The sequence below is a fragment of the Emydura macquarii genome, unplaced genomic scaffold (assembly GCF_026122565.2).
Source record: "Emydura macquarii macquarii isolate MOO-44397 ecotype Brisbane River unplaced genomic scaffold, CSIRO-AGI_Emac_v2 contig_2636, whole genome shotgun sequence".
In the NCBI taxonomy this organism is placed as follows: Eukaryota; Metazoa; Chordata; order Testudines; family Chelidae; genus Emydura; species Emydura macquarii.
The window spans coordinates 20543695-20832052 of NW_027132773.1; the positions used below are offsets into that span (position 1 = coordinate 20543695).

A 288358-nucleotide genomic window follows, 5' to 3' on the forward strand; every position below is an offset into this window, starting at 1 on the left:
GAAATTGCAGAACTACTAACTGTGGTATGTAACATTGCTGAAATTAGTCTCTGTACCAGATGACTGGAGGATAGTTAATGTGATGCTGATTTTTTAAGAAGACTCCAAAGGCGATCCTGGCCATTACAGGCCAGTCTGCCTAACTTCAGTACCAAGCAAATTGTTTGAAACTATAGTAAAGAGCAGAATTCTCAGATACATAGATGAACACAATTTGTTGGGGAAGAGTCAACATGGCTTATGTAGAGGGAAAACATGTCTATTAGAATTCTTTGAGAGGATCAACAAAAATGGACAAAGGTGATCATAATGCCACTATATAAATCCATGGTAAGCCTACATCTTGAATACCACATGCAGTTCTGGTTGCTCCATCTCACAAAAGATATATTAGAATTGAAAAAAGTACAGAGAAGGGCAACAAATATGATTACGAGGATGGAACAGCTTCTATATGAGGAGAGATTAAAAAGACTGGGACTTTTCAGCTTGGAAGAGATGATGGCAGGGGGAGGGATAAAATAGAGGTGTCTAAAATCATGAATGGTGGTGAGAAAGCAAATAAGGAAGTGTAATTTATCCCTTCACATAACACACAAAGCTGAGGTCACCCAATGAAATTAATAGGCAGCAGGTTTAAAACAAACAAAAGGAAGTACTTCTTCGCACAACGCACAGTCAGCCGGTAGAACTCATTGTCAAGGGATGTTGTGAAGGCCAAAACTATAACTGGGTTCAAAAAAGGATTAGATAAATTCATGGAGGATAGGTCCCTCAATGGCTATTAGCCAATACGGTCAGGGACGCAACCCCATGTTCTGGGTGTCACTATACCTCTGACTGCTAGAAGTTGGGACTGAACGGCAGGAGATGGATCACTTGATAAATACCCTGTTCTGTTCACTCTGTCTGAAGCATATGGCACTGGCCACTTTTGAAGCCAGGCGAGATGGACCATTGGTCTGACCCAGCATGGCCATTCTTATGTTCTTATGCCATGGGTTGCCAAAATGAAGATGTGAGGATGAAGTTGAGTCTTGTTTCCTCCATTTGCTTTGTCTTTGGATGGGGATATAAAGGAAGTGGCAAATGCCTGCACTTTCCTTTTGACATTTAAAATGTATGCCTGAGATGTTTCTTACCTGATAATTTTCTGTTAGCAGCGTCTCTCCTCATTCACCACTAACGGGTAATACCTCCAGGCTGTATGTTGCTGGAGGCTCCAGAAATAAGCCCCATCCTTCAGCTCAGGGCACTTGAAGAGTTCTTCCAAAGCTGTAGGAACACTTCAGAAACTGATTATTAGCATTAAGACTGCAGCTTGATATAATATATTAAGATTGAGGCAATTATTATCTAAATCTCACTTTAGAGAAAAATTTCAATTTCTTACAAATTATATTCCAGTCATAGAGGAATTATTTGAGAAACAACCCAGTAGCACCTTCCTACCAATGGATGCCTCTGCAAAGGAATGGAAGTCTAATATGCAAAATCTTTTCAGAGGAGGCTCACATATTTCTGCTCCCCTTCCCCCCCCACCCCAATCTACTAGGGACCTTGTAAAGGGAGCCTTGATTCCTACTCCATAAATATTTTTCCAGATGCCAAGCATATCAGCTGGTGCAGGTTTTTAACCTCTGTCCTGCAGCAACTTTGAAAGTCCAAGGCCTTGACATTTTGGATGGAAAAAGATGAACAGGATTCAATTTGCATGTACGCTACATATGCTTTAGACCTCTAGGCATGCCTGTTAATTTCAGCACTTTCCAAAGGCATGCTAAGGATTGGAATAAAATAATAGGAGTACTATTTCTCAGGACTTGTGGAAAGAGGAACTTGTCTTGAAAGGTTTCTTGAACTTGTCTTGAAAGAATAATCCTCATGTCAACATCAGCATGGTTCTCATATAGATAGAGGAATTAATTCCAAAACCTGCCATTCAGAGGTAATAGTAACTATACAGGTCAAGCCCAGGCTTATCCGATCTGACATTCTGATATGTGATGATATGCAGATGAAGAGACGGATGCACTACTTGCTTGTCAATATATAGGTTTTCCTTACTAAGTATATGAATTGCTATAACTCAGGCTTTGAAATTGCTTTGTAGAGTTCTTATGATCTATGGGATCTTGTGGAAAGAAGTCCCTTATGGTGGTGTGATGCTACTGTTCGACCAACCTTAGGTTCCCCAACCTTATGGAATTTCTTTGTTTTTATATAAATAGTTTAACCTATGATTTTAACCTGAAGTGCTTCAAGGAGGCATCTATGGGAAACTGAGTATCTAATAATTCAAAGGCAGAAAACTACATTAACACAGAGTTAAGGTTGTTTGGTGGTATGTCGTCCCTTTGTAGAAAGTTGAGCTGAGCAAATCTGAAACTTCTGAAAACTAGGACATGCACAGTTAAGTTTGTCCATGCAACCTTAACTCTGCCCTCTTTCAGCAAAGCCCCCAAAATCCTTCATTAACACACATTTCTTTACTCTGTCAACCCCACAGTTGCTGAAATGTAGAAGCTCTTCACTTCCTTTTGCAACCCGTTCATTCCATTAGAGGACACACAAAAAAGGTTACCTATGCCACCTTCCCTCTAACCTCTAGCAAGAACATGAGTATTAAATCTTTATTGCACAGGTGTACAAAAGTTCAAACTAAAAACATCAATGGTGTGGTGTTCACCAGAGCAATGCTGTCAACACATAGCCTCAAATTTCCCAGGCAAGCATAATTTGGCTGCCTACACAGCCTCTCATGGTTTTTTCCTTTTTTGGGGCATGTGCACTCTAATCCTTCCAGACTACATATGCAAAGAAATGAACACATGTTCTTAAATAAATAAAGTCTCAGTCTGGGTCCCTCAAAGATTTAGTGGGTGTCATGCCCTACCCTGGATAAAACTTGTCAGAGTGAGACCATTTTGACCCGCATCACAGCAATAGTTTAATCTCTAGCTCTGTGCAAAACACCAGAAACTTTTTGAAAAAATGGCTATTTGGGGCTTATATTTTGACATCCTCTAGGTCAAAAAACCCCAATTTTGGCCTCTAACCCTACCATGTAGCCTCCCAATTCAATGGGTGCACTATATCCTCTCACCCGCTCAAATGTCACAGGTTTGGGCAGGAGTGCCATTTCAGATTTTGATGGGGGGAGGCCAGTAGGGATCCGGGGAACAACTTAGGCCACTGGAAGCTCATAGATTTTTTTAAAATGGGAGAGAACATTATTATGCCAGAAGTAAGTTGGCCAATCTTCTCCTCCAATTCTGTACTTGGATTGTACAGATCAAAGATATACTGGGAAACGAGAAGGAAAGGGGAGGAGTTAGCTATGTAACCCTCCTGTAATATAAGCAATAACAAAAGCTCGGTTGAATATCTAGGGGTTCCTTGAGACCTGTCCGTGCCCAGGATAGACCACCTGAAAATGCCAAGGTCAGGGCAGGCTGCAAAAGGATGAGCAGATCCTCCCAACACTGGTGGATGACACTGAAATCAGACTTCCCAACCAGCCACAAACAATACTTCTGATTCCCCACACTGGTCATCAAGAAGCTAAAACAAAATACACACAGCTCTCTCTACTGCATTTCAGTCTCAGGCTCCCAATCAGCCACTAGATCCAGTAAAGAGATAAGTTATATAAAATTCTATGCTTTTTGTTGATTCTGGACACTTGGTGATCAGTGTGGACACCAGTGAGACACGGTACGCCTGATTTGTAGATCAAAAAGGTTTAATGTGAAAGGTTTTCTATAAATATATTAGTTAGATACAAAGACTAATATTAACTACAATATATCATACTCACTAAGCCTGGAGAGCTAAGCAGTTACTCAGAAGGCTGTACACAGGAACGGCTTTCTTCAGGGGCCCCGCCAGGAAGTCAGTGGATCCTCTGGTCCAACCAGCAGCACCTCCCGCAGAGTCAGGTGTTGATGGAGCGCCCCCCTTTGTTTAAGTGGTGACTTCTTATACCCTTCCATAAACAGCCTTCACCTAATTCTCTCTCTCTCATCATATATGCTAATTACCTACATTGGGTTTCCACCCTTAACTACATTCCATTCTCACCATAATAATTGGGGTAATCAAAACAACATCTGGTGATAGGAGGGGACGGAGTAAAAGTATGCCCCATGGCAATAAAAGAGTGTACCCCCAGACATTCAAGGATAACTTGTTGTTCCCATCACCATTATCTATGTGCAGATGCAAGCATACAGTATCTGTATTTTGTCTTATTATGTGCCATGCTATGCAGAAACTGAGACATCTATAAGATTATTCAGTCTCTGCCAACTGGAAGATGTCATGCTACAGGGGTCAGAATAGCCAAGCAAGCAACTGAAGCTATGCTAGGTCTGTAGGACAGTGGTCAAGCAACTCAAATTGTACTGGGCTTCCAGCACTTTTTACCAAAAGTTCTCCTGATCCCAAAGGGTCAGCCACATTACCAGATCAATATATATTTGGATCTTACCCAAAATACCACGCTGCCAGTCAATCCTTTAATAACTAAAACTAAAGGTTTATTATAAAAGGAAAGAAACAAACTATAAAAGAAATATTAAATGATTAAAGCAATCGGATACATACAAATGATTCAAAAGTCCATCTATATCAGGTTTCCAGTAGAAATGTGGAGTTTGCAGGTTTGTATAGTCCCTTTGGTGTACATCCAGGACCTGAGATGGGTCTCAGTCCTTTGTTTCACAGCTTCAGTTATAAATGAGTTGATCCAGAGGTAGGTGAAGGCTGAAGACTAAAGACAAAATGGATGTGGTGCAGTTGCCTTGTATGTCCTTTTGCCCTTGCTGTACTGCTTGTGGAAATTTACAGAAATAAGATGGAGTCCAGGGTCACATGAGTAAGTCCTGGTGACTCATCAGGTGTATCCCTAACTTTTCCCCCTGGGTCCATTGTACCTGTGAGTTTCCTCAATGGGCCATTAAGCAGGCTAGTGCTGCTGCCATCCTGTCTGGGGTGTTGCCCAGAAACACAGAACAAGTTGAAACACAGATATATCAAACATATCCATAACTTCCAATACAAATATGACACATAAACATGAACAATATCATCACACTTAGCAAATTATAACCTTTCTAACGGTACCTGACATGGCAGATCTTATATGAACTATTGTAATTTTAAAATATTGATGTTAAATAATATCATAAATGGTCCCCCTAATCCAGCCAGCGACACATTCCTCTTCACAGTACAAAACAGAACTGGCTTGAGCTACCACCCAGTAATCTGGGAAAACTAAACACCACCCCTGGCTGCCTTTAGGAGGCAATACTTCACCACACACAAGCACTGAGTCTGTGTATAACAAAAGAAAATTTTTATTAAAAGAAGAAAACACAGCATTAATTTGGGAAGACACTGCAACAAAGACTGATCTGGACTTTATTCTGCTTTTACATTATAAATGTGATCAACTCATGATCACTTGTACCTAAGCTATCATTTTCTTTTAGTTCTATCATCAGTTCATCTTTATCTGTTAGGACAGATAATAAAGCATTTATTTAATAAAGATAATAAAGAATTATTTGTGTGTCTAATAAAGAATTTCTCTATGTTGGCAACAACACATTTTGAGTTAAGAAATTGTCCCCTACGATGTTCAGAAATTCCAAGAAGTTAGAATAGTGGTGCCCAAATTGTGGGGCATGCCACCCTAGAGGGGAGCAGCAGAACATTTCGTGGGCTGCAGTGGGGCTCGGGCCAGCCCTCATGGGAAGGAGTTCTACTCAGCCCCGCTCTGCCCCTAGCTCCATTCCAGTCCCAGCTCGCCTCCAGCTGCAGTTCCAGCCCCGGCCTCAGCTCCGACTGCAGTTCTGTGCCTGGCCCCAGCCCCAGTCCCACTCCTGGGCATGGCCCCAGCTGTAGTTCCAGCCCCAGTCCTGACTGTGGCCCCGTTCCCAGCCCCAACTCCACTCCTGGGCCCGGCTCCTGACTGCAGCTTTGGACCCACTTCCGGTCCCAGCTCCTGACCTTTGCTCCTAAGGGGGCATGGACTGGGTAAGGGGTCCCCCAAAAAGTTTGGGGACCACAGAATTAAAACTTTTTAGTACAGGCAGCATGTCACTCAAACTGAAATCCCCCCCAATCACACAGGTTTTATTCCTACACATTATAGATAGGTACATAAGGAGGTAACCTTCCTGTTTCCTAGTGAGATTTGTTGGTCTGTAGCAGACACCAACTAGTATCCCAGTGCTTTATGTTAGGACATTGATCCGTAAACATTCAAGATAATTTTCTTCTGAGTTATCAGTGAATCAGAAACACGTAATGCCATTTTTTGACACTGAGTGTCATTTTCCTTCCCCTTTTGCCAATTCAATCCTTCATAATTAAGTTATAACCATTGATTTTAACAATCCAGTCGTGAATTATCCCCCAAGATTCAGTAATACCAAATACATCAAATTTATGCTCATACATGAGCAATTCCAATTTTTCTTGTTTACTACCCAGGCTGCTAGCATTGGTGTATAAAGCAATTCAAAAATTTCTTCTCTTCATGTCCTTTGGTTACTTGATTAATTTTGTTCTTAGCATCTCGATTTTGTGCTGACTGCTCCTATCTTTCCTCTTTTTTTTTTAACCCTCCCCTTTTGCTATTAGCTTAACACCTTCCTGACTCCATTACCCAGCCTGTCCCTGAGGAGCTTGTTCCCCCTTCTGCTAAGGTGGAGGCTATCCAAATGGACCCACAGAAGGTGGACCAATGTTCCACCAAACCAACCCTTCTATAACTTCTCTAGCTTGCAGGTCACTTCCAGAATCTTCTGATTTCTACTTTCCTTACCTCATGGGACAGGAAGGATCTCAGAGAAGAGTGCCTGGAAGTCATCTGCTTTCTGCAAGCTATCCCACAACGCAGTATCATTAGTGTCACTATGAACGATCACCAATGGATCCTTGCCTGTAGACTTCAGAAGCCTATCCAATCTTCTAGTGACTTCTTGTGTCTTGGCTTCAGGAAGGCAGCACATTGTCCTTCCTTTCTGTGTATCCTTGCAGAATGTTCTTTCAATTCTTCAGAATATTGAATCTCCAATAACAATAGTCTGTCTTCCTTGGAAGGTTGGAGAACTCTTTGCAAGCAAGCTGGATTTTCTTATAGGTTAGGCTGAGCTGTCATCCACATGTTGACTGCACATCTTTCCATTCTCTTGGACATGATGGATCTTGAGAGATATCTTCCAAACTTTCCATATTGAAGACTTGGTATCAATTTGAAAGTTCTAGCTGTGTGGAATTCCTCTTGGTCCTCTTCCCTCTGGCTGCCACAACCTGCCCATCCTCAACTGTCTCCAGCCACCCAGAATGCCATCATGACCTCTTCCCTTGGGTGGTTATGAACTGCCAGGCCACCTCTCTGACTTCCTCCCTCCCTGATTCCTTGGTGGCCAGCTCCAGTCTTCCTTGAACCTGGGGTAGGGGTGTTTCCTGAACTGAGCTGTCAGCTTCTCTGATTTTCAGTTGCATCTCTACTTGTCCCTCCAATCCAAGAATCTTCCTCAAGCACAGCCACCAACTCGCACACTTCATGGACATGAAATTCCTTCTATCTTCAGGCAGGAAAGAGAACATGGCACATCTGTTGCAGGTCACCACCATAGTTCCATCGCTGACCATTTTGATATCACATGTAGCGCTGAAGCTGGAAGGAAAGCCACACACACTCTCTCCGAAAAACAAAGTTACTTACCAGTAACTGATATTCTTCGAGATGTGTTGCTCATGTCCATTCCACTATAGTTGACTAACAAGCAATACCTTGGAGGTGGGTAGGAGTTACCAGTGAGCTGCTCTCAGCACCGCTCTGCTGAATCCCGTGTCCTCTCTTGCCTGCTGAACGATGGCATAGTGGGATGTGAAGGTATGCACCGACGACCACGTGGCAGCTTTGCAGGCCCGAGGATTGCAGCCACGAGCACCTTCTCATGGAGATGGTGGAGGCTATGGCCCTGCCCGCCAAGTCAGTAGCATCACAGGACGTCTGGAGCGCTGCCCTAGCCACTGTGGTGCCTTCCTCAATGATGATGTTAAAATCTACAGCCTGGTCCTGGGGCAGGGCTTCAGCAAACCACCTGAGGGAGTCCCACAAGTTGAAATTATATCTGCCCAGGAGGGCCTGATGGTTGGCAATCCTGAACTGGAGGCTTGCCATGCAATAAACTTTTCTCCCAAACAAATCCAGCTTTTTGTTGTCTTTGTTCTTGGGAGTGGACCCTGGCTGACCCTGCCTGTCATGCTGGTTAGCCGCATCTACCACCAGAGTTCCCGGGGCAGGGTGAGTGAACCCTTCGGCTGGGACGTAATACTTTCTCTTGGCCACCTTTGACGTAGGGGCGACCAAGGAAGGGGTTTGCCACAGGGCCTTTATAATTTTAAGGACCTTTTCGTGGACTGGGAGGGCCACTCTCACTGGGGCAGCCACTGCCAGCACATTAAAAAGGCTATCTTTGGCCTCTTCTAACCCTTTCACCTCCAGCCCCAAGTTGGAGGCCACCCTGTTGAGCAGTTCCTGGTGCGCCCTGAAATCCTCCAGTGGCGCTGAGTGGTCCTGGGAGACTGCCTCGTCCGGCGACAAAGAAGAGGACTGCCGAGGTGCATCCTGCGGGTACTTTCCCTCTTGATGAAGGGTTGCACCCGTCGAGGGTCCCTCCATGCGGTCCGACTCCTCGTCCGAGGAGTGGTGTCTATGGGCACTCTCCTGTGCCGGAGGCACAGACTGCACCCCCCGATGACAGGATGGATTGGGGCCCTGGCCCCATCTGGGTACCCCATGGGGCCCAATAAGGCCATTGCTGGGGCCATTGACCCTGGGGCCAACTCGGGGCTGACTGCACCACGGGCTGTGACGCTTTGAGGGGGCGTCGGCTCGCCCGACAGCTGTCCAGAGACCCCGAGTCACTGGACCAACGGTGCTGTGCATGTCCTCGGTCCCAGGTGTCCTTCTGTGCTGGGGACCAGCCTCTCAATGCCTCTGACCTGGAGGAAGATGAGGACTGCCGCCGCGAACGGTGGCGACGAATGGAGGTGCGCTCCAAAGAGCTAGAGGTACTGGAGCGTCATCTCGGTACCGATGACTTCCAGTGCCGCTTGCCATGCGGTCCTGCAGACCTTTTCGGTGACTGAGGTCAGTACTGCTCTGAGCTCTTCAGTGCCATGCCGGATTCAGGCGACTGGGTTCCACGTCGTAGACTGCACAGTGCCAGGTCCTCCGATGGCAACTGGGTTCTGCACCACCTCGGTGTGGGCATACTCCTCGATGCTGGGTCCTCCAACGGCAACCGGGTTCTGCGCCATGTGGGCATGGGCAAACTCCTCGGTGACGGGGAACTTGGATGGGAGCTGTTTGAGCACTACCTGGCAGACATCGACTGGGGCCACCTCCTGGCCTGCGCTGCCTCCGGTGCCGGGGATCGACGTCAACACCGAGAGGGAGACTCTGCGTCCTGAGTCGAAGCAGGACAGCTCGATGCCACCGATCTGGAGTGACTGCTGGGGGAGCGTCCCTGCTCTACCCCCAGTGGCTGTCTGGCAGGAGATCTTCCTTCTCATACCAGAGATCTCCACCACCCTTCAGGGGGACCCAACATGGGTTTTCCCCATGACACTGGCCCCTTCTCCCTCAGCGGAGTGGGGGGGCGAGGGTGGTGTAGGCAAGGCCAACAAGGCTCTTGCCACCTGAAAAGCCTCCGGTGTGGAAGGCATCGGCAGGGGCATTCTCCCACTCCCAGAATCCCTGATTGGAGATGCAGGCACCGGAGAAGACTCAATGGACAGGGTCCGGTGCATCTCCGTACTTGACCCTGTCCGTACCGACAGCGCAGGGGAGTGTCTGCGCTCCACACGCTGCTTCTTCCTCTTTGGCACCAGTGATGTTGCGCGGTGCTGAGTCGAGGCTGGTGCCGGCGGTGCGCTCTGCACCGAGGTCATGCTCGGTGCTGAGGTAGAGCAGGCCGGCTCGGATGCCGGGCGGAGCACTGCCTCCATCAGCAGGGCTTTTAACCAGATCTCTCGGTCCTTCTGAGTCCTTGGTTTAAAAGCCCTGCCGAACTTGCACTTTTCTTTTCTGTGTGCAGCAGTTGTGGTGGTCGCTGAGCGGGAAGGCCTTCCCGCAGGAGGCACACGGCTTGAATCCTGGCGATCGGGGCATAGCCCGGCTGCTCTAAGTCCCCCCAGGGACTTGCCTTTAACTACTCTTTTTAACAACACTTAACTATTTAACTAACTAAACTATGTAGAACAACAAACAAGTTAAAAGGAGGGGAATAGTACTTGCTGAGAGCAAGGCTAGTTCCAGTAACCATCACGGGCGGAAAGAAGGAACTGAGGGGGTGTAGGGCCGGTAGTGCCTCATATACCGCAGCATGTGTGCGGGCTTCGGGGGCTGCTGGAGCCAGCCCTACAGGATCTGCTAAGGGGAAAAAAGGAACCGTACATAGAGGTGTGCACACACCTATAGTGGAATGGACGTGAGCAAGCACTTGAAGAAATCCTGTTAGCTTTTTCTGTTTGTAACTCTTGAGTTTATCTAGCAAGTGACTTTTTATACCATGTCTTTCCTGCTTAGTGCAGCTCACTAGGGAGCAATCAACCACTCAGATATGTCAAACTTATACTTAGTTATGCTAACTAAAATGTGATTTCAGAGCCATCTATCTCAATGAGGTCTGTGATTCATGCAGTCATTAATACCTTTAACATTAAAATGCATCGGAAGGAAATTAGTGTTTTCTTGGGAACTCCATGATCTGATGACCGCAAATTTGGACCACATATACTTCTGGACACCTCCAAGAGGCACACCAAATTTCAAAGTATTCAGAGCAACTATTCAGATTTAGTGACTGCCAGGTATGACCTTAGGTAAAACTCAACAGATTGAGACCATTGGATCACAGCAAAAATTTGATCTCTAGCTCTGGACAAAAAGAAACCAAAACCTAAAACCACACACTTAAAAACTTTGAAAATGACTTTCTCCACCACCTTAGTTTAAATGACCCCAACTTGGGGTCACTAATCCTACCTGTCATCTTCATGACATACCGAATTTCAAAGGGACACTGACTAAGAATGTTGATCTGAAGAATATTGAGGATGTAGGAGAGTGAAGCTTTAAACATAAGCTATGATGCAACTTTAACTGTAGTGGTGCTGCTATGCCACTATAATGTTTGAAGGGGCAGATATTTTATTAATATTAATAAATTCCTTTCAAGCCATTGTCATCCTGTACTGGAAGAGTCCCACAAGTTCTGGAGGTTTTTTGTGTATAGGCTGTTTAGAGGGAGGAGGTAGCACACTTAATCCTGGCCAGGATGCCACTCAACAGAGGCGAGGTGCTGATACAAATAACTTGTGTAAGAGGCTAGCCTGCTAGATTGCTTCAGGAGCCTGGAACGATGCCTGTCTCCTCCCTAGTCTGTCAAGCACCCATAGACGTACTGCAGGAGTGATTTAGAACCATTCCAGGCTTTGTTCAGTAAATCAAGAGTAATTCTGAAATTGAGAAGCTATTTCTCATCTATCTACATATAACCTCATGATGGTGCAGCTGTATGGGGAATGGAATCCTCATGTGCCTTTGATTTGGTCATAGACTGCCTGAAGTCCTGCTTATAACAAAACAAATCCTCTGGTCTAAATTAATCAGGGTTAAAAAGTACAATGACGTATTATGCAAATGATTATTATCTACTAGAAGCCACAGTAGTGTGTTTTCATGATGGTGGAGATCATAACAATTGATGTCGATACACAATAAATTGTTACAGTGGAATTTAGGAGCTGCTGCAGTGGACTTTTGTCCCATTGTGTCATGGATAGGGCCCTATCAAATTCATGGTCCATTTTAGTAAATTTCACAGTCATTGAATTTAAAAAATCTGAAATTTCATGGTTTCAGATATTTAAAACTGAAATTTCACAGTGTTGTAATCATGGGGGTACCAATCCAAAAAGGCGTTGTAGGGATTGCAAAGTTATTATAGGTGGGTTGCAATATTGCCATCGTTACTTTTGTGCTGCTAATGGCGGCAGCACTGCCTTCAGAGCTAGATGCCCAGCCAGCGTCCACTGCTATCCTGGCTCTGAAGGCAGCGCTGCTTCAAGCAGCAGCACAGAGGTAAAGGTGGTAATACCACTACCCCCCCATTATAGCTTTCAACCCCCTTTCGAGTGAGGACCTCCGGTTTGAGAAATGCTGGTTCCCCCCATGAAACCTAGTCTTCTGTGTACTTTTACCCTATACAATACAGCTTTCATGGTTCGTGATGCATTTTCATCACTGTGAATTTGGTAAGGCCCTAGTCATTGAATACAAATGGCTCTAGTTAGCTGAAGGGTTAACTGAGGGTTTGATGGTTGATTGCTAACAGAGTGCCAATTTAGGATACTCTATTTCATATCAGGGGCATTCAGGGAAGACTCCAGAGCCAAAAATGATTTTGATTTTTGAGTTGTAGTTTGAGTTTAGATTCTTAGTGCTTTCCCCTAAAGATGAGGAAGAATTGGGGGGAGAATTGCGGGGTGGGTTGTAATGTTAGTAGGAGCTGTTGGGAGTGCTCAACACTTTGGAAAAAATCAGTTCACTTATTTAGGAGCCTAACTTTAGGAGCAACCATTTTTTAATTCTGGCAGGGGTCTCTAGAAGTTGCAGATAATGAGCTGGATTCTCAGCTGCTGTGAATCAGCATAGTTCCATTAAAGTCAATAGGGCTCTGCTGAACTATACCAGGAAAGGATCTGCCCAATACATCCCTATACCGTATACGTATGGAGTTTGAAAAAGCAGCTCGCTCAGTTTGAATGGAAGTTTTGTACGAGATTCTGGACTTCATAGGGACCGTTCTTCCTGGCCCACTGAGCTACTGTTCCTTCAACCAGAAGGAAGAAGACCAGACAGTAAGGAGTATGTGGATAAGCATGCACATGGCTGTGTAGAAAAGAGAGGCATGAGACTGACATTTTGTGGGGAGAAAAGAGAGACAAAAATATTAGGGATGAGATCAGTTGTGGGGGTGGGACAGAAGACAGGAAACAGAGTAAAGGGATGGTAGAAGGAAGGAAAAAAGGAACAGACACTGAAAATGCAGAGAATGATACAAGTGTAGTCAGGAAGGGAAACAATGTAAAACAAAAGTGAGACATGTTACACCTAAAAAATTTATTAAAACAGTTGAAATGGAGTATTTTAGATATAAAGACAGTACACCAACTGTATAAAACTCTTTTATTCCTTTAAAACTGGTAGAGAGACATGGTGGCTTTTCATCCTGGCTAGTTAGCTTAGTCAATGAACTAGTAGGTATAGGACACATTTTTCAAGTCCTGCTCATCTCAATATAATCATTGTTCTTATTTTCTCTAATGGGGATTTCTTCCTCTGTTCCAGCATCTTGAGACACGACATTAATGACTTTTAAAGATATTTAATGGCAGAAATATGGGTCTTCAGTACCAGTGGATGAATCACTGGAATAAGCAAAACTGTCTTGGTCGTTGAAACTGACTCCCTATAAGACCCCAGTTTACTAGGTTTATAATAGGTCTTCTGATTTTAGTAATAATGAAAAACTCAGCTATCCCCATGCACCAACTTTGGAAAATATTGAGAAAATTGGAGGTAGGTGCACACAATGTATTAGTTTTACTCTATTTCATTTACAGAAGAGAACTGTACCTATAACATAGGAGTAATCTACTAATAACTCAGAATGCCCTACATTGCTGCATTATTTAATTGAAAATTTAGTGCACTGTATTGATAAGTTCATGTACCATTATAAAATGCACACTACAAATTTCTTGGCACTATTACAGATATGTAGTATTTTTTAAACTCAAACACAATGGAATAAAAGCAATAGCTAAGTAAAGTGCCTAAATCTGCAAACCTAATGTAGGTAAATCTTCCAGTGAATCAACAGGAGTTTTCCTTGTGTCAGGACTACAGAACTGGGCACAAAATGGATGCATCAGATCTGAACATGCTAATGGCTGCTTAAAACAACATTTAAAAACATTAAATACATAAAAAAGAGAAAACACAAAACACAGAATTCAAAGAATGCTTTGGTTAAAATACATCTGAGAAAATGAATGGGACAAGATGCAAAACAGCTGTTGTTAACAACTAACATTCGGGCAGTTCTGTCAAACTCAGGAACACTGGTTTGTATTTCCTATGCTAATTACAAATGAAAACAAGGTATGGCTTTTATAATTAATTTTAAAGGAGACTACACAACTATGCAGTGTTCCTCCAGAGACAAGTGCAATGTGCCTGATATTTATAAAATACCTTCATAGTTTATATTTAAATTGTAATTAAGATTTTTCACATCTGAACCCATTTAATGGGAAACCATTAAAATGTTATGTAAACAAAGTAATTTTTTCCACAAACTTGCTTTAGTGTTTTGTTCAAATCATATAATTTTTCTTTAAAACATCTAGATACTGCTGCGTTGCCCTGGACACTGGATCCTGCTCCATATTTAGATTTTTTGAAGATCCATCAGTAGATCCTACAGGAGAGACTCTTACAGACCCAGTTTCAAGTTCAGTTGTGGCTAGAAAGAACAAGAAAAACAAATGACCACATATGTTCTGTGTTATATTACATGACAGTTTTGTAGTGGACTTTGTCATAAGCCCATTGAATTTTTTCCATTGATTGCAATGGGAATTGTATCAGGTCTAGAGACAGCAGATACATATTTTAAATCAGTACAAAAGAAATACTATGAAAATGACATAAAAGGGATGTTCACAAAAAGGAAGAAACCAGATTTTTAAAATTATGTAAGCAATAAATTAGCTTTTTTGCTAATCAGTAAATAACTGTTATTATTTCTAGGGCTATCAAAAATAATGGGTCAAATCCACAGATGCTGTAAGCACACAAAACTCCAATGAAGACAACAAAATGACAACTGCTTACTCCAGCGATAAATTTGGAAGAATATCAATTATATGCAATAATACTGATTAAAATATGTATGAGAGGGGAAGTGATTTTTAAAGTTTGTGAAAAATCATAAAAGTGTATTTACTGTATTTGTGTTAATCCTGTGTGTGTTGGGAATTTCAGGAAAATTAATTTCAGATTAACACATTTTTGTGGGGAAATTATGTAATATTCTGTACAGCGCTTTGGTAAGTGGGCAGTGATTGCAAAAAGAACTTTACTAAATTTGAAAATTAGTAGAAGCAGCAATGGTGTTTGACACAACAACTTAACACTAATTTTGAATTATAACAATAAAATCATAAATGATTTTTAGTAAATCAGTTTTTTAAAATAAATGCCAATATGCTCTGACAAATTACCTTGGTCAAGTTCTTTAGTGATACTTTTTTCTAGTTCCTGCTGCATCTGAAATTAAATATCAACAATATTTTACATGTAAATAGTTCAGTAGTTAGCATCATAAAAATATTGCTATATATTTGAAAACAACTAGAGTGTAACTAATAATGAAACCAAAATCCTTAACAGAGATTTAATTTTGTTTTGGAGAAATCCTTGATTAGCTGAGTCTTAATATTCTAATGGTTGAACAATATCAGCATCATCATAAAACAATCTATACCTCATTAGAAATCATAGAAATGTAGGGCTGGAAGGGACCACAAGAGGTCATGAAGTCCAGCCCCCTGTGCTGAGGCAGGACAAAGTAAACTACATCGTTCTTGGCTAACTAGATCTTTGCTAATTAGCCTCTTCTGTCCCTATGAAATATTTTTACAAGCTATAATTAACTACGCTATAGCTCAGAGGAATGTAAGACTCATGGCTTTTACTCCCTTTTATGCACATGCTGCTTGATAAACCTTGCTTACTAATTTTGGCTTAATGTAATTACCTAATGATTCATAATTTAGTAGTTAAACACATGAACAAGCACAATCAATTAATAACAGAGGGCTAAATTCTATCTTCAGATGTGAATAAAACCTCAATTAAATTCAGAGGTAATAGATGTATCTAATTCTAAGTTTGGCCTGTTAAAACTATGAGGCCCAATCCTGCAATTGAATGAAGCTGCTGTTGCAAGAATAAGTTTTGCAAGATTTAGAACTTAAATTATGTATATATAAAAATGAAGTGTCAGTATTTAATTTAGCTGTTACAAAAATGTACAATATTAGTCTGCAATGGCCTTCTCACTGTCTTGTGGATATATGCAACACATCTCTTTTTGTCATCCTTCTCCTAAGATGGTGAAATGATGGTTAAGGGATCAGATGGCAAGCTCTGCAGCTTTGTATTAAGCGGCATAAATTGGCTAGCGGGAATGGAAAGGTGTGTTTTTCTCTCAAGGGAATTGGTTAATGTCACTTTTACAGTTTTGATTGCAAGCACTTCGTAAGCATTTTGTTTATTCATACCGATGATACTGTGTAAGTTATTGTTATTTATAACTTGTATTTCTGTAGTGTGTACAACAGACTTTCCATTAAGATAGTCAATGACATGAAGAATTTAAAATCTAAAAAGACAAGACAGACAACAACTAGCATATAAGAAAGCGTAATTTCTAAATATATGGAACTAGCACACACATATTACAGTGATGAGTACCTCACAAACAGTAATTAATAATTTTACAAATGATGAACAATATACTGAGAAACAATGGAGGAATTTAAATACTGGTAAATATCCTTTTTTTCTTTTCAAGATTAATTTACTCACCAGTTTAGAATTTTGGGGAGAAGAAACTACTTCTGTAAGGGAGATGTTCAAGACACAATCAGGGAAAGAGTAGGAACAGAAAGACCCTCCAGAGAGCACAGAGTCTCTGACTGGCACTAAGTGGCAAGGTAAACTGTTTAGCGTGCACAAAGGTGCCTTCGGCTGGATTGCAGGGATAACTGGAACCAAATTAAGTAGCATGTTAGTGGATAAAACTATCAGGAAGCCAAGGTGTGGGAATTCTGAAAAATCTGTACCTTAATGGCTAGAGAAGGGAAGTGAAAAAAAAGAGACCTTAAATCCCAAACCCCCAAATTATGGATAAGCAGGAGGAAGCAACAGCAAAGCCCTGGAAAGGAACTGGGTATTAGAGCTGAGAGGGAGAAGCTGAAGGATCAGGAGACAGCAAGAAGCAGGGAATCAAACAGCCCACCACAGGAAGAGACTAGCCAAGATGGGTCAAATCCCTAGGAAAAGAGAAGCTATGCAATCTGGGAAAACTCATCCACGATCTGTGTCTGGAGCCTGCACAACAGATGCATGGTGCACACAGATCACTGAATGTCTGCACTATTGGTATAGAATCTTCAGTCAGGATCCTCTTTGACCTTCCTTTGACCCATTTCATTCCATTTTCATCCCTTCTTTTCCTTCTTCCTCAGTTTGAAGTCATCCCTGTTATTCTCATCCAGATCTGTCAAAGAGGGACCAAATGGAAAGAAACGACAAGAACAAATGCTAAGAGCTGTGTATCACACATCCAGGAACAGAAGCAAAGAATACTGAAGGATGGTGAGGGCATTATATCTTGGGCATTATTCATTGCCTATTTTCCTCCTGGAGATGGTGCTTTAAAATCAGCTATCCGGAACTTCCAGCACTGTGGGAGGGCATTCACTCCATATCTACCAGATTATAGGGATGTTTCTACCAGATTAGAGAGACAGAACCAGAAAATAAAATTTACTATAAATTATAGTAGAAAGCAACCAAGATCTAAAAGCTACAGGTAAAGCAGGGCAGGTAACACTTATGCTTCTGTGACAGATCAGAGATCAAGTATCTGGATCTTGATTAACCTTTCCTCTGTCAGGAGGAGACTGATTCTCTTGTCTCTCTCTCAGCTCGTATTGTGGACTATCCTCACAGACATCAGGGAACTCTTCTTTAACTTTATTATGGACCTGTGTGACTGAAGTATGGCAAGAGTCACCTGGGTCACTTCCTATGAGGTTCCTGGGGATGATTCACTGATGAGTATGTTATTTAAGAATTAGTATAGATGAGTCCCTAGGTGAACCAATACTGTTATAAACCTGAGCAGGGACAGATGACACATTAAAGGAGCAACACTTTGTATTTGTAGTGGCTACTTCTGTAGGGGAGGGGAAATAAAAAAATCGAAGAAATTGCTAGTGATGGAGTCAGATTGGAATATGCAGATAAGCTTCTGTCAGGTCCAATGCCAGAAGGTGTCCTGGAGAGACTGTAAAAAGTAATGGAAGCTAGAATCCCATCCTGAATTTCATTCTTCTTCATTGACCTTTTCAGTTTCTTGAAGTCTAAGATGGTTTGGACTCTTCCTGATCTTTCCCCTTCTATGAAGAATATGGAGAAGAACCCAGAAAACATTTGGTATTGAGAGAGAGGCTCTACTATTTATAGCTCTGGGAGATGAGAGATCTGCTTCAGGATGGCTTGCTGTCTCTCAGTGTTGGAGAACAGATGAAGATGTAGAAAAGCCTGAAGCACCAAAGAATATCAGTGCTGTACTATGAAGTTTCCTGGAACCATGTGTCTATATGCCCTCCGGGAGTATTTCTGGTGGAATCAGGCACAGTTGCAGCCATACTGACTTTTTGGATTGAAAACAAAGACTAAACCTGTTCCCTGATTGGGGCTTGCCTGTGGTGCACTGGGTTTAAGGTTTACCCTGGAATAAGAGAAATCCCTTATCTTGTGACCTGTATTGTGGGTAGCAATGAAAGGAGCTTTTGTATGAGGACCGTGGTCTTATCTTTTCTGGTGTAGAGAATAAATACTTTCACTTCCACCTTATCCCACTGTCTAACTAAACAAGATTCCCACCTGAGAATTTTGAGGCACAAGGGGATTTGCTTTGAATAGTTTTGCACAACCTCTTGCTGCCAACTTCAAGGAGTCCAGGCATCCATCTGCCACAAATGTGGTTGCTAGGGATAGTTTCTTCAGTGTTGACTTGAACTTGTCATGAGCTTCTGGTGGTCCAAACTTTTCAAGTTACTGCACCAGGACATCACGGTTCTAGTGAAGAATATGCTGGCCACATGAGTGTCTACGGGTACATCTACACTACAATTAAAATCTGCAAGGTGGGAGGGTCCCAGAGTTTGGGCTGCAGCCTGAGCCCGAAGGTCTACATTGCAATTAAACAGACCCTTAGTCCGAGCCCTCTAAGCCTAAGTCAGCTGGCCTGGGTTGACCATGGGTGTCTAACTGCATTGTAGAAATACCGTATGGATTGCTGAATAAGTTTCAAAGCTTCCATCTTCCCGATCTTTTGGGAAGAAATATCTGTTGGTAAGATTAGCACAAATTTGTACTTGGGAAGTTTCTGTTGATCAGCTTTAGGGAGAATAAAGAATCTTTGGCTTTTAAGATCCTATAAAACTCCTAAAAAACTGTCTTCTTGACAGAGCCTTTTTTGTCTTTGGTTGGGAGATTTTTATCCCTCTCCAGGAAGGAGGTTTGGAGGATGAAGAAGGAGTCCGAAAAGTATTATAAACACCAAGAAAAAATGAAAAGCTATGAAAAAATACAAACGTAAATGATAAAGTTAGTATTGAGGTCTAGACTGATAGGCAAAAAGGAAATGAAAGGGTCACAAGATACAATATATACTGTACTGTAGCATGACACTAGTCCACACACAGTACTTACATATGATTGATGGATTTTTCCAGGATTCAGTGGATTAGATAACTATAAGGCAGTCCTTGTGAGAAACTCCAAGAGTGGATTTTACAAAAGAAAGACTAAGTTGGAAAATAACATTTTTTCCTAAAAGGTAAAAAATGATATCCACCAACCCCTACAGTTTAAAGACAGCTGTGATTCAAATATAATAAGTATGATCCTTCACATTCCATTCTTTAGTACTGATCAACAGTATCATTTTAGATATTGTCAGTGTTACACACAAATATATCAAACACAGCAATACTGTCTTGCTAATTTAAATTATGCTATTCACTTTTGTAAAGTATAGCAAAAATTGTTTATAAACAGAGTGTTTAAATTTGCATTATGAAAATCCCGACAAAATTTGCTCTGAATTGAAATTAAAATTTAAACAGTACAAATAGACAAATGTGCCCAGTACAAAGAACTACACAGTATTAAGCAATACTGACTACACACCTTGTCATGTATCTGGTTGCAGAGAAGAGAAGGAAGAAACAGACTTTTGATCAAGGAGCTGAAGAAGTAAGAACAAAAGCCGTAAATGTATAGGTCTTGTAAGTCAGAACTGAAAAATGACCCTATATAAATGAAGAAAATAAAATTACTTAAGATTTTTGAATACTATACTACAAGAGAGTGCAGATGGAAAAAGACCGGAAACTGAATTGAAATTTAGAGATAAACAAAACCAGGAGATTCCCCCTATTTGGACAGATTAAAAGATGTGTTTTATAACTATACTGACTCATGATGAATGTGGTTGTCAATAGAGATCACTATTGTTTTCCAAGATAAAATGTTGAAGTTTATTTTTATTAACTATGTTTTTTAAATATTTGTCTATTCGCTTTATGCATAGCCCTTTGCTTAATGTTTAATAAGGCCTCAGTCCTGCAAGGAACTCTGCATGGGCTGCTCTCCTCTAAAGTTATCAGAGCTCCCAGCAAGACTGGGGCCTATAGGCTAGCTAGAACTTATCCTAGCGCACAGTGTGCAGACATAGCACTGCATACACAGATCCCCCTCTCCCCTGCACAAGGGAGAGCAATGCATGCTCTTCACTTCCTTCTGACTGTGGAGAAGCTCTTCTGTGTGGATCCAGAGAGTTAGGAGGAGTGGAGGTGGGCTAGCAAGTTTAAACCTACTTCCCCCAATAACATCGTAAGCTGTCTAAGGCCTTGTCTACACTAGCACTTATGCCAGCAAAACTTTTGTCGCTAAAGGGTGTGAAAAACACCCCCCCTGAGCGACATATGTTTTTGCCAGCATAAGTGCTTGTGTAGCCATGCTATGTTGATGGGAGAGAGCTCTCCGCTGAGATAATAAAACCTCCTAAACGAGCGGAGGTAGCTATTTCAGCAGGAGAGTGCCTCCCACTGACATAGTGCTATCCACACAAGTGCTTATGCCAGCAAAATTTGTCGCTCAGGGATGTGAAAAAAAGACACCCTCTGAGCGACAAAAGTTTTGTTGGCATAGGTGCTAGTGTAGACAAGGCCTAAGTTACTAAAGATGCAGTTTGTGATGGATTTCCCAAGTATTCATAGTTGCTGTTTCTTAAGAATAATATTGTATTTTTAATATTAAAAGGGAAAGCTACTTACATGTAACTGGAAGTTCTTCAAGATGTGTGATCCCCATCTATATTCCACTGAAGGTTATGCACATGTGCCATGCACCTGGAGCTGAAGTTTTTGAAAATAGTATTGCTTGGCGGTCCATGCATGTGCCCCTGTAATGCCTCATGGTTTTGTAAGAGGTGATAAAGGGCAGGCAGATCATCAGCATCTCCAGTTCCTTCTCCACTACAGAATTATCAGATCTGCAGCAGAGGGAAAGGAGGGTGGTACTGAATACTGATAGGGTCTACACATCTCAAAGAACCTCAGCTACAGGTAGGTAATCTCCCCTTCTTTTTTGAGTGATGGTCCCTGTTGTATTCGATTGAAGATTATTGACAAACAGTACCTAGACAGGAGTTTATGTAATATACTTGGCGGTGTTGTCTGACATGACGAGGATGTGGCAATAGCAGATAGCTGGTAAGAACATGTGGTATGCTTTCTGTACTGCCTAGAGTTCTTATATGTTTTTGTGCATCCTGGCCTCTCGCATGGTCCAGGTGCCTTGTGTCACTGATCTCACGTTAGCGCCACAGACTGCGAGTGACGCATTCATTATGACTGTCACACTTGTGAAGCTGGGAGGAAGAGCATCCAGAAGCAGACTTGTAGAGGGTCTGTCCACCACTGAAGTGAGCAGATGACTTCTGGCAGGACACAGAGTATAGTGTCCATGGATTGGCGTATAAAAGAGAGTAGACTCTTTGCAGCCATAGCTGTAGACAGTGAAGGTGCAGGTGGGTGAAGGTCATGATGTATATGCAACCACCATGTGCTCTAGGAGGGAAAGGCATGTCCTGGCCAAAACCGCATGGTTGGAGGCGACTAGGGCTATTTGGTCCAGTAGGCTCTGGAATCTGTCCCGTGGTGTTGATTCATTCATTTAATAATTCCAGGGACCAAATAGGATGCAACATCGATTTTTCAACATTGATGCTCAGTACTAGGGAGAAGAGGAGTAGAAGAAGCTGGGATGTTGATGCTTGAGCTTCGTCTTTGAACTGTGTTGCTAGCAGCCAATTGTCCAGGTAGGGGAAGACAACGACTCCCTGACAACAGAAGCGAGCTGCTACCAAGGAGAAAACCTTTGTGAAGACTCGTGGAGCAGTAGTAGGTCTGAATGGGAAAACCCTGTACTGGAAATGTCGAGATCTCATCTTGAGCATCAGGAATCTCCTGTGGGATGAATGTATGTTGATATGGAAGTAGGAGTCTTGCATACTGAGAGCTGTAAACAACATGCCTTTTTCTAGCAAGGGAATGAAGGCTGCAAGCATGACCATACAGAATTTTGTTTTTCAAATCAGGGGCTGAGGAATCAGAGATACAACATTGATCTCCATCCCCTCTTCTTCTTGCGTACCAGGAAATAGCTGGAATAGAACCCTGTGTCCTGAAAAGCTGCAGGGACTGGTTCCACTGCTCCTTTCTGTAGGAGGGAATCCACTTCTTGGGTAATAATACTATTGTGAGAGTGATATTGGGGAGGGGATTTGGGGAAGTGGTTGTGAAGGAGGTGTCACCATAAACTTGTTGGTGTAGCCGCACTGAACGATGTCCAGGACCCAGTTGTCTATTATAGCTCTCCATGCTGGTAGAAAGAATTTGAAACGACCCACAAGAGGTGGATGTTAGGAATGTTGGTGTATGGAGTGGTTGACAACTCTCTTGTCACACTCAGAAATACCATTTTTGCAATGATTGACTGTGTTAAGACGTCTGTGTTGCTGGAACAGACAGTCAGGTTCTGTGTACCTTAGGGCACTTCTGAGGAGGCTCATAGGTGGTAGAAATGTGGTGCTCTATAGCACTGGCTTGGTGGTAGGTGATAAAATTTTCTCTTTGGTACCAATGTATAAATGCCCAATGATCGTAAGGTGGCTCTAGGGTCTTTTGATGAGTGTAAGGAACCATCAGCTTTCTGGTTGTGTTCTGCACCTCTCCAGGAAAACCTGAGGATTGTAACTAGGATTCCCTCCTCATGACAATTCCCATTGCTAATACATGCGAGGACCTGTCTGTTGAATGAACTGCAACCTGAAGTATGGATCTGGCAACCAATTTGCCTTCCTGTATAATTGCCGGGAAGCAATGACGATGCTACTGGGGTAGCTTGTCTGAAAATTCTTCCATTCGACCATAGTTTATAAAGTCATACTTGGCCATCAGTGCCAAGTAGCTAAAGATCTGGAACTGTAGGCCAGCTGAGAAGACCTTTCGACCCATAAAGTCCTGTCTCTTATATTCCTTGTCTGTCAGGATGGAGTGTGGGTATTGTTGTTTGGTCCACTCCAATACAGTCTATATCATCAAGAAATTAGGAGGGTGTGAAAATAGAAATTCTGACTCCTTTGGGGGATGCAGCATCTTTTCTCGCTCCCCACCTTTGGGGTCGGTGCGCACATGGCTGAGGTATGCCACACGGTGCGTGCTGGTTGAAGAATGTCCTTACTGATTGGTATAGCCACCCTTGCCGGTACCGAAGCGTACCAAATGTCTAGTAACTGATGTTGACTGTCCTGCACCTCTTCTAGTGGGATTTCTAGAGCATTGCCTATCTTCTATAGCAGCTCTTGAAACTGTCAGTAGTCGACTGGTGGGGAGAAGGATGTGGATTATATGGCAGCATCTGGAGATGATGAAGGGAGTCACTCCGGATCCACCAATACTGTCAGAGCTGAGCTAACTGGTGCATTGTCTAACCCCATTTCTGAAAGTCTACCGGATGAAGGTTGTGGGGGCGAGGTGGAGGAATCCCCCCGAGCTTAACAGGGCTGCTCTCAGGCCATAGCTGCAATATGGCCAACCTGGTTGATCCTGCTGCTGTTAAACCCATGCCCAAGGAACCCAGTTCCAGCTCCATGGGTAAGGCAGAGCGGGGAACTGCCATGGTGCTGTAGGAACCCTTTGGTAGTCATGCTTCTGGAACGGGAGTGGTGGGCCATATCCATTGTTCGTATCCTCAGAATTGGAGGAATCAGAGCCTTCCACAAATGGTAGTGCTGATGGAGCCATCAGAACGGGGTGCATCAGAGTGGCATAGGTAGCAGGTGACAGAAGTAGCCAGGGGGAAGGAGCCCTCCAAGCAGGTGAGTGCATCAGAGCACATAGAGACTTCAGTCCCCCTCCAAGGCAAATAGCTCTTGGGGGCCAGGAACACTTCTGAATCTCCCTGGTGTCAGTGGTATCTAGTCTACTGACGACACTGAAACTGGTAAGGGCATCTGTCTCAGAACTGATGGTTCACAGGATGCTGGTGGAGTTAAAGTAGGCAGAGTACCAGGGTCTGGGATCAGTACCGATGGATCTCGTGAGTGGTGCAGCCTTTTGTTGCTCTTGTGAGCCTTGGAATGCATAGTTTCTCCATGACTGGTGCAACATCCTTCCTGGATTTGGAGGAAGACTTACTGCCATGCTTATGCGCATGCTTCTGTAACTCACAGCAGAGGGTCTGTAACACTGGTACCAGTGGAGCTGGACGGAGGTTCCATGGTAGGTGGAGTGCTCTTAGATTGTTCAGGCTGATGTACAAGGGGGTTTCCCAGCAAGGATCTGATTTTGGCTCCATGGTAGCCTCCATGAGATGCTTTTTGAGGCAAAGAGCTTGCTTTTCCCATGTATGGGCAGGGAAGGAGAGGCAGATTTAAATGCTTTATTAGAGAAAATGTTTAAGCAAAAAAACAAAAAAGCAGCGGTCAAGGTTTAAAAGGCACAGTAGTACAACATCCAGGGATGATATGCACTGGGGGGGGGATGGGGGGGAATTGGGGATCAGGGGGAGGCAACAGCAGGATGAGCTGTGGCCCCGTAGGAGGGGCTGGAGGTGTGGGGCTTGAGGGTTGCAGGGGAGTATGTGGGGAGAGGGGGCTCTATCCAACGTGGAGGGAGGGTCCCTGGGAGGCATTTGCCAAGGAAGGCAAGTGAGTCCATGTGTGTGGGTGGGGGTCTGGGGAGTACAATGGCGTGCAGGGGGATATGTGGGGAGTGGGGGATGCTATCCATTGTGTGGGGAGGATCCCTGGGCGGTATTTGCCAAGGAGAGCAAGCGAGTCCATACATGGGGGTGGGAGTGGAGGTCTGGGGAGGACAATGGAGGGATGGGCTGCAGTATCCCGGATGGGGGTGGTGGTGTTGGGTTTAAGGTTTACAGGGAGATATATGGCCGTGAGGGAGCATTTCAATGTATAGCAGAACCATTGGGGGCATGTTTCAGTAAAAAGAGTACATAGGTCCATACAGGGTGAAATGTCTCTCATTAGTCCAGTGTCCCTCACAGTCGATTGGTGGGTCAGTCTCGTCTTCTCCTGTGGTGGTCTTCGCAGCGTCCATTGTTGCGGCCACTGCGACCTCCAGTGGCGCGTCCACCGCGACCTCTGGTGGTGCCCCTCGACGAGGCCGCTCAGGTGGGTGGAGTCAATGGGACCGGCTGGTTCCAGGGGGGGCTCTCCGGCCCGCTCCTCCTGGTACTGCCGGTGTCCGGTGATATGTTCGACATCTATATCCCTTGACCACTACACCTGGATGTGATGCGCTAATGGAAAATGAGTGAGTGCAGGAAGCACAGATTTTGAATCCCAGTGTCTTCAGCATAATCCAGCATCCAGTCCTGGGGACTGGAGGGAGAAGGGGGAAGGGATTGTTTGGTGGGAAAACTGCCAAAGCGGTGTCCCAAATCCTTAATCCTGTCAACTACTACAAAACTAGATATTACCTATAAAAACAATAAAACTGTAACTATGAATGAGGATAAAATCAATTTTTCTAAAATTTGTTGAATATGCATCACTAAGGATGAGAGAGCAACAAATTCTCCGACTTGGACCAGGTGGTGGTGAGAAGGAATTGGAGACGCTGGCTGTCTGCCCCACCCTTTATCGCTTTGGGCGAAATCACGGGGCAACACAGAGGCATATGTGTGGACCACCAAATGATACTATTTTCAAAAGCTCTGGCTCTAGGCGCATGTGCATAACCCTCAAGGGAATACAACAGGGACCATCACTCAAAGAGGAACTGTATGTTATTTATTTGTAGTCTTGTATTTAAGGCCAATCAATGTGGGCCGTTAACGTATACATATATTTTTTATGTTTCCTTTTGAACAGGGTTTTATATGTTGTGTTTACATTTTGAGGTTACTGATGAACACAGTATTCTGGGTCAGAGTTAAGGTGGTTGTGATGTGATTAAATACACTTTTTAAATAACTTGATATGAATAACATGTTTATGTTTCTTATATGCCCAGCATAAGATTTATTAGGTTCTTAACTAATAATTTCCTTGGTTTTAAGTGCTTGGGTTTGTAGATGATGTGACAGGTAACTACCTTGTTATCTTTTCTTTTGAATAGGCAAATGAAAAGACAGTTTAAAATAGTTTTAATTAGTAGGATGGACAAAGTCAACAAGTTATTAAATCAAAGGAGTGACTAGCACTGAACAAACTAATAATGACTCCTGCAGAATAACGTCTCATTCAATTGCACCTCGCAATATATTTCCATTCTGCAGGTTGCAAAGCTAGCCACAGATGTATGCAGAGCATAGCCTACCTTCACTGAATGTTGGTAAAAAGTACCAAAAAATTGACACATTAAATGTCAGTTTCCAGGCTGAAACCAAGTGTCTTCATTACAGAATCAATGCCTAACACATTAGGACACTTTTCTTCCCTGCCTAATCACTGAATCTCTCTGTTGTGCCTTAGTTACCCCATCTTAAAAATGTGGTTAATAACGCTTTGCATGTACATACATCACTTGTTCATCCATATCTCTCAAAGTGCTTACACAGCTGAATGAGCATTATCATCTCAAATTTACAGCTGACCTAAGCAAACTGTTTAGAAACAATCCGTATGAGAGGCATGTAAGGATATGTACTATTTCTTTACATCTGTGGAGGAACCTGGGAAAGTCAGACTTTTGGGCGGATTGTATGAAGAAATTCAACAGCAAAGAAGAGAAAGACAGGGTAGTTTAGGATTAATTCTATTTTCCTTATATAGTATTAGAAGAAACCAACTATTTCTGTCATTATTTCAAGCATGGTGATCTAGTGGCTAGGATTCTGTTCTGTTCTGAGCTCTGGTACAAACTTCCTATAATACCTTTGGGAATTCATTTCAGTTCCCTATTCCTCAATTACTCCAAAAGGAAAATTGATCCATATTCATTTCCCATAGGCCAAAAGGTAATCATTTTACTACATCCCAAAATCTCTTTCCTCTTTTGAAAAATCACCCAAGGATGTTGACACAAAATATTTTCTATTGTCACTCATTGCCACCTCAGATCAGTTCCACTGATAAAGAATTCATAACTGATTTTCAAATACGAGCAATTTTACAAACATTTTATCATTCTTGCCCTTGAATGCTATTTCTTGCATAAACCAATGTCACAATCTACTTAAGTTTCAATTTTTGTGAGGCAATGTAGACACAAAGAAAAACACTTTTCTAAAATTTCAGAAGGATATTTTTAAGACATTTTAAAGTTTTTGACATTAAAACAATCAGGAAGTTCAGAAAATGTTCTAGCTGTCAATGGGAACTTAATCTAAAAAAAAAATCTGTAAGTATGGGAAATTCTCTTCTTCTTTGCATTAGAAAAGAGGTAAAAGAACCCACTCATAATGGGACCGTGGTTGTAATCTCAACTATGGAGAGGCTATTTCATCAAAATAATGAAATAACACTTGCCAAGTGCAGTCTGGAATCCTGCCTGGCTACAGAAACACAAAGATCTACCACTTGAGCTCAGGAAAATATCAGTTTGCTGTCATCTAGAGAAATACCATTATGTATTAAGCTACAATCACCAAAAAAAAAAAAAAAAAAAAACCCCAACATGCAAATAGTGCCAAGTCCTGCTCCCACTTTATTCTTCATGAAAGAACTCACATTGATAGCAGTAAAAGAGTGACTGGGCATAATAATGCTCCACAATAAATATTGTTAAGAATTTTGCTTAATTGAATGCCTGTCACCAAACATAGGCCATATATGACTTTTCACAGAGATTTAACCATTGGGAAAGTCTGAAGAGGTAATAAGTTGGGTTTGATGCAGAGGGAGAAAAATGTTTTTGTTCTCAGTTAATCTGGTAAAAAAAAAAAAAAATCAGACTTCTGAATTACTTCAGATTGACTGTTGAAAACACAAAACAAAACCTGGCTTCAAATGAGGCAGAGAATCTGAGAACTTTTGCCCTATTTGTCATATACCATCCAGCCTTTAATAGTGAATGAGGCAGGAGTCAGGCAGAAATAATAGTATGGGATCATGGGACCCTAATTCTAATCTAGTTTTGCCACTGACTTCAATGGGAGCAAGATCAAGTTATATAGTATTACACATACAGTAACAAACTCATGCAATGTTTTCTTGGGTATTTCTGACTTGAATCCTTTACTCTGAAACTTCAATCTCTTAACATCATTTTCTGTATGGAACAGATATCTTGTACTTTTACTAATTCAGAAATGGTTGCAGAAGAAGAATATGGCTTCTAAAATAATGATGAAATACTGTACTATGGAAAGATACGGCTATGTGAAATACATATTTTACTGAATTTTCTCCAGCAATGACTGAACTTATTGCTGAGAGTTCTGTTTATTTTTTCTGAAGCATGTTTGAAAGAAGAAACTAAGAGATATAAACCTTTTGAAAAAAATCAACTATCCAGCGATCTAAGATTAGAATAGGGTCAAATAGAATAGAATAGAATAGAATAATGCTGACATTAGAATAGGGTCAAAGTTGTTGTGTGACCTGTGAATAGATGAAAAGAACATGGCTAAAAGTTCTCCAGGTTTGTGACAGAGTTCATGAAAAAGAGAACTGACAGACACTGAAGGTTTAAGCTCCTGAGATCAGACTCCTGTTTTGTTAGAATACATGGCAGCTAAAAATCCAACATCAAAGAAGAAATTACAGGCTCTACCTTAAAGAAACTGAGTAAAATGGGAAAAGTTGGGAGGCATCATCACTACAGAGGATGAGAATATTTTAATAGAAGAACTGGAGGACTGAGATAATAGAAATGGGATGAAATTTAATGGTACAGAGTGCATGGGCATGTACTTAGGGACTAATAAGCATTTATCCTATGAACTGGTGGCTCCTCAGTTGGAAATGGCAAAGGAGGAGAAAGACTGGGGTCTATTAGTCAGTCACAGGATGACAGTGACCCACCAGTGTAATGTGCCATAAAAAAGGCAAATGTGATCCTAAGATATCAGGAAAAATATTTCCAATAGAGACAGGGCAGTATTAATACCATTGAACAAGGCACTAGTAAGACTTCATCTAGAATAGTGTGCATAATTCTGGTTACTTATGTTCAAGGAAGATTCATTTAAACTGAACTAGGTGCAGAGAAGGGCTACTAATATGATCAGGGGAATGAACAGCCTATCTTATAAGAGGACACTAAAAGAGCTTGACTTCTTAGCCTAAGAAAAGGAAGGCTGAGAGGGAATATGACTGCTCTCCAGAAGAGCTATTTAAGCTAAAGACCAAAAGAACAAAAGGGTATAAACTGATAATGAATACATGTAGGCTGGAAATTAGAGGAAGGTTTCTAACAGTCAGAGGAGGAGTGAGGTTTTGGAACAGTCTTCCAATAAGGAATAGTGGGGCAAACAAACTAACTAGTTTTAAGATGGAACTTCAAAAATTTATGAACAAGACTATATGATGAGGTTGCCTGCAATAACAGGGAACTGGACTCGATAATGCAGGATGTCCTTTCCAGTCCTATGTTCTTATGGGAAGAGAGGGGAAAGGTAAATTACCCAGGAATCTCATAGTGATTCTACTTACTTTCATCTAGGAAAGGAAATCATCTCTATTAGAAGAAAAAGATAATCCTCCCCTGAAAGGTAAATTTAAGATTTTACTATGGATATTTAGTATATAAAAGTGTGTGAGAGCTATCTACAAATATGTGTAGGATGTAATCAATAAACAAGGCTAGGGAATTTAATTTGGAGTTATAGGATGAAATTAGGAGAGGGAAATTTAGCCTGAACAACAGGAAAAATTTCCTGACAATAAGATGCGTCCTGATATTCACCTCAAATTTCCTTTTTCCTAATAAGATTATTGAATTTTTTTCAAAAAAATTTCTTGAGATATTGCAAAAGTAAACCACATAAAGGCACTTGAAAATATACAGTGGAGAATAATCCTGCATTGCCAGCTAGATACAACAAATGACCTCTTTAATTTTAAAGAAAAAAATTAATGAGAAGACTTAGAAAATGTTTGAAATTATTAACCCAACAGAAAAATTAGTTACATTAATGCAACTCTAAGAGATTCCTGGAAAATACAAAACTTTTCTTTTAAAATTTAAAGGGAAAAATTGTTTGGATAATTTTACTGTAATCAATATAACGTAAGGGCTCCTATCAAGGATACTGGAACATGATTGCCACACAATTATAGAACCTGGTCTACTGTACTACTAATTAAACGTTAGACCTGGATTTAGGACCTGAAACTGAAAGGGATTGAATGTGACTGATTCTTTCTTTAAACAAATAGGTGGTGGGGCTGAAGTAGAATAAAGGGAGATATTCATCTATGTAAGGTGCCTGTCCTAGTGGTAACCAAATGCCATGCAATAATTAAGCAGCATTGAGAATGCTCACAAAAGGCTATAATCTCACATTTTTAGGAAGACTGGCAATTGATTAATCCTATTGAAAAGGATTACCCATTAGAAAGTACTCTGGGAAGAAATCTGCTAATCTACATTTGTCATGAACAGTTAGCATGCTGTGAATCTTCAAGGCCTTTGCCATTTTGTGAAACACGTATTGAAAGGAAGTTAATCCCCAAAGACATTAGTATAAGGGATTTTCAAAACATGCTCCTTCTTTCTGAAAATTTTCCACCTAAAATCAGAGTATGAGATGACAAAAGGGTTAGTGCAGATGGGTCTGAGGCATTATTCCTAATAGATAAAACTGATGGTTCAAATAAAGCCAATGTCTGATATTTCTATTCAATATTTTACATTACAGAATGCATGAATAAAAATACTCCAAAATTCCTAGGTCAATTCAATTAATGATACCAAGACGTCATTACCTGCCAGAGTTCAAACTGGAGCTTGAAAGGAATGAATTTAAGTCCAACGCAGAGGTTAACACTGGTTTCTTTTTGGTCTCTCAGAGGGTTTGACAACCTTCTGTGAAACAAAGGAGGCTTAATCATGTTGGTACCAATGATGTCCCTGAAAGGGTCTCCATGGTTCCATAAAGACATACTTCAGTCCTGTAACTGGCACCATGGCCAGTGCTGGAACCTTTTTCTGTGCTGATGCCAGCTTACTTAGTGCCATTCCCTTGGCAAAAGACTGAAGTGCCCTGCCCTTGAAGGAATGATTTCTCTTCTCTGTGAGGCAGTGCCTTTCCATGCTTAGAGCTATGTCTGGTCTCTCCTCGGCCCTTCCTTTCAGTGTCATTCTGGTGTTGGGACACTGGTGCTGGCTCTGATGAGATCATTACTGGAGGAGCTTGTGCTAATGCCAGTGCCAAATCTGTTGATACTGATACTGAATTGGCAGTGATGCCAAAATGGTAGCCAGCAGCGGCCTGTACTGGGGGAATCAGCATCAATGTCACTGGTGTCTGTTTTAATACCTGTTTTTCTTCCTGGCCTTTGTTTCACTGCTAGACAATAGGGTGTTGTGCCTACTCGGAAGGGCACTCACTGAGGATAAGCCCTTGTGTTTGTTGGAGGTGGATGTCCATTGGGTCTGAGGTGACATGCATCAATTGCACAAGTAAGAGTAGTTTCAGCACCGCATCCCTCAACTTGTGAGTCATCAACAAGAAGGATTTCAAACTTATCAGAAATGAGGTCTCTCCCAGACAGAAAAGGCAATGACTATCTCCATCAACCAGGGAGTAAATTCATTGTAAGTTGGGCAGGGTTTAAACCCTGAGTCCACCATGGCAGTTGGCATGAGGCACCTTGCCTCACAGTACAGCATGCTATCTTTCTGTTTTGTTTTGTTTTTTAAATGTCCAAGTTGGAAAATTAATCATAGGTAAAGAGGGTGAAGAGACCTTTCTTCACCAAACTAATTCTAAAAGATGAATTTGAAGCTAGAGGAAATTTAGCAGGTCAGACATTTGCCAGGTTCCATCTCAGTTCCATGTGCAATATGGGTTGTTTCATCCTTTATGCCCTTACACAGGAGCATGAGGCAGCACAGGGTGCATGTGTGGCCCAAATGGACACTGCTATTAATTTTTTTTTTTTTAAAGAGTAAGATACTCTAGGAATGCCTCAAAAGAAAATGAGAGCATAATTACACCAAGTAGCAGCAACAAGGTCAATGTCTCGAGAAGAGGAAGTTTATTTAAGACAGTGTTTGGCCTCCCTACCGTGAAAACATGTTCTGGAAGATGGGGAGTCTAAAATAGGATTTTTTCCTAGAAGCCAAAATCAAGCAATAATGCACTGTGCAGAGCGTGCCATGCAGCTGCAGATGTCTGGACAGATGGAGACGTCTGTGAGGTAAACAGTGGTAGCAGTCTTGCCTTGGATCAAGTAAGCTTAGACAAAGCCTTTTAGATTTGGACCAGCTGGATCACAGAAATGAGGAATGCAATCTAACATCCATTTAGACAGTGTCTTTTTGGTAACAGCATTGACCAGGGCAAACTGAGCACCCCCTCAAGAAGTGGTCTTTTTCCAGATACTAAAGGAAACTGGTATGCTAGTCCTTTACAACAACTTTATCGTCACATGGCACATATTGTAGATAATGGTAGATATTTTATCTGGATCTGATATGAGATTAATCAACTTTAAATCCAGAAACTCATTAGAACTAACCAACTTAAAACAGTATTAAACACTACTTAGGGTTTTAAAAATATTTAATTGAAACTATAGCTAACCTATAAACTGACATGATATAATTAACCATACTGCAGTACAGCTGAAGCAAGTGAAAACTACATTTTGAAAACTACTGACCATGGTGGAAGAAGCCATGGGTCCCCAATATGTAGTAAACAGAACAGTGAGGAGACATTTTCACAGCCCCAGAAGACCCTTGTAATTCTTTATGATTTTGGGGCTTGTAGCCCAAGACTGGAGATCTATCAAGACAATTCTTAATAGAGAATTTATGTCTGCTGAGGTTATTAACTGTACATTGTTTAATAGAGTTCTCAGATCACAGTGCGCACTGAAAAGGTAAATAATAGAGATTTACTGATTTGTCACATGGCCTCATTGCTGCCAGTCACGAGTTAGTTCATGGAGAAAAAAAATCCTATACCTGGTTTCATTTAATTCTTTTAAAATAAGTTATGAACAAAGCATTAAAATAGTATAAAAACCCTTAAGGTAAAGAGAAATTAAAGTAAACCAGCAGTGAGAAGTTCACTAATTTTGGTGGCTGTTGTCAAATATCTCCATCTTATGTGCTGCTTTGAGATTGCTTTATCTAGTGGTGATGTGATGCACCAGGAGGGAGGACAAAGAATGAATGTCCTTATGCTGGTCAAAGCAGGAAAGAAAGTATGTGTATTATGAGACCACGTGCTCATTGTGTGCACTGTCAGGAGTGGTGTGGAAACATATCTCTGGTACTCCCCCCTTTTCTTATATATACACACTGCAAAATCTAGTAAGACATAAAAATAATCACCAACCTAAAAGTTGCCTGTGTCTTCTCTTCCTGCTTACATTTCTTTATTCTGATTTTCTCTACTTCCATTTCCACTTTCTTTCCCTTCTCTGTCTCTCTTTTTCTGCTTCTTTAAAAAAACCACAGAACTCTTACCCCTTTTTGTTTAAACTGGAAGTGTTCTTTTTTAAACCTATATACAACAGATTCCTCCCTTCTCCTTGTTCTTCCTGTTATTTTTTCTGTTCCATTTTCTCCCTCCTGATCTTCATCCCCTCCATTCTTGCGTTTTCCCCATTCTACTCCTACCCCAACTCCTATTCTTTCTTGTTCTGTTGCTTCATCCTCTTTGCCCTTCAACTTTTGTGTCTCCCTCTTCTAATTTTTGCCTTCCTAAATTCTGTTTACATCCTCTTCCTTCCTACCTCCCTCCCGGATCCTGCCTATCCCCTCCTGCTTGCCTTTTTTGCCCTGAGTTAGTTCTTTAATAATAATCATGTCCCCTACTCTGCCTGAACTATATGCTCATAATTATCTAGAGAACGTTGCCCTTTTTTGGTCTGCCATTGATACTCATTAATTCATAGTGGTTTGTCCTGCAGCCATTTTCTCAGGTACAATAAACAAAATTTTTAACAGGAGGCTGATTAAATGGATTCTACTGTAGAACTAAACTGAAGAACTTGAAGTGAAAAAAATATTTCTCAGCTCCCACCAATGGTGGAGTGAATGGCGGAAGAAAAACTAGAGAGAAAGACAGACTGAGGTGAAGGCAGTCTTATTCACAGAAGGGAACTGAGAGGTATTTTGTGAAGAATCCTGTATTAAACTGATCTAAATACATATTGGTGGTTCCTGAGCATCATAGTAAGAGGCCAATACATTCTTCATAGAATGAAGATCATGCATTGAACATGTGTTCTCTGTTAGGGTGAAGACTGACCAATTCAAGTATCATATAGATTGGTACACAGCTACAAGAGTGAGACTCTGTGAATCCATTTAATGAAGTTGCTTACCTTATCGTAAAACTGTGGTTTTTTGTGATGTATTGTCCGCATAAATTCTACTTTGAATGTGCATGTGCCCCACACGTGCAATTTCAGATTCTTTTTAAATATCAGTGTCCAATGTCCACTGGGGTTGTGCCAGAGTCCTAGGAACCCTCAAAATCACTGTAGCCAAGGATAAGGGATGGGATGGCCTCAACTACTTCTCAATTTTTTCACCAACAAAGAATACCATGTGACAGGGCTCTGAATTAGCGAGGAGAGAGGGCAGATTGTGGAATCTGTGTGGACAATACATTTTGAAGAACTTCACTAACTGACTGTAAGGCTAAGTAACCTTTCTTTTTCGAGTGACTGTCCACACAGATTTCATTCTTGGTGATAAGCATGCAGCATCCCATGCCCAGAAATGGGTAAAGGACTCCTAATTAAGTACTGATTGAAGGATCTCCAAAGCTTGCATCTGATCTAGGGGCCTACATCAGCTTCCATCTGATCTAGGGGTCTGTACTAAGGCATAGTGAGTGGCAGAAGTATGGACTGTACTCCATAAAGCTGCTCTACATATCTCCATCAATAGAACTATTAAAAGAGGTAGCAGAGGCCCTCTAGACTCAAGTCAAATGAAACCTGATGTGTCTGGGGAAATATCGTTCTTTAATAATGCATACCAAGTATGTATACAGTCTGAAATCCATTTAGATAATCTCTGCGAAGATATCCGTTGTCTCCTCATCTGTTCTGCAAAAGTACCAAACAGTCTCAGTGAAGCTCTAATCAATCTAGTCCTGTCCAGATATAAGAAGACAATGCTCTAGTTATATCCAGTGTGTGAAATTTTGCTTCAGCAGGTGAAGAATGAGGTTTGGGGGAAAAAGACTGGCAGATGAAGAGGCTGATTAATGTGGAAGTCTAAAACTACCTTAGGCAGGAACTTCAGATGAGGCCTTAGGGTGACTGTGCCCTTTGGAAGATGGTATAAGGAGGGCCTGCCATAAAGGCCTGACACAGCCCATCCTTTTGTCGAAAGGTGTGGTCACCAGGAAGGCCACATCTTCACTTAGGCATCATGGAAGGAGCAGGTAGTCATGGGCTTGAAGGAGGAATCCATTAAAACAGGCAACACTGCAATAAGATCCCAAGGTACAGGGGCTGATGGAAAAGCATAGATCAGTCCTTTCAGAAATTTTGCCACAGTGGGGCGACAAAATATCATGTAGCGCTGGTGGAAAATTTGCTGAGACTGCAGGCAAGTGAATTCTAATCAAGTGCAGGGATAGTCTTGACTGCTTTAACATGGGGTAGTCAATAGGTGGACCGCAGTCAAAATCTGGGCTGCCAAATGCTTTTGAAAGGACCTTGAAATCTTTTTATTTAATTATCATTTTTTTTAAAAATTATTTTCTCTGGAGTCTGGATCCCGACTATACCTTGACCAAGAAATTTGCACCTTGACAAGAAATAATTGACTACTCTGATCTAATATATTTGGAACTATTGCCTAGAGAGGTGAGCTGTGATGTTGTCCAGTCCAAACAGACAATTGTTTCCATTTGGACTGGTAAGTTTTCCTTGTTGAAGGCTTTATGTTTCTGAAACGAGATGTCTAGGACTACCTCAAAACAGCTCCACTCTGTAGATGTCAGTAAGCCAGGCAGCCTCCAAAACTGCCAGGTTCAGGAACTATGGGTCTGGATGGAGGATCTAGGTATTGTTCTGAAACAGCAGGCTGGGTAGAACCAGTTAGGTTATTGGCCTCTGCACAGAGACAGTTAAATCAGGTCCAAATAAAACAACTGCCTGGCTTAAGCTGAGGTATCATGGTCACAGTTTTATCTTAGCTTCCTCAGCATGCTGGGGATCATGTGCATCGGTGGAAAAACTTACATCATCCCTGGTGTCCAAGGGATGAGGAAGGCATCTGTAAGGATCCCAGACTCCTGCCTTCTTTGGAGCAGAATCTTGGACATTTGTTGTTGTGTCATATAGCAAACAGGTCTACTGTCAGAGACCCTCATCTGTGCAAGATAGCTCAGGGTGTCGTCAAGCACTTGAGGGACCACTCAGCTCTCCAAGAGTCCTTTGCTGAGGCAGACTACCAACCTGTTCTGATGCCCCAGAAGATGAATAGCTAGCAGGGTAACATGATGCTTAATGCTCCAAGTCCATAAAAGTATGACTTCTTGGTACAGAGGGGATGACCTGGTTTCTCCTTGTCTGTTGATGTAACACATTGCAATGGAGTTGTTGGTAAGAACTTGCAAAGTGAGGTCCTGAAGGAGAGGCAGAAAGGCCTTGCATGCCAAACAAATTGCTCTGAATTCTAGTATAGTGGTGTGGAGGGAGGATTTGGGAGCTGACCATTTCTGTTGAATCTGAAGTTGATGCAGGTGTGCCCCCCACCCTCAAGTGGATGAGTCCATGACTAATCTTTGATGGAAGGGATGTGGAAAATGAAACTCTCCTACATACTTACTTTGGTTGTGCCCACAAGTCTAACGATCACAGAACTTCTGTGGAGCCCTCCTTGCCCATGCTGCACTGGGCAGACACACTGATTTAAACCACACTTCAAGTGGACAAAAGTGAAGTGTGGCATCGTGTGTTTCAGAATCTTCAGACAAATTCTCATTTGTTATGAGATGTACCTGGAACTGCTATATGATGTCTAAGTTCTGTTGAAGTAGGTATGTCTTTGCTCACCTGGAATCTAGACACTGCCCCTATAAATTCAATTAATTGTTTTGGAGTTAGTGTGGATTTGTTTTTGTTGACTCTGAGTCCTAGAGAGGTGAAGAGAGCTAGAGTTTTTTGTATGGAATAGGTGACTTGTTAAGGGAACTGATTAATATGGAAGTCAGACTACTTTAGACAGGAACTTCAGATGAGGTCTACGGGTGACTTAGGTATCTTCTATGTGCTGGGAGTATCACAATGTGAAGGTAAGTCTTTCAGGTTGAGAACTGCAAATCACTCCATGGGATCCAAGGAAGGGATAACACATGCTAAGGTGACCATCCTGAATTTGAAACATTGAATGAAGGCACTGAGACTGCTGAAGACCCAGATTGGGTCTCCATGCCCCCTTCTGTTTTGGGAACAAGAAGTAGTGGGAGTAGAATACTTTTCCTCTGAATTCTTGAGGAACTTCTTCCATTATTCCTAGTTGCAAAAGGAAATTAATTTATTGTCTTAGAAGTGTCTCATGAAAGGGATTTCTAGGGAGGGTGGGAGGAGATTGTAACAGCTTGAAACTGGATGGGATATCCCTTGTTGACTATCCTGAGTACCCACTGGTCTGAAGTAATCCCAGCCAAGCGTCTCTGAAATAAAACAAGTGGTTGCCAACATGAATAGAAGAGAGTGAATACACAGTTGGTCCAGCTGGACTCTCGACATTCCTGACAGAGATGTTTTGTGACCAACTGTCCCTGTTGCAGGGGTGCCAAGGAAGAGTTCAAAAAATGCCATTGGTGAAAACATTGCCTCTTCCTTGGTGGCTCTTAAGTGCATGGTTGACGATAGCATTTGCTGCTGTAATCTGTATCTATATGAGGACTGCTGACCATGTTGTTGTTTACCTCTAGGAGCTGGAAAATATAAGATCCAGTAACTGGAGGGTTTTTCTTGAATCTTTAAGAAAGTGCAATGTTCCATTGGCATCACTGTTGAACAGTCAATTTACTAGGAAGGGTAGATCCTGGATGGTCACTTAGACTTCATGAGGGATACCAGATGTCTGTAGCTAGGACGACCCTCTCATTATCACAGCGATAGCCGTGGGTCTATCTACCATGCCTGATGCAGCAAGTGCTGCTTGACGCAATGTTCTAGCAGTGAGTTGTCCATCTGTCATGGTTAACCTTAATTCTTCCTGATATTCATTGGAGAGCTTGTATGCTAAAATGGAGAACCTGACCTGTAACAGAACATCATACTTGAAGACTCACTGAGAAGCATATTTTTTGTCTGAAAAGATCCAACTTCTTTGTTTCTCTATCTCTGGGAATGGATTTGGGCTGTTTAGATTTCTCATGGACAGTCTGGACAATCAGGATAATGAGGGTGGGACTCTAAAAGAAGTATTTGTGCCCCTTAACTGGTACCTGGTATCTCGTTTGCACGGTTGGATGCTGGAAGGAATGGATACAGAAGTGTCCCAGATGACCTCTGTTGGTTCCAAATGCCCTAAATTAATAGGTAAAGTCATTCTGCCTAAAGATGAAGGTTGAAGAAGGGCTAATAGCTTATGTTGCTTTTCTTGGATTATCCCTAATTGGATATCCAATGTTTCTGCTGGTTGCTTCAGTTCCTGAAAAACTTTTAACCAGCCTACGGAGGATGTAGAAGGAGGGTTGGTCATTTCATCAGGAGATGAGGAGGAAATAGCTAGAAATTGTGAGTGATCAGAGGAGGGGTCATCTCCACTGAGGTTTTGATCCCCTTTCAGCAATTAATGATGTCTGGGAGTGGGTGTTAAGACTGGCTCAATCTGCTGTTTAGGCAAGGATGGTCTTGGTCTGAAGACCTCTGTGGAAACTGGCTTCCTGACATAGGGTTAATATCATATGGGGACCAATAAGGCCAAGGTTGATAGGAGTAATGAGGGGGAGGAGGACACATGGGATGGGAGGGTACAACTTTCGGGGTTCCTGTCTCAGTCCAGAACGCTTGTGGGTATCTTTTAGGGGTTCCTCCCTCAATTGTCTGTGTCCAACTGGCTTATTTAAAGGAGGTATGGGTCACATTCAGATGAGGAAGGTATGCTGTATTCCCTAGAGGAACACCCATTTTCAGCTCTTCCATCGGTGGAGCACAATGGCCTGATCTGTTGCTGTTACAGAGAGATAACAAAAGTGACCTGTTTGCTTTATCGTCCTTCTTGTCCTGTCTAATATCAGCAATTCCGGAACTGGTCCCACAGCTAAATCAGCCAATACTGAGAAACATCTCAATTTCAAAAAGGCTTGTGTTGGTACCAATGCATTTGTCAGTGCTGTACAAGGTGCTGGTGTCATGGTTATGGTGCTGATGTATGCATCACAGGTTTTCTTTGTGTTGCTGCCATTGGTGTGGACCTATCCGGTGCCAGAGAGGAGTCTGCTGCCTGAGTAATATCTGAAGTGACAAAGTGCTTACTGTGTGAAGTGGCTGTCAGTGACAACTTCGGCTCTGATGTACTTGGGCAAGGCTCAGCCTCAAGGGACTGCAGTGTCAGAGTCATAGGTGATGACCTGTGTCTTCTGACTAGGAAGGAAGATATGTACCTTCCTTGGTCTGAGAAGCAGTGCCCCTTTTGGTTCCTCTCCTAGGTCAATGCCAAAGGAGTGGGTATTCCGAGTGTTCTGTGAGCTTGGGATGACATCATGATTTGCTGGAGAGTGTGTGACTGACCAGATGGAGTAGGTCTTTCAGGTCACTTGCCAGGATCTGAAGATACCTGCATAGATACCTGAAGATACCTGTCTCTAGAAGATGCAGCTTAAGTTCTCAGAGAGATTTGCACAAGTATCATTCAGACACATGTCCTTCTCTTATACCTCAGGGCATCTTGAATGTCCATCACTGAAGGACACTGCCCTCTCACAGGAGAGGCAAATCTTGAATCCTGGAGACTTGACTTCAGCCATTTTCGGCCTTTCTATGGTAAGGGGGGAAGTAAGTAGCCCTTATACAGAAAGGTTGGCTGTGGGTGTGTGCAAGAAACCTGATCTAAAGTAAAAACTTTTTTTTTTTACCCAGTGATGTTAACTAAGCTTATGTAAACTACCAATTATCTAAACAACAATAGCTCCAAATACTCTCTCTGTAGGTGAAGAGAAGTGGGCAACATGGGGTTCCATTTTGTAGCCACAAGCAGTAAGAAGGAACTGAGAGGCGTTTGAAGCTGCCCAGCCCTTTTTACTCTCAGCTATGGTGGTTGCAAGGGCTCCCAGGCCACAGGCATGGCCCTAATAGACACTGTTGTTCAAAAACAATCCGATTTTCCGTTCACGGAGTGCATGCACGCTCAAGGTGAAATCTATGTGGACAATCACTTGAAGAAGAACAATTAGTTGCATCTTTTAATTATTATTTATTATTAAAATCAGCAATAATACATGTGTATGGTATTATTTACCTTTCCATATTATTCTACTCTTCTACATGAGACAGCCCAAAGAGACTAAGCTAAGGAGCTATTGAAAAGTAAATATTTACTGTGCATGGCATGAATTCCTCACGTTATGTATGATAAATACAGGCAACCCCATTGTATATCGTTCTTTTTTTTTTTTTAAATGGTGCCGAACGGGTCAATGTTCATGTGCCAAGTCATTTGCCAGAGAGTGGAGCCCTAGGAAGCATGTATATCATATCAACATGAGGAAGATAACTGAGGAAAGACAAGGTACCATTAACTAATAGTTGTTCTTCAGAATTTTTGTATTCCTCTTTTTTTAATTAAAGCTAGCAAGTTTGATATCATGAGCTTTTTATCTGTACCCTTTCATAATACAAATGACCTTTCTATGTAAATACTTAATATACACATGTGCTAGGAGTTTCCTGCAACCTAGGACAAATATGCTTAAGATTTTTTTCTTCTTTTTATTAGATGTTAGTTCCCAGATATTTTGGCTAGTGTGCATGTTTTTTTGCAAACAGGGCCGAACGGCCCACACTATGTTAGTATTATAGTCTCTCCTTTCATCCTAAAATTATATATTTATTTATTTTCATGATTAATTACTGTGGTTTTTACACTATTAGGTTACAAGAATTGGAATATATATTTTGCATTTAAAATGGATGCTTATTAATAAGATTATGACATACTTAATTTAATCTTAAATTATATAAAAATAGTTTAGAATGATATCTGTAATTGCTCACCTTAGCCAGATAAGCTTCCACTCTGTTTTTTGAAGATAATGCATTTCCACTGGGGTTTATGAAACTTCCTCCAAGACCAAGACTTCTATTTAGTGTTAAATTATTGCCGAGATTTCCAAACTGAGTTGTATCCAGGACTGGACTTGCAGAAAGACTTCCATTTACAATGCTGTTGGCAATTAAAGATTTGCTCCTGTGACGCTCTTGAAGGAGTTTAGCACTAGCCTCTGCTATCCTTTCATTAGCTCTGTGAAAAATTTAGACATAGGTTTTACTAACGCTTTCACAACTGAATATTATCCAAATTTCAAGCTATTTTTATTACATTTCTATAACTGTAAATGATTAAGAATATTAGAAATGAGGAATTACTCAGTTCTCTCTGGAGTTTTCTGAGAACCCATCTTGCAAGATTCTGAGTGCTCATGGGAATGAATGTGAGTTAGAGATGCTCAGCACTTCTCAGAATTTGACCCCAAGGCCATGTATAATTAGATAGTTATATCGCCCGATTACTATAATCTTTAATGTATTTATAGTATCACACAGCACCCTGTGAGAAAGGAAAGTATTAGCACTTCCATATAACATAAGGGAGAACTGAGGCTCAGAGAGAGTAAGCAACTTGCCCAAGATCATAAAGGAAGTCTTTGGCAAAGCTAGGAACTGAACCCAGGTCTCCTAAGTCCTAGGCTAGTACCCTAATCACCGGACTGTCCTTCCTCTCAACGTAGTTCAAATCCTGAGAAGTACTGTTATAATGGGAGCTGAATTGTTCCTTAACACTTTACCAGATCAGAACCTGTTTTCTAGATAGCCCTATTCTTATTCAAGTATGAATTAGGGCTCATAGGATAAGAAAGAGAGGTTACTCATCCTGTGCAGTAACTGCAATTCTTCGAGACCCCCTACGGGCACTCCACTTCAGGTGTGAGTGTGCCCCATGCACCTTTGCTTGAAGATTTTCATGAGCAGTGTGTATTTAGCTACGCATGCACTTCTAATATCCTCATGCCCTGCACTGAGACTATATCAGGCTCTGTGGGCAAACTGCAGTGCCTTCTCCACTGCTGACTCTCAGAAGGAAACTCTGAAGCAGAGGGGAAGGAGGGTGGGTAGTGGAGCACCCAAAGGGAGACACATTTTGAAGAACTACAGTTAATGCACAGGGTGAGTAACTTTTCTTTCTTCTTTGAGTAGTATCCCTATAGGTGCTCCACTTCAGGTGACTCCCAAGCAGTATCCCTATAAAGAGGAGGGAGCTTCAGAATCGAGTCCAGCACAGAGGAAAGAACTGCACTGCCAACTGCCGCATCAGCTCTAGAGGCACTAACTAAGGCGTAGTGCCTGGAGAAGATATGTACCGAAGACAACGTAGCAGCTCTGCAGATGTCAGATAATGGGACAGTTTTAAGTGGAGCCATAGATATAGATTGTGACCTCGCTGAATGAGCTGACTTGCCAGCAGGGGGCGGACGCTGGCAGCAGTTACAAGCTATAATGCACCCTGAAATCCATTTGGATAGTCTTTGGGTAGAAACAGCAGAACCTTTAGATCTGTCTACAAACAAAACGAGCAGTCTAGGAGATTTACAAATGACTTAGTTCTATCTAGGTAGAAGGATAACCATCTCCTGACATCTTGAGTATGGAAGGCAGCTACCACTGACAGAACCTTTGAAAACACTCTTAGAGCCTAATGGGGCCCTGGAGAATTGCTGGCAATAAGCTGCCCAAGGATCCCAATATGGCCATTGAGGACCATAAGGAGGAGGTGGCTGGCATCCAGGGTTACTCTCATCAGGAGTAATGAGGTCCCCAGACATCTTCCCTGTCTCTTCAAGAAAGGGGGTTTGTATATGGGTACATTGTATATGGGTACGTAGGAGAATCCTAAACAGAGATTGATAATACTGAAGAGAGGTCTCCATCATCATCCTCTTCCTCCTCTAATGGGGAAGCTCTGACCGAAAAGGGAGGCAATGGTACCAAGACATGCTTAGCACTTGCCAGCAATGGAGACTTTGGTTCAGCAGTCACTGAGAGTGTTGAAACAAGATCGAAGGGGTTCTAGAGACCCTGGGGACTGATGTATGCGGGGAGAGGGTACTCCTGACTTTGCTCTGAAGAGGGAAGGGAGTACTCCATAATTAACAGTCACAGCTTGAGTTCCCGGTTCTTCTGTGCCCTGGATTTGAGGGCTAACCAGAAGTTACACTTCTGTGGGATATGCAACTCTCTCACCCAGCAAACGCACTTAGAGTGTCCATCTCTGACCAGAGGAGCCTCTTTACACATAGGCAACATTTAAGCCCTAGTGAACTGGGCATGCCCCTCACAGGGAGGATTTCCCCAGAGGAAATAAAACAATATTTCAATAATCAGTAACTACTTTACTACTACTAACAAATTAACTAAGCTAAATAAACTCAGTAGAATGAACTCAGCAGGCAGCCGAGACAGGCACAATGTGGACACGCTAAGCTTCATCTCAGGCTGAGGCAGTTGAGAAGGAACTGAGGAAAGTTTGTGTGAGCAGCCTGATATAGCCTCAGTGTGGAGCATGAGGAGAGCAGCAATGCATGTGCTGGCCAAATGGAGGCTGCTAGTGAAATTCTCCAATCAAAGACACATGGGGTGCAAGCGCACCTGAAGTGGGGCACCCTAAGGAACGCTACTCAAAGAACTGCAATTTCTTTTGCTTACTGTAAGTAGAGAAGATTACTACAGACCAGCCAGAAGACATGCCTGTTACAATCAAAATAATTTTATAATACACTCTATACAAATGAATGATAATTCTGCTACTTATAGAATATTGAAAGGAATTCATGTTACTCACAACTAACTGGAAGGCTGAAAGTCTACTGCAGCCACAGATTCCTCCTAAAATCCCTCATTCCAAGAGCAGGTAAGTTAATGAAGGAAAAAATAATATTTCATCATTTGTTTTAAAATAAGTGTTTTGACTTACCTATCCAGTTTACTTGCTAGGGATTTTCTAATTTTTAATTCTTCCAAATAAAGTTCTTTGTATCTTTCCAGTTCTGTCTGCGTAGACTGTTTTTGAAAGACACTGTCTTCTTGTGTGTTTTTTATTCTAGCCAGTTCAGATTCCAGATCTCTAATTCTGTGCTCCAGTTGGTTTCTTAGTGAAGCATTATTAGTAGTTCTTATTTGTTCTAATGTCTCTTGGGAGGCTGCCTGTGTCTAAAGCAAATAATACAACTTTAATAAATTGGAAGAAAGAGGAATTTTTCCCATCAGTTTCCAATATTCGATACAAGTACACTATCTTATTCAGTTAGGGAACTACTCTTCCTTAGTGCCATCAACAATACAGTGAGTCACTTAAAGTCACTACACAATAGAAAGACTTCAGCTGAGAAAGAAACTGTCCCTTATTAAGGATCTGTTACATTAAAGTTAGCAGTACACAATTTTCAGCTTTATAGGACAATAGTGTAATTGAAACCGATCCTCCTGCTGGAGCCAGAATTCCATGTGATCTATACACATGCAGATAATACTTCCAGCATTGAAATAATAACATGGAGTCAAAAAAAGGAGGTTACTTGGTAAATTTTGTTCCCTGAACATACTGTTTTCAGAACCACACTGTAGGAATTAACATGACCATGGAACTTTGTGTGGTAATGACCATGGAGGGTGGGGGAGGGAGAGTAATGGGGCACAGGAGGTGGTAGACATGTATCATTTGAGCACAGCAATCTACTGGCCAAGGATATAAATAATCCAGCCTCTATCAACTCATCTCTACCTACAGAAGCTCATGAACTGAAATCCAAAGCAGAGGGGAGGAGGGAAAGTCAGTGTAGCTCTGCAAAATAAATACAGGAAACAAAAGCTACTTTGGTCAGCATGGTAGGATACTAGCCCTCTAAGAGTAAGGCAAGCTGGGCATTCTCTGCATGGTAAAAGATTAGTCATGAGGGAAAGTCAGTTTGGGGCATGTTTTGTGACAGAATGACCTGCAGGCACTACTGTAAAGAGATTGTGCTCAATTTTACTTTTCTTTGTATTTTTTTCTTCCTTCTTTTGTATCTTTGGTTCCCTAACTACCAAACCAGAAACATATGGAAATACTATATATGTAACTTTTATGATGAAAATAAAGCACCTAAAATATACATTTCAACCTGGAAATGAATACGAAACATAAAACTTAAGTACCAATTTACAGCATATAGTAAGTAGTAAATAAATTAACCTGCAAAAACAGATTGACTTCTTCTAGTTTTTGTCTTATTTCTTGTCTAGCTCGTTCTTCAATCTCTCTTTTATACTGTTCTATTTGACTGTGGTCCATCATATTAGTCTCTACGTGACGTTTGAGGTTAGCTACTTCTTCTTCCAGCTGCCATTTGCTCTTCTCCAGCTTTTCATGATTCTTATGCAGCATCTTCATAGAAGACAGCTGTTCTCGCAGATCACGATTTGCAGATTCTAACTGTGTAGATTTTTTTGATTCTATATCCAGCTTTTTGGAAAGTTCATCTATCTGTAAACATTTAAAAAGCTTAAACTCAATTATCAAACAGGGAGTTCAAAATTTCTATAAATTCAATGAAAATCAGTGAAAAAAAATCAAGATTATTTTACAAGTTAGTAAATTTATATTTAAAATGAATATAAATCATTCTAAACTTAGTAAAAGCATATCTTTTAATTATTTTTCATAGGACAGTTTAAGTCCTCTTCTTTTTCAACCTATGTACACTAGTTTACAGAAATACTATAAAAAACAAAATCATTTAGGCCTCAAACCCACAAGCACTTTACCCATGCTTTTGGCTTTAAATGCACGAGTAGTCCCAATGAAGTCATGGGACTATTCACATGCTCAAAGGTAAGCAAGGAAGGGAATATATATAAATCCTCTTCCTTGCTGTTCAAATATAATTCTTACGTTTAAGTGCAACAAAGTTATACAAATACTACTAATATTATTTATAAAAATGCCCTGACGTGAAGGCACTCAAAGCATTAAATACATGATTAAAAAGTTACTTAATTTCTAAAATATAGTGCACTAACAACAAAGTTAAACTCATAAAATGAGGGGAACGGACTGTAGTAAGTTAAGCCCTACCTAGAAAGAGTGGAAATGTTTCTAAATATAAGCCAGTCAGGGATAATAAAAGCTCCTTCTAGGACACAGTTTCAGGTGTTTAACAATAGGGCAGGATGGGCTGAGATGGATGTCAAGGGGCAATAAGTTCCATACCCTACAGGCCTACCTCCTTGCCTGCTGACCTAAGATATGATGGTAGAATCCCTAAAAGGCAGGAGGGCATCAGAGCCCTAACATGTGACAAGACTCAAGAAGATGGTCTAGAACAAAGCCGAGTCTATTCAGTGGCAAAAACCTATATTAATGCAGAGTTAAGGTTGGTGTATGTCGTCTCCAGAATATGGAGTTGAGCAAAACTCAAAACTTCTGAAAACCAGGAAATGCAGTTAAGGTTTGCCATGTAATCTTAACTCTGCCCTCTTTCAGCAATGCTCCAATACATCTCATTAACACACATTCCTTTACTCTGCCACCTCCCAGTCGCTGAAACGTACAAGCTCTTCACCTCCTTTTACAACTCATTCACTCTCATTCACAGAATTCCACCTAATACTATTAAGAGTGTAAAGAAAAGGTTGCCCACACCACCTTTGCTCTGCTCCTTTGGAGATGGCAGCAGCCAATGGGAACTATTTGCATGCAGTCAGTGTTAGGTGTACCTATACTAAATGGTGGAGGGCATAGGGCTTTTATTACAAAGGACACGGACAGCAGTGAGGTCCAATATAAGAGGATTCTAATGCTTTAATTATGTTTAAGTGAAAGTGATGGTTGAGACTGTATCCAGTGATTAAGCACAAGGGAGTTGTAAAAGGCTATGAAGTTCTTAAATTGCACATGTGGTATTCTTTCTGAGGAAGTTTTTTTTTTAAATAGTGTTAGATGAAAATCATGTGGGTGAGAGTGAAAGAGTTGTAAAAGAAGTGATCACCAGCTCGTACATTTCAGCAACTATGGGTTTTCAGAGTAAAGATAAATGTGTTCATGGGGTGTATTGGGCATTGCTGAAAGAGGGCAGAGAAAGGTTGCATGGGCTTAACTGTGCATTTCCTGGTTTTCAGAAATTTGAGTTTTGCTCAACTTAACATTCTGCAAGGGGACGACATATCACCAAGCAAAGCTTAACTCTGGACTAACACAGTTTTTTGCCAATGACTTTCCTAGGTTTTTTATAATAAGAAAAGATACATTATTGATAGGAGTTGGTAGTCACACACACAGTTGTTCATATCCTGTCCTGCAATTTGCATTCTGAGTCAAATCAGCCTGTCAGCAATCCTCATATCATGGTGTACTCCATAGTTGGACACACAATTCTACAACTTTGTGGACCAGGAATCACCCATAATCCACATGCTGGCAACCTTGGCAGGGCACATATTTCTTTTCCCTTAATGGTCAAGGGACCTGTGCTGTCTGTTCTGTACCTCTGCACTATGTGTCTTAGGAAACACCACATTAATCTGCTCCTAGATCAGGAAGTAGCCACTTGCCTTTGCCTCCCCAGAGGCTAGTAAAATGAGAAAATCTGTAATCAACCAATGCAAGGCTCGCCTACCACCCAACTTTACTGCCCACCCCCTCTGCAACTTCAATCCCTCTCCTTGTCCCTGTCCTCCTCACCACCCCCAAGTCCTCTGTCTTTGGCTCCTCCCCACCCAAAATAACAAACATTTTGCTTAAATCAGCTGCTGACTATTCTACTGTGTTCACCATAAAACTCCACATAAAACATGAACATATGATATTATTACAAACGATTTTCAGCAAGCAATGTGAGTTATTAGATATTTATTGCACAGGTACACAAAGGTTAGGACTAGAAACATCAGTGGAGGGCTGTTCACTGGGGCAATGGCATCAGCACATTCCCTCAAACTACTCAGACAAGCATAAAGTGGTTGTGTAGAAACCCTCTCATGGTTTCTTCTTTATTGGGGCATGCACATGGTAATCCTTCCAGACTGTCTCATCTACACAAGTGAAGAAATGAACACTTTCTTAAATTCCCCCAAAGACCTAATGGGTGTTGTGCACTACCGGGGGTAACCATTGATTGATTGAGACCATTTTGAGCCGCATCACAGCAATAGTTTGATCTCTGGCTCTGCACAACAAAATCCCACCTAGTAAACTTTTTGAAAAGTGTTACCTTTTTCTGGACTTATATCTCTGGAACTACTGTTTCAAAAGATTCCAAATGTGGAACACTAATACTACACTCTACTCCCATAAGGCAATGCACATTTCAAGAAAATCTATGCAAGTATGGGGATTTTAGAATACTTAAAAGCATTGTCCTTTAAGCAGGAAGGAGAGAGAGATGATGGAGGAAAAGGGCTTCTCTACACATCTATCTTCAGTACAGGAGTCTTTGAAAGATGTGAAGAGGTCCATTCATCTCAATGTGATCATCTCAGCAGAATGAGACCATCCCATTGAGATGACTACAACCTGAAACAATAGCTTGGAAGTGTGTGAACCAGTCCATTTATCTCACTGGGTGTTCTCATCCCCCTCCTGAGTGCTTTAGAGCCTGTGAGATGCATTAGGATCTCATGCGACCCTTCAGATGAGGCATTGAGAATGGGTATTTTTAAAAAAATCTTTAACCAGAACAACAAAAATCCCATTCCAAATGAAGCCACCACATATTTAGCAATTCTGAAAGGAATATATGAAGAATGAATGACGTGCATTTCAAATAAAAGAACTTACCTTTGTCCTTAATCTACTAACTTCACTGTCCATTTCAGAATATCTGTTCTTCAGTTCTCCCTGGAAACTAAATTGGGATACACTCTCTCCATTCTCATATTCTTTTAGTTTCTTCTTAGTTGTTTTTAGAAGTTTCTTCATTCTGCATAGTAAGTATAGTGGAAAAACAATCAGATTTGTTTATGTATTTTTAGAGACCACAGCCAAGCCCGTCAAACCCAATTTTAGTATGTTTGATAGGCATAAATCTGAGGAATCATCCTCTCAGTCTCAGAAATCATTGTAAGGGCAAACTTCTGGCTGCCCCTTTGAGAATGTCTGTATGTGTACATGTGAAGAACAAGGACCTTTCTTCCTTCCCTGCCCAAAAAGTTGCATTGCAGCCTGGCTTAGTATACCAGTTCACTGCACTTTGCATCAGGTGCTCAACAATAAAAGCGAACAACATTAAAAATTTGGCATTATACAAGCAATTTGTGAGGTCAGTTGTGGATTAATTAGTTTGTACATGCTAATGTCAAAATATTTTCAGTTTAAGTTTAACTTTGGAAACAAAACAAAGTCAAGTTTTAGTTTACTTGCTATTTTCTTGAAAGTTACTGAAAAAAACTGTACCCATTACATTCTTTTTGTAATTCACTGTTTCTCTTCATTTCTTGATCCAGTCGGACTTCCACTGATCGTTTTAACTCTACTAGCTTCTTTACTTTTTTCCTTTCACTCTCGAACTTTTAAAATGAAAAAATATACAAATACACGTTACTACATATAGATTACTTAATGGAAGTTTTCATTTACTAGATATGGTACATACAGAAAGCACAACTTCACATTCCTTACAGAGAAGCCAGAATACATCTTTGTTTTAAAATTTTGATGTTTTAATATAAAACTCTATTAAACATAAATTCATGACCAATTAGGAAGCAGATACAACTGATGTTAAGTCTTGTTAATCTTATTAAATTCACTATTCATTATTAAATATTATTTATTTCAGTGATGCTCACATTGTGATAGGTGCTGTCCACATACATATTAAGTCTCTGCATCTCTAATTATCTCATACTGAAATTCTAGGGTTTTCATTAGCTGCTATTCTTCCACATGTAGAAAGTATATTTCATCTTTTATCGAAAAATTACATTTTGTCCTGCATTCCTCCACTATGGACTGAAATTAATAGGCTGCTTTCTTCTCTGTTCTCACTCATGGAATGGGACCAAATTGACACAATGGAATTTTGGCACCCCCTGCAGTAGCAAGAGATCAAGACCATCAGCCCCAAATCATGATTATGTGTGGGCTTTCCAGAGTAGAGAAGATTTTCACAGATAGAGTCCCTTCCATTAAAATGGTAATGCCTTGTGAACAAGTGTGTACTGAGCACTATGTTGCTTTCTGGAAGATCTCTAGCACCAAAGTAGATTCCTGTTTGGATCAAAAAGCTGCTATGACCCCTGCTAAACATCCTTTGCCCCTGCAAGGAGCAAAACACTTAAATAAATAAGGTTTCTCAATATAAGTTCATAGTCACTTAGCTAGAATGGAATAAGAAATTGTCGGTCCTCTCTAGGAATTTACACACCCTGCTTGTGGGCTCAGCTTAGCATTTGTGACTTTAATCTTACTCATGGTTGACATTTTCAGGTGTGATACATCTGTTGGGGGAGGTCATGATCATGTAGAATGATTGTGCCTTAGATAACATGGGTCAATCCCATGGAAGCTTTTGAAGATGAGGGCTGAAATTTTGAAATCATGAAATGCAGGCTCAAGCTGCTGCACTACAGAACTGGAATGCCCTTCTCCAGGCCCAGGTACAAACCCAGGCAGTGGCTACAGTCCCCTCTACTCTCATATCTACTATCTGTGAGCCTGATGTTTCCCTACCAGACAAGTTTGTAACCTCTATCATACCCCACAGACTGCTCCTGAGTAGGATTCGTGATTAGCCTGCTTACTGGTGAGGTCCTGGCATGGGTTTCTCCACTATTGGAGGAATCTAGCCTTCTTCGCAAACTGTTTGAGGCAATGGAAGGTATCTTTGACAACCCTAACAGAGAGCACACTACAGAGGTTGCGCTCCCTGCAGTCCAGCAGAGGTCCTGGATCGCTACCAGACACTCAGCTGAGTTTCGATGCCTCGCAGCCCATATCTGCTGGAACAAGGCTGCATAATGACACCACTTCTGATAAGGACTCAGTGATTCTATTAAAGAAGAATTAGAGGCGCCGAGGAGCTCTGATTTGTGCATCAGTACTGATGGCCGTCTAATGGCCGACAGCCAGGAAAAGAAGCATATCCCCGATTCTAATCGAACCAGACCCTTCAGTCCTATGAGATTCTGGGTAGTCTACCAGACCCTGAGCCGATGCAGATTGACCATGTTCAACCCAGTCTCACCATTAATGAAAAGAATATGTAGAAGAGGACATAAGCATCATTAGTCTCAAGAAGAATCCCACTGAGATGAAGGCTGTTCTAAGATCAGTGAAATAGATTAGTAAATGTCCTTGAATCTCTTTCCTGAAAGAAAGATTTTGGCCAGAGCCAAGTCCAGGGTGACCCAATGAAGGATAATATTAAGTAGGGACTAAAATGGAATTATCCCAGTTTAGATGGAAAAGTAGAGATTGGAGCAGTGAGTGTGTCTTGTTGAAGAAATGTTTTAATGCTTACTGAGAACAATAAAACCTCTCTAATAATTTTTATATCAGACAACTGATAACACAAAGGAGTCAGTATATGTATGTCAGAAAATAGTAGTATATGTCAGAAAATACAAGAACCCCTGTTGTGACACGTGATAAAGGTGCTATCTTCTGAGTTGTGGTTAGGATCAAGGTTGATGTTCCAAGGTTTAGTAACTTTTGGAAAATGAACATTTTTAGATAATAATTTTTAATAAATTTATCTGCACAGAAAGTATTAATAAGGGAAAACTTGTTTTTATTATAAATTAAACTAAAAAGTATAGCTGAGAAAGCGATCAAAAATTCCTGGGAGTTTCTCCAGTCTTACTGCATACAGTGAAATTGAAAGCTGAGGACGTATAAGGGGTTGCTGTGGTTCCTCTCCAAAAGTGCTGCATAAAACACACTAGTGAAGCCAATGGTTATGGAACTTCACAACTATGCAACTTTCTTGGCAATCTAACATAAAGAGCATATACCCAAGACTGTGGATCGATTATATGTTGCAGCTTTGAGAATTTGACTGTACTATCATATACCATATCTCATTATATACCACTTTACCCTATCAAACAGACAAGATCGTCCAGATTTTAAAGAGGCTCTCAGCCTTCCGTTATAAACCTGCCAATTGGCCTCCCAGATCCTAAGTCACCATAAGCATGAATTTCACAGGACACTAAGAAGGCTGTCATAAAATGAAAATGTAATCACTTAAAATACAGGTACAGCTTAAAACTGACAAATTATTTAGGTATTTTCTTGTCTTACTTGTTCCAACATCTCAGCCTTTTCCCTGTCAAGTTGAGACAGACGAACTCCAAGTTTGGATCTTGACTTCAACTCCTCCTCCCACATATTATGTGTATCTTTCGCAGTCATTGATAGCATAGTTTGTTTTTGGACCTACAGAGGAAGCATTAGCACAGAACAAAGACATTTAACAAAGAAATGTCAAGATTATGTCAGGCAGGAAATTATAGAAATTTTAGTCAGTCACATATGAAGGCCCTAATTATCAGTACTTGTCTTGTGTTACAGAAATTTCACTTTTTATCTGTTAATTTTTCCCTTAAGAAGCCCATCCAACAATCTGTATCAAGAGGGCTATCTTGTTACTTATGACTGGAAGGCAGCAACAAAGCCATTAATTAAAGAAACAAGCCCTCTCCAACTCAATTCTCCAGAATGAAGTCTTCCATAGCTGAAGATCATATACAGGATAAAGTTAACTGAAGACAGCAAACTAACAGCAACACTGAAGAACTAGTGGACAGAAATGGCATGCTGTATTACATATCTAGAGAAAAATCAGCAGGTGAAATTTCTCTAGATCTAATAGAAGGCAGGCACTGACGATTAGAAGCACAAATATATAAAAAAGCCAAATCAATCACTCCAACCACTCTCACACAAATTTTAATATTATATACAGATTTCCTGTTAACCCTACACCAACTTACAAGACTTCTGCTAAAGGCTGCATCAAAAGAAGTCAAACTTATACAGCCTGGTAAAACTGTGACCATGTTGTAAACTTGCAAATTTTTTGCCTGGGTACATGGACTATGAAGCTGTAGTAAACTGACTGAATGGTAATAATTCCTCTGCTTTCTGGCATAGAGAAAATGAAGGTTACTTACTATAACTGGAGGTTCTTGGAAATGTGTGGTCCCTATCTGGATTCCAAACATGGGGTGCGCATCACGCACTGGAACCAGAACTGTTAGTAGTAGTGTCCATCGACCCACCAATGCATCATGTGTTGGCCATGTGATGCGCCGAAAATCTTATGAGGCTGCACAGGTCAACACCCTTCCAGGTCCCTCTTAATGACAAGCGAAGAGCCCACAGTAGAGGGGATGGGGGGTGCGAATGGAATCCAGATAGGGACCATACATCTCCAAGAACCTCCAGTTACAGTAAGTAACCTCCATTTCTTCTTCGAGCACCTTTCCCTATGTGGATTCCAGAAGTGGATAACATAGTGAGCAGTACTCAGCATGGAGGTGGGAGCAAGGGTTCGTTAGAAGTGAGAGCCACTGCAGACAGTGCGATGGCACAGTGAGCAGTGAACGTATGGATAGAGGACCATGTGGCTTCCCTACAAATGTCCTGCCATGAGACATCTGCAAAGAAAGTGGATGTGGTGTCTTGTGCCTGTGTGGAGTGGGCAAAGATGCCCGGTGGCAGAGAGATTCGCGAAAGAGCGCAGCATTCAGAGATGCATCGGGAGATCCACTTTCAGAGACGCTAGAAGGAAAGAGCTCGGCCTCAGCAGTGTTCTGCAATGGTGAGGAAGAGTTGAGGCAAGGCTCAGAAATTGCAGGTGAGTTGGAAATAGAAGGCCAGTGCCCAGAGAACGTCCAGTGAATGTAGTGCGTGGTCCCTAGGGAAAGCATGTGGTTTCAAGTAAAAGGTTGGGAGATGGATGGATTGGTTGAGGTGGAACAGAGAAACCACTTTAGGGAGAAACTTAGGATGGAGTCTTAGGGAGACTTTGTCTTTGTGGAACACCATAAAAGGTGGGTCAGCCATCATGGCTGCCAGTTTGCTAATCCATTGTGCGGAAGTAATGGTTTGGTGAGGGTTGAGAGGACGATGTTAAGTTCCCAAGGAGGGGAGAGTTTACAGACCAAGGGAAAGGTGCTCAAGGAAGTGTATTGTGGTTGGGTGGTGGAGGAAGGCACTGAGTGCTGCCAGGTGGACTCGAATGGAGGAGTGAGCGAGGCACAAGAGTCGCAAATGAAGAAGGTAATCTATGACGGTAGGAATGGAAAGAGTACAGTGGAAGGTGTTGGCAAGATGCCCATGCTGTGAAGCATCTCCATTTACCCTGATAGCATGCTCTGGTGGATGGTCGTCTACTATGGAAGAGGACATTGTGTACAGGTGAGGAGGTCCAAGAACCAATACTGATGAGGTCAAAAGTCTGAAGGTTTTGTCAGTGTCGTTTGTATCGCTTACTGGAGCTGTTGGTGCCCACTTGAGTGCATATCCAGGCACACAGACTCCTCCATAAGATGTTTATAAAGTCAGAGTTCACAAGCCTCTCCAGTCCGTGGTGGAAAGGAGCGGCAAATGGAGCACCGGGCAACAATGTGGGCTTCGTCAAGACAGTAAAGGCAGTGTTGCTGTTTGTCACTCATGGAGAAGGAGCGAGGGCTTGAAGTGCAGCTTTTAAAGCCAGCTTGTTGGGCCATTGTCCTCCTTATTTGTAGGCTTCCACAACAATTCCTGATACACTTAGAGATAGAAAACTTTCTAATTCTGTGGCATCCAGATAGCTGAGTAGAGCATAAAAGTGGGAGTTATATTTCTTAAAAGATGAGGTTTTACTGAGACAGATCTTGAGTGCTTGCCTCAAGTCCAAAATATGTAATTTAATCTTCTTCAGGTGGTTTGGATAGTACAGAAAAAAGAAAACTATGTCCTGTGGCCTATGGAAAGTTGTGCCAACCTTAGAAACTAAACCTGAATGTAAAGTTCTTTGGGGCACAGACTATCTTTTTGTTCTGTATTTGTATAGTACAGTGAAGGTCCTGACCTGTAACAAATGCTCCTAGATGCTATCTCCTGGTAACTGTACAAAATCCTTTTTTTTGGTCCAAATACCTTATGACGTTCATGGGGGTGTCCAATAAACTGAAGACTGCCAAAGTGATCTTGCATGAGACCAACTTGATTTTTCCATTCCAAACCGATTCATCCACGTTATTTGTCAAGGCAAAGATAGACCTTGTAAAGTGCATGGAGGCTTGAAGGTCACTGAGGCCCTAGTATTTTTCCTGAGTGAAGCTTTGATACATTTATTGGTCTTTTCTCTGATGGATTAGTTACCCCTTCAAGACATTTGCATGAAATTGGTCCTCCTGTGCATATCTGACAGTATTTTCCAGAAAAAAATGTAATGAGAGGACTGCCTCCTTTTTAACCACAGTTGGAAAGTACTTGTGAATATGTCCTGGATTCTCAACTGGATCTTCCCTGTTCCTCTAAGCTTTCTGAGGGCAAGGGACGGCTCCTGGGTAGGGCAGATCACTTTAATTATCATCTTAAACAATTCAGAGAGAAATAAAGGAGTATATGCCTCCTTCTGTTCATCTGGAACAGATTCTAACTTTGCCATCCTCAGAAGTGGATATAGATAAGGAAGAAAACTATTTTGAAAAGGAGTGAGTGAATATAAGTTGGTATTTTTTTCTGGACTTGGTCCTAGGTTTGCTCAGTCTGTGTTCAGAAGCCTTCTTCCTCTTTTAGAGGCTCTTGGAATGCAGCCAGGAAGATTGAAAATGCTGCATTTTGATCCCTTCTTAAGCACCTGTAAATCCTTTCAATGCTAATTGGCATGTTCCTAGCTGAAAAGACTTCTGATCTTGTTTTCAAATACTGGCATAATTTGTTGAGCCTTTCTTAGTCTCCAACTTGCATACTCCCAAACTATATAAGAAATAATGATGATAAATATTTTGTACTTAGAGTGTGCCTGTCATTGAAGGTTCTCAAATACTTTATAAGCAATTATTTTGGTCTCAACCGCCATGAGGAATGGAAGTACCATCTCCATTTTACATATGGAGAAAGTGAAGCATGTTCTAACATGTGCAAGATGACATGACAATCCACAGATGAGCCAAGAATAGAACCTATGCTTCCCAAGTCCCACTCCTGTGCCTTAACTACATAAGCATTTCTTCCCTAAAGGCCACAAAACACATTATGCATGAAACTTTTCATATTAATGAAAACATCACATATTTAGAGGGGCCTCATAGACTTTCAAGTAAGAAGGGACCATCATGATCATTCTAGTCTGACCTCCTGCACATTGCAGGCCACAGAACCTCACCCATTCACTTCAGAAAAAGAAACTGTTAAAACCATAATATAGCTCTTAGGAAATGTATACATAAATTCTTACTAAGGCACCTTGATCTATTATAGGGTCTTGAATGAAAACTCCTCGGAGTATTGTGCAATTTCCCCCCCACCACACAAAACTCTCAAAAAAAACAAACAAAAAAAAACAAACAAAAAAACCCAGTTATTTCATTCCTGCCCCACAACTATGATTATTTATGACAGCTTACAGAGGAGATAAAAATTAATGGCCATGTAAATTGTTTACCTGCTGAGTTAGCTGTTCTTCTAAATTGATTTTTGCTGTTTGTAAACTGGTTATCAAGTCCTCAAGGCGATTATGAACCTATATAAGTATTCAAAAAAACAAAAACAAAAAAAAACAACCACATTTGTAACTTTCCACACTCAAGTTCATATATAATTGCACAACAAAAGTGATGAAAAGAAATAAACTTGAAAATTTCTAAGGGCAGTCACACATATTCAAAGAATATTTTCCTTTCTGTATTATTGCATACCAGTCATATCTGTTTTGATGTCTATGTCAACTGATTTTTTTCCCTAAAATTCCAGACATTATGGGACAGATTTTCAAAGGACTTCTGAAAATGTGCTAATAAAATTGAGAAGTCATTCATTTGCTAAATGAAGATCCACACTCTTTTCTAAATTTAAAAACAACAAATATTACCTTTATTTGAGATCTTAATTGATTTGAGAAGCAGCATGCAATGAATTACAATGCATAAGGTGCAAGTTCAGGAACCACTGATGGATTCCAATTCCAATAGGCTAGTGGAATTTGGAAACATCAGAAGCATCATGGCTCTCACCTTTATAAAGAAATGGTTTATATTTTTCTCAGGTGTTTGGGGACTGTGAAAGGGGTGAGTTGTATTGGGTGGGCAGTTTGGTTTTAAGCTTTTATGGTACATACAATGAATGTTTATACTGTGTTTTCTAATTTTTGTAAGATGCTCAGAGCAATGGGTGTGTATTTGAAATCAGTCAAAAGAAAGAAGAAAAACTGTGCTATATGGAAAGAAAATCTTACCTGATGGCCCTCACAAGATTAAAAAAGAAGTGTCAATCCAGAAAGGATGACAAATTAACAATAATTTGCACTCAGAGTATTTTGACTCAACGATTCTGTGTGTCAAAAGTCTATGAACTATGTAAAAAGCAGTAATTGTTGTGACAGAATGTATATCCTGTTCTCAGTACCAAATATTCTAGGCAAAAATTATATGAAGTCCACAGCCTAAATAACCTCAACTTCTTACTGCTGTTCAACATCTAGCAGAGAACTCAGAAGAAGTGTGAATCTGCAGAGTCAACATACAAGTATCCTATGTTATTTGCCATATATAACGAAAAAGCACAAAGGGGCTTCTGTTAAGATCCGTCCAATTAATCTCTAAATACAGACCTGTTATTACACTGCAGATATATGGTGACACTTCATTACATATAAAACCTCTTCCACAGTATGCCCTAGAAAAGCTTAATAGTATATTCCTCTTCCTACCCCCAAACTACTTCCCATTGATTCCAGTGATAGAATCTCCTCCCATGATTGAAATAGACTGTGGATACCAAGAATAATTCCTCTTGGATTAATTTGCTTCTTATAGCATTTCTCCTCAATCTCCACACAGTCCAACTCTGGGAGTTAAAGGCCTATGAAACAAAAGGTCTCTCTTTGAGGAAGAGTTGTATAGTAAAATGCATATATATTAGACCTGAAAACAATGGCTTTCATGGCTAATTGGGAAAGATGAAAACTAATGATGCTCCCCACATTGCCTTGCCGGTTTGGGGTGGAGTGGACAGTTCAATCTCTATGCCCATTCACACTTGGCCTCTCTATTACACGGAGTACAAGGGTGTCAATTAGTGACAATTGTTGTGGTGATTTCTGTGATGTGGACCTTATTTAAACAAAAAGCTAGCTCCTCAGAAGAAAAATGCATCTTAAATAAAAAGACACCTGAAAAGTCAAAATCTCACAAAAGGTCTTGCAAATGGTACCACAGCGATCCAATTTTGTTGTTTATTGTACATCACTAAGCACAGTATTAGGAAGCAAAGGGAAATGCAACTACACACAGCAAAACCAACCTCTGCTTATTGAAAAATCATATCAGCTAACAACCTAAAAATGATTTTTTCCTTCTACACCTGTGTATAGAAGGAAAAAAATCCTTATTAATTAAATCCTTATTAATTGCATATTTAAATCTTTAGAGTTCTTTCATTTATATTATGTTAAAAATATTTTAGGAATGCAATCATTAGTTGTAAAAACTGAGAAGTCAACATCTAATACAAGGGATATAATTCTATTCAGATGTTCTGATTATGTCATTTAGCATGAGCAGACTAGTGCAGAAGTATTCTGTCCTCAAAATCCAAGAGGAATTTCCTCTGTTTAGCTTGTTACATAGTTTTTAACAATATACATGTCTAATGAATGTTTGAAAACTTGTCTGATTTAAAGACTTAAATATTCACATATCAATAATAAAATATATCATAATGAAACTAATTTAATATGTCAACTTTATAATAATCATATATGTAATGCCATCTGAAAATTCTCAGAAACCAAGTATTTGGCTATATTAGATAGAGATTTTCATAAGAGCATAACTCCATCAGATTTCAGAATCTATTTCCCTTAGGCTCCTTTGAAAATACCAGCCTTACTTCATAGATGCAATAAACTCACAAGGAAGCTAAGCCTGTGGCTGACTTACTGAAGCAGAATCCTGCAGGTCCTTCTGAAGTATCTCAATTCTACTTGTTTGCTGTTTGGTTGTAGCTTCCAATCTGGCATTTTCAATTTCAAGTCTTAAAAGCAAATATACTTTTTAATATGCAACAACATGACTTTTCTGGACAAGTCTCTAAATCCACAATAGTACAAAACTTGAAATAGTTTTGAAATAATCATTTACATATGAATTTCATAATGTAAAACTAATTTTAGAATTGCATTTAGTATTTAATTCTGTAATTTGTAGTTGTGTATTAGAAACAGTCATTTTATTTCTGGCCATATTTTAAAAATAAAATCTGGTTTCAACATGTTAGTAATTTTTTTTACCTTTGTATATGTTCTTCCAGTTGTTTTATAGCATTATTTGTTCCAGATGATGCTATTAGAAGGTCTTGTAATTTCTGGGAAGAAGCATTCACTTCTCGTTCCTTACTGTCCAATGCATTTTTCAAATCATGAACACGTCGTTCAGACTGAATATACTGATCTTCCGATTCTTGCAGCTTTAAACAAATCAAACCTAAGGTAACTGACTTTTGAAGTGCAAGTATTTAAATGATTGGTGAATTTTAGATGAAAATTCAACATCATTATTATACATACACATGTGTGCATGCACACACAAACACACAATACACTCCGGTGTAATTTTGAACATATTTCAAATATCTTTTAAATTGACTGCCTGTAAGCGTTTCTGGTTCCGCGGGAGGCCACAGCGGCTTCCTACAAACAGGGAATAGCTCGCGTTTGGCGAGTGAGTAGTCCTACTAGTCCGCCCTTAGGCAGGGTGAGCAGCAGTTACTCGCTCCGGCCCCCGGTCAGGGCGGGCGAGCCAAGAGTCAGTGGCTCCAACCCCTAGGCGGGGTGAACAGAGTCAGATCGCTCAGGCCCTCAGGCAGGGTGAGCGAACAAGGAGTCAGCTGCTCCAACCCTTAGGCAGGGTGAGCAGAGGCAGATCGCTCAGGCCCTCAGGCAGGGTGAGCGAACAAGGAGTCAGCTGCTCCAACCCTTAGGCAGGGTGAGCAGAGGCAGATCGCTCAGGCCCTCAGGCAGGGTGAGCGAACAAGGAGTCAGCTGCTCCAACCCTTAGGCAGGGTGAGCAGAGGAGGCAACAGCTTCAGGCGGGGTCAGGAGAGCAATTCTCCTGGGGTGGCTAGGGAACGGGGGAAGGGGAGGGGGACGCAGGCCCAGTCGTCCTGGCCGGGTTGCCTTGTCCAGCTCCTCGAGGGCCCTATCCAATCCCCGGGCCCAGGTGGGGCCGGGGTTTGTCGGCGGCGGTTAGGCTCCGGCCTCGGCCTCTGCTGGCGGGGCAGCACGTCTGCCTCCGGCAGCAATCTGGGCCCTACTGAGCTCAGGGGCCAGGCTTTTATCCTTCCCCTTCCTGTTGGGGCTCCGCCCCGCGGCTGCCAATTGGCCTGGCCGGGTGGGCCTATCACGGCCCGGGTCCCTTGTTGCCGGGCAGACTCCGGGGCAGGGTGTGAGCTGGGCCCATCAGGGCTCTCGTGCCCTTTCTCCGGCTCTGTCTCTGAGGGAGGCCACAGCGGCTTCCTACACTGCCCCATTTGCAAATTAATTCAGACACAAAAAGATACAAGTTTTCATTTCTCACAAATCACCATTTCTTTTTGTTTTTGATCTATTATTGTCACTGATTATTTTTCTTTTAAATAAATCCCTGGATCATTTTCTTTTCTTTCTGTCCAGATGTCTGAAAGTCTTGTCCAAGCCTTATCTCCTTCCTCAATTATTATGGCAACATCCTCCATATGGACCTCCACGGTCCTATATTGCTCCTCTCAAATTTGTCCAAAAAACAGCTGCAAAAATGATCTCTCCTCATCCTATCAGCTCATGTCACTCTTTAAATGTCTTCACTTGCGCCTCCTTGCCCATTGTAACTAGTTTAAAATTTTCATTCTTATCTTAAAGTTACTGCACAACTTTATAACTGATCTCATATCGTATTATTTGTATTCCAGTACTGCCCAGAAGGGATCAGGGCCCATTGTGCTAAATACTATATAACCACAGAAAGAGATGTCCTTTGCCCCAAAGTCCTTACTAGAGCTTAGTTGAAACAAGACGGAACATGTTGGTGTAACAAACAAATTGAGGGTATAGAGGTGAGAGGATGGCAGCAATGATGACAGAAAAAAGGAGTTACATGAGTTAATATTTAAAAAAAATATAAAATATACAAATTGATAGCCAATATCTGCGTTGCAGAAAACACTACAAAAATAATTTATTGCACAAACATATGTAATAATCCAATATTTCTACTTTACTGGAGAAGTCAGACTCTGAACTGAACTAAAGAACTTATCTACAAACCAGTTAATTTGTTAAGTAAAAGACTTATAAATGTCCAAGTAAGGACTTAGAATAACTAAGTCAAACTGTTATCAGGTATGCACAACAGTTATGAAAGAATGGAAATTACTTAAATTTCATTGCATCTCAATAACAAGTTAAAATTATTTCTAGGCAACTAAAAGGTATGTCAATAAGTGTTTAAAGTGCTCAGATGATGAAACATGTTACTCTAGTTCCTCACACCATTACTCTAAACAAAAACTGTAGGTGCTGTGAAACAATAGCTGAAAAAGAAATAATTAATGAATACAGCAAATGGAGTTTATAAATTTTTCAGAACACATGGCTTGTGATGTCAAAAAATGGGCTTTAGATAATAGACAGAAGTGTGAATTGAAGAGCTTATTGTTTCTAATATAAGAGGTAAAACATTATTAGGGTTACAAGTTACCTGTAATATGTACTGGTGAATAACAAGTAAAATGAGAAGTAGCTTTGAATCATCAAGTGCATGCTTGATGTTAATAGGTGATGTGTGTGTGTGTGTGTGTAAGAGGAATAGGTTTAGTTTAGGATTATGTGGGAATGCAATTTTAAATTGAATGGACATTTCAGTAGTTGAAGCAATTTAAATTTCTAACTTTAGAAATGTTTTGATTAAACTGATTTGAATGATTTAACAGTATCTGATTTATATAAAGCTTGACTGGCAACTTGATAATGACCTGCATTAAGGTTCCATTATTTCCAAAGAATAATACGTAAGAAGTTTTATCAGAATGACAAAATTTTGCACCTTTCACTTACTGTAATTTGATCTATTACTTCAGGTTTAGCATTCTATGTTAAGTCACTTTACTTAAATCTTGTAAACACTATTGTATAAATATTTTTAGTTTGCTTTCCGTGACCTTATTTTAAAAAAATTCTATTTTGATAACGCAAAGTCTTCAGATAAGTCAAATGCAGACTACAAGTTTTCAGGCTCTATGGCAAAAAAACCCCTCCTTTAAATAGTTAATCACATTCCCCTGCCTCCTGGGGCAAGGCTGCTAATCAGAGTTACTGCATGTGTTTAAGGAATAGCTTAGTTCCTCAGAAAAGGACAACCACCAGTAGTCCTGTCCTCCTCGCCTCCGAAGAAATCTTTGGAACTGGCTGGAGAGAAGCTAGATTTTAGTACCAACATGCAACTCTTTCTGACTTCCAGCTTTAACTACTCCTCCAAGCCTTGACAGGTGACAAAGAGACTTGAAACTACATGTGAGACAAGCTTCCAATCCTGTCCCATTCCACATCACTACAGCCTGAGGTGGAAGCACAGCGTAAAGAGCTCCCGATCCTGCTCCCTGCCTCAGTCCTTGAAGGAGGGGTGAAGAGCTAAGTGTTTTCCTAAAAACAAAAGGGGTGGAGAGAGAATAAAATGCTTGGGATGGCAGCGAGGAGGAAATGCTTTGTAGGAAGGAGCTGAAAATTGAATTATTAGAGGAGAAATGGAGCAAGAACAGAGGACTGATAAGTTGCAGGAGCAGGGAGGGCAGAAATCAATTATTTGCAGGAGGTCAGAACTAATTAGTTGGCAAGCTGCTACTGCTCCAAAATTCAATAAATTAAGGAGAAATTAATGCATGTTGAATTGAATAGTTAATAATAGTATAATAATAATAATTTTGCACCATATCTGCACTAATATTCTCACAACATTAAATGCCCTACTCTAGTCTTTCTAGTGCACATAGATCTTCTTGCTGCTGCCAGTAAAATATATAGTCCCAATTCAGACCAAAGTAGGAGATTAGCGCTTCTGCAATGTTTAGAAGAAAAATACAGTAACGAGAAACAACTACTTTTACCTATAGCTAACGAGGGCTGACCTCATGCAGAACATTTTTCTTGAATGCTTAGAGAAGCAAAGCTCATGTTATAAACTAGAATCCAATTAAACTATCAAATTACTTTAAATGTAAAAAATAAATAAATAAAATTTTAAAAGGCCAAATTTTGCATTTCCCCACCCTGCTTCAAGACTTTGGCATAACCATAACAGTTAAAGTAAAGTAACTATTGGAGGAGAAGGGACTCCCTCCACTCATAACATTAAAATCAAAGGAAAGTACACACATTTAACTACAAAGTGACTGTTGTAACAACCCAGTAAAACAGCAGCAACAGAAATCAGCTTCTGATTATATGTGACAAATGATGACACTAGATATACTTGTATTTGAATCATGCTATCATAATCTTTAAAATTGACTCCTACGTAGAGAGATTTCATTTAGTTTCATGAGTTGTGACATTTCATGATATCTTACCATTTATGACAAAGTACATTACATTAATTCATGAAGATAACTGTATTTGATATTATTTTCAAAATAAGCAGAACATATTATGTTTTTCACTATTTGTAAAAATCAATGAACCAACTACAAATTAATTACTGTATGACATTAATAGACTTTGTATACCTTGGTTTTAATCTTGTCTATTTCCTTTTGCAAATGTAGTTTGTCCTCTTCCAGGTCATTGCGATAACGTGTTGTAACCTCAAGTGAAGCTTCTGACATTGATTGCTTTTTAAGAGCATCAGCAAGTTCTTGCTGCAGTTGTCTTACGACACCCTAGTGAAATATTTTCAAGTTAGTATGAAGGGTCCAGAACAGGATTTAAAATATATTTTTTTATTTGTCAGGTTATATATTCAACTGATCCATTCAGGAGAGCATTAAATGGTAAACAAACATGCCTGCCAGTGATGCACCTAAATAGCTGCAGGCTACCTCCCCCACCACCATTGTTAATCCAAGGCAGTTGCACAGCTGGTGCCACTGATGGCAGATTGCCATTTCTTGAGAGGTTAAATGTTTCAGTCTGTTTAGGATGTATACCAAGTATCTTCTGCTCATGTTCATTTAAAAAGAGAAGGTCTTGGTCATTCCTGTGATGTAGGAAAGGCCTTTTACAGAGAGTTTTCATTGTTGTCTGTTTTTTTTGTTTGTTTTTGTTTTAAAGATATACGAGAATACACGTTTCTCTATTTAGGCATAAAAGACAGTTTGAGTGTATAACTGGGACGTTTAGTACTTAAGAATTTCTTTTCTAAACCAGATACCAATCTTTATTATCTTCCTTACCAGGACACAATGAGATTGCTCAAGTGTTCTGAGCTATTAGTGACCTCCTTGGTGATCAAAAAATAAGTCACTGCTTCATATTCACAATCCCTCTACTATCCGTTGCTTCCAGGTTTCCCACTCCACTAAAGAAAAAAGCCCCACATTTTAAGTCCTGTTGAGGCTCCCATAAAAAAGTGTGTGTCATATCAAAATCCTCTCTGATTTTCCACCATCTTATTTAGAACAACACAGCCCTCTCTATACTGGCATATTGTACTTAAAATCTGGATAGCTCAGGTTATTCTTAAGCATCCACAGATGGAATCTATTATTCTAACTTATTAGCATTTAAGGCCAACAATAAAGACTCCGGGATAAAAATGGCTGACAGCCCTGCTATGAGTTAATTTTTTTTCCTTTAAACTAGCCTTGACAAATTAGTCACTAGGTAGCACTTCAGCATCTTAAAGAATCTGACTTTCTCAGAGTTTCTGGAATCATAATGCATAAAAGTAAATGGAATTTCAAAGTATCAGTAATTTCCCAGCAGCACTAAACTTAAGCCAGAGATCTACCTAAAAATTGCTGACATTCAGGATTTATTTTCAAAAAGACAGACAGGAGAAAATGTCTGAAAGACTACTGCCAACTTAAAAATCATAACTCCGTCTGAAAATGTTGTATCTAATCTTCTTACAAGTAGCACATAAAAAGACTGTAACAGAGATTACAAGGAAAAAATAATTCCTTCCACCCTTGTTTGTTTACTTTGGGCATAATCCACCCTCTGCAGATGGCCAACACAAGGCCTATGCATCACTTAAATTTCAATTCTGAGAGCTTAAATGAGACCCTCAGAGGTACATAGCCTTGTGCTGGCCTCTGCACAAAAGTGATTTTCAGTCTTGTGCATTTGACAGCATTTTGGCTATAGTTAGTTTTTGCTGTTTCCCTGTCCAGTCAGCCACTTGCTTTCTCTTTTTTTATGTGGCCTTTCATACAGCAAAAGACGAGAAAAACATGTGTAAATGTCACTAAAAAGCATAATCAGCAGCGGAAGATTAGGGCAATTGTAGTATCTGAAATTAACTCAGTTTTGAAGGTGACTAGATTTCATGTTGCCAGCATATCCTTTTCTCCACCCAACTGTCTCTTACCAATTGTCCACCCTTCCCAATGATTCTTCACTTGATTTTCACTCATGTTCAAATCTAGTTTACTCTCTTGTGTTAAGTCTCCTTTTCTTAATCTTTTGCTTCTCTTAGTTTCCTCCAATATTCTTCTCTGTTCTGTTGCCTTACTTATTTTCCACTTCCTTTCTTCTAATCTCTTGCCTCTGTGATTTCCCCGTATTCCATGCCACTCCAGTCTAATGCTATCTGGAATCCCTGAACTGTTTAGAAAGTTTTACTTTCCACTCCTTGGTGTACAAATACCACTAGGTAAAAACTGAAAGGAGACCACACTTGTAGAGTAAGTGGTTTATCCTTGAATGGTCCGAACTCAGAAGTCATTGCTCAAATCTTCTGAGTAGAATACAAGGGTAAGGGAAACCAGAGATGGATTTGCCACAAGCTACTACTTTTCCAAGTAAGAAACAGATAAGTGCATTCCCCTATGTTGCAGGACAATTCCTGCAGATGACCACCCCTCGCCCCCACACCCATTCGGTGCTAACAGTCAACCCACGACCTGACCTTATTAGGACGTAACCATGGAATCGGCTGCACCTTTGGCTCTCACGTCATATATAAGGAATGTAACTGACCATGGGAGACGAAACTCCCCAGCAACCAGGAAAACTGCAAGTGTCCCCCGGCCAATCCGGTGCTGGCACGAAGCCCATATCCCATCCCTTGGACAATCAGTTAACCCTTCATGTCCCATTTAGTCCATAAAGAGGGGTCTTTCCCAAGCCCCCGCTGAGAGCCTCATCGCAACCAGCCTGATCACCTGGTCCCAACTCTCCCGCTTCCGTGTCTTCCCCCCAAGCGCGAAATGTGTTTTTGCCGGCCGAATCGAGTAACGCTGTGTGTTTTCCTAAGTCTGTATGGTGAGGAGTTAACTATCAGTCTGTATTTTACAGCTACGTTGTCTGTTTAACTGCCCGTTTGTGTCTTACAGTTAACTGTCTGTGTGAAATCTCTGTGTGTCTGTGTAAAATCCTTCTGTCTTGCAGTTAACTTCCCTCTGTGCCCTGCAGTTAACCATCTGTGTAACCCCTTTCTGTGTCCTGCAATTAACTAATTGTCTGTGTAGCATAGCGTTAAGTGTCCCTGTCTGCTACCTGGGAGACCAGGGTTTGATTCCCGGGCAGGGAACCACTGTCTGTTTAATATTAGTTTAGGTTTTTAGAGTTAGTTGTCTGTCTAATACTTTCTTATATCAATTTATGTTTTGTGCTTAATTGTTTTTATATCCTTTTATATTACTCTATATTTTATAGTTAATTGTTTGTTTAGATGAGTATAACTAGTTAAAAATCTGTATTACTCCTGTTTTTATAATAAAACTCATTTATTCCCTAACTAACTCATTATTGACTCTGGGGGATCACTAACCTGTCGGAACACCCTATAAGTAAATTATACAATTGTTATTCCCAACCGGTGTATTTCATAATTTTACAAGGGTAAATTTTAAACTTTGTTATGAGATCATTAGTGAATAATGGTAAAACTCAAATCATTGTTTGAAATTTTTACACTTACCTCTCTTTCTACTTTCTCTGTTTCATATTTAAAGACTTGCTCCCTTAGATTATTACATTTTGCGATTAATTCCTTATTCCTATCTTCCATCATATTAATTTGTTTTTCAGTATCAGCTCTAAGATTACTGAATATATCACTAAATCTGTCTTGGACATCACTCACTACTTTTTCTTTGATGATCCCCTTGTTTTGCACATCTTCCAGTTGCTGCCGGAGTAAGACATTTTCACTTTGGAGCTGTGCCAATCGTTCTTGCATAGATTCCTGTTTTACAATATATTTGCTCATTTGATCCTTCTCAATTTGTCGAGCATGATCAAGTTCCTTTGTCTGACACTGTGCATGACTTAGCTCTCTTTGAGTACTTTCTAAAAGCAAAGTTTTTTCTCTAAGTGTGTGTGTTATATGGTGAAGTTCATTTTCTAGACTGTTAGCTTTTGTTTCAACTTTAGTAAGCTGTTGAGACAAGCTATTGTTGATGTCTCGCAGATTAGACAGGTCATGATTGAGCTTGTCTTGCAAACGAAGCCACTCATCATGCTCTCTTTGTAGTGTTCGCTCAACATCACTTTTTGATTTCCGACAGCATTCAAGTTCTTGAACAGTAGAGTTCAAACGGGAACGGAATGACTGCATCTCAGTCTCCAGCCTGTCTTTATTTTCTTTTGCATGCTCTATTTTGGAAGTTAGCATTGCAGATTCTGTCTTTAATACATTCAGCTGTCCATTGTATTGAAAAACTGTTTGTGTCAAAGCTTCCTCATTTAATTTTAGCTCCTTCTTAAGATTTTCATTTTTTTCTTTCAAGACCTCATTTTCTTCTAAATATTTGGTTTCTTCCTCCTGATGCCGAATTCTTATTTGATCAAGCTCTAGTCTTAATATAGCAATTTCATCTTGCAGTATCTGATTTTTGTGTAACAGATCCTTTTCTCTGTCATGATTATCTGGTACCTGAGTAATTGAGAACATATAAACATAGGGGTGAGAGGGGAGAAAGGGAGGAAGGGCGAGAAATTAAATTAAAAAAAAACTGAGAACAAACATGCATTTTGATATTTTCTAATAATCAAGCTTGACTTACTTAAAATAACATTATAGATGACAATCTAATTGGCTGAAAAGGTTATGTTATGTTTCAGTGAATGAACTCACTGGAACTATAAGATACCGTTCAGCAACCAAATCAGTAAGCCACATTCAAGTTTCTGTTTTACACCAATAATCATATAAATAAAGCCTTTAAATATTTTAAATCTAACTCATTTAAAATATATTACAGTTCTACTGGTACATATACAATTTAATGTATCTGAGGGATGTTTTTATATTCCTTTACAAATGTGGTTTAGGCTTGTTAACCCATTTGCAGAATCAGCAATACAATCTAGATTTCCTGATTCATTAGCTCTGTGTTCTAATTTCCCTATTTATTACCTCCTTCTCTGACTTCTATTTGAATATATTTCCTATATATTTTAACTTCATGTATTATCTTGGCATTAAAGTGTGGTTTTCCCACGTATGCTTCATGTTCCTTCCTCTTCTTTTTTTCCCGTATTACTGAAGCTTATGTCTATAGTCTTTCAATCATCCAAAGAGCATCACTACCCAGTAGTAAGGATCTCAAATGGGAACTTTGTTATCTAGTATATGATAGTATTTGAGCCAGAAAAGGCTCTAGATCAATCTCCCTCAGCTTTACTGGCTCTGAACTGCTAGCAGGAGTTAAAAGTAATTAAAAAAACCAAAATAAAACATTTCAGAATATTGCCATAAAAATAAGCAGATGACTGAAGTTGAGAAAAAGTGTCATTTTTACTTTACAAATTTTCTCACTACACATGTACTTTAAGTATTTGGTAGATACTGTCCTCCACAACATACCACTTTGAAATCTAAAATTGTCACAAACAAAGATAGCAATGTTTACAAAACTATATTACTTTCAAGTATTGTAAATATTCTGGCAAAAGATAGCATTTTACGTTAAATGCAATTAGCAAAACATCCTTTGTTTATGCTTCATAATGAACATTGTGTAATTTTACTTGAACTGGACAGAACACTGCTTACTTCTGAACTCTTAGTTACAGTTATTTTAGTTTCTTCTTCTATTTCTTTCTGTCTCCAAAGATGGTTGTTCAAAATACCCTCTTGTAGAGCTCTGACACTCTGTTCTTGAGAGAGCTGTCTCTGGGTTTCATTACGTTCTTCTTCAACCTAACACAAACACATTTTAAACATTTTAGTATTGGAAAAATATACTAGATAGAGTAATAACTGTCCTTTCCATCATTGCTTCCTCGCCCATAAAAGAAGAAGTTCTGTCTGTCTGTCTAAAGAACACCTCTTTCAGATAGGTCCGCTTTCTTAAAATGTATACAGGATGAAAATCCATCTTGCAAAGACAGAATTTAATATGGTCTTTAACTGGTCTACTTTCAACAGTAAATTGGAAAAGAATGTCCAGTATTTAGATCATCGCAGACATTAAGAAAAAAATATTTTGTAATTCATTTCTTGTAAAGATGAAACTAGTCACAAGTAAACATAGCTCTAAACTTTCAAAAATATATCCTAAAATTGTGGGCTTAAAGTTGCAGTTAAAATTACTGCACCTGCACTAAATTCCAGACTTCTACAGAAAATACACAAATAATTGCATTTGCAATCTTGGAAGCTCAACTGAGAACTCAGCTAAAAGTCAGGTTCTTAATATCACTGCACTGTAATGTACCGCAGAATTTCATTAAGATATTAAACCTCAGAAATTTATAACACCTTGACTTCAAGAGGACATAGGCATGTGCTTAAAGTTAAGCACATGCTTAAATGCTGGGCTGAACAGAACTTCAGTGCTTCGCTGAAATAGGGTTTATATACTTGTGTTTAATCCAATACTTTGTCAAAATGTTATACAAATAGTTCAGTGTGTCCATGCTAGCCATGCTTACTGGTGATCTGAAGTGTTGCAGTTTTCACCACCTCCACATAAAGTGTGTTTAAACCATTTCAGATGCCCTTTGGGTACCTATCATACAGTTCCTGGCACAACTTCTAGAAGCAATTGATTCTGGGAGATTTCATGATGCAATGTGAGACAGTAACAGAAAGGCTATCTGAACCATTTTATTTGGAACCATATTAGTTCCATACACATTCGCACTAAACATATGATACCTATGAAAATAATCTGGATCACATATGTGAAAGAATAGGATGTGTTCTACAAGTGTGGTAGGAAGATCATGCTGTTCTTAGCATGGTAAGTTTCTCTAGAAAGACACGTCATAATGGGGAAGTGCTATCATGTTTTGAGGATATGTTGGTATGCAGGTTGAATTTAAGAATGTTCAATGATAAAGAAGCTTTAATATTAAATACATTTCAACACTGAAGGTTATAAGTAGGTCAAATCTAGTGAAAAGATCCATGAGACCATGTGCAGACAGCAGAAGGATACACACTGCTTACATATCATTAATGTTTAACTAGCTTCATCACCGTATTTGAGATAGTCAATGAGGCACTGATTTTATAAAATAAGGATCATGATTTATAAATTAAAGGGCTGGGTATCAACTATCTACACGAACCAAATAAAAACTATTTGTCAGAAAGAGAGACCAAGAATTCATAGTTCTACAATGTTTTGCTTAAAAAAAAAAAAAAAAAAAAATCAGGGTCAACATTAAGTGAAGGCTGACACTGAAATGTAAGTCAGAAATGTGAAAATTCTGTGTGTTTTCTGAAAATAAGAGACAAAAATAATAAATCAACTGATCTTTCCATCTTAAAGTGATATTCTCAATATTCTTTGTCACAGACTTCCTATGCTGAACTAGTTGGACAATTTTAGATTATTTCTGAAGCAGTACCAACAAAAACAGTCCTTTCTGATGAACAGGTTACTTTGCATGGAAAACTAATTTGGTACCAAAAATGTAAGGGGCCTACAATTAAACAATTTGATCACCTAGCATCAAATAAAGGTAAATGAAATTTTCACTATTTGGTATTGAATAAAGAATAATTTTGCAGGAATGGACACCCTGTTTCCATTTAAAAAGTTTAAACAACACACACTGTTTCCACAGCTAAGAGCTCACCAAGAGAGACAAAGTTCTTACCATTTGTTGAACAGTATTCACAAGGTCTCGTATTTCCTGAGGTGTTTTCCTCTTGAACCCCAGGTCTAAGGTAGTTGTGGGGAAAGTAATCCTTTTAAGAGAGTTCTCTCTCACAGGAGGAATAGAAAATGATAGAAGAGGGGAAAGAAATCTGCTTTCAAGTCTGCTGGGTACATGTGCTTTGCACAAAGGATTAGAGGCAACAGAGCCTCTAAGAGGAGGACTAGAGAATGAAGAGATGGACTCCTGATGAGGCTGAATAACTTTCTTCATTCTATTAATTCTAGATCTGGCAGACCATTTGCTACAGCCCACACTGACAGAAATCAAAAGGGTATTTCCTAGCACTTTAAACTCTGAGAATATCCACTTTCAGCAACACAATGCAGTCTGCACAAACATTTCTTAAATCCACTTTTTTTTTTTTTCAGCCTGTTAAAGATCTTCTATTCCCAATTCCCAAATAAAATATTAAGTTGAAGATAATGGAATTCCAGGGAAAAATTATGAAGAAAATACAGGGCCAGGGGAACTTGACAGGGTGTCCTGGATTGAGTCAAAAACCTTCCTTAATTTCTTTATGTTTGTTCATAAATTCTACCTCTCACACTGATTCAGTATGAGAGGGATTAAAAATAGGTAGGTATTTTAACTATTTTTAAAGTTGAACTCGAAGAGGCAATAATGGTAAATTGAAGGTAAAATCAGTAAACTAAAAATGTTGCTCTACTTAATATTAGCATCAGCTGAACATTTGTAATCAATTTATTATATAAAAATAAAAATCTGGAAATACTACGAATAATGATACATCCACATCTGCATCTGTCTCTCTCGCTGTGTTCATCTGACATCACAAACCACTAGAGTTTTGCTTTCATGGCTAATTATGATGTCACTAAAAATTTCTCCACACCTGCCTATCTTTGTAACTCAATTTCTTATTTGTTCTCAATCATAAGGTTACAAAGAAATACACATTTATTACTCCTCTAAATTCAGTGAAGCAGCATAAAATAAGTAATATATTTGTCAAGAACCAAAACAGAATAATTATTAGACATTTATTTGTCTTCTTCATTTTAGAGACTCAATAAAAAGATTGAGTTCTTAGAGTATACCACCACTGCATATCCACATTTTTGAACATGGCTTAGTGCCACAAGCTCAATACCATCTGGAAAGCAGTGACCATTAGGGGTCTGAATAAGCCTCTTCACAGATCTGGATGATTGTTGTCAGAACATTGAGGGTTGCTGGGACTATAGTCCCTTTTATGCCTATAATCAGCAAACAATATGAACAGTCTGAAAAAAACCCAATATGGAGTAGATCTGTAGAAGCAGTATATTCTAAGATTACATACTACTGAGTGTTGGAATCTGCAGAGCCAACTCTTGAAAGAGAATCTTAGTTTTATGCACATGCACGTGGAGGATTATATACTGCTATTGTAAATGTTTGACTTAATACCTTAAAACCCATTTCTTAAAACATATTGAAACAACACAAGTGAATTAAAACAAATTGGAAGAAACTTATTATAAAAGAAAATTGTGTTGAATTCAGTATTTTAGGATTGAATAAACAGTAACCTGTTTCAAGTGATTTCTCAATGTTCTCAACTCCATTTCTAGACTCCTCACTGTTAGCTCAAGCTGTTGTTTCTCCTCCATCTCTTTACAGTACTGATCTTCTTTCTTTCTAAGCAGTTCTCTGTTTTTTTCATACAGCATTTCTGCACTCATTCTCTTTTCTTCTTCTTGTTTCAAAGTAAACCTGGTATTTAAAAACATTATTTTAAAACGAAAACCCTTGAGCATTCTTGCACCCATCATTAATTTCAACTGTTGATATTTCAGCCACTTAAAAAATTTGGTATAGACAAATATTCCATAGTATTCATCTTGAAGAATTAATAAACAGAAGCAAATTTTTAAAATCCCCCCACCTGCATTTCTTATATTGTGGTTCTGAAACAGATTTTTTAAAACGAATTGTGACTTCATTCAGAGGTATCAGCTATACAAAAATTTTGATGAAGATAAAATGTAGCACACAAACTCATCACTATGTTAAACTTTATAGCAAACTAAACCAACACAATTTTTGGTTAGAAAGTTAAAGTTATAAAACATACTTCTTTGATAATGAACTAAAACTAAAATCAAGAATTAATACTTTGATTATCTTCAACACAGTAAGGGCCAAATCACATACCCTGTCACACACCTAAGGATATGGGCCTGACATTTTTTTTCCTATGGGGATCATGGAGATGGGAAAGGAAGTGATTCTTCCTGCCCTCTTCCAAAAATGTACTATCCAAAATGTCAAGTCATTCTAGTAACAATGGAACAAAGCATATTAAAACAGAGCAATTAATTTAGATACAAAACATATGGCCAGATTCTCAAGCTAGTATAAATCAGTGGAGCTATGCCAATTTACTGTATCTGAAGATATGGCCCACTGAATCTAAATATGGTTAAACTTGACAACTGCCTTAAACTAAATATCTTTATGCCGAAACTGTAATATTCATTTGTAATTCCAAATAGTAAAGACAGGTAATACTACCAGTAAACTAAAGCAAAACTGGCAAGATTTTAAACATGACTTTTGTATAAATAAACTGACTGGACACCTTGAAAAAGTAAGCAGAATGTTTTTTCCTCTGCAAAAGTTTTTTTTCACACTGGAGTGTACTTAATAAAGAATGAGGTCAATGATCTAAAATAAGTTTAGAAAAGTCTTGCTAGTTAAATCAGCATAAGCTTCAAGCTTAATGTGATAAAATACCAATAATTTTTTTAAACACATGAAATTTAAGCCTTAATTTAATTTAATTTAAGCCATTTAATTTAAGCCATTTAATTTTTCAGTTAGAGTGTGAAGGCCTTGAGGAGAGTTCAGTAATTTTTTTTTAATTGAATCCAATTATCAGTAAGTGTAGAGACAGTGAACAATGAAAAACACAATGTAGGGTATATGTCCTTGTTTCCATGGCATGAATAATAAAGCATTTGAGTATTGGATGACATTTTAGATATTTTAGTTGACATCATCAATCATAAACAGGAAAAATCTGAATCTATATGAGGAAATGGTTGCTTTAAAATTGTGGTAAACATTTTCCAAATATTTATAACTACAAACATATAAGTGATTCATATGTCAGAGTTTGAACTCCAAATTTTACAAATAGTAAGGAGGAAAAAGTGTCCCTTGTCAATGTTTTTTATCATGTGACGTATGAGTCTGAACTACAAAAATAAAGTGTTCAATGCAGTACTTATTGCAGCTCTTCAAGACAACTGCTCATGAATGTATAGCTGGTATTCATTTTGTTGTCATTTTATTCAGAAAAAAACAAACAATGTATAAGAATTTTGTAAGTAGAAAAGAAAAACAAAAGTATGCCAAATTTGGGATCCAACTGAAGTGTCCCTTTAAATACAAATTTTTATCTGTTACACAAAAATCAACTTATAAAAACAGGCCATTCATGTGAACAGTAATAAAAACAAAAAAATCCACACTATTCAGATCTGTAGTCGAAGGTGGAAGCCCAAAGTTTGATCTTCCTTGACAATGGGGTCCATCTAAAAAAGGAATACCTGCCCTCTCTCGGTCTTAAAACTTGCTTGTTTCCATCAGCCTTCAGCACTGAACCCAACCCTGACCTTCATTCTAGATATTACCCAAAGTTCCTAATACCATATATTAAAATTAAAAAAGTTACAAAGACCACTAACACTCATGAGCTTTCATTATAATAAATGAAGGTTACATACTTTTAACCCAAGTTCTTCATGATAGCTCTGCACATTCCCACTTATGGATATTGAGCCACCTAGAGGTGCCTAACCATAGACCCTTCTCCTAGCAGTGTCTGTTAGAGTGCTCAGATGCCCCTCTTACAACGCCCCATAGCATCTTCAAATGGTCTGACAGTGAGGCTATATAAGGGGGCACAGAGTCGTCTATTAACTCAATTCCTTTCACCTCTTGCCCAGAGAAAAGAACAAAAGGACTGTGAGAAAGAGGAAAAGGAGAGCGAGAAATGTGAATATGTAGAGCCATCTTGAAGAACTACAGTTGCAAGTAAGTAACCTTCATTTCTTCTTTGCGAGGCTGTGGACATTCCCATTTATGGAATAATTTGTTAAGTGGTGCTGAAAATAACCTAGAGGAGGGAAACGTAGTACTAACTGAATAGAGAATGAAGCAATGCTCTACCAAATCTAGCCTCATCCCTTGAAGGCAAATGTAGATCAAAATGTTTAGTAAGAGTGTGCACAGTATTCCAGATTGCAGCCGTGCATATCTCAGTAAAAAGGGACTTATTTAAGACAAGCAAAAAACACTGCCACAGATCAAGTGGAATGAAACCATAGGTATAGGTACAGAAATTTCTGCTAACATGTAACATTTAACAATACATTGTTTAGTCCAGTCCATCTAGAAATAGTCTGGTGAGACACAGTATGACCCATGTGATTCTTACCACAAGGGATGAACAATCTAGACGGTTTTCGAAAATTTTGAGTTCTATTTAAATATATGAAGTTACAAAATATTGCTGAAAATGCTACTAAGGTGGGAAAATCCCAGAAACAGCCTTTCAGGCACAAAAATGGAGTGGCCAGACAGCGTTGATGGTTTTCTCTCACCCATTCAAGGATAGATTCCACTAACAGGGATTGTTTACAGTGAAACTTCACCAAGAAAGCACGTACAATGGAGTGACTGACCAATGAGGATGACCACGCCCTCCCCCCCAGGTCGCAAGCACCACTGGTCCAGCAAGCTGGAAAAGACTATAAAAGAAAGGCAGTGACATCATGACTTGTTCTCACTCCCCCCACGACTCAACACCTGGAAACCTGGAAGACAAAGACTTGGAACTGGGGAAGGGGATTCCAGGCTTTAGGGGAATTCCAGCCTGTGTATGAAAGATCTTGAAGTGTTTGGAAAATCTTAGCTAAATTTAACAAAAGCTGGTGCATGTCTCCTCCACTTTGAGGGAAGGGCAGACTGGACAATAAACTTCACTGGTCAGGCTTTTGACCAAGGCAAACAGTATCATCCTGTTGCTCTGGGCTGGGGAGCTGGATGGAGCTTCTCTATTGTTGGTTCATTAATGGCTGGGGAAAGCATTCACTGAGCTAAGCTAAGTGTGGTCCCTGACTGTCGATGGCTGTGTAAGTGCAGCACCTGCCAGAGGCTTGTGGCTTGTCACAGTACTGCAATGTGAGAGGAGCCCAGGCTAGTCAGATGGAAAGCTCAGTGGTACCCCAGTTCCAAGTGGCACCCTGGGGTGGGTTCCTGTCATATATGTATAGTGCTGGACTCCTTGTTCCTTCTTGGTCATTTAGATATGCGACCTTAGTTATATTGTCTGACTGAACCAGGACATGGTTCTGCCTTAGGGTGGGCTGGAATTTTTTGCAGAGCTATCTTTTCTATTCTCATCTCTAAGAGATTAATGTTGAGTCTTTTCCTACTGGCTGCAGAGATCCTGTGCTGTTTATGTCTCCAGGTAAGCTCCCTAGTCTCCAGACTGGTGTCTGTTTTGAGGAATAGAGGTTCTGGAAGGCAGGTGCGTATGCTTCTGCAATACAGTCGTAGACTGCTCACCATTGTAAGGAGTTGAATAACTGGGTTGAAATCCCTACTTGATCTTCCATGTGTTCCAGGAAGTAGTCCCCACACTTTCAGAATGAAGGCTTGAAGATGTCTGATGCATGACTGTACCCATATAGTGATCCCTATGCATTATATCATTAGTCCTAGCTGTTGGAGGAATTATGTTATGTTAAGTCTCCTGTACCTCTGGAACAAGACAAATTCCTGGATTTTTCTGAAACCTTTTAAAGATGGTCTATTTCTGTCCCCAGGTGGGATATTCTGATGGATGGAACCAAATAATTTTTCTTGGCACTGATGAAGCTGTGCACTTGGAGGAAGACTCAACGTCTGAGACATGGCCCTGTGAGCTGCTGATCACAAAAGAGTTTTGATCAGAATGTCATACAGGAAAGGGTACAAACAGGTTCCCTGCAAGCTCAGTCTGGCTATCATCACTACCAAAATCTTTCTTAAAACCCTGGGGGCCCAGGACAGACCGAATGGAGGTGCTTGGAACTGATGTTTTCTGTTGTAAGCAAACCTCAGAAGTCTGCAGCGGCATGGTCTGATAGGGATATGGAGATACACATCTTCTAGATCTATTAAAGTCAGGAAGTCCCCCCCAAGGATGGAGATGATACTGTACAGGCCAGTATCTCTATCCAAAACTACTTCTTCAACCATTTGTTGAGCCTTTAGAGGTCGAGAATGGCTCTGATAGATCTCTGCATTTCTGCACTATGAAAAAGATGGAAAAGAACTCAGATAACCCTTCTTCTGAGGAAACACTCTCTGTCACTTCCATATCCTGAAGATGAGATATTTTGTTCTGCATCAAACTGTGTTTTATGGAGTCATTGGAAGAGGGTGAATGGATGAAGTGGCGCTCTCAATTCCAGGGCATATCCTTGGCTTTTACTATCTCCATGACCCATTTGTCCAGGGTTGATGAAAACCGTTCTCTAAGAAAGGGGAAATTATGCCCCCCAGCTTCAATTTTAGGCAGAAACCTGAGCAATTTTTGTCATAAAAGTAGATTTTGGGGGAGGCTAAAGTACTGCTAGACTTCTGTCCCTGGAACTTGATTCTTCAAGGAAAAATGAGTGGAATCTTTTGTCCCTTTGCTGGTACCTCTGTGAAGATGAGGAATAAAAGGAACAAGGAGAGACTGCTTGAATTTTGACACACTGTCAGCCACCACCTTCTCCAGCTTTTCTCCAAAAAGGAGGGAGACTATAAAATTGGCTGAGCATAGGACCTGCTTAGAGTGTCCACCTTCCAGGGACAGAACCATAGACTACTACTGAGCTGGAAGCCAAGGCACAGGCTGAGCATCTCATTGCATCCATTGAGACACCAGTTACAAATGCTGTTGCTAGACAGACTTATTAAAATTGAACCAAAGTCAGGGTGATCTCTGTCCTTAAAGGCTTTGAGATCTTCCAGTGATACTCTTGCAAAACAGGTAGCTACTAGGGATGTTCAGAGCATGGTGAAGGAGGCTTCAAAATCCTTCCTGAGAGTCCATCTTTGTTTCCATGAAGTCGTTAGGGCAAAACTCCTCTCTGAGGGAACATTATCATCTTTGGTGAGGGATGCTACAGCAGTGTCCACCTTCAATATCTCAGTAACAGAATGTTTTGGTTCTTGAATGTTTTATTGCCTGAGATTGTTCTTGTTATTGTGCTTGCCCTTGTTCCATTCATTCCTAATCACTTCCTTAAAGAAGGAGTGAAGGAATATCGCAGCAGGAGAGGAGGATTTTGAGGGGAGACATTTACCCTGAGGTTTACTCTCAGTAGCCTGCTCAGGTTGGATTTGAATTGTGGAAACCTTGCAGCACATAGATTGCAATTTCTCAGGTGGGCAAAAACCTTTGCTACACTTCCCCCCACATATTGTTCAGATTCAGAGTTAGACAGCTTGTTTTTCTCAGTGGAGGAGGAGAAAGGGGACTCAGAGGATTCATTTCCCCCACATTTTTTTGTGCTCCCCCCCCCCCATATTTAAACTTTTTGTGCATGTTGGGAGCATAGAAGCTCTGCTGCAGCTCTGGTGAGCCTTTTGTGGTTTGGTTTGCCTTCCTTAGGGCCTGGAGCCCTCGAGAGATCTGACTCAGAATCCTTCCTCAGTGGGTCCCATTACCTCTGGAAGGGGGAAGAGGGGAAACTTGCTGTCCAAGTTCTCCTGGTTGGCTTAGGAGGGAAGGGGATTGATTAGAAGACCTACTTCTTTTGCCAGGGCAATCAGGACCCACTTTTAGACTTGGGGGAGGACTTGTGGCCCTATAAACCCCTCATCTTTGTTCTGTAGGGGTCCCCTGGGACTTAAGTCCTGAGTAGAGCAATCAGGGTGCTCCTTACTTTTAGAACTACTACCACACAGAGGCACTTTATATTCTTGGTGTTGTGGACAGGTCAGTGGGACTACCTTATACTGAAAATGTCATCCCATCACCATGAAACAGATGCATACTTTCATATTTCTATCTGACACAGTCATAGAAAGTATGCATATTTTAAATCTAGAGTTGCAAATCAATCCATAGTTGAAAGTGAAGGGATTAGGGAGATCAAGTTAACATGTGGAACCGAAGCTTACAAATATATTTGTTCGGGTTCAGTGAAAAGACCATCCCCTTCGAAGGAGAGATCTTCCATTTTAATTCCAGTATCCAGAGCCAGGGAAGATGACCAAAGCCAAGCATGTCTCCTCACAGTAGCTGCAGAAGCCAGTGATCTGGCAGAAGAGATCAAAACACTGGAAGAAGCCTTGAGAGAGTGCTTTGATGCATTCCGATCCTCCATTAGGATCACATCTTCCAATTTCTTTTTATCATTGAAAGAATCCTGCACAAACAATGCCATCTTTTCCAATAGATGGAATGTATAGCAGGCCATAATTGCTTGATGATTTGCCATCTGAACACCAAGAGAGGAAGAGAAGAATACCTTCTCCTTAGGGAATCCATCAACAGGAGTGGAATATGCTTGTCCAGATGTAAATTTGCTACTAGCAGCAGCCACCACCAGCAAATTAAGTACAGAATGTGTTTGGAAATATGAAAACCTCTCAAAGGATATCTGATATAATTTGTCTGCCTTCTTGTAAACAGGCTGGCAAGAGGCAGGAATGGACCAGACTTAGCCAGCTGCAGCAGACCATGAAGAACTGGTAATGACATCCTACTCTTGGAAAAATGTTGAACACTGGATGGAATATTTCCTCCATTGCTACTGAAAGTTTCAAAGTGACATCATGTAACTACTGGTCATGAACTGCAGAGAGTCCTCAGAAGGGAAAGTGGCAGAAGCCACTCCCACATGCTCATTTGGTGATAGAACAGGATCATAGCCTGTGTCAGCATGCTCTTGTTCAAAAATAGCAGCTATTTTTTTAATCTTCTTCAGACAGAGTATCAGGTACCATTGTCTGAGATGCAGACAGATCTGGTGGACTCTGGAGTCCAGGACTGCCATTTCTCCAGCAACTGGGATCCAAGAATATATTTGTAAGAGGAGGAGCCAGGAAGAAAAAAGTCTGTTTATTCTTCCTCTATCCTCCTCTAAATATAGATCTGGCCTTAGATCAACAATGGAGTGCACCAGAGATAGCAATGGACCTGGAATATGGAGAGAAAGCTCTTTGTGGAGATTCTGTAGGAATCTTAGAAGGAGGAGGTATAGATGAATCAGGAGAAAGATTAAATCTCCTGTTTTTCCTTTTTTTTCAGGTGAAGATGATGCAGACCTTGGAATCGACAAAGCTTGTCTCTTCCTTGAGACCTGCACAGTTGGATCTGAGGACTGCTTGGAAATCGAATGGTGTACTTCAGCCACAAAAGTAAACATCTTCTTTGGATCTGAAGATGGACCCGGAACCAGAGCAGATGTTGAAGCCAGAGCTGAAGATCTGGACAGCACAGGATCCACTGAAACACTCAGATCTGCTCCCTTGGTCCTTGAAGCTGAAGCTGGAACTGGCCTGGGTTTTGGAGTCATAGCCATAGACCCCTGTTAGAATCAGATGGATCTGATAAAACTGCCATGTGGGATCTGACACTGCTAACTGTGACTGTCTTCACCCTTGCTTTCTTCCTTAGAACTAACACAGCCGGAGCAGATTTCCTGGAGCCCTTAAGGTTCTTCAGTTTTCTAGAGAAAGTCAGAGGTGACAAGACTGGATTCTTAGAGCTTAGATAAAACAAGTGCCTGGAACTGGAAAATTTGGCCTCAAAGGGTTCCTTAAGAAGAAGCATTTGCAATCTGTTCTGCCTCTCCTTGAGAGCTCTGGGAGTGAAAATCCAGCACATGGACCACCCAGAAACAGACAGGCCCTCTCCCAAGAACTTCAGGCACTGAATGTGATCATCTGATGCTGGAAAAACAGCTGGGCTTGAAACCTGGTTTTTTGTTTTGTTTTTTGATTTTACCATAATGCAGAACTGAACTAACTAGCTAACTTAACTAACTATACTTATCATTAAACAATTATCAAGGCACTAAGAACTGGAGCAAACCCAGATCTAAATGGACTGGAGAGGTTCATTTTTGTCTGGCACAGCGATTGGAAAGAACTGAGGTGATAGAGGGCACTGTGCCCCCTTATATAGCGTCACCCTCAGAATGTTTGGAAACGCTGAGGGGAACGGTACCAATGGGTGCGCGAGCACTCTAATAGACACTACTTTGAGAAAGTTCTATCATTACATTCCACTAGGCAGTGCAATAGCCATAAGTGGGAATAACAGAGCCAGTCAAAGAACCCTTATTTTCCTATACTCCCCTCCATCTCCTTTTGTTTGCTGTCATGCCTTACTGTGTTAAGACTAGTTTAAATAATAAACTCTTTGTGGGCAGGAATGTGTCACATTATTTGTTTGTAAAGTACTATGTACTCTCTTGGTCCTATATCAATAATGACTAGAAAGTCCTAATTTTTGTAAATAAGCAACTTTTTTCTGAAGATTGGAAAAACACATCTGAAACAGGTCTTACTCTAAGACTCTACAGAAGCATATCACCACACAATCTCTTTCATACAAGGTGTGCATTGGATTGTTTATGGTTACTGTGACAGTGGTTACAGAGGCTGAAACAGGAGGAGGAGCTCTCTCCATGGCCGACAAGGAGGAGGGGGAAAACTGTGAGGAGTGACATCTATCTGAGCAAGAGATAGCAGAGGGAGACAGAAGGGCAGCTGTGCTCTATTCCACTGCTCCTCACTTCAGCCTCAAGTAAATCACTCCCTCCCTTTCCACATTGCAACAATTAGCTGAAAAATTTATTGCATGGAAAATATCTGGAAGGCAGACTTTCCAGACTGAATTACTTTCAAACATTAAATTTTTGACCAAACAACTTTGCACTTAATGTTGCAAAGTGCTAAGAACTAACCCAATCCAGCAAAGTACTTAGGAATGTGCATAACACTAAAAGCATGTTAAATTTCTCACTGACTAATTCCAGCATCCCTTACATTATTTGCATTCTGACTGAAAAACTTGGAAAAATGCTTATTAGAATTTAAGATTCCATACTTGAGACTGCTGAAGTCACTTTCCCATTCCATTTTTTGGTGATCCAAGATGGATTTCAGTTCTCTGGTCTCTTCCAATACCGCTTGTAGCTCTTTCTTTTCGTTCTCCAGCTTTCTTACTTTTCCCAAGAGCTGCGTATAGCGGCCCTTTTCATGTTCTATTAATCGTTCATATCCATGAAATAAGTTCTGAATTTTCAAGAGACTAATAGAATCTGCTTTGTGAAGAAAATCAACAATGTAAATATATGTGAAGATTTCAATTCCTAAAAAAAGCAATCAAAAGCACTTCAGATTGTTTTAATTTTATATACTGTATCTGGAAACAAATGTATGGTCTCTTTCAGTATTATTAGATAGCCAATATAACAAATGCTTACATAATACATGGTCGTAGATTTCTTTTGTATCTCTGATGAAGAAGAAATATTTTCTAAAAATACTTCTGCTCTGCATAATTTACATAAAACATATAAACTATCATTTACATTAAAAGTGCAATGTTAACATTTTATTTTTATTTTTATTTCATTATGTGAAGTACAAACCAGATTATACATGCACATAAACTGTGTGTGTGTGTGTGTACTTTTACTCCTTCAGTGACTATGAATACATGATTTAAGTCCAATTCAACAACTTATATATACTACAAGATGTATGTTTGTATGGGGGGGGGGGGGGGGGATTTTAAAAGGCATAAAGAGGAATTGGGCACCAAACTGTAATTTATGCCTTTTAGAATTTTCCCTTAGTACCAATAGAGAAATATTGTGGCATGTTTAAGTAGTCATTGCTTGTTTTAAGTAAAGATATTATATAGTAATGACTAGACAGTAAAGCTATATGACTTCTGTGCACACTGGAGGCAGACATTAAGTTTGATCTTTACTTCCTATGACAAATATATTATAGAGGCCATGTAGCCAGCTCTGGAGATGAGCTAAAGGGGACTTCAGCTGCTGCAATACTGGATAACACTGCCTCTTTATGTGACAACACTAATATGTGACCCTTCTGTAGTATCTGGCTGCTACTTGTGGAAGCTAGATAAATAATGGAGAGAAAAGGAAAGCTAAAGTTCAGTAAATCTATATGTCTACACTACAACTAAAACCTCTCAGCTGGCCCCTAGCAGCTGACGTAGGCTTGCAGGGTGCAGGTTAATGGGCTGTTTAATTGCAGTGTAGATATTCAGGCTTGGGCTAGAGCCCAGGCTCTAGGACCCAGTAAGATGGGCCCAAACATCTACACTGCAATTAAGCATCCCCTTAGCTCAAGCTCTATGAGTCTGAGTCAGCAGGCATGGGCCAGACACAGGTTTTTAATTGAAGTGTAGACATACCTAAGAGGCTATTTCCCTTAATAACTGTGCTGTGGGTATTCCGTCCGTCTGCTATGTGGCTGGGGCTGGCTCTGATGTTTTTAGAGCCCCTTTATGAAGTGGACTAGTCCCTTTTACCCAGTCTGTAAAGGTTGGAGAGTAGGTTAGAATCTTATTCTGGCTTACTACCTTGAATCAGTGATTCAGATAGCCAGGGCTCCCAGGGCATGAATCCTTTATAGTCAAAAGAGAGAATAAGTTTGGAAACAAATAAATAGCTAGAAAATCTAGGATTTAAAAATATCTGCTTGAATTTACAATGAGAATTCCAAGACACACAGGTGAAAAGCATTAATGTTGTCCAGAGAACTGAAATCACTTGTTTTCAATTGTTATTGAAACATAACTCTTTTACCTTTGCCATCCATACTAAGCTGTTCTATCAGCAACATAGCATCTCTGTACGTTGTAGCAGGCAATTCATAATCCTCTGTAGCTGTGTCAGAAGACTGAGTTAATTCATCAAAATCATCTGCAACATCCATCTGTTTGCCAATCTACAAACAATACATACAATACAAAGTAATAATATTGTAAATTACCATACATTATCACAAAACAGGGTCATTATTCATTTACTCAAGTATTTCCCACACACTGTGGTCTCAGACATGATAGACTGTAAACTTTTCAGAGCAGAGACAGTGACTTACATGTCTGGTGAAACATCAGGTCCATTTATGAGTGCTTAAAGTGCGATATAAGTGCTTAAAATTTAAAGCAACATTTTGGTTTAGTAAGCTATTTTACAGTACCTTATTCCTTTCATCTGCTGTTTTGGCTCCAGGTCTAGAAAACAAAAACAAATTTTGGTATTGGAAAACTGATGTTAAGATAAAGTAAAATCATATGTTTGCTCTGAAAACATTGATTGATTAATTTAGTAAATGAATTATTTCAGGGTCAATTCTGCATGAGATGTGGACAAGAGCTGAGAGTACAGAGCTGAGTTACCATCAGAGCTGCTTAACACAGTGCTTTGCTGCTCACTGTCCAACACGATGAATTAAGCTGAGAGCACTGGATGCTGCACGTTGGTGGACTGGCAAGAACACTGCCCAGAATAAGTCAAAGTATTAAGCAGCTGGCTAAAAAAGAAATAGTATTTTCATACAATGGGGTCTGGACACAGACGCTTGCTCACATTGCTCAGAACAATGTACATTTCACTACACTCTGCAGTGGATGCCTTTCTGCACAATGCTGAACAAACATATGCTCAACACAGGGTTTTGGTTCATTCACTTCTTCCATCATTAAGGATGAGCCTCTTATGATCCGAAGTAATTTTATATAATTTAATTTTTAATTTAATTTTAGTTATAGCTGCTGACAACCTAGAAGAACAATTTAAACAAGTCTTGCAAATATATTCCATAAAAGAAAAAGCTTAATCTTTTTAGTGTGCCATAAAATGTAAATTTCAACAGGAAACAGCAGAAACATTTTTGCAATGAACTTTGGATGGTGGAGATGATTACACACAAAAATGGTTTGATTTTCCAAAGAGAATAAACATGATAGTTTCTGACATTACTTTTTTTTAAAAGCAGTGACAAACTTAGTTTTTACTTACTAAGAAATGTACCTGAATTGAGTCATTGTGTGATCTTATTTATATAACTATTCTTCCCCTCCTCATCCTGTTCTTTCCCTCACTGATTTTGTTATTTCTATATTTTAGATCAGAAGTTCTCTAACTGTGGTCCATGGACAATTGCTAGTATAAATTATGTGCTGGTGGTTTGTTACATGGTGCTAGATCCTACCTTATTTCCAATCGCTGATTTTCATTGACAGTTAAAAGTAGATTATACTTCTCTAAATATATTTTTCTTCATAGGCAATTAAGCAAAGTGAACAGTCATGAACTAAGAGGGAAGATCCTTTCACGGATCAGTAACTGGTTAAAATATAGGAAACAAAAGGCAGCAGTCATTATAGCCTTGTGCACACTAGCGCTTATGCCAGCAGGATTTATATCACTGAAGAGTGTGATTTTTCACATCCCTGAGCAACAAAGGTTTTGCCGACATAAGTAACAGTGTAGACAAGGCATAAGCAAAAGCTCTCTGTAGCCGAAACCTTGTCTCTCTCACCAACAGAAGTTCGTCCAATAAAATATACTACCTCCCCCACCTTGTTTCTCTAAAACAAATAGTTATTTTTAGTACCAGTTCTCAAATTAATTTCTACTTTTAAATAAATTATATTTCTAAAAGTATTCCATGAGAAATACAGCACTGTTCTATTCTGTACCTTCCTTCATCCTGAGATGTTTCACTCAAAGTGCTATCATCCAGTACTTGGAATTGATTTCCATTGGTGGAATTCATCTGCTGATTAGCTCTCTGTTTTGAAATCCGCTTTTTGTTTTCACTTTTCTTTACATCCTTCACATTCAAGTCAGAATGACTTCTTTAAACACGAACAAAGAAAAATCCAGTACTTTAGTATCGTCAGATAAAATACTTTGTAACAGACAAAAATACAAAAATAATATAGAAAACAATACCCTGGAACACTGAAGCACTTAAAAGAAAAATATCTTCTACGATGACGTACTGACGCTGGTTCCACCAAATAGCGAAGGACATACCAACATTCTAAGCACAAATTTTGCTCCCCATATAATAGGCTACCACATGCATTAGAATTCCTGGACCAGATTCACCTCACCAGGAACAAATTTCACTCTTTGTGCCCATGGAAGCAGATGCTCTGGAGCAAGGATTCACCTTGATGTGTAGGTGGCATAACTGCAGCTGTTCATCATAGAAGAGCTGCTTTAAAAACCTGATTCACTGAATCAGTACATCTCCCAGCTGATTTACCCTCACCTCCTCCTTGACCAGTCAATACCTGCTATGACGACTATTCTTGATAGCATTAGATCCCCTGCAGAACAGAGATTGTAGGTGTTTGCATCATTATGTCCACCCACTTCACTGGTGGACTTTCTGCTGCTAAGGACAAGCCGCTCAGGTTCCACCAAGTAAATCTAGCCCTTTCTATTCAAAGTGAAACATGGAGAACCACTGTATTATAACAGTGTCTGAAGGGAAGGTTAAATTACTTCTTCCCTAGTCACAAAAATGAATTTTCAAATGTCATAATTTTCCTGTGTTTCAATTATTTATATAGTTTGTTTAGAACAATTCCCTTGAACTCTCTTATAGACATAACAAGCTTAATTCCGCAAGGTGCTAAGCACTCTGGCCCTGAATGCTTTAAATTAAGTGCTTTAAGCGCTTAAGCAAAGTGCTCTTATTTATTGTTTGGGAAATTCCAAGAACTACTTATTTGCAATTTGATGAACTTGGTAACCCATTTTCTGAGATTTTGTACAGGCAAAGAATAGTCATGTAATTCTTTATACAGATATAAATGTGACTCTTACTGATTCATTTCTTTAGCTCAGCAGTTTTCAAACTTTTTGAGCTGAGCGCCCGCCCCCTCTTTGAGTTACAATTTTTGGTTGTGCCGGTCTATAGTTGTCTCTCCCCACTCAGGTTTTCAGGGTGGGGAAACGTGCATGTGAAGGTGTCTGGGGGCAGAGCCAGCCCTGGGCACAGAGGCATTGACACTGACCCACAAGCTGAGTGGCTCAGTGCGACGGGGATGGAGGTGGTGCTCTCTCCCTGACCCCTGATGAATGTTCCTCCGCCCCCCTGGAGGGTCACACCCTAGAGTTTGAAAACCTCTGCTTTAGTTAGAGTTAAGTTGAAATAGATATCTGAAAGAGCTGTAAATGTCCACCTATTTATAGAAAAGAAATTCAAGTTATAAATATTTTTACGTTACTAGAATACACTTTTGTATTCAACTATAAGCAATGTTTAGTTCTTATAAATTACTCTTTAATCGATCAACCTATCATCTGGTTATATTTTTATTCTCTTATTGATTAGATGTAATATAACAAAGTGCTTTGCCATTGTCATTCTATATCCTGCCTTTTCTAAACCCTTATTCCAGAGGTGGCCAAATTTTCTGATGGATGGAATATGCAGTGGATACCAACTCTGACCCTTGCTAGTAGTCATTGTGGCCTGACTTTCATAGATGCACAAGTTCACTAAGAGGCATAAATGTCCCTTTATTCTCTTGCATCACCTACCAGGATTACAAGTAGCAGCACAGAAAAGTAAACACAGTCTCCATGGTGCTGATCCTTGGCATCCCCACACAAATGGATGACAATAGAAGATATAGAATTGTGAGTTGGTAAAGCACTGGCTTCACTCACAATGAACCAACTAGCATAGTTATCCTGGTGCATCAGAAAAAGTACTCTGGCTAAGCACAGACTTGGCACAGGATGCTTACTGAAACAAGGGGGAACCCAAAAAGCAGATTGTGACTCAGTTGTTGCATGACCCCTGGAGCAGACAGGTAGGCACAATGAGTCACAATGTGCCTTCAAGTCTGCTCCAGAGGCAACCCAATAACTTGCTACCTCTTGCTCAGGGCAACAGTATGACTGTGCCTTAAAGGGGGAAAAAAGAAGAAAAGTGGGGAGGACTAGAGTTTGCATACAATTCTCAACTGAATTCAGCAGAAAAAGAATGACTGACTGAAAGGTTAGATTGTAGTTTTGCTGCCCAAGAAACTGGTCATGTGTGATTGGCAGGCCAAGCTTTGTCCATCTGTACCCTATTCCAACTCTGGGCAACTTGTTGAAAGTATTGTCTTTCCCCTTATCCTGGGAAAACACACATAAATAGAGTGACATAATAAAATCTATAAATGTATTGATTACAAAGAGACAACTTGTACCCACCCAGAAAAGGAAAAAAAATAAGCTGTGAGCCACTCTCTCTATAGGTAAGTTTGCAAATATCACCATATTTTGCCCATCTAATTTTGGCTTTCAAAATGTATTTGGCTTGAATATCGATACTGAACTCAATGAGAATTTTTAGGTGGTTCAGCATTTTAAAGCATCAAGCAGCTATTTTACGGTCCTAAATCTATATTAAGCACCTAACTTTTGACAACTATTTTTTAAAATCTTGGTCAATGTGTTCATTTATTCAATAGGCAGTGCACAAATTATTATGTTCTTAAATATTTTTAGGAGGGAAGGTAAATTTAGTGTTACTTGTAAGCAAACACACATGTGCCCAAGTTTCCACAGATGGAAGTCTATTTCATTAACCTACAAAATAAAAAATACATAAAACAATTAGGTTTACATTCAAACAACTGGAGATTATTATTTAGTTTTACTATCTTACCCTTTCAAAGGTATTTGAATTAACTTCACTCTTTCTTTGGAGGAAATACTGTTCTTTATGTGTTTTTCTTCTGTGGTTTCTCCACTTTCTACTTTAGAATACTGGTTTCCCTTTATAGGAAACTTCTGTTTCATTTGCTGATTAATAGCATTTCCAGCCAACTTTTGCATATTTGACTTATAAGCATCTTCTTTTTTCTCGATTGCCAGCATTTCCCCACATTTTTGTTTTCTCTTTTCCTCGTCTACCTAGGATAAGAAAGTTTGACACAACGTTTTTGTCACTTTATTGAATTAATAAAGAGATACTATTCCCAAAATGTACACTAAACTATACTCCTATGATTCACATAAAGGAACTACAAAATGTTTTTAATTTTAAAGAACTATATTTACATAATATTCTACTACACAGGATAGCAAGTGAGTGGGAGTACTTTCACGCTAAGGGGAAAAAGATGCAGTCACTCACTCTTAAAAAGCTTAATAAGAGCATAGCCTTTAAAACTGAAATACTGTTTACATCTTAAAACATGAAGCAATGAAGAGCATAATTGTATTAATGAGAGAAGAAAGTTAGAAGGCATAAACAGTGTTGGTTATGTAGACATAATAGATGTGATTAACAGAAATGTGTTAAGACAGTTCTTTTTGAATGAAAGGTACATATTCAGAGAATTGTTTCACAACAAACGGAAGAATTTCAGAAAAGGGTAATGCAAGATACACATGCACAGAAAAGAGCAAATGCAAAGATTAGTCAATACCCTGTTCAGAAGCTATTTTCATTCTTTGGTTCAAATTGAGAACTGGTGTAAATGTGTGCATTTCCTTTTAAGTCAATGGAGTGGCAACTACTTACACTAGAACTGAATGTGGTCCTTTATGTTTGAATTGTAGACTACTACTAAGTATAATTACATTTTAGATTTCTTAAACCTACTGAACACATAATGGAGGAAAGGACAATTCTCTCCACCTGTCCCTCTTTAGAGATAAGAAATATATTTGCATTGCACAAAAAGCCAATTTGCACAAGAATCCTTTCTGTAATGATGAATAGCTGAAGTGAACAGGATGGTTGATGAGGAACAAAGACCAATGAAAATGAGGAAGCTGCAGGTGAACCTCTACCTCTTTTTGTAGTTGCACTTTCTCTTTCTCCAAAGCCAGGAATACTATCTGCAGCATTCCTACCTCATTCTTAAATCTTTCCATATCTTGTTCCAGTTCTTCATCCAGTTGTCTTTTCAAAGTTTCTTCATGAGATTGTCGAGAGTTTTTCAAATTACTTTCAATTTCAGTATTACTAGTTTTAGGATTGCCAACAAAGTAGTCTTTAGGAATATCATTATTAAAATGGTGTGAGTCTTTCCCAAGTTTGTCTTTTGCTACAGCAAGAAGTGTGTTTTTATCATCTGTAGAAATAGGTCTTACCACATCTGGAATATTAGATCTATTGTCCAAAATGCTTTCTTTCAAACTATGTTTTAGTGAATAACCAGGACTAGTCTCTAAATTTGTAATATTTCCATCCATGTTTTTTTTTATTACCATAGAAGATAGTTGGTCTTCCTTTTTTTTATTTACACCTACTTTTGCACTTTCTGCATTGTCAGTAAAACCCTCTTCATTTACATTCCATATATGTTCAGTACACAGTTTGTTTTCATTTTCACACAGTCTGATAATACACTGATCGGGAGGCTCATCAGAACGTGAATTTAAAGCATATGAAATTACGTTTTCATTGCTGGATTCCTTTTGTTCAAGCACAGAGCATAGATCCATAAATTCACCTTTTCCTTTCATACTACTAGTGGGTTGTGTCAAATTATGCGATGCCTTGTGTATGTTCTCCAATTCTTCACTGAAGCCATCTTGTAATGTCCCTTCTATGGGTGTAATTTTCTCAACTTCATTAATTTCACCAAACATTTGCTTTAGCTCTGCTGTAATGTTTTTAAAATTTGTTTTCACTTCCTTTTTCTCATTTGCAACCCACATTTTCTCATATCTTTCTTCCCAAAGTTTTGGATTTAATTGCACATCATCACCATGTGATTCCTCATTTTGTTTTAGCAGTTCAGTTTTCGTTTTTGGACGTGGAAACGAAATTTCTGTTTTGTCAGTCTGATTTTCAGATGTTGTTTTTCCTGTCAAGTTGGATGTGTCTAGTATGTGTTTAACCTTAAGAAGGCAGGTATGGACAAAGAAAATGAGCAAAAAAACAGTAGTTACAATAAGTGTAGTAAGTTTATGTTGCAAACTTGTCCAAATATCACAAATATGTCAAAGAAATCTTGAAAATAACTAATCTCTAACCAAGTCTTTTTAAAAAATCTCTAAACACTCAAAAGGTTTATTGAGTCTCGTTTATATAAAAGGAGTCTCTATTTTTTATTTATTGAGTCTTATTTTGGCTGGATTGGATTTATCTGAGCAATATGGTTTCTTAAACCATTTTAACTTTTCAACCCATCTACTTTCTGTAATTTCAAATATTATAAATTAAAGAAAGACATTGGAATGGACTATACCTCAGAGATCCATGTGGGGAAAGTGTTACCCCATGCACAGATCTCCCTTTTTTTATGTAGAAGGGACATGGTAGACATGGTCTATGTAGACATGGTCCAGAGATTCACTGTGAGAGGTGGAGGAAGTCAGGGGAAGAAGAGCTGGGCTAGAGCTCACGTTGTTCCCTTACAAGAGCCATCATGGCCCAATGACTCCTTTTAAATATTTGAAATGAGAGGAAAATTTCTACACAGAATCACCTGGAAAAGTTTGTATAGCCACAGATTGTGCTAATTTTCTATTCCTCTCTTTAAATTCCAGGATCTGCCACAGTCAAGAGGAGTTCATAGTAATACATATCCAAAGATGTGGAGCTGTCATAAGGGCTATGCAGCTGCATGGATGGCCTGGTCTGTCATAGACTCCTTGAAATTCTCCAAGTTCGGGGGGCAAATTTTCTGTGGTCAGGAGGCAAACTTCAGCTCTCACTGGAATGCTGTGAGGGATTCCTTGTGGAGTTTTCTTCACAAGAAGTCCCCTCCCATAGTTTCTAATATAAGAAAGGACTCAGATATATTTCTAGTTATTTGCTGAAAACACCACTTGTTGTGGAGGCTGGTTCTGCTCCAATGATGTGTATATATCCTCCACATTTGTAATTCACTATATTTTTTATTTTCAAGTTTTAAAAGCTAGAAAATTATTCACATGAATGACAATACATCCAGTGGGCCTAAACACTGCCACATGGTTTTCATGCCCTGAAAAATGGAGGGGACATTAATTTTTGTGCAATATTCTGTTTCATTGGCTTTATTTCCACTATACCAATAATTAGTATTTTGGCTGCCATCAGGTGGTTTAATGAATACAGTAATGATTACTGCACCTTTATTGAACAAGTGTTTTCTTCCAGCTACTGCGTTTGTTAAAATAATTTATACTGAGTACTCATGTCCCTTCAACAAAAAGTTGTTGGAAAGGAAAGTAAGATCTTGTCTCCTACGAAAATCTTGTGCAATTTGAAAAGGTTGGGTGAAGACAAGAGCTCTCCTATTCAAGCCAATAGGGTTATACACATAGTAAATAAGGCAGAATTTGTATGAAGCCTTTATTTTTCTTCTTCTATTTACCACATGTTTTGCATGAACGCTGAATGATCTGACAATTTTGCAATTCACATTTTAATAATATTATTCTTGCAACAAAATAAAAATTTAAAAGTTTGCATTATGGTTTGTTTACTGAACTCCCATCCTCTATCCTGCAAATTGCTCCTCACAGACAGATTCCCGCACCTGCACTGACCCAATTAAAGTTAGGGCCTTAATCTTTGCTTCAGCCAATCAAAAACCAGTCTTGAAAAACAAATTTAAATATGCAAAGGGCAACCCCCACTCCCAGCATTTTAAGACTGTCATAATGCATATGCACATGGGGGTCAGAGTAGGGCTGCACAAGCACCCTTTATTCTGTCATTTCCTAACTTCTGAGTGCTTGACTTTGCAACTGTAATAATATTTTTTTAATCTCATCTTGTGTGTGTCATGTCCATAGTTTTTTAAAAAGCAAACTAAAAAAAAAGAAACTATCATGTGGGATCATGAGCAGGGTTGAAACCTTTAAATTCACAGACCTCTGCCACTTGAGCTCATGGAGTAATTGATAGCAGTTGTAGCTACTCAGATTCGATGAGGAGCAACATGAAAGAGTGAGGGAGACCCTTTCTGCCCCATCTGCTCCAAATGATCTGTCCCAGTCCATCTGTTCCCTACCCTTTGTTCCTTGTTCCAGTTCCAGTCTCCTCAGGGTTCTTATCCCAGTCCCAGTCTTCTTGCCCAGCCAGTTCTAGTCTCAACCCCCAAATCCGTATCTCTTTTTCCCCAGTCTCCTTGCCCACCGATCCCAATTCCTCTCTCGGCTCCTCATCCAATCTATCGTCTGCAACCTGGTCTCCAGTTTCCCCTACCCCCTCTGACTTTCAGGCCCAATTTTCCTCCCAAGGTTCCTAGTCCAATCTGAGTGTCTCCCGACACACAGTAGCTCCTTGCACCAGTCTCTTTGACAAGCCAGTCCCAGTTCTCCCCCCACAACCTGGCTCCTTGACAGATCTGTCTCTTCTCTCCCATCACGTCATCCCTTCTAACCCATGGGGTCTCAGTTTCCCTGTGGCTCTTCATCTTATCTCAGTCTCCATGCCACCTAATGGCTCCCAATCCCCCTCTCCCATTCCCAGTTTTCAACCCTCTCCACCCCAAGTCTCAGTCTCTCCCCCATCTCTCCGGGCTCCTTGTCCCAAACTACTACCCCACCACCCCTAGCCCCAGTTCTTGTCTCGTCTGTATTCAAATCAGGCAGCTTCCTCCTCTACAATGCCTGTGCCAATGGAGGAAGGAAGGGGAAAATGAGGGCCTGGGTGTGGATAGGTCATTGAGAGCACAAGGAGAAACAGTCTCCCTGCTTCCAGTTCAGGTGCCCACACCCAGAATTGCCTACAGCACTCCTGAACTGCACTTGTAGGGAAAGTCCTGCTCAGCCCCAAGCTAGCCTCAGCCCGGCTCAGTACCGACAGAATTTTTGGGGAATTCAACTACTAAAATAAAAATTTTCTACTGTGCATGTGTAAACTGCAAGTTTTCAAAAGGCTATAACTTGGCCAAATTTGTATAGATTTATGAGGACAGCAAAAGGAACCGCCCCTTCACCTCCTCGTCCCTTCTCCCCCAAATTTAAGTTCCTTCTCCAAAGCACAGAGCTTTTAAAAAAAAAAAAAAAAAAAAAAGGTTGCCAGAATTTTTTTAACATGGGCCAAACAAGGTTTTTCTCCATAGCCTCACTCTTAAAAATGGCAGAACTATTCTGGCTGAAATTTTCCAAAAAATTCAGCCCAATGCAGACACCCAGCAAGAAAAATCACATTCCCAATAGTTAAAGTGTGGAAAAGTTATAAGCAACTGAGAACAGGTTCTTATATCCGGAAGTGTTGGGCACCCTTAATAAGAGGTGGCACTACCAGCCCCACCTATGGTATAATTTTAGTCTACAGAACTGATCTGGCATTAAGGGCTCTAAAGCTCATTTCTACATTTTAAAAAGTACCTAGAGCAAGGACTGTGTGACATTTATCATCAAGCCATTCAGCACGTGAACTGTCTGATGTCCACTTTATTTGGCATAACATTAAGGTGAAACAATTTTCAAGATAGTCTTATCTAAATTAAAATAACTGTTTTACACACCTGCTTCTTGCAGTTTTCAGCAGCATCTTCTCGTTCTTCATCTGGTGATGAAATATTAAAGGAAGGTTCTGATAGTTCATCTATATAAATATTGAATACAAAATTCTTGTAATTGTAACTTAAAGGCATTAGCCTATAGTATTTATTTCTGCCTATATTACTTTGCAAAAGATCGATTCTTACACCTAATATAGGTACATCAAAAAACAATGAACTTTTAACATCAATGTAAAAATGAAGTTGCTTATAAACTTATGCAATTTTGAAGCAAGTATTGATACAAATGGACAGATTTAAGATAGAGATGATTTAGTTTTGAATAGTTTCTTCTAGTTAATTTCCTTTTTTATGTATAAAAGAAACCTGCTACAGATAATTATAATAATAGACCCCAAACATATATCATTCCTCTCTCTCTTGGAAATACATAATTAGACATATAATTTCTCACTCATATTGCCCATGCCACCTTACTTTAGCCCCGTTGCATATGTGCATTATGACACAGTCTAATTACACGATCACATTTTTTTACAGGATGCCTGCCTCATTCAGGACAGGATGAACCTGCCTTGGGGATCAATCAAGGTTTTGTAGTAATGGAATCTGTTGTTTGCCTCACTTGTTGCAGAATTGACTTAGCAGAATTCAATTTTTTATATCATTTCGACGGATAACATCAATGTTTATTTTTAAGCTTTTTTTTTTTTTCCAATTTAAATTTTCACAGGTGCAAAAAATTATGGGTTTTAAACATCTTTTCCAATTTTTATCGATTTATATTTTCCACAGTTGTGAAAAATTATGGGTGGTAGGCAATCAGACAATAATTATTTAATGACAAATACTGAGATTCAAAAAGTTAAAGCTTTATAATCATTAAAATATACACTGTCAACATCATATGTCAAAATATACAAAGCAAATATCTTTAAATCAAACTAACAGGTTTTCAAACAGCATTTTTCTTAGTTTGCCTATCTGTAAATTCTGATGATCATCAATGGAAATATTTTTTCATTGCTTTGAATGTGTATGGTGAAATAAAAGTTTATCAACAAAAATCTAATCCTTTCAAACCTATGAATGAAGCAGGGGATTGCAGAAAGAGAAGAACATTCTCATGGTTACGACAGTTGAGTGCTGTCCTGAAGAACTGAATTATTTTCCTGCCTTTGCTATAGACTGCCTCTGTGATGCTAGTCAAGTCAATTAAACCAAATTTTTCATAGGTGGCCATTAATTGTGTATTCCTCTTTTTCTGGATTCCTGACTTGAGATCCTGTGGCCTGATTTGCAGAAGCACTATGCCATCATAGCTGCAACTGAAATCAATGAGAGCACAATAAGTTTGTGCTTTCAAAAACTTATGTAATCTAAAAATCATGTCCTAGGCATTTCAAACCATGCACCCAAAAGTTAGCAGTCATTTTTTACCTTAATTTCTCTGTTCCTCTGTTTCCTGTTGGTAAAATAGGGATACTACTACTTCCTCACCTCACAGGAGTGACATGAAGATCAATTAGTAAGAGCGCTTCAAAAACAATTATAGTAATGAAAGCCATAGAAAAGCCCAAGAGGCAATTAATAATTCTGCCTTCAGAGCAGGATTTGAATAGTGAGCAATAAATAATGCCAAGGGCCACACAATGAACAGTAAAAGGAAAACAAAATATTGATTAGCTGTTCATTAAGTGAATACCGACCACTGTGTGCACTAAATGACGTTGGTGTCCTGTGGAAAAAATTAGCATTTCATCACATAATTCCGGAATGTATCATAATGCTTATGCACAAGGAGTCCGAATTAGGGTTACCGCGACAACCTTAGTTCTGGCATTACCTAACTTTTGAGTACTTGACTTTGCAACTTGAATGATCTTTTAATGGGGCGTGCATGTGTGTAACTGTATTAATTAAATTAATGTTATTTATAATAAATATTCATATGAGAATACAGGAGCAGAGAGAGGGCAGAGGAGAGGAATTTACCATATCAGTTTTAAAAATTTCACTCTCATAAATGTTCACCATCACTAGGATAAAAAAAAAAAATACATGGATACTAGCCCTCATACTTCAAGAGGTCTGAAGTAAATAAGAAATTGCCCCTATAGACATGTTATAGCCAAAGTGGATAATTTTTTTTTAAATTAAGAAATCATTTTTTATTTAAATAAAGCTATTTAAATTAAATCATTTATTTTTAAAACTATACCTATTTAAAATAAACTTGAAATTATGACAATCTACATTAATGCTTAAATCTACTATAATATATTAAAATCATTTACATTAAATAAAAATTATTAAGCAATACATTTTTGCTTCTGAAGTTTTAAAGAAAGCTAAACTACTGAACTAGCTAAGAATGTGGAACAAGGATTTGTTGAAGTGCTAAACTCGTTTTTGACAGCAACACTCTCTTCTGCAGGAGCAGAGAGAATATTTTCTTCATTTTAGATTATTCAACTAGTTCAGTTCAATGAACTAGCTCATTAAAACTTATGTAACCATTTGGAGTTGAAAAAGCAGGATAGCTTGTTTTCTTTCAATGTACGAATAAAAATTAGAAGAGAGGATGAAATCTACAAGTTCTAAAATTTTGAAGGATATGGTGATCAGAAACAATCAGTTCAATTCACGAAGTACAGATAATACTCCTTTGTTTAATAAACGTTTTAAATGCAAAATGTTTTGATACTCTTCTTTTTTAGTGTATCCAGCACACTAAAGGTATTTTTATTTAAATATTGTTGTGCATTTTAATTGAATTCCAATTCCCATCCAAAGAGCTCAAAACGGATTGTAAAAAAGAAACACATCATCCCCATTTCCTACCATAATAAAAAAAATGTAAAAATTAAGCATCTAACAAATGTTAAGCAATATAATTGCTTAAATGTGTACAGATACAGTGTATCCATCTGATAAGCAAACAGAAGTACCGGTACATCTTTACTGATGGCAGCAAGTTCACCGCCATCAGATTGCTCTATCTGGATCGACTGAGCAGTCAGTGAAGACCCGCTCAATCGATCTGGAAGTCGACGCCTTAAAATCACCCCTCAAGTGGCGAAGCGCACTGAAGGAATTACAAAGTCGAAGGGAGTTATGTAAGCTACTCTGTGCAGCTTGTGTAACTTCCATCGACTACCACCGAATTTAAAGGTAAGTGTAGACCAGGCCTAAAAGGCTCTAATTTAGTTGCAAGTCAACCAACTAATGAGTTCCAAGTTACCAACTAATGAGAATCAATCATTCTTTAGGAAAAGAACTGAAAAGTTCAAATGTAAAATAAGAATAAAATCAAATATTTAAATTACATTGATTTAAATTAATCTACTCTGTTTACAGAATAATTATCCATTTGCAGAGTTTCCCAAACATCTGTTAGTGGCCATATCTCATAAGGCAACTCCAATGTTCCTAAGAATTTCTAAAAATTGGCCAGTTCAAATAAGAGACAACTGAAAAGAAAAGATCTCTACAGGAATGTTTGGAACCCTTTTCAAAAGCAGATTCTGAAGATTGAAAAATGTACTGTGATTCCCCTCCTCTCATAGAATCTAAACAACAGTGCTTTACAGAAGTGTTCAGAGACCACCATGTGATTGCTTTGAACATATCTTCTATTACAACACATCTTTGGTTGACAATCAGAACTATTCTGCCTCAATGAGGGCCATGTTCATGACTTGACTGCTGGCCTGCTCAATCACAGCAGTAATACAATACAATCAGACAGATATTCGGACATGGTTGTTTTAGTAATGATAGCGCCTACAGAGATGGTGTCAAAAAGCTGGATTAGCTTAAATGCTTTAGTTTGCTTCATATAAAATCTTTTGTCATCAAGTTGTGGAGAATGACCATCTTGGGATAGCGATCAGGGAGTGAAAAACAATATTGTCAGGATAATATCTCAATAAAATAGAATTCCATCATCTATAGAAGGAATCTAGACTGGATCAATTCCTTCCATTGACAGTGTTGGAATTCCCCTTTAATGAAAAAACTTCCTGCCAATTCTCTCTGCAAATCCAATATAAAGGGAATTGGTCACTAAAACCTGAAAAGATCAACTCATTTCCAGTTTATCATCAAACCTTGTATCTGACCAGAGTTACAACTAGAGACTTGAATTCAAAGTTGCCTCTATTTCAAGGCTTGAGCAGGGTTGAGGTAAGGTAATTAAGGAGGGCTACTGACACTCACTCTGTGCCATTAGTGCTTTGGTGGAGGCTACATCTCATTTAATAAGGTGAACCACTAGTCTGGTGCAACAACCTTGCTTCGTGAATGACATATATCTTTGCCAGAGAACTGGGGAAGCATATTTTCTGAGCCTGAAGGACTGAACCAGTAGGAAATCTCAGCATACATTGGAGAGATACTACTCAGCCCATTGCTTGAAAGAGAAATCCTTTAAAAGTACTCTGGGCTGGTATCTGATCAACCTTACAGGATTCTGTCAAGTGCCTCAAAGACTAACCCAATTTATTCCACATCAGAAAATAAAGTTGCACCTTCTCCGCTGGATTGCTGTAAAATACATCAGGCCCATGTTCAAGCCTCCAATGCCATTTTACGGCTTTAGTCCTAACCTTCATAGCAATTAATTGATTAAACCCCAGTTACATTAAAGACCAAATTTCAATCTATCAACTGTTGAGACAGCTATACTCCTGTGGGAGCTTGCAGATCACAAAACCCAGAACTAAGCATGCAAATATTGGGGACAGAGCATTCTCAGCTCAGGGAGCCCGGCTATAGAACAGTCTTTCACCTTAAACTAGTGGGTACATTCTCAAGATGGCTAAGTTATGCATTACTATTATTATACATTACTATTTATATTTGGAATAGCTCAATAAGTGCTAGTGTAAGTATGTGTACATGAACTGGGAATCAAAGCCCTAGCCCAGAATGTAGATGATGCCCGAGAGTGCCCTCAGGTGGTTTAGCTTAGAACACTTTAAAGTGGACTAAGCTGAGGCAATGTACACACTTACATCAGCGAATCTGCCGCCATGAGATAGATTTTTCTGGTTCAATTGAGCGGCAGTGAAGACATGCTCAATCGATCTGGAAGTCGATCTAATAAAACACCTCCCCAAAAAGCGCAGCGCTGCGTCGACATGAACGCATTTCCCGTCAGCGCAGTGCAGTGGAGACAGCGCGCTAAAGGGAAGTTACGAAGTTGATGGGCGTTACGCAAGCTATTCTGCGTAGCCTGCATAACTCCTGTCGACTGCTGCCGAATTTTGCCGGCAGAGTAGACCTGCCCTGAAGCACAGAAAAGCACTTTCAGTGAACAATAAGAGTGGCCACATGGGTAGTTAGTACAGAGTAGCTAGTGCGTTTTAAATCCATACTCTAGCTTGCTGTGTCCTAACTTCCCATGTAAACAAGCCCTTAGTAAATCCAATGCCTTAGTGCTTTTGGGAAACGCTGCAAATCCTGCTCTTCAAAAAAAGCTTTTCCATCATAAGAATGGCACTGACAATTCTGACAGCCCCTTCTATATGAAAAGAACCCATGAAAAAGGGGGACATGCCAGACATTCTACAAAGTCTAGTAGGGATTGTGCTATTATCAATTTTAAGTGGAAAGGTGACAGTATATAATCCTCAAACAGAAACACAGGTCATGTGCTGGGTATCTTCAGTTAGAGGATAGCTAGGAACATTATTCCTGACTTTTGATGTTCATTGTCTTGTACATTTCTTTTCAACATTTTTCTGTCTTTCTACATTTTGTGTAATGAAGTTACCGGGAAACAACTGCTTACCAATGAGAAATGAGATCCTGTTGTTGGGACAATAAAGTTTATTTTTATTGATCTATTCTAACTTTGAAGGGTTTGATTTTTTCATGCTCTTTGAAGCATTAATCATTTGCAGCTTAAAAACAGCAATTTCAAAGCAGGGATCATTATGTGCTTTCCATGAAGCTTGACAATTCTAAACAACATCTCCAAGTAGACTTAATATTCATCTCCCAGGAACTGCTTCAAGCAGCTGGGCTTCCTTATTGCAGTAAATCAGGTGCTGATGTATCTTTGAGTCACAGTTTTCTTCCCCACACCCTAACCCAGGATGTTATCTGTATCACCACCACCAAGAAAGGTTCATGTCCAAAGCCTCTTATTTATGAAAGACTTGCACCATGGTTCAGCTTTTTTCAGATATATTTTTGAGTTGGTGTCAAATTTTAGAATAATGTGACTCGAATATAAACTGAGAAAGACTCAGAGCCCAAGACAATTTAAAAACCATATCAGTAATGCAAAGGCAGTAAGTGTGCGAAACAGGTTACCAAAATTGTAACTAAGAACAATTGGGAAAAAATTATAATAGATTATATCAACAACAAATACCTTTACTTTTTGGTATTACTGGCAGGAGTTGTTTTTGGAGAAAGTGTAAATGGCTATTTTCTGGTGCAGTCACAGTTTGGGCTTTTGACATTTCTTCTAATCTTGGAGGAATAATTCCAGAAGCTGTGACTGCTGAATCATTCTTTGCTGTTATCGTTGGCAGTAAAGATGAAGGATTCCCAAATGTCAAGACGTTGGGGCTTTTAGTACCCGATAAATTTTTAAGTGAAATGCTGGTAGAATCCCAGTCTGATACATCTGAAAAGAATATCAGATTTAAAAGAATAAAAATGCAGACAATAATGCTAAGTTCTAGTAACATTTGCAGCCATCCATAATCACCACATAGCAGACTGCATCTTTCTACCCTCAGATGCACATTCAGTGGTCGGAGTTTCTCAACGGTGTCAAAGCCACTTAGACACATCCCAAAGGCAATCTGTGAGCATTCAGAGACTACTGTTCTAGCAGAGCATCATTTGTGTGTACCTTAGCAAGCCACTAAAAATTATTTTTGATGCTATCTTATGATTAAGAGGACAGATCTTTTTTTCCTTTCTATCTTGAGATTTCCTTCTGAACAACTGAGGAAACCTTATAAAGGGATTCTTGCAGAGTGAAGAAGGAACTGATTATTTTATTTGCATAAAGGGAAAGGGCATTTTAGCTATGATCTGAAAGCCCCATATTCTAAAAACAGATATGATCTGAGAGTCAGTATCTAGGAAAGCAATATGGAAAAGTAGTACCTGTGATGCTTTGAGTAACAGCAGGCCAGTAAGGGGTTCAGTCAACATCTGCCTTGGAACTCTGGGTACCTTAAATGCTCAATGCTGTTGTGGCTCACAGCCCTGACACCATCAGCCAACATACAAGCATGCAGGTCATACCCTGGCTTCTACCACCCAGTTACTCTTTACAGGGGGACCTCACCAATCCATTCTGCCCCCAAATACTCTCTCTCTGCAGTTCTCAGCCCCTCTTACGGGAGCATCCACAAAACCTTATCAAGTATGCTGCTCCTTTAAAGTGACATTGCACAGCAGCTTATTAACTTAACTGGAGTTGACAAATCCTCCACTTCAATCAAAACACTGAGTTGGTTTATGGTTAAAGTAAAACAAGTTTATTAACAAAAAGACACAGACTTAAGTTATACCAAGAATAAAAATAGAAATGGTTACAAACAAAAGTAAAAATACGCTTCTAAGACTAAAACTTAACAAACTAAAGTCATTTGTTCAAAGAAGTTTGCCTCATCTCTGTCATTCTTCCAACATGGCTGGCCAATTCTGAAACCAGGACCCAACTCAGACAGCTATGTCAGGGCTGTGAGCCACAGCAGCATAGCATTTAAGGCACCCAGAGTTCCACGGCAGATGTTGACTGAACACCATAACTGGCCTCAGTGAATCCCAAAATGCCACATTGGCACAGTCAGTAGGATTCACAGACATCTTGCTATTTCACTAAGATTTACATTTCAAGCGGTGGTAAAATAGTTTTAAGTGATTCCCAAGTGAAAAGGCTGGGAACAATCAAAAAAAGATTACAGCTTTATTATTTTTTGTTTATCACAGGTGTGGAAACAGAACAAAGGAAGTTTAAAATCAGCAAGAGTGAAACAATTGCAAATTTAGAGCTGGCTATATTGGAAAAGCCACAAAACACAGAATCCTGAATTCAGCTCTTGGACAATTAATAAAAGAGAAAAACATTACAAATCAATGTAAATTAAACAAAACTAAAAATCCTTTAAATCCACATTTTCTCTATACAACGCTTAGGATTTCAAGCGGTGGCTGTATTTTTGGATCAGTTATTGTGTGTTAAAGAAAGAATTTGCAAATGTCATAAGGTATGCTGTTTAAAGCACAGAATACCAGCAAATTAAATATGGAAGTTTATACATTGATTGGTAAATCATTTTTGTATAAATTGCAATTAATATATATATTAGTCACGAAAAAGGACAAAAATATATAAATACCTTCAATATCATCTGCATCATCTAAACCAAGTTCTTCCATTAAATCTTCAAAAAAAGAAAGCAATGTTTAAGCTAAATATTTGTTAATGAAGATGCCTGGTCACCCAGCAAAATTTGATGTAGTGAATATTACCTGATTTTTGTTTTTCGCCAATCTCCCTTCCTTTTGCAGGACAGGAAGAGGTGTCATTTGTTTCTAAAATTCCTTGAGTTGCCTTTGGCTATTATAGACACAATCCAACACAAAAAAATAAATTAAATTAAAAATTATACATTCTTTAATTAGTAAGACAAATTCTTAGTAATGACACTTACCTGTGAATCAAGGGTTTTCTCAGAGAAACCTAAAAAGAGGGAAAAAATTTTTACCTAGCATCATTTAAAATCGTGAAGTGCAATAGTTATCAACTTCATGCAATATCAGTACCTTGTGTGATAAGAATGTATTGCATATTTGCAAACATTGTTTTAATTCCACAAGACTTAGTTTTCATTAAGCTAAATATATGATAGCAACCAGCATATGTTTGTTTTATAGAAACACACAATTATTCAATCATGCACCTCAGATTTCAAGTGACCAAATTAGAGTAATTCATGTGAAGCAGTAAGGCCATGCTGACTAACAGTACAAAAATAAAACCTTTATTCTTTCTTAGAAGGCAATAATCCATTCCCTGAGTGGAAAGTTACAAAAGCCAAAGGAGAGGTGGAGTAGTTTAATATGTCAAAAAGCAGTGCAACAGTGCTATTACTGTGATTATACCACACGTATGTTGAAGAATCTCTATTTTCTGTAGATGGGAGAAGTAGGAGGAGAGTAATATGCAAGTACAGGAGAATGGATATAGGGACCTGTGATGTCACCACTAAATGATGTCATCTCAGTTCAGTTATCCTCAGATCAGTGGCTTAGTTTACCAGGAAATAACAGAAACAACTCTTCTGTTTGGTTGTATTGTCCACTTGTAATATAATTCTTAATAATAGAGTTTCAACTTTTGTCTAGTGTAAAATCAGTTTGAAACCCATGTGATACACTGGCCTGCCTACACTTCTTGTAGCCTCTAGCTTAGTCATCATACTGTTTCTTGATTCTCTTTTGCAAGAAGAAATATAAAATGTGTCTCAGAAAGGATGTACAGTGTAATTTTGATACTGCCAAAATTCAAGTGTTATTATAAGCAACTATTACTTGATCTTAATAAAACTGCTGTCCAGTGATATGGTAATCTTTCTAATGTATTTCCTTAATTGTATTTTGATTTAAAAAAAAAAAAATTTTTTTTAAATTTATTTTAGCATAATCATACTAAACTAAAGGGAATGCAAAGCAACAGAGTTCCCCAAAGCAACCCTGCAGTACAGGATTGCAAGCCTTCAAAGAGTTGGAAAATGGTTTGGCTACAGGCTAATGACATATAATATGAAATTTTCATTTAATTGTATCGATATGTCCACCACATTCCAATGAGAGAGACAAAAGTAATAATTCTTTAAGGAGAAAAATAGGAGGAAGCGTGTTGTCTTAGCAGCAAAGCTTTCCTGTCCTTTTCAGAAGCAAATAGTCACAGAGCACCAGTCAAAAAGTTTATCACAACACTTTTTGACCATAAAAAAGCTCTCATACCATCTTTTCTGTCAGAAAAAGACTTTCTACACAAATAGAAAAAACCTGAACTTAGTCAAGGTTTTGAAGAACATTTACAAGAATCTACTGAAAACACACTTTGAACTACTAAGGAGAGTTACTACCAATTACTACCCATTTTAGCTGCTAGTCAATGGTCAAGGACATACAAACTACCACTGCTCCTATGAAGTGGATCATCTCCTGAATTAATGTTAAACAAAAATTAAAAAAAAAACAAAGAACGACAATTAACAAGCAGTTTTCTACTGCCACTGAGAGAATATCCACTCCTTTATTTTGAAGAATTCTTAAGGCATCCATGTGAAATTAAGCTTACTTTATAAAAGCTCATGAACTATGGATAACAATACAATGATAAAATTACCTTCATTTGGTTCCTCAAAAATACTTTGCATGTGTTTTTCAGTTCTTACAGCAGATGAAAGCAACAGGTTGGATGGCAGTTTTCTTGGACTTTCAGAAGCACACTGGTTAATTAAAAATATTCATGATAACCTGGATGCAATTCATTCTTAATTGCTTTCCACAGAAAATGTATGAACATTTTTAGTTCCTGGGTATCAGCAATGATTTACAACCAAACATATACCCCGTATACATAGCACTCATGTATCTCTGAAAAACTTTGGACAGGAAATGTCATCATATAGTCTATTTAAAAATCATAATGCTTATGAATTTTGAAGTGTTTGCTAGTTAAAATTTCTTTCATCTAAGGTGTCGGAACTAACCTTGATAAACATAGAAGTGGTAAAATGACGTAGGGAAATTATTAGATTAAGATAACAAATGAAAAGAAAATGACTGCTTGAATAATTGCAGTTCTTTACAATGATTGTTTGTTTGTATTTAACACTATAGGTGTAGGTGATATTCACATCCTCAGCACACAATTCTATGGGTGCTATGCATGCACCCTACCATAATCAAGAGGCCCACAGTTACATAAGAAATGCTACGAGGAGGACAAAAAAAACAAAGTCCAACAAAGCCAAAAAATTTACAAATTAACACTAACTATCCTAAAACTTTAAGATTAAAATTTTAAAAGGAAAAAAGTTAAACTTTCTCAAAGGATACTAGTGGGATGAGACACCACTACATTCTCCTTGCTACCTAAAGCAGTCAGCAAGAACTGAATAGCAATTGGAGTTCTGCTTCTTTATATACCCTGATGTGGGAGAGGCCAGAGAACATAGCTAGGTGTACATGCAGCTTCACTGATTACATAATGTTTTTCATAATGTGCATCAGCTAAAGAGGGGATTCTACAAAGGCAAGGCTTGAAGACAGAAATGGCCACAAATGCATTCAGTGAGAGTTTTACTGTTGACTTAAAGGAAGCCAAGATTTCATCCAAGGTCGTTTTTTGATAAAACAGAATTAAATAACTAACATTTCTAAATTTCAAAACATTTAAAACAAACTCTTTAATAACTCAATGTGACGCTAGAAATACTAATTGAATCTGGGGATTCACTGCTAGGAGACCTAGGTTATTAATAGTCTTAACTAGTCAGCCCTTAATATAGCAATACTTCAAACCTCCGGCATCAAACCCTATGATCCATCAAGCAGCGAAGAAGTCAGAAATGCAACAAAAGTAAACTCTTGAGTGGTACTGAATTGAATAAAATTGGTGGGATCATAATAGCCATATTAATGGAAAGTACCTCTGAATCCCAGGGTGATTCTGTATCCTCCTCCTCTTCTAATCCTAATTCTGACATCATATCTACAGAATAAAACAAATACAAAACTTTACTTTTCTCTTACAAACATTTCACATTAGTTTGTACTCTTAACAGACAAGCCAGACAAGTATAGAAAAAATCCTAGTTATTTCTATCTCTAAGATAGCCAATAGGCATACATAATTTATTTGTATACAGAATTGAGATAATTCATATCTGCTGCTAGGCTAACTGCACACCACAATGTGTTACACTGTTTCCTTTAGGCCTCTATGCCTGCATCTTTCTTCTGTCCTCCAGTGGGAGCCTGCTAAACACCTGCCATACCTGTTGGAGAAAGAAACTGAAGGCTAAGGTCTGGGCTACACTTAAAAATTACATTAACCTACCAATGTCACACAGGGCTGTGAAGTATTTTGTCCTTAAGAGCAGGAATTGTTTGACTTAACCCCTGGGTGCAGACAAGGGTAGATTAACAGAAGAATTCTTCCATTGATTTATCTACTGCCTCTCACGAAGGTAGATTACCTACCCTGATGGAAAAATCCCTTCCATTGATATAGAAAGCATCTATACCACAGTGCTACAGTGGCACACATGCAGTGCTGTTGCTGAGCAACTGTAGTGTACACATAACCCGAGAAATAGCTAACTCCTTATATGTGAAGGCATGACGACATCCTCAAAAGTCAGTGTTCTGGCTCCATCTGCTCGTTCGTAGGAACTTAAACAAATATCTGGACTGGTCTAGAAGATTCAACAAAATAAGAATTATAAGCACTGGTATTACATGCTGCCATTGAGGAGCTCCATTTAACGAGCATTCTGTATTAACCACAATTTCCAAATGGTTTTAATGCATAGCCCCATTTGGAGTGTGCTTCAGTACTCTAATCTCAAAAATGACAGAGACATGGTGTTGGTAGCTAGAACCCGTCAAAAATAGATTTGAATCCTACCTGCTAGAAACAGAAGAAAAAAAAACACCATACTAGCCCCTGATGCTATCTGATCATCTAAAAGTAACTGAAGGTTGTGAAATGAGATCATTTGTGGAAATACAACCTCAACTAAAGGGTGGGATATAACATTCACTTTCTTTTCCCATTTTTGTCCTCCACTCCACTCACCAACATCACTTTAGACGTCTGTGAGGTGATAATTTACTTAAATTAAAAAAATGCAGTATAGAAAAAATCCTAGTTATTTCTATCTCTAAGCTTTCCAATGTCCAATGTACTTTATATCTTTTTTAGATTGGAAGAATTTGAAGACAGGGACTATCTGTAATGTGTGTCTTGTACATCAATGAGCCTAATATTGTTGGCATTTTAAAAAAATTGATAATTGGGACTGAGTCTCAGTCAGTCTCAGCCATACTTGCATCTCAGCTAGATACTGGGAAAGACTTAGAACACACTTTTGGATTAACTATGATGGAGAAAAATTTGGTTGCTATTAGCATTCTAAAGGCACCACAACTCCCCCACTAACCCTCCTAAAAGCTGCAAATAAGAAGGTGATAATGAAAACGTAGGATGCCACACAAGGTTACCTTCGGACAGAAGAGCAATTACCCAATATCACCCTTTGGAGTCCCTTAGAAACAAAGGAACAAAGTCACTTATTAGCTGAGTAATTTCCTGAAAGGGTACCCAGGCAAATGAAAAACATCTTTCAGGGTTCACAATAGCATAGGCAGCAGATTATGATCTTTTCTTAATACTCACACACAGTAAACTAAACCAAGAAAAATATTTGTATTACCATTTACTAGTTTACCTGTCCTAACAGCGACATCCGAGGGATTCTGTACTTCACGATTGCCTTTACAAATCAAACTTTTATGTACATTTGAAATTTGTGGTTGCTCTATCTCATCTTCCTCCTCCGATGATTCTTCCTAATAGAAAGAGATTGAATGAGAAACATCTTTCCAAAAAAAAAAAAAAACCCCAAAAAACAACACACACCACACAATTACTTCATATCTATTTTAAGATGTTACACTTCCAACCATTATTGTAGAATCTGAGTATCTCCCATATCAAATCAACAGTAATACAAAGTCCCTTGCTAAGGCAAAAATTTCTGCTTGGGCATGGGATTTGTTTACTTAGGTGAATGATTCATTTGTTTTAGGTGGATTTTGTTTTGTTTTTTGGAGGAGGCACATTTGATTGGACAAAAACGTCAATGTTGCGTGTGTCATTCTTGCTATGGTGAAAAGTTTTTGCAGCATTTCTTGAAGATGGACAGATTCACCTAATCTTCTCTGAAATTTCATTCCTTAGCTGATCACCTCAACCAAGAATGCTTTTATAACCAGATCTCACACACTTGGTCGTGGAATTTATGGATATTGCCCCAGAGGAGCGCAACTGACCTTCTGATTCTAAAAGCAATTTTATATTCCAACCACCTTCTTTTACTCCTTTTTTTGTAAAGCAACAATTCAGTTTATGCTGTTATGACAAGTAAATTGAATTAACACATTTGGATTTTGTCAGAACCTAGATACTCTTGCAAACAATAACCAATTTATCCTATGCATCATTCTTTAGGCCACAAATTACACTGATTTCAGAACAATGTAACATTCATCCTTCTCTAGCATCATAACCACAAGTATTGAAAAAAATGCTGTCCACTACTATCCTAACTAATGCATGAAACTCTGCTTTATTAGAAACAAATGTATGGTCAGTCATTTCTTTATTCAATGCTGAAAATCAGATTAAATTCAAGTTACATGATTCTTGTTATCATTCCTCTATTAATGTTTTTCATTTAATTATATTCAAACCATTTAATTACAATATAACTACCTTGTGTCTTATCTCTGCTTTACCTGTGTAAAAATCCTTGTTATTGGGTTTGCTCCCTTTTACTTACTTGGATGCTTGGTTGAAATGATTCTTTCAGATTTTCTTCACCACTATTTAGAGGCAAATTCTCACTTTTTGGTTCCAGGGTTTCATAAACAGCATTACCCAATTCCTCAGAATTCTTGCATTGCTCCTTTCCAGCATTTTGATCATCTAGAGATCTAAGATTCTCTGAGGCCTGTCTTCTGTTCTCATGCCTTTGATTTTCTGCCTCTGACCAAGGATCATCATCACTTTCAAAGATATCATCTACTAAGTTTGTTTTTTCCCCCTTCATGTAATAACTATTTAAGACGGATGGAGATGCACCTTTTTTCCAGGCTGTCATTTCAGAGTCTTCAAAAGAACAGATGGTATTTCTGTGAAACCCTTTCTGGGTCTTACATGTGATTTTCTCATTTCCATCTGTATCTAACAATTCATTTATATTCTGAAATTCATCAATTTCTTCATGTTCACTACCATCTTCTTTTTTTGATGAATCATACAGTACTTCATTATTTACCATCTTAGATGATATGCCAGTTATATTTTCCTTTAAATCTTCATAATATCCAGCTATAAAAGACACAGGAATATCAACAGACTCCTGCATTTCCTGATCATTTTTTTCACATGTCTCATGACTACCATCGGGTATATTTCTGCTTCCATGTTTAACTTCCCCTTCAGATTTAATAGCACTGCTAAAGATTTCTAACTCTTGATCAGTTTCTTCTCCCTTATCCTCCGATTTTACAAAATATTCCTCTTCCTCATCCTCTATGTAATCATCTTGACTTCCTTCTTCATCTTCTGTATCTTCATTCTCTTTTTCTTCCTGACTAAATTCTTCCTCATCATCTTCCTCTTCTTCATTTTCTTCCTCTAATTCTCCTTTCTCCTGTTTGCTTGCTTCTGAAATATCTTCATCTGTCAGTTCTTTACATTCTCTTTTATTCAAATTTGCGTTTTTTCTGGTTACTTGTTTGAGGTTTTGCCTTGATGACTGAAGACTTCCAATTCTGGTATCTTCACCATCTTCATAAAATCAAATATGAATTTGAAAAAAATAAACACAACATATGAACAAACAAATTAATTGTACAAGCAAACAAAATTTTACCTGTTTAAACCCTAGGAGAGGAGGAGTCATCTGGGAAGGTTCTGAAAAGGAGCCAGGTGAGGGATGGATGGGCTGAGGGTAGGACTTGACTTGGGATAAAGGCTTAGGAGAGGATTCAATGACATCTTCAGCTTCACAATCTGATTTATTTTGCTGTGAAATGGCTATATGTTCTGTTCTCATAATGCTACTTTTCTCACCTACTATAGTAAAAAAATCAAAGTTTAAATATACTTAAAAGAGAAAACAAAATATATAATAAATCTACAATTTCCCATCAACATATAATGTAATAAAGGAGATTTTTCCCCAAAATTGCTTACTGTTTTTCTTGAATTGCTGAGAAGAGTTCATTAGCAAAGTCAAATTTGGCTTCTGCGGTTTCTGTAAAAAAAGTTAATTTAAGCATATTGAATTAAATTAATAGTAAGTAACACCCCTCTGTTTATATTAAATATTGAAGAGTAAATTCATCAACATAATCTTACTGACAATGCCAGATGAGGCCTCCATCCTGTAGTCTTGATTCAGTCAGCACTCTCGTTGAAGTCAGTCAATAAAAGTTTTGCCCAAAAGATTTAGCCCATACACTGTTAACCAAAATATTTTAAAGTATACTACTAAAATCTATTCTTTAATCTACTCGGCATTAGCAATACTGACATTTAGGAAGTTTTGTTTCAACTTCATATCTAAGGGTCTTAAATATCTGATAGATTCCCTAGCATTAGTCAACAGATTAGTCACTTAAAATGGACCAGTTCATTGTCCGATGGCACCAAAATTCCTACATCATGTTGGGAAGATGCATTGCTTCTATTTTAAACACGGAATGCACATGAAATAAAGTGGAAATCCAGCAATTCATCCTCTGAGTGGAAGCAGTGGCGTACCAAGAGGCGGGGGGGGAGGCCCCTGGTTACCTGCCTGTGGCGGGACGCCAGGCTGGCCCTTCACTGATGCGCAAGAAGCGGGGGACACAGGAGGCTCTGAGAGGAACTCCGCTGCGCTCCTCCCCCCCGCCATGAAGGGCCAGCCTGGCACACCCCCACCTCTAAGCCAGGTGGGTAAGGCCACCCCGGCAAAGCCAGCGCTGGGCTGTGGGGCTGAAGCATTGGGTAAGCGCCGAGCCAGTCCTTCATGATGGGTGGGGGGGGCGCAGGAGGCACTGAGGGCGCCCCTCAGCGCCTCTCCCGCCCCGTGCGCACGTTGTGAAGAGCCAGCCTAGCTCCACCTCCCCAGACCAGGGGGTGTGGCTGCCCTGTCCAAGCTGGTGTCAGGCTGCAGCAGGAGAGGTGGACGCTGCACAGCAGGTAAGTGTGAGGAGAGGGGCGGCGTAGCCAACCCTGAATTTGCGCTCTCCCAAGCCTCATGCCTCCCCCTCTTGGGGAGCAGCACCGGGCTCCCTCCTGTCCTGTGCGGTGTGGAGGAGAGGCACAAATGTAAGCTTGGCCCTCGGGCGCCAGGGACCCTCCATACATGAGTGGAAGAGAAAACAGTCATCAAACAGATTAAAAAAATACTCACATAGAAACTAGCAGGAATTCAGATAAGAACAGATTAGTGATCCAGACAGATATAACCTAATTCCTGTGTCTACCATGTTCAATCAAATTATTCAACAGGTGGTGGTGCTTAAAAACAAGACCCAGTGCTCCTTAACAGCCTATTGTGTATTTTGGCAATGGTATATTAATACTATAAGAACTTTGTGATGCACTGTACCTGAAGACAGCATCCTGCAACCCCCATATTCACCACTTATATATGGTTATGTTATTTTGTACAAAGAATGCCTTGTAAGGTATCACATGAAAGGTTAAAACTTAGTGTTCTGTCAAAATAAGTATATCAACACTGTATATGGAGTTATGAGATTTTGTTAAAGGATTGTTATTGAAATATATTGTGAGTCTGGGAGACGCACATAGCTAGCTCTCCGGTGGCAACAAATCAGGTGACCCACACCCAGATGCATGTTAAACAACCATCACCAGCCACTGACCAGCAGGGGAATTAAAAATAAGAGATTTACAATTCAATAAGAGGTAGTTGCTCAAGCGCCACACAATTGAGATTGATTAACTCAGGAAGGCCTCAGGACATGTGATACTTGACTCCATGTTTGAACCAGTATTTTTCCAGGCACATAACCTGAGGGTATAAAATAAGGGAAAGTAGCACCATGAGATCACCTCTGCCCTTCCCCACTACTCTGAAGGCAACAAGAACACTTGGAAGAAAAATATTTTGAACTGGGAAGATTGGTCCCAGGCTAAGCAGGGAATTCAGCTCGTGCATTAAGAACATAAGAACAGCCATACTGGGTCATACGAATGGTCCATCTAGCCAATGGAGTTGTGTGAGGATAAAATCAGGTGACCAAACTTCTTTTTTTAAACAAACACCGAAGTAGTGGGCAACAGTATTATAAACATATTATAGTCTGAAGAACTGAGAAATCAGAGATACGAGAGTTATAACAAATCAAGGTGAAGGCAGACATAAGGATTCCAGCAGAAGTGAAATTGAGACAGTATCATACACGGAGAATATTGCAGGGAAGGCAATGGGCAGATTGCAGACATGGGAGAAGAAAATATAGGGGAAAGCAGACGAGATTAAGGTTAAAGACAATGCCAAAATCATGGGAAGTTGACTACTATCTTCTGTACTTTGAGATGTCATAAGAAAAAAATTGATATGCATAACATTTTACAGACATAAGACAAGATTCCTGCTTTGAAGAGCTAAACCAAAGAGATATCACAAGGAAAAGTGAGAGCAGACCACAGAGGTGAGGAAAAGGAAGAGAGCCAGGAAAAAAGGGGGAAAAGAATACTACTTATGAATGAATAACATTCAACAGCTGACTAGTTGTTTCAGATTGTCTCTCTTTAAAAACAAAATCATCAAGTATGTGTGTGATAAAAGATATCACCAATGTGAAGATTATCAATGAGAGACTAACCAGAAAAAACTTAGATTTGAGAAGGGACCGGAAGTTTGAATGGGATTTGAAAACAGTTACACAGAAAAAAGAGGCTATTCTGGTTGGGGGGCAATAAGAAAAATGGTGGGAATCCCAGAGGGAGAAACAAAGACAATATGGAAGACGCAGGAGTGTGCAGAGAGTAGAATGAAAAGTGGGAATGTAGAGGAAACGAGCTGAGAAGCAAGCAAGGCGAGCTGTGTAAATGCTTAAAGTTGAAGTAATGGAGTTTGAAGTTGATAAACCATCAGAAAGCCAGTAAAAGGATTTTAGGAATGGGATGAAGAACATGATCAGAGCATCAGAAAAGGAAGAGGGGATGTCAGTGCTCTGAGGTTAACAAATTTGTTGCTGAGGAAATGGGAACCACTCAAGATGGTGAAGCATTTAAGTGAAACTGGATACAAAAAATATCTGCTGGAAAGAAAACAGGCAAATAAACAATTTCATTTTAATGCATTTTAGTCTGTCATAAAAGTGCTACAATTCAAGATCATATTCTTAATTCTGGAAGGAAGTAGAGGTAATTGTATAGTTTAAAAAACTAACCTTTATTCTCTTGTATTCATAGTTCAAATTAGTCGAAGTAAATATGAAGTCAAAGAATGAAGTGGTCTCTAACTCATCATCTACTGAACATTTATTTAATCATAATACCTTCACACACTTTGCCACAACTAAAAGTCTTTTTAGAAGGTGTTCAATAGGAACAGAAAGGGTAACTAGAAGTGAAGTCTCTCAATCACTGGAAAGAAATATATTTGGTAAAATCTCCCAAATGTTAAAAAATAAAGTATATATTCTTCATCTTATAGCTAGGAAATATTTTTCCATAAGAGCTCTCTCTATACCTTGAGGGTAATATCTATTTCTTCCTCTTCTGATGTAAGCCAGCTGTCATCATCTTCATCTTTTTCAGAGCTTCTTAAATAACAAAAACAAGACAATAATAAGTCTCTCTCTCTATAGGATTTGCTAAAATACGTTAATTAAAAAAAAAAAAAAAAACAAACAAACAAACAAACAAAAACCCTTACCTTACTGAATCTCCTTGGGAAAGGTCATCTATGACTGTTCAAATATTGATTAAAAATAAAAAAGAAATGTATAATTTTAGCATTAAGAGCATAAGACTTGGAAACTGCCAAAGTTAATTAAAAATATTTAGCATGAGCAAACCTACAAGTAATTGCAGGCTGAAACTTAGTATAGACATCTTAATCAACGGTAGTATGAATGTAAATATATTTTCTATTGTCAATTGAAAAAATCTGTATGTTCAAAGGATAAAACAAATAAGATCTCCAGTTTTGTAAACTATTTTGCACCTTTGTTCAAAATATTATATACAATTTAAAAATGTAACTAAGTGCATGAAGTTAGTAAACTATTGATACATAGTAATTTTGTATTTACAGTATGGGCATTACTCTGACAATTCAAAGGGAATGAAAAACAGGCTTAATCTCCAGCTAAGGAGTACTGTTGCATAGGGAAATTGCCAGTTGGTGTAAAGTTGGTTGGGCCAGCTCTACATCACTCACTCTTGACCCCCTTGAGTAAGAGGCATAACATGGACAGGAGAGATGTGAGTAGAGCATGTTGCACTGAAACAAACCTTTGCTAATGAAATGACAGTAACATATACCGGTGGCCACACTACATCCTTGTTGTCCTGAGGACTGGGGAGGCCAAAAGATGGTGAAAAACCACTTATGTCCCATCCCCAGCTATCCAGAGTGCAGCTCTAGCACACCCAAAGATGGGACCCATAGCGCAGTCAGCAATAAAAACCTGACCTTGTGAAGATTTTAGACATGCTTAACTTTATAGATTGCGAGTAGTCACACAGAAATAAATGGAACTACACACTGTTCATAAAGTTAAGAGTATACTTACATGTTTGCAGGATTTGGGCCTTACTTACTACAGACTGATATCCAAGACATTGTAATTAGAAACCAGTTCTGCAAATTATTGAGATTCCCCAACTCCCACTGACTTTAATGAGAGTTGAGGGAACTCTGTACTTTCCGGGATCAGAAAATAAATATTGTTCTATGTACAGAAAAATAGATATTTGAGGTTCCATTGTGTGGTAAGTCTTGTTATTATTATTTTAAAAGAAGTTAGGAATATGCTTTTCTGACTTTCCATGAAGAATTTTCTTTCGTGTGTGTGGAAAATTCCTTAACATTGAAATCGAATACTAAAAAACTGTCTTAAATAAAAGACTGAAATAAACATAATGAAGTCAGGAAGCTGAAAATTTACAGTTACACCATGTCAGTTACTTAAATACAGGTCAATATAATCTCAAGGCATACATGTCCTCTGTTCTATAACAAACCAAACAAAATATAAAAAAAACCTTGTTTTAAGATGACATTAATTATATTCTTCATAACTCCAGAGTTAATGTTGGTACACTTATGATTTTTTCAAAATCTGTGCAGAATTTTCACACTTGCCTTACTGTTTACACCCATTCTGTCATTTTTGATAGACACACCTGAATGGTTGTAACTTTAACTCTGGCATAGATGAAACACTGATTAAAAAAATTCTGACCTGCAATAACGGTGTTAAGTGCAAATATTTTCACTGAATTTTGCCCTTTCTTCAAAAAGACGCTCTCTCAAAACTCAATTTTTTCTCTAAAATTTTCCATTTTAAAGATATATTTTTCTTTATAAATTTATTAATTTAGCTTGCTGAATGTTCTTCAAAATTTTTCTCTTTTTTGCACTGCCATTATCATCGGTTTTTTAGTCACATTATGCCTTTCAAAAAACAAACAAAAAAAAAACAAAAAAACCAGAAGATTTACCGAGCTAACTTCAAAAACAAAGTATTTTTTTTAAATGACATAGAAATATTAATTTTTCATTTTTTCCCAAAAAGGTTACAATACACCCAAAACCCCCTAATTTTGCAGGAATTCCCATAAATTATATTTAACCAATTTGTCTTTCTTATGAAGATATCACTTATTGCTCATTTTTTATCCTATTCATAGATTTGATATTTGCAAACTTACTTTGTAATTGCCAGGCCTAATGGCTACCACCTTTAAAATAGACAAATATTTGGGGGACAGCATATAAGAAGCTGATCATCTTTTGTTTTTATTTTGAAATGTAGTTAGAACAACCAGCTTGGATATCGTAAAATTTAAAGAATAAAAACTCTATTCTCTTCTTGTACCAAAACTAGTGAAATTAAAAGATTTAGTTTCCACCTTCCAAAGATAAGGGAAATTAATAGTACGGTACAAACTGCTCTATATAACTGATATCACTATCTCATAGTCACCTCCTCTCCCCATCCTCCCAATATCTGTTAATTTTTTGAGATATAACACTAAGGCTATGTACACACTGAGAGCAGCAAATTCACTGCCGTCAGATCGATTTTTCCAGTTCGATTGAACTGCAGTGAAGAAACACTCCATCGATCTGGAAGTCGATCTAATAAAGCTACCTCCCCAAACTCTGCATAGCTTGCGTAACTCCTGTTGATTGCCGCCAAATTTTGCTGGCAGTGTAGACCTGCCCTAAGGCCATCTTTTAGACCTAGGTGCCTGGAGACGGGGTGTAGAGAGTCTTGACTAGTGTGTTCCACTTCTGTTGGGAGTCTATTATTATAGTTACAATGCATTCATTTTAAATTGAAATTGCTATCAACTCTTGATGGTTACCTAGAATTGTAATAAGCAATAATGAATTATGATTTTCCTTTAGAAGACGAGACAAATTCATTCTGTAAGCTTTGTGTGTTTCAGACACCCTTGGGTTTGGTTTGAACCAGCCATGAAATGCTGATCTAAATTCCAATTATATCTGGGAGTTGCTCATATCCACAGTTTTGGCTCAGGCCCATCTAAAGTTTGAAGCAATATCAAATTAGTAAATTTAAATCAGAACTCTCTATTACTTTATGACACGCTACAGCTCTATGTTCTGCACTGTTACATGAGAAATGCAAGAACTGATTAATCGGTTCTTAAAGATATGCAAAATAACACAAGCTAAGACACACACACACACACACACACACACACACACACAAATTAAAAAACTAAAATCAAACCATTAAAGCACTTTTGATTTCAAACAAAAATAACTAAAAATACAAATACAAACACTTGTATTTGGCATCTTCACACTGGAAGTCATTGTATGGAATACCTTTCCCTGAATCTCTTGTTGTTGATGTCTGGTTGGGAGAATGCTGCATTTCTATTTCCAGTTAGGGAAAGGCATGGAAGGGACAGATGAAACAATGAAATCAGAAAATAAAGTTGTAAAGTAGGAACACGCATACACAAAGATGAAACAAAGAAATACGTAACTACTAACTGTTGTTAATCTACTGAGCAGTTATGATAGTGCTAAAAGCAAACAAGAAATACAACCTGTATAGACTCTTGAGAGATTGCCAACTAGTTTAATTTTCATCTTATTCTCCATAATTTAAAATACCCTCAATTCAATATTAAAACTAAAACATTTCTCTTTCAGATTTGTATTTTACTACTGGCAAACACTAAACTCTACCTCTGGCTTCCCTGAACTCATGTGGCTCTAATCTACCACAAACTATTTATTTTATTTCTTCACATTTATATACGTTTCTATGGGCACCCATTCTGTGTATTGCAGGTATGTTTATTTTCACCATATACATGGAATGCAGGGATAGCATCAGTGCAGTACAATAGTTTGCTGTCTAGAGGACCTAAATTCCCTTCACAAGTACAGTACTGTGCTCCAAAGCTGATGTTTCATCTGTGCCAACAAGCTAATCTGTGAGCTCCATAGGCCAGAGCTATTGCATGAGACCTTTGCACTGGGGATCGCACGTAATCACATTTAGGATCAGGGTACATCCTCCAGTTATGAAGTGGTTTGAAACAATTTCCCCACAGCCCTGGTTAAGTATGTTTCTAATACTTGCTAATAAAGTTGTATCTTTAAGGCAGCTCATTTTAAAGTGGTGTCTATTATTTGTGTAGACCTGAAACAATGACCATACCTTCTGTCCCAGATATGGGCCAGGAAGTGATCCTCCTTATGTAGATCTGTTCATGACCATGTGAAAGTGATGACAGGATTCCTCCTACCCCAGACCCACAAATGGGTAGAGTGTGTGTATGAGGGGCGTGGTGGGGGCAGGGGCAGGACACACACAGACCTCCGACTCCAAAGGAAATACTCAGAAAAGGTAATTCAGACTGGTGCTGTATTAGTTTTCAAAGAGAGTGCTCCATGCTGTGGAAAGAACTCCAGAGACAGCTACAAGCAGGAAGCAGAATGAGGCAGCAATCCCAGAGCCAATGCAGGGGCTTTGCACTTCCACACAAAAGACTCTATGCCTCTGTTATCTCTCCAGGTCTATGCAAACCTTAGAGGAAACCCTGGACTCAATGTCTCTTGAGTGGGGGGTGTGGGCAGACGGGAAGAGTGCCAGGCAATCTTCCCTACTAGTAGAATTCAGAGGAAACTCCATCAGGTTCCCTCACAGACTTCTTCCCCATGCCTCTGCAGCGAGTTTTTCTATGGAAAGGGCAATTTGGCCAAGGTTAGTTACTTCATCAATTACTGTAACTGCAGTGCAGATATAGCAGGGGAACTTGGACATTCTATTTGACAAGCAGTATAAACATGATGGCCTTTCAAAGTTATATTTTTTCTTTGACAGAGCAGTGAACTCAGAAATTTAAAATCTGGTAATTTTCTTGTGACTAATCTACTTGACAGAGTCTTTTTAAGACTTTTTTAAGAGACTGAACAGCTAAACAAAGAGAAATTAAGGCACATTAAAAATCTCAAAAAACCCCCAAAATAAATAATGTTTACTGGTTCTGAGATAAAGTACTGCCTAATCAACCACAATTTGTAAAACATTAGCTTAGGTTACATTACAACATGGTATTAAAAATGAGCAGAATTTGTTAGGACCTGCACAAGGTCTGTCTTCTAATCAAATGTTTTTCTGCACAAATGGACTTTTACTAAATCTCGCTGTGATGAATCAAAACAACACATTTAAGAACTATTCTGATAAAAATTTAAAATAGGCAAGGGCAAAAGTATGTAAGAAATCGTGATGTATGGGGACATTTTTTTGGTCTTTGAACCTCAAACTTTCCTCTAATTTCTTATATACTTTCTCCTCACCAAATCTTTTAATTAAACTACAGCCAATCTACTTTCCACATATTTTACAGGAGTATGGCTCAAAAAGAAAAATTAAAAACTCATTCCATTTTATTTCTTTTAATTAAGGTCATCTATTCAGAAAAAGTAGTAAGAAAATTTTCTGATTCTACAATAATTTGTACTGGTTTGTGAGTTTAGTGTAGTTTCTGGACCTTAAAGCAGTTTAAAAATGTGTGAGCTTGTTGGGAAGAGAAATTATAAAATGTTTTAAACCATTTTGTCCAATTTGTGTTTTGATTATAATTTTCCAGCCGGCTGCAGTACAGATCATTTTCCCCATCTTACAGATGAGAATGGATTCAGATATACAATGAAGTTAAGGCCCAAACTGTTTTAAGTGTCCACTAATTTGGGGTACCTCAGTTCTTAGATGCCCAACTTGAGATGTGTATAAGCTCTCATTGGCTTAAAAAAATTAAAGGGCAAAGACTAAAAGTAGTTATTGAAACACCACCTGGACAACCTGACCAGACCCTACTGAAAGGCAAGGTGTGGATAAGAAGGGATAACTCAATGAGGCGTCACTGGGATCCAGTAAAGAGCCGGAAAAATAGCTGATGATGCAATCTCCTGTAGAGAACTCCTCGGACAACCTTGATCAAAAAAGTACATGACTGTCTTTAGAACAGTATTTAAAGTAGGCAGAGGGTGGTGCTCAGTGGCAAGTAAGGATCCAGCTCATGATCTAGCCTACAAAAGCAAGGGGAAGTCTATCATTCTTGGGATAAGGAATCCTGCAAAGTGCTTCTTTAAATAAATTTCTTTACTCATTTAACAACTATGTGCAAACAGAGAAAAGTAAAGAAAGAAGAAATAAGGAAAACAATCACATCCCTTCACCATAAAAACCTTGTGCTTTGAAATGCAGCAGACTCGAAATGGTTAATGAGATTTCCAGCGTTTACAAGAATATGACAAAATGATGATCTAATAGCATATTCTCCACTGAAGGACAAATGGTGAAATTACCTCCCTTTTTTAAATAAACTGAAGATTTCAAAAGCCAAATTCCAGTCTCTTATAGGGAGCGTGTTAGCCCCCAATTCCTGATTATTCTGGTTTTGCAACCATGTGAATGATCCTGAGTATGCATGATCCAGTACAGAACAGGGTTAAGAGAGGATCCATGCCTGCTTTCCAGTCACAACATGCCTGCTCAGGAGCTCAAGAACTCAAATAAACTTCACATTTCCAGACAGCACTTCTGTCTCTCCACATGTCAGCGCCATCACACCCCTACGGTAGCTGTTTTACAGATGCAACATTAGGAGAGAAGTGGTCCGCAGAGATCATTTAAGTGCCATCACAACCAAGGAAGAAAAATTAATCTTTGAGATCTGGGCTCAGCAGACTGAGGGGAGGAGGGGGGAGGATGTACTCTTTCCTGAGCCTTTTTCTCCCAGTTGTTATGTTTTTATTCTGCAGGTATATATGCGGGTATTAAGATTTTATTTTGCAGGTATATGCGTGGGTATTAAGATAAATCTCACTCATGTTCTGTTTATCTGTAATAGCAGTACCATGTGGTTCGACAGATGACAATAATTGCCCAGGAGATGGAGATGTTATTTGGCCCAATGGTTCATCCAGCCCTCCCAGCTAGCAGCTCCACTTTGGAACTATAAGATGATGATATTCTTTGTGTCACAGAGACTCCTCATTTAACAGTCAGTCACTGAGACCTGTCACTACAGAATCAGTAGGCATGTACACTGCTTTTTGCCATCAAACCCTCAAAGGCCAGGGGCAGCATCACAGATAGCTTTTTGGGAGGGAGCTACATTTTGATTATTGCATGGGTGGTGTGTAGAACCCCAAACACAAGATATGATTCTTCAGGATACCAGTACACATAGCACTCCACATACGGAATCAGGTAGGGCCAAGGAGTTCAGCTCCATGTCCCTGAGGAAGGCTGGAACAGGATTTGGCCCTAAACTTGATTTAGTCTTTTGGGAAGAAAAAAGGAAAGTAACGGTGAGCTTTCTGTGTTTTATTTTGCTCATATACATCCTCACAATTTTCAAAAATTTGTGATTAGCTGCATTTGAATGATGTCTGCTTTGTCTACTCACCACATTACTAAATTTAATGATTAGATATTAATATCACAAACAACATAAAGTCTTAGTTTAAAATAATGCAAATATGAATGATTTATATTGCTTGTACTGTACATAGTAAAAGGGAATTTCAAGGTGGGAAAATATTTTTTGTTTATGGAATCTATTTTTCGTGCTTCAGAGGCTTGTAGGTGTAGATTAGATTTTGAAAGTTCCTTAACAGCTTCTTTTGCCTTATGAAGATATATATAATATAATGTCCTGATCATGTTTCAACTCACTGCATTAATGAACTAAATTAATATCATTTTGGAAATTAATGTTTATGTAAGAATCAAAAACAAAGGACATAATGTATACACAAAAATGTATTTTTGTTTTTTATGAGTTTATTTACTTTTTAAAGCCATAATACTTCGTATTATCATAAAAAACTTAACAGCTTAGTTATGACAGAAACAGAAAATTGCGGTGACCAAAGATGACAAATTAAAGTTAACCCATTCCTGCTATTTAAATAGGATATAAGTTTAATTAAGGTTGCACATAATGATATACACACACATGCAAATTCAGTGAAAGCCAAATATAGTAACGTGTTCTTAGACTGAATTTATCTATCACTTCCTTACTGCAGAAAGAACTCTCCTGACTTAATATATGGATCAATCTGCAGTTTTCTGTAAGTGGATTCACCACATCAGAAGGGAGCAGGCAGCAGAAAAATTACTTTCCTGAATAAATATAGTATTTCAGTTCCCGTATTTTTAAAAAGCAGAAATTTTTTGTGCATATTCTAGTGAGATCTGGTGGGGAGAAGGCTGCAATCCTTTGGCGGACAGATCACAGTTGGCCACAAGAGGTACACCAAGAACCTGCTGAGATCCCTAGCCAACTAGTGAGAGATTGGAGCACATACAAAACTTCCTAGGTTGGTCGTTCTGTTTTCTTTGATGGATGAATAAATACAGTTTTAACAAGACATATATGAGGAAAATAGCTATTGCCTCTTCATTTAATTGAATTTTTTTTAAGGATCCTACCTTCTTTATCTGTAGCAGGTGCACCCAAAGTAAAACCAACATCTCCAACCTCGTCTGGACTGCTAAATACTGACATGCCTTTTGTATTGTTTGGGGATGGTTTTTCCACATTTTTCCAGTTAGCATACTCAGAAAGTTGTTTACTAAGACTATAGATAGAAAGAAAGAAAATGCATTCAGGAAATAGTAATGTGACATTTTAATATATAATATTTACTTAACAATAACATCCATTGATCATTCAACGTAAGGTCTAAAAGGTTAATGTACAAAATATTTAATGACATTAGAAGCTATTGTTAAAATTTTAATTGTTAACTGTAATGATTTTTAAATATATATTTTAATAATTTAGACACAAACTGCAATCTGATCTGCATCAGCAGACCCTTAAACACACATGGAGTTCAACTGACGTCAATGGAGCTTCTCAAAGGTACAGATCAAATTGCAGGAACATGACCATGACGTGATGGGATTTTCTTGGTGCGAGTTAATAGAGAACGGGGGTAAAATTTTCCAGAGCAAGTAATTGATTTTTATTGGGATTTAGACACCATTGAAACCTTTAGACAATTAAAGCATACAGACTTTCTAATGTTTTAAAAAAAGTCAAACAAACCTAAACTATTTATTTAGGAAGTATTAACAGGTTTAGAAGTCTTTTCCATATAAATATCAGAATCAAAACAATAATCGTTACAACAGTGAGCTTTTGTTTAGCAACATTATACAATAATATAGTCATCAGGTGTCTCTAGGAGTACCATGTTACAGAGTATCATTACAACATCTATGACACGTTGTTCCTAGTGACTTTATTAAATTGAGTGAAATCTCTGCTTACACATATTTAACAGACCAGGCATGTCTATCAAATGTTAATATTCGAAAAAATTTGACGGATTGCTAGGGGTGTTTTGCAGCTGAATGTACTTTGAATATTGAATAAAAGGGAAACCAAATATCTAAGTATTTATTAATTCTTTATTTTACTGGATACATAATCGCTGTTCATTTTTCATAACAACCACATCTCTCATTTTTTAACCATTCCTCTATAGTTGGACTATTTTTTTTCCAACGAGAGGCTATCTTCAGAGATTGACATAAACTAGTTATATTTTTTTTGCTTTTTAATTGACCAGATGTCATGCCTTCTATTAAAGTTAGAAACTGTTTTGTACAGAAAGCTAAAAAGTAGAGAAACAATACCTAATTTAAAAGTATTGGTACCTTAGGAGAGTGGGCCAATTAAATTTAGTTTTGGTCTCTAAATGAGTTAGAAAAGTTTCTTCACTGAATAGCAAGCCAACCTTATATATTTCACGGCTCTCCCAATCTTTAAAGCTCTCTGGTTCATGATTTCAGTTAAGATCTGGATTATTTGAAATGGGTGTCCTCAGTGAGGGAAAAGAACTTATTTTATATCTACATCTATCCTAAATCCATAGAGTAGCCTTGCTAAACGATGTGTATAAATTTCTGGAGGGCATGATTTTTTCTCAATCCAGTGTAGCCTAATAATGTTTAAATGGCCATAATTTTCTTATTCAATAAAGACCCAGTGTTTGGCTGGGTTAAAGTGCCTCGAACACACTATTGCTTTGAGCTGACTATCTTGAGAGTACCATAGAATATTTGGAACAGGCAGCTCACCCTGCTTAATTGGGCTGTACAAAGTATCTGCATTCACTCTTGGTCTTTTCTTATTTCACATAAATTCAAACAATCTCCTCAAAATCCTGCTGGGGGTCTATCTGTGATGACCATAGAAAGTCTGAAACAAGCTATCCTTGGCAAAATGTTTGTTCTGACTGTAAATGTTCTTCCCAAACAAGAATTGCATACTTCCTCAGCCTTCCATATCTTTTTTGAAGTAGTGGTTTGACATTTAAATCTTGGAGCTCTTCTAGGCTGTTTGAGATTTGAATTCCCAGGTATTTTACAGAATTTGTTGCTCATTTGTACCAAAATGTTTTCTGAAGGAATGACTTTTCAGAGTCTGGCAAATTTATAGTTAGCATTTCAGATTTGGCATAATTTATTTTAAATTCAGATGCTTTCCAAACTCAGGGATTTCTTTAAAAACTAACTTTAGGGAAATATTTGGTTTAGATGAAAAAAAATAAAATTACATCATCTCCATATAAAGCTATTTTCTGATGTGTTCCTGCTAGTTTCATCCTTGTGATAGATTTATTGATCCTTATCCTCTGTGCACAGGGCTTGATAGCTGGTACAAAAAGTAAAGAGACAATGAACATCCCTGCCTATTCCCTCTGTGCAACTGAAACAAGAGATTTAATGTTTTAAATGTTGACATTTAAAAATGAACATACCATCAGGAGGCTTACAATGTAGTAATAATTTAGACTGATATTTACATGGCGAGGATTTGTAAACTTGTTAAAACTTCAACAATTTAAAAAAAAAAAAAAAGAAGTTTAAAAAAAGTATTATGGTGTCAATGCTCTGAGGAATTCCTAATTTTAAAATGGCAAGAAACCCTACAAAACAATGGGAAGTGAGGAGGGCAGTAAGGGTTATAAATGCTACCTGGAGCAGACAGATACTCCAGGGATCATAGGAAGTCTGCCAGAGCCTTTGATAGAGGTAAATGATTAAAACTTTATGGACGTATTTATTCTTTTCTAGGAAAATAGGAATTTCCATATTGAATCAGACTAGTGTCCTGTTTCTGACATTTGCCAGTCCACACAGATAACTATGGAACTGCCATTCTTAAGGGAATTTTTTTCCTAATGCCTATCAGCTACTGGTTGGCTTATGTCCTGAAGCATGACAATGCAGAAGTAATGCTGAATGAATTATTTAACTGCTTACTTCCTTGCTTTTTAGGTTTTGTATTGGTAGAATATGCAGTCTAGAAACGTAAATTTCAATTTAAGAAAGATTTGTTATGGGGGAATTTCCCAAGTTTTTTAAATAGATACATATCAATATTACACGTACTATCAACTTGGAACTTTAAGATGTCTTTTGACACGTTATCATATCAAATTTGAAGACTAAATTCAATCACTAAGGTGTGAAACAGGGATTCTTTTCCAGACTTGAAATTAAAATCTCAATACATTTTTAACTATGGAGTTGCTACCAATAATTCCATAATCAAATCTGCAGTTCTGACTTTACAGTTTTGAAAGAGGTGTAAAAACTCACCCAGAGTATCCACCAATGAGCGCATAATCCTCAGACGTCCATCCATTTATATCTTTATTGGAAACATCAGCACCATAATGAAGGAGAACTTTTATTAAATTAAGCTCTCCTCCAGAGGCAGCAATCATGAGGGGTGTTCTGAAACAACCACAAAATGACATTTAACATATCCATTTATACAATCTTTCATCTTCACTGCTTTAATCCCTATTTGTTTCAAAATATAATTAATCTTTCTCCCTAGTGTAAGTTAAACAAAATCAAAATAAGACAGCCAAAAAATTCTCAGATTCAATTGTAAAGAGAAGAGAAAATAAGCAACTAGCGCACTGTCTTCACAAGTTAATATCAACACTAAACTTAAAAGGTATGTTTGAACTATGGAATTTTTCAAAAAATTCTCACCAGTACTAACGCTAATTCAACTGAATCGTGTTCTCAATAGTAGGCCTCCCACCAATTTGGTACCACCAGTGGGAATTCTTCCCTAAAAGTCTCTTTATAGGAAAAAGAATGGCTGCAGAAGTCAGTGGAAAAGGACTCATTAAATGATGATCCCAAAATAAAAAGGGTAGTTCAATGTCCAGAAGTCAATATGAAAGTAGTTTGCACACTTAGGTGTTTAATTAACAACTTTTATAGCCTCCTCCAATACCCGTAATCAGATTGTAAGAGCAGATTGTAAAAATATTAAGAGGACCTATTATATTCAAACCATTTTTGACTCTGGAAACAGACATAGAAACTGAAATTTTCATCATGATTTAATCCACAAGGAAAAATCTTTCTTCATTCATACTGAATCTGGCTTCCATGCAGATTACTTTCTGATAAGGAATCAGGAAGCTCTTCTTATTTATCACACAGACAAACACTTCTTACATGGTATGTATTCTGCAAATTGCGATTCCTTTTGCACTTATTACTGCACAGGAACAAAAAATATAGCGGCCAATCCATAAAAATATAATTTTTCAGAGAGGATTTACCCTACTTTGCACTTGAAGTGAAATATTGTCACTCACAAGTCTGATGTTAGAGAGACCTGCCAGCAGCAAAATATTTTACACTAACAGATTAAATCTATACTGGAAAGATGATCGCTTGTGAGCTGTCCATGATAGGAACTTTTCTTCTATTAAGGCTTCATTAGGTTACCAAGACGCGTATCAAGGGTACACACAGCAAGCTGTTAAACTGCTGAAATTGTGCAAGATTTAAGTCCTGCTTTCCTAGGCCCTACTGTTCAGTAAAATAACTCCAAACCATCCAGAAATCAGGATTTCTTCCATTTGCTGGAAAAGCAAAGCAACTAAGATAAGTGCATCAATTAATCCCTTGAGCAGAATTTGGTTTAATCTGAATTCCTTATGCATGCAATCACCTTTTGCTAAAAAATAAACTTGTCTGAGGAAATTAATACTAAATTGGAGAATTAAACATTTTAAACTGTATTTGTAATGGTTACTAATGACCATGGTTATTCTAAAAAGTAGACCTCTAGCAAGAAACTAAAGGACAGATTTTTTCCACTTTGTACCACACCACCAGTGGAATCTGGCATAGCCAGTATAGTCCAGAAAGGATCGCACAAGTGATCCTCTTTTTGCTTAGAGATGGCATAGAGTTTCTTAGAGCACAGCACTTCCCTCAGGCAGATTTAGCAAGGAAGAGTAGTCAGGGCCAGAGGAAAGTGGGTGGAATCAGATCACTCTCCCACAACACTAATCATTGGGCTTTTTGCAGGCTTTAATGTACTTTTCACATGCATCTTTGACCTGTGCTTTGTGAAGATCAGCTACACCAGAGGATCTGCCTTTGTACTACTTCTGTAACATTCACAGTTTTGGGCTACTGCTTATACTGTAGGTTGGTCAAGAATTGTTTGACCAATACTTTACCTTTTAGACTTGTCTCTAGCATTTACATCGGCTCCTTTTTTAAGAAGAAACTCAACCATCTCTTGGTGATTTTCAGTTATAGCAATAGTAAGCGGTGTATACCCCTCCTATGAAATAAAGATAAAAAATGATTTTTTCATAGATGTATTATGCACATGCACACAACCCCACTTTCTATTTAAAATAAAAGTTAGATTTAATATGATTAATAACTGAAAAGAGACAAGGTGGGTGACGTAATATCTTTTATTGGACCAACTTCTGCTGGTGAAAGATATAAGCTTCAGAAGATCTCCATAACTCAAAAACCTCTTTCACCAAAAGAAGTTGATCCAATAAAAGATGTTATTTCATCCACCTTGTCTCTAATATCCTGGGACCAACGTAGCTAATAATCCTGCTAATAATTAAAGGATTTTTTTTTAAGAAGAGAATGCTGTGATCATTAACCTGCTAATGCAACACTGTACACTAAAATCCAAAACAATATTTATCTATACAACACAAATAGCACTGGCCACAGCAGCACAAGCTTCCCCATACTGATCCACTAGAGTTCCTCATCCTTGACCCAGAGATAGTAGGATAAAGCTGGTAGTCAGGTTCGCTTTCCAAGCTCATCTAATTCATGTAATCTGTGATGAGGCTGCCAATAAGACAATAATGGTAGGTTTTGTGATGGGGATACTTTTCACTTAAAGCTTGACAGAGACCAGAAATTAAATTTCACATATGCCATTGCACAGTAATGACATTACACATTTGATCACTAAGATCTTATTCAAACCAGTGATATAGGAGGTGAAAAAACTTCATAATTTAAAAATTTTGAATTCTGAGGAACTTCAGACAACATAGAAGTTGCAAATCCTAAATTTCTATACTATTTTAGAATGTATTGAGCTCAAACAAACCAGCAAGACACTAACCTTAACATAATTTGATTCTTTAAACAAGCATTCCTGTCTCGGTTCCAATCACCTATCACTAACTTTGGGCAAGTACTACATGATATAATAAGCAGTTTGCAAATTGCTGCATATAAGCTCCTGCTCACACATTTTATTTTATTTTTTTATTTCCAAATTCAGTTGATAGTATCTTATTGAAGCTTGTATTTTCTTTGACCACTCCTCAGACAAAGAAACTGAGGAAAATTAAGTTCTTATTTTGCTCTCTCTCAATTTCAATATTTAATAGGTGCCCTCTTTTATTCAGAAGAGGAGTCAGCCTGCTTCCTTACTTACACTGCTATTTCAGAGATTTCCAACTCCATCAACTTCAGTGGAGTTACTCTAGATTTACACCAGTTTAAGTTACAGCAAACAGATCTTTCATATTTAGTGTCTGTTGGGCACTAGATGCGTGTATTCATTTTTTCCTTTTCACTGAATATTAATAAAAACCCTAAAAACTCTAAAAATACTTTTATTATATTATGATAGCACCCAAATGCCCCAACACTGGATGTTTTACAAGCATAAAGGTAGACGTGGTCCATGCTCCTAAAAAATTACAGTCTAGCATGACGAACAATAAGAGGAATAAAAGTACTGTAAAAAAATATAAAAATTAACAAGGCATCCAGCTTGATAGTTCCATAACATTTAATTTTTTTTATTATTTTTTAAAATAATTATCATTTAAAAAATTGTCTACCAAATCATAACATCTGCCCATCACTCAACATTTCCCACTTCCATCCCCATAGAAGTGACTTGGACTTGCTTATTATGTTACTACTACTTGTTAGTCTATCTAGAATGTGGAAACATTATCTGCAACTGCCCCTCTACCAAACATACTTGTTTCCTTTCATAAAAAGGAACTAACCAACCCCACAACTCCTTTAGACAATGTACGTAAACCCTAATTCCTCTGAGATGCCTTTCCTACTGGGGCTCCAGAGGTCTCCGAACCGCTCCACTACAGTTCAGGGCTAGGGATGGGTCCTTGCAGCTATCATGTACCAGAGGAGGAAAAGGTTCATTGATTAATAGGATAATATTCTTTGATACCTCTGCAATTCAGAATGGCAAAAGTGCTACTGACAACAGGCCATAAAATACACCCTTTCCTATTTCTCCCCTCTCCAGCTGCAACATCACCTTCACCACCCAGTCAGTCTCCCAAGCTCATAAAGCAGATTAGAGTCTGGAACTGCTAATATCATCAAGGTTCCTGAGGTTGTAAAGGCACCACTCTTTAGTTGCTGGAAGGGGAGAGGGTCTGCTGGGGTCATGTGACTCCCAGGATATGGATCTGTGGAAGGACCACAAGCAGAGGGCTCAGTTAATAGAACAGGTGTATACTACAAACTTTCACCAGCATACCTAAGTTAGTTAGGGGTGCGATGAGGTGTGATCCCTGACCTAGCTTTGCAAGCAAAAGCTCCAAGAGTAGACAGTTATACCAGTAGAACCGGGTTGTTGTTTTTTTGCCAGTATAGCTTATGTTGCTCATTGTCACAAGTGGAAGGGAACTGGAGAGAATAGAAACCAGAGAGGCAGACAGGCAATTTGTGACCAAGAGGGGAAAGAGAGCCAGGAGGCATTCAACTTGACTAGAAGAAGACGTGTAGAAGAGCTCTGTGTAGCTCAAATGCTTGTCTCCCTCACCAACAGAAGTTGATCTAATAAAAGATATTACCTTACCCACCTTTTCTCTAGAAATATCAAAATATTTTCAGATCCTTAGCAAGTCAATGACAAAATAATCTGTCTTTGGATGAATGGAACACAAAGCTACAGGGAACATTCCTGATGGATAGTATTATCATGGCAGTATAAAATAAGCAGCAACCAAGAGAGATTATTCAACCATTCTAAGAATGCAATCATCGATTACTTCACATTAAGACGGACAAAAAATTCAGCAAGGGACACAAGGACAACAGGACAGTGTGCTATCTCTCTGGAGTGATGATAATGAGATGTAACAGCAGGATTAGACAGGATTCTGAGGTTGTCTAGCAAGTCTCCACTGATAATGATACATGTTAAAACCAATAAACATAGCAACACATGGAACTACTGAGATCATAGAAGACCTCAGGCATCTTGGAAGGGAGCAGAAGAAAAGGAAAGTCCAAGTGATCTTCTCTGAGATCTACCAGTCCAGTGAGTGAGAAAAGGCAGAAAATACTGGAAGTGAACTATTGGGTGCACAACTGGTGTGAGGCTGAAGGTTTTGGTTTTGTGGAATACTAGGCCACACTCTAGTTGGAGAGGGGGCTGTACACATCTCAGAAGTAGGGAACTAACCCTTAGTTGGAAATTAGTTGGAGCAGCTAGGAGGGCATTAAACAGCCAAGCACAAGTGGAAGGTGCTAGAAAGGCAAACAGCACAAAAGTTAAACTCATTGAGAATGGAAGCCACAGATATCAGGGGAAAAAAATCTATGGCTGGCACAGCTAACGACAATAAGGAATTTTAAAAAGAATATTAGGAACTAAAAAAAATTCTAGCAACTGTATCAGGTAAAGGCATATTACTAGATGGTAAAATTGTTAATAATGATGCAAGAAGTGTTCAAATATTTCTGTTTTGTATCTAAAAAGAAGCAGAATGATGTATTTGTATCACATGAGGCTGATGAATTACTTTCTAGGCCATCAGCAGGCCCTAATAATATGCACCCAAGAGTCCTAAAAGAATTGGCTACGGAGATCTCTGTCCCAGGGAAATTCCAGAAGACTGGAAGAGGACTAATGCTATGCCAATATTCAGACAGGGCAAGAAGTATGACCTTGCTCCTGGGGAATTCTGCACCACTGCAAAATGCAGAATTAGTGCAGCATTAATGTTCCTTGCAGAATTTTATGTTTTTCCTGTAGAATTTATGATTTCTGCCAAAATGCTCCTTTTGGTGGAAATCACAAATTCCAGCCCTGAGCATTGCAGGGCTCCCGCTATCACCTCCGGGTAGCTGAGGTTCCAACTGACAGCCTCGGCACACCTGAGGCTGACATGACAGCCGAAGCCCAAGTCGAGCAACATTTCCTGAATCTTTTTTGTCATCTGTATTATTACAAACATATTTGCTGATAGATATTTTGAAATAAATTACCAAAATAATTGAAACTGGTGTGATTTTATTATTATTTTGACAAATAAAATATGCAGAATTTTGCAGAATTTTAAAATACTGTGCACAGATTATTAATTGTTTTGACACAGAATTCCCCCAGGAGCATGACCTGGGTAACTATAGCCCTGAAAGGTTGACATCAATCCTAGGGGGAAAAAAAGGAAATGCTTATATGGGATTCAATTGCTGAAGAATTAAACAACAGGAATATAATTAATTATAGTCAACACGGTTTTATGGAAAACAAGTCTTATCAAATAAACCCAATTTCATTCTTTGATGACATTACAAATGGGATCAATATAAAGAGTTTGCAGCCACAGTGTAGTTTCCTTTGGTTGAAGTTACACATCCACAGTTAGGCTATTAGATCCATAGTTTAGGAATACGCTTGGATTCCTTGCTGATGCTAAGCTTTCACACAGCAGCAACTGTATATTCTGCCCTCTCCAGATGACTAGGATACTCCATCCCATCCTAGTGGACAATGACCTGGCCTCAGTTATTCACACCTTTGTCACTGCTCAGCTGGACTACAACAATGTGATATACTGGGGCACGAAGACTTGAGCATTTTGAAAACTCCAACTAGTACAGAATGCTGAAGTGCATGTCCTCAGCATCAGAGGCTACTGTGAAGACATTACACCTCTCCACCGCTCTCTTTGCTGGCTTCTCATAGAATTTCAAATCAAGTTGAAGGACTCAGTCCTAATTTTTAAGGAGCTCAATAGCCAAGGTCCAATAAATCTAAAACATTTCCTACGCTCCAAAACAAAAACAAGGGTCAACAACTCCACTCCTCAGGTGCAATGCAACGCTCTACAATAAGGGTAAAGCCTGTCTGTGCTGTAGTGGGACTGGTCCCATGTTGTGGAATGAATCATATTTCCAGGAACTAAGAACCATCACAAACCTCACCACCTTCTGCTCAAAATGCAAGGTTCATTTCTTTGACCTCACCTTCTTTAACATAAACATATAGCAACAGGTATGTTTAATAAAAAAAACTTAAAATCCTGCCAAAACAAGACACTCTAGTACACCATATGACAGACGTGTAGTCATATTGCTTAACGCACTACTGGAAGACACTTAGATACTGTGGTCATGAATGCAATATAAGACCCCTATGGATATAATATTTGACTTATTTCCACACAACACTCTGATTAATGAGTTAGAACTATATCATATCAATAAAGCACACATTAAATGAATTAAAAAATAGCTAACTGACAGATCTCAAACCATAGTTGTCAGTGGAGAGTCATCATTGAATATGGGTGTTTTTAGAGGGATTCTGCAGGGATCAGGATGAGGCCCAATGCTACTCAACATCTTCACCAACGATCAGTAAATATAAAAACACTACTGATAAAATTTGTGGATGACACAAAAGATTGACGGAGTGCTGAATACAGTAAAACCTGCTTTAGCAGCCACCTCAGAAGAGAGACCACCGGTCACAAGTGACTACTTGCAGAGGCCATGGAATGTTTTTCCCCTATAATTTAACTGTGAAGAAACTATGAAGAGCGATGACCTGTCATCTGCGACCAGTGACCACATTTTCTTACTCCCATCCATAAAAACAAATCTATAGGTGAAACCGATTCTTCCTTACTTCTGCGCTCCTGCTGCTGGCAGTGGTGCTGCCTTCAGAGCTGGGCGTCTGGCCAGCAGCCGTCACTTTCCGGCCACCCAGCTCCGAAGACAGAGTGGAGAGCAGCGGCTGCTGGCTGGGCATCCAGCGCTGAAGGCAGCCTCACCACCAGTAGCAGTGGAGAAGTAAGGCTGGCATGGTATGGTATTGCAACCCTCACTTCTCCGCTGCTGCTGGCAGCAACACAGCCTTCAGAGCTGGGTACCTGGCCTGCAGCCACTACTCTCCAGCAGCCCAGCTCTGAAGGCAGCAAATTTTTGAAGAGAGATCACCACTTACAAACAACCACTTTTGCTAACTCTCGTGAGTAGTCACTCTTGGCAGGTTTTACTATAGTGATGAGGACCAAGCAGTCCTACAAAGCAATCTGGATTCAAACAAAATATGTTTTAATACATCTAGGAAAAAAGAATGTAGACAATACATACCGAATGGGGGGACTGAGTCCTAGAGAGCAATGATTCTGGAAAGGATTTAGTGGTGACAGAATCAGAGAAGTGTACAGCATGAAGGGATCTTAAGAGATCATCTAGTCCAGCCTCCTGCGCAGGACTAAGTATATCTAGACCATCCCTGACAAGTGTTTTTCGGACTCACTCTTACAAACCTCCAATGACAGGGATTCCACAACCTCCCTGAATAACATATTCCAGTGCTTAACTAGTCTTATATTTAGAACGTTTTCCCCTTACATCTAACCTGAATCTCTGTTGCTATAAATTAAGCTCATTACATCTTGTCCTACCTTCAATGGACATGGAGTATAATCCTCTTTATAACAGTCCTTAACAAATTTGAAGACTTGTCATATCCTCCTCCTCTCAGTCTTCTTCTCTCAAAGACTAAACACACCCACGTTTTTTAAACCTTTCCTCAGAGGTCAGTTTTTTTAAACTTTTTATCATTTTTGTTGTTCTCCTCTGGGTTCTCTCCAATTCTTCCACATCTTTCTTAAAGTCCACATCTTTCTTAAAGTCTTTCTTAAAGCTACAATATTTCTTATTCTCTTTTTCTGAAAATAAAGAGTTACCTTATTCTGTGCATCAATATGGGCACTATACTCAAGCAGTTGTTCTGCTAGAGTTATATTAGCAGTATGCGCAGCCAGGTGAAGGGCAGTGTTATTGTTAACATCCACAAGATTAGGGTCTGCACCATGTTCTAGTAGCATAGTTGCACATTTTTCCTGCTGGCATTGTACTGCCTGTGAATATACAGAAAAAGAGAGTGAATAAATTCTGCAAGTTAAATGCCACCTTATTAGAACTGCCACAACTTAATTAATTTAATAAATAAAACACTGCATTAACATTAGTTTATATACTATATTATATAGCCACTGACAGTAACGTAACTTTATAATTCTCTAATACAAAGTTTGTAGTTAAGCAGAAAAGTAACATCAGTACATCTTACATAACTGCATTAAATACTATGCATACCTTCATCAATGGGGATCTGTTATCATTATCACACAGATTTAGTTTGCACTTGTTGTCCACTAAGTAAGTAACAACATCTGAATGTCCATTAGCACAGGCAAGATGCAAAGGTGTCCTAAAAATAAGTTAATATATCAAATTAACAGACAATCAAATACAAGTTTGATGTTTATGTTACAGGAATATTGTCAACTTAAATTTGTCCCAAAGTTTAGATTTTGTAAAAACAAGCTTAAAAAGGAACCATATTACCAATGGAAAACCTTTCCATACTTTAAAATATTACAACACTAAGAATCTGAAACTAAGAATAGCTATAACAAAACAAACAAACAAAAAAACCCCACTCAACATTCTTGAGAGAATACACTTATTAGATGTTGATCCTACAACTGGACCTGTACAGGTGGACTCCTGTGCCCAAATGAAGTGTTATTTACTTCAATGGGACTCCAGTGTAACACAGGGATCTGCCAATGCAGAACAGATTGCAGGATTGGAGTCTAAGTCTATAACAACCAAATCTGCAATTTTTCCTTATAATTAAAATGCCAAAACTCTACAACAGTGTTAGGATATTGTCTATTGCAACAAAACGTCAAGACAGTTCTGTATTTTGTAAAGACACAAAATATATTACATTTCTTAGCTACTTCAGCAAATGTAACCTACACTCACTGGCAAGGGTTTATAAAACTTTTGATTGGCTGAGTAAGATTAAAAAATTGTCACTTTTAATTCTTTAACCACTAAAAAACAAAACGAAAAACACAAGAAGTGTCCTGTTTTTGTGGCAGACGCTACTTTAATAGCCCTTACATTGAAACCTGCTATAAGAAGAGACCTCACTAAGGCAGAACTCCTTGGAGGATCAGGGCCTAAGTGGCAAAGCAATTTCACAATAGTTGACCTATGTAACAAAACAAAACATTTTTCTTGAAAAATAGGCCAAAACTAAATATGTGGTACGAATATTCAAGGATGTGCAATTAAATGTATTAGTTTATAAAAATCTACCAAAATATTACATAAATCCTCTGTGACACCCTGCACCCCCATGGTCACCCATATAGTACGATTGTGTATTGTTTAATGCAAAGTATGTCATGTAAGGTGTTTTTGGAATGCTCATGATGCACTAAGCATTATTGGTATAGTAATATGTTTGTTGCAATGTCATATGTATGGTTATGAGGCTCTGCTATGTAACATTCCCAAAGATGTATCCTCACAGCTTAAAACATATCCCAGCAAAACTCTCCAAGAGCAGAGGGTCAGTTCGCACTTCATTAAGGCGTGTATAGAACAAATCCAGCTCAACACTCCAGGAACAAAGGACTGGCCTAGGCATTAACAAAGGAATCATGATAGATAATGCTCACTGACTCAGGACATGGATGAAACTATACAAGGACACAGTTTGTCACCTGACCATGAAAGGGTGGTTTTTTTTTGTTTGTTTGTTTGTTTTTTGGGGGGGGAGGGGGGGGGCGGCCCCGGCGGATGATGAAGCCCCACAGGGAAGAACGAACATTTTAAAAAGGAGAGACATTTGCCATGCTCTCTCTTTCACCTCCATCTACAAACACCACCAAGCAACTGAAGTGCTGACCAAAGGAGAGAGCCTGGCTGAAGGGGAAACAGCCAGCTTGTGATGTCATCGCTTCTTTACGATTAGTTTCAAATGTGTTTGCTTTTGTTTTCTCTTGATCAAATATGACTTCTTATCCTTTGATTTATCACCACTTAAAATCCTTCTATAGTTAATATATTTGTTTTATCTAAAGCAGTGCATTTGGCTTGAAGTGTGTGTGAGACTACATTGGGAGTAACAAGTCTGGTGCATATCAATTTCTTTGTTAAATTGACAAATCTATATGAGCTTGCATTGGGCAGCACCGAACATTGTAAGATGGAGGTTCCTAGGGTTGCATCAGGGACTGGAGGATATGGCTGGGGTCATTCTGTTGCAAAATCCAAAGAGTTGCTGGCTAGAAGCACTCACTCACTGAGTTGGGAGCAACTTGATTGCTGGAGGCTGTGCGTTAACAGCTCAGGAGGGGAGTTCTCACAGCAAAGCAGAGTAAGAAAGGCTCCAGGAGTGGGAGATTGGGGTGACACAGCAATTCACCAGTCCAGATTGCAACAGGGGAATGTCACATCCCCCTACGCTTAGAATACTGTGCAAGATTTTATCCACTCAACTATCATTGATTCTAATGAGAATAGCGTGGCTGAAGCCCTCTTGAAACACTTGAAATTTTGAGCATAGATTTTGTCATGATGGAACAACAGAATCATTTTTGCAATTTGTACTTCATGCTTGAAAGATAGTTGCTACATAATTTATACTTCTCTTCTGTACCTGATTGCAAGAAATATCATTCAGAAGCATTGCCTCATATGACTTGATGTGCAAATCCAAAAAATTCCAGTATCAGTTTATCACTTGTTCCAAAACATGAACTACAATTGGCTAATAACCAGCTTAGAGTGTTTACTTATTTTTGTTCCTTACAATTTCACCATAAAGAAAACCCAGGCAACTTTGCAGTTTGTCAATAAATAAAACATATTTTACTTATTCCAGCCCATAATTCTCCTTTTCTGTCTGCATTGCTCATATGCTCCTTGAATCTTTGACATTTGAAATACTGTAGATTCTATTCTTTTGCTACTGAACAAGCCAATCACTTCAACTTTCTGTATCTTTTAAGTCTTAATATTCCTAGTTCAATGAATTATCAATGATACCTCTACTCCAAAAAATTAAGGTGGACAATATGTGCTTCCATCGATTGTTTGCATTTGTCGGGGTTCTATAAGAAAACTACATTCCTGATTATTGGAGATGTTAGCACCATAGATGGCCTTACGATTTTCCTTCCATTCAAATTTCTTCGAAGACAGCGGAAGAAATAAGCATCCAATGGAGGGTTTGGACAGGAGTTTGAATGGGTACAAAAAGCAAGAAACAGTCTTAAAATAACATACACCAACCAACCAGGGCTGTAATTAGGGCAAGGCAAGTAGGGCAGCTGCCAAGGGTGCAGAGCCAGTGGGGGCACAAAAATGGGGTGGTGCACAGGATAAGGCCCAGCAGCATCAGGCCTCCCCCTTGCAGGATTGGGCCCAGAGGTGTCAGCCCCTCCCCCACAGGATCAGGTCCAACAGCATCAGCCAGAGCCCAGGGTGCTCAGCACCTCCCCTCCCTCCAGGCAGGATCGCAGGCCCAGTGACCCTGGCCGGAGTAGGCTCTCCCCAGCACTAGGACCATGGAGGGGGCCGAAGGCAGGCAGAATACTGCAGGCACTGCTTGGCTGGTACTGAGCATGCTCCTACAACCTGAGCATGCTTAGTAACATCTGCTGAAGCTGCTTACCTCATTGGGAATTAAAATCTTCTGCTGTTCAAAGAGATTAAAGGAGGATAAAGGGGGCAAATCGAAGGGAGTGGGTAAGATTTGAGCACGTGGTGGAAACTGACTGCATGTGGGGTAAAATGGCTGGAGGCAGGAACAGAAAAGGGGCCCAGGGGCAAAACTGAAGGATGGGGGGTAGTAGGAGCCAGGATTAAAGGCCAGTGGTGAAGTGCTACTAGACAGTGGCAGAGGGCAAAATCCCAGCACAGGGAGATGCAGAGGGGGTAACAGTTACCCCGATGGAGTAAGCCACCTGCGAGGTTTATCAAAAAAGGGGGGGGGGCAGAGGGGCTTTTTTATTTCCCCTTCCTCAAGACAGTAGGTCTTAGCACCTGCTTCCCTTCCTAGGGTTGGGTTCTTAAAGGCACAGGCATCCCAATGCCTAGACACATCAGCTCTTCTCTATCTGATATAATCCACTGAGGTACTACAAGAAATTCAATTCAGTGAAATTTTACATGCACCCCCAAAAACTGTGTCACACATTTTGAGTATTTAAAAGAATTCCTTATCAGTTTGTGTGTCTGCATAAAGGCTCATAGCTGTTCACAAATTCCTTATCTGCTGCTGATTCCCTGAATTGCACTCCCTTTCTTGTAATCCATCTTAAACAATAGTTTTGCTCCTTCTAATTGTACTTTTTAAAATGTTATTTTTATTACTTTTAACACTTCATCATTTACTTTGGTCAACATTGTGCAGAGAGATATCATTGTGCTATTTAATTTATATTTTAATAGCAAATAATCACTGAAAATATTTATAAGTAAATAGTTGCCAATAGTTTTAGCAATGACATCTGTTTCTAGTGTAGCACTTCCTATGTTTTTACTGTGATTTTTAATTTGGAATTTTTAATTCCAAATTTTTATTTTTATAGCACAAATTTATTCTGTTGGATCATGTGATTTCCAGTTTGACTGATTTCCTAGCCTGGCATCAAACTTCTTCATTTTCATTTGATTTGCCAGTCAGGATTGCCTTCCTCAACTATTATTTTGCCTCTCGATCCAGCCCTTAAGAGCTTTTTCACATGCCACTGCTAGTGTGTAGAACTTGGTTCCTAAATATTCATTAGGGCAGTATACTATCTCATATTAAATCTTTCTCAAAGGAAAAGTTCTTAAAGGCAAAAATCTACTGTAATTTTTACTGAACATAAGAACGGCCATACTGGGTCAGTAATGATTCATCAACCCCAGTATCCTGTCTTCTGACACTAGCCAGTGCCAGGTGCTTCATAGGGAATGAACAGAACAGGCAGTTATTGAGTGATCCTGTTGTCCATTCCCAGCTTTTGTCAGTCAGAGGGTAGGGATATGGACACCATGAACATAGGGTTTCATCTCTGACTATCTTGGCTAATAGTCATTGATGGACCTATCCTCCAGGAACTTATCTAATTCTTTTTTGAATCCAGTTATAGTTTTGATCTTCACAATATGATGAACACACATCTACAGCCCCAAGACTGCTTGACAACCAAAAGAATTCAAAAGCATTAGTTACACACCCCCAAGTCATGAAATTTAAAAAAAGAAATAAATGATATTGGGTTCTTTTTATGTGCCTTTTTTGTTCCTGCGCCATTAGGCTGCACAAGGCCCAGATCCACAAAAGTAGGAGCCTAAATTTGAATGAATCTAGCCTCATACTTTTGCTGTTACACTCCCAAACAATTCATATACCTAAGGTCATATGTATACTACAAATGTATGTTAATTCAAATTACATCAGCATACAATCACCACAGCCAGTATGTCACTTGTGCACGTGCCTACTTCACTCTTTATGTCAGTGGTGAATGTACTCACCAGGAGCGTCTGTATTGATTCAGAGTTCAGTGCACCATGGATATGGATCAACCATCTGTCACAATTTGCTACCTTCCACCTTTGTCATCCTCTGGTCTAGGAACAGCAAATTGTGATGGATGTTGATGCCCTGTCATATTTTGCTACCCCGGACAAGACGATGACAAAACGGAAAGGTAGTAAATTGTGACGGATGGTTGATGCCCTGTCACAAGTTGCTATTCCTGGACCAGAGAATGGAAAAAGTGAGAGGTTGCAAATTGTGACAGGCACACCCTCATCTGTCAGAATTTGCTACGATGGACCAGAGGATGACCAAGGTGAGAGGTAGCAAACTATAACAGGGGTATCCCATCCATCAGAATTTGCTATCCCTGGTCCAATGAGAAAGAGAGGTAGCAAATTGTGACAGGGCAGTAAAAGAGAACATCCAAGCTACGTCTTCACTGACAGCGGCAAATTCGCTGCCATCAGATCGATTTCTCTGGATCGACTGAGCAGTCAGTGAAGACCCGCTCAGTCGATCCAGAAATCGACATATTAAAACCACCTTCTCAAGTGGTGTAGCGCTGCGTTCCCATCGGCGCAGTGCAGTGAAGACAGCATGCAGAACAAGAAGCAGAGAAGTCAATGGGAGTTACACAAGTTTTGTGCATAGCTTGCATAACTCAGGTCAACTGCCACGAGGAGGTAAGTGTAGGCAAGCCCCCATAGATATCAGTAACTCCTACTGGTAGCAAAATCTATCTGTAGTGGTTTTTGACATTAGACCCTGGCTCCTGGTAGGAAGAAAGAATTTTCAAACTATGGAGTGCATCCCCCTAAGGAGACACACCCCACAGTTTGAAAACCTTTGTGTTAAATGGAAGACAGAAATCTGGGGGGCACGTGATCCCGCGTGCCTTCCATGCATTGCCTCTAAGAGGGGCAAATATGCTTGCTCACCCCGGATGCTAAAATTCTTAATTATGGCTAGGCAAGCAATTGGCAGTTCTCAAAAACATAAAACCACCTAAAGCATGTCCACATTTGGTAACATTTAAGGTATATTTATAGACCCATTCTGGCTTCCTAACTCCTATTTCAAGGGAGAGGAGGGAAGTTTTAACATAAGATTAATAGACTTGAAGTTCAAAAGGGACCATCATGATCACTTAGTCTGACCTCCTGCACAATGCAGGCCACAGACCCTCACCCACTGACTCCTGTAACAGACCCCTAACCTCTGGCTAAGTTACTGAAGTCCTCAAATCCTGGTTTAAAAACATGAAGTTACAGAGAATCCACCATTTGCATTAGTTTAAACCTGCAACTGACCTGTGCCCCATGCCGCAGAGGAAGGCTACTGCTTCATTAGGGTACAGACTAGAGCATCTGACATTTTGGTTTACAATAAAACAACAGTAACACTTGGCGCCTATACAGAGTGCTGCTTCTCTGGAGCTCTCCCCGCACGTCACAGAGGAAGGGAAGGGGGGTCTTTAGCCCCACTTCACAGACGGCAATCCCAGGGCACAGAGAGGCGAGGGGCCGCCCCGAGTCGCGCTGCCAGGCCGTGGCAAAGCTGAGGAGGGCCCCGCCGCCGCGCCCCGCTCGCCCCCGTTACCTGTTCTCTTTATCTAGCTGGTTGACGTCGTGTTTCTTCAGCAGCTGCTGGAGCTTGCCCAGGTCCCCGCCAGCGGCCGCTCGGTGCAGCTTGCCCAGCTCCTTCTCCCGCAGCTCGTAGCCGCCGGGCAGCGAGGCGCGGCCCGACGGCGACTGCCCCTTCTTCTTCTTCCCGAAGCCGAAGATCTTCTTCATCCTCCGGCGGGCCGGACCGGTGTTACGGCCGGCTCAGGGGGCGCGGCGGCGGCGGCGGCAGAAGAGGGGACCGCGGGCACTGCCCCCGCCCATCACAAGCCCCGGCCCCGGAGGCGTCCTGGCCCCTCCGGGTCAGGAACTTTCCTCCCGTCGCCGCGGCTAAACCCGGATTAGCTCCGCGCTCAGGCGGCTCCGGATCCGGGCGCTCACTGCGGGGCCGGCTCCCGTCTGGCTGAGACGGGATGGGGGCTGAAGGGCCGCCAAGCGACCTGAAGTGGGCGGGCGGCCGCCAGGGACCAGGGGGCTCCAGCCTCTGTTGGTCACGCGGCGGCCGCCACGGCAACGGCTTCCCACTCCCGAGCGCCCCGCCCCCGCCGGAGAGGCAGCGCGGCTGCTCAACGCGCAGGCGCGAAAGACTCTGTGGCCCTGCCTAGTTGTTGTTCCCACCGCGGTCCGCAGCGTTGTCACGCTCCCCTGGTCTCTCTGCCCAAAGAGCCCGAGAAGACCCCGCAGCGCAGGAAAGGGGCTCGTTCTCCTGCGGCGAGCCAAGGGGGGGAGGCCAACTCAGCGCCCGCCTGTCACCCGGCCCGGCCCCGCCCCCCCATAACCAAGCCCCGCCCCTTTCGGCTCGCTGTCCCCCTGCCTGTTCCTCCTCGGGCGGGCCTGACCCCGCGCTGCCCCGCTCCTGCCTTCCTTGCATCCCTGCTGGCTGCGCAACCATAGTCCCTCGCCCTCTTCACACGGTGCGCTCCCGCTCCCAGCTCTCTCTCTTCGCAGGGTATTCGGAGAGCTGCTGGGCGATGCCAGTAATGCTTAATACACCCTGTCCCAGGGCCGCCAGAGTGCTTTACACACGTTACCGGTTGGTGACATCTGGTATCTCCTGGGGCCCGTCACCCTGTCTGGCACCCTTCTTGCAGTGGGCTATGCAACTGAGATAACCTTTGCAAAGCGTTCCCAGAGGTGTATACGTGTTGTGATGCAGCCTCTAAATCATATGATCACATACTGTTGTTCTTCAGGACCCATGCCTCATTTAGTGCACATGATCCATCACTCTAGGAAGAAACTACCACGTACCCCAATGTAAAGTCCCTGTTCCAAAACAGGAGACACTAGAGCTTCCCAACAAAACAGATGTAACAATATTTTAATCTCAACAAAAGAATATATTTTTCCCTAATCCTCTCAGAAACAGGTGAACTCTTGTTTCTTTGTTTGTTTGTTTTTGTGTTTATTTTGTTTGCTGAAATTTAAAAATAAATGTAGCTTGAGGCAGTCAACCGCATGGAAAATTTAAGATCAAAGGGTTAAAGTCTGGCAAAGCTATAAGCAACTGAAAACGGTTTTATAATGGAAAATGTTGTGCAACCCAAGTATAGTCTTTACTACCTATACTTATATATACACATACATTCACTACCGCTTATAATTACAATATACACAGAGGTTCCAGTCAGAATCAGGGCCCCATTTTACTTGGTATGGTCCCTTCCTCAAAGACAAATATTAATTAATCAAACTAATAATCCTGCTAGCAATGTAATTTATTATTCCTGTTTTAGAAGGGAGAACTAAGGCAAAGAGCAGTTAAGTGCCATTCCCAAATTGGTGGCAAAAACCCATAAACTTCAGTAAAATCAGGCTTGGGCCTCAAATGAAGCATAATTGATCTGTCTTAACTATATAACTATTCTGAATATGTCTTGTCATTTCTCCCCCTCCACTGCTAGATACAAATCTCTATCCTCATGCCCTCATAACTCCTTACGTTAGCTTCTCTTAATTGAATTTTTTCATGTTACGCAAAATTGTTTTCAAAGTATGTTAACCAAAACTGTGATATAATGTCTACATCAGTGATTTATATGAAGCTATCTTAATGCTTTCTGATTAGTTTTTATCTCAGTGTTTTGCTGTTGTGCAACCTAATTTACCATTCACCTCTGACTACCACTAATGTACGTGATCACACATGCTTATCCATCTATTCACAGTGGCCCCAGACACTTTCTATCTGGGGAAAAGTTCCAAAGGGGTAGCTGTGTTAGTCTGTATACAGCAAAAATGAGAGTCCTGTAGCACTAACAAAGACTAACAAAGACTAAAGACTAACAAATTTCTGTGGGCATAAGCTTTCGTGGGCTGCAACCCTCTTCGTCAGATGCACAGCCCACTTCGTCAGATTTCTATTTGGGGTTTCTTTGTTACAGGCCATCTGCATCCACTGTAATTTCAAATTCATTTTCCCTATGTGCACAACCAGTTAAAGCCATATTAGACTACATTTCCATTCATTTAGTTGTCTACTCACCCACTTTGCTTGGTGTGTTCTTTTAGTTAAAGCACCGTATCAGTATGCTAGAGACCGAAAGTCAATTTCCAGCCATTCCACAGCCTTCTTTTGTGATTCTTGGGCAAGTCACGTAATCTCTATGCCTCAATTCCTCACTAAAACGTACTCTGCTTGCAGAGCACATCCCACTTTCCTGGGAATATCCCACTGGAAAAATTATTCTTTGGTGGCCTGCCCTTCCATTTTAACAGAATTACATTTATTTTTAACTAGTGTTGCCATAATATTTGTATCAAGACAAAACAATGCTATGATGGAAAGTAATATAAATATGTATAAAGTACCAAATCCACAAAGAAAGGGCTGAGGACTTAACTAACTTGTTGAATTGGAGTTTCTAACCATGTGCCTAACTTCAAGAACATGAATAGTCCCACTGACTTGGATGGGCCTTAGGTGCTAAAAATGGGAAAAGCTTTTCACGTTCCTCTATTTCATAACACCTAGGAACCTGTCTTGCAGTCATTGGAGAGTCAATGACAAATGTGCCTGAAGATAAGCATAGCAGAAGCAATCACACAGAAAAGAACTGGATGCAAACACAAGCATGTTCAAGTGTTTTAGCTTGTCCACACAGCTCAGGCATCATGTGTATGAGAATGTAAAAATAATACTTGGATTATCCTATTAAATGAATATCTGCTCAAGGTTATGGTTGGTAAACTGTAGAGATAAAGACTGTTCTTATTTTAGGAAACTCCCTATTTACTCCGTATACAGTGTGTAGAATATGTATAGATTTTACTTTTATTTAGCTTGTAATGGAATAATTGCACTAACAGTATTTAATCAATATAAGAGTGTTTCATGGATAATATCATTGAAATTACATTTTCCACTTTCCAATTTACCACAAAGTGCTGAAAAATGAGTGTGACAGTCATTTCTATAGTAAATCAATCAAGAAACTTAAATATTTGAATAATGGTTTAGAGACTTTCACAAAGACCAAAAAATGTACAAGTTGTTTGTAGACTCACTTTCTTCTGAGGCCAAAATTCAGCTGGAATTCATTGACTTCACGTGCTCCAAACTAAGTCCAAATTTTGTGATTGAAACTTACTAAATTTATATCAACATCTGCCATGTGCCAGAAATACTTCCATTATATAACAGGGTTGATATTTGTCCAAGCATTTTTGGAGGTTACAATACCTGTGTTTGTTAACAGACATATTCTATTATGAATCTTAAATTAAAACACTGTCATTGCTTAATAGATTCAAAATTGCATTCCATAATGCACGATTGTCTCAAAAATAATAGAAATTTGATTTCAGAGGAGCAAAACCAGTTTTCCTATGATTATTTCTAGAGGCCACCTATTGGCTTGATATCTATGTTCTTATGATGCTGACTCTTCAACCCTTGAAGAATATCTTGTCTCATATATATATATATATATATATATATATATATATATATAGTAAAGCATGATCACTTACAGCATCCTAAAAATAAAAAAAGTTTAGTGCTGATTTAAAAACCATGTAACATTAGATTCAAATGAGGTGTGACTCTGACTTCAATCAAGCTGTCATTCAGGCCCTTTATGCTGCAAATCTTGTACAATACTAAATAGAGGATTTCCCTATTTTTGTACAAACTTTTAATCACTGACAGTATATAATAAAATTTGAAAACTACTGTCCTTTTTTCTTTCCCCTATGTAATTTCTGGACATATTGAAATGTATTGGTTGGCAGCTGATGACGATGCTTTTTAAAATTATATTCAGTTCTACATAACTTCTAACATTTCAGATAGTACCTGTTGCTCTCATCTTGATAAATTGTGTCTTGCATGTATGTTGCTAGGCAACCAAGTTCTTTATGGACCAGATTTCACTTATTTTATCTCTTCAGCTAATGATTTAATAATTTCAATATTGAAAATATTATTTACAATGATTTTTTATTATGGTTTAATTTAGTACATAAATAAATGAAGTCAAATGAAAAATAACTGAAAGTAGATCCAGATAACACTGTTGGATTTATTGATATAGGCCCTGATCCAAAAAAAATTTACCTACAAGTAATTTATATCCAATTGAGATTACTCATGTATGCAAGCAGCTGGGACCATAGTGATCTAAACAAAATGAGCCAAATCCTTAGAGGTGTAAATTGGCATTTCTTCATTGATTTCAATAGAGCTATGCCAATTACATAATTAAACATCTGGCCCGCTATTCCTTAAAGTTTATTATTAATTTCAGTGAAAATAATTTATAAAAAAAAGATTTATATGTACTAATGAAAAAGAGGTTCCAATTCCATAAAAATGAGCTTTTTTTCTAAGATATATTAATGGCTAACCTTTTCAGGCCTGATTTTGAGAGGGGCACACTCCATCAGTCAGAAATATAGAGGATCAAATATGTGCTAGGGTTGTCTGTAAATGAGGTAAAACTTTAACACTAAACAGCAATTTCAACTGGTGTATTCTATTAATACAGGTGCCTTTAATGACAGACTGATAACTCAATGATAAGAGTCCTTAAAACTTCAGAAAGCAGAGGACTTCAGGATTTGACTTTTTCAAAACACATTCTGTATTTGTCTTACTTAACATGAACTAGCCTTTCTAAACAGTATTTTTAAAGCTAAAATGGCACCATGCTTATAAACAAGCTTGGTTCATAAAACAAGGGTTTGATCATCATGGGATAATCCAGCCTCAACTAATTGAGATAATTTACTTTATAAATTACCTTTTTGCAATTCAGTGAACATCAGAGTCAGATCTGTTCAAGTGTAGCCTTAGTTTAGTGAGGACACAGTCAAGAGGCAAATAGCTTGCTTTCTTTAGATAGTGGATGACAACTTTGGATAGAAAGGCTCTGAAAACAGTAAGGATTAACCTGCTTGCCCCACTTGCTGAACAAAATGACCAAAGCATGATCAGTGTAGAACGCAAACACGTGATCATGAGAGGCATGGTTTAGAATTCAGGTTTTACAGCTAAGATTCTGCCTGGAATGTATTCAGTTAATGTCATGGTGGGCTGTAAACATAGTGAGCTAGATTCTCCAGTACACTAAGGCCATTTTGCTTACACAGCACAAAATGCCTTTAAACCAGCCAGAGAATTCCCTGTACTTAGACTGCTATACTTTCTCCTGCACCATCTGCCATCCCACTCCACCCTCACTGTAAATGGGATGAAGATATGTGTTGGAGGAGAGAGGGCTGGATCCATTGGTGGTAGGGTAACCAGAAAGCAAGTGTGAAAAATCAGGATGGGGGGGATAAGAGGGTAATATTTGCCTATATAAGACAAACTCCTAATATCGGGATGTCTGGTCACCCTAATCAGAGGTATGGCAAAGCTGAGTTTGACTATGCATGATTCTCAACTAATCTAAGGGATATTGCACCAACAGCATAAATTAGAGCTGTTGTTGAATGTTCCTGAATCAGAGAGCCGCAAACAGCTCCGTGCTCCAAGTGGCTCTCAGACATAACAGAAACTGGGGACATGGTTAATACTTTTTTAGTAATTGTGGCAGCAAATAGTGGTTGATCATTATGAACAGCCTAGGCCAACACGAGGTTGTCATCCTGTTACTGGTTTGGCATACTGTTTTTGCTATACAGACGAGACCCTCTTGGCTCACCTATAGCAATCAGCTTGGCCAATCCTTCTCCCTCCCATTTCTCAGTACAGGAGAACACACCAGAATGCATACGGCTGAGGCACTATGGGAAAGTCACTTGCTTTTCCCAGAATGCACTGATAAAATTCTGTCTGACTATAGTCATAAGTGTGAAAACAAACTGGCACGTGGTTGTGTGCAAGGAACAGCTACTGTGTGGACTCAGTTGTGTTGGAATTGACTCAGATGAGGACCACAAACTGATTTACAGAAGCACCATTGACCCTGTAATATAGGCTGCCCTAGGAGAAATGCTGGAATAGAGGCAGTCGCAATCAAAATGGAGGCAAACAGAACTGAATTTTCTAGTTGTGTCTATGTAATGTTCAGAAACAGAAAACTGAACCCTAAGACTCTCTTACTATACTCTGTGACTATAAGACTAAACTCTGTTCTGATTTCCTAATGTGTTTAAAGCTTCAAACAATAGAAGTTATGAATAAAGGCAGATTGTGATAACTTTTAATACTCTATATAGCCTGTTGAGGAGACCAAACAAAGCAGCAGCAGCAGCACAGCAAACTTTGTGCTCTCATGGCGCTATATGGTAGCAGGCCAGTGAGGATGGGGAGGACCTCTCCCCTTCCAGCCCAGAGTGACAGAAGTGGGTGTTTTGTAGCAGAATGGGAAGAGGAGGGAGTTTCAAATTCATCAGTGCGGGGCTGTATCAGGTGTTGAGAACAGGAGTGCGGGTATTCCCCCTTGCAGCCAGCCATAGCAAGTGAATTAGAGCAGATGGAGAGGGAGTTCCAAACCCAGCACAGTGGGAACAGAGTAGGGCTTGAGGGGCCATGGGAGATTGGGGAGCAGGACCCTTGCAGCATGGACAAGAGGTTGGCTCCAGGACCAGGGTTGGCTAATCTCAGGGTGGTCTGTCTGTCTACCGAATGGATTCTCCTCGACTGGGAAGTAATGTGGATCCTGGGGAAGCAAACACTCCCAGTGGTGAGATAGCTGCGTTTAAGGGTGGGGGAACCAGTGGAGGATTGATTCAAGTAAGCTGGGCAGTTGCTTCCAAAATTGTTTCTGCCATACTACAAGGCTTACAAGGTGTAATGGGTTGCCCAGAGAGACCTTCCAATATGCCTGATTGAGCTGGTCACACTGGCAGTACTTGGTGTTATTAGCAATCCGGCGACTGGTGTCATCAACCATCTTCACTCGCTTATCGGCCCTTATGTTTGTCAGCAGGCTGAATGGATACCCAGATTGTTATTGTGGGTTTTTAGTTCAGAGGTTTCTAGTGACATATGAGTTGTCTCAGGACTGGTCTACATTGGGAATCTACATTGTGATCAGGACGTGGTATCTATACTGAAGTGTTGCAGTGTTGCAGCTGTGCCATTGTAAAGGTTTAAGTGTAGACATACCCTCAAGATCTTTCCATTAATTTTAATGGCCCACTTTTATCTTCTCATGGGCTGTACAATGGATAATTATTTGAAGTTGGTTTTGGGTAAACAACTGGTTTGGGAGGTGCTTTTGACTGCTCACCTCCCTGCCGTGAAGTGGAGCTTGAAGTTGCACCACAGGTTATGAGTGGAGTTTTCTAAATATACAAATACAGAAGTTCATAACTGCAGCCTGTATACGGATCTCATAATGATTAGTAAGTTTAGAACATTACAGGCTTTCATAAAAGACCTTGTTTGATATATTTTTACAGAACAATAACATAGTATGCAATCAGTTGGTTTAATTGCGTATTTTTGGGGTTTAAACCATCTATTCTCCCTTTAAAGAGTCTGGACTCTGGTTGTCACCATGGTCATTTAACACCTGCACATACCTCCACACACTAAACTAGTTGTCACAAGTATATCCAACAGCAGTGATCTCCAAAAGTTAATTACACATTACAAATATCTCCTTTCTTTGAGGATACTCTTGTTCTAGTATTAAAGCACAAGATAAAATGACAGTTTGCTTGATCCTTCTCTGCACTACTCATTATTTTATGAACCTCTGTCATATCTTATATTCTTCCAAATTATTTTCCTTTCCTAACAAAGAGCTCAAGCTTATGTGGTACTGAGCACTCTGAATCCAATCCAACGAAACTCTTATGTGGTTAACTTTAAGCACACATGTATTTCTTTTGAGGGCAATGGGACTGGTTACATTCTTAAGTGTTGGATCAGAGCTAGATAAATCAGCATATTGCGGGATTGAACACTAAGCATTTAATTGTGCCAGCTTTAGTAGATGTGAAGGAGAGGGAGGATGCACAAGGAGCACTCATACAAGAGCCAGGCACATTGACAACACATGTTCCCTAAATCCAAGGCTTCACTGGTTTAGCACCTGCCCTGCTTAGACTATCTTGAAGGCGGTGCCATGGTCCTGACTCCCTCACAGAAGTGTCAGGGAGATCCAAGCATGATGCAGCTTCTGGAGGTATTATACCTGCCAAAGGCATCATGTGTCCAGCAACTCCTGCTGGGATGCCTCCAATATTACTATTATTATTGTGGGCTGTGGCTTAATGCCACAACTGAACCCTACATCATCCTAGTTGTTTAGACCCAGTGTACCCTACAAGACCACAGCTACAATTGGGTTTGAAAATAGTTGTCAAGCATAGTTCTGTTCAGCATGGTTTGGTGGATCCACACTGTTGATGTGTGTTAGGCATTGGGTAACCCTATTCAACAGTGTTTGATCAGAACCTTGGTCATACCTGTTCAGAAACATGGAGATGTGGGGACTCAAACATTAAATCATGTTAACAGAACAGAGTACCTATTCACTAGTGCACAATAGTGTTGCAATAAACTGTGTTGACAAAAACGGTAATATATATTATCCATCTATCTAGGTTCTGACATGGTCTAATTGTCAAGGTGTGAGTGCCAACTGTTACAAATGTGCTTGGTTGCAGTTGTGTTTGGAACAAGTTGTAAAAAAGATTTGCTAATATTAGTGTGGACATAGCCTTAAAATGCTCCTACTGAAAGGTCCCCTATTCCCCCTTCCCCCCCAAGCTTCAGGAAGTAAATGTTTCTCTTTTTGACACATACATACAATTTTAAATAGCTTTTTTTTTAAAAAAGCCAGAATTGGTTAATTAATGCTCTTTGGGATTTTAAGCTACTTTAGAGCTTGAGTATTTAAAATCCCAAGAGCACTGCATAAAAATAGTGCCAAATCTGCATGCAGATGCAAGTGCAGCTCTTGTATTGCATAATCTTTGATTATGCTACTAAGCAATCAGATTTCATCTAATTACAAATCATTACACAGATTACTACTAGTGCATATGTAATTGGTCATTGTTGCAAGTTTACTGTATTTACATTACCTAGTTGGGCTCTCATTCTTAGTAACATGGCACAATAGTCACTAATCATTGTTCCAATGTATGGTCTACTCCAAATGCCATTTTAGCTTTACAGCCCATGCATTCATTAACTTTAATAAACAGAACTGATGATCAGTTTGGCAGTGAGAAGGAGTATTATTGCAATTGTTTTCTCTACATGTGCAGTTGTATATATGGCCAGAATGTTTGTCAAAATTGTAATGGTCAGTCAGGTTCCTTGCACTTGAAGGAAAAGGGAGGCATTGTTCCCAATCCCATAGACCGCCTGTTTACACTCCTGCACATCCTGTGCTGGAAGGTGAGTAGCCCTTCTGGAATTTCAATTCTTGAGTTGAACAACTCAAAGCTGAGACATACAAAATTCATAAACTTATGAAAATGTGGTTGCATGTCAGGTTGAAGCAAATATAATTGAAACAGGAACAGTAGAGCTGTTAACAGAAAAAGAAGAAAGATAGTATGTGGCCTCCAAGTCAATAAAAGTGTAAACTTTATGACCTTGCATACCCAATAACCACTGTCCCTCTTATGGGGCTAACTACACCTCTGTCCTGTTCCTGGTCTTTGTGAGCACCCCCTCAGATATTGGACTTCGTGCATTTAATTCTTCTGAGGTGAAATTCCACAATTTCTCCCACTCTTAGACTGGGCCCTGAGCTATAGTACCTTGTGCATCACCTATGCTCACCCAGCAAGTCCGACTGAGTGTGTAGACCTTCAATTCTTCCCTTTGGGAATCCCTACCCACTGGTGTATGTAGCTACCAGTGTACTTGAATCAAAGCACTGTTTGTTTCAACGGTGGGAACAAAGCATTTAGAGAGAGGATTTCAAAACAAACCATCTACTTGTCTCTATTTTATCTAAAGGCATACCATCCCCTGATGGAAATCTAGGCAGTCCTAAACTTCTTTAGGCACCCAGTGATGTCTGCGTGTCAGTCTGGTTCCCTTGAACAGCAACTCCCCTCCCCCCCCCCCTCGGGAGGATGTTCCCTTTTGAACTACAAGAGTCATTTTGATCTTCTGGTTCCCAGGGCTTGACCCTGCTCATCAAACCACTTCTATAAATTGGCTGGAGCCAGGAGATAGGATCTTCAAAGCTAATAGTTCAGGCATTGTCTCTTACTAGCCCTTAAATGTTTACCAATGGGTAAGGATATGATTCAGTCATGGAGGTCACAGCTTCCGTGACTTTCCGTGACTTCCTCTAGGGCAGGGTTGGAGATACTATCCCAGGGCTACCAGAGCAGTGGCTGGTGCAGGTGGGACTGGAGCTGCTGCAAGCCCCGGCAATGCTCTGTCTCTCTTCCCCCAGGGTATTTTTAGTAAGTCAGGGACAGGTCAAGGGCTTCCATGAATTTTTGTTTATTGCCTGCGACCTGTCCCTGACTTTTATTAAAAAGATCCATGACAGAATCTTAACTTTAACAGTGGGTGGTTTCTCTTGAGCCATTGTTTCCCTTCCTGCTTGTTCTTTCTGACAATATCCTCATTAAATTAAACCTATATATTCATATAGTAGATATCTCCATAACCAGGTCAACATACAGTATGCATAAATTATTACAGAGCAGCTCCAGTTCTGTCACAACAAATCCAGAAATGATTCACATGGGGCCTCCCAACAATATATAAAAAGATATTTGATTGACAGCTTGTCTCTCTACTGTAGGGACAAATTGTTGGAAATTTCTGAGATATGGCACTGCCTCCCAGTTCACATCTTACTCAATCCTGAATTTACAAAGACAGATTCTTTTTTATATATCTCTTCGTGGTTTTTCCCAGGGAGTGAATATCATCCCCGTGCAGACAGCCTCCTCAGGTCCCTACTGACCAGTCAAGCCCTACATTAAAGGAACGTTGTCAATTTGAAATTTAATCAATTTAGAAAACAATTTAGAAGTAATTTCAGATATTACACATCTCTTGAGTCCCTCTGCCAATCTTTTAGTTTTATGATGACATTTTCTTATTTTTAAAATTGTTTTTCTCTTGTCTATTGCTGTGTGAATGGCACAAGCAAACAACAGGGGACATTGGTTAACTAGCTGATGCTACAGAAGAAACAGTAAAACTGATTATATATAGAATGCTGTCAAATGCACAAAGTGAAAGAGAGGGAACACTATTTTTGTCCACTCTCATGTGTTGTTACAATAGGAGATAAATGTTTTCTTAGAGAAGTGCAATTTTTAGGTTGGCAGCCTTACTTCAAAGGTGAGATTCACTTCAGGATACAGGGATTTATGCATTGCTTAATCTTCAGTTAAGATGTTAATGCCAGATTTAAGTACAGTTTAAATGAAGGGGGCCTCTGCACAGGGTTATGTAGTTCATCTTGGGTGAGGACTGATGCAGGTCTCTGCTGGAACTGTATCTGGATGAAGCATTGGTAGAGCGGCTACCCAGGACTGCCTCCACGTGCTATGGGTTGGATTCTCCAGCCCACCAAGTTGTTAGCCCAGCCCTTGCATAAGGGGTTATGGAGGGGACAGGTTGGGCCATGGTGGAGCTGAGCTGCAGTACACCTGACACTCTGTTGGGGTAAGCTCTATTACAGAGCTTTCACCTCTAACAAAAGTTAGTCCTCCTGCCACACTAACTTCTGCAGGGCTTGACGATCAAGGATCAGGAATATAGTGCAATGGCACTCAGATTTAATCGAGAACGGAAGCCTATGTAGTTACCGAATGGATCTCCTTGATGGACAAACATAGGCCAATGAGAGTTAGAGGCTAATGGTAGGCGTCTAGGGACCGCAGGATCTATATTTACAGGTGGTGCAGAAAAGTTGCAGTAGTTCTGGGCCCAAGTTATAACTTCTTCTCTGCGAGATTCATTCACATATTGTAAAGCCCAATTTACAAACAAATTTCACCCTTAATGTGAGGCTTACATAGTACATAAGGCCTTGTGTGAGCTCGTTGCACTGGAATGAATTTTGCCTGTGGGCTCAAGATATCTCAATAACCCAGTCAACATACAGTATGCATAAATTATTACAGAGCAGCTCCAGTTCTGTCACAACATATCCAGAAATGATTCACATGAGGCCTCCCTACAATATATAAAAAGATATTTGATTGACAGTTTGTCTCTCTATTGTAGAGACGTTATACTTTGTATTGGGGTGACATTCACCCCAAAAGAGGATGTAATGATCTTTCTAAACATTAATTCTCTTGCAAATGTTGACCAAAGCTCCATTTTAGAAGATTTTTAAAACTATGTTGTAAATGTTTTTGTTAATGTGTGTGTCAAAAGTGGCCAAGGCAGTTTAGTTTCTTTTACTACTGTGGAAAAATGTCACATGGACAAAATTTTTTTATCAATATTAATCTTAAATTCATAATGGCTTCTTTTAGCAAAACCTACAGGCAGGGTCTAAATAATACAGTATCCCCATCAACACAGTTGCTCCCTGACCTGCTTCCACATGATTAAAATACACTTTGTGTACAGTATCTAGCTGTCTAAACATGTTTGGGGATATCACGGTTGTAATTGAGTCCCTTGAGCTGATTGTTTCACTAGCTTTGATGGGACCTGAGTTCAGATAGTATTTGCCTCTTGTCTTCACTCTTTATTGTCAGTGATAAGTCTACACACCATACTTGACCAGACATCAGAGTATTCAGCAAGCCTGTGTGAGAGATGTTTATCTCCGATTGTTTTGGTAAGGGATAGGTCTTCTTGGCATGCTGTTATTTTATCCAGACAGCATCGTGAGTAGTACTTCTGCTTGGCATTTGTTAGTTTCATCCAAATGTCACTATGCGAAGGAAGTTTGCTTGGCACTTGTTTCTTTTATACATCCCCTGAGCATTCTTGGCAGGTTGTCCTGAATGAATAATCTCTCCAATATGTTCTTTCCCTTCCCAGTAGCATTCTTTGCTACACAGCATGCCATCTAGTGGGCTAAATGATGATATACATTGAAAAATAAATCCCTGCTATAGCAATAGTACTAGTTGCATATGGGTTACTTTCTATTAAACTTAAAACACATATTTAGATTGTAAGAGCCTTGGGGAAGAGCCTGTCCTTTTTATTACATTTGTACAGTAGTCAGAATAATGAAGGTCTGATACTGATTAGGACCTTTACGTGCTTTTGTGTCACAAATAAATATTAATCATCACTGTCCTGGACAGATACTTAGATATGTAGAGTGATTCTCATTTATACCATAGCCCTTTAACACAACTCTGGCAGCATAAAAATGCTTTAAAATTATTGTAAAATACATCTATTTTAAGTCCCCTTTACACTTGGCATAGAGTGGCTTTAGTGTGAATGAGAATCAAGCCTATTTTATCTGCCTCCAACCAAGACTAGAGGTTGCTTTTGTTGTTACACTTTGGAAACTCTCATATAGCCTGTCAGGCTAGTGAGGTACTGAAACTGAGTTTTACTGTACAGAGGGGGGAAATAGTTGATACAAGAAGAGGTATCAGGTACCTTCCTCCGGTGCATTCTGCTGATTGCAATATATGTGCAGGATACAGAGGGCTCAGCCCAGGGGTCCCTACATCCCTCTATCCCTCCTACAGGCCTCCCCAGTCACTTGTATCATGGCTTCTTAAATCCAACTGATTCCTTCTTCACGGCTGCCCCATTACCCTGATATCAGAGTTTCAGCTGCAGACTTTCTGACTCTATAAAAAACCACCCACCTGTCTTTACTACAGCAGCAACTTCCTGCTCTCTGCAAGTCTCTCCCCATCTTTTTTCTTTTTCTTTTTTTAATGGTGAAGCAGACTTCTCCCCATCTGAATACCCAGAATTCCTTTTATAGGTAGCACTGGCTGCTGGATACTGTCATGGGATGCTTGATCAACTGAACCAACCATGGACCCCACACCCATACCCATCTCTTGAGGCACAGGTGGGGCTGAGCCCAATTCTTTTAAAGGGCCAACCCACCCTTTGACAAGATCTCTATACTTTCTCACTTTCTTCACACTCATGCAGCACAGGGCAGGATTTAGTACATGACACATCTCATTTTAGAATTTGAATTATGTGTGGCTGCATTTTAGAGTATGTACTTCTTGCCATCTAGTGGCAGTAACATATTGTTTCACTATCCTGAAGAAGTATTATGCAATGGGCTTGTCTGCAGTGATGATACAGAACTCTGACGAGTTTAGCGTGTCACTGCATCCAATCTTACTTTTTCTAACAAGCAATAGAGTAAAATGTGGAGCAGTTGAAATTGTATATGACTTCCTAGAATACTGTAACCCATAAATGATACCTTTCCTTGGCTGATTTCCAGAAGTAATAATTCTAGTTCAGTTTGGGCACAAAGTCTTTCTCTCCTTCTCACCCCCATAGATCATTAGTAAAGCTCGTTAAGAATTTTTCATCTTTTTTTTTTCAACAGAAAATGCAATTTCCCCAAAATCAAAATTTTCTGCAGAAAATTTTGTTTTTTTCCCAGATTATTTAGATTTTTCATTGGAAAAAATCAAAATAAATATTTCATTTTCAGATTGACTCAAATTGACATACTTCATTGTATTGAATAGGGGATGGATCAATCAAAAACTGAATTGAGAAGAAGTTCTATAAATACATTAGAAGTAAGAGAATGATGAAGTGTAGCTATAGGTCCACTACTTAATGAGGAAGGAGAGCAAATAATGGATAACACACACAAGGCTGACACCTTTAAAGACTTTTTTTTTACTTCAGTCTTCACTAAAAAAGTTAAATTGTGACCAGAGGCTTAATACAATTACTATTAAAATGGGAGAAAGATCTTGGGTCAGAAAAGGGAAAGAGCAGATTAAAAAAAAACATTTAGATAAATTAGATGTATTCAAATTGACATGGCCTGATGAAATTCACCCTATAGTGTTTAAGGAACTTGCTGAAGCAATCTCTGAAAATTTAGTGCTTATCTTTGAGAACTCATGGAGAAGAGGTGAGGTCTCAGAGAACTGGAAAAGGGAAAACATAGTACTTATCTTCAAATGGGGAAAAAGGAAGACCAGAGAATTTCAGACCACCCAGCCTAACACACAGGTACAGGGGTGAAGTGGATTATGGGACAACACCACGCCTATGGCAAAGTTTGACATGTCAACTTCTATAGTAAATAGTCTGTGTGGGTAAGGATGGGTGCTGTGGTGAATGCAGACAACTTCCAAGGACCCAGATGAACCGTACTCCTTTTCACAGAAGCACCTGCGTGGGGTGTCCAGGTTAGAAAATCTCTTGATGAAATGCTGGTAGAAACTGGCGGAACCCAAGAACCTCTAAACCCCTCATATATTCTTCGATGGCCCCTAACTGAACATGGCTACCACCTTGCCTGGGTCTGTAGTTAGTTTTAGGGGAGACAATATACCTGAGGAATTCAGCCGTGTCCCAGATGAACTTGCAGTTCTCAACTTTTGTGTACTGGTGGTTTTGCAAGAATCTTTCTAAGACATGATGCACATGTTGGTCATTAAGATCCTGCCCCTCCAAAAAAAAAATGAGGATATCAAGGTAAATAACCACAAATTGGTCTGACATGTCTCAGAAGATACCATAAATGAAGTGCTGAAAGGTCACTGGAGCACTGCACAGGCTGAAAGGCATAACCAGTTATTCAAAATGTCCATACCTGGTATGGAAAGCAATCTTCCACTCATCTTCTTCTCAGATCTGAACTAGATTATAGGCTCTATGAAGGTCCAGCTTCCTGGCAGAGCACAGTCTTTCAGAGTGCTCACTAATAAGGAATATGGGGTATTAGTTCCAGATTATAACCTTATTTAATGTCTGATAATCCACACAAGGATGCAGCGAGCCATCCTTGTTAGTCACAAAGAAGGTTGGAGCCCCAGCCTGAGATGTGGAGGGGTGGATGAACCCTTTTGTAGGTTTTCCTTGAGATAACTCCAGAAAGCCTGTAGCTCTTCCTCTGTAAGGGAATAGATTCACCTGAAATGAACCTCCACTTCATGCTGGAGATCAATGGGGTAATCATAGCTGCAATGTGGTGAGCAGATACCAGCCTTTTTTTTGGTTGAGCTCATCTATGAAAGCCTGATACTTGATAGGTATTCCCAAGGCAGTTGGGAGAGTAGCAAAGGCTGCTGGGGTTCCTTTCAGACTAACTCCTTCAGTCTTGGGGTTCCTTGGGGGGGGGGGGAAGGGGAGGAGGCAAGGCAGGTAGGGACCTGTGGCCTGCAGCCAGGTTCTGAGAGACAAGATTGCCAGCAGTATCATGACTAAAATGAACTGTGCCAGTCTGCCAGTGAATATGTGAGTTGTGGGTGATGAGCCATGGGATGCTGAAAATGATTAGAGAGTGCAGTGAGCAGATTAATCCAAACTGGAGGACCAGGGGGACAACTTCTAAGGGGACTGTATGGTGGATGATCTGACCAGAAGGGAGGAGTGATCTGTCAATGGCCTCTGTGAAGTCAGGAGGAATCTTGTGATGGGTAAGGGTATTATGAGCTTGGGCAAACTCAAATCCACGAAATTGCTTGAAGCCCCAGAGTTCACTATAGCTTCTAGATTAACCTCCAACACAATGAAATGCTGGAGAAGGAGCAGGAGTTGGAGGGGTGTTGGACTGCAATAGCTGCTTTCAAAATCCTGGCAAACCATGCTGGCACGAGGTATTGGAGCAAAGGGGTGCGGGCCTGGCTGAGCATAAGTAACTTGACATAGGTAAGATCTCATTTCTTAGTGGACATGAATGGGAAGATGAATGGAAGGTTAAGTTGTAAATACGGGCTTAACAAGCAATATCCTGGAGTCAAGATGATTGTGCAAGCACAGATAAGCAGGAACACGCTGATGCTAGGGACAATGGATGAGATAAACCTGGAATGTAAAGATCAGGCTCTATACGAACAGCACATGGATAGAGCATGTTATACAGAGATTAGTTCCTGAAAAGTAATCAAGTCAATCATAAAGCATATGATGCAATGTACATTTAAGAATGCATGTGTTATTAGTGTTAGTAAAAATGTATATAAGATAAAGTTTTGCTGTATAACTTTGGATGTGTGGTATGCTCTATACCCATGAGTCTGATCAACTCAGCATAGCTTTGCTGGACGCCAGATAAAGACACCCAAGTGATTGGAGTTGAACTGAGGTCTTGGGGAATGGAGTGGAAGAGGTCTTGTGAGAACCTGAATGCAGCCTGGATCTCTGTGTCAGGACTGGAGTTTGCCATTTCCTGACTGGAAATGCAGACTGGGCTTTCACAGGGCAGGTTGATCTGACATTCCCCAGTTCAACACAGTACAGGATAGACCTGATGTTCAATGCTGGTTTTTTTCTGTGTCAGAAAGACAGGGTTGGCCTCGGTTGAGCTGCATGGGTCCAGGCTGGGTCACAAGGGTGCCAGGCATTGGCAGATCAGGACCTCAGCCTTCCTTCTCGGCAGCATTCTGTCAGGTGATTGTCATTCTTAACACTGGGCTCATTCAAGATGTCCACATTCGCCAGTGGCTCTGCTCACGCCAGCTCATCTTTAATCTCATCCGTGTGGCCAAGCTGGAAGTGGTAGCACTGTGCAGCCTCATTCCATGCAGTGTCAGTTACCAGTTACCAAATTAGCATACTTAGCATACTTAATGGCATGATTAGTACCTGGCCAATGTGCCTGCTGCAAGGTCTAGAGTGCGGCCTCTGCTGTGTGCACATGGCTTGGGTCATCAGAAATTACGGCTATGGTTTGAACAAAGCCCTCCGACTGGTTCAGGAGAGGGCTTGATGTTTCCAGGAGCGGGGAGGCCCAAGTCAGAGCTTCCCCAGTCAGCAGACTAATGAGAAGTCTCGCCCAAGACTGATTAGTGGGTAAGGACTGTGGGAGCAGCAGGAAGAGGAGCTGGTATGGGTTCATAAAACCATGGAAGTGGCAAGGGAATGTGAGGCTCCCAAGGGGGAGGAGTTATGAGTAAGGTGGCCTCTGACTGTAGCGTGGCATTCTGTGCCTGCAGGACATCTACCTGAGTCCATAGGTTCTGTATGATGCCCACTACCACTGACAGGGAGATGCTGGCTTTAGTGGGATCCATTCCAGTAATCGACTCATTTCTACTCCCTCCTTTTGTGTTAGGCTGTTCAAACTGTCATGGACCGGCGCATGGGCAGTTGAGCCTAATGGTCAGAGCAGTAGCAGTCAGGAGCCAAAACAGGAGCAATCACAGCTGTGGGCATAAGTATTGAACAGCCACTAGCCAAATGCTACTGCTGGTCTTAAGAGCATTGCTGGCAGTGCTGCTCAGCTGGTCAGGCAATCTCTCCAATTAAAGGTTTCAGTTTCAGTTAGCTAGCTGATCCCAGGCCTAGCTGCAGGCCCTTATTCCTGACACTCCCTTATGGGCCAGGTTGCTTGGTTGGACTACAGTCCCACCTCTGGCTCAACTGCCCTGAGAGGACCATGACCGTGGGGTATCATGGAAAATGTATTCCAGAGAATAATGGGGGTATGAGGCATCTGAACTACCACTCCTAGGAGGCATTGCAGCAGCAAAGTTGGGTGCAATTCAATGTCAGACTGAGCCAAAATGAAATTGTTTGACATTTCTGAATCAAATTTTTTGGGAATTTTCTGTTCTAAGAAAAAATTTGATATTCTGATTTTTCATCCTAATTCAGGAATTAGGACGACGAGTATCAAAATTTACCAAGTGAAGGCGATTCTGATTTTCTATCAGCTCTAATAATTAAGTTTTCCAGCTATAACTGAAAATATTCAGTACTTTGTCAAAATATAGCTTTAAATTTTAGAAGTACTACTACACTATAACCATTTCAGGATACGTCTCCAAATTAGCAGCAGTGCATTCAGATGACCAAATAGCATGCTTCCATAAAGCAACATAAAAAAGTAAGTCCCATAAAAGCACAGATTATGAACATTCCTGCAATTTTAATTTCTGCTAATATTGAGATAGTATGCCTAATTTCTGACAAAGAATGCAAACATATTCTATTATCTTCTAGCTCTTGGTGAATATTCTGAATAGTATATGAAACTTCCATAAGCAGGTGCCTTTTTGTTAACATGTTTCTCTTTGTTCTCAGGTGCATATATTTTTCCAGCTGTAAAAAATGTGTACTGACTAGTAATTCATCTGTCTCCTAGATCTGAGCAGTTTCCTTAACCACTAGATTTGGCATATCAGTGTTTTGTTCTGTGACTCATACTGAAGCATTACACTCAACAATTAAAATATCTAAATCATAATAGGTTGTTGTAATATGAAGAAATTAAATATGTGCTTGTGTAACAGTGTAGAGGAGCGCTGAGATAATATTTGAATAACTCTAATACACTCACCTTTTCCTGTGCCTCAGTCTACGTCTCTGTTGATGCACAGACTAGAGCTCAGTCTTTTTCAAAACTCGAAAAAAAGGAATTATACAAAGTTAAACCTTGACATAACATTTCATGCATACAAACATCTGCAACCAGCATTTAGAATATCTGTGAATAAAATTTTTAAACAAAACTCTTATGCAGTAATTCTTTTGGTGTTTCCACACAGACTTCCCCATTTTGTTGCTGTTAGGTAAGTTTCAGTGCTAGATGTACCTTAGTACATGCACATACATACACAACTGTCTCATTCAGATGACTTTTTATCTCTGCAGTATGGTATTAAAGGTGTCTGTGTATAACCTGGGCTTCTCCGAGCCAGAGGAGAATGGCAGCCTAATTTCCAGTCCCAGAGTCAATCTCTCAGTATCCAATGAGATAGAGAGTCTCTTGTCTGAAGCCAAACTAGGCTTTGGGAAACAGCAGACTCATCTTAGAGCTTGTCTTCACTGTATCATTTAGCTCGTTACTCCACTTGATCTAGGTCACATGAGAATAACCACACTGGGAAACAACACAAGGTGACTGGGTTAGCAGCACAGAGTGACTGGATTAGCAGCTGATGAGTTGTGCTAACTGGAGCCTGTACTTGCATCCTCACTGGAACTTCAACATCAACTGGAACTTCAACCCATACAACTTCAACCCATAAATAGACAAACCTGCAGGGCCTCTACTGATCTGCCTTGGGGGAAAATTCCTTCCCAACCCCAAATATGGTGATCAACTAAACCCTGAGCATGTGGGCAAGACTCACCAGCCAGACACCCAAAAAGAATTCTCTGTAGCAACTCAGAACGAACCCCATTTAACATCCCATTGCAGGCTATTGGGCATATTTACCACTAGTAGTCAAAGATCAGTTAATTGCCAGATTAGGCTGTCACCTAATACCATCCCCTCCATAAACTTATCAAGCTCAGTCTTGAAGCCAGCTAGGTTTTTTGCCCCCACTGTTTCCCTTGGAAGGCTATTCCAGAACTTCACTCCTCTGATGGTTACAAACCTTCATCTAATTTCGCATCTAAACTTCCTGATAACCAGTTTATATCCAGTTGTTCTTGTGCCCACATTAGTGCTGAACTTAAATAACTCCTCTCCCTCCCTGGTATTTATCCCTCTGATGTATTTATAGAGAGCAATCATATCTCCCCTCAACCTTCTTTTGGTTTGGCTAAACAAGCCAAGCTCTGTGAGTCTCCTTTCATAAGGCAGATTTTCTATTCCTCGGATCATCCTAGTAGCCCTTCTTTGCACCTGTTCCAGTTTGAATTCATCTTTCTTAAACATGGGGGATCAGAACTGCACACAGTATTCCAGATGAGGTTTCACCAGCGCCTTGTATAACGGTACTAACACCTCCCTCTCTCTACTGGAAATACCTTGACTGATACAACCTACGACCGCATTAGCTTTTTTCACAGCCACATCACACTGGGGGCTCATAGTCATCCTGTGATCAACTAGTATGCCCAGGTCCCTCTCCTCCTCTGTCACTTCCAATTGGTTTCCCCAGTTTATAGCAAAAGTTCTTGTTATTAGTTCCAAAATGCATGACCTTGCACTTTCCACTATTAAATTTAATCCTATTTCTATTACTCCAGTTTACAAGGTCATCCAGATCTTCTTGTATGTTCTCTGTATTAGCAATACCTCCCAATATTGTGTCATCCGCAAATTTTATTAGCACACTCCTACTTTATGTGCCAAGGTCAGTAATAAAAAGATTAAATAAGATCGGACTCAAGATTGATCCCTGAGGAACTTCACTAGTAACCTCCCTCCAGCCTGACAGTTCACCTTTCAGTATGACCCATTTTAGTCTCCCCTTTAACCAGTTCCTTATCCCCTTCCAATTTTCATATTAATCCCCATCTTCTCCAATTTAACTAATAATTCCCCATGTGGAACCGTATCAAATGCCTTACTGAAATCTATGTAAACTAGATCCACTGCATTCCCTTTGTTAAAAATCTGTTATCTTCTCAAAGAAGGAGATCAGGTTGGTCTGGCATGATCTACCTATTGTAAAACTATGTTGTATGTTGTCCTGGTTACGGGCCAGCTAGTTTAAGTTAAAAGCACAATTTAGCTGGAGCTAGAGATTTGGGTGTGTAGATAAAACTTAGGTTGGGGCAACATTCAAATTATACCTTGACCTAAAACAGCAATCATGACAAGCCATTTGTCCTGTGTTGTTCAGCTACTGAACCACAGAGCTGTCTCTAACTCCCTGTGTTTATAACATTTTTCCCATTGAGCTCCAGTTGGCTCAGCTCTCAGATGAAGTATGGAACCTACTAGAGAGTTTTGCCTAAAATAGAAACCTTCTCCACACTTCAGAGGCAGCTATTGAGCATGGCCAGTAACTATCACATCCCCTCTTCTCTAGATGCCTTTGTGCCCGTTTAAATGTTGTATCCTGTTTTTTTTAAGAGAAATCCTTCTCTCCTCCCCACCTCTTTTCTCCCCTTGGGGATAGGATGGGAGATGGGGGGGCGAGGGAAATTAATTGCTGCAGTACCAGCATGTGGGTCACACGTGTAGAGAATTTTAAAAGTCCAGCAAAAACAAAACAAAAAACCCACATCCAAACCACGTCATCTTGGGGCCAAGGATGTATACATATGTAATCAGCATACTGTATCTTGCATAATAAGTGAAAATGAAATCTGACCTCAATGAATTCTTACAACAGATAGTGGGCACCAAGGCTACATAAACATCCCAAGGAAGATGGCTACCAAACCAGAAAGCCACACATGCTGGGCCAGATTTTCAGCCCTTGTTCTGTCCACTTTGTGCTGCCTTTCATGGTTAAATGCAGTTCTGAACAGGAAATTCAGCCCTTTGTGTACTTTGAGACTACGTATACAGAGAATACAATATTCTCTCCTGTTTCTGAGCATCAGTCTTGTCCCAGTGAAACTACTCACATTCTTATAGTTAAGTACATGGTAATTATTTTGCTGGGTCAAGGCCTTAATGTTTATAAAAATCAGTTTTTTTCCCCCTCATTCCTATCCCCCTTTTGGTTGCCTCCTCTCTCCAAGCTGATAGTTTGCAGCGGCCTTAACAGAAAGATGATCTTTCCAGCAAATAACCCACAAAACCCTTAATCTAATTTTAAAATAAATAAACCACTACAGAATAAAACTTAAAGACTCATTTAAAGTGTAAAGGCTTTTAGATTTTAGAGGCTTGGATCTGGGTTATATTTCAGACAGTGACATGATGTAAGTGCTATATAAGAACATTAGAATGGCCATACTGGGTCATACCAAAGGTCCATCTTGTCCAGTATCCTGTCTTCCAACAGTGGCCAGTGGCAGGTGCTTCAGAGGGAATGAACAGAACTGATAATCATCAAGTAATTCATCCCCTGTAGCCCATTCCCAGCTTCTGGCAAAGAGACGCTAGGAACACTTTAGAGCATGGTTTACATCCCTGCCCATCCTGGCTAATAGCCATTGATGGACCTATCCTCCATTAACTTATCTAGTTCTTTTTTTAATGCTGTTATTTTATCGACCTTCACAAAATCCGCTGGCAAAGAGTTCCACCGGTTGACTGTGCATTGTGTGTAGAAATACTTCCTTTTGTTCATTTTAAACCTGCTGCCTATTAATTTCATTTGGTGACTCCTAGTTCTTGCATTATGAGAAGGAGTAAATAACACTTCCTTATTTACTTTCTCCAAAACAGTCATGACTTTATAGATGTCTATCATATTCCCCGTTAGTTGTTTTTTTTCCAAACTGAAAAGTCCCAGTCTTATTAATCTCTCCTCATATGGAAGCTTTTCCAGACCTCTAATAATTTTTGTTGCCCTTTACTGTACCTTTTCCAGTTCCAATATATCCTTTTTGAGATGGTGTGACAAGATCTGCACACAGTATTCAAGATGTGGGCGTACCATGAATTTATATAGAGATATGATATTTTCTGTCTTATTATCTATCCCTTTCCTAATGATTCCCAACATTCTGTTAGCCTTTTTGACTGCTGCTGCACATTGAATAGATGTTTCCAGAGAACTATCCACAATGACTCCAAGATCTTTTTTTCGAGTGATAAAAGCTAATTTAGACTCTATCATTTTATATGTATAGTTGGAATTATATTTTCCAATATGCATTACTTTGCATTTATAAATATTGAATATCATCTGCCGTTTTGTTGCCCAGTCACCCAGTTTAGTGAGATCCCTTTGTAACTCTTCACAGTTTGCTTTGGACTTCACTATCTTGAGTAGTTTTGTATCATCTGCAAATTTTGCCACCTCATTATTTACCCCTTTTTTCCAGATCATCTATGAATATGTTGAACAGTACTGGTCCCAGGACAGATCCCTGGGGGACACCACTATTTACCTCTCTCCATTCTGAAAACTGACCATTTATTCCTACCCTTTGTTTCCTATCTTTTAACCAGTTACTGCTCCATGACATCCAGGCAGCCTGAGAACCATGGTAGCGGTTCTCTGGCTGTGTGAAGTAGCTCACAAGCATGAGTGCCAACCTCAGGGCAGATTTTCAAGGAACAGGGCACAAACCTCAAACTGGTTGTAGATTTAATTAGATAATTAGATTTCACTACCCAAGTATCAAGTGTGAACTTCTAAAACACTATAACAGCCTTAACATGGAGTCACAGACAGTCCCTTTGGGCACTCCGGTCTATCTTGCCACCCAGGCAAGCCTGCCTTTGTGATAGATGGTTCCTTATACCAAAAATCAGAACAATATTCAGGTTACTGCCAGTCCCAAAGGACCAGTCACTTACCCCAGGTCTGTTGCACCTTAGAACTCTCACCAAAGACAATTTTTGTAGCCAATTTTATAGTAAATCAACTGAAGATTTATTAAATAAGAAAATAAATGAGAGAGATTTGCAAGGTTAAAACCAGTAAACATACATACACAAATGAGTTACAATCTTAGGTTTCAAAAGGTAATAGAAACTGTTGTAATATGCAAGCTGTGTGTGTTCTTTAGGGCTCAGCAGCTTGGGGATCGTTCACTTATGCTTAGAAATATTGCCATCTCCAAATTCCAAGCAGCATAGTGATAACAATTCCTTCTTGACACGGATGTTCCACGATTGTTTTTTCTGGTGTCTATAGGCCTTCTTTTGTTGGGGAGATGACACGTCTTGTGGTAAACTAGCATTGTACACGTGGCAATTCCTGATTGGGATTTTACAGATTTAGCAAACACTTAAATATTACCTTGTAACATGGGATATAGATATTACAAGTGTGATTAATGCATGCAGCAACTTACAAGCACATCATAAAGTCTAAATACTAAACACATTCTTATATCTTATCTATTTTAACATTGCTAACACACAGGTGAATCAGACTGGTTTCCAGCTATGCATTTGTTACTATTCAGTAAGGCCTAGGGGCCTTGGCATGAGTTGGCACGTGGTCTGCCAGCATCACACTGGTCATATTAGATAAAATGAGTTGGAAATACCCACCAGTCCTCCATGAATTGATGGTGCTCAAATAGCAATATCTGGTATGCTCACAGATAAGCAGTTATGTTTTTATGTCATTGCTTATTATGATGATCATAATTGTCTCTTTGTTACCTTGTGCTTCCTCACCCCATCTGTTTGTTGCATTCACCTGTCATTTCACCTCTCATATTTAGATTCGGGGAGGAACGGTCTTTTGGTTATGTTTGTACAGTGCCTGGCTCACTGGGGGGGAGGTGTTGCAGCAGTACAAATGAACAACAATAGTAATTTCCCATATCTGGGGTGTTTTTAATTTTTCAAACAAATTTGATCTTTAACTGTGTGAAATAAATAAACGACAACCACACCAAAAACCCCCGTAATTTGCATATAAGCAGTATTTGCTACAAGAAAATCTATCACTGAAATAACCAGAATAAAAGGAGAATAAGTAATAAATACTAAGTTGCACGGACAAATGTTGTGCAGCATCTTCCTAAATTGTAGTGGTGCTATTAGCATCTGTATTTCATCCACAAAATTGAAAGGCAGTTAAGAAAAATACACCCACACAGCATGTACACTGGAAAATGTAGGCTAAATGTTTCTTCAGCATCAGGGTTTTAAAAAACATTGATTTATATATTTGCAGATACCCCAGTATAATGTTATGCCAGTGGGAAAAAAATAGAGAGTATTCAATTAACATGAATTGATATAAGGGTTCCTTTTAATGATGAAAATATGAAGTGTTTTTAAAAAGGTATAATTTTTAAAATGGCATGTGAAATCACTAAGTGCACTTCTTTGTTCTGTCTGTGGGTACCACTGTTTTGCCATGCATTTGCTTCTGTGTCTGGTTAGTTTCTACTAGCATGGTTTTAAAAAGGGCTATCATACTTGAATCAATTTCTCACTACTAGCAGGGAAATTGCAGCCTGTCTTGTCTTTTGCTATACATTTCAAATCACAAATAACTGACTTCATGGTCTTTTATTGTGTAGGCAATACAGTGTTTGAAGATTTATCCATATATTTAAAGCAAAATGGTTTAGGCTGGGATTTTCAAAAGCACCTCAGTGGCTTAGGAGCACAAGCCCCATTTATTTTCAATGGGATTTATGATGCTAAATCACTTACATGCTTTTGAAAACCCCTTACTTCTTTTTTCATATAGAAAAGAAAACAAATTTGCTATTGTGACTACTAAAACTAACTCACCAGTGGCCTGATCCTATGCACAATAGTCTTAGTTTTGCTCCTATTTCAAGAGGCTGTTTTCCCCCTACATAAGAACCACAAAATGTCATTTCATTCAGAACATTCCTACCTTAAGGTAAAGTCACACCTGCAAAGCCCCCCGCTCCCCACCTCTGCTCCACACCTGCCATGTCAAGATGACAAAGAATGCATAGTCATTGAACCCTGATGTCACTCCCATGAGCCTGACTCCACTCAGCATGTAACCCTTGCCATAAAGTGCACAAGAGTGCTTCTTTGGCTGTTACCTAGAGAAGATTTTGAAGGATATCATTTTTTTAAACTGAAACAACTGTCCTGTAGGAGCTGTCTGTCAGTTTCTCACACCTTGAGGCCATATCATAGGGGAGTTACTCCAGCCCTGAGGGCTGTAGGAACTTCCATAAGTTGCAGTAGAGATGGAGAGGGCCTGTACAGCATAAGGAAGCTTTCCTTTCCTGACAGCTCTGCAATTTTTCATGCAGAACTGCAAGGCTTGGGGTTTTTCACCTTTTGTGGTGACCTTAGTTTTATTTATTTCACTAATGTGCCCATCATAATGACCTTTGGGCAAATCTCAGAAGAAAACAAACATACATCAATTATAACTCCGAAGTCTGAGCACTCTTAGAAAGAAACACCAATTTCTCAGTTAAGGCTTGCCTGCAGAGATAAACCCTGCTCTGTGTTCTCAAGTGTAACAAACTAGATCTCAGGGACATTCCATAGTCCAAATGTATTTGAGATTGTAAGGCCTTTGGCATAGAGTGGTTCAGTGGATAGGTTCACAGGACAGGGACCCAAGAGGCCTTGGCTCTTTTCCCAGTTCTGTCACTGACTTTTTATGTTTCTTTGGGCAAGTCACTCCCCGCCTCTATGTTTGTAAGCTCTTTGGGGCAGAGGCTGTCTCTTACTAAATATTCGTACAGCTCCTAGCACAATAGGGACCTGCTCTCAGATAGACCCTCTAGGCACAACCATAATACAAATAATATATAATAGTAATCCACCAAGAGATGAACCTTCAGCATTCCTGTCATTTCCTCTCGTTGCTTCACCATACCTTAGCATCACCTCCATCTCATTTGGAATGAACTTTAGCATAGCTTATCCTGATCCTTATTTTAACTAGATACTTGAATTTCTCCTTGCTCTGCTATATCTTTTTGAGATAAGGTGTTCAAAATTCAACATAGAATTCCAGCTCAGGGTTTGCCATCATTTATACAATAGCATTACAATATTTTCAGTATTGTGTTCTATTCAGCTGAATACATCCTAATATTTTGTTTTCTCTTTTGGGCAGCATTGTACATGAAGCAGATGTTTTCCATAGTCTGATCAAACTGAAATTCAGGTTTTTTCCCTACAAGAGTACAGTTGATTTAGAACCCAGTGAGGTGTATGAGTTCAAATTATTTCTTCCAGTATTCATTACCTTGAACTTGTCAACACTGAATACAATCTGCCATTGTGCTACCCTTATATCTAGCTGTGCTAGGTCCCCCTGGAATCCCCTCACTAGTTGTTTCCAGCTAGCTACATGACAGCTCAGGCTAGGGCATGCTCTACATTTAAAAGTTAGGTTCACATAGCTATGTTGGTCAGGGGTGTGAACAAAACCCAGCAAAATCTGGCCCTCTATAATTAATCTTTTCTGTGGAGATTTTCATGGTAAGTATTCAGAGTTCTATCAATAGTTCATAGTTTACATTTAATTATCATCTTTGCCCCAACGTCATTATCGGAATACGCTCTACTTTTCTGTTTCAATATTGTACCAAGCTAGAAGTCGTATCTTGGAAAGAAGTGGTACAGCAGAACTTTGCACTCTGCTAATCTGCATACATCATCATTTGTTCAAAGAAGAGGTTTCTTCCAACGACCCTCACCATATTCAAATCTCTCTTGAACTGCTTCTGCCATTCCACCTACATTGAATCTAGACCTACTTCTGCCATAAGGCCTGTAATGAATGTAAGGCCTTTAATGACTCAATTCTACTGTACTGCTTACAGTGTACCTAGACTCACTTCTGCCATACCATCGACAATGATTCTAGCTGAAATGTACATTCGTTATATGTTGTTTTTCCTTCTTCCTGTCATCTATCTACTTGTCTGGCTGGTTGTCCTTAAACTGTGAACTCCACAAGTTGGGGACAATACCCAGTAGTCTGTTTGGAAAGCACTTAGAAAATTGTGAGCATTACCATAAAAAAAAAATAACTAATAATAATTCTCAGCAATAGCCAGGCTCTGCTTTTCAGTCTTGTATTCATAAAATCCATTCCTTTTATCAGAATATACATTAAAGAACATTTACTTGTGTGCTATATGTGCAATTATCATAAATAAATATTGTGGCCTCTTTTGACTTGAGTGGCTAGTCACAGTTTGATGCCCCATGAGTGTTCCAGCTGGGATCAGAAATCAGTGGTAGTCAGGAATTTCTTTGATGCAATGTTGCTTCTTTACAAAGAATGTACAAAGTCCTGTGTCACTGAATGCAGAAGGCATCAAATAGCAGGAAATAGCTTCTTTAGCTCACAGCACCAAGAACACCCTTTTCAGCTTGCACCCCTGACACAAAAATCTCTCCTTAGGGTTCCTTTCAGGATCAGACACTGTGCTTTCAGCTGCTCCTTTAGGCCCTTTCTCTCAGGGCTTGTATACACTGCCCCGCAGTGTGGGCCAAGTGGATGTGAATAGCAGTGCCCACCAAAGTGCTGTGCTATAACTCTCCTGGGTGGACTCTGCAGACACGAGCAAAAAGGTTCCTAGTTCATGTTAATGTAATCCTACAGACAAACCTACCCAAAATAACACTCAGCAAAACTCTTGGGCAGGTTCACATCTTTTGTTTTAGGTGGCGTTTATGCTTACAGTTACGTTAATTGAAGGGTGAGTTCACACATATCAATCTCAATCCCATAATAAGGTTTCACCCAGCTCATAACAATATTTACAATGGAACTGCACTTACCAAATCAATTAACAAACCACTTCAGGTGATTCACTATCCTTGTTTTTTTAATGTGTTTGTTCAGTTACTCACTAATTTGAATCTCCCAGTCATTAGTGCAAATTAGGTAGGTTCAGCTGTACTTTCAGGAATATCCATTGTATATTTTTCAATATTTTGAATAGTTTGTTGGCTAATTGCTACAGTACATTTTCAGTAATACTGAAAATCCACTTTTAATACATAATGCACCATTCGTAATAAAAATAGGATATACATTTTCCTTTATATACCGAAAGAAAATGACACCAGTTGCGTAGGCTTTTACCACAGAAGAAGTGTGTGGGAGTGGAATTTTTTTTGCTGGCTGTTGAGTCATTAGGAAGAGCAATTTCATAATTCAAGCACAGTTTAAAGATGGGTTTTGAGAAATGGAAGAAAACAGAGGACAAGAAAGAGCTTGTCCTATACTGGCTGACATCTCTCTCTGTCGCTCCCTCTCTTTTTTTACTTGGACTGCTGGATATTAGCCACTAGCCTCTATAATAAGCACATATTATACTTCCCCCTCCCCAATGGTCCGTTAGACTCTTAACAGGTATTCTTAACCCTTGGATAATAAAAGGAAGCTAAGATGAAAATGTTTTATGTTAGGCTATGTACATACTGACGGTGGCAAATTTGCTGCCGTCAGATCAATTTTTCTGGATTGATTGAGCGGCAGTGAAGACATGCTCAATCGATCCAGAAGTCAATCTAATAAAACCACCTCCCCAAAAAGCATAGCACTATGCCGACGGAAATGCATTTCCCGTCGGCACAGCACAATGGAGACAGCGTTCTAAAAGGAAGTTATAAAGTCAACAGAAGTTATGCAAGCTACTCTGTGTAGCTTGTGTAACTCCCTTTGACTGCTGCCAAATTTTGCCGGCAGTGTAGACCTGTCCTCAGTGTTTGTGATGCCATTGGCAAATTGGGTGCCCAGGTCAGGCATGGAACCAATTTCACAGCAAATGTGAGAACACTTTTTCCAAAGTTCCATTTTTAAAAATGTTGGTATCTTTTTCAAAAGGTGAATAAAGGGAAATTCTGGGACTATATGGTTGTTTACAGTAACATCACAAATGCCCCCCAAAGATATTTTAATATGTGACGAGTACTTCATCCTTCTCCTAGTCTCTCTTACTATTTTAGTCTTGTTCACTTGCAGTCTCTGTTACTACACATCTGTCCGTCAATCTTCCCAGCATGTTTCAAGGAGAAATTCCATAGATCTTCCTTCAGTTTTGGAGGATTAGGATATTTACCTTGTTGTTTGCTTGGGGCCATATCATTCCTTTTATTTATTATTGCTGTATCATACCAGCTTTCCTCCAACCTCATGAAAGCCACCCACTGGGCCAGATCATCACATGGTATAAATTGATATAGCTCTATAGAGCTAAGTGTAAGGAGCAGCAGGTTTAGAACCAAGGTCTGCCAATTCCCCAGGCAGCAACTGCCTCCCCAGTGCTACCTTACACCTCTGGTAGTGGAAAGACTGAGCAGATCATGAGCCTTGGGGGACCACACACCATATGGTATGTTGCCCACAGAGAACCTGATTGACAGGACATTCCCAGCTGGCCCAATGTGACCCTAAGAGCATCTTAGTGCCAGAGGGCCAAGGGGCTTCCGGTATGTAGCAATGAGTCTCAGTGCATCCCACACATTGTTGTCATGATATTTATTTAAAAGGTGTCTTGTAATAGATCATTGGAAAACTAGTAACTCCCTGATCATTAATATTCCTGTGTGATGTACAGATAGTTAATATATAAAGAATTATAAATATGTGCTGGAAATATATTCTTAAAGTATGTTAGGCATGTAGGACTTAAGTGATCCCGCACTAGACAAAGGAATGTGGTTCCACCTACTTGAATGTGTCTTCAATGTAAACTGAGCAAGGAGAGACAATGAAAGTACATTTATATAAAAGATAAAGCCATCAAAATAGTGACTGGGGAAGATAGCCACTTAACTATCACAACGGGGGGAGGAGACTGCAAAAATTAATATGGCATCAGCTCCCTGGTGGACACAGCAAACTGAGCGGTCTTTTGTACTTGGAAAAAAAAGATAAACTTTGAGAATATAAGCAGAGAGACAAAACCATTTGGGTATCTTTCACCTGAAGAAAAAAAATTCAAGTTCTTTGAGCTCTGTGTTGGATCTTGGCTAAGAAGTGACCAACCATGCTGGAAAAATGACCATGTTGAGAAAATTACTTTGAATAGAAGACTCTAGTTTGTTAAGATACGTTTTAGTCTTAGAAGCATATTTTTTTACTTTTGTTTGTTGGTAACCATTTCTATCCGAATTCCTTCTGCTTGGAATCATTTTAATATCAGTTTGTTAATAAATTAATCTCATTTCATTACACAACCATTTCAGTGCAGTGTTTTAAATTGAAGAGTAAAATTGTCAACCAAACTAACCAGCTGGTGCTGTGTACTGTCTCTTTAAAGGACCTGCAAACTTGATAAAGTTTTGTGAGTGCTACAGTCAAAGGGGATGAACACTGCAGAGGAGATGGCTTGGGGGAAACTTGGGACTGGACGTGTTGGTGGTGTCACTGTGCAAGGAGTAACCAGACTGGTGGAAGCCAGTGTGAGGTCACTGTGCTGTAAGCAGGCTGCTAGTGTCAGGGCTCTGAGCCAGGGTACAGGGCAGGCAGTGACATAGCCTTTTGGCCTGGTTGAATCCCCAAAGCGTCACACCCAGACATACTGTTTAAGCTTGGGGAGGATACAAGGAAGTTTGTCTGTGCAACTAGATGACACCCCAGCTAGCTTTTGCTACACTTCGTGCTGCTCCTGATCCCCTGTTTCTCACCTTGGCTTTACCTCCTGACTCTGATACCTGGTTTCTGTCTCAGCTTTTCTCCTGCTTCTGGCTTCTGGTTCCTGACTTGTTCTTACCTCCCAGCACTGCCTTCCAACTCCTGGCTTGGCTTCCTGACTCCGGCTTCTAGTTCCCAACCTTGGATTGACCCACGTCTCCAATTCCTGATGGCTGACTTTGGCTCTAGCCACTAGGCCACCCATCCATGACGTGGTCTTGACAACTTGTACATACCACCTACCCCCTCCGCATCCAACACCTCTGTGAGGGAATGTGGAAAGCAGGTGTTTCAGGGCCCAGTGAAACCTGAGGGACCCTGGACATGCAGGAGTGTGCCAATCAAATCGAGATGGAAAAACTAGGCTATGTGGGTTAGAGTAGGGCAGTTGATGTAAAAACTCATGACTAGGTAACTGGTCTACAAGAAGGAAACACCACACTCCAGGCTTAGGGTACTGTCCTGCCCCCAGAACAAGGCCCAGTGTGTCAGAAACTGAGATGTGGAGGGTCAAGCCTAGTGGCTAGAGCAGTGGCAGTTGGGCCTACTGGTTGGAGCAGTGGCAGCCAAGCCAGGAACCAGAGCCAAAGGTCAGGGCTGGAGTCAGGAGTCAACTGCAGGTTCAGAACAATGCAAGAATAGGGATGAGAGCTAGACTGGAGCAAGGGCAGGGCTGGAGCTGGACTGGGAATAAATCTGGAGTTGGAACAAGCTAAGGCCTGTGGAGTCTGTCATCACTATCAAGCAGAGGACCATTCCAAGCCATGAAGAGACGTTGGGCAGACTGAGCTGCTCTTTCTCCTGTGAGGCTTACATACCTGCCCTGAGAGTCACTAGACCAGTTCCTGGCTTGTGGCTTGGCTGGAGCCTAGCACAGGAATGACTCATCAGTGCATGTGGCTTAATCAGGCTCTAGTTCAGGGATGACTCATCATGTCACATCACCCCCTGCAAGAGGATGCTTTCCCAGCATCATTGAGTCCAGCTTGTTTGGATATGATCAATGGAATTCCCAAAGGAGGTCGAGTGCATGTATGTTCTGGTCGGCTGGACCATACCCTTCTCAGCTCACGAAGTACACAAGTTATCCTTGGAGGAGCTTAGAATCCAGTGTCTGTTTCACCAGGTATTCTTCCTGCCACTGAACCATGATGGGGGGTGGGAGATGGTTGTGTCTGTCCAGGAAATGAGTTATCGACATATTTCTTCAACAAGGAAACATAGAATAGTGGATGTATCTTCATGGGATAGAGTAACTGGAGCTTGAAGCCCACCGGATTGATCTGTTGAGTGGTCCAGAACTGGCCAAGGTAACTGTGGTCTTGTTTCCTTGAGGATTGGAAGTAGGATCAGGGCACCTAAAGGTTTGGCACGGGGGTCTTTTTCTGGCCATATCTCACAGGAAAAAATGTAAGATTTGTTGGATGAGAATAGTTTTGCCTCCAAAAATTGTGCGAAATCAGCTTTTCTGTCTTCAGTACCCGAAGTGGCCTGCCAGCAGGGAATTATGGCACAGCTGGAGGATGGTTAGACAGGGTGGTCTGTCAGGGACATAAATGTGATCCTTGAATTAGAGTACCTCATTTCTGATTGAGAAGTTCGTGTCAGAGTTGGCTGACATCCATGTCACCATGAGTGGATTGTTGGGCAGAGAGGATTTTACAACAGCCAAAAGATTGGTGTTGGCCAACACATTTACAAAATGGCAGGTCTTCACTATAGTGACAGCTTTGGGGGTTTGTCCCCTTATCTCCCCTTGTATGATAGCACATCAGCTTTGCCTTTTTCAGTTCTGAGCTGGTAGGTCCGGGTGAAGTTGAATCTAAAAAAGAAGAGAGATCAACATATCTGATGTTGGTTGAGAGCTACGGCAGTTTGGAGATGTTCCAGGTTTTTATGATCTGTGAACACCTAGACTGGAAAATGCACTTCTTTTAGATGGTTGTGCCACTCCTAAAATGCAGTCGTGGTGGTCAGTAACTCATCATAGATTTCATAATTTTGTTCCTTGAGTGTCAATTTCTTACAGTAGAAGGCGCAAGGATATAGGTCATTTGAGGGCCCATGTGACTGGCACAGCACAGTCGGAGGCATCTGCTTCAAAGACAAATGGATTTGAAGGATCCAGGTGTGCTAGGATGAGGGCAGAGATAAATGCTTTCTTCATCTGATCAAAGGCCAATTAGGCTTCTCGTGTCCAGGAGAAAGTGGAATTCTTCCATAGCAGCTGGGAAATTGGGAATACCACTTGCGAGAATCCCTGAAGTCCACAGGGGTGTGGTCAAAACTGCATTTTTCAGGTTTCCCATACAGACCATTTGCTCCAAGATGTTCAACTACTAACTAGACATACTGATCATGCAGGGTTTGGTTCCCTGAAGAAATAAGAATGTCATTTAGGTAGATTACAACAAACTGGTCCAGAACATCCCTGAAGATATCATTAAGTAAGTACTGGAATGTGGCAGAGGCATTACAGAGATCAAAAGACATAACGGGGTCCTCAAAATGTCCATACCAAGTGTGAAAGCCTGTTTTCCATTTATTGCCTTCTCAGATGTGAATGAAGTTCTAGGTGCTGCATAGGTTGAGCTTTGTGAAAACTTTATCCAAGTCTATCCTCTCCAGTAGTTCATTGTTCAATGGCAAGGGATATTTATTCTCAATGATGATATTGTTCAGAGCTTGATAGTCTATACCAAATTGTGGCTTGTGAGCCACATACAGCTCTTTTACAGTTAAAGTGCGGCTCACAGAGCCCTCTATGCCCCCCCATTCTTTGCCCACCAGACTGGGGTGGGGAGTTCGGAGCTTCTGCCCTGCAGCAGGTTGGTGGGGCTAGAGGACTCTGCCCAGTGGGGAGGCAGGTCTTGGGGTGTCAGTAATTTTGGCCACCCCTGGTCTAATCAAAGGTGCAGGGTACCATCCTTTTTCTTGGCAAACAGGGTTGGGACCAAGCAGTGGAATGTAGAAGGGTGGATACAATTCTTTGCTAGATTTTCATTGAGGTATCCAGATGGATCCAAAAAAGATAGAGGCTATCTGTGAAAGGGCACTGTCCCGGAGTGTCCAAGAGGTACAGTGTTTCATAAGCTTAGTGAACTTCTATTGACACTTTATCTTGGGCCTGGTCCACACTGCCACTGGTGGTCGACAGCAGATATGCAAGCCACATAAGGTAGCTTGTGTAACTCCTGTCGATGTACTTATGTTCACGTAGCACAGCGTTTACATGACCCGCTCGACTGATCATGCTGCATTGATTGCTGAGGAGCTGGCAGTATAGACGTACCCTTGGACTTCTTGGCATATGTAGTACCCTTGATGGTCCTCCTCTGAAAGTCCACCAAGTTTGCCTGACACCTGAGGGCCAGCTCTCTTCTGAGCGATTCAAAGCTGCTTTCATTGAGACTACCATCCTGGTACACCTGGATCAAACCCAAGCATTTGTAGTAGAAGCCAATGCACGCAGTGTGGCTATTGGGGCCATACTCTCACAGAGACACAGACCCCAACAACTAATGCATCCATGTGCCTACCACTCTCCAAAGCTGTCTTTCACAGAACAAAGCTACAAGATGCTCGACAAAGAGCTACTCATCATCAAGTCTGAAGCTGAGGATGGCACCGCTACCTGAAGGGGACCCGGTACCCAGTACAAGGTATACACAGACTACAAGAGTATTTGAGTATTTATGCAAGGCCAAAGCACTGAACTAAGGAGAGCTCCATTGGGTGCTATTCTTTTTCCCTTTTGCTTTTGCCATTATGTATTGACCTGAAACCAAGAATGATAAAGTCGATGCCCTGTCACATGAGGGGGAATACTACAGGGGAAAGAAAACCCTAACCAAGAAAAGCCCACCATCCTCAAACCTTGAAACTTCCTTGATGCTGCAGTGCAATGGGATCTCCTTACTCTGATCTGGTTGGCTTCTCAAGATGACCTGCTGGCCAAGGAAGTTGCAAATTCCCCAGAGCAACCAGCATTGATTCCAAGAGACTGCGTTCTGTGATAGACGGAATAACTTACATTTATGGCTGCATCTGTGTCCTGCTATGGTGCCCCCAGATAGACATACCCTGGATATGCCATGATGCTCCCCTAGAGGGTTATTTCAGCCACTCCAAAACCTAATGTCTGGCCTCCCACTTCTTTTGATGTCCCAGGATGCAGATAGGTCTAAATCTCTATGTTAACTCCTGCAATATATATGCTCACACCAAAGTTCTGAGCACAAAACTCCATGGCACCCTTATAACTCTATAAACCCACTCTCAATCCTGGACAGCAATCATCACAGACTTTATCGTAGAACTCCCTGAATCAAATGGATACACCACCATTCTCATAGTAATAGATCAGTTGACTAAGATGGCACAGTTCATTCCTTGAGCCCAACTGCTCAACTTCTATTTGCAAATGTCTTTCATCTGCATGGGCTCCCTGACTGCCTCACATCTGACAGAGTCCCAGTTCATCTCCCAATTTGTTCATCCCCCAATTTTTGCACGAAGTTTGCCAACTATTTAAATATCTGTACTTGCATATCATCCATGTACCAAATGGCAAACAGAAAGAGTAAAATAAGTGCTAGAACAAGATCTGTGATGTTTCACCAATTACCATCAAGATAAATGGTCTATTCTCTTCTCATACGCTGAGTTCACATATAACACTGACCATGTCACCACAGGCCAAACTCCTTTTTCATCAAATATGGATTTCATCTCATGTTACCAACCATCTCCTGAAATCCAGCAACATGTGATATGGTCCAGGAAAATCACCATAGCCCGGAAGAGCTCAGTGAATACCTAGCAGAGGCAAAGCAGGCCTATAAGCGATACGCAGCTCTCTGAAGACAAGAGGGCCTAAAAATCAAGGTTTGGTTATCAATCAAACATCTTCAAATCAGCTGACTGTCCCGTAAACTAGATCATGATATCTCAGACCATTTCATATTTGCTGACTAGTTAACCCCATCAGCATTAAACTCCACCCATTAAGGTTGCTCAAAATACATCCCATTTTCCATATTTCCCTTTTGATGCCATTCACAGAAAACTTGTTTCTGGCCTCAATGCAACCACCTCAACCACTCATCCAGGTCCAGGGCCATGAAGAATAGCTAGTCTGGGACATATTGGATTCCTGGATCAAACAGAGTCAAGTATGATATATTATGGACTGAGAGGAATAGGATCCCAAGGAGTAGTCCTAGGAACTGGCACAACACATACACACCCCCAATCTCATACAGACTTTCCACAAAAATGACCTCAAGAAGTTGAGCACAGTGATGTTGCAGGGTCACCCTTTGGAGGTGCAGGGGGGGGTGGTGATGTAAGGAGCAGCAGGTCTAGAATCTGGGTCAACTGACTCCCTAGATAGTGACCACCTTTACGCCATCACCACCTAACAGTTCTGCTAGTAGAAACTACTTGTCAGGGCATGAGTATCAGGGATGCATACAACCACAGTATGTGCCATCCACAGAAGGCCAGACTGACAGGACATTCCCAATTCCTGATTGGCCCGGACATACTTTTTAAGCCCAGGGAGGCTACAGGAAGATTGTTTGTGCAACTAGATAAAATCCTTCCACTTGTTGCTCCTGATCCCCCATTCCTGACCTTGGCTTTACCTCCCGACTTCATTACCTGGTTTCTGGCTTGTCTTGTCTCCTGCTTCTGACTTCTGGTTCCTGAGCTGGGTCTTATCTCCCAGTACCAACTCTCAGCTCCTGATATGGCCTTGATGCCTGACTCTGACTCCTGGTGCCTGACCTTAGATTGACCCAGGACTCAGATTCCTGACATTTGACTCTGGCTCTAATCATTAGGCCAGTTGTCCACAACTTGACCTTGACACACTGTCAGTTTATACCAGCTGAGGACCTGGCTCTACATTTCTAGAACTTCATGTTTTAAAGGTGTGTATGGCTAGGTGAGGAGAGCTGGAGGTGGGTACAAATAATTTTCAGTGACATCATACTCCTGCACGCTTGTAGAGATTTCCCTGGATAAGATAATGTTGTCCCGCGCTGGTATTGCTCGTGCTTTGAGCTGTCAAATGTCCCATGATTAAAAGGGGACTGGGACGCTGCACAAATCCCTTAAGTCACAGTGGATGCTTTGAGATCTGCAGATTTCCCCATGTACCTCCATGTGGTTGAAAGACAATGTTCCCTGTCCACACTACTAGAAGTTTCCTCCCTATTTTTGGCTTCCCCTGGATCTTTATATGGAAGGACATGATTAAGTCCTTTCATTAGTACTGTAGCTAGAGGCCCCAATTCAGCAAAACAATTATGCATGTGTTTAAGATAATAAGTGATGCTAATGAAATCATTGGGACTACTCTCATGATCCTAGTTAAACATGTGCTTAAATGCTTTTTTGGTTCACGACCAAAATGAGTACAGATTGTGTTGCCTATACTTAGGATATGGGATAATCATAAATATCTTTCTGAGACTCCTGCTTGGTTACTAACATACACACTAACATCCAAAAGGATACTTTTATGCACTGTATTTAAAAGATGTGTGCGTATTAAAATACCACACACACGATGAGCAATCAGTATTATTATAGTACTCATCAACCTGCCAAGTGCAATGACCCTACAGCTCTAGGCAGTCAGCATTGCTCGTCCTTCCTGACAGGAGCCAAAGTGTAATTATGCTAGAGATATGTGAGCTTAGCATGTCTTTTCCAAAGTTCTAAAACCTATCACAACTTCATAGTAATTTTAAACAAAGGCAGATTGTTTTAAAAAAAGTGTAACCAGTAAGTAATTACAGGTATAAATAGTTAGTGTGAATTAATAGATGAAGTGCAGAGCTTTTGCTGAACAAATAATGAGAAAACTGTCTCAAATTGACCGCTAATGAGAAGGTATATATGTAGACGTAGGGACCGGATTCTGGAAAGGACAAGAGATGCTTGCATCCCTAAAATCTAGTTCTATATGTACAAAAAGGAACCTACATGTACACAACATTTTCAGATCAGCCTATTTAGGCACATTTAAGTAGATGCACTAGTTTTTGTTTTTGCACAATGGGCATTCCAGCTTCATGCCCACACAGAGTCAGGCACACCATGTAGTTTCAGAGCAGTGTGTCTAAAGAGCAACTGGATTAGGCCCTGCTGTTTGTGTGCTGATGATAAGAATAGGAGCAATCACAAAACTACTATCACAGCCAACAGAAAATGCCCTTCAGCACAGAGGTCAAGGACTGAATAGCTATGGAGACTGATTCAAATGCACTGTAGTTATTTCACACAGGAGTAAATATGGTGACCAGATATTCAAAAAATGAAATTGGGACAACACTAGATGTAGAGACAACAGGGCACAGGAGATGGCTTTGGAAAAGGTCACGGAGGTGCACACAGGAACATATTGGCAACTAGGAATTATGGAGAAATGAGCATGTAGGTTTTCAGGTTTTTGGTTGGTTGGTTTTCCCCAGAAAATCATATCATTTCAGGTGACAAACTAATTTGATTGCAAATTAGAAACATTGTAAGTCTTGTCAATATCACCTATGAAACAGAATATTCATTCAGACACAAAATCCTTAAATTCAAACTGCTTCTTGCATGGAGGCAATTAAATATTACAAAACTTATTTAATGGAAATGTACAACATAACCAGTTCATTTTATTTAAAGCTACAGGAGTGTAACATGGACATGGGCACTGTACTGACTGACAGTAAATAAAACACAGTAACAATTACCCAAGACAGTGAACAAGAGCTAAATCAAAAGCCATTCAAAAACAGGGAAATTATGAGGAAAAGACATATGATAAAAAATTAGATTTGTATAATTCTAATTATTCATATCCTATTTTTTACCCTGCCCTCGTCAGTGTATTTCCATCTTTATGTGTAAAATATGCTGGCTTGATTAATTTTCTCTGGTTCAGCAGAGGCACAAATAAGACTATTTTCTTTTGCTGAGATTGTGTTGGCTTCTCCTAAAATGTGTGTGTTTTAGGGGTTGGATCTCTTAAAATTGCCCTGTTCTGTTCATTTCCTCTGAAGCATCTGTTACTGGCTACTGTCAGAAACAAGATACTAGGGTTGATGGACCATTGGTCTGACCCACTATGTTCAATCTTATGTTCTTAAAATCTCAGCTTTATCAATGCATAAATGTAGATTTTTGCAGATAATTATTACCTATTCTATAACACTGGAGAAAATATTAATGAAAAAGAATATAATTTCATTTCCTTTCTAATACATGATTTCTGTCCAGTACATTGTAAAGGATAGGCACAGTTTGTGAAGATTTTCCCTTTGGTGAACCCTTATTTTGCAGTGACATTATCCATACTTCACAGGAACATTGATGCAACAGTGTGAGAAAGCAGTCAGTGTGAAAAATGCATTTGGAAGGGAAGACAAGCTGGGGTTTGTAGGTGTGGAATCTTGGAAACAATTTGAATGGAGGTTTCTATACAAGCACATGAAGCAGGGCTTTATTTAATAATCAATAGAAATGAACAGGAATACACAGAAAGGACAGATATATTGCACAGATCCTAAAACAGCTGCAGAATTACATTTCTAGCGTGTGCCCAGCAGAAAGTCACTTCCCAGCTCTGCTCAGCTGTGTGAGAAATTCCTCTTAAGATCCCTGAATCCAGAAATTACACAAATCTAAAGGAGACTTTGCTTTCCAGTATTTAAGAATGGACTCCAACTGAATCTGACCTTTTCCAAAAATAATAATGGGCACAAGCCAATGGGAGTTTTGTCTAATGACGGAGTGCAGGATTTGGCCCAATGAGAATAAAGAAATTTTTTTTTTCAGAATTTTCAGAATTCCAGAATTCTCTCCCTACTCCAGCAAAACTTCCATTGACTCTGTACTGAAACCAGGATTTTACTATGTGCTGGACACAGTGAAGGAATAAGGGGCTAATTTCTTCCCATGGATTGTATGAGTGTAAGGAAGGACAACATTTCACCCTTCACTTCTGCACTGGGTCCAGCATATAATAGGATCTTGGTTTCAGTACTGTACCTTCTCTGACATCATGATGCCTTTCAGACATTCCTTAGCACTAGTTTACTGAATAAGGCTTCAAATTGCAAACACACACATTCTTAGCCTTAGGCCTGGCCTACACTGGCAACAGAGGTCAATGTAACGTCACTTACATCAAACTCCTAAAGACTGTGTCTACACTGGCAAGTGAGTTCCATCGATTCAAAACGCGGTAAAAGTCAACCTAATAAAACCACCTCCGCAAGTGGCATAGTGCATAAATCGAATTTCATGGGTCGAATTTGCATCAGTGTAAGCACAGTGTAATGTAAGTTGAGGTTACTGGCCTCTGGGAGCTATCCCATAATGCCCCATTGTAATCGCTCTGGACATCCATGCTCTGCTGTTACAGGGCCACATAAACAGGAAATAGCTCCTCCCCTCAATCCCCAGGAAAGTTTGAATGTTCATTTCCTGTGTAGCCAGCGTGGAGAGAGCTTTGTAAATGAACTTGTCATGGCTACTGCACGGCCCAAATGCACTCCAGCATGGAGTCAACCAAAGGTCTTAGATCTCATCGGTCTGTGGGGCGAAGAGTCCGTTCTGGCTCAGCTCAGGGCCAGCAAAAGAAATTTAGATATATACGGGACTATATCCCAGGACACGATGGAGAAGGGGCATAACAGGGACGCACAGCAGTGCCACGTGAAGATCAAAGATCTATGTCAGGCATATCAGAAAGCTAGGGAAGCTAACATCCGTTCTTGCGCCTTGCCTAAAACATGCTGGTTCTATGAGGAGCTGCATTCAATTCTCGGCGGCGACCCCACCTCAGTGCCGCCACACAGCATCGACACCTCTGCTGAATCCCAGTGCAGGGAGAATGATGAGGACTCTGGATGAGGAGGAGGAGAATGAGGAGAGCAGGATGCCTGAGAGCGGGGTGTCCATTCCCCCAGAGAGCCAGGACCTATTCCTGACCCCAGAACAGTCCAGCAACACACAGGACAGCTGTAACGATCATGATCCCAGGGAAGGCACATCTGGTGAGTTTTTTTTTTTTTTTTTCTTTTTAGAGGTTATGTCCTTGATCCAACTTCTAAAATGTCCTTTTTGTTTGGAGGGGAGGGTATTTCTGGGTGTTAGCAAACTTCACTGGAGGATTACTCCCAGAACAGATTATTTATGTGCAGAGGTACACTCTGAGAATCATCCATTGATATCTCCAGGAAACTCTCATGCAGGTAATCTGTTACCCTTTGCACAAGGTTTCTCGGGAGGGCAGCCTTGTTTTTTCCACCACGGTAGGATATTTTTCCATGCCACACCACAGTGAAATGATCTGGAATCATGGCAGAACACAGTATAGCAGCATAAGGGCCAGGCCTGTACCCCAATGCTTGCAGCAATTCTTCCCTTTCCTCCTGCATTACCCTCAGGAGACTGATATCGCTCATGGTCACCTAGGGAAGATGGCACACATTGAAAGTATCCGAGCTATACAGTCGATCCCCTTTAATTCTCTAGTCCCCTTTCTATGGGCATAGTGTGTCAGTTCAATAGTTGTCCTATGGTTTCTGATGCTACAATTCACCCACGGCGGTGTCCTCTGATCATCTCTTGTTACCTGTCAGCTCTGTGTTCTTGGGGAACCAGGGTGCAAAACCCCTACTCTCTCTGGTTCACCTGAATCCTCCCCCCAGCCTCTGCTTGAACCAGAAACCAAAAGCAATGAAAAGGCAATGGGAGACACACCTAAACCCTCCAAACGAGGGTGATAGGATTAAGGCAACTCCCCTAGCCTGATCTACATCAAAGATGTAAAAAGGAGGCATCTCGATTAGCACATCGAATGGAGAACAGAAGCCTCATCTACATTGAAGATGGAACAAGAATTAGCATACCGAATGGAGAACCAAACTCCAAAGCAGGAACCACACTGAACTCTGGGATTGGCAAAGCAGGGATGCACTGCATGATGGGAGATCTCTGCTCCTGATGTTAATGAACCCACACTTGCAGACACCCAGCTCCGCAGTTATCAGACCATTCTAGTTATTGACATCCAAAGCACTGAATCTGCCTGATTGCCTTGTGAGCTCCCTCAAAGGAACACTGCCCAAAGCCAGGAATGATCAACTCCTATTGTCCAGCATAATCAAAACCACTCTGGTATACTCTCTTGAGTCATTGTTTACCCATAAACAAACCTTGTGTTCTCCCTTGAACCATTGTTTCTTCCCTACAAAAACTCCTACCCAAGTTCAAACCCCTGTTCTGGTGCCTGCATCCAAATGCATCAGGTCTACTGGGACTTCCCCTTTTCCTGACTGATCGTGTTGTGGGCTTTACCTGTCTCAAGAGCTCCGGACCCTAAGCTGAACAGCCTGTCTCCTGGGAAACTTTGAGCTGCATGGAGTGGTGAGACCCCGCTCTCTTTCCCCAACCCTCTTTCTCTCTCTCTCTCTCTGGTTAAGCCTACTTCTTCCCCTTAGACCCAATGTAATCTCTCTCTTGCTCTTTTAGTCCAGGTATAACTTTCTACATTTGTAATCAAACCTGGGCTAATTTTCTCCAATACCCCAATTGAAATTGTGTAATATTGTAACTGTTTGATTGTTTTTCTCTCCTTGTATGGTATTACTATTAGTATCATAAGTTTTATATACCTGGCAATAAAATAACTATTATAATCATGCTGGTTGCCAGTCTCTCTCTCCAAACTTCATTTATTCCTTTGTGTTCTTGGCTTCCCTATCTTGCTCTGCAGCAATGCTTCTTTTATCTAAGCCAAAGATCCCTGGAGTGCCCAAAAATCCTATGGGGTTTGTTCATCAAGGGGGTTACTACTAGAACAATTGTAGAGTGAGAGTGGGAATAGCGACGTGCTGAACCTGTAACATATAAGAGGGGGAGGCAGCTGAGAAGTGCTGCTCTGCCTAGCCTGCGGACTCCAGGGGCATATAAGGATGACAGCTGAAAGTGCTGTTTGACCCAGCCTGCTCAGAAGTGTGCTCTGTTTGGGTGCGGTGCAAAGGGGCACATAAGGGTGGCCACAGAAAGTGCTGTGTAACCCAGCCTGCTGAGTTCAGGGACATATAAGGGGTCAGCTGAAAGTGCTGATAGCCCAGTCTGCTCAGACACACTCTGCTAATCTGGAATGTGTGTGTGTATCTGTGGGGGTTTATTTGAATCTGGGGCTGGAGGAACCCAGCTCTGAAAACCTTAGGTCCATTGGGAGGGGACTTGTAGCCATATGAACACACAAGTAACACAAGCAGTACATTAATAGAATGACACACCGCCTTCCAGGAAAATAACCCTAATAAATGTGTGTACCCCAAGGTGACAGGCAAATCTGGTAACACTCCACCAACCTCCTCTCAAACCGTTCCTCTGCATGTAACCGGGTAGCCCGGTGATCCCTCTCATACATTAAGTTTGGACTGTGGTTTTTACCGGTAATTAAGCCTCTCTATAACAGGGCCCCTGGCTTACCATCTCCATAACGGCAGTCCAACCCGACCCTTCTGAGATGTACAGAATGGAATGTGGATCTGGCTTAGCCTTGTGCACATGAAAGGGAGTAATTTTTACATTGTAGCAGTTGCTTCAGTTCTTTGGGTGTGCTAACAATGGCAACATTGTGCTTTTATTGTCTTTCTGTAGACACCTTGGCCTTGGCCTTCCCCCCTCCGCCAGAACTGCTGCTGAAAGACTTTCCCAGATCAGAAAGAAGAAAAAAAATTGTGAGATGACATGTTTGGTGAGCTCATGAACGTCTCTGCGGCCACCGAGACAGATCTCAGAGCATGGAGGATGTCCTTGTCCCAGAAACTGGACATGGACATGGAGCATAGAAGATCTGCACAGGAGCAGGAGTGCAGTACGCAGTGGGAGATGTTGCGAATAATGAGGGATCAGTCGGACATGCTCAGGCATCTTGTGGAGCTCCAGGAAGAGCGACGGCAGGACAGAGTCCCTCTGCAGCCTGTCCAGAATGCTCCTCCACCTCACACTTTGTTGCTCTCTCCCATCCCCAAGCAGGCTAGGAGACTGGGCAGACTGCAGTATGTGGTGCACTCCACCCCGGTCAATGCAAGCAGAAGGACACAGTGGCTCTGTTAAGAAGTGCAAGCAATCACACTTGCTTACATGTCACTTGAAACTGTGATTTTACCCACATTTTCCCCCACAGCAATGTTCTTAAATAAAACTTTTCAGTGATAAAAAACATGTCTCTTTACTAATTCATAGCTTGGGTGGGGATAGAAGAGGAAGGTGCTGATATTGGCGGTAGGGAGGATGGGGAAGAAAGGTACAAAAGATACAGACATTACTGTGGGTCATTGCAGAACTGGTTTTTCAATGCTTCCCAAAGGTGAAGCGCTCCACGGTTGGCTCTGAGTGTATTGCTGGCATCTGGCTGCTCAAAATTTGCAGCCAGCCTTTCTGCCTCCACAGCCCAACCCTGGGGAAACTTTTCCCCTGTCACTTCACACACATTATGAGAACGCAGCACACAGATATAACTGATGGGATGTTCTTTTCATTGATGTCTAGTCTAGTAAGGAGACATCTCCATCTGGCCTTTAAACAGCCAAATGCACATTCCACCACCATTCTGCAAGTGCTGAGCCTGTTATTAAAATGCTCCTTGTCGCTGTCAAGGTGCCCAGTGTAGGGCTTCATAAGCCAAGGCAGCAAGGGGTAGGCAGGATCCCCCAGGATCACTATTGGCATATCCACATCCCTGATGCTTATTTTTTGGTCTGGGAAGAAAGTGCCCACCTGCATCTTCTTGAACAAACCTGAGTTCCTAAATATGTGCACCTTTCCAGACCACCCTACATTGATGTCGGTGAAATGACCCCTGTGATCCACAGGGGCCTGTAACACCATGGAAAAGTGTCCCTTGTGTTTTATGTAAGGTGGTCAGGCACTAAGATTGGGACATGTGTGCCATCAATAGCCCCCCAACAGTTTGGAAACCCCATTACGGCAAACCCGTCCAGTATGTCCTGCACGTTTCCCAAAGTCTCTACCCTTCATAGCAGAAGCCTATTGATGGCCCTGCACACTTGCATCACAGTGGCTCCCACTATAGATTTACTGATTCCAAATTGATTCCCAACTGACTGGTAGCAGTCAGGGGTTGCCAGCTTCCCCAGAGCGATGGCAACTCATATCTCCACCATCAGAGCTGGTCTCAAGTGAGTATTTATGTGCTTCAGGGCCGGGGACAGCTCCACGCAAAGCTCAAAGAGTGGCCTTTTGCATATGAAAGTTCTGCAGCCACTGGTCATCATCCTGCACCTTCAAAACGATTCGATCCCATCAGTCTGTGCTTGTTTCCCGGGACCAGAACTGGCGCTCCACCCACTGCAGATGACGCGTGGCAGTCTGCAGCAATCGGGAATTGTTCTGCTTTATGGCTTATAGCAGGGCAGCCTTGGTGATATTGCTGTTTTCTGTGCTTCGGCTCTTCTTTCACCTTTGAAAATACTCCAAGACAAGCCGTGAGCTATTTGTGATGCTCACAATGATAGTGCAGAGCTGAGCGGGCTCCATGTCTCTGCAGCAATATGTGGCATACACAAATGGCACAAAAACCCATTTCCTGTTTGTTTGGGGCAGGAAGAGCAGGGGAAGAAGCGTTGCATCAAGGGACGACAAGAATCTTCCCAACAGCCTCTGGCTCTAGCTGCACTGTGGGATAACTACCCACAGTGCACTGCTTTGAATGTCGACCCAGAATTGGCGAGTGGGGATGTACGAGCCCGGTGCAAGGAGTGTGATGTGATCACACTCCTGTGACTTCTAAAATTCGGCGGGTGAAAGTCAATTTACGTTAAATCGACTTCACTCTGCAGTGTAGACATACCCTTAGGCTATGTTTGCAGTATAGGGGCCTAACATGGTTATTTATCAGGTTCCCAAATCTGCATTTGGAAGAACACATTTTTGGATACTCCTTTGGGAGAAAGATACATACAAATAAAACTATGTTGCTGTTTAGTCATTTTCCTGAATTAGAGAGCACACAAAAACAAATGGATATAAACTTTAACAACAACTTTAGGTTTGAAATTAAATGAAGGTTTCTAACCATCAGCAGAATGAAGTTCTGGAACAGCTTTCCAAGTAGTGCAGTGGGGGCAAAAAGCTAACTGGCTTCAATACCGAGCTTGATAAGTTTATGGAGGGGATGATATGATAAGACTGCCTACAACGTCATATAGCTGATCTGCGACTGCTAGCAGCAAATATCTCCAGTGGCTAGTGGTGGGACACTAGATGGGGAGGGCTCTGAGTTACTACAGAGAATTTCCCAGGTATCTGGCTAGTGGGTCTTGCCCACATGCTCAAGGACTTACTGTTCACCATATTTGGGGTCAGGACAGAATTTTTCCCCAAGTCAGATTGGCAGAGATGCTGGGGTGTTTTGCCTTCCTCTGCAGCCTGGGGCACAGGTAATTTGCAGGTTTAAATTAGTGTAAATGGTGGTTTCTCTGTAACTTGAAGTCTTTAAATCATGATTTGAGGACTTCAGTAACATCCAGAGGTTCAGGGTCTATTACAGGAGTGAGTGGTTGAGGTTCTGTGGCCTGGATGTCAGACTAGATGATCATGATGGTCCCTTAAAGTCTATAAGTCCTATGTTTTCTCACTCCTTTCTCATTTGCCTCCACTCTTAAAGCCATCTCTCATAAAAACACCTTCAATGCACATTACTGAACCTCAAAGTTTTCATTCTTTTTATGCTTGAATCTTCAAACATGCAACTTTCAAGCTTGTTTCTTTTTACTGAGCATATTTTTACTTAAGTGTACGCAGCGGTGTGTTTTTCCCCCCCAAATTTCCTGGGTAATATGTTACCATGAGTTGCTCAGTCATATCATGTTCCATTATTTGGAGTAATGCATGGTGACTGTGACAGCCATCTGTGACATGTCCCTGAAGGAGACACCACCTGGGAAAATGGGAAAAAACCTCATTATTCTGAAACCCATGACATTCTTCAGAAATAAAGTGAAATAAAAGGTTTTTTTTTAAAAAAAAAAAAATAACTCCTTCTCCTTGCGGAAAGATTTGAGCTGATTTTCCCATCAAAGATTGTAATGGGAGCAGACGCTAGCTCACAATTAATCCATTCATCTAATCAAGTTTTAATGAGAACAGAAAATGGCTCAGAATTCCACTCTTCTGATAAAACCTGTAATGAGAACAAAAGAACAAAATCCAGTGTTAAGATTACTTTATGAACAGAAATTATACAAACTGTATCCATTTGACCAAGATTATGATGAGAATTTTGGGACAAGTAAATGGTATAAATTTAATCAGTTCTTTATGGCAATTTCATTGTTCTCAGTAGATGTTTTGCCAACACTTGAGAGGTATAATATATTCAGAGCTGGCTAAAATAAAACAAAAAAAACCAGTCAGGTAAGGGAGATACAGACAACAAAGGAATGATAGAAACTACACATGTAACAGATGATGAGAGGAAAGCAGAACACATATAGGTACTTAAGAGAGGGAGAAAGTAGCCAGTAAGATTAAGGGAGAGAGAAAAATATTCTTCACTGCCAAAGGATTTTTATGATTTATTGAGGGGAGCTGTCCAGGGAAAACTGTTAACAGCTTGTTCACATTACTGTACCTGGTAAACAAACAAATGGAAAAAAGATAGTTCCATAAATAGCTAATGGTGGAAAACAAGTAACACCGACTGTGTTCCTTTATACGATGAAGTATTTATATTTCAGCAGTGCTAACCTAATGGAAAAACAGATATAAATTATTTGTTGATATATTTGAAAGTAACATCTCAAGATTCAATCTGGAACAAGGCAGAGGGCTAATATTAGGAGGCCTCAATTATACTCAGAACAGCAGAGAGAACTCATTGCCTCCCTGAACTGCTCTTTTTATTCAAAGACACAGCATGTAGATACCACAGTGATAAGCTGTTTATTAATGCCAATAAGTTAGATCACATTTTATGTAATATAACTAGGGCCCTTCCAATTTCACAGCTGTGAAAAACGTGGTATCATGAACCGTGAAATTGGCCATTCCCCGTAAAAGCTGATCTCCCCCACGCTGCTGGGAGTGCCCCAGCCGGGGGCCCCCAGTAGCACAGGGGTGATCCAAAGCCTTCCCCAGCTGCAGGAACCTCCAAGGCTGCTGCCTAGCCCCAGAGCTTCCTGCAGCAGGGGGAGGTACTGGATGTGGGTTCCTCTCCTCTGCGCTGCTAGGAGCACACCAGTAGGGGGCCCCAAGCTGCTCTCCCAGCAGCACAGGGGAGATCAGACTCACCTCTCTGCAGCTCTGAAGGGAGCACAGAAGTGAGGGTGGCAATCCTGTCACCCTCCCTACAACAGGTTTGTGACCCCCCCCTCCCACACAGCCCATTTTGGGTCGGGACCCCTACTGTGAAATTTCAGATGAAAGCATCTGAAATTGTGAAATTGACTAATTTTCAAATCCTATGGTCGTGAAATTGACTAGAGTGGACCCTGAATTTGCTAGGGCCCTAACTATAACTCAAGAGACATTATCAACTAGTTATCTAGCCAATTTCAAACTTGACTCTGAAATAGTCTCAGGCACCTCTACCCACTGCCAATTTTTGTAGTTATTCAAGCACTTTCCGCTATATTTTAATAATGTATTCTCTCCTCTTTTGGTACATGAAATATCCACATAAACAGGGGAAACTAAGCCTTCCCCCCAGTCCTACAAACATTTATGCATGCACATTCCTAGCTTTATATAACAGTAATCCCGGTGTTGACGGACCTGAACCAATATTCTGAATCTGCTCATCCTCCCCCAAACCATTTCCTGCAGTCTAAATGCATTTCAGATTCCAAAGGACTATAAAAGGCTAGGTAAGTTGAGGAATTCTCCTGATTGCCAAGTGAGCATAAGTGTACCAATTTAATCTTTGTAGCACTTATGCCTGCTTTCTTGCAGTTTCTTAAGAAAGATTAATCATGAGATAGATAGAACTCCCTGCTCTTTCTGTTATCCATGATATTTGTTTAGTGGCAGGCATCTTGGTTCCATTGGGTTTTTCCATATCACTTTCTGCTAATGCTGAACAAAAATGTGCATTTTTCCATTTTTTTTTTTGAGGATCACAGGTCTTTGCTAATAAATTTGGAATCTGTACTTCTTAAGTTTTTATTCACACACATAATCCTTCTTACTGTATTTATAGTCTCTAGAGTCTAAGCGTAAAGTGCTACTTTAATCATGCTGCAGTTTCAAGAAAAATTACCCATCAACTTATATTAAATAGGTTTATTTTCATTTTGCAAGCAAAAGGCAGCCATTATTTTTATTCTGAAATTATATCTGAACCCATCCTTCCCTGCTAAAAAGAACAGTCATTTAAAAACCCCAAACATCTGGAATACAAAAAACCACCAGTACACAAGAAAATGGGCAGATTTGTCTTCACAATGTGGCTACTTTATTCTTCTCCTGCCTATGATCACTGAAGAATTTTCTGGTTATATTTTATAGAATATGAATTATGTGTGTGAATCTACCACTATATTCATGTTGAGTTGTCCTTACTCTTGCTAAAGTCCAATTTATGTCAGTGGAACCACTTGAGAAGTAAAGTGCCACTTGAACTGATTAAGATGCCAGAATCTGGTCCTATATTAGCAGAGACAGCAAATCGGAGCATCAAAGAGTAAATGTGTTCAGATGAGCTACAAATTTCCAGGGAGTTCAGTTTTATTATTCAAATAGTTATTTTGGTTTTTTCATATCCTGCAGATAAGTTAGTAAAATGTAGTAAAAGACTGTTTTCTTTAGCGCTGCTTCAGTAGGGGCAAATCTCAAAGTCCTCATCATATAAGGTTCCTATTGTTTCCAAAGGGAGTTTTGATTGTGTAAGAATTGAATAAGGATGTTAGGATGTGGCCCTTCATTTTTAAAGGAAAAATAAAAAATAGCAATTGTTACGAAACTTACAAGAATAAAAAGAACAAAAGAGTGATTGTGCTTCTCTTTGGAGTCAATGGGGGTTTTGCCAAATTGGCAATGGGAGCAAGATCACAAGTCTTCTGTATACTACACTGAACGTATATTTTTGCTAAACATAGTAGACCTGGGCCAGCAACTCTTACTCATGCAAGCAAGCCCAATGAAGCCCAAGGTTTACTCATCTGAGTAGGATTTCAGATTCAAGCCCAATGTACATTTGCTCACATGAAGAAATATATTTCTAATATTTGACCAAACATAATTTGTATGTTAAGCCCAGCTACAAAATAGACTGAGCTCAATTAATTAAAAATATGCTGTGCGAAGTAAATCTATAAAATGTCTAAATACCAACTCCAAAATAACAGCAATTATTTAATAATTTTAAATACATCAAATTTCAGCAATTGCTGATGGGTAAGGAAATGTTACCAATTTTGCATAGTGTCAACACTTCTCATTCATGATATCTTAATTGTATATATGATATGTTAACTGCAGCATCGACAAGTTAGCTGCATTGTTTTTACTGCAGAGTGCATAATGCTAAAGCAGCTTGTATGAAGTAAGTATGCTGCAAACTACCACATCCTATACTGCAGGTAAAAACGACCTTACCTTAGATGTGAGAAATAGCTCATGACCTTGCTAGGGATATATTTAACATGGATTTAATTCTGATGCAAGTATTTTCCATACATGTGTTCAACTGACTAGGAAATTTGTTGGTTTTGCTACATTTGTTTACAGCACCAGTCCTGCAAAGGATTCCACAGAGGCACAGAGCTCTGCCCACCCCATAAACCATTACAAAATGGTACTAAAATGATAGCCTGTTTTGAAGACATTTTAAAGACCTGTGGAAAGAAATTAGCTGTTTGGGTTTATGACAGATAAATGGGACAAATCTGACAAAGTGTTAGATTAACAATTTGGTTCTGAAATGTGGTTCCTGGAACTAGCAAAAAAAATAAAAAGATAGTGAAAGAAAGAAAAGAAACGGTAAATTGAAATTCGTTAGCGAATATAAAACAGTGTTATTAATGGAGTATATTCAAGCTGGTAGACAGTCATTAGTGAGGGACCCATAGGGAGCTGTTTTAAGGCTATTAGAGTGCCTTATCTATCATAAATGACAGAAATAAGGGAATGAAGAATAAGATATCTAAATGTGCTGATGACAATAACAGAATGGAAGATCAAATATTAGTGCCAATCACTGGATTCAGCAAAATTTTTGCCTATTAACAAAATGGGCTGTTAAGAATCTAACATCATTCATCAAATTATGTGAACAGGAAATGGACTGAGTGAGTTTCCCTAAAATGATTTTTTTTTTCTTTGTTGATTGTTCATTAAGCACTGGTACCAATTGAGATATTTCTTGTGGGTCGCTCCACACCCACCCTGAAGGGACCCAGTTCTGATCCCCATTTGTCCCCCTTTCCTTTGTACTGCAGGGACCCCGGCTCTCCCTCAGCTGGGGGGGTCTCCCTTCTCTCTTACCCACATAGTGCATGAGCCAGTGCCACCCTAAGTTGATTTCTTGGTGGCCTTTGCTGTGCTCTACCATACAGGAACTGACTCCCCATGATCCAGGTCAAAACACCATTGGGCCTGCCATCCTGCCATCTGGATGGAGTGGTGTCCAGGCCAGATTTGAGTGGCAATGACCTTGAATGGAGGAGTGGGCAAATTTCAGTGGCGTGCAGCAGGAGCGATGCTCCGGACCGCTCCGATAGCAGTCATACTGATTTAGTACAGGACACTGCATAAAAGTGGTTGGGCCATCCCCCCTCCCCACCTCTGCTCAGTGACCTATGGAGCTTTGAGCAAGTGCAAAAACCTTGAAGGGTGAGGGAGCATTCTCCCTCCAGCCCCCCCAAATGACAACACTGTCACTAAGTTAGGCAAACTAGAGTGAATTAGATCAGCAAGGCATAGCAGAGGCTGGAACGTTAGGAATTATTAGTTTTATAACAAAGACTATCTTTAAATTTAAAAAAACCATTATGTTAGTTTCTTCCATTAACAAAGAAAAAAAACAGATCTTTTTTGATCACTGTGGTAGGGCATGTGCAGTTGGAAAGAAACTTCACAGGAGGTACAGGCTAAACAAAATAATAGAAACCATCCTTGGGGTTTCAGGTTTATTTCTGCAGGAGTCTTGTGCACTTAAAATACATACACAAAACAGAGCCAAGGACTATATTCCCTTCATGGAGCTTAAATCCTTGAATACAAAAAACAAACAAAAAAGCAAGAAAAATAGCCAAACCCAGAACCCTCTATCAGCACAAAAAAATATGCAAACCAGGTCTTGTCGCTAAAGCTTCTCTTCATGACTTCTAAACAGCAAATCCTTTCTCTCACCTGAAACCCTTTCTCTCATCTCTCACCAGCCATGGTTTTAAGGTTCTGAGGCTACAGTATCTAGGCTCAGCTGAGTCTGATTATCTCCCAGATGGGAATGTCTCCTTGAGCTAACAGAAAACCCCTACTGGGTTTTAATTCAAAGCCATACATGTCTGTTGGCTTGTTTTATACCATTTGTGTTTATAGAAGTTATGTTTTTTCTGGTTGGTTTAGAATTTAAAGTGCACATAGAGATTCCACTGGTATAGCATGCATTATGGGTGGGGGAATCCCCTCTAGGGGGCACCAAAAGGCCTGTACAATCAATCACAGTCATCAAAGTCTTTGCTCATCAACGTCTTTTGAGGGCTTGGAGGGAACCAAGAAGAGGCATTTAGTTAAGAATTAACTGTTTCTATTTGCTCAACAGAACCAGGTTGGATCTGCAGAAGCACTTTCCAGGATACAGAAAAGCCAACCTAATCAAACATACACAAATACCTGGCCTCTCCCCACTTCTCAGCCAAGGGTTAACAGCAGATGCTGTAATGAGGCTTTACATTACCAAGAATTCAATACTTTCACAAATGATACTATGACCATTTATTAGTGCACTGTAAAATATTATCAGAAGTAAAACAAAACACTTGTCAAATAAGGGTCACATTCTTATTCCCTTATGCACATTGAATAAATAATACCTTGCTCTTGCTGGCTTCAATGGGACTACACATGGCATGAGATGTTACTCGTGAGTAAGTGTGTCAGAAACTGATTCTATATAAGCAAAGCACATTTTATGATGCCATATCATTGCTTTTGACTATGGCTTGTTTGCTTATTCCCAAGGGTTCAACCCTGCGGGCTCACTGCACCATCTTCATCATGATGAAAGTGACACAGAAAGGCAAAATTCTAAGTGCTGAGTATTTGGATTTCACTCAGCTCCTGTTTAGAGAGGCTTCTGCATAGCTCCAAGAAATGGGTACAGTACTCAGCAAAGTATCAATGCTTTAGTTTGATTGTCCACTGCATTATTCTAGTTCTATACCTGTGTAACTACCCTGATTTCAGTAGTTACATGGACTTCAATCTGGTGTTTCACAGTGTGAGGGCAAATCTACATTACAAAATGAAGTCGACTTAAGTTACATTGACTTACAGTCACCGCAGTAATTAAATTGCATTTGCATGTCCACACTACACTCCTTGTGTCGGCTGTGTGCATCTTCACCAGGAGCACTTACACCGATTGAACTGTCAGTGTGGGGCATTGCAGGACTGCTTCTGAAAGGCAGCGACAGTCAACGTAAGCAATTTAGTGTCTGCACTGATACCGCATCGACCTATCTAACTACATCGACCTAAGCGCTGTGCCTCTCGCGGAGGTACATTTATTAAGTCCGTGTAGTGCACGAGTTATATCAGTCAGTGAGACATTTTAGTGTAGACACTTACAGAGTTAGGCTGACGTATGTTGACCTAACTCTGCAGTGTAGACCAGGCCTGAGAATCTATATCCATACCAAAGTGAACATGGATGAGTAGGGGTGAAGTGGGAGTGCTGGGAAGTAGAGAAGAGGGGTGGTCAGCACAGAGTGCTTTCAGTCCTGTGCATGCAAGCGATGCATGTGGTCATTGTTTATACTTCTCCTGCCACCCTGCAGTACTGCTTTGCCAGTATATTCATCAGAGTTAACTGTGGTGTAGTGAAAACGGTGCAAAAATTACAAGCTATCACTTTAAATTCTGAGAGATTTCTTGGTCCTGCTTGCAGGCTCGGGGGCTGTGAGAGAAGTGTGCGAGTTGGGGCGTCAGCAGGAAGTCTGCAAAAGAGCTAGTTTGGAGCAAGGTGCGTTGAGTTGTGCCTCTCTGCATTAGGGAGCAGTCTGGCTATGTGTCTCTCTGCACCTGGTGGTTGTGTGTTAGAGTTCTGGATTCTAAGAAATAAAGTAGTGTTACGTTGCCACCTTTCAGGAAGAGTATGTTTTATTTCTAACTCTTTGTGTATATACCATGAACATAACATTAATCTCAGGAGAGAGTGAAAGCAGAGAGTGCACTAGAGTTGGCTGCTGAGTATTTCCAGTGGTTTCCAGGGAGCAATGTTTCTTCTTGTCAGCTGCCCAGTTCGTATGTTGTGGTTAGTGTTTCGGCAGCGCAGACTCCTATCAACTCACTGGTGAGAGGAAGAATAGCCCAGTGATTAGAGCACCAGCCTTGCACTTCAGAGATTTCCTGTGTGACCTTGGAAAAGTCATTTAGTTTCTCTCTGCTTCCATTTCCTATCTGTGAATTGGGGATAATAGCATTTGCCTCTCTCACAAGGGTGTTGTGAGGAGAACCACCTTAGAGACTGTGAGGTGCTCAGATACGATGGTAATGAGGGCTGGAAAAATACCTTAGAAAGAGACTTCAGTGTATTGCGTTGTGAGTGGCACTGCATCATGCTCAGCAGTCAGGCTGGTGGCTCAGCACGGTTCTCTCACATCCCTGGTCTCCCTCCTCCCCAGGAGTCTTAATTCCTAAAATTCAGTCATTCTCAGTGGGTGATGGATCAAGCAGCTAAAGGATGGGCCAATAGTGGAAAACCTCACTGCCATCAAACATAGTATGGTATATTCATTGTCTAGGACCCAAACACTGGTTTTCATGTATTAAGATTATTTTTTACCAGCCAAAAAACCCCCAAAACAACAACAGTCAGTAATAGGTAAATAATCACGCTACGTAGACGTAACCAGTTGTGGAACAAGATTAATTATGCTGCTTACCTCTGCATAAGTGGGCCCAAGTCTCCAGAGTAACATGCACAAAGCAATCCTCAGCATTTGAAATGGCTAATAAGTCTGGGCTGCTTAGCGTCAAAGAAACATGCTTCAATAATTATGACGCTGAGTCTTTTGCAGCGTAAAGCTCTACAGTATTTTATTACCCAGGACGTTAGTAACGAGAGAGCCCAGAACTGCAAGGGCCACTATAATTGTAGATTTCATCAATGTATAGTTACATTAGATGTAAAAACCAGAGAATGAATATTTCTCTTGGTGAATGGAGTGTTGATGTAGCTAACTGCCCTATAACCAATGAGAATATAACTATTTCCATTGAAAACCTAACTAACTTTCTACTGGACCTGCTGATTCTCTAGCATGCTCAAGCCCCATGCTGGGCTGGAGCCCTACCCTCATCGGCCAGAGGCAGAAGCAGAGAAATAGCCAGAAACTCACCAACCAGGAGGATTTGCTATAGGGGGTTGGCTCTAGTTAGTATTTCCTTGCACCCCCAATACAAAAGAGAACAAATGGACCTCCAGAAGTTTTGCTTGAAGACATGACATAGGGCCAAGCCTCCAATTGTCCACCTGGGAGCAGAACCAGACCCCTGAAAGGCAGAGATTTCTCAATCAGCAGTAGGAGCTGAGAACTAGCCAGATCTCCATCTTTACTCCTCTCCAGACCCTGGACACAGCAAGGAGCCACTAAGGACACCAAGAATCCAGTGGATCTCCTCCAAAGATACCACATGGGGCTTGGTACCTGAAGTATCTCCCAGAAGGAGAGTGAGATCCTCAGAGGCAGTGACTCCCCACCTAGGAAAAAGAGTTACTAAAGGAGCTCACCATCACTTTAGAAGCCCCTATGATGTCATCAACATCAGCTGTCTGTTTATGCAGAAGAAGAAGGATTGTTCTGCTGAGAGGGAGGTAGGGAGATGAGGCTGAGAGAGGATCTGAGGTCACAGTGTGGAAGGACAGTGCAAGGGAAAAGGAGTGTTTAATTGGAGGAAATTAACTGCTTGTGTAAAGGGGAAGAGAGAGGCTTAGGCTCTGGATGTGAATGAGAAATATGGACAGAGGAAGTGATTATACTAACAAGGCTGGGAAAAACATGAAATGAATAAGGAGGGGTTGGTTTAAGTGTGAAAATAGGAAAATCAGAGTGAAAATAATACATACAAATTCTACATCAGATATTTTGTTTTCATTCCATTCTCTACTTCTTTATCTATGCGTAGCCTACTCAGGTCCTGATCCAGCAATGATCTTTGTGCAGACAGAATTCTGCACCTGCACAGAGCCCATCTGAGGTCACACAGTTCTGTCCTCCTGGGATTCATGTCAAGATTGGGGCCTTAGAGCATAAGCTCTTTGGAGCAAGGCCCTGTCTTTCTGCGTCTGAAGTGCCAGCCCCATTTGGGATGCTAAACATAAAAATATTAATAATCTTGCTGAGTTACTGTTAAACTCAAAATGGACATGATGAAAGGACGTGTGTGAATGGCCTCAGGGGGTTCTGACTGTGGGAGTATCCGGTATAACTACACACTTCAGGAGCTGTTACCTAGTTTACTTTCTCTTGAATCACAATGTCAAAAAACAGAAAATTAATTTCAAGATGTTTTCCTTCCTATTTTTTCCCCCCTGGAACCCAGTATTTGCACAAGCCATTGTGAAAATGACACCTGCAGCTCTCAGCCCCTGAAATGTTACAATGTTCCTGGAAGCCAGCTGATGCTCCTTCCCTCCCTTTCTCCTTCCTGACTGACAAGAATGTGATGTGAATATTCTTTTAAAACAAAAACAACCCTATATTTCAATGAACCAGTGTCCAAGGTGATTCAAAAGAATCACTGTTCTTCCCCTCCTTTTTGTCAAATCAGCAACTGTCTCCCTGTTGTTGGGAAAAAATGTTACTGTTATGAGCAGAATTGTTAGAATTGTGTAGGTTTCAATGACAGATGCAAGTCTTAATGGATATAAATCCTATAGGTTTCAGTATTTAACAGGCTCTTAAGAGTCTGCAGTGTGCTATCACTGGAGAAGAGTGGCATGAAATAAAAATCTTTAAAAACCAGTAACTTTGATTTTCCAAAGCCTATTTAACTAATACTCCCAATTCTCTGGAAACCAGATTAAGTCCCTCAAGGTTTTCTGCCAGTGCCAGACAGCTGAAAGATAGTTTGAGGGAAAGGGGGTGGGGGAGAAGTGGAGTTTCCTTAGCCTCTTTATTAGGAATTTCTGGCTCCGGCCTCATCTGTCTGGACACTAGCACACTTTGTGTAAGGAGGTCCTTGCAGAGATAAGCTCCCTGCCCCACCAGGGGATGTCCTCACCCCCACTGCCACAAGTTTACCACTTGTGCACTGAAAATGCACTAGTTCTGCTTCTTGGATAGCCACTGAATGGTGGAGGCAGGGCAGGATTTTAGCCTATGGCTATGAGTGTAACAGCTTCAGTGCATAAAACCAGCTCTACCTAATTAACCCTAATTGTACAAAGGTTTCATTTGTCCCATGAGACTTCTCGGGAATTGAGGTTCTACTGTCATTTGTTTTAAAGGTGGTACTTTCAACCATCATAAAAACACTCTAAGATGAATAGCCCTTGATTTTAATGGGATTTGTATTGGAATTGACTTTAGAAAGAGGCTGAACTACTCAACCTGTCAGTAGTAAGTATGTGATGCACTGACAAATAAGCAAATAACTGGCCTAATCAGAGGAGCACATCCAGGCTCAAAAAGACTTGAAGTACATCTAATGGTTTCAACGCATCTATAAAAGCAACTGAGTAGTTCAAGCCAGTTTCCAAAGCTTTCTAGTACAAATTCTATTAAAATAAATGAGTGAGAGGGATCAAATGGCTTGTTTTATCATTGCACAGCACCGAGATATATACTGTGCCTAAAGGAACAAAAAATACAAACTACTGAAGAAAACCCTTCAGCAGCAGTCAGCCACAATTAAAATGTTTATGCTGTGTGCAAATATTACAGACTAACTTTGGGAGAGCCTATCAAAGATGCAGAAATGTAAATTTAAGGGCCATTGAGCTTTTTACATTTTTTTAATGTATCACAGCTTCAGCAAACATCTGTGCTGATATGAATAATGTTGTGCTGATGTGCTCTGAAAATTGGGTGTTAAATAGCCCTCTGTACTTCTTTGGGTGGTTGCACATTGGATTACAGCATTTAGCAGGAAAGATCACTTAAATGCCATTGGGCCTGATTCTGGAGGATTTACCATATGAGTATATGAGAATATTGATATGTAATAATGGCATGAATACTGTATATGACCTGCTCAGTGAGTTAATGTTAGTGTATGGCTATGGTGGCTTATTAGAATTTCCTGAATTAATGCACTGATCTAACTTAATGGAGGTCTATGGGAAGAACAAGCAGGAAAGCAATGCAATGGCTCCCTGGATAAGCATCCTTGGGCACACACTTGAAAGACAATGGAGAAAATCCTATCAGCTTTGAGAAGCTTACGTCTTGTCTCCAACAAGTTGCAAGCTTTGTTTTGCTAATGCTGGGATCACTAACAGATCAAAGGGCTTTAAACATTTAAAAAGTGACTTTGAGCTCAGGGAAAGGAAGGGTGATCAAAAGGACTAAGAAGCTTTTAACGGACACTGTCCCTGAAGCTGGAGAGACTAAGAGAACTGGTTTTTGAGTTAAAGGAAGAGACCATCACCCAGACTGTCACCCTTAGCAGTCTTGAAGGGCCTATAGAAAGCTTAGACCTGCCAGGATTCCCATATGGAAGATGAAGAGACACCTAATAAGCTAGACGTGTATAGTTTGCTTTATTGTTTTAAGATCTGTTTTCTCATTAATGTTTTTGTTCTAAATAAATAAGACTTTGTTTTAACAAGGCTATTTGGTTACTGGATATCACGGGCATTGTTCCTAGAGGGAGCAGAACCACTGCCACTGAAGATAAGTCAAGCCTGCTGAGATAATCATGGTTAGTACCAGGGAACTGTAGCCCAAGGCCTGGTGTGAGATGGGAGAATCATGTGATTCCACCCTAAGACCAGAGTGGGTGCACTTGAAGAGACCAGGAGGGGTCAGAGGTGCAGTTACATTATAAGACCAGAAAGGACTACTGTGATCATCTAGTCTGACATTCTGCATAACACAGGCCATAGAACTTCTCTGACTTAATTCCTGTTTGAACTGTTAGAAAAACATCCAATCATGATTTTAAAATTTCCAGTGATGGAGAATCCCCCATGACCCTTGGTAAATTGTTGTAATTGTTCATTACTCTCGCTGTTCAAAAAAAAAAAAAAGTGCCTTATTTCTGGTCTGAATTCCACTTTCAGCCACTGGATCATGTTATAACCTTGTCTAATAGATTGTAGATCTCTCTATTATCAAGTTTTGTTTCCCATGTTGGTACTCATAGACTGTGATTGATCAGCCCTTAACGTTCTCTTTGTTAAGATAAACAGATGGAGCTCCTTGAGTCTGTCACTATAAGGCAGGTTTTCCAGTCCTTTAATCATTCTTGAGGCTCTTCTCTGCACCCTCTCCAATTTATCAACATCCTTCTTGAAATGAGAATATTATGGTAGTAGTTGCATCGTAGCAAATAAAGAGGTAAAATAATCTTTCTACTCCTATTTGAGATTCCCCTGTTTATGCATACAAGGATCTCAATAGCCCTTATGGCCAATCTGGAGGTCAGCTGATTATCTGCCATGAACCCTTAGTCTCTAATGTACAGCTGTAATTTGTTCAGAGAAAGCTCTCCCATCAGCTTAATTACTCCAGCCCCCTCAAGCCTCCTGACATAGCGCTGTCCACACCAGCCCTACGTTGTTGTAATTTACGACCTAGTAACTTACGTTGCTAATTTATTCACCCCCCATTCAGTGACATAAATTATGCCAACATAAGCACTTGTGTAGACAGAGCATTAGCTTATAGCCCAACCCTCTTCAGCCACAGACCCAAAAGCTCTCTTGCGAGCTTTCCCCAGGCTCACACTGTCTCACAGGCTACTGCTTGACTTCCTTGCTTTTTCTGTCTGTCTCTGTGTTTTCAGTTTCTGGGAGTTCTGCCCCTCCTCTCCCAGAAAGGCAGGGGGTCTTCTGATTAACTCATCCTGACAGATATGTTAACTGAATGATTAAAGGTCTAGAAAACATGACCTATGATGGAAGATTGAAAACATTGGGCTTGTTTAGTCTAGAGAAGAGAAGACTGAGAGGGGACATAACAGTTTTAAGTACATAAAAGGTTGTTACAAGGAGAAGGGAAAAAATTGTTCTCTTTGACCTCTGAGGACAGGACAAGAAGCAAAGGGCTTAAATTGCAGCAAGGGCAGTTTAGGCTGGACATTAGGAAAAACTTCTTAACTGTCAGAGTAGTTAAGCACTGGAATAAATTGCCTAGGGCAGTTGTAGAATTTCCATCATTGGAGATTTTTAAGAGCTGGTTAGACAAACACCCGTCAGGGATGATCTAGATAATGATTGGTCCTGCCATAAGTTCAGGGGACTGCACTAGATGATTTCTCGAGGTCCCTTCCAGTCCTATGATTCTATGATTTTATTAAGGGTGTATTCACACCCAACCTCGAAGAGGCTTGTGATTTATGCTGTCCCTCTCAGCATAACATTACAATAGCAGGTATTTTCTAAAGTATCTGATCATTTCAGTGATGCCTCGACATTTGAAGGGGTAACCATACTTCACTCAGTCCTCCAAAGTGTTGGAAAACCTTTTCATAAGTATAAATATTTGTTTTAAAAGGTTCAGTGGAAGACACTGTGAGGACAGCAAGTCTCTGATTCAGTGAGGGTATGTCTTCACTGACAGTGGCAAATTCGCTGCCGTCAGATCGATTTCTTGGGGTCGAATGAGCGGAAGTGAAGAACAGCTCAATCAATCCGGAAATCAACTTAATAAATCCACCCCTGGAAAAAGAGTAACACTGTGTTGACAGGAATGCATTTCCCGTTGGCGCAGCGTAGTGGAGATGGCGCACAGAACAGACTTTAGGAAGTCGACGGAAGATACGCAAGCTACTCTACATAGCTTGTATATCTCCCATCGTCTGCCATGAAATTTGCTGGTAAATGTAGGCCAGGCATGAAGCATTGTATAAAAATGCCCTTGTTTTTCTAAAAAATACCTTGCTTTCTGAGAATTGCTCCATCCTGATGTAAATGTAACATATAATATTGTTTGACACGTTGGAGAATCCCCGCTCTCAGGTTTCAACTTCCCCAGTTCTCCACTATGGCCACAATCCTGCCCCGCACTGCTCTAGGCAGCTTCCTGTGCAGAACCCCATCGGGTATTTCTACACAGCAAAGAAAAACCCGTGGTTGGCCGGTGCCACCCGACTTCGGCTCACGGGTTCAGGCTGTGGGGCTGTTTCATTGCTGTATAGACTTTCAGGTGCAGACTGGAGCCTGAGCTCTAGCGGGGTGGGAGGGTCTCTGAGCCCAAACATCTACACAGCAATGAAACAGCCCTACAGCCTGAGCCCTGAGAACCCAAGTCAGCTGGTATGGGCCAGCTGTGGGTTTTTCTTTGCTGTGTAGACATTTCCATTGAAGTCAATTAGGCACCGGAGGTGCAGAATCTGCATGCTTGTGACAAACCACAGGATCAGGCCTTAAGATGCTCATTTAAGATGGGTTAATTCCAGTGTCCCATTATTTAACTTTGGCACAGTCCTTTATTGTGTGCAACAAGGAAGAGCAATAAGCTTAGTATTCACCAACTCTCCCCCGGGTACTCAAGGTTAAATATGCTAATATGTCTAAGCTGCAGTTGTTAAAACAGAGAGAGTTTGAGATTCAAGCATTTAAAGCTTATTGCAAAAGCAGACAGAGATTACTGTTTACTTTATCCCATATAGTGCTGTCTCATGGTGCAAGGCATCCCACACTTGTGAAGTGAAACATCATAAAGGCAACTTTGATTATATTAGACACCCTCCTGCTTTGAGTGATTTCAAGATATTGTACTTGTTGCAGTGCTTCCAATCCTGGCACTTCTGTTTTTATCCTGAGAATTCACTGCCCTCTCTTTCATTGTTGCCTGAATCAAAAGGCCTAAAGCCAACCATCTACCAGTTGATGTACTATAACACGGAAACTGTCACAAACTAAATTCATGAGAACTGCAGGCTGCAACTTGTTTATCACTGTCATATGGTGAAAGACTAATGCAGATGTCTTAGCTAGATTTATAGATTTTTGTTGATCCACCTCAGTGATGTTTCAAGTTTTCTAACAGTACAATACTTTCCTGATAATCAAAGAAAGGCTATTACTGTCATAGTTTAAGTATACTCCATTTTTGCCTGTCATAGTTTGGGCTTCAGATACATTCAGTTTAAAACTACAGAACAATTGAATTATAATATAGACAGATCCTCAGTCCAACTCAGGTAATGAAAAATAGTGATGTCTCTGTAGTATTATGATTAAGATGGAATGTTTGTTACAGCCATGACTTCTATGCTAAAAAAAAGTGACTTTTAAATTGTTGCCTACTCTCTCAACCAGCTTGCAACTGAGCAAGCCTTTACCGTAAATGTTTACAAATCTGATTCTAGATATCTTCAATGTAGTGGAATATGGGTTCATAAGTTTTTAAATATGGTTAAATGCTTTTAACCATTTGTATGGCAAAATAAAATGTACTGAATTATTTTTTCTCATAATTCTCTATTTTAAACAACTTAATAGTAAAGTAAGGTTTGTCCTAACTTGTTCTTTTTTTTTTTTAACTAAAGTTATTGGTTTTGCATTTTTCAGCATGCAATCAGCCTTTGTTATGAAACACCATCAGCATATAAATAATTCATTAGCTAATGTAATTATAGCACTTCATTTTCAAAGCACAGTGCAGACATTATAGGGATAGCAGCAGCAACTGGTTTTGGCCCTGATTCAGCAGTCTAGCCCTATTCAGCAAAGCACTTAAGCACGTGCTTTGCATAGGGATGGACTTAAGCACATGTTTAAATGCTTTGGTGAGTTGAACAGAGAGTGAAAAACTGAATAACAATTTCAATTCTAAATCCCTGGTGTTGGATGCTCAGCGAATTTTCACAAGGGCTAAGGGGCAGCTGGAGAGTGATAAAAGATATATATATATGAGCTCTAGAATGATCCGGGCCTTGTTTCCTGTGAACTGAGGGGAGGTCAGTTAGGAGCACCTGAGGCCAAGAAAGGCTTAGCCAGGGGCCTGATAAAAACCCCTGCTCCAGCTAGGCAGAAGGAGAGGCAGTGAGAGAGATGAAGGACTGAAGTGGCTGATGAGAAACACAAAAGAACCAGGTGATAGTGAATGCTGGGAGGGAGGCAGGCTTGCCTGTTGAATCCCAGAAGCTGAAAGGGGGGAGGGGAAGTAGCTCAGGGGAACATAGCAACTGGAAGCACTAGTAGCAGTGCATAGCTGCTACTATTAGGGCCCCTGGGCTGGGACCCAGAGAAGTGGGTGAGTGTAGGTCCCTTCCCTCTCCCTTCTTGCCCCACAGGGCATTACCAGGCTTGGAAATAGGGGCCACGTGGGGCATTCTGACCCTCTATGGAAAAAAAAGCATGTGACCCACAGTAGCTAAGCATGTGGTTTTATATAAAACAGTAAAACACTTGTCTTTTTTTAAAAAAAAAATCCTTTATAGCTAAAGGATTCAGGGTTGAAAATTATAATAAAGAAAGGGCCCTCATTGGGGTGTCTTTGCTTATCCTGCAGATAATTGCTATGTCTACCAGGGTGGCTTTCCCTATGGGCTGGAGAGCCAGGGGATAAATCAACCTGATTGTAGGAGTGACTGGATCGGGTTCTGTGGCCTGCAACGGGCAGGTCAGACTAGATGATCATGATGGTCCCTTCTGGCTTTATAGCTTAATGAGCCCCACCTCAAGAAAATCATGCAAATTCCCCATAAAGAGCAGAAAGTGACTAAGTAATGGGAAAGAGAGTTAGGGTTATGTGGTGATAAAGCCTAGCGGGGGACAGGGCTGGAGAAATAGCCAGGCAAAAATCTCAGAGCATAAAGAAAAGCTCTCCAGGCAGGGAGGCCTGGGACAGAACCTGATTAAACAGGGAACAGACAGCGAGACTCAGAGGAGAACTTAAAAGGCTGGGTAGGAAGTGGCCCAGGGAAAACTGCAGTGCAATTTTAGGAGCAGACCTAGCTGTTCAGGACAGGGTGCTGGGCCAGCACCCAGAATAGAGGATGAGACTGGCTTCCCCTACTAACCCCAACGAAGGGGGTGTAGAAGCTCACTGTTATGTTAACTCTTTGGAAAGTACTTGTATTCAGAGAGAAATCAGCATGGAGCAAAGAGATGCAAACCCATGAAAAGTCTTTATTGAACTACACTAAAACCAGCCAGGACTGGCTGAGCTATCCCCTAATAGTTGAACTCTATTGCTATGGCAACAAGCTAAACTCTGTTGCTGAAGCAACCTAGGCAATAAGGCAAGACACAAAATACACAACATATTCCTCCCCCTTAATGAAAACGCCCATTAAACAGAACAATCATTAAGTATGGAATGTGGGTAGACTGCCTCATTTCCCAGCTAAATCCTGGGGATTATTCTGCCCTGTAATGTTGGTTTGCCCTGGCTAAAGATCCAGCCGTTGGGGAGGCCTTCTCTCTCTAGGTGGATTAAGGTGGACTTCTGGTGTTCTTGCACTGGAAGGTGTTATTAGTTCGGATCTAAGGATGGGCTTAGGACTTGTAACTTGAACAGGTGAGGATGTTGTATCTGCTCAGACAGGGGAGGGGGCTGTATCTGCTCCAGAGGTGGATGGAGAAGGGGAGTCAGGAATGGGTGACTCTTGACTCGATATCTCACCTGTAATGGTGTGGTCAGGCAGTTCAACTGGAGATGTGTCCTTGGGACATGTATGACCTGGCAACAACTGATCGACATGCCACCACCAGGTGAGATCATCTGCAGTCTGGACAGTGTAGGAAACAGGTCCTGTTTGGGCGATGACTGTAGCAGGGACCCATTTAGCTCCAGAAGCATAGTTCCGAGCTAGGACAGGCTGTCCAGGACTAAAGATTTGGTCTTTTGCTCTGTGTGCATGTCTGGGATTTTGGTTTTACTGTTGACATTGCACAACTTGTCATGCTTTGGCGGTTTCAGCAGATAAAAGCAAGTGCGTAACTGTCGTCCCATCATTAGAAAGTCCGGGACGCTTTGGTCGTAGCATGAGGTGTGTTTCTGTAGGATAGTAAGAAAGTGTCCAGATGCTTTTGAATGGACGAATGTCCCCTTGCAGATATTAAACTTGTTTCATGATCTGCACAAACCTTTCAGCTAATCCACTGGTGGATGGATGATGTATCCCAGCTGCTTTCATAAAATTTTCAAACTCCTGAGATGCCAACTGCGGGTCCATTGTCGCTCACAAATTGTTCTGGCAGACTGAAATGACTAAAGATTTCAGGCAGTTTCTGGATCGTACTTTTAGCAGTAGTAGACAGCGTTACAGAGACTTCCGCCCATTTAGAATGGGCGTCTACAACAACCAGGAACATGTTTCCTTCAAATGGGCCAGCAAAATCAACGTGAATACATTGCCACAGGTTTTCAGACCAGTCCCATGGCTGTAGGGGCGCCAGCTGAGGCGTGTTCCTCACACTCTAACATGAAGTACAAGCTCTTGCCTTCTCTTCAATGGCACTGTCCAGGCCAGGCCACCAAAAGCAGCTTTGTGCAATTTTTCATGCACATTATTCCACAGTGACTTGAATGTAGCTGTCCTAACATCTGTGATGTCAGTAGTGGTGGAATAATGATGTGCATCCCCCACAACAAGCAACCAGAATGGATTGATAACTCTATCCTTCTGGACATGTAGGGAAGAAGGTTGGGTGAGACCTGAAAGTCCTGTAGAGAAGTTCCATGCATCACTAGGTCCATAACTTGAGACAGTACTGGGTTAACGTGAGTTGCCTTCTTTACCTGAGTAGCAGTAATGGGTGTGTTCTCTACCTGTTCAAAGTATCAGATTTCTTTCTGGCCAATATCTTGATGTTTAACTGGTTTAAAGGCAGCCTTGAGAGACCATCTGCATTGCAGTGCAAAGTGGATTTCCGATATTTGATCTCATATTTGTGTGTGGAAAGCAACAATGCCCATCATCGCATACTACTTGCAGCCAACAGTGGAATGCCTTTACGTGGTCCAAAAAGTGATGTTAGAAGTCGATGGTTGGTGAGAAGTGTGAACTTCCATCCAAACAGGTACTAGTGAAATTTCTGAATTCCGAAAACAATTCCCAGTGCTTCACGTTCAATTTGGGTATAGTTAGTTTCTGCTTTGCTTTAGGTGTGTGAGGCAAAAGTAATGGGTCTCTCCTCTCCCTAAAGCATAATGTGTGACATGACCCCTCCCACTCCATAAGGGGAGGCATCACAGGCCAACTGAAGAGGTAAGGATGGATCAAAATATGTCTTTAGCAATGCGCGTTTAGTCTTGTTAAATGCAATATCACAAACTTCAGTCCACTTCCAGACCTTGTTCTAGCTAAGGAGTTCATGTAGTGATTTTAATAGTGTTGCTAACTGTGGAATAAACTTTCAATAATAGTTCAATAGTCCTAAAAAAGAGCGAAGCTGACTTACATTTTGAGGAGGTGGAGCTTCCACAATAGCCTTGACTTTCGCAGGAGCCTTACGAAGGCCAATAGCATCTATGATATGTCCCAAATATTCAACAGAGGGCTGGAAGAATTCACATTTATCTTTGCTGACTTGTAGGCCATACTCTTCCAGCCTTTGTAGGGCAGCAGCCAAGTTCTTAAGGTGATTCTCCTCATTCTTGCCAGTGACCAGTATGTTGTCAAGATAGCACTGGACTTCTGGCAAGCCACTCAAGATCTGATCCACAGCCCTCTGGAACAAAGCTGGAGCAGACATTATTCCGAAGGGCAAGTGACAGTATCGGTACAGCCCTTTAAGTGTAGCGATAGTCAATAGCTCTTGGGACTTCTTATCAACATGTACTGTAAATATGCCTGACTCAGATCAATCTTTCAGAACTTTTGGTCGCCAGCCAGGCCAGTGAAGAGGTCATCGATGCAGGGAAGAGGGTATTGCTCTGCACACAACACCAGGTTAACGGTGACCTTAAAATCCCCATAAATACGAATGAAGCCATCTTTCTTCAATACTGGAATGACTGGAGTTGCCCATTGCCTGTGGGTAACTGGTACTAGAACTCCATTTTTGACCAGGCGTTCCAGATCTGTTTTACCTTTTGGCCTGATGGCATATGGCACAGTTCTTGCTTTCAGACATTTTGGTTGGCTGTCAGGCTTAATGTTCAATTTCACAGTGATTCCCTTCATACTTCCCAGGTCCTCGCCAGAAACAGCAGCATGTTTCTTTAATCCAGCTGTCAGACCGGTTTCTTCTTTAGCGATCCCGTGCATTTCTGCCCACTTCAGCTGGATCTTCCTAAGCCATGACCTTCCCATTAAGGCTGGGTAATTGCATTCCACCACAAACAGTGGTAATTTAGCAGTCTGCCCATTGAGCTCCACCTTAACATCAGTAGTGCCCAATATGGTACAGCTTCTTCAGTGTACATCTTCAGAACAGTTTTTGTCGCGTGAAGTGGGAGATGCTTAGCTTCTCCTTATACACAGCGTCTGAGACCAGTGAAACTGCTGCGCCATTGTCCAGTTCCATGTGTACAGGTTTACCTTCCAACAGCGGGGTTACCCAGTATTCATGTGAGCCAACTGCCATGGACAAGACATGGAGTAGCACTTCTTCTGACTGGGTGTCACTTTGATCATCCTGAGTCTGCTCTACATGTGCAGATTTTCCTTTTTGATCCACCAGACAGCAGGCTTCTTTTTCTCCAGTTTGCCTGTTCTGTTTGATTCTTCTTTCTTTTGTTTTCAGGCACGCTCAATGTGTCCCTTTTTGCCACATTGTCGACACACTAGGTCTTTATACCTACATTCCGATAGATGGTGACATGGCTTTCCACAGCGCTAACATCCCCATTGTCTTGTGGGTAGTTTCTTGTGACACCTTATGCACTCTGGTTGATGCACTGAACTGTTGTGCTTCATTTGCAGCCAGCTCCATAGAGATTGCAATTTCAGTGGCCTTCTGCCAGGTGAGTTGGGCCTCTGTCAATAGGTGCTTCTGTATTGTTTCATTGTGTAGACCACACACTAACCTATCACGCAGGGTGTCATTTAACAAATCATTACATTCACAATGCTCAGCAAGCTTCTTCAGAGCTGCTACAAATTGCACAATTGTTTCACCTTCTTGATTACTTTTGAGGAACCTAAATATCTCTGCATTTACCAGCAGTTTTGGAGAAAAATGTGCCTCCAGGATTTTCACAATGTCACTGTAAGATTTTGTCTCTGGCTTCTCAGCGTGCACTAAGCTGCACAATAAACTATAGGTTTTTGCTCCTACAACACTTAAGAATATGGGCACCTTCTTTACATCTGTAATTTCATTTGCAATAACAAAAAGCTGAAAACGCTCAGTATATGAGTTCCATTTCTCTAGAGTCTCATCAAAAGGTCCCAGAGGCCCCATAAGTGTTGTCATTGCTGCCCCTCTTTTTTTTATTTCTTTCTCTTATCTTTTAGTGTCTTTTATTCATGTGTGTTCGTCATTCACACAATTGCTGGTGATTTCCATTCACTAGCACTGCTTTTGTTTCTTACCCGTTCCCAGTCTGTCTGCTTCACTTTGGTCAGAACAAAGCAGAGCCTGTTTTAGTTTCAGTTTGAACCATTAGTGTAAACAACCCAGCCCCCAAAAGAGCAAAAAGGTGTTTTTTGTTTTTTTTACCATTGACTTGTACTTCTTTGCTGGTGCAGCACAGATCAAATCCCATCCTTTATCACCAATTATGTTATGTTATATGCTTGGAAAATACTTGTATTCAGAGAGAAATCAGCATGGAACACAGAGGTGCAAACCCATGAAAAGGCTTTATTGAACTACACTAAAACCAGCTAGGACTGGCTGAGCTACCCCTAATAATCGAACTCTATTGCTATGGCAACTAGCTAAGTTCTGTTGCTACGGCAACCTAGAGACACAATATACACAACACTCATCACAAGAGTTATTGAGTGCAGTAAGGGGGCTATAGGCTGAGCTGAGGCAGAGCTTGGACAACTAGGGTGTACTTAGGATGGTGGCTTGCTGGAGGGTCGAGTGACTGTTGACAGGGGCTTCTAGCCCAGTGAAAGTACTGCTATGCCAAGCTTGGCCACAAGGGGGCAACTTGTGCCAGGAGGACTTATTATACTATTATTTTGAATGATTGAGTCTGAAAAATCTTGTATTGAGCATGGACTTTTAGGGTGAGATCCTGACTCCATTGAATGCAACGGGAATTTCTCCACTGATTTTTATGGAGACAGGATTTCAGCTTAGGGTTTTTTGGGGTTTTTTTTTGTTTCCTTCATAAAGGGCGCAGTTAAGGAATGATTCCCTAAGTATGTGCACATGGATAGTATATATTGCATCGCAAAAAGGGTAATGGAATATAGTACTGTTAGTCAATAGGTACATTCTGGGCTGACAGAACTGCTGCAGCTTCTGTAAATTGGGCAGGTCCTGAGGTAAGGGCAGATGCTTCTGTTCCAGCAGATCATGTGAGGAATAAGCTTTTGCTTCAGCCTCTCTGGTCCTTGTAAGGTACAAAAGGCTCTTGAGATGATATAAAGGGTTGAGGAAGGAGTCTTGTGACTTTGTAAGTTGCTCAAGAGGGAGCTCTGCAAAGATGCACCTTTTATGACCTCTGGAGAAGACGAAAAGGAGCTCATCCTGCATCACAGACTTTAGAGTTCACAGGAAAAAGTCCTCCTAACCTGAGTACCAATTAATACCTATGGGAAAGGGCATGCCTATATTATCTGTCCAAATACTTTCAGATTATAGAATTTACATGTACTATTGGGTTGGTTTGTTTGCAAGCCAGTAGGGTTTTGAACCCCTGGAGAGTGCCTTGTTATATATAGTTTTTTCTTTAAAAGTCCTTTGAAACTAAGATGCTAAATGCATTAATACATACAAAAATGTATTAATAAAGCACTGAGGATGCATGATAAATGCTCAAAGCCAGAAAAGGCCAAAGATCAAGTTGGACATTAAATCTTCCCTCTGACCCCTTGCATCACAAAAGAGACATCGGTCACATGCATTGTTACTGAAAGTAATGTAAACAGGTGACCAATATCTAATACAACCTATAAATAGACCAAGTACCTATACTGAAGTCAAACAAAAATTCCCTACTGTCTGTCAAGTGTGCTTTAATTAGCACCAATCTTACTTTGGGAAAGAGGTGTATGTGTCTGTGGTTGCAATCCCTTCAACTGATACAAAATTGACACAAGAGTTACAGTGTGCAATCAACTATCTGAAAAAAACACTAGTCTTTAATCCTATTAGTCTGATTCTGACAATTTTGTGAGATATTAATGATTTAATGACAGGGTTATACTAAACTATTCAGTAGTATCTGATTATCTCTGAGTGGTAGAGAAAGGGAAAGGAAATCAAATTCTTCCAGCATGAATGAGAAAACTATAGTATATTCCAGGTGTGGCCAAACTGGCTTGTGAGCCGCATGCGGCTGTTTTACAGTTAAAGTGCAGCTCTGAGTCCCCTATGCCCTCCCATTATCTGCCTACCAGATTGGGGTGGGAAGCTCGGAGCTTTTGCCCTGCGATAGAATGGTGGGGCTGGAGGATTCTGCCCAGCGGAGAGGGTGGTTGAGGGGGGTCAGTAAATTTGGCCAGCCCTGGTATATTCCATAAACCAGTAGCTGGTGGGGGAATGTATTTCTGTTAAAATCATTTTCATTGTGCTTTTGTGTGTGTGATTGAAAGAGCTAGGTGCCCGGACAGAAATAAAAGGATTACATGAGATTATACCACATGACAACATCTTCATGCTAACGCTGAAATTGGGGCTAAAATTCCATCTTCTACAGGGCAATCAACATTTTTTAGCTTTTCAGTTAGATAAACAATGTGTCTGAGATCTTATTTATCCCATCACTGTAGCATCTGTTGATTCTGGACACTTTTGTGATCAATGTGGATACCAGTGAGACACGGTACGCCTGATTTACAGATCAATAACGTTTAATATGCAAGGTTTTCTATAAATATACTAGTTAGTTACAAAGCCTAAAATTAACTATAATATATCATACTCACTGAGCCTGGAGACCTAAGCAGTTACTCAGAAGGCTGTATACAGGAACGGCTTTCTTCAGGAGCTCTGCCAGGGAGTCAGTGGATCCTCTGGTCCAACCAGCAGCACCTCCCCCGGGTTAGGTGTTGATGGAGCGCCCCCCCTTTGTCTAAGTGGTGACTTCTTATACCCTTCCATAAACAATCTTCACCTAATTATCTCTCTCATTATCATATATGCTAATTACCTACATTGGGTTTCCATCCTTAACTACATACCATTCTCACTATGATAATTGGGGTTGTCAAAACAACATCTGGTGATAGGAGGGGCGGAGTAAAAGTATGCCCCTTGGCAATAAAACAGTGTACCCCCAGACGTTCAAGGATAACTTGTTCCCATCACCGTTATCTATGTGCAGCTGCAATAATACAGTATCTGTATTTTGTCTTATTATGTGCTGTGTTGTGCAGAAACTGAGACATTTATAAGGTTATTCAGTCTCTGTCAACTGGAAGATGTCATGCTACAGGGGTCAGAACAGCCAAGCAAGCAACTGAAGCTATGCTAGGTCTGTAGGACAGTGGTCAAGCTACTCAAATTGTACTGGGCCTCCAACAGCATCTGAGTAGCTGCAGCACATCAGCTCGCTGTGATCTATTGGATTGCAGCCAAGAATGAACAGAGGAGAAAATGGCTAGAAGTGCTCTGTACAATAGTGCAGTGAAGATTGCCTTCTTCGTGGGAAGATGTAGTTCTCAAGCTAACTGAAAAGGTTTAAGAGTCAAACATGGGTCTTAGTGGTGAGAATTTTTTTTTTCAGAACTTGGGACTGTGCAGATCTTCCTACTTTAAGAAGAGGTGTTACTCTGAAGTATGTGTATTGTTTTGTTTCTTAGTAGAAGCAGTTCCAACCTCTTTCCATCCTCTGCATTGGAATCCATGTGAAACAACCATTGGCTTAATTTATCTCTTGATCAGTGTTCAGAGTTAAATCTTGATACCATGCCAGAAACAAAAACATCTTGAAAATTTTCCTGCATATTTTGTCTTCAGACCAGTGTCACCTTTGATATGGTGACTCTATACTAATTTTCATATTCACTGTCTGAGAAATTTCCCCCCCTGTGTTTTTTATTATGATTATATACCAAATGCCAAATAAATGTCTCCTTTCAAATGGAAGTGGATGGTTGTAATGTTCCTTGTACTTTTCTGAGTGCTTTTGTTCTTGTGCCATGTAGAATCTCTTTAGAAGGATGCAGCTTCCCATTATTGTCTCCAGCTGCATGAAGTATTATTTCTAGAAATTAGACTCGGATAGGGGCTGCAAGTATATGAACTGTTTCCTCAGAGGGGCCCTGGGTGACCTGCAAGATTCAATGTTATCTGAGGATTTATAACATCTTTGAGAACAAGAATCAATAACTTTAACTTCAGACTAGCAATAGGCACTTTGCTTTGATAAAGTAGATTCCACTTTTAGTGGTTTTAACAGAATCACATTACACAGGCTATTTACTATTAGAAATAATGGAGACATACTGAGCATTCCAGTCAGAACAGATGATGGGCACTAAATTCTGCCCACAGCTCATTCTAAAAATTATATTAACACACCAAGCAATTTATTTCCATTGTTCATAGCAGCAAAAATACTTTCTGACTGGTTCATTTTCTTAGTGTATATTTGGTCACACTAAATGCAGTAAGCCAAGTTCTGCCCTCAGTTGCGCTATTAACTTTAGTGAGTGTAACAAAAGGGAAGTGTCTGACTGAATACATTTGCCTGCTCATCAGGCCCACTTGCATGGCTGTAAAGGGCAGTATAGGGGGCAGACATCCCCTCAAGTCCCCTCCAGACCCTCTTCAGGTCCTTATTCTGTCTTTCTTCCCCCACCTTCCCAGCAGATGCCCAAGGAGGTTCTTGGAGCAAACAAATAAAAATCCTTTCCCCTCTTTCTTCCCCTATGGGAGAGGGGAATCCACAGGAAATTAAAGAGAAGTAAAGGTGACCTGGAACTCAGGCAGTCTTCCTGGATCAACCCTTTGGACTTAGTTTACATGGCGTCTACCTCCAGCCCCTCCACATAGGGCATATTGCTCTGAGGCTTTGGGAGCAATGAAGCTTGTTGCTGTCTCCTCTCGGCAAGCCTGTCTTGGCTGTCTGAGATTGGGCAGCCTTCTTCCTGTTCACTGCCCATTCCTGTGACAGGTTTTTCCTTTTAAGGTCCCCCCGCCTCCAAGCTGCTTATTAGTCTCCTATCTGTCAATGCTCCTTCACATACCCCATCCCTCAAGCTGGAAAAGCCATCCCGGGGTGGTTTGTGGCCATCCCCAATCTCCCAGGAAAAGAAATAAGCTTTAGCATTGTCCTTTCCCACCTGGTGCTGTACTCTGAAATTGTAGGGTTGTAGCACAAGGAACCATCTCATTGTGAAGAGAATAAAGGGATCTGCCAATACCCTTTTATTAAGTTGATAGTGCACAGGTATTTCACTGGTCCCAGCCCCTCCAGTAACTTGTTTACCTTTTGGCATTTGGTAGACATCAAATTTCGAGATGGCATTACTCTTTCTAATGTTGTTGCAAAACCAAACCATATGGTTTGGGAATGAGAACTATGGGGCTTCTCCGTTCATTTTTGGATTTGACAATTACCCTGATATCCAGCATCACTTGCATTTCCCTTGGACTGTATACCATATCCTCTGTGGCAGTGTCTTAGGAATCTCCTGACCAGCTGGTCTGGGGTGGTCTCCAGATGATGTTGGACCAACTGCGTTCTCCCTAGGTGGGTGGAGAATACTGTTATGAAGTCTTTGATCAATTGGCAAAGCTGCTTCCTTTGTGAAGTGTGAGTCCCTCATCTCCTGGTGCTGTTTTTCGGTTTTTGGCTGCTGGATGCTTGGGGTCCTCCAGCAGAGAAAGAGTTATCATCATGGCCTTTCATGACTTCCAAGGTTTTAGAAGGTTTATGTGATAGATCTTGGTTTCCTTTCTCCTCCCTATTAGTCTTATTTTATAGTCCACTGGCCTTATCTGCCCGATCACTTCAAATGGACTCTCACTGGGCCATTAATTTAGACTCAGCTGAGGGTAGCAGCAGTAGGACATGGTCACCCAGGTGGAAAGTCCATTGTTGCACCTTTCTATTATAATTTCTTTCCTGTATGTGTTGGGCCTCTCTCAAATTTTCTCTGGCAAAGACACCTATGTTTCTGAGTTCCCTTACATGCAAGACCTACTGCATCATGCTTAAGGCCCCTATGTCTTGTTCCTCCCAAACTGCATGTAGCAAGTCCAAAATTTTTTGTGATTGATGCCCATAAAGCAAAATTCAAATGGAGAGAACCCCACAGAGACTTGCGGCACCACCTTTATGGCAAAAGGGAGTGATGGGAGTAACTGGTCCCACTGTTTGGGGTTGTCACTAGCAAAGCATTTCAAGATTCTTGCATTGTCTTATTAAATTGCTCTACGAGGCTGTCAGTGTGCGGGTGGTACACTGAGGTTTTCAGGGATGTGGCCTTCAGACATGAGCATAGTTCACTGATCAGCAGGGAGGTGAAGTAGGTCCCTTAATTGGTTAATATTTCATGGGGAAATCCCACACGAGAAGTCTTCTGGAGCTATTGTCATAGCTTTGGCGGAGCACAGAGGAACAGCCTCTGGGTACCTGGTTGCATAGTTGACAATCATTTAATGTTTATGGCTGGCCCGAGGCAGTTTTCTTTAGGGCCTTGATCATGTCCACACCGATTCTCTCAAAGGAACATCTTGATCAAGGGCCTTAGCTAGCCAGCAGCAAAGTGGCCTTTAACATTCTGTGCAGGAGGAATAGTATTCTCTTACCTCATGATGCACATGTGGTCAGTAGAACCAGGTTAAAATCTGAGACAGTCTCCCTCCCCAGCTGCCCAGAAGCATACAGGATATTGTGTGCAAGTTGCAACACCACCTGACACTACCTGTCTAGGAACCAGCAGCTGGGCCCTCACTACCTTGGCTTGTTGATCTTTCAATCTGATACAAGTGCTTCGTATTGAATGCAAAATGTGGGTACTGCTCACTCTGCTAAGGCTCCATTACCTCATCATTTATGGATGCCAGTTGTTTGTATGCATGGCTCAATGTAAGGTTGTTCCTCTGTTCTTGTATGAAATTACCACTCTGTAGGATGGCTTCCAGGTCCTGATTGCTTACCTCTTCTTTCCTGTGGGTGTCAGTGGCAGAGTTACTCAGGACCTTCCTTTTTTAGGGTTATGGGCTTCCCCATGACTCACCATGCTCTGGGGAACTCATGTACTGATGGACCCAGATCCTTGCCTGCTGTCCAAGCTTGTGCATTAATGACTTGCCAGAAAAAGGGCCTGTTCCGGCTTGTGATTATGGGATAGGGCAATTTTTTGTCTAGGGCTACCTTTACTACTGAAGTATGGGTTCTCACTGTGAGTTGTAGCTGCTGTCTGGGGTATGTTTTAACATCACCGTGTATACACTGCAGGCGGATCATATACTTAGGGGTGTTGTTATTTCCTACCCTGGAGTTCTGAACCATCATCTGGCAGTAACTGGAGTCCAAGAGTTCTAGAACAGTATTCCCTTGAACCACCACAAGTACCATCAACTTAAAGGGAGTCTTTTTCTGTGCCTGGATTTCTGCCATCCAGCCCTAAGCATATTCACATTTGATAAAGGACACTTTCACTTTGTGTCCAATCTGCCCACAGGAATAACATGTTAATGGGCTGGTGCTGCTGGCTTCTTTCCTAGGTGCGGATGGGCCCAGTCACGGGGTGGCAGCTGATCACTGGTCTGTGGGTTCTGATCCCGTTGTTTAAGGTGCTTGGTGATCCCATGGATGATGTATCCTCGCTCAACTGTCTTGCATCTGGGACTATCCCTGGTCCAAAGGGTGGTCTGACCATCTGGGAGGTCCCCTTCAGGGCCAGACACCTCAGGGAAATTATTGTTGTTTCTGGCTCACTACCTTGGGTCTCTTGCCACTGCATCTGCTGCCCTATTGAGGCCTTGGGTGATTCTTCCCCTTGTGCTGCTTTGGCTCCTACAAAGTCCTCCATTATCCTTTCTGCTTCAGATAACCTCTCTGAACAGTGCCGTAGCACCCACCCACTCCTTGCCTTTCACAGATAACATGTTTGTGCATTGTTCTATCATGATGGCCTTAGCCATCTGGGCCCCTCATCACTTTGCCAGATGGAACCACTTCCAACCATGCTCTCGTAACCACTGTGCCATTATCTGGGGTCTTGCCACCGTGGGATAGCTCTCAGTTCTAAATAGTTGATGAAATATCCTCAGAAATATCTAAGCAGTCCAAAATGGTGGACTTTACTTTTTTGTAGTCTTTTTCCCTCCAAGTGCAGATTACAATAGGCCACCTGGGCTGGACCTATCAAGTATGGGGACAGGATGAAAGCCTATCATTCTGGGGGCCACTGGAATGCTAGCACCACCCTCTTGAATGTAAGCAGGAAGGCTTCCAGGTTGTCATCTGGCCTCATCTTGGTTAGCTTTTCTGTTACTGGCAGGGGAACACTCTTGGTGGATATATGACCTGCTGGGAGTCCCTGGGGGCATAGGGCTGGCACCATCTGCATCATCTCCTTTTGAATCTCCTGCTGTTAGGCAATCAGTTCCCTCAGCAACTGTTCTGTGGTCTGAATTTGCTGTTGGGTGGTCCACTACTGCCTCAGTTACTGTTGGAACTGCTGTTGCTGAATAGCTTGCTGCTTCTGCATCTCTGCTAACCACTTATATCAGCACTCTGGTTTCGTCTTACACAAAGCAGCTGAGGTCTATTCCCTCTAAGGCTTTTTTTAAAACCCCTTGAATCAAGTGTGGTTAAACCTGCATTCTCCATCATTTATATGTGGCAGAGGTCCTGTCAAGTCCCTACCTGAAGACTTCATACAGTCTTTCTCCCCCCCCCAAGTGGACACCCCAGGGGGTTCTTGGAGCAAACAAACAAAAGGAAAGTCCTTTTCCTTCTTTCTTCCCGAGGAGAGGGAGAGGGGAGTCTATTGGAAATAAGAGAAGTAAGGGTGACCTAGAACTCAGGCAGTCTTCCTAGGTCAACTCTTTGGGATTAGTTTAGATGGTGTCTACCTCCAGCCCCTCCTCATGGGGTGTGTTTCTCTGAGGCTGGGTCATGCAGCTTTGCGAGCGATGAGGCTTGTCACTGTCTCCCTCGGCAGGCCAGTTTTGGCTGGCTGAGGTGAGACAGCCTTCTTCCTGTTCACCGCCCCTTCCTGTGGCAGGTTTCCCCTGTTACATGCCCCTCCCAACACCTGAGTGCCCTGGGAGATTGAAGTGTCCTCCGACTGGTTTATGGATGTTATTTTTTATATCTGATTTGTGTCCATTTATCCTTTTGTGTGGTGATAGTCCAGTTTGGCCAATGTACATGGCAGAGGGGCATTGCTGGCACATGATGGCATATATAACATTAGTAGATGTGCAGGTGAATGAGCCCACCATATCAATCACACCATAAGGGGCTCATTCACCTACACATCCACTAATGTTATTAAAGATGTGGTGGGTAATCTCATTTGGTTCAAATCCTGAATTCTTCAAACAATTTTTACTTGGCCAAGCTCCCACATACACTTATGAGTTCTGCCTAAGTAAGAACCTCAGGATATGGCTCCCTTTGAGTTTGGCATATAAATCAGCTATGCATTGTAGTGGGGCTGATGTGAATGGAAGTACACTGTTTTAGAAAAGAACATTTACTGAAATCCCAGTAATTTTCTGTTTTTTATCGTTCTTTCAATGCAGAGTGAAACAATGTTATGAATTGAAGCCATTTCATTGCTTAGCAGTAACTTTTCAAAGTTAAATAAGTAGGTCACTCATCCACTATAAAATATTGTGCTTCCAAATCTAATCTTTTTATTTTTTAGTTAGAGCATGTGTGAAGAACGTGGGAGGTAGCTGTATTAATTTTTAATAATATATTTATTTATTATTTTACTCTTTATTTTTATTTATTATAATATATATCTGTGGGTTGGTAGTGGTTGTGTTGCTCGTTAAAAGATGACTGTGTTAAATCATGCAGTAATCTAAATTGATGGTAGCAGACAGAATTCAATTGCTTGTGCTCTGCTGGACAATGTCAGATATCCACTGCAGGAAGACTACCTCTGACCACCTTTACAGACATATGTAAATCCCTGGGACCAGGTTCAGGAGCCCTGCTGGAAACCACAGGAGATCTCCAGGTAGGAACACTGAAACAAAAGAACTTTGAAATGGATAAAAGCCTGTGGCCTGAGGTGCACGTGGAGACAACCCCTTTCCCTCCACCTCTGACTGGGGTGGGGTCAGACCTTCAGAGGCAGTAGTTACAGGGGCAGCCTGTGTTACTCAGCCCCAATGCTTTGGGGGTGCCGGGGTTAAGCAGAACCTACTTAAACTTAGCCTTCCCTAGCCATGTAAGGGAATATGCATTTAGGCTTTTGTTATCTTAACCCTTTTCTTTCTGTTTTGATGTTCCTCTGGATAAATAAATCCTACTATGTTGTGAAGAGGCTATTCTATCACTTCATTTATCAGTTGGTCACAGCTCTCAGAGGCCTTGGTAGAAGGGGCCAGACCAAATTGGACCTGCTGTAATACAGGTGAGAAACTAGGTGGTCAAGCAAAAGTGGGTCAAGCAAAAGTGGGGTGGATCACAGAGCTGCATTCAGAAGTGTGGGCACTGGATACTTCACTTGAAAGAAATGCCTTGGAGAGAGATCACAGGTGAAGCTCACCTTAGAACTGTAATAGGGTGGGGGGGGGGGGAAATCCAGAAAAAAGTAAAAAGAGGATTAAATAACCCATCTGTTTTCATGCTTTACAACTTCAAAAACTTAATAATTTTTTTTTAAAAAGTGCCCAATTAGTGCCACTATCTCTAACAATAAGTGTTTCATATAGTTATTATATGACTTCATATGACTGTATGCTTCACAGATAAAGTCCACTGAGTTCAGATCCATGGCTCTGTGCTGATAACTTTCTGAAAGGGTAGCCATCTCCATTGGATTGTAACTATGCATTCAAATGGTCAAATAATGAAGGGGGACTTTAGTGCCAGGTTTCAGTTATAATGCTTATTAAGCATGGGGTTTATAATGAAAACGTGAGACAGGTTTTAATATAGTAATTCTGTTAGATGTTGGTTTGGCAATGATTACAGAACAAACTGCGGTCCTATGTTTTAGAAGAAGTTTCATGGCAGTGTTTCATGTCTGTAGTGGATCAGCACGGGAAGAAAACAAGTTCTACTTTAAAAAAAAAAAAAAAAAAAGCAAACTGTAGCAAGTTGAAAGGCCCCTAGAGGTTTCAAAGAGGGGTAGCAATAAACATGCCATGAACCTGGAGAAACTCTGTGGTACCTTTTCACCTATTATAATTGTGATATTTTCAGCACTATGGGCCAGTTTCTGTCAGCACTTTCATTATATCATCAATCATTATCAGAGGTTTAGAATTTCCTCATAAGGATTCACTCTGAGGTGAATCTAGCATAGAGTACAGAGTCTATACTTGCATGCAAGTGTTTCTTGGGGCCTCTGCACCAGACTGCTTTGTAGATTTTGAAAATCAAACATCCTGCTCATTTCCCATTCTGTGTGAAGTGGGGGATGATACCAACTGGTGAAAACAGAAAAATTGCATGAAGTTATTTCCCTCTGTTCCCTTTTTTGTGACTTTTTAATAGACAAGGCAGTATGGACTATGCTGTTTATAAGTAAAAGGACTGCTTCATCAGCTTATACAGAAACTGATCCTATCACAGCTTGTGGTTTGTGTCAAAGCCATTTCCTATCTATCTTGGTACTTTGCATGGCCCTCGTCACTGTAACGGGAGAGTGCCTCCCAACAAATGAAAGGCCACCATCAACTCTCTCCTTCCCTTGTCCTGCTGCAGAAGCAGATGGAAAAGTAGAATCTTGTTTTTATTATAATTCAGCTAACAGTAAAAAAAGACTGAGTTACAATAGTCAAGTCATATTGGGACGGATTTTCAAAAGTGCTGAGCCCTGACCTAACTCTTCTCCTACTACAATCAGTGATAAAGCTCCCATATTGACTTCACTGGGAGCAGAGTGAGGCCAAAGTTGAGTTCTTCTGAAATTCCCACCCATCATCTAATCTAGTTTAGTGGTAAATACTGAGTTCTGGAAACCCAGAAAATTCAGATGGAATGAATAGTTTTATTAGTCAATAGTGAATTGTGTTAGAGATTAGGACAAACTGAAATTTTACTACCACTAAACTACAAATTACCTTTTAGTTTCCAGACTGTCATAGGGCATTGTACTCCAGCACACCCTCTTGTGGTCCCTCATGGTTCTACAAGGGCATTGCATTCAGCAGCTCCTCAGGTTCTTTTGACCAATTACCCAGCCTAGGTTGGTTCAAAACATGTACCCTGTTTGTAGGGTCTGATTTATTGAGCCTTTCTACAAAATGTAGCTCACTTTATCAGTCACCCCAGGTCACACCCATTCTGGGTCCATATAAGAGTCCTGGTTGGCTTTCTTGTCCCTTCCTGAGCTGGACTTGCACTTTAAATACTCATTTTCTCTTAAAGCAGGAGTTCCAGTTCTCCTTCCTGGAGCTCCATTGTAATTTAAGCGATCCGTAGGGCTTTAGCCAGCTTCTCTTTTAGCTGGACCTTTTTCCTCCATGAGTTCTCAGGTTCAGAAGGTTTGGAGAACCAGCCAGGCAAGTCGGGCTGGGTGCAAGGCAGGGAACAAGCTGACACAAGAGCTATCAATGCTGTGGGCAGATGCTTTGAGCAGCCACTAAACTGCTGTTGCTCTTGGGTGAAAGAGATGGTCTGCTGATCCTTCCAGGTGACATAGTCAATCAGGTAGCCTACCACCGGCCAGCTGCACTCATTAGATTGCCTGGGGACTAGCTCTGCTGCAGGCCCTGATTCCTGACAGGCTCCGAATTCAAAACGGTCACAGGCTGAACTTACTGCTAGCAGCGTCTCCTCCTGGTTGGGCTGGGACTTAGCTCTGGCCAGGCATTGCACCCTCCTCTAGCTGTGTCTCTCCCATCATCCTCTCTCCCCTCAGACTCCTCTCATTCCAGGAACTGCAGCCTCCTCTTCATGACTCAGTCCTCCGGACAAGTCACTACATGGTTCCCCTTTCCAGGGTACATAACAAAGTCTTTCTGGAACAAATCAAGTAGTCCATTGTCCTCTTCCTGGTCAGTGCCACATCCCCAGACGCTGGTAGGGGAACCTACGTCTGCTTTCTATTCCAGGTTCCAGCTGAGGGGCCCTCCCGTCAGCAGGCAAGGCCTGCACTGTCCCATCTTGCTGCTTCCCCCGCTCTGGGTTTAACAGCCTCCCAACTCCCTCCTTTCAGGGAGTGACTGCAGCCTGCCTTCCTAAAGCAACAGGAACCTTCTGTTGCCAGATCCTGGGCTTTATACAGGATCCTACTGCTCCTGTCCAGCTGAGCCTGTTCCCAGTCAGTTCCCTGCTCCCTGGCTCCTCCTCCAGGTGCAGCCTGTGAAATTAATTGGCCTATCTGGCCATCCTAACCCTTTCAAGCCTTGTGTTGGATGGACACCCTATCCCAAAAACTAACTTGACAAATTGGAGACTTGGTTTGAAATCAACAAGATGAAATTCAATACAGACAAATGCGAAGTAGTACACTTGGGAAGAAAAAAGTCAAAAGGATCTGCAGGTTATAGTGGATTATACACTGAATAAGGGCCAACAATGTGATGCAATTGCTAAAAATTAATATAATGCTGATGAATTTTAACAGTAATGTCATATATGTATGACACAGGAAGTAACTGTCACACTCTACACAGCACTGGGAAGACCTCAGCTGGAGTACTGTGTCCAATTCTGGATGCCACATTTGAGGAAAAGTAAGGACAAATTGGCGAGCAACAAAAATGATAAAAGGCTTAGAAAACCTGATTTATAAGGAAAGGTTAAAAAATCTGGGCATGGTTAGTCTTGAGAATAGAAGACCTGATAACAATCTTCAAATATGTTAAGGGCTGCTATAAAAAGGAGGACGATCAACTGTTCTCCATGTCCACTGAAGGTAGGATGAGAAATAATGGTTTTAACCGGTAGATTAAGGAGATTTAGGCTAGATATTAGGACAATCTTTCTAACTATTTTATGATGACATGACTAATTGTCAAGTCTGTAGACAAAATCAGAGATATTTGCAATTGTTGTTTGCAAGACCAGACTCAGCTGAAAGAGGAAACAATATAGTGCCACAAGAAGATGACCTCACTCCTCCAAGGAATAAGCACAACTTCAATAATTCAGCAAATATAGAAATTAAATGGTCATTGTGTCAAAGGAGACCTGTTAAAAGACCTGTAGAAAGCTGTTAAATTAATTCTGATATATATGAATAAACAGACAGTGGGATGTGACAGTGGGAGGAGACTGTTGGTTTTACATTAGACTGATTGACTTGAGCTAGGATGCTATTATGTGTTCACTATGTATCTAATAAAGGCTTAAATTACTAGCAATGAATTAAGATTAGTAGATTACTTGACTATAAAACAATCCATGCTGCCAGGAGTGAAGGAAGTGATAAAACAAATGGAAGCAGTTTTGTTTTTTGTTTTGTCTGTTTTTGTTTATAAAGAGGAAACCTGAGGTAAAGTTACTGAGAAGTGACAAACAAGTTTGAATGAAATAATATGGATCAATAAAGAGTTCCCACGTTTCTAAATATGTTGAGAAATGTTTCAGAAAATTAGAAAAGGTTTAAACAAGAATTTGATTTATTTCTGAGGGCAGCTGGATCTGTTCATAAGGAAGATGAACAAAAGGTTGCCATGTTTTTTAATATTGTACACACTGAAGCAATTTCATTATATAGTTCATTTGAGCTTACTACTTGAGAATGAGCTGACTGAGTTTGTATTTTTTTAAAAATGAGGAATACTATTTACCAAAAAGAAATGAAACATTTGAAAGATGACAGTTTCACTCAAGAAATCAGGTAAAGGAAGAGACTTCTGAATGATTTTTAACAGATCTAAAGATAAGAAGTTAGATCTGTAATTTCGAGAATCTAAGTCAATCGAAAGACGGTTAGAAGAGCCAGATCTAAATCTGGGAAAAGTGGTGAGATTATGCCAACCACTGAATTTAATCAATAATGATTGCACATTTTAGAAAGAAAACAAACTGATGTAAATATAGACTTAATACGAAAAAGTAAAAAACAAGTCTATAGTTGAAAACAGAGTGAGTATTAAATTTAAAACATATGAGCATATGAAACAATGCTTTAGATATGGAAGGAGACACCAGCCTAGACAATGTCTAGCATATGGTGAAACCTGTCATACCTACAAGAAACAATAATTTTTGCAAAAGTTTGTAAACAGAGACGTCTGGAAAAACTTAGAAATGTATATTTCTAAAAATTATATATCAAATATATATAAAAATTCAGAAGTCTCAGAGAAGATACCAAATAAGAAATATAGAGCTGACATTACAGATGAAGAAAACTTGTGTCTGAGTATTGAGACAGTCACTCTGAACTACAAGGAAAATTGGACAGTTACACTATCTAGTAATGGAACATTTATTTTGTATGTAATAGATACAGGTGCACAACATATATATTGCTAATATAATTTCAGAAGAAATTATAAAATATCTAAAAGTAAAACCCATAGTAAAAGAAAAATACATATTAATTTGCAGTCTGATACTGGTGAAAAAATTCCTGTTAGGGGTATTTGTGGATTGCAGGTCTTAGTTAAAGATAATTTAGAAAACATAAGATTTGTAGTAGTTAAGGGACAAGGTATTTCTATGATAGTTTTAGAAAACGTGTTTAGCACTAAATCTAATTGATAGAATTCAGACAATTTAGGATTCTGAAATTGGAAATAGAACATCAATTTTCAGTTATTCACTGGCATTGGTAAATTAGATACGATGTATAAAATAGAGTTAAATGAAACAAATAAATCAGTTATACATGCAATTAGAAAAATACCCTTAGCTTTAAGAAGTAGGGTGCAAAAGGAATTGGAAAGTTTGGTTAATTTAGATATAATTAAACGAGGGGAAGAGCTAAATGAGTAGGTGAATTCATTAGCAATAGTAGAAAAGAAAGATGGATCCTTACATTTGTTTAGAGCCAAAAGACTTATATAAGTATGTTAAAAGGAAACATTTTAAAAAACCTATTAGAGAAGAAATATTTGGACAAAAGTGTCTTGCTCCTGACATTTCCTCTTTAGATGCTTCGAATAGATTTTGGCAAATATAGTAGCAAGAAAATCAATTGCTATGTATATTTAACACACATTTTGGATGTTACTGTTTTAAAAGCTTATATTTTGGATTCTGTTCAGCTCCAGAAGTATTTCATAGAGCAATACAAAAGATTTTTGAAAATAGAGATGGCACACAAGTGTACATAGATGTTATATAATATGGGGAAGAACTTTAGAAGAGCATGATATAAGACTAACTAAAGCATTATTTAGAGCAAAACAAGCAGGATTGAAATGTAACAAAAATAAATGTAAATTTAGAGTGCAAGAATTAATGTTTCTAGGAGAAAAACTGACCAGTCAGGAGTTATATATTGATCCACACAGAGTACAAGCCACTGACAATATTGCTTACCCAAAAGATAAGAAGTCCTTACAGAAACTTAGGAGTATGGTTGATTCTGCAGGGAAATACGTACCTAACTTAGCAGAAAAAACAACAAATTGAAGGGCTTTGCTTTGTAAAAATAATAATTGGAAATGGGACTATCAGTATCAACAAGAATTTAAGCAACCTAAGGAACTAACAAAACCATCTGTATTAAAACCATTTGATGGTAACAGACTGACAAAATCATCTTCGGATGCATCCAAAGAAGGCCGAGGAGCAGTCCTGTTACAACAGTCTGGTGATCTATGGAAACCAGTTGCTTATGCATTTAGAGCAGAATTCCTCAAATTGTGGGGTGTGCCCCCTGGGGGGCATGGAGGAAAACTTGGGGAGGATGGGGTTGGGCCCAGGCCTGCCCCCCTAGAGGGCAGGGCAGGAGCACCACCCAGCGACGCTCTGCCCCAAGCTCTGTTCTGGGGCTGGCCATAGCCTTGGCTCCCAACCCCCCATCTCAGCGCTCACCCTGGTGCAGCCTCAGCACCCACCCCCGACACCCAGCCCCCACCCTGACCCCTGGCTGTGGTGCCAGGTCGTAGTCTTGGCGCTTAGTCCCAGGCTGCTGGGGCCCCTTTGGCCCCGCTCCCAGCCTCGGCCCCCCGACCGCAGCCCTCTCCCCCCCAACCGTGGCCTGGCTCCCAGACCCAGCCGTGGCCCTGACCCGCTTCCAGACCCAGCTGGGGAGGATGCAGGGTAAAAAGTTAGGGGACCACTGATCTAGAGCTAAATTGAAAACAGAATGCCAGTGTGCTCAACTATAAAAAGAGAGTTTGGCATCAGTTTTTGCATGCAGAAGTTTTCATATATATGGTAAATCTGTACTGGTAGAAAGAGATCATAAAGCATTAGTTCATATTTCAAAAAGGAATATGACAGACATACTCACCTTAGTTACAAAGATTATTTTTTCAATTATATAGGTTTTTAAATTAGAATATCAGCCAGGTAAATTATTAATTGCTGCTGATACTCTTTTTAGAACTTATGAGCCTAGAGCTTCGATGCAACTGAAGATGATATGGTACATATAGGATGTACTTAAAAATTGTTTCCTATATCAAAAAGAATATGGGGAGAAATTGTACAAGTGACTAGCCAGGGTATAGTCCGACCTATAAGGGTAGTTAAACTCTGGAAAAGGCTTCCAAGGAAGGTTGTGGAATCCCCATCATTGGAGAACAGGTTAGGCAAACACCTAGATGGTCTAGGCATACATGGTCCTGCCTCAGTGCAGGGGGCTGGACTAGATGATCTCTTGAGGGCCCTTCCAACTCTATATTTCTATGATTCTATGAAATTTTAACTGATTCAAGAATGCCCCAAATCTGATATTTGTAGATTTAATAATATTTTCCACGAGTGCTTAAATATAAAAAAAATCACATTATCTTTAATAAATGTTCCAGTTAGAGCTTTAATGCAGAGAAATCCCTAAATTTATCATTGGTATTTTTCTACACTCATACATTGTTATAAATTTTTAATTTTATTTGAAATTGAGTCAATTTATTTTGAAGAAGTTTTTATTGTGGAGTTGATCCTCTCCAGTAAGCCATTACAAGTGGAATGCGATGAAGAATCTACTCAATATTTCTTTTAAAAAAATTTTCATGTGTAGAATATTTGTTTATTTTGATACTGAATATTCAGAATATAAACATGGATTGAGATGTAATTCCAGTTTCCTGCAGATTTCTAGTTAGTTAAATTAATGTGATAATAATTAATGGGGAAGGCTCACTAGAACTTCACATGTGCTTTGCAGGTATATTATACTTTATAGCAGATAGTGTGGTTCTATTACAATTTGTCACACGCAGATAGAACCGTATAAATAGCAGATTTTTCAGTTTACTGACAACTTTGAAAAAAAATTTAAAATAATTTTGGGTTTAAACAAAAATGAATTTAAGACTTGCAGTGACGCAAAGTGGGGAAAAAAATTCTGATCAAAATGAAATGCTTCAGTTCAACTTCAAGAATTTTAAAATAAAATAAAATAAAATTCTGATATAAAACAAATTCAGATTTAGAAATAAAATATTTCAGATGCTGAAATCAAATGTTTTGAATTCTTATTTTTAGGAAGGTTTCTTCCTCCCAACCAAAACAATGTAGTGAAATCAACATGAATTCACAAAAAGTTTCAGTCTCTCTCAATATTCATTTTTCACTGAAAAGTTTTGAATGAAAAATGTTGTCCACTTCCACGCGCAGAGACACAAACTGTTAGCCAAATAAAGGCTGAGCAGTACACAGGACTTGGCTAACTGGTGACTGTGCTTGTCATTCACTCTTTTCTCATCCTTTTTATTTATTTCTATGTACTTTGCCTTTATCGGTTACTTCTCCAAATCTAGATACTAAAACACAATTTTAAATGTTCCCTGTTCTGCTGATATGATTTGTTTTGTGTTTGCAACCAATGGTTCTCTCACAAATGAAGGGGGAAGACTAAAATATTTTATGCATTGAAAATTTAGATGAAAATTGCAACTCTTGCTTCACTGCGAGGGGGCTGGTCATATTCATGTAACCTGAATTACAAGGAAGGGCTGAGAATACAAGCAGATGTTGGATTTCCACTCATAGCATGTGCAGTACACGTAGCATAGGATTCCACAGGAAAGGAGTTTTTGAGTTGACTTCCAAGCTACTTTAATAATGATGGTCAGTCAGCTTTGTTCCTAAAGGACATACTGAAGTGTAAAGAATTAAAAGAAGCAATACTTCTACTTAAGGGGTAGATGATGTTAGAGAGTTCAATATTGTAACGAGTCCAAAACAGCTTAGTAAAAACTGCGTTTATCAGGAAAATGTTTATAAAGTTGGTTAAATAATCTCTGGCTTGGATAATAATGACAATACCGTGAACACTGGGGAAAACAGTATAACTTTTTGGTTAAGAACAGAATCTTGCTAAAAACCAGATGAGTCTCTGAACTGGGTGTCTGTGAGTAGAATTCACAAAAAGCTGGGAGTATTTTCCTATAGTGCCAAAGCCAGTTGAAAAAAGGCATTCATTAGAGGCAATGCTGTCATTACCATTCTGCGGACCAGGTTTTATGCTGTGATCCATCCTCTTTACACCGCTCTGGTAGAGCAAAGGTGTCAGAGAACGGCTGGCTCTCCCCAGCTGGCACAGAGCACGAGTAATCTTATTTTCTTACCTCTGGCTGTTGGATAATTTTGCTATAAAGTTTTTGTTAACTATGTACATATTGCACAAGTTGTTGTGCATTAAAATAATCATATAAAAATACCAACCTCAGTATTCAAGATGAATCCTAGGTCCTGATCCTGCAAACATTTATGCATGTATTCAGCTTTTCTTCCTTGAATAGCCCTAATTGAAATCACAGCAGTAAAGTTAAGCATACATTTGCAGATCAGGACCATACTAACGAGTGGGTTGCTGTTGGTTATTCATAAAATATGGCATACAAACCATGGAACATGAACATCTGACTATGCAAATCTAGTTCATGTAAACAAAACGACTTCTTTAAGAAACAGGGAATTCTCTAGTATGTTCTCACTAGTTTTCTGGTTACATCATATTGGATTAATTTTCCGGGATAATAATACAGGTGGAACATAATGGGTAAACGGCATCTTTAATTTAGCTGTTTATCCCAGTTTCAGATCTGTTCCTCCCCTGATGCCTAATTACCATTAGAATCAGTAGGCGTGAAACATAATGAGATATTGGAAAACATCTCTTCTAAGCTTTGTTAAAGATACTAAAATTTATTGAAATATGTTTTATGTTTTCTAAGGTACCCTTACCTCTGCAATACTACAGACTGACTTCGTTTTACTGAGCAAAAGGTCCCCATGGGGTAATATAATGAATACATTATAGTTCTAAACACAGTTGAAAAAGAAGATCTAAAAATAGCTTCTGTCTTTACCTGTGGTGACAACATTAATATTCAGTGCCTCACTCTTCAAACTCACCAATTCTATCCATGCCAATGTTAAAGTATGGGCTTTGTCTTCTGAAAAACTAACAGCAGTGTATTAAACAATTCTAAATGAGTTACATTTACCACATGCCATAAAAGAAGACATTGGCCTTGCTATTAGAATGAACTACTGTATATTACTTGCATAGTATTGTTGCTGGAAACCTGAAAACCCTTTAAATATCTTTTTTCCTTAATTTTATAGTCTATATTTCAAACAGAAAATAGCACTGAAAAAACATTTTCTATAAAAAAATAGAAATAGGATAGCTGTTGAGTGATTTGTATTATCAAGGATTCACATGAACATACCTGTAATTTCAATTGCTGCCCTGGGAAATGTGTTTCCAGAAAGATGGTTTAACTAGTTGACAGGCAATTATTTTTTGAAAAATGTAGACTAATTAGACAGTTCTTCTTTGTCAGAGATATTCAGTAGTTTGTTCTCTACAGGAGCAATATGCTGACAGACATATTACCCCTTTTATAGTCTGGTGCCTAGGAAAATCTATTAAAATTACAAATATTGATATTATTTTAAAAGGCACCTTACTACTGCTAGAATTAATATATTTTTAATTACTTAGGGGAAAAAGCTTTTTTTTAAAAAAACCCAAACAAAACAAAATCCCATTCATTCTAAAAGAAATATTAATGAAACTTTTTTTTTAAGCATAGCTATGAAATGGGAGAAAATCCATCACAGGTTGATATTTTATTCTTATTTATAAATAAAATCATAGGGTGGATGGCACAAGTGAGAAGCAGAAAAAATATTCCTATTATGATAAAGTAGAGGCCAAACCCTGCTCATATGAGTACTAATACCAAATGGGTATAGACAACTGGGTACGTAGGGGAAGAGTGGGGAAAAAATGTAGGGATTGCATTAATAAATAAAGGAAACTCTGAACTTGGAACAGAAGCTCACTTACCTCACTTTTAATAAAGTGGGAAAAAATAGTTATGGTGCAAAACTACTCAATAAGGTTGGGTTCAACAACTATTATAGTAGCGTGACAGTTCTGCTATAAGCTTAAGACAAGCTTTCTATTTAAACCTCAGCTGTTCAAAATGCTCTCAAATCTCATATGGTTGACTGGATTCCCTTGTAATTTGATGTCCTTCATGGAGCATGGGGTATGGTCATTGTTTCAGATTTGGAGCCATTTGTCCAAAGGGTTCCTGAAATACAGCCCGGGGGGGGACAAACAATCCATCCCTCGATTACACCCCCCCCCCCCCCAAAAAAAATAGCTTTTCTTAAAGCTTGACACATTCTGGCAATGTTTTTTGCACACAGCTAGAGATCAAACCAGGGCTTTCTCAGACAGTTGAGAATTACCCCAATAGTGCATGGTACCCACTAGCCCTCTGGGGGAAATCAAATTAAAATGGTGTGTGTGTGAGAGAAAGAGAGAGAGAGAGAGGATCTGGGCAGGTCTGAGCCCCTCTCCCTGTCCCCCTTGGGAGCTGAGATGGGGCGGCCTCACCTCTCTGGGAGTGACTGAACCCTGAGCCCCTGTGTGTGGGTGTGTCTGGATCTTAGGGACCTTGCCTTAGTGGATGGTTCTGAGCCCCACTCCCTACCCCCATGTGATCTGTGATGGCTGGACATACGCAGCTGGCACATGCTAGCCAACTTGGGCTCACAGGGCTCGGGCTGTGGAAGTGTAGACTTCCAGGTTTGGGATGGAGCCCAGGCTCTGGGACCCTCCCATCTCTCAGGGTCCTAGAGTCCGAGCTCAGATTGGAGCCTGGAAGTCTACCTAGCAAAGGAACAGCCCCGCAGCCTGAGCCCTGCAAGCATGATTTGGCTGTCATGGGCCAGCTGTGGGTGTCTAGTAGCTGTGTAGACCTACCCTAAGGAGATCTGAGCCCATCTCCCTACCTGCCCCTGAAACAGGATGTGGGGAAACCCTGGCCTTTCAGGGTGGGGGAGCTTAGAACAGGCTTGCTCAAAGCATGCACCAAGAACACATGATGCTGCAACTGGAATGAGAAGCTGAGAACTGGCATGCTTGACCCAGTAGGAATTCCATGCTTAGGCAGGGGAATAGGAACACCTACTGACATGACTGGAGAAGTTCACACATCTCAGAGCTATTGTTTCAGGCTGTATTCATCTCCATTGTTTACTCATGTTCATCAGAGAACATCTCATTCAGATGAATGGACCACTTCACACCTCTTTGAGCCTACTGTGCTGCTGATGGATGGGTCATGCCCCTCCCCTTCAGTCTCTTTCTAGGGGTTTGTCTTCACCATAGGGTAATGCACTTTATGGGGATATGATTTCTAAAGAACACTAACATGCTGTGCATTAATTGGTCCATGTAGACCTGTTGACGTGCACTAAAGGTTCTATGTTTCAAACAGCACTACATTAGAGCACACCAGCAGAGTCTACACAGACCAATTCATGCATGCCGTGTAAGGGCACTTTAGAAATCACACCCCACAGAGCGCATAACCTCACCATATAGATAAGTCCTAGTTCTAGCAGAGCGCCACCTCTGAATCCTCAGGTAGTTCAGAGAAGAGCCACGTGAATGATTAAAGGATTAGAAATACTGATATATAATGATAGACTCACGGAGCTCAATCTATTTAGTTTAACAAAGAGAATGTTAAGGAGTGACTTGATTACCGTTTATAATACCTATATGGGAAACAAATATTTGTAACGAGCTCTTAAATCTAGCAGACAAACAAACGTATAACAACATCCAACTGGAAATTGAAGTTAGACAAATTCAGATTGGAAACGAGGCATAAATCTTTAACAGTGCATGTGATTAACCAGTGGAACAATTTTCTGAAGGTTGTGAGGGATTCTCTATCACTGGCAATTTTTAAATCAAGATTTTATTTCCTGGTTTCATGTTTGAGTTTTGCTGAAGTTGCCATTCTGAAAGAGCATAAGCTATCACTGGGCAACCTTAAGTCTGTGTTAATGAAGCTTTTGCTAATTTTTTTTAACTGTAGCTTCCCAATAAAAGATATACTCCATACTTCTGCACCAGTACTTCTGAAAGCAATTGGACTCTTTACAAGAGAATAGTGAGAAAGATTTGATATAATTATTTTCTGCTGTCTCCTCATCTATCATGGAACAGAAATCCAATCCTATTTCCATGCTCCCCGCCCCCTAATCCAAACAATTTAAAGAGAAGCCAACAATCTGAACCAAATGTTGCTTGCCTTAGTTATGGAGTGATACCACTGATTTCAATGGGACCATCTGTGAATAAGGTAAGCCTAATTTGTTGTGTTACAGAAAATGGAGAAATAACTTCTTATTATTACAATTGATTCTAGAGACCCCAGGCAAGAGCAGAGGCCTATTGACACATACATACAGATGAGAGACAATCCCTGCCCCAAAATGATTGCAATCTAAACAGACAAGATAAACAAAGAGAGAAAGGGGAAAATGAGGCAAAGAGATTTACCTAATGTCACTGGTAGAGCTAAGACTAGAACCTAGGTCTCCTAGGCCAGTAACCTGTCCTCAAACCCATGTTGCTACTAAAGAAACATTTCCAAACTCTATTTACAAATATTTCTGTTTCTGGCCATGTCCTGAGGGTTGTGTAAGACTTGTATTCCAGCACAGGGGAGCTCTGTGCTAGTTTACCTCATCGTAGGCTGAGCAGTAGGAACCACTGTCCATCTGTCGCACTTTAGAACATCATTCACACTGTGCAAGTACCCCTTCTCCAGAGGAATGGTCAAGATTCAGCCATTATTTCTTAATAAATATGCTAGGCTAATATTAATTGAATGACTTAGCTCTGAGGCCTTGTCTACACCACAAACGTATGTCAACTCAAGTTACGTACAGCCACCACAGTTAGTACGTCGCTTGTGTGCGTGCATACTTGGCTCCTTGTGTTGGCAGTGCACGTACTCACCAGCAGTGCTTGTATTGATGCAGAGTGCGGTGCATCATGGATAGGCATCCCACTCTGCAAGTCACCACTGTCCAGCACACTGTCTTTTGGGATGTTTTGGTAATGCATGATGCCGCCGAAGCGAGTTGTGCAGGGGTGACTGGGAGCATGGGGTCAACTTCCCAGTTTGCAGCTGTCTCCATCCCATAAAGTTGTCTGTATCTCATAATTTTCATGCCTTTTTTCAAAATCCCACATACCCATGTGTCCCTCCTCGCTGGCTGCCATCTCTAACAGAAGCATGGAGCCTGCACTGCTCTGCACTATTGTCATGAGCATTGCAAGCAACAGGACGCAAGATCCTGGAGTGTTTGCAGAGCCACAAGAAGAACCGAATGAGAGGGGACCATGATGATTCCTTGGAGAACAGATCGCTGAGGGACATAGCGAGAACCAATTAAAGGTGGTTGGCAGCATTGTCGGAGCAGCTGCAGATGGTGGCGTGTCACTTCAGTGCCTGAGAAACAAGCACTGTCCAGTAGGATCACATTGTAATGCAGGTTTGGTATGATGAGCAGTGGCTACAGAACTTTTGAATGCACAAGGCCACATTCCTGGATCTCTGTGCTGATCTCATCCCAGCCCTCCAGCACAGGGACAGCAAAATGAGAGCTGTACTGATAGTGGAGAAGCAAATGGGAATCACAGCAGATTACTACCAGTCAGTTGAATCAATTTGGAGTCAGGAAATCCACTGTGAGGGCTGTTGTCATGCAAGTGTGCAGGGCCATTTAATTGCGTGAAAGCCAAGGGGCAGTGGCAAGCATATCAGAAGGCCAGGGAGGCCAACAATTGATCCAGTGCTGATCCGCAGACCTGACACTTTTACAAAGAGCTGCATGCCATACCCCATGGAGACCCCACCACCACACCCCACAGCACCTTGAAAACCCCCGAGGAGCCCAAGTCAAAGGCCCTGGCTGTGAACATTGATGAGGTGGTGTGAATGAAAAGGAGGAGGCATATAAAGGACATGCAACCAGGGGATCCAGCTGAGCAGTGAGCCAGGACCTGGTTTTGACTCTACTTCCAGGTGAATTACTTTCAGGTGAAGCTTCTTTCCCCAAATGGGTCTCTCTTCCCAGGTCTGCTTTCACCCCAACTAGCTGGCCCTGCCTCGTATTCCCCCAATGGTATCCCCTCAACTACTGTCCCAGGGAAAGACGATGAAAAGGCTTCCTTAAGCCCTTCTTCCGGCCAGGAGAGGAAATGTGGGTAAAAGACTCCTTATAGGTCTTCCAGATCTCTCTCTTGTTGCCTGTGGGGATGATGAATGAAAGAACACCTTTTGACTCAATCAAGCAAGGTCCATGACCCAGAGCATGACTTATCCTCTCCATTCAGGCCCACCTCAGTGAAACCACTGAAGAATACAGCTACATGATTAAATTGAATACGGGACCAGAAGGGACAAAATTAAGTCTGGATCCTGTAAAGACCTGCATGTGTGCTAACTGTATACATGTGAGTAATCCTCCTACTTCACTGAGACTGCTCCCATGCGTGAAATTAATCATGTGTGAAAGCCTTTGCAGGATTGGAGCTTTAAAAAGAGACTAAGGTGGGGAGTGTTATAGAAAATGTTCACTTAACAAATGCAATTTCCTGTAATTGTTTAGGAAACTTGAACATTTTAGGCCCTAAAAACTAATTCTTTATATGGAATTATCTACACGAGTAAATTCCCAGAAGCAAATTGTGTTCTATTAAAAAAATAACCATGACCCTTAAGTACTTGTGAATCACCCATCAGACACTCATGGAAACTTGATATTAAAACAGGAAAATATATTCTGGAATTTTCAGCATCACCCTCGCCAAAATATATTAGAAACCATTTTATTCTCAATTAACAATTCCACCCACTCCTAATAAAGCCAGCTATCCTCTAATGCATAAATAGGAACATTTATACGCCCACCATATCTCTTATGGCATTATATCCTCTGAAATCTCCTGACAAAGAAAACATTCACTTCTTGGAGGAATGTCTCTGTGCGTGCGCCACTTCAGGTGAATGTGTGCCCCTGCGCCTTCAATCAGAGAGTTTCAGCAGCAGTGCTCATCTGGGTCACACATGCGCCTTCCCTGTCTCATGCCGGTATCAGAACCTATCTAGCATGCGTGACCTGACCCCCCCACCCTCGGTTCCTTCTCAACTGTCCTTGACCTGAGATGGTGCTCCCAGCAGTGCAAAAATAGATAGTTTGTTAGTGTTCAGAATAGCTGGTTTTTAGAATAGTTTTAGTAGATTAGTTCCATTTACTTACCTTTTCTTTCCCTGTTTATTTTCTGTTTGAAAAAAAACCCCAAACCCTTTATTTTCTACCCTTTAGAATAGTTACTGTTCACACTTAGGTCTGAACCGCCATAGTTCCAGCATGCCTGGTTCTTTGGGCTTCAAGCATTGCCTTTCCTGCCAGGAGGCGATCCTGGTATTGGACGGACAATCGCAGTGTGTCCACAGCTTAGGTGAGACATGTATACCTCAGAAGTGCTCTCACTGCAGCAACCTAAAGGTTTGTGCCATAAAGGACTGAGACCTGCATCTCAAACTTATACTCATGGAGACGTCTTTGCACCCAATATCCAATCCTGGCCAGCAGACCCCCGCTGGACAAAGATCTCCAGAGAATTCATCTTCTCCACACAAGAAGGCTCATTCCTCCAGAAGGCTCAGAGGAAAAGAGTATCAACTTCTCCCCTGAAAGAGCCAACAAAAAAGAAGTGGTCTTCAGGTCATTCCCTACTTCTTACGCACCATGGCTGAGTACATACAAAGCACCGGGATCTACTGGTACCGCGACAACCCCTGACCCCAAGCGGGCAGACTAGGAGTTGAGAGGCAAACAAATGCCCAGCTCCTCTGCTATGGCATTGATGGATTCGCACCCGGCACTGAGGCACTCCCCACAATCTATGGTGCCACCACCTGTTCCAGTAGTACAGAGTGTTCAGAGGTTGGCACTGACACCTGCATCTGCAGCAGCAGCATCAGCACTGACCACTTCGGCACCGAAACCACCGGCACTGCATCATTTCCTACAACACAAGGATCTGCTTGTCTCAGCAACGCCAGAATCTTCACTATTCGACATGGATGTCTCTCCAGTATGCCTGGTACGTGCTTCATCAGTGTCTCCTCCATGTTCTAGTGAGGAGGAAGATAATGAGGAGGAGGGTGACTTTTCCTCACACCATTCTTCTCCCTTTCAAACTACCACACCCTTAGGCCCACCTGTACAGACTAAATCATTTCACAGGATGTGCACCCAGTCCTGGTATGACCACTCAGGGTTAGCACCACCTATGCCCTTTCTCACTCAGTGGCCTTGCTGGGACTCTTGGACAGCATAGAAGGGACAATATCCCAGGCCCCCAAGTTCCTATAGGGAGATGATTAGGTCTCCCCCACCACCGTTGGTGGCACCATCAGAGTCCCCTGAGGAGAGTTTTGAGGAATGGGAGGAAGCCTTGGAACAGGAAATGATGCCTCCAGCCAACATTTCTTCCTCCTCCCCAGATGAGGCTGTAATGCCTCCACCACCCACAGCTGCTGATGATTTCAGACACTTCCAGGAGCTATTCAAAAGAAACACAGATTCCCTAGAGAACCCTCTAGAGCACGTCCCATAGTCACAATATAAACTACTGGATATTCTACACACCTCATCTGAGTCAAAAATAGCACGTCCTATAAATGGCGCACTGATAGAACCAGCCAAAGATGTATGGCAGACTCTGGCAAGAATACTGCCCACCTGTAGGAGAGCAAATAAAACAATACTACGTCCCCTTAAAGGAGATGGACTTTTTATTTTCCCATCCCGCACTGAACTCTCTAGTTGTTGATGCAGTCAATCAGTGCAGTAAATTACATCATTTCAGATACACGCCATGTGACAAAGAATGGAAACAACTCCACCTTTTTGGCCTCAAGGCCTAGTCATCAGCCACTCTACAATTCCGGATTGTCAATTATGCTGTATTGATGGCTAAATATGGCCACTCAAATTATTCTAAATCAAAGACTTTATTGATTACATCCCAGAAGACAAAAGGGACCAATTCAAGATTATCATATCTGAGTGTCATCTTCTAATCAGAAGAGCCTTATAGGCATCGTTAGCTGCTCCACAGCTACCGCTATAGTTATGTGCCGAGTGTCATGGCTCCATCTGTCTGGCTTCCGAAGGGAGGTCCAATCTACTGTGGAGGATCTCCCCTTTGATGACCAGAAGCTGTTTGCCACAAAGATGGATGAGGCTCTCCATGCATGAAGGATTCTCAGGCAACCCTTCACACATTAGGGATATATACAATTACAACCAGAAAAGAACAGGAAAAATACTATACTTCCCAGCCCACAAGCCCATACTCACCATATGCACTACAAACGAGGCAATACAATACACAACAGCAGAGGCAGAGACCCCAAAGTCATTGACTGTCTCCACCTCAGTCATTGGACCCCAGCAATCCTCTGTGAAACAACAATTTTGAGGGTTTGGTTGAGGGCCCAAATGACCTTCTCCATTCATCAGTGCTGACTCCATCACCGACCATCCCCCATTTCAGATACCATTTGACCCCTTTCTATTCAGCATGGAAATCTATCACCATGGACAAGTGGGTCCTAGAAATAATCCATACAGGCTATGTGATACTGTTCATCTCCATCTCCCCACATCCTTCTTCAGGCACCCCTCTCATGAACAACTTCTATGGCAAGAAGTAAACCACCTCTTACATCTGGGCACCATAGAACTGGTACCATCAAAACACAGAGGGAAGGGATTTTATTCTTACTACTTCTTAATCCAGAAACAGAACGGAAGTTGGAGGCCTATTCTAGTCCTCAGAAAACTCAACAAATTCGTAAGGGTCCAATGGTTCAGGATAGCAAAAATAATACCAGCATTGGACTACGGGACTGGTTTTCAGCCCTTGCCCTCCAAGATGCATATTTCCATGTCACCATACATCCCACTCACAAGAGGTTCCTCAGGTTTACTCTGGGAACAGAACACTACGGATACAAAGTTCTACCTTTTGGTCTCAACAGCACTGTGAGTGTTCTCTTAAATTCTTGTAGTGGTAGCAATGCCCCTCCACAAGCAAGGGATAATAATATTCCCCTACCTGGAAAATTGTCTATTAGAAGCCCCCTCCCGGGCAGGTGCCCTCAACATTACTCACAGGACAATCACCCTCTTTTTGCAGCTGGGCTTACAACTAAACATGCAAAAATCAACCCTGACACCCATCCAGAAACTGGACTTCGTCAGAGCCCATCTAGATTCTCTGCAGGCCAAAGTGTCACTACCACCGAACAGATTTCTTACTATGACCACTATGATGTCCTCAGTACTGAACAGTCCACACATATGGGCACAAACCTGTCTACAAGTATTAGGCTATATGGCAGCAACCACATTTATAGTAAGATATACGCATCTCCACACGTGCTGCATCCAGGGCTGGCTAAGGACAGTCTACATACCACACAAACACAACCTGAGCAAACACCTCACATTGCCACCCAAGGTCAAAGACTCTCTACACCGGTAGACCCAACTCCACAATGTGATTATATGATTCTATGATTTTATGATTCTCACAACTGTTGTCTCCTTGAAAGAGAGGGGAGCCCATCTACAGCAGCACACAATTCAGGGCCGATGGTCCCCCTCCAAAACATGGTTACATATACATCTCCTGGAACTGCAGGTAGTTTGCACGGGTGTTTGCACTTCCTGCCTTTGATCAAGAATGAGACTATATGGGTAATGATGGACAACAATATAAACTGACAGAGAGGGGCATGGTTGCACTCCTTAAGCACTGAAGCCATGAACTACAGAACTGGTGCATCTGGCACAATATCAGCATATCAGCCTCGTATATCCCAGTTTGCTAAAATACTACAGCAGATACACTGAGCAGACAATTTTCTCAGGGTCATGAGTGGGAACTAAACAACATCATCCTACAAAACATATTCAAACATTGAGGTCACCCATCTATTGACCTCTTTGTGATGTGCTAGAACCATAAATGTCCGCAATTCTGCTTGAGAGCAGAGTTGGGGATCTAATCCCTGGGAAATGCTTTCCTTCTCAAATGGGATGGACCTCTGCTATACGTGTTTTCCCTGATCCCCCTATTATCAAAGGTTATACATAAAATATGAACTGACAAGGCCAAAGTTATCCTGGTAGCCCCCATATGGCCCAGACAGACTTGGTATTCGTACCTGTTGCATGTATGCACTCTTCCACTTCTGCCAAATCTTCTATTGCAGGATGCCGGACAGATCTACCACCTGAACCTGGAGAGGCTTCACCTGAGAGCATGGCTCTTACATGGTTCCACTATGACGAACTAACCTGCTTGGAACAGGTGAAAGACATATTACTGAACAGCAGAAGGATAACCATGCGTAATACACGCTTGAATAAATGGAAGAGATTCAACATATGGTGTCAAAATAAACAAACCAGGGCCGTTTCCATCCCTTTGCTCTTGACACTGGAATATATACTGGGACTAAAGACATCTGGACTATCGCTTAGCTCGGTCAAGATACATCTCACAGCTATCACCACTTTCCATCAAAAAGTCGACAGGACACCAATCTTTGCCCATCTGATTACCAAATGTTTCCCAAAGGGTATCAGAAATGTTTACCCCGAAGTATGCATATCCATCCCACCTTGGGATTTGAATTTAGTACCACGCTGCCTCACTGGGCCCCCATTTGAACTCAGCAACATGCTTTCTGATACACCTATTGATGAAGGTGGCATTCTTAGTACTATTACATAAGCACGCTGAGTGGGAGAACTTGGGGCCTTCATGGCACACGCATCCTACACTGTATTTTTTAAGGACAAGACCTCATCCAAAAATTTCCCTAAGGTTCCCTCCTCCTTCCATATAAACTAACCTATCCATATTCCCTTATTCTTCCCTAAACGGCATGGGAGTACACAAGACATGATACTAAATATTCTAGATGTCAGATGCACCTTAGCTTTCTACCTTGACAGAACTAAGCCCTTCAGAAAATCGCCCAGACCTTTCATTTCCACTGTGGAACGCTCTAAGGTTTCCACTATTTCCAAACAGAGATTATCTAAATGGATTTCTGGGTGCATCCACTTATTCTACCAGTGAAAGAACTGCAACCCCCATTGGAGATCTGAACTCACTCTACCAGATCCCTTTGAACTTTGGTAGTCTTCCTAAGCAATGCATCAATCATGGACATATGCAGAGTAGCCACTTGAGCTTCCTCACACACATTCACAAAGCATTATGTAATCAACCAGGGCTCAAGATCAGATGCATTGCTAGGTTTTACAGTGTTATCTTCACTTACACACACAACTCAGAAGCCCCTTCTGTCCAACAAGGGGCACTGCTCAACAGACATGTGAAGCAGAGCACTCACAGGGGCACTCCTCAAAAAAGAAGAGGTTATTCACCCTGTGCAGTAACTGAGGTTCTTTGAGATGGGTGTCCCTGTGGGTGCTCCACTACCCACCCTTCTCCCCTCTACTTTGGAGTTTAATTTCCAGACTATGTTAGAGAAGGAACTGAGAGTGGGGTTGTGTCGCATATGCTAGATAGGCGCCGACAACAACACAAGACGGGGATAGCACATGCATGTCCCAGATGAGTATTGCTGCTGAAATTCTCTGATCGAAGATGCAGGGGTGCAGTGGCGCACGCACAAGGACACCCATCTTGAAGAACCTCAGGTACCACACAGGGTGAGTAATCTTCTTTTGTGTTTTATTGTACATTTGTATGCCAAACAGACTGTGGAAACCAATGAAACAGCTCATTATTGTGGACTATTTGCCTTGGTTTTGTCCTTCCCTGTTTTCCACTCTGCTTCTTCCCCTCCCCCATTCTTTCCTTTCACTTTGCATTATTGGTGACTCTTTTTGTCTTCTTTTTTTTTCCTCCTTTCCTTCCCTTTGTCAGACCCCTCCCAAGGACCTGAGAAGCGAACCAAAAAGTTAAGGACTTTGTAAATATGAGCTAAGCTAGCTGTGGGCAGCAGCCAGCACAGTTATTAATTTAAACTACACTTGTTAAAAAAAAGTCTTTGTCCCACAATCACCTTACTGGCTCTTGGCTCAATCCAGACACCACAGGATATATCACCTGGGATGCCAACTATTTAGTCAGCTACAATACTCAATCACCCACGTAGATCCAAGACTTCTTTTCATTAAGTTTACTTTTTGATGTATAAAATAATAAAAGGAGGAAGCTAAAAAATTTGCATCTTACCTGAGCCTCTATAGACTGAGTCAATATTATAGCTGATGAATACCCAACATCCTAGAATAATGGCTCTGGTGAACCTGGAACTGGCAAGTGATTTTGTGGGACGCAGATTTTTTTTCTCCCAAAAGGTGAGTTTAAACTGATATCTGGGCCAAGTGGCTGCCTCAGCCTGCCTAACGGGGCATTCAGCTCATAGTTCCAAACTTCACTCCTGTTTTTGCTCTTGTTTCAGATCACTATTAAATCTCTCACTTCTACTCTCCCTCCATTCCCCTCTTTCCAGTTGCCGTGTGCATTCTCTCCCTTATTCTCCATACTCTTTCCATCTTTGGGCCCTCATGCCTTCTCATCTCAAGTCCCCTCCCTTCCCTTTCTATTTCTGCCTCCTTCCTTTCTCTTTGATCACATTTATGCTCCCCTCCTCATGTTTAATTCCTTTTGCTCCATCCCTCTCGCTCTTTCCTACCAATCCTCAGGCATTCCCATCTCTGCCCCCATTCCATAGCAACTTCTACATCCATCACCACCCTATCTAAGGAATCTACCTTTTGTCTCATCTTCTGTCCTTTCCATCCCTTAAAGCCTCATCTCAAATTACTTCTGCCTCCCTCCTTCTCATCCCTCAAGCACTTCTCCTGGCAGCCCCTTGCCCTTCAGGGAATCGGTTTGACTGCCTCCTTACCTGGAGATCTCCCAGGAACACCCCTCTAGCCTCATGAACCATCTTGCCTCAGGCCTCTTGTTCTGTTTTCAGTGGGATCTGAAACAAATGAGAGGCAGCAGGTAATGAACGAAATACAGAAAATAATGGGCTTTTGAAAATCCCATCATATGGGGGAGTGTGAGGATGCTGCTCAGTCCCCCCACCCGAAAAATGTTCTTATACAAAGTAGCAGTCATTGCGCTCTGGATATTTCTGTTTGAAACATGACTATTTGAAGGGAAGAAGATTGGATTCCTCAAGGAGATTCAGGCAGGCAATCTGCAGTAGCAGAGCTCTTGGGGAGTGGGAGGCAAAGAGACAAACAGTTGTTTACTTAAAAAGAGGAATGGAGGGAATTAAAGAAAAATCATGTCTTGGATTGTGAGCAGGAGGCTAAAAAAAATCACCTCTCTTTCCCTGGGGATTAACTGCTTGGTAAGAGAAGAAAAATAAACCTGCAAACAGTCATAGGCCTAAATGTGCACAGTAGTTTGCTGAACTTCACAGATGTTTTGCTAATGCAGACGTTGTCAATATTGAGTATCCATAAGGAATAATTCATATCTATAAAGTTATTGTTTTTCTAATGCTAAATGAATTAGAGAATTAGTAGTATTCCAACAGGGAAAAACAGGTATTAGCATAATACATTGTTAAGAATGTGGCATAGAGTCCTATATAATAACCAGATTGTGTCCATGGGGAATAAATGACTATTTGTTGCTTTTGTCAACACTCATACATTACAATGACATTTTTGCTCCTTTTAGCTCCAACATACAATTGTACCATTGTTGTTCAGAATGCAGTTATATATGATAGCTACAAGATGGTATAATCTATCTTAAAAGGGAAATTTTAGTAACAGGACTGGAGGGAAACTATCACAGCTATGGAACACACTGTCCTAAAATTAAAAAGTATTACCCAGAAGGCATAAAATGGAAAGAAAGTAGCTTAGCTATCTCAATGTCTCATTAAATAGTGCAAAGGGAGTGCTTAAACCTCTTTAAATTATAACTAGTCCTTTCCAATTCTCATGCAACTTTTGTTGCTGATTAAGGCTGATTTCACTACATAATATCCAAATGCTCTAACATACCATAGACAGGAGCAGGCCTTCTGTGTGTTCCGATTCCAAGTCATTTGGTACTCTGCTAAATTAGGTCCACTGCCTACCCATGTAAAGCTTAGGTTATGGCAATACCTTACTCTGGGCATAGTAAGTACAGTTCTGTTGCCCTTTTTTACACAGTAAGGATAGGATTTCATTACCCAGAACTTAAATGATTCTTTACTAAAATGACCAAAATGTTCACACTGGGATGATGGGTAAAAAAAAAAATGTGAATAAGGTCTGGCTTATTTTGTCTATTCCTCTGCTTTACCATTAGATGGCAGTAGAGAGTTCCTTCCCTAGAGCTTCTGGGCTGCCACAGTTATCTTCAGCTGGTTATGTTGCTAAATGATGGCGTTTTTTATACTTAACAGAGTACATTTGGTCCTGATATTGCTGAGCCCCTTCAACTCCCACTGATCTTAGTAAGAATTGAGGTCACCCAGACTCACAGAATGAAGCCCTTGAGGCTTGTTCCAGTTTCCATTGAAGTTAATGACAACATTTCCATCAACTTCAGTGGGAGAAGGATTAGGCAGGACCTTAGTTTGTTGGGGCAAATAGATTAGCTATTTCTGAGCACATGGCAGACTTGAGGCATAGGAACAATACCACTCTCCCTTCTTCCTTCCCTTGCACTATACAGAACACAGGGTAAAAGATGCTTCCATCCTACAAGTCTCTGAGACCAAGTGGGATGATCTGATAACCAGATAAACTTGGAGCACTTACAGTAAAGCAGCACAAGTTCATAATAGTAACATGAGGTTTGCATATGAAAACACATTTGTGTCTAGTGACACAAAGTGTTGTCCACCACATGGATTAACAGGGCATCATTCTGTGAAGTGCACCGTGCCCTCACAAGCGCCTCTCAGACTAGGTCCTTGCTAAAGAGTGTGGGCTGGCTGCCTTCATTCTTTGGTTTGTGGAATCCAGATCGGTGGAAATATTGAATGTATATGGTGTATGAATGGAAAGAAGTCCATCAAGGATCACCACAATATGGTGAAGAGCAAGGCATTTTTTGTGCTAAAATGGCTCCATTTGTCCAGTATGGATATGGTAGGCCTGGAGGCAGATATAAGTAGTTTGGGTTCTTGTGTGAGAAGTTCAACTTTAACTCTGCATGTCCTTGTTTGTTTTTCAACATGAATGTATTTGTAAGACATGCTGCAGAAATATGGCAGCCTCTGGCAAAGATTCTTTTCTTTTTTCTGATATATATTTCAACTGCAGAGGCACTGGGAAGGGAATTGAGCAGAAGCCTCCAGGAAGTCCACTATGGATTTCTAGATCTAATGCAGAACTAATTCACTTGAGAAGGGTTTGATATTATGGTGATGGGTATTGTATTGCATTGACAAATCTAAGATTTTTGTGTGTCTTCTGCTCTTTTTATGATACATAATGTGAAGAAATCACCTGGGCATAGCAGGGTACAAATAATTTTTTATTAACTTTAGACAACATGCAATGTCTAGCTACATATACACAAAGCTGCTCTGGCTGGGTTCTGGGTGGCTTCACAAACATAAAAGATGGAGCACCACTGGAAAGCTCAAACAATTTAAAGGGATTTTACCCTATTCCTATAAAGTACAGATAGATTCAAAGAGGAGTTGTTTTGTTGAATGGGGGAAGAGGGTCTTGGATGCCAAGTGTACTTTGATTTTATGGGAACTAGGAACTAGTCTCTTTACAGTGGCAGGAAGCTGGTCTCTTTGTTGGTGGTCAGCAAGACACTGCTGTGTTCCAGCTTCGCAGAGTAGTGCTCAAAAGACAGGGAAATTCATCCAGAGTCACTAATGGAATTGCTACGAGGCACAGAACTCCCCGTAAGACTAACCCTAAAATAATTGCTTGGCCCCTAACCCCACATTTGCCTCCTCCCTGCCACCTGGCAGGGGTCCTTCATTGCTATAAAGCTAATGTAGAATGCATTCTACGAGAGTCAAGCTGATGGCAAATGTGCTCAGATGACTTATCTGTATTTCTATGTGAGAATAATGAGTGGACTGTTATGTATGAAAAGGGAAGTGACTTTTTTTTTGGTTAAAGTTTGTGACAGAATCTTTACTCAAGGTATCCTGCATAGAGTTTACTTTTGGGAATGAACTTTAGTAACCTCAGCTCTATGCGGCTGGAGAGAATATTGTGTGTGAATGCACAGCATTGCTTTACAGAAACCAGCCTCATTATTGTGGGCATACTGATCTATTTCTTGAGCAAAAGGCACTATGAATGCTTAGCTGAGGTATTTCACTATGTTACAGTTCAGCCTGCCCCTGGAGCAGGGCCTTGGTTGATGCACTCTCCATCAAGACTTCTTTTGTCTGGAATATTAGACTTTGCAGCCTGTTTATTAATTTTTTTACTACTTTACCTCTCAGGATTGGTGCTGTGACCCGTATGTTCAGCATGTGTTTTTCATAATGTGCAATACATTACAGCACAGAAATGGCAGTATGATCCTTCAGCTATAGCAACACCAGTTTGTTCTGAATCCTATAATGTATAATTAACTTGGCAATTGTTAATTAAAAATGTAATTACTGGTTATGATATGTAACCATAACATAAGAAAGGCAAATTTCTGTTTGACTATAAAAGAACTCCAAGACACTGGTAGTGATCTTGCAAAGTATAATACTTAGTGACTTTCCTTTTCTTATGCTTGGCAACTTGTTTCTGTCATTTAAAATTGAATATACCTAGACAATATGGTTCTGTCCCATTCCGTAGGCCCATCCCACAAAGGATCAATGAGTAACATTTCAAAAGTGTTTCAGGCTCAGATCCTCAAAAGATATTTAGGCACCTAAATACTTTTGAGGATCTGTGTCTAAGTGATGTAGGAGCCTAAGTCCTATTTTCAAAATTGACTTGGGAGCCCCCTCAATCCCATGACTGTTCTGGGGAAAATCCATTAAGATACTCTCACAGTGATCCTCCCTGCCCCAAGCATTTCCACAGAAAATGATTCTAAGGACCCTGAAAAAAATGGCTTCTGAGCGGCATTGCTGTGTCCTTGGATTGTTCCCTGGTACAACATAGAGACAATTGATAAGGGTGCATATGCATATAAGAGCCCAGAGTTGCTGTCTTTGAGATCTTGTTTTTGAGTGGTCACACCTTTGCAGCTGTCACTTGACTAATTATAGAAGGCAATTGAAAAGCAACAACAACAGAACAGGAACCATATGTCAAACCAAGAATGTTTTCTGCTGTAAACTGGAACAAAGCCATAAAAAACTAACCTAAAAGTTTAACTGATGTCTCTCTCTATCATGGATTGCTACTGTTATAGTAACCCTATTGATTTTCTGACATTCAGTCTTAATTAAAAATGTGAGTCTCCCCATTTCTGTTGGAGTTGCATTTTGAATTAGGGATGCTTTTATTCACAGAAAGATTATTTGGTATTTTAAGAGTCTCTCCATTTGTGGCTACTTTTCAGACAACAACCACAAGTAATTAGGGTCAGATGCTTTACAGCTGTAAAAAGAGCCATTGCCTACACTATTTTCTTAACACTAGATAATGATGCCTTACTCGCATTAAGTAGTAAATTACTCTGCAATTAGTCTCATCGGTTTCAATGGGACTATTAGCAGAGTAAGAATTTACTTGATGTAAGCGAGGGCATGAGACTGGTTTGGGACATATTCTCATGAAACGGTGGCACAGATTAGGTTGTCACAATATGGGTGGCCAGTCTATTAGAATTGATGATGCTTTGCAGTGTACCACTATATTGGCAACTGTGAATTGGCCCTGGCCCAGAGAGGGTCAACGATGCACTGCAGGCTGAGGAGGCCATGCTCTTCCGTTTTTGCTGGACTTGCTGAGCCTGGCGGCCAGGTATAAAAGGAAGCCACCCAGCTCCATCTAGGCTGGCTGCTGAAGAAGAAGGACACAGATTGCTGGATCTCCCCAGGGAGCTGCTGCAGACTCTGATCCCGGAGCTAAGCCACGCTGAGCCCCAGGCGGATTCCAGGTCGGCAGATGAACTCAAAGAAGGGACTGAGCCACCAGGAGTGGCACTGGCTGAAGATTTTGGAGGCCCTGGGCATCGTGAATCATTGCCACAGAGGACAGGGTAGGAAGTAGCCCAGGGGATTTAAATGGTGCTATGGTGGGAGAATTGGGTAACTGGGCACTGTTGACTCAGTGGTGAGTACACCCCACCACTGCAAGGGCCTTGGGCTGGGGCTCAGAGGAGCAGGAAGGGCCCGAGCCCCTCTACCCCAGGTGCCACACACCCTTTTGTGACACCCTACTCCCCCAACATGCCAATAGGCCACATTACCCCACAGAGGTGTGTGGTTTTATTGACTCTGGCCATTAGACTGCGCTGCCCTGACTGGGAAGAGCCACTGTATTGGGCCACATTACCATGTTTAATATCAGGGTTGCCAACTGGGGACCTAATCGGGGATTACACTGCTTTTCCCCACCTTCCCAGCATACGTGACCCAGTGCCTGTGACGAGGCATACTAGTCCCATGACAGCAACATGTCAGATACAAGATCTGACAGCTACTATCATGCCTAATGGTAAGTAATAAATGTCTTATAGCAGTGGTTTTCAATCTTTTTTAATTTGTGCACACCTAAAAATTTCAAATGGAGGCGCAGACCCCTTTGGAAATCTTAGACATAGTTTGTGGACCCCCAGGGGTCTGCGGACCACAGGTTGAAAACCACTGTTCTATGGTAATGACAATCTTTTGTGGAACCCTTAGAAATAGTCTGCAGACCTCCAGGAGTCCATGCACCACAGGCTGAAAACCACTGTCTTATAGCGTCAGTGTAACTCCAAAAGCAACTGATTTCAACTGCCTGAATGACCCTCAGCCTTGCATCTCTAAGTGGAAGTAACATACCATATATCTGAAGAAAAAGGCCCCTGCTACATGTCAGAAATCTTTTAAAATTTAATCCAAGAAATACATATATGTCATACAATCGAAGTAGTTACAAACAAGAGCAAGCCTGTTGAGTGGCAATACTGATATTTCTGCTCTTGAGAAGAGCAGGGAAAGGATTGAAAATGAGGCTCTTCTGGAAACACATTGCTTTGAGAGGGGCCCGCCCCTCAAGCAGGCAGAAACAGGAGAGGGCAGTCTCACTGCATGAGCTAAGGAGAGGGATGAAGCACTGCTCTTCCAAGCAAAGGAGTGCCCTTCTCCTTTCACCAGAAGACAGGGAGCTCTGGACTTCCCCTTATCTTTAACACTACTCATGAGCCACAGTTGTAGGACGGCTGTTCTTTGTGGGATCAGGGAGGATGGGTAACTTTTCTAGAGATTAACTCCAGGTATATGTGTGTGTGTCTGTGTATTGATAACTGCTGAGTACACCTGCAATTTGGTGTTCAGGGAGTAAAGACTCCTTCTGCTTACACACTATTAAACAGCAATTCACTCTGAGTGCATCTGCCTTTCTATTTCATGACTAGCAATACTGGAGAGCTCATATTAGAGAAGCACTTTTCAGATGCATCAGATTTGCCAGCACTGAAGTCTGTTTGTACACAGTGCATTCATTCACTTTCCAGATCAGTTACCATTCCCATCAACGCATTATCCGTGCACAGTACACTGCTGGGCTAATGATTAGTATTGACTGGCCTCCATCATTCTGTTGTATTGTCTGAACACGAGTGGTACACATCCAAATGCATTTCAATAACAGTACAGTATGTTAGAAACCTTAGTATTCTTAGCATTTTCTCTCATTAGTGATTTTAATTAGAAATTAGACTTTTAAAATATGTTAAAATATGTTAAAATCTGTTTATACATGTCTAATTGGAATTCTATTTTCTATAGGATAAGTACCATTTTCATCCTCCTTGCTATGTATAATACAGTATCTGCATTTGACACACATACACACACTTTTTGAACATTTTCTTTTAGAAAATGTCAGGAGAACCCATTTCCACAGAAATAATAATGCGTGTAAATTGCAAAATGATTTTATCATTTCTACTGGAGGTAGAGAATACAATCTCCTTTGATGCTTGAACAATTTTGCCAACACTAATTAAGGGATTCTAATAAGTTTTTTAGGAATTACTTTGAGCTATAGGAAAACATAATTTCTTGATTAAATTTTGCATAATAAAATTATATTTTGCAGATCCTACATAACCTACTGCTCTTCATTGGTAAACTACAAAGTTACACATAATGGGTTAATTGGCCAAATAGGAAGCTGATTTGTCCACAGAAATTACATTTTAATGTTCAACTTAGTAGGTTTAAAATAACCAGAAGTCAGGAAATGCAAAGTTAAAGCTAACATTTAATCCTGAATTTATTCTATTGCAGCGGTTCCCAAACATTTTCCATGCATGATCCCATTTTCAGATGTGTCATTTCCCACTACCCCAGCATAGAAGTTGCCATTTAAAAATGGTATTCTCCATGCAGTGTGACCTCATACGCACTGTGCATGCAAGGTCACGCTGCAAGGAGGCTGCCATTTTGCTTTACAAAATGAAGTTCTCTGGACTGCAAGAGCACACACACAAGCAGTGTGTGCGAGGTCATGCTGCATTCAGGGTGCCATTTGGTAGAGCAAAATAGCATCCTCTGGGTGATGTGATCTTGTGCATACGGTGCATGTGAGGTCATGGTGTGTGGAGGAGGCCATTTTATAAAATGGTGTCCTCTGCATGCTCGGGATTGCCGTGACCCCATCTGCTGATGAAGCGACCCCACTTGGGGTCACGACCCACATTTTGGGAAGTGCTGTTCTATTGTGCCTTACATAGTTATTGTAGCTTTATGGGAGCCTAAGAAAGATCTAGTCATTTGCAATTAAGGGGCAAAGAATATGTTAATGTACCAAAAGTAAGGAAATGAAAAGTTAACAGTAAAAACCAGCCTATATTCATACTGTCCAGCGATCATATCTTCAACGAAGGGCTAGGGAAGAGATTTTTTCATAGGTACAAAGGGGAGTTCGGCACCAAACTCCCATTGACTTTCAGTGGAAGTTTGTCACTTAATTAGTTGGATCTTTAAAAATCTCTTCCCAGACTTCTAAATGTATCTTGTACCATGCAGTATCTGCAATGGAAATTAGTTTGTTACATTTATGCAAACCATTATTTTCAGACTTACCTCCAAGAACTTCTGAGAGTGCAGAGGGAGCAGGCCTGCTATGCCATCCCTTTGGCGATTCCAGAATATGCTTCCCTTGGAACCTGGCCTTATCTATTACCTCCTTCCTTCTGCCTTTGAGGCAGCTTGTGATGCTATAAGAGCACAGACTTTGCACTTTGAAGATCACAGGAACCAACTGTGGCTGAACCATGAGTAGGGAGATGCAAGTGGGATGGAAGGCTTCTTGTAACTCTACAACTTTGTGTACTCCTGCCAAGTCTGCCGACAGTAGAGACAATCATTGCTCAATAATTTTTCTGTTCTGTCCCTAGTAGAATTGGTAAATTTATTAACTGAAATCACATTTATGAAAACAAATGTAGCTTTTATCTGTTTGCTGGTCTTTCACAAACTGATCCTGATTTCTGCATCTATATTGGGATACTCTTCATGAACAATGTTCACCCTACAGGTTGTTTGTGAATTGTTCTCTTTGACACATTCTTATTCATGGTGTGATTGGTCACCTAAGCCATGTAGTATTGTTTATGCTTCTTGGTTGGACATCTGAAGCTTTTTAAACAGACTAATGGATGATGAATAGCCCAATTTTAAAAGAAAATAGTGAGTAAAGAATAAGGAATAGTGAATACTCTTGTTTGTGTCCAAATAACTTGTTAACATGCAAATATAAGCTCTTTTTTAAAAACCCAGACATTCTCCAAATGCTTGTGCCAACAAAAACCCATTTGCACAAATGATTGTGAATAACACAGAGAAATGGCTAGGAATTTGATCAAATAAAACAACTATTTGGAGTTCAACAAAAAGTTCGTAAACACTGTTTTAACAATATTGCTTCTAATGTACTGTATGAGTTCTGTGGTGGTGCTTATTGGTGCTATCAGGCCATTTAGAAGTATAATTGATCAGAGCTGGCTGTAGCTTGAGAAGCTTGAATTTATTGGTGCCTGTACAATTCAAAATCTCTTCTACTCTTATCTCCTATTTTCACCTTCTAAGCAGCCATATGCAATATTACCATTCATTGGAGGCACCTGTGAACAACAACCCCTAGGAATAACAGGATGCATTAAAATAGTTTCAGTAGAATGCTTTTGGTGGGTTTAATTCTAATCCTTGCTGTCTGAGGATTGTGTTTTGTGTAGATTCGAATGTTTGCTTTTGCTGAATGTTTGCTCAATTCGGAGCTTCCACTTGAATGTATAATTACAGTAGTAACGATCAACAGAACGTTCAGATTATTTCTTTACTATGAGTAAATTAAAATTAATTAGCCCAGACATTTGCTAACTGAAGCCAAGTTTAAAAGCAAAGCTTCTGTGACATAAGAAACACACGGAAGGTTAATGAGGTTATTACTTGTCTGTTGAAATGTCTCACTTTGATGTAAGAGAGACAAAGTGTAGGTAAGGTAATATCATTTATTGGACCGACTTCTGTTGGTGAGAGAGACAAGTTTTCAAGCTACACAGAGCTACCTCTATAGTTATAGGACAAAAAAGAGGGGTTAGTGGGTTACAGATTGTTGTACTAATGCATAAAGGCAGTGTCTTTTTTTAAGACCAGGATTTTTCGGGTCTATCTACACTGCAGTTATACACCCCGTGGCTGGCCCGTGCCAGCTGACTCAGGCTCGCAGGGCTCAGGCTAAGGAACTGTTTAATTGTGGTGTACATGTTCGGGCTCAGGCTGCAGCCAAAGCTCTAGGACCCTACAACTTTGCAGGGTCCTTGCACCCAGGCTCCACCCCAAGTCTGAACATCTACACTGCAGTTAAACAGCCCTTCTCCTCCCTTGAAGACCTGGACTTTGCACATGATCTTGTTCCCTTATCACATACTTATCACCATACACAAGAGAAAAGGACATGACTCAACATATTCAGCCAGCAAATTGGACTGAAAATCAGTCTCATTAAGACAGATATCATGACTTTTAATATTGCTTCGCCATCACCAGTACGGATAGAGGATTATGTTCTCATTAATGTAGAAACTTTCACATACCTGGGAAATAACATCAGCCAGGATGGTGGAAAAAGTCAGGATATTTGGAACAGAATCAATAAAGCCAGGAACACCTTTAGGAGCTTAAATACAGTCTGAAAATCATCAAAATATAACATCAAAACTAAAATCAAGATTTATCTGAGTTATAGAGTCATAGATGATTAGGGTTGGAAGGGACCTCAGCAGGTCATCTAGTCCAATCCACTGCTCAAAACAGGACCAATCCCACCTGTACTTGTATACAGTTGTTGTGTATTTTCAACACTACTTTATCGTGCAGAATGCTGGGGAATGGCAAAGTATGACATGTCTAAGCTGTCTTCATTTCATACAACCTGCCTCAAAATATACTCCATATCTTTTGGCCCAGAACAATCTCAAATCAAGATCCATTCATACGGTGTATCAAAAAGATGAGTACCATCATTACCAGAAGGCACTGGAAATGGATTGGCCATGTGTTTTGGATAGAAGTTGATTCCACCACCAGAATCGCAATAAGATTGGCACCAGAAGGCAAGCAAAAACGAGGCCATGCAAAAATAGTATGTCGAAGAGCTGTGGAAGCTGAGGTGAAAAACCTGGGGCATAGATGTGGAACCATTGAAGGACTTGCCAGAAACAGACAGAAATAGAGGAGCTTAGTCCCTCATTATGCCTCTGGCATTTAGGGCAGTGACAAACTTAGCCCAAGCCCTGTGAGCCTGAGTTAGCTGGCTGCGGGTTTTTAACTGTAGTGTAGAAATACCTTTAGTGTCTAGCAAGCTTGTGAATTTAAGATGTACCCAACTAACCCCCCATTTTGTCCTATGACTACAGTGGTGTTAATGGTGCCACTTCACCATGAATGCTCCCTTAGAATGGGAGAGAGCTCTCCCGTTCGCTTAACTACCTCAGCCCCTGCGAGCAGCGGTAGCTAGGTCTGTGGGAGAAGCTCCTCTGGTGACATAGTGCTGTCCACACCAGCATTTATGTCAGTGTAACATGTGCCACTCCTGGGAGTGGTTTATTCACACCCCTGAGTGACATAAGCTATGCCAACATAAACTGTAGTGTAGACATGCCCTTCGTGAGTTGAGGGATCTGTGGGAAAAATAGCACGTGATCGTGTAATTAAAGACTGTATCATAATACATATGCACAAAGGGATGAATTATGGTTGCGCACACAATCTTGATTCTGGCTCATTCCTAACTTTTTAGTGCTTGATTTTGTAGCCTTAGTATCCACTTAATATAGTTTTTTTGTACGTAATTTAATAAGAATCCTCTAAATGTAACTTTTCCTTATGTATATTCCTAATATGTAGTGAAATAATCTCTTTAAAAATTAAGACCCAGAACATTTTACTGTGACACTTTTAGTTAAATACACTTGTATAAAATTCAACAAGACATTTATCTGCTTTAAAATTAGACAAACACTTGAGCATAAAGGACCTAATTCAGCAAAGCGTTTAAGATGAGTTTAAGAGTTGTGCTCTATAGGCATTGATGTAATCATGTGCTTAAAGCTAGGTATGTTCTTCAGTGCTTTGCTGAACTGGGGTATATCCTACCTGATGATACTTCGAAGTTAAAATTATTTTCATCATTTCCAATGTAAGTCTGTACCTTTGGGGGGTGATGACCTTTTTATACTCAGTGTGGCATCTCACCTATATTTTTTGAATATTAGTGAAATTATCCTAGATGACAGCTCAAAAGAGTCTACAATGTAGATTCAATCTTGCTGGTGCTCAAATCGCAACATAATCTGGTGTTGAACATGTCTACTTCATTAACAAAACAGAAATAACAGTTAATCTTCAGCCCTTCAGAAGACTGACTTGCATCAAGATAGTAGTCAAATTAGCATCTGCAAACCATGCTCATCTGGATAACTGATTCAGTAATTGGATGTGTTCTTTGTCTCCTAATCCTCTGAATTTTATGATGAAATGTATCATCTCTGCTAAATGAAAATCTCCAGACTCTTGGCAAATATATGAAGTGTGAGTAATCTGGTTATTAAGAGTGTTTGGTGATTTTTGTTTTTTGCACTTTTTCCCCCTAACCATGTGTCTCTTTTGAAGGTAAGTACCATAGCCTAATAAATGACAAAAATTATCTTTGCATCATCTGAAAGTACGAGATCATATATGTTTAAAAAATCTTTGTTTTTCAAATTAATATTCCAGGCCAGTCTGGCAGTTTGTTGGAACTGTTCAAACTGTTTCATTTCTAGAGAAATCTTTTGTCCCTTTCTACTTCCTGAGCCCTTTGTTTTGCCCTCATGTATGATATCCAAACATCCTATGGATTTCAATGGTAATTGCATCTGTGTATCTGAAAAAAATTAGCCCTGTTTTCTTTTGCTGCTGCTTTGTGTTAGATTGGTTATGTATGACTTTAAAGTAAATATGTAGTCAGATTCTCATCTGTAGAAATCACCACAACTGCATTAGTGCTCACCCCCCCTTGCCTAAGAGATAGACTGTCTCTCACCCCGCCCTGCCTGAGGGCCAGGGGCCCTCGAACTTGGTACTGCCATACCTGGCCTGGGACTCACAGGAACTGCGAATCTCCCCTTCTGATTTAGATTGTTACCCCTGGGCATGTGTAGCAGGGAGGTGTTGCTTCTCTACGAGACTGACACTGCGGGAGGCCCCCCCCTTTGCATGCCTATGCACACTATACATGGTGGAGAATGTGGGAGGTGATTGCCCCAGGATGAAGAGGAGACCACCAGCAGTTTTGACCCACTCTCAGCTAAGAGTCACCATCGATCTTGACAAGCTGGTAAAATGCTGGGCCGAAAGCTAAGAACAGCAGCAAGCTGCCCAGCTTGAACAACAGCAATAACTGCTACAGACCCTGTGGGTACAGTAGCAGCAGCTAATCTGGGAGCCCAGCAGCCAAAACAACAATGGCACTGTATCTAGCAGCTGACCACCCTGCTGCCCAGCCCACCAGCCCTGCCACCAGGAGGGAATGGCTGGACAAGTGCTACAGGCAGAGCCCTGGGGCTAGGAAGCGGGGAATGAGACCTCCGGCCAGGCTGTGCTGCAAAACGCCTTGGTCTCTTTCTTCTCCATACCACACATCTTGGCTTCACAGGAGAGCTTCCTTCCCTGCCCCCACACTGGGGGGAGAGAAAAGGGGATGGAGGACGGTGTGGGAGGGAGACAGGTATTCTCAGGGTGAAGGAGAGAGGGAGGCTGCTGAGGTCCATTCCTCTGAAGGGAAGGTTGCCCATATTACGCTCCAGCTTGATGTGAGCACCCTGGAACCGTGGAGGGCTCAGTAGCGTTCCCAAGGCTAGATAGGGAGCGTCAATAGTGGCTCCTCTTTGAAATGCCCAGCCCAGCCTATGGGCTTGGTTTTAGGTCACACATATTTCCCACCTGACTATGCCCTTTGTGTGTAGTGAACACAGAAGGACAGACGGAGCCCCACTTACCTTCATGCCTAAGCAAAATGCTATTGAATAGAAAGATACACTATTATGAATACCAAGTACTGCTAATGAAAATAAGAGTATAAACAAACCCACCAAATATTGCCCGGCTGGGGGAGCTTGGAATGATGCTAGGAGAAGAGTGAAAATGGGCAGTACTGGGGATTTCTTACTTTGCTTCCTTAAGCAATGTCTGGGCAGATCAAGGCTTAAAGTTTTATTTTATAAAGTGTCTAATGTAAGACTGAAAATGTCAAACAATTTTTTAAAAGGGATTTGTAGTAGCAGACTTTTGGAAGAGAGTTCTTGTACTGAGAAAAAGCTTAGCTGTAAGGACCAAAGCTTATTTACAAGAGTAAGTTGTTTCCTTAAACAAAATGAATGCAACTGGTATGTGTTGTTAAAGGATGAAAAATAGTGTGACTATAACGAAGGATTACTTTAGTGAAATATAATTGTACACTTATGGCTTGGAAGTATACAGCACCTCGTTTGAGTCCTAACATAATGCCTAAAAGTGGTTGTACTGAGATAGACGATGTGGGTGAGATAATATCTTTTATTGGACCAACTTCTTTGTTGAAAGACAAGCTTTCGAGCTACCCAGAACTTTTCTTCAGGTTGTATTGAAATGAAAGACAAGCTCTAATGCCTGTAAAAACTGGACCACAATGAAAGCTCAACTCACTGGTTCATCTTGTATTTCACTTGATTCATATGAATATTTTATATCTTTGTTTTGGATACTTTAACTGGTTGCTGTCATTTCTCTGACCGTGCTTAATTTATGCCAGGGCTTGCCAAGGCTAAGCCTTGGCACCTCTTTCATTACAAATGAAGCACTGGTTAGGAGAAGCCTCCAGTTCACCCTCTCTGCACTGTTGCTTCCCCTCTCTGGTCTGAAATGGTTTTTCTTTACAGTTGCCATTTTTATGTGGCTTGAACTTCATTATTCATTAATGAGCACTATAAGTGTATCTGGTACTGTAAATACAGAGGGCATAGTATAGGAGATTAGGTGCATGATGCAGGTGATTTACATATTGGCAAAACTACTTTCAGAATAGCAGCACTGTCCTTCCAAAGTCAGTATGGGTAAGAGTCTGTTTTCAGCGACACCAATGCAAGCCCACTGGCAGAAAAGTGGTAGTATTTCTTCTCAGGTAAATGAGGGAACATGCAAAAGTGGGTAAAGCCACACAAATCTTTCAACCTATTCTAATTTTCTCCAAAACAAAAATATCCACATAGTGAAACTGGGTATTAGAACTGCTTCTCATCAACATTTACACTCTGCGGGTTAAGGTATAGTTTCATACAGCACAGAATTGGGACACATTAACTCTATTTATTTCCTAATATCATATACTGATGTGATATGGGTCATAGCTAGTTACTGCAATATGTAATTTTTAAATCTAATATATAAATGGCCTTGATTCGAATTGAAGATAATTAAGAGGAGTAGGATAAGTTAAACCTGCTATGTTTACTTTTTGACTTTAGGCACAGACCTGAGCAAGGCAAGGCTAAAATGCAGGAGACATTATGACTCAGGGGCACATACGAGTTACAATTCAGTCCCTCTTTCTCTGTTATTTGTGGTGGTGTAGAGGGCAAATTAAGACACACTTCTCTGTCTCCCACCCCTGCCCATCTCAGTTCATTTGATCTGGCTGACACAGTTAAAGGCAACTGCACTTGTATTTCCACTGAGTGCTCCAGCAAGGGCTCTCAGGCTTTTGGCTTCCCAGCCATTGCCTCTCTGGGGTGGAGACCCATGTGTCTCTCTTTCTCCTGACCAGGCTATTTATAGGCTGAACAGTTCCCTGCCTTCACTGTGTTATTTCCACCAAAAGGCTGTCTGCCTAAGCAGGCCTGCTTTGTGTCTCTCCTTCGACACAGGACACAGTGTGATAAGTTACAGCACCATGCTTTTTAAGTAAGCACATTTATTCATAAGATAAAAACACTACAAAGAAAACATGTTAAAATAAAAAAACCTGCACACATGCTAATAAGCTTACCACAGATTACCCCACCTGCAAGATAGCCCCTGCAGGAGCAGTCCTTCATAGGGTTTACCTGTAGTTTCCAGTAAATCACATCTTTGGCTCTGAACAAGAACACTCATGAGTAAGAGTCACTCATTTCTTCAAAGACAGAAACTGGATAGACCTTCAATAGGTAATCAGCCAGATCATAGATCTCTGTTCCAAATGCAGCTTCAAAAGGATGCATGTGAGATGCATCATCGGCGTTCTCCTTATCCAAGTATTTCCTAGGAAATCCACTTCATACGGATGACCCAAAAATTCCTTTGATCCTAACATCTCCCAGAGATTGCATTCCTCCTGCCTATCTTCTAAAGAAGTTTTCTCCAGTCCCCCAGTAGTACACAAACTTTTGTATTTTCAATACAGTGGGTCCCAAAATACATCAATTCATTTTAATAAGGTTTGTACAAGGTGTTGTCATATCTGTCATGCTGGCCAACAACGAGGGGGAGAGCCAAGGTTTTGCCCTGCCCCACTCCTTCCCTGGTCACCTGCTCCGGACATACAGTGCCCATCTGCTCTCATACACCCATACCCAGGTACCTATGCAAAGCAGTAAGAAGTCTTCCCCTGTGTCTCTTGCATGGTGTATAGATCATATCACAAGCTAGCCCTGCATTTAGAAGAACATGACAACTTAGGAACTGAACTTAGGCTTCATGAGCTCCTAATGATCCAGAATGATGAGGAAATTGAGGCAGGGAAATCCATGTAGGGTATTATTTTTGTGCATCTTTTGTGCAAGCTAAAGTAAGAGTAATAGTGTTTAGAAACCTTTACAAAGCCCATCTGTATGTCTTACCAGTCATGTGTCCCTGGAAAGTTAAATTTAGTCTATTAGGGAGACTGGGGGGGGTTAGCACTGGTCATGGAGGTCCAAGACTGATGAGCCATCAGGCCCCATTTCCATGAAGGGGTAACAGACAAAGGACCTGTGCCCAGGAAGTGTGCCAGAGAGGCCAGGGAAAGAGACAGTGCGGGACCATGCCCAGACTAAAAGAAGCCTAATAGCACATGGGTCTAGCATGTTGGGACTCAAACACAGCAGCCTTGTGAATGTGTAGCAGGGCTGCCAGGCTTCCAGAGCTGTACGGGAGTCATGAATTTTTGCCATCTTTTTGCCTTGCTCTGGAATGTCCTTATTTGGCACTGTTCTGTCATCATTTCATCAGTGGTCTGTGTTTACAAACTCATTCAAACAAATTTCAGAATGAAGAAATTCAAGTCCATCTCCCAGATATAGATTTCTCCCCTCTAGGACTTCAGGAACTTTCATTTAGCAAATTCTTGTTGATTTGCAGCCTTCTTATGGCTACACAGCTCCTGTAGCTGGCTTAAAACACAGTCCACTTGGAAAAGTCTTACTCTTCAGAGTAACAATTGCTCCCTCCATGCCCTTTCTGTTTGTATTTTGTCTTTGGATTCTAAATGGGGTAATTTGTTTAAGGAAGTCAAACACAAATTAAAATAACACATTACATTCCTACCTGCTTGCTACAGATTTGTAGGATGTGTAGTCCCTATTATGATTCCACTCAAGAGCTTTCCATGCCCCATTTCTCCTCTCTTAGTCTCACTTACCATTTTTTACCTTACTGTTCTCGAAGATATTTCACACCCATTTTGTCACTTTCCTTCCAGACCATACCACGAACTGCACCCTCTGTGGCTGTCAGCTGTACAGCAACCCAATAGAGTTGTAACTTATACATTGCACGTGACATTGTTTTCCATAAAACATTGGCTATGGAATTCACTAAAGCATTTACATGAAGCCTTGTGTGCAAATTTGTTTATTAGGCTCCGCTGCAATAGAGATTTTAGGGTGCAAGATTCCAATAGCCCAGTTCTCACTGCCCCTCCAGAGACTGCCACTAGTGACTCATGTTTCCTCTAGCAAGAATCGCAGAGACTCTACTTCTAGACAGTGTGATTATGGAGAGGATGGGGAGGGCAGCTGCCAATAAACTCAGTGCAGACTGTCAAAAACAGGCCAGACTTCCCAAACCCAGGTGTTCTATAATCAGATTTCACCAAGCCAGTAACAAATGTGAAGCCCTGGATCACTATAAGTCTTACCTAGGAGTCACCATGGAGTCAGATAGTCCCCTTAGACTCTCCAGCCTATCTTGCCACGAGGGTGACCAGATGTCCCAATTTTATAGGGACAGTCCCAATATTTGGGACTTTTTCTTATATAGGTACCTATTACCCCTCCTCGGGTCCCAATTTTTCACATTTGCTCGCTGGTGACTCCACTTGCTACGCAGACAAACTAGACTTAGTGATGATAAATGGTCATTCACACTACATTGAGTTTGCTTCTGGTCCCAAGAGACCAGTCACTTACCCCAGAACAATTGCTACCCTTGATCTTACACCAAAGACAATGCCTGTAGTAAACTATCTAAAAGTTATTAACTAGGGGAAAAAATGTTATTTACAGGTTAAAGCAAACATACATACACACAAATGAGCTACCATCTAAATCCTAAGAGTACAGAGTTGTAGTGGTTTGTCAATTCAAGCTGTGTTTCAAGGTAGACCCAGGAGGCAGCCCCTGGAGATCTCTGGCTTCAGTTTAGAGTCTCTGGCCCTTTTAGAGTGTAAAGAGCCAAAAAGATGGAAAATGTTCCTGTGGCCTTGTTTTATATCCTTCATTCAGATTCCAAGTCCACAGGATGAGCTTCCTTGGACATAGCATTTTCCAGGTGCAATAGAGCCATTAACCCATCCTTTGAATTGCAATGTTCCTTGTTCTGGATTGGGAGGGGGCGGGAAGAGGGCTGGACAAGTCCAATGCCTAAGTTCACAAGTTCAGAGCAAACATCTTCAAAGTTATAAAGCAAAATTTACATCTTTTCTTTTAGCATAGAATACTGACATTACAAGTGAGATTAATGCATGCAACAGTTTACAAGCATTTCATAGTCTAAACCCTACATAAGACTAATACCTATTTTGGGCAGAACTAATATATGGGTGAACTGGTCTGATCCCCAATTATGAGTTTCAGTCCTTAACTAATGCCTGCAGCCTGGGCAAGAGCTGGCATCTGGCCTGCCAGCATCACAGAAGGTACATTTATCTTAATGGAAAATGAGAAATACATCCTGGCTTTCATTGATTAAATCTGCTTTTGCATGTTGCAAACCTTTGCATGGCAGCTATCCACCATTATCTTCATTACAGTTTAAGCACTGCAGGAGAACCAAAGCAAAACCAGGAGGTGGCTGCAAATTAAATTGTTCTATGAACAGCTGCTTCTGACACTCAGCCAAACAATGGACTGCTGCACTGTGGAACAGGACTTACTAGCTGTCTGAAGTAAAAGCAGCTTTCTGCAGGAATGGATGGAGCTGTGTACCTTAAGGTTGGAGCAGCAGAATGTTCAGCAGGCATCGGAAGCCAGCTGATAACTAATGGCACTGTGTAGCTAATTGATAACACCATATATTCCATGGGAAAGGAATCATTTGGAAACCTACCAGCAGCATCCATCTGTCACTTGCAAAGAGTGAAGGTTAAGTTGAACAAGTGGAACTTTATTAAACCCTGAGCAGCCCTCTATCCATGTGGTTGAGCTGCTCCCACCCAGCCTAACTCCCACATTTCCTGTTTCCTCAGTAACTGTTCCTCCATGGAACATGGGCTGTGGCTCCAGTTCTACTGATCACAATACATCATCCATCCAGATAATGTTTTCAGATCCTGGTGTCTGTGTGCAGCTGGATAAACATACAAGGAGAATTTTCCTGCCTATAATCTTCTACAAAGAGGGATGGCTATAAATAGGAGTTTTAGAAGTCTCACAAGATGCTTGTCAGCTTCTGACATCTTTGGGGCCTTCACAAATTTAACAGACACACTTGACATATGGAGCAAAACGGGGAGAGAGTATTTGGACCACCACTACTTTTCTCTATTTTTGGAAAATCCCAGGAGTTGGTTTAATTATGATGGCTGGCTATGGTGCCTTAGTGATCATACACCAGCTGACAATTTGTGAGGTGCTGCTATGCCTGACACACACCTCGTTCCAGGGATGGTGGGGGTGGCAGCACACAAGATGGATCTGCTGGCTTTATGCTTAGTTGTCTGCAAGGAAGTAAAATAAAACAAGGGAACATACTGTGTTGCAGTCATTTTATGTAACTGAAAAGTTGTCTTCTCTTGCTTTTCCTTCTTGCATGTCTTTAGTCCCCTCTTTGCTTTCCATCTCTGATTCTGTTTCCCTTGAGGCCATTTCCTCTCACTTATCTCTACTGTGAAAAGAGAGAACACTCCTTGTTGACCACTACTGGCTCTCTCCTATGCTATATTTCTGTCCTCATCACTGCCCTTTTTCTCCCTCTACTCTGTTTATTCCTTTCTCTTTCTTCCCATCCCTCCCCATCATCCTCTTCCTCTTTCTTCCCCTCCCTTTCATGACATCCATTCTCCCTCTTACCTTCACACGTCTGAGTTTCTTCCTGAATGTGTTCTCCTGTTTCCTTCTTGTGTTACGGAGGTTCCTCCTACCATTCTTTCTCTTATCCTAAGTGAGTTTGTTACAGTAGGTTGAGGGATTGTTTCTCCCTTTCCTTTGGCCCCTGTTTTTCCTGTTCTTTCTCACACAGACAGATTGATACTGCTGAGTGTTGGAGTGGAGACTGGGTCTTCTTTCTCTGCCCCCAGAGAGTCATCAGCCTACAGCTGAGCAACCTTTCCATTGAAACGTCCATTGTCTACCTTAGAACACAGCAAAGGTGCAGGCTCAGATGCAGACGGGTGGCCAATAGCTGTGAGGGAGCATGACAGCCCTAGTGCCAAACTCAAGAGCCCAGGTGTCTCCTCCATACGGAAGATTAGTCACTGCCTTGGTGTCCAAACTGAGTTCTAAAGCAACAGGCAGTTGCCTGTCCATGATCAGTGTAAGGTGTCGATAAATGCCCTCATGTAGCCAATATTACTTATAAACAGGTGACCATCTTGTTTTGAGAAGTGCTGAAATAAAGCATTGGTCTTCCAACACTGGATTAAACAGACACTACTGCAGAGAAATTCTTTGCTGAACTCAGCCCTACATTAGCTGATGGGCTATATTGCTTCTGCTAAATGTAGGGTACATTCACTTTGGACACTAAAAGTGCAGTTCTACTCTTAAAAATGACTGCAAAAATGGCACATTCTTGCTTATCAGCTCTGACTCCTGTGTATATTGAGAAACATGTTTGTTAACTTCAGTGACATATATTTATTAGTTTTCACTCATGGTGGCATTACAGCGACAATCTAAGCAGGTATTAGCTGTATTGTGATCCAATGACTGCATCATAATTGGAATTATTTACTAACTTCCATTACAGGGCCAAAAGGGGTTGCAAAGTCAGTTACTGGGTGAACTGGTCTTGTCAAGTACACCCACTTCCAGGTCACAGGCCTCAAGCTGTCAGCTGGTTCCTGGTGGAATCACACAATTCTCTCTTTCAGCCCAGGCCCCGGGTTGCATTCCCTGGTACTAACCATGATCAAGCCTCAGCAGGTCTGACTCAAGCTCAGACCCTGCAGTTCTGGTCCTTCTGAAAGCAATGACAGTGGTAACCAACAAAAAACGACTTTGTCACAAACCTGTCTTTGACAGCATCCCCCCTTCAGGAGCTGCATGGGCAGCACATGAGTATGGGTCCAGTTGCCTCTATCCCCATGGGGTGCATCATACTTAGCAGGGCCATTGCTCAGCCTAGGCCTTCTGACTTTTTCCCTAGTCAGGGTTTCAGGAGAAACTAACAAAATGGTCTGGAGTCAACAAATGAGGTTAAATAAAAGCATAAAGGAAAAGAACCTGGAGCCTGAACCTTCAGTCAGGATATTGCTTTTTCTTACTTCAGAGGGTTTTGGCAGTTCAGAGTCCGCTTGTCTCCAGTAGAAGTCTGTCTTTCCCCTTAGCACAGGGGATCCATATTCTCCTTTCTGGAAGGGCAGAGGTTCAGTTGGCTGTCAGGCCTCTCTCTGAGAGCTGAAAGCCTGTTTCCTTCCCAGGATTGCCCCCATCTGACTTACCTCCTCCTCCAGTCCTGGCATGATTTGCTGGTAAGGCAGGTCAGGGCCACTCTGGCCCAAAGCAGCTTCTTAACACCTTCCATGTTGGTGTAGGGTTTGTAAACCCTGTCACAAGCCTCCTTAAGGCAAAGTATGTATTTAGAACAAAAGTATTTCAGAGAGAAGTTATCTTAAACAATAAAACACACTGCATGCATGTCTGGTTTACCAGATGTTTAACCATCTTCCATGTGGGGATCTAGTAGGACTAACTCTGTATAGACTCTTCTGCAAAGTCCTACTTTAATCTCTCTGTCACAGCTTGCTGATATTCTGTGGGTAGCCTGTGGTGATTCATCCCCCGTCCCCCTTCTCAGGGATCAAGAAACTTTTAAACTGTTTATAATCCTTTTGATCTATAGCCTGCCAATCTGGCACAACAGCTGTCACTTTGGCCTAGAGCCTGGAAGGATTCCATTGTCTTTCAAGTGTGAGCTTGGTGTTCTTATCTGGAAGCCATTGTGTCACTTTCCTGTACAGACCCCACTGAAGGTAAGTGTTATAGGCATATAATGAACATTCCACTAACCCCAATAGAAGTTAATGGAACAGTCATATAGGAAATTCTAATAAACCACCACAGTTATACAGTAACCCCACTGTCCAGGTCACGTACAATGTTCATAAAATGGTTATATCTCAATATTCATAACATCATTACATATCAGTGCTACATCAATCACAAAATAAAAGAGTGTATAATTTAGCCTGAAGAACCTTTTATTACTGGTGATACTGTATGAGAAGGAAACAGGGTGCTGAAACAACTTTATATTGGGGGTGCTGAGAGCTACTGAACAAAACTATAAACCCTGTATATAATGGAAACCATTTCACCCCCTGCATCCCTAGTTCCAGTACCCATGGAAGGAAATGATCCAACTTGGCTCTCGGAGCATGATCAATTTGCAAGTAAAGACATTTGATTTACTTGTAAACTGATCACATTTGATATGGAAATCATTAGGATGCAATAAACAGAACCCCAGGATGCCATTTTTGCACTGTCACTTTGTAAAGTAGAACAAGAAATTAAACTTTTTTGTTTTATGTTTTAGGTTCCCCCTCCCTGGTCTTTTTGCTTTAGAGATTGTTTGAATCAACTCTGAACACAGTGATCAGTCTTAAACTTTGTGTTTCCCACTTGCATAGATTAGGTATCTTTTTTTTAGCTCTGGAGATAGCAATTTCCCCATTGCACATAGGTTATGGTTATAATGTGGAACAATTCAAATCCTTTTTCCTTTTGAGTGAAGTTACTGAAAAAAAAAAACATACTTTTCCCCCCTCCTCTGAACCAGTGACTATTTTAAGTTTGGCTTCTATATCCCTTAAGACACTTCTTTGTTTCTTTCAATCTCCTGGTAATTTAGGGCCCAAACCGTGTCTTATTTTCCTGACAAGTTTTGACTGTCAAAAAATCAAAGCCCTGACTATTTCATGTCATCCTTATGGTGACAGAATTAGGATGAGACTGACAAATTTTAAGCCTTTATTCCTATTTCAAAGTAACCTGCAGCATTATGTATTTATCACAACACAGCTAATGAATATTACCATGGCAACTCTTTGAAGACCATATACTGAATCTCATTTGGTTTTATTCAGAAGTCATCTTCATACAGTAGCACTAAAAATACAGAGGAATCAGTATAACCACCACAAAATCTGGATTGGTTTGAATTACTCTAAGATGAAAACAGGAACTGGGTTTTTCATTTTGCAAATGTGTGAGTGCTTCTATTGAAAAGAATAATTATCTAGACAGGAATACTATCCTAAACTGCCAGAGAGCTGGCAAGCCTCACATTTTTGACTTGTATGTGTAACTCATGTAATGTTTATTAGTGAATCATCATGTAGACCTGCAGAAAGTCTGGTGTCACAATATGATCAGAGCTTATGCTATACCACAAAAGGAAGTAATCTGACAATGTACAGTTCCGTTAGAAAGGAACAGAGAGAAGAGCAGGCCAGAATAACTCCTAATTTCTGAGGAAGGCTCTTGGTAACATTTTTCAATTTACAGGCAGCTAGCCCTGTGGCAGGTGGGGTGGCACAGGATGTGCAGAAGAACAAAAGCTAGTGCAGCAGATGGAGTGTGGAAAGAGGCGGCTGTATGACTCCACATTTTGGCACATGTGAAAAACTGATACATTTCAAAACAGACAAGCTTAGAGAAGTCCAGAGAAATAAAATAATTGTGTTGGTGCATTGCTGATGGACAGAACACATCTGGTTCAAGCCTTTTAAACTGTATTTCCTGACTCTCTGCAAAATGCAAAGATGTATCCAAAGCCCTGTAGCTTGTACAAAAGCACTTCTAACAAGTGGTGATTATGAGTTAGATCCTGCAAGTTACTGAATGCCTCCTTCAATATACTGCTGAGTGCCCTCATCTCCCATGATTTCCTGTGAGTTCAATGGCAGTTGAGGGCACTCAGGCCCCCGCCCCCGGACTTGCTCAGCACCTTTTAGGATCCTGCCCTATATGCATAGAAATGGGTTGCACAGATTTGGGGAAGGTTCTTAAACATGTCATATTGCTCTTTTGCAGAAACTTTGTCTAATGCATGAAGTCACAGATTGCTCTGATAGCTGAAAAGGTGATTTTTAAGTCACTGTCAATGGACAAAGAGGCAGCCTATGGAAAAATTCACATACAGTCTGCAAAATAATGAAGGTAAGTTTGTGTTCTACTCTGTTCTCCTCAGGTCTGTATACTGCAACATAACCCTATTTTATGAGTGCCTGTTGTGAACATCAGGGGTTCGTTCCTAGAAGATATCAATAGTTAAACCTCTTCATGTTTTGTTGTCCTGTACTTTCATTTCACTCTTGTCCATTCATTCTTCCTTTCCTCCCTCTCCCTCTCCTCCTTTGTTTTGACAAGGCCTAGGATGTTAACAACTTTAAGTATGTGATTTAATTGGCTTAATTGCTTTTTTCATACACAAATTATATGCTTATACTATCTACTTCAGAACCAGGCTATATAGATTGAGGATTGTTGTACATATGGAAAAATGTGTCTGAAGGACTGGGAGAAAAAACTTATAAAATAAAGTAGAAGGCTAAGATATGTAAGGGTTCAATAACTGTTAATATTTAGGTCCTGATACAAGAAGTTACTTAAAACAAGCCTAACTTTGAGCATATGAGTAATTCCACTGAGATCACTTGCCTCAGTAAAAGTTTGAAAGATCAGTCCCAGAAAGGCTATTAATGTTCTGGCATGATGTGGAAGAGCATAAGAACCTGGTGGCCAATCCTGTTTGGCGGAAACATCTATCATTCAATACACACAGCTTTCTCTTGATGAATATTTCAGATGCATTCCTTTAGGTTCTGAAAAAGCTACTAAGAATTGTCTTAAATTGAGACTGTTGCCTGAAAAGAAGAGGAAAAGGAGATGTCAATCTTTGCTGCAAGTGGTGTGTTTTACCCTCATAAAAATGTAGAGGAAAAAACTAATGTGTCCTGTCTTCACAAAGAATTTGCCAGTCTTCTTACGGAACTGAAATGCCTTTTTAATAGGAAATGCAATGAAACCATTCTTGGAAACTTTAATTAAATGCAACCACTGTACATTGCAGAACTGGAACATTGAATTTTAGTTCATTCACTGATACTTTATGACCTTGGTACATAGCCATAGCCAGAGATATAAAATTAGAACATACTGCATTTCAGTTACCATTAACAACTAGCCAAGGGACAAATGGGTTGAAAACTTGCCTGTAGATCTCTGAGGAAGCAATTGTATAAATGGAATGAATGGTGTATAAATGGAATGAAAAGTCACTAATATTCCAAAACTAGTAAAATTCAACCTCTGCAAAAGTTAATGTTGGCAAAGAATAAGAAAAATGAAGCTCAGGGCAGTACTGTATAAATACTAAGTAAATAAAATAAAATACTTAATAGTTGAAGATTTAATTTCCTCTGATGTTTAGGGCAAGTCACTGACGGTTGTGTGTGTCACAACTTGGTGTGTAGACTTATCTTTGTCCAGTTCTCTCATTACCCCCTCATGGGATAAAGTATAGTTCAATAAAATCATATTCAGGGATATGAAGATAATCTGAGAAGACAATATAACAGAGATTTTGAGGTTTACAAGATCTGTTTAGTGACAGTGTTCTGTATGTGGTAAAAGATTCCTAATAAATGGGAAATAGGAATATCAGATGAGAACCCCAGTAGAAAATATCTGTGGAATACAGTTTTCAGGCAGTTATATTTAATAGAGTAGGTTGAGGAAATTCAGTTATCTGTATCTTGCAACCATCAACACAGTTGGAATTGTCACTAAGGGTGTTAGACAATCTTGCTAAAAATTAAAGCTTGTTAATGTTTGTTTGGGAAATTGACACTCGAAAACAAATACATTGGGGGTGTGAATGACATTATCCCCTCAACATATGGAAGGTTTAGGTTTTCCTTGATATCTTTAGCTTCCACCTATCACAAGTCATATACAGACATGATTGCAATGGAGGACCCAAATAGGCACAAGTTTTTTTTTGTTCATCCATGTGCTTTGAATGAAAAATTTGTGGGACTGGTTACATGTCATTGGACATCCTACACACAATGGGAAATGTCCTATTTACTTCAATGAACTTCAGATCAGGCAAATTCTTCCTTCTATTTTGTTCACTCCTGTTCATGTCAATTGGAGTTGCAACGTTACATTTTGCCAAATTTATCTTTTTGCTGAGGTCAGCACTTATTAGAAAGGGAGGCACAAGCACCAAGAGAAACAATCTTTGAAAATCTCACGTTTTGTTAAAATTGCAACTGTCAATAGATGGGGCGAGATTACTGCAAAACAGAATAATTGAGATCCTCAATGAGATGCCTGCTAATGGACAATTATTGCATTGAATATCCTTGAAAAGGCTGCAGTCAATAGTCCACTACAAAACCCAAAACAGTGACCATTCCTAAGGAGGTTAGACAGAAAGAAGAAAAGTCTACAGTATGGTTCCATACAATGTACTGTCTATCTAATCAGTATTCTAGATGGGGATCTGCAAACAGGTTTTGTAAAATAGGAGCAGTACATAATTAATTGATATCTATGCCACACTGAAAAAAATATGCATTACAGAAAAAGAGGCATTATGTCAATCTTTTGTGCATTTTAAATGTACTAATCAGCATGCTCTGAGTTTAAATAAGGAAAGATACTATAGTTTGCATAGATGCATGCCACTATTTCTGTATGTGGACTTGTGAGCCAAGGAAAATATCACATTTTCTCACAATAGATGCACAAAGTAGCATATCTGATTTTAAACAAAGAGGATGGACTTTGACTTATAGAAGTTCTTTGTCTAGTCCAACCATACAGATTCTTATTGCTTATTGTGTAAAATGTAAATGGCTAGCAGTCATTCAAGTGACATACAGCAGTAAAGCTCAAAAATCAGCATTTATCATAGTGTTGTAAGGCATTTGCATCATGAAACCACACTGCAGAAGTATCAAACATCAATAAGGTACTTATTGTAATAAGATGAATGACAAAGGTCCAATTTTGCCCTCCTTTGCATGGATGAAGCTCCTATTTATTCATTATGATCTTATTTAATATTTATAGCACAGCAACAGCTAGGAGTTGTGAATAGATCAATCCCTGCCCCCAGTGTGTTTACAACCTAAGATTAAGAACAGACACAGCAAATGGGTTTAAAAAAGAAATGGAAATGGGTAACGGAGGGAGGATGGGGTGACTGTAATACAAAGATTTAACATAGATAAGTTTTGTACATGATTTCTATGCAGTGAGGATTTTTAGGGTATGTGATACACAAATATATCAACCCATGGGAGTTTCACTCATGTACATGAGGGAAGAATTGGGACCTAACTCTTTATTTTATCTTACTGTAGACCATTTTGATTATAGATCACCCTATTGAGTGACACAAAATATGACATGAGAACTATGACTCATCATAGAATAGGGAAAATCACAATGATAAAGCTTTCACTGTTACATTCATAGGCATCAATGGTTTACATATTTTTTTGCACTTGATGTTATTGCTGTTTTCTCTTTTGGAATCTCATCCTGCTCCCAGTGAATTCAAAGTCTAACTCCTATTTACTTCATTGGGCTAGGATCAATTTTCTAATGACAAGCTGCCTTTTTCTCCTGCCATGCTGTCCCTGAGAGATTCAAAGCTACAAGGATTTCTTCAACCCTCCTCTTCCTTATAGGAGTTAGTAATCTGATGTGGAAACTGAAATAATCATGTGATTTAAATGACCAATCCTGGCTAACTGACACATCTCAGACTTTGAATATTAAGCACAGAATAATCTTAATGAACTGTTCATGAGAAATCCATAGTTAAAATAAAGTTTCAAAGTTCCATAAGTAAATTTGAATAACAAATACATTCAAGCAAATTGTGATGTGTTAGTGAGCATTTTGTCAGCAGATAAAGAGGCTAAATTATCAAGTAAATTATTCACTGAATTATTTGCTCCATTTTAATAGTAAAATACAAATATATGGAGCTGCATGAGGTAGAGCGGAAACCAAAAATAATGTGGTATTTAAATTAATATTGCCTGATATATTTAATATCTGCCATGTATATTACGCATGCACACAAGTTTTTTAACTAAAAAGTGGGGGATAGCTAAGCAAGGGGTGCAGAGAAAGACAAAAGGGCTCATGGAGAGAAAATGGACAGAAAAAAAAGATACTTGCTGAAAATAAATACATATATAATGGAAATTGGGTTTCTAGGAGCTTTGACATAGACAGAAATGGGCAGCACCATTGAGTCATATAACAGGGAGGATCTCCTCAGATTTTCTGAATAATAAGGTGAGAAGGAGTCTCTCAGCTTGAAGGATTCAAGGCCATTCAGGGCTTCAAATATAATCATCAATATGTTGAGTTGCACTCTGAAGTGAATAGGAAGCCAGCAAAAAGACTTCAGAGCAGATGTTGTGCTTACAGTAGGTTGCCCTAACTGGAAATTAGGCAGCTGTATCCTGCGCTAGCTGCGGCTTCCAGATGGGCTTCAATTGTAGCTTGAGGTATAACGTACTACAATAGTACAGTCTGGGAATAATAAAAGGAATGGATAACTGTTGTGAAACCTGTATTAGAGAAAATAGTCACAGACTCCTGTTATGTTATGAAAGATAATGTTGGCCACAGCTGCTTTGGAATTGAGATATAGAAATGGATACATATGGACCCTGAGATGGCAAACAGGGTTATATGACCAAGTTAAACTGGGGTTCAGTTGTAGGTGGTTCACTTTTGTCCAGTCGGGCATTGGCTGGCTAATTAAGCTGCAAAATCTGTGTGTGAAGAAAATGAGACAAAAATGAAAGTCATATTTCATGTTGAAGACCGTGCATCCCAGAAGATCTCACAATCTCACCTTACTTTTTTTTTTTTAATACACACATTGAACAGAATGGATGACAAAACTGAACCCTGTAGAATCTCTTGCCATGTAAGGGCTCTTTGGAAGGATGAGTTATGTGCAAAATGCATCCACCTCCAAAGAACACCCTCTCTTCCTTCTGCATTGTCTCATTATTGTCTCAACATGACACTCCTATCCTGGACATGTTTGACACGCAAATGTCAATTCTCATCAACTCTCTTTCTTCTTGATTACTTAAGACAATTAGTATCTTCATTATTTATTCAGATGCCCTCACCTTAAATTCATCACGGCTTTGAACTTGGCTTGACTAACTTGGATATTTTGGAGAATTAAAAAAGCTTATTTCTTCTTTTTAATAGGCAAGTTTGCTCACCAGGTGGATTTGTCTGAATTCTCCCACCTCCTAAATATGCTGGAATGTAACGTTTCCATGAAATAGTGGCTTTAGCAAGGTAATATACTATGAAAGGGCGGGGATTCTGTTACACAAATCACCACCTTTAAATGAATGTTAAATATGGGGATGCACATCAACAGAAGGAACCCAACAATTCTAATGCAGTGGTTAGTTGCTCTAGCTCTCTTTCCTTTAACAGACAGCTTGTGTTTGAATGCCAAAAGTAAGGTCTAATTACTGGAAATGATAGAATCACAGAAATGTAGAGCTGTGAGGGACCTCAAGAAGTTATCAAGTTCAGCCCCCTGCACTGAGGCAGGACCAAGTATACCTAGACCATCCCTGACAGGTATTTGTTTAACCCGTTCTTTAAAATCTTCAATGCTGGGGATTCCACAACCATCCTTGGAAGCTTATTCTAGTGTTTAACTATCCTTACAGGTAGAAAGTTTTTCCCCCCTAATATGTAACCTAAATCTTCCTTGCTGTAGCTTAGGTCAATTATTTCTTGTCCTACCTTCAGTGGACATGGAGAACAAGTGTCTTCTGGACTCTCACTAATTTATCCACTTTTTTCCTTACGTGTGGCACTCAGAATTGGCACACTACTCCAGCTGAGGCCTCACCAGTGCTCAGTAGAGTGGGACGATTACCTCCACATCTTACATGGGACACTCTAGTTACTATAGCTCAGAATGCTATTAGCCTTCTTCACAGCTGCATCACACTGTTGACTCATTCAATTTGTGATCCAATGTAAATCCCAGATTCTCTTCAGCTGTACTACCATGTAGCTAGTTATTCCCCATTTTGTAGCGGTGCATTTGATGTTTCTTCCCAAGTGCAGTACTTTGCACTTTTCTGTATTGAACTTCCTCTTGTTGATTTCAGAACAGTGCTCTAACTTGTCAAGGTTATTTTGTATTCTAATCCTGTCCTCCAAAGTGTTTCCAACCCCTCCCAGTTTGGTGTTACTTGCAAATGTAATATGCATATTTTCCACTCCATTAACCATGTCATTAATGAAAATATTGAATAGTACCAAACTAAGGACTGATCTGCAGATGCATTCCCAAAAGTCTAACAGTGAACAATTGATGATTACTCTTCAAGTAGTCTCTTTCAACCAGTTATGAACCCACCCACCTTCTCATAATTTCATCTAGCCCACATTTCCCTAGTTTGCTCATGAAAATTTCATGTGGGATTGTGTGAAATCCCTTACCAAACATCAAGCTATCACATCTACAGTTCCCTCCCCAGTTCCATCCATTAGGCCAATAACCTGGTAAAGAAGGAAATTAGGTTGGTTTGGCATGATTTATTCTTGACAAATCCACACTGGCTATTCCTTTTGGTGCTTACATTATCCTATAAGTTCTTATATATTGATTGGAACAAATTATCAATCAGTATCTTTCCAGGTATCAAAGTTAGGTTGACTGGTCTAAATCCCTGAGTTCTCTTAGTACTTATCTTAAAGGAGGAGAGCCATGTTTGCCTTTCTCCAGTCCTCTGATGTCACCCGTCCATGAGTTCTCAAAGATAATTGCTAATAGTTCCAAGATACCCAAGAATGAATTTCATCAGGCCCTGCTGACTTGAATACATCTAACTTCTCTAAATAACTTTAACATATTCTTTGGCTTGGTATTCGTTCAACCTTGTTAATATTAATTGCATTGAGTATCTGGTAACCATTTATCTTTTTAGTGAAGACTGAAGCAAAATAGGTATTAAATACTTCAGCTTTCTTGATACTAATTATTAGTTCTCCTTTCCTGCTAAGCAGAATATTTACACTTCTTTTGCCTTGCTCATACTCCTCATATATTTAAATAATCTGTATTTATTGCCTCTATATCCCTGGCTAGGTGTAACTCATTTTGTCCCTATATGCTGGTGCTATCCTCTAGTACTCTTCTTTCCACTTTGTGTAGGATGCCATTTTAATTTTCAGGTCATTAAAGAGCATCATTCAGCATCTGACCTATTTACTTTCACTTTGATTGACACTTGAACCAATGTTAAACACTTATGCAATGAAGTTTTGTAGTGAGGGCATAAAATTCAAGCTAGTAGGAAATCTTCTGTTCTCTTGCAGGGGGTGCATTTGCTAAGTAACATGAATAAACTCCTATTTGACTTCAATGGGGTGAGGATTTCACCTATGAGATCTAGTCCTGAAGTACTTACTTAGAAAAACTCATGCTGAAGTAAAATGGACTTCTGAATGCAAAAGTACTGGTTGAAGGCTGATATATGACTTTAAGTTTGGGCCATGCTTACTGGATATGTGGATAGGACAAATGTTTAAAATTTAGGATCAAATCCTGCTTCCAGTGAAGTCAGCTGAAAACTCCTACTGACTACAGTGGCATGGATCGGACCCTTATTCCCATTCCAAAGCTGGACAAGAACAATTTAAATACCACAAACATCAGAAATTAACATTCATTCAGAATGTTAGAGGTCATCTAATTTCCATTTCTCATATAAAATTAAAGTGTCTTCTCTTTGGTTTTTTTTAATCTGGTTTCTGAGCCCTAAATCTTCTCACTAGAGATCTGAAGTGTTACCATCCTACAGGTCATTATAGACTTATGAAGTATCACCATGTTGCAGAAATACAAATGGTAGTAATTAAGACTGGAATGGACTGTCTTATAAAAGAATGACTCCCAGGTTAAAAGCCTGTCGAACACACTTTTAGGACGTCTATGTGTACTCATAGTGCATGACAAGCTGTGGTGTAAATCCACAGTGCTCCACTGTGCTGTGCATTAAGTGTCTGTGAGGACCCTGTCGACGCACACTAAAAGTTCCTAGTTCGCTTTGACATACTGCACTTTGAATCAGCACTACATCAGCATTGTAGATTTTGCCATGCAGCAAGCGTACATGTAGACATGCCCTTATTATTGGAATTCATGAACTAATGCAATGACAAAGATCTGGGAAATGTGGACTATTTCTTCTGCTGTTGTAAAATTGAAAAGACTGAATATTAAAGTTCAGACTGAGACAATACTCCCTAGTGGCTTCTTTTTATTTTATTCTTATGAAATATTAGATAAATAAGTTGAATAATAACACACATCAGCCATTCCATTACAGTAGGATAACTTTACTAGGCCACATCACAGTATGATTCACACAATTTTAATCCAGAGGATTTTTTTAACTAACTGTGTTATTGCCTGTGAGAGATGTATAAATCTTGAATCTCACATTTTTTTAAAGCTGGGAATATAGTTGTTTAAAAGGAAACCTATTTTAAAAGGTTTAATTTTTTTTGTTATAGAGTGTCAGCATAACAAGCAAGCTACATTTCACAGACACAAATTTTAGTTACAATGAATCAATGTTCTCTAAATAATTGATTTTTATAAAAGGAAAAAAAAAAAAAAACTATCGGGGGACTCAGATGCTGCTCAAAGGTCTTTTTCCTCTATAGCCAGCTCACATTGCCAGGTGTTTTGTTAGAAATGCAACCAGCCTGCCTTTCTGTATCAATGATTGCCAGAGGCACTGTTTGCACTTGAGTGGCTTGATTCCAAAATAATCTGTAAAACAAAGTTGAGAATTTCACTCCCATAAATTATAAGCAAGACTTTACCACATGGTAGGTCTTATCTGGCTTGCCCCTAGGGAATTCAAGAAGCCTGCCTCAGACACGAGTTGAGGACAAGGCAGCATTTATCAAATAATGCAATTCAAAGTCAGATCTACAAGTTACCCAGCACCCTGAGCATACTTTCCTAATAGGATACAGATTACCACACACACACCGCTATCCCTGCCATACTGTTGTCACAGTTCCTATTTTATTTAATTTCACTGATTCAATAATGCTTAGCTGAGGTTTGCCTGAAGTTTACCACCAGGTAACGGATAAAGATAACAGATAAAGTTCCATTTAGTCTATTTGCTTGCTCATGATACAGAGAAGCCCAATGAGGAATTCCTGTTCATTTCAAAGGTTAGAGCTTCCACCTCAATTTTCAAGCATTTTAGGTGAAGAGGATTCTGATATTATTATAATGTGGAATTTCAGGCCACATGGAATTTTTGCATTGACATTTTTCCATCACAGTCTCTGCTTTTGAGGTCATGGATGTGAAACAGCTGTCAGCATGCTACTGTTCACAGTTACTAATTAGTTGAACATCACATTTTCCTTTTGCCTTATGTTAGAATTACAGGTTCTGTCTGTGTAATGTCTTCTGTGCTCTTCTTCAAAGATTTGTAATACATTGAGGCAGATGCTTCACAAAATCAGGTTGATTTTGCCAGAATTTTGTTTAGGAGGTAAACCAGGGAAAAAAGTTCCAGCAACATTAAAATGTCCTCTTTCAACATTTTTGTAACAAAAATTTTTGTTTTGAAATGACTCTTCTCATAGCTGTTGTTTCAGGGTGTCCACATGAATCTACAGAATCACTGCATCACTTATATACATTTTCACATACTGAAGCTCTTCACAGCCATGTGGGACTTCCTGTTTTAAAAAGTGAAAGCTGAGATTCTATGAAAGCTGAGATTCTATGTAATCACTTGACTCCAGGAACTGGGCCTTATGTCAGACCCTCTAGTGCCTGTGGCCTAATCCAGATGTGCAGCCCCTCAAAAGTCCCTTTGGATTTTGAGAGGAGTAGTGGCTCTGCCTAAGGGCCGCTTGAAAATAGAAGATGTTGGAAGCAGCCTGCTGGCACCCTCTGAGGAGTGAATACAGAAAGCAGTGGGAGGGGGTAAGACTGTTGGCTCTTCCTTGAAAGATGACAATAGGAAGTATAGGTCTGGATCTTGGTGCACAATGGCAGAGAGAGGAAGGAACAGAGAGAATGGGGGACTTTGCAAAGAAGGGTGTGAGATGCTCCACTGGAGGTGTGTTTAAGAAACTCACACTATTGGAATTGCCCAGTTCAGCTTGTAAATGCTGCCGCCAACCACACCCTGCAAAATTCACACAACTCTACTTCTGAATCCCAGAGACCAGAGCTCTAGCTGCTTAAGAGCACTTCCTCCTTGTCAAATAGCCTCATAGAATCATAGAATATTAGAGCTGAAAGGGACCTCAGGAGGTCATCTAGTCCAACACCCTGCTCAAAGCAGGACTAACTTCAGCTAAATTTCCGGATAACTTCCATGATGATGCAATTACCATGTTAGCTGTAGTACTGTTAATTGTTGTTGTTGAAAGCTTGTAAATTAAAAAGGTTTCTGAGCTCTACAGGTTGTATCAATAGCAGTATGAATGAACATGATAGCTAATTAAACCACAGTACTTCAGCCAGGTACTGAGTAGTGGATTCATTACCAGATTCTTAACTAAAACGCTGAATAAGCCTCACTAAACACATGAGGAAGCAAGCATAACTGCAGAGATTTTTGATTGTTACCACTCTGACATTAGCATCTATTGAAATGCATGGGGACAATTTTAATAGGCCACCAGATGTCAGTATGACCTTCTGTAATATAAGGTGATATAATTAACTCACTTTCTGCCAGGCACAACTGGAAATTTGTATATACCCAGCCAGTGATTTACAAAAAGTCCTATCTTTTGTGAATGAGAACAGTACATGTGGTCCATTGCTAAATGTATCCTCCAGCGGCCAGTGAGACTTTCGGGGCTACTAGAATGATCCGAAGAATGGAAAACCTGCTTTATGAGAGGAGACTCACAAAGCTTGGCTTGTTTAGCCTAACCAAAAGAAGGCTGAGGGGAGATATGATTGCTCTCTATAAATACATCAGAGGGATAAATAACAGGGAGGGAGAGTAGTTATTTAAGTTCAGTGCGAATGGGGACACAAGAACAAATGGATATAAACTGGCCATCAGGAAATTTAGACTTATAATTAGATGAACGTTTCTAACCATCCGAGGAGTGGAGTTCTGGAACAGCCTTCCAAGGACAGCAGTGGGGACAAAAACTTAGCTGGCTTCAAGACTGAGCTTGATATGTTTATGGAGGGATTGGTATGATGGGACAGCCTAATTTGGCAATTAACTGATCTTTGTCTGCTACCAGTAAATATGCCCAGTATGGCCTGTGATGGGATGTTAGATAGGGTAGGTTCTGAGTTATTACAGAGAATTCTTTCTGGGTGTCTGGCTGGTGAGTTTTGCCATATTTGGGATTGGAAAGGAATTTTGCCCCAAGACAGATTGGCAGAGACCCTGGGGATTTTTCACCTTCCTCTGCAGCATGGGGCACAAATCACTTGCTGATGGATTCTCTGTACCTTGAAGTCTTTAAACCGTAATTTGTGGACTTCATAGGTTAGGGATTTATTACAGGGGTGGGTGAGTGAGGTTCTGTGGTCTGCATTGTGCAGAAGGTCTGACTAAATGATCATAACGATCCCTTCTGACCTTAAAATCTATGAGTCTATGAGAAGAAAGGGCAAAGAATAAGGCTATCTACACTTACTGCAGTATGTAGAGTACAGTGGAAGGCAGGCTGCATCCACACTTGTCACTGAAGTGTGTAACTACATACTGCAGTGAAAGGCTCTGGCAGGGGGAAGGCAGCTGGGAAATTATGAAATTCTCTCATTAACTTGTTTCCAGAATCTATGTTTTAAATAAAATATTTGATATCTCAAGCCCTGCAATGAAGTCATAAGAGTAGTCCATACTGCTGGAGTTCCAGTGTGTGAGAAGATGTGACATGAGTTGATGCTATAGATAACCTCAGTCTCTTTCTCCCAGTTAGGAAATGGGAAGCTGTACACCTGCAACCATAATTCCTTGTGTTGAGATACCATAATCTCTTACAAACTAAGCAGACTCTGGCCAAATAAAGAGACATAAAAACAAAATCTAGAATCAGCAGAAGGTATATTAGTGGTTAAGTTGGTGACACTCTTTTAGCACAGTCATTATTAAACTGGTCACACTCTTTATATTGAGATTCCATTTATGTATGGTTTATAAGTGATAGATGTTATAAGTATGGTGTGGACATGAGTAGTGAATGTTTTAGATGGTAATAAGCATGTCATTAGGAGTTGTTACAGGCGGTTATAAGTTGTGGTTAAAAGCAACCCATTGATCGGTTGGAATCTATAACAATTGATTAACTATTTATTAAAACATCTATTAATGTATTAACCCTCAATAACAAATTTATAAATGGAACCTTAATAAAGTACAACCATTAAACCACATTCCTTAGAATGTAATTAGGGAAGCAATCTACTGCTGGAGGAGCCCTCATTTAGATGAGGAGTCAAATTTTCAAAAGATCTAAAGTGACTTAGGAATCTCAGAAGCCTCAGTTATGACAATTTACAGTTGCTGTGGATGTGCCCAAGTCCCACTGAAATGGAGGTCCTCAACACTAATTTAAAAACCCACTGTATTTCCACAAGAGGAGTGTTTTTTAACCAACTTCAAGATCCAATGCAGAACTATATTCTCCTACCAACACTTCCTCTCCTCTCATCCCCCTACAACATATCTTGACTGGATACAGAATTCTTCACACTTTGGCTTCAGTAGGAGCTGAGGATGCTTTACATAGGACTGTGCCCATTGTGACTAATATTAGTTAATGTCTGCACAGCATTTTCAAAATGTTGCACACTATATAGGTGCTAAGTATTCATCATTATGTAGAAGCAGTAGCTTGTCAACTAGAGCTATTCAGAGGATGGAAGTTTCGTTTTGTGAAGGATTTCAAGATTTTCAGATTTGGTTTTGTTCTGAATCAAAATAAAATCTGAACACTTCAAAATTGTACATGAAGGAAAAAAAAAGTCATTGTGAGTTTTGTTTCACGTTTTGGGGACTGGCCCCTCAATCAGGATTTTCAAAAGTATTCAGAGACCTCTAGATTTTTCGTATGTCTTCTTACTTGGTCAGAATCTGTCTAGTTTGTGGGACATAATATCTCTACATGAGGCATTATGGCAGCAAGTGTACTACTTCCTACTTCCTGACTGGGAGACAGACTGAAATTATTTATATTATCACATCTGCTACATTCTGGAACTCTATTTTGTCACAAAATCCAATTTTTGATGTTTTAGTTTAAATCCCAGTTTCTGAATACAAGTGAATATGAGAATCTGTTTTTAATTTTGTTTTAAAAATTATTTTCTAGTATTCCTGGTTTCAGAGAGAGACTTGAAAATGTGGCCCAAGTGTACCCAGATGGCTTAAAACCCAGAAGCAAGTAACACATTTGGGGTTCTTTTTATTGTTTTTTTTTTTAATTTTTAAGCCAATCTTACCATTTTGGGGGGACTGACCCATAACTTGTTTTGATTTTTTTTGTGTCAACAAAATTGAAATGTTTCATTTTTACTTTTGTATTATAATACGTAATGCAAATTTTTAAATGAGTAATTTCAAAACAAAAGTTTTGTTCCAAAAATGTTGAAATGTTGGACCTCTTCCCCTCCTCCCCCGTCTTCTTTCTAAACAGCTTTCTGGTGAAACTGACCTGATTTAATGAAGCATTTCAATTTTGATAGAATTGCATATTCCAATGGAGTAAGGTCCAATGAAGTTTCTCCAACCAGCTCTATTCTCCACAGCAGAGGTTCCCAAACTTTTCTTATTGTGTACCCCCTTCCAGATCTACCAGCTGCCCATGTACCCTTACCAGAATACAGGTTTTATATTTTAATCATTTTAATGTCCAAGCATTGTACAAAATGTACAAATTATAATACACATTAAAACACATAATATAGAGGACAATAATACATATAATTTACAGTTTTGGTTTTAATGTATGCTTATTTTTGATCAATTTAAACAATGGTTTAATACTACTACTCACCATTAATATGACGGATGAGGTCGTTGGAGCACAGGCACATAATGCTTGGAGTGATAGGTGATAGTCTGAATGGTAAATTTTCTGCACAAAAGCACTGACGATACTTATATTTCATTCCAGTGAGTGTGAAAATCCATTTTTGCACAGGTATATTGTAGCAAATGGCCTCAAAGTCTTGACAGCCCTGTCTGACAATTCGGGCACCTCTGCTCACATTTGGATCCAAAACTCAGTCAGTTGCTTTTGTTGGAACTCAATCTTGAGTCTGCCATCAGCTGAGATGTTGAAGAGATTCTCTTGTTCTTTTATTAACAAATCTTGCTGCATTGGTACTGTAGGAAAATTTGTGAAAGGGTAGCCAACTTATCTGTTTGCCTTTCCCATTGAGGGAAAGTATTCATACAATTACCTCATCAGTTTAGTGAGATGTTGCTTGATGTCACCTTTAACACTGTCCTGCAACTGTAGTTCATTTATTGTCAGGAATTCATGCGTGTCTGGGAAATTTTTAGTGATTTCTTCCACACAGTGAGCACAGAATTCCAGCTTTTTTATCATTGACTCAATTTTGTCATGGACATAGAAGATGATTGCATTCAGCCCTTGAAGTCCTAGATTTTGCTCATTCAGGCAAGAGAATATATCTGACAAGTAGCCCAGCTGTGAGAGCCATGCCATGTCATCCAGATAATGAGAGAGTGGGAATGGGTAGTCTGTAAAGAAGACCTTGACCTCAGAGTGAAGTTCAAAGAAACGTTCCAAGACCTTGTCCTGTGACAACCATCGAACTGGAGCAATAGACGGATGTGCTTGTTTCCCATCTCATTACATAAGGCAGAGAAGTTTCTGAAATTCAAGGGTCGAACTTCTATAAATTTGATCATCTTCACAGCATTGTCCAGCACTTCCTTCAAGTTGGTAGGCGTGCTTTTGGTAACAAGAGCTTCCCTATGTGTACTGCAATGTATCCACATCACATTGGGAGCGACTGCTCTGATATGTGTCACTGATCCACTATGCCTACCAGTCATTGGATTTGCTCCATCGGTGCAGATGCCAATACACTGTGAACAAATGACATCATGTTGATTTATGAAGCTGTCAAGCAACTGGAAAATCTTCTCAACTGTTCTGGTAGTCAGTAACTGACAAAACAAAATGTCCTCCTATATTGCAACTTCAGAAATGCACTGCACATATACCAGAAATTGAGTTAAGCCTGCCACATCTGTTGATTTGTCCAGCTGCAGAGCAAACTAGTGGCTGCTAAGGACACGGTTCATTAATTGAGTTAGGACATCATTGGCCATGTCATCAATTTGATGTGGCACTGTTTGATAATGGCACTAACTACATTAATTTTTGGGCCTTCTCTCCAAGCATAGTGCTTACCATGTCTGCAGACACAGGTAGTATTAGATCCTTTGCTATGGCGTGAGGTTATCTTGACTTCACAACTCTCTAACTCGCTGAGTATGATGCTTCAAAGGCTTTATTATTGTCATTAGCAGCAGAGTGCAACACTTTTTTGCTCGCCATTAGCTACGCCCACATCTGCTTGAAAATTCTGGTGGTTTGTCCTTGTGGTGTTCATGTTTTGTTTCCAAGTGCCTGTGTAGTAGAGGTGATTTTAGGCTGTTATTCGACAGGACTTTAGCACATAACACACACTGTGGCTGAGGGTATTCATTGTCTCCAGTCCAAATAAATCCCATTTCAATGTACTTTTCATCATATTTGTGTCTGTTTGATATAGATCCTGCTTTATCCTCCAGTGTCAACGTTTCGCTTCACAGGCTGAGACCCGCATGTTGAATCAGCAGTCATCTCACCAGTGATTTCAGCAAGTGCACTGGCACTGACGAGACAAACTTTATCAGTTTGCTTCTCATCTCTGATACTTTGTGTGTTCTTCTTAACACTACATGTCTTTAGCCATCTGTCCATATTTCGCTGTGATGTTCAACTACGGTTATAATGTGACATATACAGCTAAATCCCCCCTCCCCCTCTCTTGACTAAGTTCTGAGCTCAGTTAGACTGGACAATTGCTGGGCAACTGAACCTGCACAGTAGGTGACTGGAGGTGAGGCTCTGTATCTCAGTGTCTATGTATCTGTGTTCTCATTGGTGCATCATGAAGTAAATTAACTTCCATAACTTATATAACAAATTCCCACAGAGTTTTAAAGCTTTGCCTGAGCAGCCTATTATGAAAATGCAATAAATAACATAATAAATCCACCATTATACAATTTCTTCTGCGTACCCCCCAGAGATATCTTGCATAATCCCAGGGATATGTGTGCCACAGTTTGGAGACTGCTGCCTCACAGGTAAGATTTAAAACCAACTTCCAGTATAAAGCCTTATTTTAGCCACCCTATAACTTTGGCTTGGAAAATTGACTTGACCGGAAAATTGCTAGATATACTCCTGAAGACTGTTAGACCTGAAGCAGTTTTCAGCCCAACCGAAACCCACAATAATTAACAGGCATGAATAATAAAACCTCAGGGACAATGGCTAGTGTAAATGCCTGATAACTCGAAGACCAGATGCACACTTAGAGAGTCTGCCTTTCCATGAGAACAGCACATTCCTTACACCCCTGCCCCACCCCCTTGTGATATACCCTCTTATCTGTAAAGATTCCACCCATTTCCTCCCCTCCCCCACGGATAGTCAGAAATCCTGTTCTGTCTCTGTCTTTATCACTCCTGTTTTTACTAAGAAGAACAAGGTCTGTATTTGTAAGTAAATAAATAAAAACATGTAAATAAATTGTTTAAGTGAAAAAAAAGACCCCGTATATAAGTGATCTTTGTAACACCATAAAGTTGAAGCTGATTTATCAGACTTCCCGATATCGTGAATAAATCTCTTCAATCCCATCTGTGATGCCTGATTCTTGGAAAAAAATCCTTCATGCTTTACAATTTGGTGCAGCGAGCAGGGTGCAACTGGGATCCTCGGAGTGCTTCCTACAACCAAGGACAGAGGTGAATACTTACCACCTCTGGCACACACCTTGGTCTGGGACTCCCTGAGACACCCCTTTGCACCCTTTTTTTTATAAAACGAACTATGCATAAGGCAAATAGACAAGAGGACTGAACAGGGATTGTGTTTTGGGGTTGTAGTTTTGGCCATGTTTTCAGGGTGCAAGGATCACTTCGGTGAAGGCTGCACTGCCAGGGTTTTCGGGGTGCAGGGATTGCTTCGGTGAAGCTGCACTGCCAAGTGCTGAGCACCAAAGTGTGCTCTAGTAAGTGCTGAGTACAAGGGTGTGCTTGGCTGATTCCCCTGGAAACACCATTTAAGTGGGTTTTAGGAAGCTGGGTGACAATGTCATATGAATTGCCCCAGGGTGCTTCAATGATGCCCTCAACGGGAGGAAA

The 288358-nt window shown here is 40.4% G+C and overlaps 1 protein-coding gene and 1 long non-coding RNA gene across 9 annotated transcripts; both read right to left on the reverse strand.

Annotated features, from left to right (window-relative positions):
- Positions 1–13268: 13268 nt before the first annotated feature.
- Positions 13269–143711, reverse strand: ANKRD26 (ankyrin repeat domain containing 26). 8 transcript variants are annotated; one of them, XR_010922858.1, is made up of 40 exons: positions 143026–143708; positions 136185–136299; positions 135773–135946; positions 128987–129093; positions 127086–127223; positions 123900–124048; positions 115607–115640; positions 115421–115493; positions 111901–111961; positions 111578–111780; positions 109367–109487; positions 107564–107625; positions 106255–106357; positions 104552–104580; positions 104370–104457; positions 104237–104281; positions 102247–102504; positions 95865–95944; positions 91240–92295; positions 90107–90354; positions 87126–87284; positions 85622–85655; positions 85222–85363; positions 83484–83700; positions 73906–74089; positions 70254–70400; positions 68175–69131; positions 64816–64968; positions 60353–60528; positions 60003–60096; positions 57509–57586; positions 53152–53286; positions 50299–50411; positions 49684–49825; positions 46102–46392; positions 44845–45080; positions 41871–42117; positions 20153–20210; positions 15385–15430; positions 14534–14624 (listed from the first exon to the last, which is right to left on the reverse strand). XR_010922858.1 is itself a non-coding variant. In XM_067564261.1 (39 exons), the coding sequence occupies exons 1-39, from the start codon at positions 143217–143219 to the stop codon at positions 14476–14478; spliced, it is 6999 nt and encodes a 2332-aa protein (XP_067420362.1). In that variant the 5' UTR covers positions 143220–143705; the 3' UTR covers positions 13269–14475. The 8 variants fall into 8 exon arrangements, 7 of the variants coding, with proteins under 7 accessions (XP_067420362.1, XP_067420361.1, XP_067420360.1 ...); XM_067564261.1 differs by lacking the exon at positions 20153–20210 and having other exon boundaries at positions 13269–14624; positions 95865–95905; positions 143026–143705; XM_067564260.1 differs by lacking the exon at positions 20153–20210 and having other exon boundaries at positions 13269–14624; positions 83484–83697; positions 143026–143705.
- Positions 143712–155921: 12210 nt separating this feature from the next.
- LOC137163678 (uncharacterized) lies at positions 155922–163305 on the reverse strand. Its single transcript, XR_010922777.1, has 3 exons — positions 163214–163305; positions 162872–162935; positions 155922–156480 (listed from the first exon to the last, which is right to left on the reverse strand). It is a non-coding gene; the product is annotated as an uncharacterized lncRNA (long non-coding RNA).
- Between the last annotated feature and the right edge of the window lie 125053 nt (positions 163306–288358).

Excerpts from the sequence above, each read along its gene's own strand:
- ANKRD26 (XM_067564259.1), bottom strand. The coding sequence starts at position 143,219 with ATGAAGAAGATCTTCGGCTTCGGGAAGAAGAAGAAGGGGCAGTCGCCG. Across the intron at positions 111,781-111,900 it reads TCAGCAATTCAAGAAAAACA|TAGGTGAGAAAAGTAGCATT; the intron begins GTAAGCAATTTT and ends TTTTTACTATAG. Across the intron at positions 64,969-68,174 it reads CAGAGAAAGTAGAAAGAGAG|GGTGTCGTAAGACAACTGCA; the intron begins GTAAGTGTAAAA and ends ATATTTCACTAG.